At 44.3% G+C, this 210447-nt stretch overlaps 6 protein-coding genes, 1 long non-coding RNA gene and 1 pseudogene across 13 annotated transcripts in view; 6 read left to right on the top strand and 2 right to left on the bottom strand.

The window, feature by feature from the left end:
• The first annotated feature begins 6797 nt into the window (after positions 1 to 6797).
• On the top strand, positions 6798 to 8493 carry LOC100452520 (SWI/SNF-related matrix-associated actin-dependent regulator of chromatin subfamily E member 1-like; annotated as a pseudogene).
• An 11217-nt stretch (positions 8494 to 19710) lies between these two features.
• On the top strand, positions 19711 to 20209 carry LOC100456549 (peptidyl-prolyl cis-trans isomerase-like 1). The gene is given in 2 exon segments (XM_009237476.3): positions 19711 to 19823; positions 19825 to 20209. Coding segments are annotated over 2 exon segments (498 nt in total).
• A 10521-nt stretch (positions 20210 to 30730) lies between these two features.
• Positions 30731 to 47220, top strand: GAREM2 (GRB2 associated regulator of MAPK1 subtype 2). Of its 3 annotated transcripts, none has more exons than XM_054547741.2 (7): positions 30793 to 30975; positions 33923 to 34063; positions 40539 to 40669; positions 41800 to 42843; positions 43756 to 43925; positions 44785 to 44869; positions 45269 to 47220. In XM_054547741.2, the coding sequence occupies exons 1-7, from the start codon at positions 30864 to 30866 to the stop codon at positions 45809 to 45811; spliced, it is 2226 nt and encodes a 741-aa protein (XP_054403716.1). In that variant the 5' UTR covers positions 30793 to 30863; the 3' UTR covers positions 45812 to 47220. The 3 variants fall into 3 exon arrangements, with proteins under 3 accessions (XP_024098084.2, XP_054403716.1, XP_054403717.1); XM_054547742.2 differs by lacking the exon at positions 30793 to 30975 and adding an exon at positions 31728 to 32628; XM_024242316.3 differs by having other exon boundaries at positions 30731 to 30975; positions 44785 to 47220.
• Positions 47221 to 48421: 1201 nt separating this feature from the next.
• HADHA (hydroxyacyl-CoA dehydrogenase trifunctional multienzyme complex subunit alpha) lies at positions 48422 to 102457 on the bottom strand. 2 transcript variants are annotated; one of them, NM_001132545.2, is given in 20 exon segments: positions 48425 to 48954; positions 49043 to 49188; positions 49857 to 49971; positions 51143 to 51338; positions 52134 to 52202; positions 52655 to 52795; positions 55252 to 55338; positions 58710 to 58881; positions 61644 to 61778; positions 67385 to 67494; positions 70188 to 70244; positions 72063 to 72181; positions 72669 to 72791; positions 88027 to 88129; positions 89997 to 90116; positions 92040 to 92178; positions 94669 to 94802; positions 96747 to 96817; positions 96915 to 96956; positions 102221 to 102326. In NM_001132545.2, coding segments are annotated over 20 exon segments (2292 nt in total). In that variant the 5' UTR covers positions 102288 to 102326; the 3' UTR covers positions 48425 to 48808.
• On the top strand, positions 55254 to 58106 carry LOC134759652 (uncharacterized). Its single transcript, XR_010136203.1, has 2 exons — positions 55254 to 55370; positions 55558 to 58106. It is a non-coding gene; the product is annotated as an uncharacterized LOC134759652 (long non-coding RNA).
• Positions 102458 to 102555: 98 nt separating the features above from the next.
• Positions 102556 to 146285, top strand: HADHB (hydroxyacyl-CoA dehydrogenase trifunctional multienzyme complex subunit beta). Of its 2 annotated transcripts, XM_024242319.3 has the most exons (17): positions 102556 to 102682; positions 103049 to 103188; positions 111755 to 111829; positions 111941 to 111985; positions 120882 to 120981; positions 127461 to 127505; positions 131133 to 131232; positions 134470 to 134557; positions 135996 to 136183; positions 136519 to 136699; positions 137380 to 137501; positions 140229 to 140308; positions 140388 to 140435; positions 141523 to 141610; positions 142282 to 142356; positions 142805 to 142969; positions 145737 to 146285. In XM_024242319.3, exons 3-17 carry the CDS (start codon positions 111763 to 111765, stop codon positions 145770 to 145772), a joined length of 1428 nt encoding a protein of 475 aa, XP_024098087.2. In that variant the 5' UTR covers positions 102556 to 102682; positions 103049 to 103188; positions 111755 to 111762; the 3' UTR covers positions 145773 to 146285. The 2 variants fall into 2 exon arrangements, with proteins under 2 accessions (XP_024098087.2, XP_024098086.2); XM_024242318.3 differs by lacking the exon at positions 103049 to 103188 and having other exon boundaries at positions 102558 to 102682.
• A 15737-nt stretch (positions 146286 to 162022) lies between these two features.
• On the bottom strand, positions 162023 to 203953 carry ADGRF3 (adhesion G protein-coupled receptor F3). Of its 3 annotated transcripts, XM_024242500.2 has the most exons (14): positions 203840 to 203953; positions 171354 to 171429; positions 170771 to 170914; positions 170132 to 170305; positions 169379 to 169597; positions 168271 to 168480; positions 167615 to 167758; positions 167233 to 167429; positions 166799 to 166978; positions 164543 to 165925; positions 164048 to 164089; positions 163896 to 163958; positions 163379 to 163434; positions 162025 to 162960 (listed from the first exon to the last, which is right to left on the bottom strand). In XM_024242500.2, exons 1-14 carry the CDS (start codon positions 203951 to 203953, stop codon positions 162939 to 162941), a joined length of 3024 nt encoding a protein of 1007 aa, XP_024098268.2. In that variant the 3' UTR covers positions 162025 to 162938. The 3 variants fall into 3 exon arrangements, with proteins under 3 accessions (XP_002812255.2, XP_024098268.2, XP_009235744.2); XM_002812209.3 differs by lacking the exon at positions 203840 to 203953 and adding an exon at positions 172839 to 172922 and having other exon boundaries at positions 162023 to 163434; positions 169379 to 169624; XM_009237469.3 differs by lacking the exons at positions 162025 to 162960; positions 163379 to 163434; positions 203840 to 203953 and adding exons at positions 171878 to 171990; positions 172745 to 172922 and having other exon boundaries at positions 163571 to 163958; positions 169379 to 169624.
• The window catches only part of SELENOI (selenoprotein I), a 43260-nt gene continuing 36652 nt past the window's right edge, over positions 203840 to 210447 (top strand). The window contains 1 exon segment of the mRNA NM_001133664.1: positions 203840 to 204008. Coding sequence (NP_001127136.1) covers positions 203952 to 204008 — 57 coding nt within the window. The 5' untranslated portion in view covers positions 203840 to 203951.

Here is a 210447-nt window from a genome sequence, read left to right as displayed (position 1 = left end):
AACTTCTGCTTCCCAGTTTCAAGTGATTCTCGTGCCTCAGCCTCCCCAGTAGCTGGGATTATAGGCACCCACCACTACACCTGGCTAATTTTTATATTTTTAGCAGAGATGGGATTTCACCATGTTGCCCAGACTGGTCTCGAACTACTGACCTCAGGTAATCCGCCCCCCACTCAGCCTTCCAAAGTACTGGGATTACAGGCGGGAGCCACTGTGCCCGGCCAGGATAAGGATATTCTTAGCAGAGGGTTCCTAGGATAGCAGAATCTTATCTTTTCACATGGATATTGGTTGCAAGGGGGTTTGCCTTATAACAATTCATTAATCTACCCTTTTGTTTTATGTAAGTTTTAAAATTTGTATTATAAGGGCTGGGCGTGGTGATTCATGCCTGTAATCCCAGCACTTTGGGAGGCTGAGGTGGGAGGATTGTCTGAGCTCAGTAGTTCTAGACCAGCCTGGGCAACATGACGAAAATCTGTCTCTACAAAAAATAACAAAAATTAGCCAGGCATGGTGGTGTGCATCTGTAGTCTCAGCTACCTGGGAGACTGAGGTGGGAGGATCAGTTGAGCCCTGGAGGTTGAGGCTATAGTTAGCCAAGATTACACCACTGCACTCCACTCCACAGTCCAGCCTGGTTGATAAAGTGAGACCCCCATCTCGAAAAAAAAATGTATTATAAGTTTAACCCTAAAGGGCTGTGAATGTGTGTGTCTGCGGTTATACTGGGTAGCTCCTAGTCTCTAAGACCATAGAACCAGTCTTAAAGGCTGTGCACCAAGATCCGGGTGTGCCCTCCAAAACAACAACAAAAAAGATTGTGCATCAAGACCAGTGCTCAAGATTAGACTTAAAAGAATTGGTCTGCTAAGGCCCTGTAGTCACCGCTGATCAACACCAACATCACACCCCAAGAATTGTCCCTGCTGCCTCTGAAAACTGGCTGCCGCCAGTGCCAAAACTCCTGCAAAGGTGGATGGATACTGTATGGATTCTGCTTTGTTTCAGTGGCTTCTTGTTCAGAGTCTGGTTGGTTATTGGTTGGTGAAGCCCCAAATACATGCCCCTGCCCCAGGTGCCAGAGAAGTGGGGAAAAGGGAGAATCTCTTGTTTTCGGCTTCAATAGTGGGAGGTGGCTTCTGACTCTAAGATGGGGGATTTAGGTAACTGGATGGGCAAAAAGAGTGACAAATATCCACTGTGCCAGTGGTGTGCAAACTTTACCGCACATTAGCGGAGTGCTTTTAAAAATACGAGCACTGGCTCTGTGCAGTGGTTCATGCCTGGAGTCCCAGCACTTTGGGAAGCCAAGATGGGAGGACTGCTTGAGGCCAGGGGTTCAAGACCAGCCTGAGGGTATAGTGAGACACTTTCTTTACACAATAAACAAACTAATGCCAAGGTTGCACCCCAGAATTCCTGGGATGATAGTGGCTTTTTGTTCGTTTTTAACTTCCTACGTGATTCCCATGTGCAGCCAAGTTCATGAACCAGTTCCCACACCCTTGCTACTCAAAGTGTCTTCTTCAGATCACCTGCATGGCAATCACCTGGGAGCTTCTGAGAACTGCAGCTGCTCTGCACAATTCGCATCTGTGATTACACAAAAGCCCCAGAGGAGTCTCACACAAATTACAGTTTGAGAAAGGTGGCCCTATGCTATTTTCCCAAGGCCAGCCCGAATCCCACTAGCAGGTATATTCCCCACTTCTGAGCAGAGAAGTTGCCTTTCCCTTCTAAATCCCGAGAAGAATACATTTGGCCTGCTTTTCCATTGGGCATTTATTACCTACTTCCTTGTTTGTGGTTAACTGGCTTATCTCTTTAATGGACTGTGAGCGAGTGGCGGGCAGGGACTCTAGTCCTTTTTGTGTTTTCACAGATCTTATTGCATTGATGTCCACGCAGCAGGTGCTCAGAACATGCGACAAGTGAACCGGTGACGTTCCCTCAGCTTCCCTCTCCCACCACATTCAAGCAGGGGATGCACCGACCTCCTTTTCCCCACCCCCAGTTCCACACATTCACAGTTCCATCTTGATTTAAAGGCAACCTCAATTATAACTTTTAGGCTGGGCATGGTGGCTCACGCCTGTAATCCCAGCACTTGGGAGGCCGAGGCTGGCGGACCACTTGAGGTCAGGAGTTGGAGACCAGCCTGGCCAACATGGCTAAACCCTGCGTCTACTAAAAATATAAAAATTAGCCAGGCTTGGTGGCGTGTGCCTGTAATCCCAGCTACTTGGGAGGCTGAGGCAGGAGAATTGCTTGAACCCGAGATAGGTTTTAGTGAGCCAAGATCATGCCACTGCACTCCAGCCTGGGCAGCAGAACAAGACTGTCTCAAAAAAAAAAAAAAAAAAAGAAAAAGAAAAAAAAAAGGCGGGGCCTGGTGGCTCATGCCTGTAATCTCAGCACTTTGGGAAGCTGAGGTGGGAGGATCACGATGTCAGGAGTTTCACCTGACCAACATGGTGAAACCCGTCTCTACTAAAAATACAACAATTGGCCGGGCACAGTGGCTCATGCCTGTAATTCCAACACTTTGGGAGGCCAAGGCAGGCGATCACGAGGTCAGGAGTTCAAGACCAGCCTGACCAACATGGTGAAACCCCGTCTCTACTAAAAATACAAAAATTAGCCAGGCATGGGAACGCATGCCTGTAATCCCAGCTACTCAGGAGGCTGAGGCAGGAGAATCACTTGATCCTGGGAGGCAGAGGTTGCAGTGAGCCGAGATCACACCACTGCACTCCAGCCTAGGCAACAGAGCGAGACTCCGCCTCAAAAAAAAAAAAAAAAAAAAATTTAAACAACTTTAAAGTTCAAATCTATTCTTACTACTTCCGGGTATTGGATACATTAGTTGACTCCTGTGAATCATTTCTTTGTCTCTAAAGGAGCTGGACTAGAAAGCTCTCCGACACTCAGTTCAATGGAAATATTCTACAATTCTGTAGTCCGCCTTGCTGGATTAGCCAGGACTCCAATACCCCAACTCTTGTGGGGTTGGCAGTGGGGCGTGCATGGAGAAACTATAAATTAAATGTAGGGTCGCTACGCCACCGTGTGACCAATCCTGGAAACTGCATTTCTTCAGTGTGCCATGAGAGATTTCTCAAAAGCCCATCAAGATTTTAGTAATATAGCCACACAAAATTAAATGATATCTCCCTACCCCACCAGCATGGCAGACATGGAATTTTAAAAGTATAAACCTACAAAGATAAAAATTAGGGAGCAAGTAAGAATTAAAATTTTTATGTATGTAAATATTAGTCTTTAAAAAATGGAGGATGGAAAACAGAGCTAACTGACATGGAGCATAAGTTACAACCTCAATGTTTTCAAAGGGGGATGCTGATAAGAAGTGGGTATATTTTCTCTGATGGGATCCCAAGAGTTCCAGGATTTATAGGTACCAGGTACCATGGACAACTCAGGCATATGGCAATGGGCTAAAAATGGAGCAAGGAAATAACGGATCCCAAGTGTCCCTTCCCACCCCTCACAGCCAGGAGTTGCTGTCACCCCTCTTCAAGGCTTATTATTTGTAGAAATGAAACTATAGAGGCTTCAGACTTGAGGCCACCAGGCCCAGAGAGAGGTGGAGGTGAGTCATAGTATCAAAAACAAGGAATGAAGTGGACACCTGTCTTGAATGATGGGCTCCTAAGCTTCTTTCCTTCATTCTTCCTTCCCTTTCCCAGAATTTTAGCAGCCAAATACATGTACCCAAGCAGAAGATTACGAAGTCCTTCTGTCACATGGAAGTTCACCAACAAAAAGGCCCCTCATTGCAGATTCCTCCAGTTCTGAGGACATATAAACACATACAAAGCTTCCAATCTACCAAAACCGTATATATGAAATCAGTCAACATAAAGAAAAGTATAGGAAAATTAATGACAATCTACAGAAAAAAATAGCTGAGCGTGGTTGCACACGCCTATAATCCCAGCCACTCAGGAAACTGAGGTAGGAGAATTGCTTGAACCCGGGAGGTGGAGGTTGCAGTGAGCTGAGATTGTGCCACTGCGCTCCAGCCTGGGTGACAGAGCGTAACAATGTCTCAAAAAATGATAATAATAAAAATAAAATAAATAAAAATAACAATCCACATACTTGACACCCAGATTCAGTCAGATATTCAGTTCTTCATGTTGACATAAAGCACAGTAAAACAACTAACAAACAGAAAAAGGAAACTTCAGGGGAAAAAAGGTAAGGAAAACCAAAGAAAAACCTCAAACTCACTTTAAGCAATATTTTTGAATGACATGGAATCCGTAAATCAAGAATAGGATGCTATAAAAAAGAACAAATAATGAGAAAATGATCTCTAAAATAAAAACTATCCACTGAAATAAAATTATTCAAGAGAAGAATAGGCCAGGCGCAGTGGCTTCTGCCTGTAATCCCAGCACTTTGGGAGGCCCAGGCAGGCAGATCACTTGAGGACAGGAGTTTGAGACCAGCCTGGCCAACATAGTGAAACCCTATCTCTACTAAAAATACAAAAATTAGCTGGATGTCATAGCACATACTTATAGTCCCAGCTACTCGGGAGGCTGAGGCAGAAGAATCGCTTGAATCCAGGAGGCGGAGGTTGCAGTGAGCTGAGATCGCGCCACTGCACTCCAGCCTGGGCAACAGAGCGAGACTCCGTCTCATTAAAAAAAAAAAAAAAAAAAAAAAGGGGGGGAAATAAATTTCTGTTCTTTATAAATTAGCCAGTCTATGGTATTCTGTTATAGCAGCACAAAACAGACTAAGACATAAAGTAATTATCAGAGAGAAAATACAAAAATACAAAAAGAACTTACTTGTCAAATGTAAAGGCAAAATAAATGACATATTCAGATATGCAAACAGGTAAATGTTTTTCTTCCCTTGCTGTCCTTCTCAGGAATCTACTCCAGCAAAAGGAAAGAATACACCAAGGAAAAGAAAGGCCGGAGACTCAGAAAACAGGGATTCAAGTGTGGGCCAGTCCTGGAGGGGTTATGTAGTTGGACTTGGAAGCAACCTATCCAGAGGGGAGCAGGAAGACAAAGTCTCCAGGAAAACCAGTGGAAGAAATAATATTGATAGGTGGGTGATATAGCTGAGGGACAGTGCAAAATCATGAGGATAAGAAACAAAACCTTTCTATCTGCTGGGAGCAGCTCTCTGAGAGCTAGGATAAAATCTATCCTGTCTCATACTGGATCCCCAGTGCCTCACTATTCCTGGCACATAGTAGGTGCCCAAGAAATATTGTTAAATGAGGCCAGGCATGGTGGCTCACACCTATAATTCCAGCCCTTTTAGAGGCCAAAGCAGAAGGATCTCTTGAGCCCCTGAGTTTGAGACCAGCCTAGGCAACATAGGGAGAGTCCATCTCTATAAAAAATAAAAAATTAGCTGGGTGTGGTGCTATGTGCCTGTGGTCCCAACTACTTGAGGTGCTGAGGTGGGAGGATCACTTGAGTCTGGAGGTCGAGACTGCAGTGAGCCGTGATCGCACCACTGCACTCCAGCCTGAGCAGCAGAGTGCAGACCCTATCTCAAAATATATATATGTGTGTGTGTATATATATATATATATATGCATAGTTAGATGAGTGAATGAATGAATGCATGAAGGAGAGCAGATCAAGCTTCCTATTTGTGCTTTAAGCCGGGTGCTAAAGCAGACCAGCTAACCTGAGCACCTGAGCGCCCCTCCTCCACTACAGATACCTTAGAAATACAATATCAATATCATTTTGAATGCATAATCAAGTCCTCAAGAAAGCAAAGATAATCTGAAGGAGAAACAGGTCACTTACAAATCATTTTTGTTTTGTTTTTATTGTTGACATATAAAAAACCATACATATATGTACACATCTTTATGTATACAGACCCTAATAGATCTGCCTTGCCCACAGGCTTTTTTTTTTTTTTTTTTTTGAGACGAAGTCTCACTCTGAAGCCTCAGCTGGAATGCAGTGGCGTGATCTCAGCTCATTTCAACCTCCACCTCCCAGGTTCAAGGGATTCTCCTGCCTCAGCCTCTTGAGTAGCTGGGATTACAGGCACATACCACCATGTCCAGCTAATTTTTGTATTTTTTGGTAGAGATGGGGTTTCACCATGTTGGCCAGGCTGGTCTCAAACTCCTGAGCTCAGATGATCCGCCTGCCTCGTCCTCCCGAAGTGCAGGGATTACAGGCACCTCTTTGTGGTCTCTGCTCAAATGTCCCCTTGTCATTGAGACCTTCCCTGGCCACACTGCATAGGACAGGAACAAACCTCTTCCAGTCCTGAATTCGCTCTCCTTTTCACTTGGCTTTCTTGTTTCCTCCACAGCTCTTTCCACCACCTGACATATTAACATTTACTGTTCATTTGTTTATTGCCTGTCTCTGCTAGGATAGAAGCTCCAAGTGGGCAGGGGCTGTTTCTGTCTTACTCATGTCTCTGTCTTCAGCACCTAGAACAGCACCCACGGCATGGACGATGCTATTTGTTGAATGAATAAACCTGATCTCTTGTGCCCCTACTTCCTACTGGGAAATCTACAGTGAAGAGAGGAGAATAAAACCAACATTTTTGCAGCATTTTCTTAAGGTCCTGGAGGGATTCCTAGTGTCCCAAAGGTGCTTGTCTGAGTCCTGGAAGTGAAGGGGTTACTTGTAGTAAAAAAACAAACAAAAAACCCACTTTAGGACATAATATAGGAAGTGGGCTGGGCTCAGTGGCTGGCGCCTGTTATCCAGCACTTTGGGAGGCTGAAGTGGGAGGATCACTTGAGCCCAGGAGTTTGAGACCAGCTGAGGCAACAGTGAAGTCCCATCTCTACAAAAAATTTAAAAATTGGAGGGGTGGGGCATGCATGGGATAAAGGGAAGTGAAGCTGGGGTTTTGGGCACTTTTTCTGCCCATGAAGTCTCAGATTCATTCTTAAGGAATTGAGAACTTAATCTTCCAAAATGTCAAAAGGACCATCTTATGCTCCAACTCCCACCCCAGCTCCTGCAACACAAATGCCCAGTACACCAGGGTCTGTGGGATACAATCCATACAGTCATCTCACCTACAACAACTACAGACTGGGAGGCAACCCGGGCACCAACAGCCGGGTCACGGCGTCCTTTGGTATTGTGATTCCAAAACCCCCAAAGCCACCAGATAGGCCACTGATGCGCTACATGAGGTACAGCAGAAAGTTCTGGGACCAAGTAAAGGCTTCCAACCCTGACCTAAAGTTGTGGGAGATTGGCAAGACTATTGGTGGCATGTGGGGAGATCTCACTGATGAAGAGAAACAAGAATAAACAAATACAAAGCAGAAAAGATAGAGTACAATGAATCTATGAAGACCTCTAATTCCACACGAACCTTGCTTACATAAATGCAAAAAGTCATGCAGAAGCTGCTTTAGAGGAAGAAAGTGGACAGAGGCAGTCTCACATGGAGAGAGGAGAACCTGACGTGAGCATTCAGCTTGCTGAAGATCCAGATGATTATGCTGATAGCTTTTTTTTTCTTTTTCTTTTTCTTTTTCTTTTTTGAGACACAGTCTCGCTCTGTCACCCAGGCTGGAGTGCAGTGGCGCGATCTCGTCTCACTGCAACCTCCGCCTCCTGGGTTCAAGCAATTCTACTGCCTCAGCTTCTCCAGTAGCTGGGATTACAGGCACGCACCACCATGCCTGGCTAATTTTTTTGTATCTTTAGTAGAGATGGGGTTTCACGATGTTGGCCAGGCTCATCCTGACCTTGTGATCCGCCTGCCTCGGCCTCCCAGAGTGCTGGGATTATGGGCGTGAGCCACCGTGCCAGGCCGACAATGGCTTTTCAATGGAGCATACGGACACCGCCCGTTTCCAGAGAAACCATGGCCTTATCAGTGAAATCCTTAGTGACGGTGTGGTGCCAGACGTTCCGTCTGCTGTCACAACAGCTAGAATGCAGGTCCTCAAGCGACAGGTCCAGTCCTTAATGGTTCATCAGTGAAAACTAGAAGCTGAACTTCTTCAAACAGAGGAATGACATCAGGAGAAGAAGAGGAAATTCCTGGAAAGCACGGCTTCATTTACCAGTGAACTTAAAAGGTTCTGCAGTCTGAAGGTAGAACTGGATATGGAGAAAACTGTAGCTGAGATTGCACAGACAGAGGAACAGGGCCGCAAAAGGCAGGAGGAAAAGAAGGAGGCGGCAGTGCAAGCTGAGTGCAGTCAGAGCAGCCTCGTTCCTGAGGAAGAGCAAGTGGGCAACAAAGGCGAGGAAAAGAAAGACGACACGAACCTTCCAAGGGAGACAGAGGAGACACACTCTGAAGAAGGGCCAACAGAACAGTGAAGAAGGCAAGTCTACTCCTGAGGACAAGGAGAGTGGGTAGGAGGGGTCGACTGTATGGCAGAGAAGGAACCAGTGATAGTAACACTGGCTCGGAGAGTAACAGCCAACAGTGGAGGAGCCACCAACAGATCCCATACCAAGAGACGAGAAAAAAGAATAAATGTTGCCTTGTTTAATGTATTCTAAATACTTTTTTTTTTTTTTTTTTGGAGACAGAGTCTTGCTCTGTTGCCCAGGCTGGAGTGCAATGGCCTGATCTCGGCTCACTGCAACCTCCGTCTCCCAGGCTCAAGCTATTCTTCTGGGTTAGGCTCCGGAGTAGCTGGAATTACAGGCGCCAGCCACCATGCCCGGCTAATTTCTGTATTTTTAGTAGAGATGGTGTTTTACCATGTTGGCCAGGCTAGTCTTGAACTCCTGACCTCAAGTGATCCTCACCCACCTTGGCCTCCCAAAGTGCTGGAATTACAGGCATCAGCTACTACGCCTGGCCTTAAATACTTTTCTATTTTTATTTTTATGTTATTATCTTATTTTATAATTTTATTTTTATTTTTGAGACGGAGTCTCACTCTGTCACCCAGGCTGGAGTGCAGTGGCCAGATCTTGGCTCACTGCAATCTCCGCCTCCCGGGTTCAAGTGAATAAATACTTTTTTTTTAATGAAAAAATGTTTTTTGGTTTAAAAATAAAAAAAACTAGCCAGGTGCGGTGGCTCACGCCTGTAATCCCAGCACTTTGGGAGGCTGAGGCAGGTGGATTACTTGAGGTCAGGAGTTTGAGAGCAGCACGGCCAACATGGTGAAACCCCATGTCCACTGAAAATACAACAATTAGCAGGGCATGGTGGTACGCACTTGTAATCCCAGCTACCCGGGAGGGTGAGGCAGGAGAATCACTTGAACCCGGGAGGCAGAGGTTGCAATGAGCCGAGATTGCACCACTGCAGTCCAGCCCGGGCGACAGAGTGAGACTCTACCTCAAAAAAAAAAAATTAAAGATTTAGCCGGGCATGGTGGTGCTTGCCTGTAGTCCCAGCTACTTGGGAGGTTGAAATGGAAGGATCACTTGATCCCAGGAGTTTGAAGCCGCAGTAACCTATGATCACACCACTACACTCCAGCCTGGGCGACAGAGTGAGACCTTGTTTCAAAAAAAAAAAAAAAAGTCCATATACTATATTATCACTGGATATGGAACTTTACCCTGAACCATACAAAAGTATATTATATACAACTGATTCGAGTTTATAATTTCTTTTTTCAGAACTAAATGTTTTATTAACATTTAATTTCCCATAATATTATAATATTAAATGTTCACATAAAGAAAAACCAGAAGAGACTATGGACATTTATAAAATAGGATTACACTAAACAGGTCCCAATAAGTTTTAAAAGATTAAAATCATAAAAAGTGTCTTCTATGACCACAATAGAAAGTAGAAATCAATAACAGAAAGAAAACTGGAAAATTTACAAGTATGTGGAAATTACATAACATATGTGGAAATAACTAATGAGTCAAAGAAGAAATCACAGGTGAAATTAGAAAATTCCTTGAGATAAATAAAAACTAAAATGCAACATACTAAAACTTATGGGATACAGCAAAAGCAGTGCAAACAGGGAAATCTATAGTTGTAAAGGCCTATATTTAAAAATGAAGAAAGATCTCAAATCAGCAATTTAATTTTACACCTCAATGAACTAGAAAAAGAACAAATTAAACCCAAAGTTAACAGAAGGAGAGAAATGGTAAAGATTAGAGTGGAAATAAACAAAATAGAGTATAGGGAGACAATAGAAAGAAAATCAACAAAACTAAGAGTTGATTTTTTGAAAATAACAGCAAAAGACAAACCCTTAGCTGGATTAAGAAAAAAAAAAAAAGAAGACTGAAATAATAACTAAAATTAGAAATGAAAGGAGACTTCATAAATGATGCCACAGAAATGAAAAGGATTAAAGAGACTATGATGAATAATTATATGTCAACAAACTGGAAAACTTAGAAGAAATGGATAAATTCCTAGAAACATATAAGCAGCATGACTAAATAATGAAAAAATAGAAATCCAAACAGATCTCTAAGTAGTAAAGACATTGAATCAGTAATCAAAAACCTCCCAAAAAAGAAAAGCCCTGGACCGGATGGCCTCAGAGAATTCTGCAAAACATTTAATGGAGAATTAACAATTCTCAAACTCTGCCAAAAAAAAAATTAAAGAAAAAGGAACATTTTCAGTCTCATTTTATTAGGCCAGCATTATCCTGATACCAAAGGCAGACAAGGATCCTGTGAGAAAACTACAGACCAATATCCTCGATGAATATTGATGCAAAAATCTTCAACAAAATCTTAGCAAACTGAATTCAACAGCACACAAAAAGTTCATACATCATGAACAAGTGGGATTTAGCTCTGGGATGCAAGGATGGTTCAACACACAAAAATCAATAAATGTAATACACTGACAGAATGAAGGATAACAATCACATGATCAACTTAATTGTTGCAGAAAAAGCACTTGACAAAATTCAACACCCTTTCATGATAAAAAACACTCTACAAACTAGGATTATAAATAAATTACTGGCTGGGTGTGGTGGCTCATGCCTGTAATCCCAGCACTTCAGAAGGCTGAGGTGGGTAGATCACATGAGGTCAGGAGTTCGAGACCAGCCTGACCAACATGGTGAAACTCCATCTCTACTAAATACAAAAAATTAGCTGGGCATGGTGGTTCATGCCTGTAATCCCAGCTACTCAGGAGGCTGAGGCAGGAGAATCACTTGAACCTGGGAGGTGGAGGTTGCAGTGAGCCAATATTGTGCCATTGCACTCCAGCCTGGGCAACAGAGTAAGACTCCATATCAAAAAAAAAAAAAAAAAGAAGTTTTCTCAACACATTAAAGGTCATATACGAAAAGCCCACAGCTAACAGCATACTCAAAGGTAAAAAAAATGAAAATGGAAAAGCTTTCCTTTTCTTAAAGTAAAATTTAAGATCAGGAATAAGGCAAAGATGCCCACTTTGGCTTCTTCTATTCAACATAGTACTGGAAGTCCTAGCCAGAGCAATTAGACAAGAAAAGAAATAAAAGGCATCCAAATTAGAAAGGAAGAAGTAAAATTATCTTTATTCACATATGACATGCTCTTAAATGTGGAAAACCCTAAAGATTCCACAAAAGATTCTAACAAAATAACTGGTAGAGCTAACATACAAATTCAGTAAAGTTGCAGGATACAAAATAAACACTCAAAAATCATTTGTATTTTTATGTACTAACAATGAATAATCTGAATAGGAAATTAAGAAAACAAAACAATTTACAATAGCATCAAAAAAAATAAAATACTTAGGAATAAACTTAACCAAGGAGGTGAAAGACTTGTAACTGAATACTACAAAGCATTGCTGAAAGAAATTTAAAAAGACAAATAAATGGAAAGACATCCCATATTCATGGGTTAGAAGATTTAATATTGTTAAACTGTCCATACTACTCAAAGTACTCTACAAATTTAATGCAACCCCTCTCAAAAATCCCCGTGACGTTTTTTTTGATAAATAGAAAAAAAATTAAAATTCATGATCAATATCAAAGGACCCAGAACAGCCAAAAGAATTACAGAGTTGGAGGATTTACAACTACTTCCTGATTTTAAAACGTACTACAAAGCTACAGTAATCAAAATAGTATGGTATTGGCATAAAGACAAACATAGAGACCAATGGAACAGAATAGAGCCCAGAAATACAGCCTCATTTTAAATGGTCAAAGAATCTTTGACAAGGGTGCCAAAGCTGCACAATGAGGAAAGACAAGTCTCTTCAATAAATGATGCTGGGAAAATTGGATATCCACATGCAAAAGAATGATGAACCCTTATCTTATACTGTATACAAAAATTAATCCAGAATAAAGGCCTAAATATAGACGTACAATTATAAAACTCCTAGAAGAAAACATAGGAGAAAAATCTTTGTGACATTGGACTTGGCAATGATTTCTTGGATATGACACCAAAAGCACAGATAACAAAAGCAAAAACAGGACAAATTGAACTACATCAAACTTAAAAACTTTCACACAGCAAAGGAAACAATCAAAAGAGTGAAAAAGCAACCTACAGAATGGGAGGAAAATATTTGTAAACCATATATCAGATAAGGGAATAACAGCCAGAATATATAAAGAGCTCCTATAACTCAATAATAAAAAAACTAAATAATATTATTTTAAATTGGGCAATAGACTTGAATAGACATTTCTCCACAGAAAACATACAGAGGTTCAACAAACACAAGAAAAGATGCTCAACATCACTACTCATCAGGGAAATGCAAATCAGAACCACAATGAGATACCACCTCATTCATTAGGAGGCTCACTATAAAAAAGGAAAAAAAAAAACAGAAAATAATAAGTGTTGGAGAGCATGTGGAGAAATAGGAATCCTTGCGCACTGTTTGTGGGATTGTAAATGGTGCATTTGCTATGGAAAACAGTAGAGCGGTTTCTCAAAAAATTAAAAATAGAATTACCATATGATCCAGCAATCCAAATTCCGGATATATAGCCAAAAGAATTGTAAACAGCAGATATTTGCACATCTATGTTCACTGCAACATTATTCACAATAGCTGATATGTGGAAACAACCTAAATGTCTATCAGTGAAGGAATGGATTTAAAAAATGTGTTATATACATTACAATGGAATATTATTCAGCCTCAAAATAGAAAGAAATCCTGTTACATGCTACAACATGGATGAATCTTGAGGACATTATGCTAGATGAAATAAGCCAATCGCAAACAGACAAATAGCCAGGCGTGGTGGCTTACACCTGTAATCCTTGCACTTTGGGAGGCTGAGGTGGGCAGATCACCTGAGGTCAGGGGTTCAAGACTAGCCTGGCCAACATGGTGAAACCCCGTCTCTACTAAAAATACAAAATTGGCTGGGTGTGGTGGTGCATGCCTGTAATCCCAGTTACTCGGGAGGCTGAGACAGGAGAATTGCTTGAACCTGGGAGGAGGAGGTTTCGGTGAGCCAAGATCGCACCATTGCACTCCAGCCTGGGCAACAAGAGTCAAACTCCATCTCAAAGAAAAAAAAAAGACAAATATTGCATGATTCCACTTATATGAGGCATCTAAAGTAATGAAACTCAAAATCAAAAGCAGGATGGTGGCCAGGGGCTGGCGGGGAGGGAATGGGGAGTTGTTCATGGGCACAGAGTTTCAGTCATACAAGATGGAAAAGTTCTAGATATCTGTTGTACAACAATATGCATTTAATTAACAATACTGTACTGTACACTTAAAAATTAAGAGGGTAGGCTGGGCACAGTGGCTCATGCCTATAATCCCAGCACTTTGGGAGGCTGAGGTGGGAGGATTGCTTGAGCCAGGAGTTAGAGATCAGCCTGGGCAACACAGTGAGACTCCATCTCTCCAAAAAAAAAAAAAGAAAAAAAAGAAAAAGAAAAAGAAAAAATTAGCTAGGTGTGGTGGCACATGCCTATATGGGAGGCTAAGGCAGGAGGATTGCTTGACCCCAGGAGGTCGAGGCTGCAGTGAGCCATGATCACGCCACTGCACTCCAACCTGGGTGACAGAGCAAGACCCTGTCCCCACTAAAATAAAATTTAAAAACAAAAATAAATTAAGAGGTTAAAATTTTGTACTTTTTACCACATTTTTTATTTTATTATTTATTTATTTATTTGAGACAGAGTTTGCTCTGTTGCCCAGGCTGGAGTGCAGTGGCACGATCTCGGCTCACTGCAATCTCTGCCTCCTGAGTTCAAGTGATCCTCCTGCCTCAGCCTCCCGAGTATCTGGGATTACAGGTGCCTGCCACCATGCCTAGCTAATTTTTGCATTTTTAGTAAAGACAGGGTTTTGCCGTTTTGCCCAGGCTGGTCTGGAAGTCCTGAGCTCAAGTGATCTGCCCACCTTGGCCTCCCAAAGTGCTGGGATTACAAGCGTGAACCACCGCAATCGGCCCACAGTTTTTAAAAACTGGCAAAGAAAAAATTTTAAAAATTTAAAAAAGACAAAGAACAAAACACAAGGCAAAAGTTTTAAATAGACATTTCTAAGGAAGATAGACAAAGGGCCAAAAAGCACATGAAAAGATGTTCTATATCATTGGTCATTAAGGAAATGCAAATCAAAATTACAATGAGAGACCACTTCACTCCCATTAGGACGGCTATAACAAAACCAAACCAACAAACAGGCAAACTGTAAATTAAAAACCAGAAGACAGGCCGGGTGCGGTGGCTCACGCCTGTAATCCCAGCACTTTGGGAGGCTGAGGCAGGCGGATCATGAGGTCAGGAGATCAAGACCATCCTGGCTAACAGGGTGAAACCCCATCTCTACTAAAAATACAAAAAAATTAGCCGGGTGAGGTGGTGGGCGCCTGTAGTCCCAGCTACTCCGGAGGCTGAGGCAGGAGAATGGTGTAAACCCAGGACGCAGAGCTTGCAGTGAGCCGAGATCGCTCACTGCACTCCAGCCTGGGCAACAAAGAACGACTCCGTCTAAAAAAAAAAAAAAAAAACGAAAAAACCAGAAGACAACAAGTGTTGATGGAGATATGGAGAAACTGGAACCCTCATACATTGCTGATGGGAATGTGAAATTGTTCAACTACTACTGTGGAAAACAGTTTGATGGTTCCTCAGTAAGTCTAACATAGAATTACCAAACAACCCAGCAGTTCCACTCCTAGGTATTTACCCAGAAGAACTGAAAACAGGTATTTAAACAAAAACTTGTACAGGAATGTTCTTACCAGCACTATTCACAATAGTCAAAAGGTAGAACAACCCAACTGTCCATCAACTGCTGAAAGCATAACACATATGGTATATCCATACTTTAGAATATTATTCAGTCATAAAAAGTAACATAGTATTGATACACACTACAGTATAGATGAACAGATAAAACATTATGGTAAATGAGTGAAGCCAGACACAAAAGGCCACTTGTTATATGATTCCATCATATGAAATAGCCAGAAGAGGCACATCTACAGAGACAGGAAACAAATTAGTGGTTGCCAGGGCTGAGGATTGAAGTGGGGAGTGGCTGCTTGCTTAATGGGCATGGAATTTCCTTTTAGGTGATGAAAATGTCCTGGAACTAGTGAGGATGATTGCACAACATGCGAATGTACTAAATGCCACTGAATTGTACCTTTTTTTTTTTTTTTTTTCAGAGACAGGGTCTTTCCCTTTTGCCCAGGCTGGAGTGAAGTGGCTTGATTATATAGCTCACTGTAACTTCGAACTCTTGGGCTCAAGTGATCCTCCTGCCTCAGCCTCCCTAGTAGCTGGGACTACAGGTACGTACCACCACACCTGGCTAATTTTTCTATTTTTTGTAGAGACAAGGTCTTGCTATATTGCCCAGCCTGGTCTCAAACTCCTGGCCTCAAGCAATCTTCCTGTCTCAAAATGTTAAAATTACAGGCATGAGCCACTGTGCTTAGCCTAAATTGTAAATTCTTAAATGATGAATTTTAAATTTGTTGTGAGTGTAAATTTATGTGAATGTTACCTCGATTTTAAAAAATAGTGTTACATAATTTAATCAATAGTTCATTAGTAAATTAAACAGATTTGTTAGTGATGGAAGATGTCTGAGTTACCTGGAGTTACCCACAGCGAATCTGTACGGATCTGCGGCAACCTCAGTTCTTGCCTCCGTGGAAGAAAGAATTCAACTGAGAGGCATAAGGCAGAAGAGACAGAGGCACGTTTCAGAGCAGGAGTGGAAGTTTATTAAAAAGCTTTAGAACAGTAAGGAAAGGAAGGAAAGGGGAAAAAAAAAGAAGAAAAGTACAACTTGGAAGAGGGCCAAGTGGGATGACCTGAGAAACCAGTGTGCAGCTTGACCTCTGGACTTGGGGCTTTATATATTGGCATACTTCCGGGATCTTGCATTATAACTTCTCCCCACTCCTGAGATCTTACTGGGAAGCTGCTGATCAGTTTCAGGTATTTTCTATCTATTAGGAAACTGTCCTTCCCTGGCACCAGCTGTGACCAATTATTACTTTAGAGAAACAGGTGGCCAGGCACAGTGGCTCATGCCTGTAATCCCAGCACTTTGGGAGGCCGAGAAGGGCAGATCACCTGAGGCCAGGAGTTCGAGACCAGCCTGGCCAACATAGTGACACCTCCCCTCACCATTTCTACTAAAAATGCAAAAATTAGTCGGGCTTGATGGCGCAGGCCGGTAGTCCCAGCTACTTGGGAGGCTGAGGCAGGAGAGTCGCTTGAAGCCAGGAGGCAGAGGTTGCAGTGAGCCGAGATCATGCCACTGCACTCCAGCCTGGGTGACAGAGCAAGACCCTGTCTCAAAAAAATAAATAAATAAATAAAGAGTCTGTAATCCCAGCTACTTGGGAGGCTGAGGCAGGAGAATCACTTGAACCTGGGAGGTGAAGGTTGCAATGAGCTGAGATTGTGCCACTGCACTCCAGCCTGGGGGACAGAGTGAGACTTCGTCTCAAAAAAATAAAAAATAAAAAAAAAGAAAAAAGATTCCACTGACAACACAAATAAATAGAAATCTGTAATTTGATTAAAAATTAGAGATTCTCATGTCATGTAATAGTGATTTCACAGTGAGTTTTGAGTTTACACTGGGTTCACTAGTGAGGCCAGGACCATAACATGAAAGATAATCCAATTGACCATGAAGGCGTTCCCATCAGCTATTCAGTCACTCTGTAGGTGACGGGGTGGGAGCTTTCCCACAACTTCTGGAAATTCCTTGGTTTGCCTAGAGCAGTGAATCCAGGGTTTTCAGTTGCTGACTTCCATTCCTGCTGCCAGGATTGGCTGCTTGGCGGTGAGGAGGCTGGTGCAAACACCTGGAAAGCAGGTGGTCAGGGTAAATTTGTCTTATTATAAGACTTGTCTTATTATAAAAGTAACAATCAACCAGGCGTGGTGGCTCACTGTAATCCTAGTACTTTGGAAAGTCGAGGTGGGCGGATCACCTGAGGCCAGGGGTTCAAGACCAGCCTGGCCAACATGGTGAAACCCTGTCTCTACTAAAAATGATTTTTAAAAAAGTGAGCCAGGCGTGGTGGTGCATGACTGTAATCCCAGCCACTCGGGAGGCTGAGGCAGGAGAATTGCTTGAACCCGGGAGGCAAAGGCTGCAGTGAGCTGAGATCGCGCCACTGCACTCCAGCCTAGGTGACAAAACCCGTGAGACTCTGTCTCAAAAAAAAAAAAAAAAAAAAAAGTACCAATTATGCTATGGTTTTGTGCTGGGAACAATTCTATTTCCTCAGGAACTAGGGGATCTCGCTCCTTTTCCTGTTCTGATTCCAAGGGAATGCCAGTGTGTCAACTCCTAGGATTTGCTGCCATCTTCAAGATGTCAGGTCTTAAATCTGGAGAAGGAAGCTACACCACGCTTTTGGAGCCATGCATATTATCCAGGTCTATCTATTGCTCAGATTGGCAGAGGAGTGCTTTTGGTGTTTATCTTAAAGTAAGTCATCACCCAACCCAAGGTCACCTAGATTTTCTCTTGTGTTATTCTCTAGGAGTGCCAATATTTTATATTTTACATTTAGGTCTATGATCCATTTTGAAATAATTTTTGTGAAGGATGTAAGGTCTTTGTCTAGATTCGTTTTTTTGTTATATGTATGTCCAATCGTTCTGGTACCATTTGTTGAAAAAGACTGTGCTTTTTCCATTGAATTGCCTCTCCTCCTTTGTCAGAGATCAGTTGACCATATTTGTGTGGATCTATTTCCGAGCTCTCTATTCTATTCCACTGATGTATTTGTCTTATTGCACAGATTGGAATTTCAGGGGAATTGTTGGACAATCTGTCTCAGGTGACAAAGGCAAAGCTGTTGGATCCCCAGCTAATGAATGACTTGGCTCACAGAAAAGATGTTGCATTATTTCTACATTTTTTTTTTTTTTTTTTTTTTTGTGAGACAGTCTCGCTCTGTCACCCAGGCTGGAGTGCAGTGGCACAATCTTGGCTCACTGCAAGCTCCGCCTCCTGGGTTCACACCATTCTCCTGCCTCAGCCTCCCACGTAGCTGGGACTACAGGCACCCGCCACCACACCCAGCTAATTTTTTGTATTTTTAGTAGAGACGGGGTTTCCCTGTGTTAGCCAGGATGGTCTCAATCTCCTGACCTCGTGACCCGCCCACCTCGGCCTCCCAAAGTGCTGGGATTACAGGTGTGAGCCACCTCGCCCTGCCTATTTCTACAGTTTTACTCCATCATTTGCTGTCACTTAAGCCCAGATGACACGAGGTCCATCTGAAAGGTTCATTCAGGCAAGTGTGATTCTGAAATGGTGTAAAAGACCACTGACACAAAACCTCTCTTTTAGGAAGCAGTTTGAATAATTTTTTTTTTTTTTTTTTTTTGAGACAGAGTCTCGCTGTGTCGCCTAGGCTGGCGTGCAGTGGCACGATCTCGGCCCACTGTAACCTCCACTTCCCGAGTTCAAGCGATTCTCCTGCCTCAGCTTCCTGAGTAGCTGGGATTACAGGTACCCACCACCATGTCCGGCTAATTTTGCATTTTTAGTAGAGATGGGGTTTCACCATGTTGGTCAGACTGGTCTTGAGCTCTTGGTCTCAAGCAATCCACCTGCCTCGGCCTCCCAAAGTGCTGGGATTACAGGCATGAGCCACTGTGCCCGACCCAGATAAAGTAATTTTTAAAGGATTCTGAAACTTGCCATGTTTTGAAAATAAAAAACACCATTTAAAAAGCAAGAGATGGGCTGGGTGCAGTGGCACATGCCTGTAATTCCAGCACTTTGGGAGGCCGAGGCGGGTGGATCACTTGAGGTCAGGAGGTCGAGACCTGTCTGGCCAACATGGCGAAATCCTGTCTCTACTAAATACAAACATTAGCCAGGCATGGTGGTGCACGCCTGTAATCCCAGCTACCTGGGGTCTAAGGCATGAGAATTGCTAGAACATGGGAGGCACTTGAACCAGTGAGCCGAGATCGCTCCAGCTTGGACGACAGAGTGAGACTCTGTCTCAAAAAAATAAAATAAATAAATAGGAAGAGATGAAAAGGATAATAAAGCTTCAGTTTTAAAATGTCTTAGAATGAAGCATACATTTTTGTTCTTGCGCCCAGCTTCTTCTCGCCTCTCACCCTAGCTTCCCGGTATTGGAAGAAGGGACCGTCCTCTTCCTTGTCCCGGCCCCCTAAATCCTGCCATTGAAAGGATTGAATGGCGCGGACTGGAGGTGTGCGCAGCAGCAGCAGGGGGTCCCCAGCTAATCGATACCCGAAGTAGCAGTTGCTAGAGAAGCATTCTGCCCGCTTCACTATGGCGGCACTTCCTCCAGACTCCTGGCAGCCACCCAATGTTTACTTGGAGACCAGCATGGGAATAATTATACCGGAGCTGTATTGGAAGCATGCTCCAAAGACCTGTAAGAACTGCTGAGATGACTCGTTGAGGTTACTACAGTGGCACAAAATTCCACAGAATCATCAAAGATTTCATGATCCAAAAAGGTGACCCAACAGGGACAGGTCGAGGTGGTGCATTTATCTATGGCAAACAGTTTGAAGATGAGCTGCATCCAGACTTGAAATTCACGGGGCCTGGAATTCTCACAATGGCCAATGCAGGACTAGGCACCAATGGCAGCCAGTTCTTTGTGACCCTCGCCTCCAGCCAGTGGATCGACAGCAAACACACCATTTTTGGCCAAGTGTGCCAGGGGATAGGAATGGTGAATCTAGTAGGAATGGTAGAAACAAACTCCCAGGACCGCCGTGTGAACGCTGTGAAGATCATTAAGGCATACCCTTCTGGGTAGACTTGCTGCTGTCTTGAACAGGTCTTCTGAGATGGCCCCAGTGAACCAGCTTCCCAATGACCTAGAATGACATGTAATGCTAAATTTCATTTTGGCCTTGCAAATCACGATGCTTAGGAAGCCTGCAGTCTTAGGTGAGTTAGAGATGGAAGTGCATTTTAATAGGATGCTTCTTTTCTCTTCCCCCAGTGCCTAGGTTGACAGAGCATTTGCACAGATGCCCCTGTTTATCCATACGTTACTACTTACTGCACATGACGCATAATGCTCCTTGTGCCTGGCTGCTCTGATATTCTTGGAACAAAATGCAGCAGACGCTGTCATTTCTCAATGTTTTTGCCTAACCAAACTTCTTCCTGATTTATATTCTGGCCTACACTGCAGTCTTTGATGGCTGACAGTCACAGAATTCAAAACTAAATAGTGTCTATCAGCCCTCTTAACTTTGTGCACACCATATTTCAGTTTCCTATGTTTGTTCTTCTAGGGGATGTATGCATCTGCCTCTATATTTTCCCTCTCAAAACCAGAACATCTGCTGGGCACGGTGGCTCACGCCTGTAATCCCAGCACTTTGGGAGGCCGAGGCGGGTGGATCACCTGGGCTTAGGAGTTAAAGACCAGCCTGGCTAACATGGTACAACCCGGTCTCTACTAAAAATACTAAAATTAACCAGATGTGGTGGTGCATGCCTGTAGTTTGAGCTACTGGGGAGGCTGAGGCCAGAGAATCCCTTGAACCTGGGAGGCAGAGGTTGCAGTGAGCCGAGATCGAGCCACTGCACTCCAGCCTGGGCGACAGAGCAAGACTCTGTCTCAAAAAAAGAAAAAGAAAAAAAAAAACCCCACAAAAGCCAGAACATCAACACTGCTGTTTCTGACACCTAGACATCCCACGTAAAGCCACACTGACTTTTTGCCAAATGAAAAACACATCCAAAAATCAAGTTTCTAAGAAGTGGGGAATAATAATGTGTAATAATCAATAAATGAATTTATTAAAAGGAAGCAGAAGAATTGACCATCTTTGTCCCAGAGAAGAGGAGAAATCTGTAGTGAGCACAAGGACAGACTATGAATTCTCCGTAAAAAGTAGTACTCTCAAAAAGACGTGTCACTTAAGTTTTCTTAACCTAAGACTTTAGAGAAATTAGATATGAGATTTTTATACATTAAGTTGTTGGACTTTTTTTTATTCTTTCTGGATTTTGGAGAGAGGAGTAGGAGAGGAAGAAAGTTAATATAATACCTATGTAAAACATAGAAACTTCTAAAATAAAATGTCATCAATGATTGAAATTGCAAACAAACAAAAATGTCTTAGTGATTACAGAGCTTAATTAAAATCAATTTTACAAAACTAAAAATATAGAATGAGCCAGGTGCAGGGGTGAGCGCCTGTAGTCTCAGCTCTTTGGGAGGCCGAGGCAGGAGGATTGTTTGAGACCAGGAGTTCAAGGTCAGCCTGGGCAACAAAGTGAGTCTCATCTCTAAAAAAATAAAAATTTATTAAATTAAAGTAAATAAAATTTAGAGTAATGAATATAGTGAAACATTATAATTTATGACATTTTCCCTTAAGTTTACTGTTTCGAGACAAAGGTTTTATTTGTTTTGGCTAAATATGCATTATTTGCTTAAAAATAATAGACTTGGATAATATTCATGGCTCCAAAAGCATGGTATAACCTCCTTCTCCAGATTTAAGACCTGATGTTTTGAAGGTGGCAGCAAGTCCTAGGAGTTGACATACTGATTCCTTATATAACTGGGACCTATTTCTGTTGCCCATTTCAGGCAACTGCCATGGGATTGTAACTACAAACCCTGCTGCCAACCCGAGGACATCAGCTGACAGCCATCTGAGGACAGTCACAATTCTGAGTCTGTACAATGTCCAGTCAGAGTTGCTCAGTGGGGTAAATAATTACCTCAATCATATACCCCATACACTGTCTAATCCTAAATCTTGTAAAAGAGAACCTGGAGGAGAACAGAAAATACAGTTTGAACAAAATGTTGAAACTGTATCCATGGAAGTTACTTAGTGATTGTGAATGAAATGAAAGACAACTCCAAACAAATCAAAAGGTAGGTTAGGTATGTTCGGTGCAAGTAATAAACGCCTACATTTGAAATAAAGATGTAGTGAAAGACTTACTCTCAGCAAAGAAACTTAGGGTGAATGAGGGCACAGTGGTCACCTCCCTGGGTGACCTTTGAGGTGGCCAGCTGGCTGTGGCCTGCTGTGGAGGACCCGCCATCCCCACAAACTCGCACCTTGACCCGTTTCCCAGGGACTCTGCCCAATAAGCCTTTGCCCCAGTGGGGAACAGCTGGGCTGTGAGGCCCAGTGCTACCATTCTTTCTTTCTTTCTCTCTCTCTTTTTTATTTTTATTTTTTGAGACAGGATCTCGTTCTGTTGCCCAGGCTGACAGAGCCTTGGCTCACTGCAGCCTCGACCTCCCTGGCTCAAGTGATCCTCCCACCTCAGCCTCCCAAGCAACTGGACCACAAGCTTGCACCACTACACTTAACTAGTGTATATATATATATTTAGAGATGGGGGTCTCACTATGTTGCCCAGACTGGTCTGGAACTCCTAGGCTCAAGCGATCCACCTGCCTTGGCCTCCCGAGGTACTGGGATTACAAGGCATGAGCCACTGCACCCTGCTATGAGGACTCTTTTAATTCCTGTTTTACAATGAGAGACAGTGGTGTGCTGGCAAATGTTTTACAACCACGCTCCAGAAAAAAAAAGAGTCCTGATTCATAAGATTTGCCAGTTTCTGTAGTGTAAATACACCCACCGTGGTCAATTTCAAGCTATCAACATGCTATCCCTGGACACAGAGTTGCGAAGAAATGGATAGCAGCACAACATTATATAGTTTTTCTACTGTGCAGATATGGACATCAATAACCCCAAGAGCACAGAAAATAGTAAAACGGGCCTGGCACGGTAGCCCAGCTGTAATCCCAGCACTTTGGGAGGCTGAGGTGGGAGGACTGCTTGGCCTCTGCAGTGGCCATGACCGGGCCACTGCACTCCAGCCTGGGCGACACAGCAAGACTCTGTCTCGAAAAAGAAAAGAAAAGAATAGAATGTAATAAAATAATAAGGAAATGATGAGTCAAATATTTATTATGGTTGTGTCATATAATTTATTTGTAACTTTTTAGAATTTAATTTAAAATAACGGCTGTCTTTAATAATCTACTTGCAAAATTCCTGAAATTTTGACAATTAGCTTTTTTTAAAATTACTATTTATTTATTTATTTATTTTGAGACAGAGTCTCACTCTGTCACCCAGGCTGGACTGCAGTGGTATGGTCTCTGCACCGCAACCTCTGCCTCCTGGGTTCAAGTGATTCTTGTGCCTCAGCCTCCCAAGTAGCTGGGATTACAGGCAGGTGCCACCATACCCAGCTAATTTTTGTATTTTTAGTAGAGATGGGGTTTCGCCATCTTGGCCAGGCTGGTCTCAAACTCCTGGGCTCAAGTGATGCACCCGCCTCGGCCTCCCGAAGTGCTGGGATTACAGATGTGAGCCACTACGCCCGGCCTGACAATTAGCTTTTGCCACCACTGGGCAAGTAACTTGCACAGTCAATCATCCTTTCAGTCATAGGCCACTTTGCCTCATCTGCTGATGCCTGCAGTTAGCCAGGCACCATGTTAGTCCTTGTGGGGAATCAATTTGGAATAGATATATATCTATTCTCCTACAAGGATAGACATGGTGTCTGGGGAGGTGTATAGAAGTAAATGACTAAAATGTAGTATAATAAGTGTTATGGCAGTGGTGTGACATGCACATTGAGGAGAGATTAATCTGATTTATCTTGGGGAATTAGACTGTTTTATTTGTTTGTTTCATGAGACAGGGTCTCACCCTGTTGCCCAGGCTGGAGTGCAGAGGCACGATCATGGCTCCCTGCAGCCTTGACCTCTTAGGCTCAGGTGATCCTTCCACCTCAGACTCCCGAGTAGCCGGGACTATAGGCAGGTGCCACCACTCGGCTAATTTTTGTAGTTTTTGTAGAGGCAGAGTTTTACCATGTTGCCCAGGCTGGTCTCAAACTCTTGGGCTCAAGTGATCCACCCGCCTCAGCCTCCCAAAGTGCTGGGATTTCAGGTGTGAGTCACCGTGCCTGGCCAGACAGCTTTTTTTTTTTGAGATGGAGTTTCACTCTTGCTGTCCAGGCTGGAGTGCAATGGTGCAATCTCAGCTCACTGGAACCTCTACCTCCCAGGTTCAAGCAACTCTGCCTTAGCCTCGCAAGTAGCTGGGATTACAGGCACCTGCCACCATGCCCAGCTAATTTTTTGTGTTTTTAGTAGAGACGGCATTTCACCATGTTGGCCAGGCTGGTCTCGAACTCCTGACCTCAGGTGATCCACCTGCCTTGGCCTCCCAAAGTGCTGGGATTACAGGCATGAGCCACCGTGCCTGGCCCTAGCTAGACAGCCTTAAAGGAAAGCACAACCAATGATCAACAGATCGCTGACATCACAAAAAGAGAGACAACCTGACATTATGTGCATCCTGATCCTAACGGAAGAACCACCATCTCCTATGACATGTTATGTCAAAAAATAAAACTCAATCTGAATTTTAAGTCACTACATTCTATTACTAATTTAAAGAAAACCAGAAGAAAGAGCAACATGTTAAGCTACCCTAATTTAAAATAATGGCTGTCTTTAATAATCTACTTGCAAAATTCCTGAAATTTTGACAATTAGCTAAGGGATGGAATTAACAAAATGCAGACTGTAGGAAGGACTATAAGAGTAATGATCCAGTTTCTTTCTTTTTTTTTTTTTTTGAGATGGAGTCTAGCCCTGTCGCCCAGGCTGGAGTGTAATGGCGTGATCTTGGCTCACTGCAACCTTCACCTCCCAGGTTCAAGTGATTCTCCTGCCTCAGCTTCCCAAGTAGCTGGGATTACAGGCATGCACCCCCATGCCTGGCTAATTTATTTTTGCATTTTTAGTATAGACGGGGTTTCACCACGTTGGTCAGGCTGCTCTTGAACTCCTGACCTCAAGTGATTCACCTGCCTTGTCCTCTCTAAGTGCTGGGATTACAGGCATGAGCCACTATGCTTACACCTGGCTGATTATTAGGTTTTTAGTTGTGAAATATTATTGTGGTTATAATGTAAAAAAAAAAAAAATTTCTAAGCTGGGCATGGTGGCCCATGCCTGTAGCTCTAGCTACTCAGTAAGCTGAGGTGGGAGGGTCTCATGTTCCAGCCTAGCCTGGCAAAATAGCAAGACACCATTTAAAAAAAAAGTTTCTATCTTTAGAGGTAGATATAGAGATATTGACAGGTAAAATAGTGGGCTCAGTGGCCCATACCTGTAGTCCCACCCACTTGGGAGGATTGTTTGAGCCCAGAAGTTCAAGACCAGCCTAGGAAGCATAGTAAGACCCTCTCTTTTAAAAAATACAAAGAAAGGCCAGGCGCAGTGGCTCACGCCTATAATCAAAACACTTTGGGAGGCCGAGGCAGGCAGATCACCTGAGGCAGGGGTTCAAGACCAGCCTGGCCAACATGGTGAAACCTTGTCGCTACTAAATAATACAAAAATTAGCCAGGCATGGTGGCGGGCGCCTGTAATCCCAGCTACTTGGGAGGCTGAGGCAGGGAGAATTGCTTGAACCTGGGAGGCGGAGGTTGCAGTGAGCTGAGATTGTGCCATTGTACTCTAGCCGGGGTGACATGGTGAGACTGTCTCAAAAAAAAAAAAAAAATAGAAAAACTAAAAGAAAACTAGTAATGATGTTTGCAAGATACGATGAATACTAAAAACACTAAATGGTAAACTTTAGATGGGTGAATTGTATAGTATGTGAATTATATTTCAATAAAGTTGTTTTTAACACTCCAACATGGGTGGCAGAGGGAGACCCCATCTCTAAAAAGAAAAAAAAAAGAAAACTTTTTTTTTTTTTTTAATTTAGTGAGGAAGGGATATAAGCAGGTACGCAAAAATCAGATCAGCTGTGGGTCGGTAGGTGCTAAAGCTGGAAGACGAGCACATGGGAAGTCACATGCTATTATCTCTAGTTGTGTCTACATTTAGAATGTTCTGAAATAAAAAGTTAAATACAATATTACCTAAATTTCTCGTAGGTGCTTTCCTAAATGTTCCCTGGCTTCACCCAGTTCATGATCCCAGAAAAGGCCATCTGTCCTCTAGATGGGGTGGGGCAGGGTACTTTATAAATAATAACCCTAGCTGCTGTGGGCAGCTTTCCCTGCCTCTACTCCATTGACCTCTATGCTCTGCCCACAGGAAGCTTGGCCAGCCTCTGCCACAGCCTGGCCTCTGGGTCAACAGTGGGCCTCTGGTAGGGCTGTGACTCCTCCCTACTTTTTCCTCCCCTCCAGCCAATAGGGCACCACCTTCTTTCCTTTTTTTAATTTTTTTTTATTTTTGAGACAGTGTCTTGCCCCATCACCCAGGCTGGAGTGCAGTGGCATGATCACGGCTCACTGCAGCCTCAACCTCCTGGGCTCAAGTGATCCTCCTGCCTCTGCCTCCCGAGTAGTTGGGACCACAGGAGCACACCACCATGCCTGGCTAGGTTTTGTATTTTTTGTAGAGATGGAGTTTCACTATGTTGCCGGCCTAGTCTCAAACTCCTGGGCTCAAGTGATCTGCCGGCCTCAGCCTCCCATAGTGGTGGGATACTGTGCTGGGCCAGGCTCCACCTTCTACTTGTCACTGCCAGCGCTGTCAGAGTGGAGCCCACCGCAGAGGAGCTGGGATCCCCTTGGCTGGGCTCTTTCTTCTGTTCCTCCTCCCTCTCTTTCCCCCAGCTGACTCTCCTGGAGCAGGAAGCACAGGCCCAGCCACACATAGCACCTAGGCCCCAGACTCTCCCACGGCCACACCCAGCCACACAGCCTGGCCTCTCTGCCCAGCATCTTCCTCCCTCTTGGTGCCCTCTTGGCTCTCCTTCCTGCAATCTCAGTCCGAGGAAAGATCTAAACATTTCTGCCTCCAAGAGAAGCTGAGTTCCTTCCTGCAGGGCTCCCGAGCCTCAGCAAATCAAGTGATGTATGTGTCTGGACACTTGTGTCAGGTCCCTGGAGACCCGACAACGGTTAAGAAACCCTGGAAAGGCTCTGGAACATTCTGCAACAGTGAGGAGGTGGGTCTATTTAAGAAGCCCTGGAGAGGCTCTGGAACATTCTGCAACGGTGAGGAGGTGGGTCCATTTAGTTAGGTGAATCTGCCTGATGTCTCACACTGGTGTTGTCCCTAACTCAGCCGAAATCAAGGGTTATAGGTTTTGGGTGTGAAATAGGCAGGGTGCCTGGGGGAGAGAAGATCCAAACTGTGAACAAAAGCCTGGCTGGGACTGGAGCTCCTGGGAAGAGGTGGCTGGGGCTCCATGACACCTGGTGGAAGAGGAATTGCCAGCACTTGGTGACTAGTTTGGTATAAAGGTTAGGAGAAGATTTCCAGGTTGGGAGACCAGGGTAAAGGAGATGTCCTCAGCTGGGATAGAAAATAAAAGGGGACCCAGTTCAAGTGTGATTGTGGAAATGGAAGTGGCTGTGAATGCCTTGTGGGGGCGAAGGGGTAGAGCTGGAAGTTGAGGTCGGGAGCTGAGGAGAGCCGGCCATGCTGAGTAAGAGAAGCCACTGTAGATGTGGCGTCTCTGTCCAGGGCGCAGGGAGAAGGTGACCACGTGGCTCAATGCCAGTTTACACCTGCTATCTGGAGCCCAGGCTACCTGTGCCTGTTGTCCCAGCTGGGTGGGGAGGCGGTTAGTACCGGCTTCCCTCTTAAAAGTCTCCCAGTTAGGATGATACACGGTCACCCTAAAGAGAGACCCTACAGGGTAGGGGAAGAAAAGTGAATCTGAAGCAGCACCCTTTTCATTCACTTGCTTCTTCCGGCCTTTTCACCCTCCTGTCTCAGACCTTCCATTCCCTTCTTTTCTTTTTTTGAAATGGAGTTTTGCTCTGTCACCCAGGCTGGAGTGTAGTGGCACGATCTCAGCTCACTGCAACCTCTGCCTCCCAGGTTCAAGCAATTCTCCTGCCTCAGCTTCCTGAGTAGCTGGGATTACAGATGTAGCTGGGATTACAGACAAGCACCACCATGCCCGGCTAATTTTTCACCTGGCTAATTTTTGTATTTTTAGTAGAGACAGGGTTTCACCATGTTGGCCAGGCTGGTCTCGAACTCCTGACCTCAAGTGATCCACCTGCCTTGGCCTCCCAAACTGTTGAGATTACAGGTGTGAGCCACCGCGTCCGGCCCATTCCCTTCTTAAGACTCCTATATTTTCACTGTATTTTCTTTTCTCCTCCTGCCAGGCTTCTCCTTCCCACTTCCCTGGGAAAGAACCCACCCCACCCCTACAGACTCAGGAGAGCCCAGTCCATCTGGGCTGCCTGAGTCACCAGGGTGAGCAGCTCTTCCCCGGCCAGGGTGAGCTGGCTGGGTTTGGGCCAGGCTGGGGAAGGGCCTCAGTCAAGTTGGCAGGCAGGGGTCCTGCCTTCTGGACACAGTGCTGCCTCTTTCCTGCCGTGTGACCTTAGAGCAAAGCATTTCTGCTCTTGGAGTCTCAGTTTTTTCCGCTGCAGCAGATGAGGATTGAACCACTGATCTAAAACTTCTCTTCTCACTGAGAAGTGGTGTTCATCTTGTCAGCTGCCATTTCTCGTGGGGTTCAAGCCATAAGATGCCAGGTGTCAGTCACCTCAGAAGAGAGGGTTTTGTTTGTATTTGGTGGGGTTCTTCCGGGGGTACCGAGGCTGAGGACTGGTGGATCGAGGCGGGTGGATTACTTGAGGTCGGAGTTCGAGACCAGCCTGGCCAACATGGTGAAACCCTGTCTCTACTAAAAATACAAAAATTAGCCAGGCGAAAAATTAGCCGGGCATGGTGGTGCTTGTCTGTAATCCCAGCTACATCTGTAATCCCAGCTACTCAGGAAGCTGAGGCAGGAGAATTGCTTGAACCTGGGAGGCAGAGGTTGCAATGAGCCGAGATCGTGCCACTACACTCCCATGAGGGAGCAGCCTAGGGACTAACGCCCGCTGGCTCGGTGAGATCAGCCAGGCCCGCATCATCCCCCAATTACCTGCAGAGGGCGCCGCAGACACAGAGAGGACGAGGCCGAGGCCGAGGCCGAGGCCATCTAAGCTTCTGGGAAGGGGGTCCCAAAGGAAGCCCCCGAGCTGGAGTCCAGAGGGCTTGGAAGGAAGAGGTGAGGACAGCAGAAAAGGAAACGCAAATTAAAAGAAGGGAACGAAGGCTGGGCGCGGTGGCTCACGCCTGTAATCCCAGCGCTTTGGGAGGCCGAGGTGGGCGGATCGCTTGAGGTCAGGAGTTCAAGACCAGCCTGGCCAACATGGTGAAACCCCGTCTCTACTAAAAATACAAAAAAATTAGCCAGGCGTGGTGGCGGGTGCCTGTCATCCCAGCTACTCCGGAGGCTGAGGTGGGAGGATCGCTTGAGCCCGGGAGGTGGAGGTTGCAGTGAGCCGAGATCGCGCCACTACACTCCAGGCTGGGCGATAGAGCGAGACCCAGTCCCAAAAAAAGAGAAGGAAAAGAGAGAAGGGATGGTGGCGGTGGGGGAGGAGGGCGGTTCTAGTAACAATCCGAGAGGGGACCGCAGCACCGTTACGCCCTCGAACCTCGGCCTCCTCATCTACAGAATGGACGCAGTCCACCACACCGCGTGCTGCGGGAGCGTTGGAGCGCCGGTTCACAGGACACAGGGCCATCGGCTAAGGGGGCGCTGAGAACGTGGAAGGTGCTGTATGGTGGGGCGCTGTAGGGTGCTCTTGGGCAGTAGGGTTGGAGTCAAATCCGGGTTGAAGTCCTGGCTGCCACCTGATGTCTGCGCCTCAGTTTGCTCATCAGTAAAATGGGGTTAAGGAGGCTGCCTCGCCCAGCTCCACGGAGCCGGAGGTGATGAAGGTCCTGGAAGAGCTGAATTCAGAACCCGAGCTTTGGGCGACGGAGCCGGACAGGGCGCGGGTGGGCGCGGCCTCCGGGAGGCCGGCACGAGGGGGAGCGGCGGGGCCCGGACACACCCAGCCAGAAGGAGGAGGCCGAGCCCGCGCCGACTCCGCAGATGCCGCTCCGGACTTCGTTGTCCCTCCAGGCGCCCGCCCTGGGGTCCTCCATCACCCGCCGTCACCTGGGCGCGGGGAAGCTGGCGGGAGGGGAGGCGGGGCGTGGGGGCCCGGGGAGCGGGGGCAGGGGCGGGCGGACGGAGCGCGGGGCTGGGGACCCGGGGTCCCAGAAGGGGGCGCGGGGACGGGGGTCCTAGGAGAGGGGGCCGGGGCGGGGCAGGGCGGACAGGGCTGGGGGCGGAGGTCCGGGGGTGGGTCCGGCGGCGAGTCCGGGTAGGGGCGGACAGAGCAGGGGGCGGGGGTCCGGGAGGAGCGGGCGGGGGTCCGGGAGGAGGGGGCGGGGCCCGGGGGCGGGGCCGGGGTCGGCGCCCCGCGGGGAGGCCGGCCACGTGACGCCAGCGGCCCGGCGGGGCTGCCAGGCGGCGAGCGCCGCGGCGGCCCCGGGAGGTGGCGGCGGGCGCGAGAGCCTGGGCCGCGCGGGACTGACCGTCGGGGCCCCGGGACGGCGGCCCCGGGGCGCCCATGCCATGGAGAAGCTGGCGGCCGGGCTGGCCGGCCTGCGCTGGAGCATGGGCGCCTTCCCGCTCGACCTCATCGTCAGCCGCTGCCGCCTGCCCACGCTCGCCTGCCTTGGGCCAGGTACCGGGGTCGCTGGAGATGGGGACCGGGGTGCGCGGGGAAATGGTGGGTTCTCCAGCCAGGGGCCAGAGGGATCGTGAGGAGGGTGCGGCACCCGCACCCTCCCAGCTCCCCGGCGTGGGCCCCGAGCGGTTCCTGGCGCGCCTCCCGGGAGACGCGGGGCCCACCCGCCAGGTCCGCCTCCTGGGCCCCGCGGACAAGCAGAGGCACAGACACCGGGGACAGGGCCTGGGACAGAGTTTTCCCGCCCAGCTGGAGTCCGGAAAGGGGCCGAGCCCCTGCTCCCGCCCCGTCGGTGCCCCCTTTTCGCCCGCTGCCCCTGGGCCCCCCGCCCCGGCCGCGCCCCCTTGGTCCCTTTGTCCCTGGCCTCTCACCTCTGTCTTCCCTCATCTCTGGGACCCGGACTCTGTCTTCCCCCTACCGCCACCCCAGTCCTGCTCCGCCCCTCTGGGGACCCTTCTTGCACTTCCTTTCGCTTCCCTAGGAGCAGCCTCGGTCCTGGGGCAGGCAGGCCACCTTCGGGAGAGGCCGGAGGGAGCCGGGTCTGCCGCCCGGCGTGACCCCCAAACCCCCGGCCCTCCCCCGAATCTTGTCCCACTTCTTAATAGGACCTGGGGCCTCCAGCCGCTCGGCTGATGGAACCACGCATAGGGGCCCGAGAGGGTACGCCCGGAGGCTGCATGGAGCGAGGGGACCGTTTGGGGGGAGGGGGGGTGCTGCTTGGTTGGGGGATGGGCGGTAGCCGGGGCTGGCAGCCAGGCCGGGGGTTTTGTGTGTGAGAAGAATAGGGGTTTGGCCCGCGTTGGCACACTCGCTTCCCTGAATGCTAATGGGGCCCGCGGCCGCAGGCTCCTCTCCTCCCCGCGGGGCCCGGCAGCCCCTTCTTCGTGGCGGCCAGGAGTGGGCACAGTGGGCGTCAGCTGTCCCGGGAGCAGGCTCATGGGGGAGCATCGGCACCCCGGCCGTCGGACAGGCCAGCGTCTAGTTCTCTGGCTCGCGGCCGAGTGGTCAGAGTGTGGTACTGTGTCGCCTGTGAATGGGGGTCGCTGCCCTGGGGTCTTCCGGCCACTTCCCACACATCCTTTTTGGCATCTCCCCTTTCTGGGCAGCTTTTCTGAGCTCCTCGGTCTGCGTAGGGCCTCCTTTGGGCTCCCCTGCCACCTCGTGCGAACCCTGGCTTGTCTCCTACTGTGCACCCCATTATAATGGTCAGTCAGTTTATTGTCTTTCGACCTGGCTGTGGGCTCCTTGAGACCCGGCATCCTTGCCCAATAAAGATTATGGATTGAATGAATGAATGAATGGGTGAGTGAATGAACAACTGGTGTGATGGCGCAGCTGTCTGTTGTGTGTGACGGTGTGTGGCTGTGGCTGGGTCACCAGCAGGGTGTGAATGTCTGGTCAGAATTGTATGGCTTGAAGGGTAGGTCCCTGTGCGCCTGTGCATTTGGGAGGGGCCCCTTGGCCGGAGACTGAGTTGTGTTGTTTGGGTGACAAGCATCTGTCACTGTGGGCTATTGTGGTTCAGCTGTTGGTGGTCATGAGCCATGGTTACTGGTGTGTGCCCATGTGGCTCTGAAGATGGGGCTGGGACCCAGGACAGCTCTCAGAGGAGGGAGCAGAGTTGGAGGAGAGCTTCTTGGGCCCCCGAAGGTGAGGCGGTGCAGGGGAAAGCTCAGACGACACCCCCAACACACACATAGTGGGGGCCAGGCCCTTCCTGCGCATCTTAAACCGCCTCCCACCCTGCCACACACACACACACACACACACACACACGCCCACCCCACATGTACACACTTTATGGAGCCCCCAGCCATCAGAGTAAATCATTTCCCATTTGATTGGCAGAAATTTTGTAAGTTGTGCCTGAAGGAGAAAGGAAGGAGGTACTCCCCACCCCCACCCTCCCCACCAGCTGCAGCAAGGACACAGCCCCTTCTGCCTCCTGGAAGCTGGGCCACCCCTCCTGCTCCCCTGGAAACCGTTGCTGGGGTTGGAGCCTCCAGGCCCAGACCCCTCCCAACTCCCAACACCTCTGTCCCAGAGCAGCTTCCCCCAGGCCCCAGGGCTGGGCCTCCCACTCCTGCCTTCTAAACCTGCTCTCTCAATCCCTCCAACCCTCAGCCATCACCCCTGTAACTGGGAGGATGAGGGGGCGTGGGGAGGGGGTGTCAAGGAGCTGCTTCTCTGAGATGGGGTTGGGGGTTTCTGGGGACTCCCCTCCTCTCCTTCGAGGTCCCCTGAACAAGGCGGTGGGTGGAAAGGAAGGGTTGCCCTTGGGAGAGGCAGTAATCAGCTGCTCTAAGCCCTGTCATTCTCCTGACCCGAGCGACCCATGGCTCTGGGGGAGCTCTCACAGCTGGGACCTTATAAGGGACAGTCCCGTCCGGGCCCTCTCCACTGCCCCAATAGGGCCCTTCTTGCAGGGCCTAGGCCCTGACTGGGAGGCAGAAGCACAGCTCCAGCTTCTCCTGCTCAATAAAGTCTCCCTTCACCACCCCACCCCCAGCTGGAGCCTGCTGCTGCCCTCGGGGTCCCCAGACATGCTCCAGTCAGTGCCTCAAACTTGCCTAGTCTCTGGTACATCTCTGCCCACCTCCCCAGGGGCCTAAGGGCTCCTGGAGGGCAGGGGCTGGTCTGGGCTCATCCATGGGGAGCTCCCTGCCCCAGCTCAGAGCCAGGGACAGCAGGCATTCCAGCCACTGATGAACGAGGGGCCCCATCGGGAGTCACAGCCCTGAGAGGCTCACAGCCAGCCCCACAGCCCCAGGCCCCAGCTGGCAGCCCGCCTGTCCCTTGAGCTTTGCTGACCTGGACAGGGACTGTGGGGAGCTGTCCCTCAGGGGGGTGGTCTTGGTGAGGACGTCACCCTGTCTGTTCTTTCTGCCCCTTCTAATGTCCTGTCTTCCTTCCCCTCATCCTCTGTCCTCCTCCCACTTCCCAGGGGAGTACGCCGAGGGCGTCAGTGAGCGAGACATCCTGCTCATCCACTCCTGCCGGCAGTGGACAACGGTGACAGCTCATACCCTGGAGGAGGGCCACTATGTCATCGGGCCCAAGATCGACATCCCCCTGCAGTACCCAGGTGTGTCCAGCCAGGACAGATGTCATAAAGCCTGTGGGGGGGTGTAGGCAGGAGGGACTGGGGCCAGGGGTAGGGGGAATGCTGTGACTAGCAAGGCGGTGATTAGGGTTAGGGTTGGAGTCAGAGCCCAGCAGTTTTCATTCTGTTCTGTGGAGCTATGGGTTTCTGGAGAGGTGGCTCACAGGTTTTTTGATTCACATTTTATTTTAAAGTAGATTTGAAACTAATGATAAAAATACCCACACTCTTAAATTACTACGAATCAGAGCTTAACCCTAATCAGAGGCCTTCAGGGTATACCTTCAGCTGCCACGCTTAGCCATTTTTGTGCAGACCCTCCAAGAGAACATGTCCTGCCAGGACCTTTTCCGTACCGTGCAACCAAACACTGCGGAACCCAGCGAATGCCCAAGCTGGTTACATGGCTGCACCTCTCCGCGCTGATCCTTTTTTTCCCTATTTTTGCGTTAAACCTATTGTTTCCATTGGTTGACTTTATAAGTGAATATTAAAAATTTTAGACTTTTAAAGATTATGCTAATGGACTACCTTTATTAGTTTTATATGTGATATTGACATATAATGAGATTTTGTTTGAAGAAAGGATTCTGTTACCAAAACAAAAAGTACAGCCTCTTCATTTTACAGGTGATTAAATGGAGGGCTTGCTTAGGGGAGAAGGTGACCTGCCCCATGTCACATAGCTAGGAAAGGAAGAGCCTGGCCAGATCCAGGTATCTCAACTGAGGGCTGATGTTCGCTGCACCACACCAGGAGCGTGTGGTTGCTGTCCCCTGTGTGGGAGGGATGGGAGTCTGGTGGCCCCATCCCAGAGACTTCCCTGTGCGAGCCCCGGATCCCACAGCTGCCATGTGTTAAGCATGTGCTGCATTCCATATGCTGGGCCAAACATTTTTGCCATTTCATCCTCATGGCAACCTGATGAGAAAGTCTTATCAACTCCATTTAACTCACCAGGAAACTGAGGCTCCAGGAGTTTCAGTGGCTTGCCCAGTGCCGTGTTTTTTATTTTATTTTTTTGTTTTTAGAGATGGTCTCCTTATGTTGCCCAGGATGGTCTCAAACTCCTGGTCTCAAAGAAGCCTTCTGCCTCAGCCTCCCAGAGTGCTGGGATTATAGGTGTGAGTCACTGCGCCAGGCCCACTTCTGTGTGTGTGTGTGTTTTCTGTTGCTCAGGCTGGAGTGGAGAGGCACCATCTTGGCTCACTGCCTCCGAGGTTCAAGGGATTCTCCTGCCTCAGCCTACCAAGTAGCTGGGATTACAGGTGCCTGCCACCACTCTTGGCTAATTTTTGTAGTTTTAGTAGAGACGGTTTCACCATGTTGGCCAGGCTGGTCTCAAACTCCTGACCTCAAGTGATCCGGCCGCCTTGGCCTCCCAAAGTGCTGGAATTACAGGTGTAAGCCACCAAACCCAGCCCAGTTCTGTGTTTTTAACTGCTGTGCCCAGCTGCTCCTGACAACCCCCTCACCAAGGCTGGGAAGCCTTTGAGCTGGGAAGGCCCCATTGCTTCCTCACAGGTACCCCTGCCTCCTCTGGCCCTGGGTCTCCCTGAGCCAGGAGGACAGGACTGAGCCCTTTACAGAGGCTTCTGTCTTTTACAACCTGTGAAGTTGGTACCTGTGTACTCCACCCCTCAACCCCTTAAAAGATGTGGAAATTCACTCAGATTTCTTTCTGACCTGGGGTTCTATCTTGGGCTTGGAGCCCACTGGGGGCCTGCTTAAGCTAGAAATTTCCCAGCTTGGTTCAGGGGGAGGTCCCAGGTCTTCTTGGGATAAAAAAAGCAAAGGTTGCCTGAGCAGTGGCTCTTATATGTAATCCTAGTGCTTTGCTGAGACAGGAGGATCCTTTGAGGCCAGGAGTTCCAGGCCAGCCTGGGCAACACAGCGAGAACAAACAAAAACAAACAACCCCCCGCCCAACAACAAATAAATTAGGTAGGCGTGGTGGCGCAAGCCTGTAGTCTGGCTACTGGGGAGGCTGAAGCCAGGTGGGGGGATCCCTTTAGTCCAGGAGGTTGAGGCTACAGTGATTTATGATGGTACCCCTACATTCCAGCCTGGGAGACAGAGCAAGATGGTGTTTCTAAAATAAATAAAAATTAAAAAGAAAAAAAGAAAGGTTGGGAAAATCCCTCACTGAAAAAAACGTGACTTTAGGGACTTCATTTTGGTTGTGTCATTAAAACTCTGGGAACCCGAGGCACAGTCTCCCAGGGAACCGGGGGTCCGGGGGCTCCTAGCTCTTCCTCCCATCTGTCTGGCGCCCCTGCGTGCCTGTGTACGGTGGTGGTCTTGGGGGGGGGTGGTGGTCTTGGGGGGCACGGCCCCAACCCCATCTTTTCGCGGGGCTGCTACGGTCCGCCCGCACGGGGGAGGGGAGGCGGAGGCGGAGCCGGAGGCCCCTAGGAGGGCGAAGGCCGGAGGGTTAACGAGGAGGCGCTGAGTGCACGGCTGGGCTCCACGCTGATTTCTCCTAATGAATTAATAATGGCGCTCGGCGGGCCCCGGAGAGAGCCGTGGGGAAGGCCGGGGAGGGAGGAGGACGGCGACTCGCGCGGGGTGGGGCTGAGGGCACTGCTGGGTGACTCGGTCTCCAGGCTGCGGCGCTCTGCTCCGGGAGTCAGGGAGACCTGGCCTGGCCCCGTACTGTCCCCCCTCCCAGCCCCCGCCCCCGGCCCTGCGGGAGGGGCCAGGCGTCTTCCCTGAGCATGGTGCCACTTCCCCAGTGTTGGCCTTGTTTCCTGCTCAGCATTTGGCAGATGCGCCTCTGGCCCAACTAGGATGTTTCCATTTTACAGATGGGAAATCCGAAGCCCAGAGAGATTAAATAATTTGCCCAAAGTCTCACAGCTGGCTAGTGGCAGGGTGGGATTCAGCCAGATTTGTCGCACTCCAAAGCCTGAGCTTTTACCCACGTTCTTTACTGAGTGTGTGCTGTGGGGCAGGCATGGAGAAGGGTGGTCAGCAACCCCCTGCCACAGCCCTCAGGTGCTTGGGGCTGGAAGGGAGGAACAAGGCAGCCATGTGCTCTGATGGCAAGGACAAGGAGGAGGGGCAGGTCAGGATAGAGCAGGTCCTTAGAGCCGTGGGGGACCTCAGGTCCCATATAGCGGGAGGCAGGAGAGGAAGCCGCCCCTGGGCTGGCGGGGAGGAAAAGGCTTCCAGGGTCCAGAGCATCACTCCCTGGAGGGCTCCCTTCCTTCCTCCCGCAGTAATGACCGGCGCTGGGCTTCAGGCTGCTGCGGAGGGGGATGGTGCTGGATGCCATGGTTACATCGATCTTCCCTGCCACATCCTCCCCCAGCTCCAGCCCTGACTTGGCTCCAAGTCGCCCCACAGGGGGCAGTGGGCATTGCTCCCTGCCTGGCTACTTGTGGTTGGGGCAGGGGCGGGGGTGGGGGGTTGTGTGTGGACTTGGGGGAGGAGGTGGGGTGAGGGGAGGGGGGCTACTCAGTGCCTGCGGTTCCTGCTTCCCAAGTCCTGGATCCCTGCTTCTTGCCTGCCCCCCTCCACATTTTTCTGCTGTTGCCCTCTAGGGCTGTGGCACTTCAGAGGCCTCTTCCCAGGAGGGTCCCAGGGCAGGGAGGGCAGGCCTGGGGGCTCCCCTGCCAGCGTTCTCCTAGCCATTTCCCCTTGTTCTGGGCTCTCATTTCTCTCCCTGCTCGGTGATGATGCTTCAGGCCCTGCCCTCTGCTTTTCTTACCCTGCACCATGGGTGTCTTCATCTGGGTCTCTCGCTGGATTTGGGAGTCTCCAGGAACCCCCAGCACTGCATACACAATTGTGTGTGTGTTCATGCTAGGAGCACAGTGTGGGCATTTTTCTGGGATGAACATCCCCAGAGGGTCAAGCCCCCTGCTCTTCCTCTTCCCTGAGACATCTCACTTGCCTCACAGCTGAGGCTGCCACCTGTGGGCTGGTGACCTGCAGTCTATTTCACTGGCCAGATGTCCCCAAGTTCTGCATACACACTGGTGGTACCCACCCTAGGAGCACCACCTGAAGGCCCCTTCCTTGGCCTCTCCAGGATCTGCCTTGGCCCCACAACATGTTCCTTTTGGGTTCCCAGTTTTGGTTAACAGCTCTGCCATCTCCTTTTCTTTTCTTTTCTTTTTTGAGACAGAGTCTCGCTCCATTGCCCAGGCTGGAGAGCAGTGATGTGATCTCACCTCACTGCAACCTCTGCCTTCCAGGTTCAAGCGATTCTCCTGCCTCAGCCTCCCAAGTAGCTGGGACTACAGGTGTGTGCCACCACACCCAGATAGTTTTTGTATTTTTAGTAGCGATGGGGTTTCACCATGTTGGCCAGGCTGGTGTCGAACTGCTGACCTCAAGTGATCTGCCCACCTTGGCCTCCCAAAGTGCTGGGTTACAAGCGTGAGCCACCGTGCCTGGCCTGCCATCTCCATTTCTGACCAGGCTGGTGGCCTGAGTACATCATCCTGAGTCCCTTCCTTCCCCACCTCCCCCTTATTCTGTCACCCAAGCCTGCTGGGTCTCCCTTCCCAGTATCTCTTGGTCTGTTTCTGCTATTCCCTAGCTCTTCTCCAGAAACCCTTACTGGTTTCTTTACCTGACTGGTCTCCCGGTTATTTTAATAGAGCTGAACCTGGATCATGGTATTTCTTTGCTCGAAACACTCCAGTGGGTCTCATGTTGTACAGAATAAAGTTTTACTGCTTTAGCAAGGCATTCAGAGCCTTTCAAATCCCAGTTGCTGTCTGCATCCCTTCCTGTCCTCCCTCTCCCTAAGTCCTTCCCTGCAGGCACGCACCATCTGGGGCAGGTGGTCTGATTTTGTGTCTCTGTGTCTTTGTTTACACTGTTTCTTCCACAGGGAATGCCCATTCCGTGAATTCCCTTTCATTCTTAAGGTGCAGCTCAGTGATCCTCTCAGATTCCGCCAGGCAGGTTTCTCCTACCCAGCCCTCTTTTAACTCTTTTGTCACAAGTCTGTTGTAGCACTTATCACATCCTGCCACCATAGGGTGCTCATCATCTCACCCATTATATCTGGATTTCTTTAAGGGCAGACTGTATTTTACACAGATTTATACCCTCTGTGTGGCCTACTATAGTGTCTGACACACAGTGAGTGCTCCATCAATATCTGTGCAATACTTAAATGAATGAACTGTGACAGAAGCAACTACCAAGGGGGCTTCAGAAGCTAAAGAAGGCCCAGCACGGTGGCTCACACCTGTAATCCCAGCACTCTGGGAGGCCATAGCAGGAGGATCACTTGAGCCCAGGAGTTTGAGACCAGCCTGGGCAACATCATGAGACCTCATCTCTAATAAAAATAAAAAATTAGCCAGGCATGGTGGCACATGCCTGTGGTCCCAGGTACTTGAGAGGCTGAGGCAGGAGGATCCCTTAAGCCCAGGAGGTTGAAGCTGCAGTGAGCTATGATCATGCCACTGTACTCCAGCCTGGGCGACAGCAAGACCCTGTCTGAAAAAAAACACCCAGAGGCTAAAGAGTCACCTTGTCTTCTCTCGACTTGTTCCCTCACCTATTCACGGCTTTCTTCCTACTGTATAAAGCCTGAGAAGAGGCTATCCATCAGATGCCAGGGCAGCTCAGAGCTTGTTTTGTGCTCATGTGGGTATGCATATAACAGGTGTGTGGCCAGTGAGGTGAGAGAGCTTACACAGGGATGTCAGCTTCACAGACTGGCAATCACTTCCGTAAAGTCTGTGTCTCCTGGGGCATGTGCTGAGCTTGGCAAAGCACACAGCCCCAGACCGCAGGTTGGGAAGGCCTACTCTCAGGGAGGTGGCTTTGCTGGGTTCAGGTCAGAGCCTCTGGGAGAGTAGGATTGGATATCGGACCAGGGCAGGGTGTGGGAACAGAGCTGGGGTCAGAGTGGTTCTCCCAGGGCCTTCAAGGGCTGGGCCAGGCCCTGGTTGGCCCAGTGCCACCTCCATGCGGATCAGCAGCCCAGGGCGATGCACAGGATTCCAGATCCAGGTAGGGCCCACGTTCATCTGTCTCAACCCCCTCAGATGAGGACCCAGAGGCCCAGAGAGGGAAAGGAACTTGTCACAGCAAGTCAGAGGTCAGGCTGGGACTAAGCAAGGAGCCAGCATCCCGGTACCACACTGATAGTTGATCAGAGGCCAGCTCTGTGTTCACATGCTTGGGGCTATTTGCAGTTGAGTTTCTCTGGGCAGGCAGGCGCTAGCCTCACTGCATACCCACAGGCTCTCTATGGGGTGAGGGCTGGGCTATAGTTGCTAGGGATCTGTGCTCATCTTGCTGAGGTTGGAGCCAGATGACCAGCCCCCTTCAGCCCATGCCAGTGGAAACCTGCCCTTTGGCCCTCCTGAGTTTCTGAGGGGCTGGCCGAGATTATGGTAGCGAGTGACCACGAAGGCTCTTGGGACGCAGGCTAGACTCCCAGCAGGCGGGCCCACTCCAGCAACTTTTGTCACCCACTATGCAGGGAAGTTCAAGCTCCTGGAACAGGCCCGGGATGTGCGGGAGCCAGTGAGGTACTTCAGCAGCGTGGAGGAGGTGGCCAGTGTCTTCCCTGACCGCATCTTCGTGATGGAAGCCATCACCTTCAGCGTCAAGGTCAGTCACTCCCTCACCAGGTATGGTGTCCCCACACTACTCCTTGCCTCAGGGGCAACCCTGACCCTGGTTGGAAGGTTGCCCTCAGGATCCAAGAAGGAGAGTGGCTCCTGGGGACCCCTTAGGGGCCTTTGGCGCAATCAAGCCATGTCAGAAGGGTGGGGAATAGGACCCACTGGGCTGAAGGACTTCCTATGAAAGGTAGTGAAACAGGAGGGGGTGTCTGGAAGGGTCATGTTCTGACCTGCAGACTTTTCAGGGCAACCTGTCCCTAGCTGCCCCGGCACCCACTTGTAGAGGCGGTGGTTGTGGTGAGCAGGCAGTGTAAATAGACCCCTGCTGTGAGGTGGGAGCAGTGGCTCATGCCTGTAATCCCAACACTCTGGGAGGCTGAGGAGGGAGGATTGATTGAGGCCAGGAGTTTGAGACCAGCCTGGGCAACATGGAGAGACCCTGTCTCTACAAAAAATGTTAAAAAATTAGCTGGGCATAGTGGTGCGCATCTATAGTCCTAGCTACTTGGGAGGCTGAGGTGGGAGGACTGTTGCCAGGAGTTTAAGGCTGCACTGAGCTGTGAATGCCCTCCAGCCTGGGCGACAGAGCAAGACCCTGTCTCAAAAAAAAAAAAACAAAAAAAAAACACAACTAAAAACAGTCCCTGCTGTGTACAGATAGTGCTGTTCTGTTTACAAACCCTTTTCTTATCCATCAGTTCATTTCTCTTCACTTAGCCTTGTTGGATGGGTAGGGCATTATGATCGCCCAAATGGTAAAGACAATGATGATAAAAGTCGCCATTTACTGAATACTTTAAAATATGTTGCTGATCCAAGTAGTGGGGAAGAAAAGAAAAATATGTCACTGCACATAGTCTTTTTAATCCTACAGCAGTTCTTCGAAGTCAGAGTTATCAGATATGGTCGCTAAGGCGTGGAGGGGCAACTCATTTAAGGTGGCACAGCTGCTAGTGGTCTCTCCAGGATGAACGTGGATCTCCTGGCCTACCATCTGGTCCGAGCCCCGGGAGGGCGGAAGAGGAAGGCTGTTTTCCCTTTCCAGTCTCTGGGAGCTGGCCGTGTGGCTTTCCCTGGGACCTGGCTAAGGCCCTGCCCTGTCTCTGGGATCCCCAGGTGGTGTCGGGCGAATTCAGCGAGGACAGCGAGGTGTACAACTTCACGCTGCATGCGGGCGACGAGCTCACTCTTATGGGCCAGGCGGAGATCCTGTGCGCCAAGACCACCAAGGAGCGCTCGCGCTTCACCACCCTCCTGCGAAAGTTGGGCCGGGCGGGGGCGCTGGCCGGGGTGGGCGGTGGCGGCCCGGCGAGCGCGGGGGCCGCGGGAAGCAGCGGCGGCGGGGGCGCCAGGCCGGTCAAAGGCAAGATGCCCTGCCTTATCTGCATGAACCACCGCACCAACGAGAGCCTGAGCCTGCCCTTCCAGTGCCAGGGCCGCTTCAGCACTCGCAGCCCGCTGGAGCTGCAGATGCAGGAGGGCGAGCACACGGTGCGCGCCATCATCGAGCGCGTGCGGCTGCCGGTGAACGTGCTGGTGCCCAGCCGGCCGCCGCGCAACCCCTACGACCTGCACCCGGTGCGGGAGGGTCACTGCTACAAGCTGGTTAGTATCATCTCCAAGACGGTGGTGCTGGGGCTGGCGCTGCGCCGCGAGGGCCCGGCGCCGCTGCACTTCCTGCTGCTCACGGACACGCCGCGCTTCGCGCTGCCGCAGGGCCTGCTGTCCGGGGACCCGCGCGTCGAGCGCCTGGTGCGCGACAGCGCCTCCTACTGCCGCGAGCGCTTCGACCCCGACGAATACTCCACGGCCGTGCGCGAGGCGCCAGCCGAGCTCGCCGAAGACTGCGCCAGCCCGCGCCGCACGCGCCTCTGCCTGCCCGCGCCGCGCGCCCCCGGGCTCGCCCGCGCCTCCGGCCCGCTAGCGCCGGCTCCCGCCGGCGAGGGCGACCAGGAGTACGTGAGCCCCGACTGGGCAGCCGCGCCCGAGCCCGCCGCGCCGCCCGCCGAGATTCCCTACGAGGAGCTGTGGGCCCACCAGGGGCCCGAGGGCCTCATCCGGCCGCCCCCAGGGCCCGACCTCATCTCCTTCGGGGCCGCGGGACCGCCGCGTCGGGAGCCGGAAGCGCCGCCGCCTCCAGTCCCTCCCAAATCCGAGGCGGTGAGTGAGCGCTCTGGAGGCCGAGTCCTGGGTCTAGCCAGGGCCCAAAGACGGTTCTCCCCGGAGTATGTGGCAGACGAGGTGTCTTCCTCGTCGGGGTGGGGAAGGGGAGAAGGAAAGGGCAGAGACATGCCAGGAGAGATCATTTGTAGTAAGGGGCACTGGGGCGGGCGGTGGCGGGGGAGCTGTGGGACAGAGATGCGTGTAGGTCCCCAGCCTCAGAGGATTTGAGAGGAGCCCCGAAACACTGTTACCCAGAAGGTACCATAGAACAGGGGTCCTTTAAATTGTTCCGTGAAAAGAAGGTTCCTTGGCGAAGTAAGCTTAGAAATGCTGTGAATGATTCCCAGCCCTTTTTCCCTTCTCTTCATGTTGGAGTCACAGAGCATTGGTAGATTAAAGGCTGTGAGAAGTCGTGCACTAAGGAATCCTGTTTATCAGAACATTTTCTCCCTGCCCGTAACACCCGTCAGCATCCCATGGAGTCCTCTTTGGGGTACACGACCTGTAGGGAGGGATGCAGGTGGCAGACGCTTCCTTCCCTCTGTCCCCTCGGCCTTCCTTTGTCCTCTGCTTTCTCTCCTTTTCCTTGAGGAGGGAGCACGTCTGCTTAACCTGTTTTGATATACCTTTGTGTTCTTTTTCTTAACATCCATAATGGATTTCCAAGGAACAGGAAAGAGGCTGTGCCTGCGTTGGGACAGGGTGTGGGTGCGTGAGATAGGCTGGGAAGGCTAGGAAGGGTGGGGTGGCTGGCTGACTGGATGAGCAGTTGGGGTGCAAGGCAGCCTATTGGCAAAGTGGGGCAAGTGTCGGGCCCAGACAGCTCCCTTGCGCAGCTGCTTGGGAAGGGGAAGATAAGGAGTGCCAGCTGTTTGGAGTCGAGGTGGAGTCACCGCCCTCTGCTTGTAGGTGAAGGAGGAGTGCCGCCTGCTCAACGCCCCTCCAGTGCCTCCACGGGGTGGCAATGGCAGCGGCTGGCTCTCCAGCAGCCCCCCGGTTCCCCCTCGCTTCCCCAAGCTGCAGCCGGTACATTCCCCCAGCTCCAGCCTCTCCTACTACTCCTCTGGCCTCCAGGATGGGTGAGTCCCTGCCTTCCCTTGGTCCTGAGTTCTAAGGTAGATTGAGGCAGGGAAGGGTGAGGAGGGGGGACTACAGTGCTGAGGAAGAGGAAGTCTTGAGGCCTGGGAGGTTCCCGAGGGTGCAGGTCCCTGTGTAGTGGCTGAGGGAGGGGCACTGCTGTCTGGGTGTCTTGGGGCCTGGGGCCCGGTGGCCTGTTCTGCCCACTTCAGCTTCTTTCTCTCTTAAATGTTGAGGAACGGATGGGAGCATTGCCCTGGTCCCCTCAAGGTGGGGACTTTGCTGCAGGATAGAGAGGAGAGAGCTCCTTGCTGTTTTGAAATTTTTATTAAGTTCAGGCCGGGCGCAGTGGCTGATGCCTATAATCCCAGCACTTTGGGAGGCCGAGTTGGGTGAATCACTTGAGGTCAGGAGTTCAAGACCAGCCTGGCTAACATGGTGAAAATGTCTTCTAAAATACAAAAATTAGCCGGGTGTTATGGCACGTGCCTGTAATCCCAGCTACTCGGGAGGCTGAAGCAGGAGAATCGCTTGAACCCGGGAGGTGGAGGTTGCAGTGAGCCAAGATTGTGCCACTGCACTCCAGCCTGGGCAACAGAGCGAGAACTCCATCTCAAAAGAAAAAAAAATAGAAGACATTTTTATTAAGTTCAGTTTTGTTTCATTTTTCCCCTGTGTTTTCTGACCTGGGCTGGGGGATGCTGGAAGGAAGAACAGGGCCATTCTGGAGGGTCTGGGGCTGGGGCTGGGGCTGGGACCGGGTCATAGTGGTGCTTGGCTGCATTGCATGTGTGACCCTGTCGGGTTCCCTCTCACTCAGCCTCACCTGTCCTATGTGTGTGTGTCTGTCTCTGTCCACAGGGCGGGTTCCCGCAGTGGCAGTGGCTCCCCATCGCCGGACACGTACTCCCTCTATTGCTACCCATGCACCTGGGGAGACTGCAAGGTGGGCGAGTCCTCTAGCCGCCCAGCCCCCGGTCCCCTACCCTCAACCACACAGCCCAGCCAGGCCTCCCGGGCCCTCACAGAGCCTCTGAGCGGTCGAGCCGCCTCCCTTCTGGGGGCTGACACCCCTGTTAAGACCTACCACAGCTGCCCTCCTCTATTCAAGCCCTCCCACCCCCAGAAGCGCTTTGCTCCGTTTGGAGCTCTCAACCCTTTTTCTGGGACTGCCTACCCCTCAGGACCTTCAGCGGCCTCCTCTTCTGGGCCCACAACCACCTCGGGTCTTGTGGCTACCTCTGGCCCTGCGTATTCACCAGGCCCAGCCTCGCCAGGCCAGGCCTATTCAGCTGCTCCCCCCTCCTCCTGTGCCCCCTCCTCCTCCTCTTCTTCTGAATGGCAGGAACCAGCCCTGGAGCCCTTCGATCCCTTTGAGCTGGGGCAGGGCAGTTCTCCAGAGCCTGAGCTGCTGCGTTCTCAGGAGCCCAGAGCAGTGGGGACACCTGGGCCTGGACCCCACCTTTCACCACTTGGCCCCCCCAAGGCCTTTGAGCCTGAAGGTTTGGTGCTGCGCCAGGTCCCCACCCCACTGTCACCAGCTGCTCTGCAGGGACCTGAGGCAGGAGGAACACGACTTTTTCTAACCCAAGGGCGCCTGGAAGGGCCTCCTGCCAGTCCCCGGGATGGAGCCGCAGGCTTTGGAGTCCGGGATGCCTCCTGGCAGCCCCCTGCTGACCTGTCTGCGCTCTCCCTGGAAGAGGTCTCTCGCAGTCTGCGTTTCATCGGGCTCTCAGAGGATGTGGTGAGCTTCTTTGCCCGAGAACGCATCGATGGTAGCATCTTTGTGCAGCTCAGTGAGGACATCCTGGCGGACGACTTCCACCTCACCAAGCTGCAGGTCAAGAAGATCATGCAGTTCATCAAAGGCTGGAGGCCCAAGATCTGAATTGCCCAGCTGGAGCTGCACAGCTGGAATGCTGGTATGGGGGCCCCAGGGACAGCACTCCGGAGGAGCAGGTGCTGCCTGCAGGAAGGATCTATGTCGAGACTGAGGCTGCTCAGCAGCCACTGGGTGGATCCAGGGGAGATGCATGTGGAAATGTGGTCCTCTGGGGTCAGACCCCTGCACGGGACATCTTGCCTTTGAGTGTGCAGAATACATGGGGAAGGGGCTGGGGGCACCACTGTGTACCTGGGCCCAGTAAGGCATTTGCCATGATTCCCACAATGGGGTCAAAAGCTGGCCTTCAGGGTGACCTAACACCTCCTCATGCCCTGCTATATACCTTCACAAACGACTTCCACTGCTCAAGCCTGTAGGCTCTGTTTAGAGACAAGAAGATGGCCGGTAATTTAAGCACAGATTTCCCAAGTGCCCACTCTCCTTTGTGTTCTGTGGGCTTTTGGCCTAAAGCTGCCCCAGAGTGAGGATGTAGATGTCTGTGTCTCTGAGATGCCTTTCTTTTCCCCCCTGCTCCACCGCGGTTGGTGGGGGGAGCCTGGCCCTGCACACAGGTGAGTCATGTACAAGCCTAAGCCATGGCACCTCAGAGGCTCCACCTGTGGGTCCTGGTTCATGGGTGACGACTTTGGAAGAGCACAGCTCTGCAGTTGACCCGACCCACTTATCTAGTTAGGAAGCCAGACACTACCCAGATGACTCTAGCACCCTGGCTTCTGCTCTGACTTTACTGCAACTAGTCATCCATCCATCAGGTGGGGTTCAGTCTCAGAATACTGATTCTGTGGAAGAGCAGGTCGATTTAGGTCAGCTTCTCCTTGATTCTAGAAGCAAGTGGTAGTCAACCACCCCCAATTCCGCCAATCTCTTGCCCCCATCATTTGTCTCTGACAATACTTGGTGTTTTTCCCTGGTTTTCTGTCACTGGCACAGGAGGGTACAGTTGGGAGAGCGCGGTCCTGGAGCTCAGTCCTGCACTTGTTCACGTGCTTCAGAGCAGGTCTTTGTGTCCTTGAATCTCAAACATGGGGATCTGCTTGGTAACCAGAGCTCTGGTCATTGTGTCCAACCACGCACCCCACCCCACCCCACCCCTGTGCCTTCCATCTCACCCAGAACCACAGGGTGCCCACTAGTGTCAGGGCCCAAGGTGCCAGCCTTCTCTTCTGCCTTACCTAGTCTATTTATTTCCTCCACTTTTTATCTTAAAAGTAGCTAAGCCATGCTGGTGCCCATACTCCAAGCAGGCTGCCTTAGCTCAGAGAAGTGGTCAGAGAGTAGAGCACAGAACCTGTGATGTGGGGACATTTGGTTTTCTTGCAGATCATTTAATGAATCCTCAAGGACTAATGAAATAAATGCTAGACTGCTGAAGAGTAGTAGTACAAGTGGCATTCTGGGTGCCAGCTGCTTTCTTCTTTTGAAAACAAGGCCATGGGGACCCATAGGTACGGTATATATGCCTTCCGGCAGGAGAGGACTGATGGAGGAATGATGTGTGTGTGTGGCCATTCCCATGTCTGTGGAGGTGGCTGGTGGCAGCCTTCATTCCCTTCTGCAAGGCCTTCGCCAGCCCCTCCCTACCCTTCAAGAACCCCCACCCCAGCTTCCACTAGTTTCAACATAATTCACAACTACCTGGTGTTACTGAAGGGAAAGACCCAGGCTCAAAGCTGAATGCCACCAGCCAGGGCCCAAGCTTAGCTTCCTGCATTGGCAGAATGCCGGCTTCAGGCTCTCTCAGACCAAATTTGGAAACCTGTTAATGGCTTTGGTGCAAGGGATCAGCTCCCTACTCTGGTCATCTGAAAACCTCAACTCAGAGGTGACTTGGTTTTAGGGTCTGGCTTCCTAGTGACCAAGCAGAGCCAGACCTGATCTCCTTGCCTGCCAGTCCCAGCTACAGAGCTACGACCAGGGACATATTTGAAGTACAACTGGAGCAGAGGCAGGAGTAACTGGTAATATCTGACAGTTTAGAATGCAGAATGTGATGGGACTGGAATTACGATTCCACACACACTCAGCGTGGATCCTTCTGCCAGACCCAGTTAGCCCCAGCGCTGTTTACCCAGACTGGGCACTGCTTCTGTAGGAACTTTCCATCCTGGGGGTGGGGTGGGGAGGGGCTGAAGCTTTGGGGGAATGCAGGTGCTGTGGGGGTCAGCACTCCTCATGCCGCTCCCGTGCTGCCTGATTACCGCACAGGCATTTCTGGGGCAGCCCTGATATGCAGGATCACTGAACATCAAGGGAGATGTCAGCCCTCTGCTTAGCACCAACGTTCCCACAACCATCCCAAGAAGCACCTATGAATGAGGCATACCCAGAAAAGAAATGGGTAAGATCACACAATGAGGAAATCCAGGCTGGGGAAAGAGCTTTAATATCCCGGTACACTGTGGTGAGAAGCCCAGGCAAAGCATCTACACAGACAGGTGTGTGTGGTTGAGCCCACCAGGTCCCACTTTCTTTCATCCCAGTCCCTCCCTAAGGTGCTGCCTAGAATTCTGCACACACATTCTTACTCCCAAAGCACAGGGCTTTCTTCCAGATTGCTTTTTGAAGGAGGCGTTTAAACCAGAAGGGCAAAGATGCTGACACAGAGTTTGGTTTTTATTGTTATGTGTTTGTTTGGTTGGGTGCGGAACTGCCCTCACCACCCCTGGCCACCCTGGCCTCTTGGGAGGAACAGGCAGAGAGGTGGCTCCAGATGGCTCTTGGCTGCCACTCTAGGCCTTGGGGCTTATACAATGAGCACAGTGGGCTCTACCTTCCAACAGGAAGTGCAAACTAATTCACAGTCACACTTCACCAGCAGGGAGAGATGGTCTTGGCTGAAGGCACTTTAATCAGGGAGCAAAGCCAGTGCCGGAGTTTGTCTTCTCCTTGTTACTCTGATAAATCTAGACACCACTCTGTTGGAGAACCAGCGCTGCCGGCAGCTGGGGTTAGTGCACTGACCCCAGGCATGAGGCCTGCTCACTGGTAGAACTTCTTGTTAGGGCTGTTAGCATGGTCAGCTAGCAGCTGGCATGGGGTGAACTGTTTTCCATAGGCAGCTTCATACTTCTTGAGCCGGTCCACTGTCTTCTGGGCGCCATACAGATCCACAAAGCGGAAAGGCCCTGAATACAGAAAGAAGACTTCGTTGAAGGAGACGCAACACGGGCTCCAGGCTAAAGTGAGCTACCTTCCCAGCCTGCCGAGACCAACCTCCAAGACAAGGCGGGAAGCCGAGCCCAAAGACGGCTCCGATGTCTCCCTCTGCAGGTGTGGCCAAGATCCCCTCTTGCAGGCACATGACTGCCTCATTCACAAATCTTGTCACCAGACGGAACTGGATGTCTTCGTCTGACGAGCTGCCAACAGAAAGAGACGTTTAGGTAGAAGAAGAGGAAAAGGGGAGGAAAGCCAGAGCCGCAGATGCAGAATGGAAGTCGGGATGGGTGCGTGGGGAGCTCTGTGGGCCGGTTGGTGCTGACTCTCAGAGAAGATGCTGCCTGGGTGAACCAAACTTTCCCATGGAAAAAGTGGAGAGTAACTTGCCCTAATTAACATGAAACTGAGCACCTAGAACAGGGCCTGGTGCCGAGAAGATAATCAGTATCTCTTTGACATCAGCAACAGTCAGCTGCTCACAAATGATAATAAAGATCTGGGAGGGTGAAGGGGCCAAGGAGAATCTGTCCTTCCAGCGGCTCTCTGGGACCTCGCCAGAGAAGGCTGGAGCAGGGGAGGGCCTTCATCAGACGTGGCCTGGTTCTCACCTCGATGCCGGACAGAGACCAAGGCAGCATGTGCGAGGGCCTTCCACTTGGAAAGCACCATGCCAGCATCAGGAGTGGTCCTCCTGTTCAGGTATGGTGGTCACAAAGAAAATGGAAGATGGCACCATGGCACTTGTATACCTATGTAACAAACCTGCACATGTATCCCAGGACTTAAAGTATTAAAAAAAAGGGGCTGGGAAGCTTTGGACTGTCAGAGAAAGTCAATTTCCAGGCATTAGCCACTCAAATGGACTTACACTTCAGACTTAGGAGGCAGCTTCAGACTCGCTAAAATACTATCCATGTCAGAATTCAAATCCTTCCTCTTCACACCCTCTTGATAGATGTAAAAGCCCTTCCCAGATTTGCGACCTAAAAGAAGCAAGAAAAGGTAGTGTTACTATTTGTTCTCAGAACCCTGGCCTGGCCAGGCGTGGTGGCTCACACCTGTAATCCCAGCACTTTGGGAGGCCGAGGTGGGGGATCATTTGAGGTCAGGAGTTTGAGACCAGCCTGGCCAACATGGTGAAACCCTGCCTCTACTAAAAATACAAAAATTAGCCAGGCGTGGTGGTGGGCGCCTGTAATCCTAGCTACTTGGGAGGCTGAGGCAGAAGAATCGCTTGAACCTGGGAGGTGGAGGTTGCAGTGAGCCAAGATCATGCCACTGCACTCCAGCCTGGGCGACAGTGTGAGACTCTGTCTCAAAAAAAAAAAACAAAAACAAACCAAAAAAACCCTGGCCTGAGAATTCTTGTCTCTGTTGGTCTACTATAAAGCTCTGGCCTCTTCTGAATTCCTGAATTTGTGTGTCTAGCTAACCCTAGCAAATCAGTCTTTGTTAGAAGAGTGGACAGAGAAGGAAAGACGATCTTGTGACCTGGAGCTTGGGCATCTGTGTACATGGATGAGAAAGGCCACCTGGGTGAGTTTTAACATCCCCATATGCAACACCAGGCCCTAGAACACCTAGGTTGTAATGCTGATTTTGCTGTTTTGCTGAGACAGTCACCTCTCTGTGGGCCTCAATTGTATACTGTGTATGGTGAGCTTATACTTTCTCCTCACAGGCCAGACAACATGGTAAAGCCTTGATGCAGAGCTTGCTTCTGCACTATTGCAGATTTCATCTCTGGGGGATAAAAATGCTCGTCCATCTGGCATAACTTGGACCAGGTGATGCTAGAGCCCCAGAAGGGTAGAACTCTGCCTTTTGTCCATAATCTGTAGTCCTAGCCCTTAGAAGGTTCACAGGACATCTTTTTTTTTTTTTTTTAAAGAGAAGGGGCCTCACCATGTTGCCCAGGCTGGCCTCACACTTCTGGGCTCAAGCGATCCTCCCACCTCAGCCTCCTAAGCAGCTAAGACCATAAGTGGTTGCTACTGCACCTGACTCATGAAATCATTTTTGAAATCTCCAATGATAAGGGCTCTGTGTTTAGAAAACTTTCTTCCACGAGGGCATCTGTAACTCTTTGGTCTCAGGAACTGCTCAGAACTTTGTAACTAATGGTGCTAGTTATGTTTCCTTGAGGCTACTCACCTAGGAAGCCCTTGGACACCATCTGTGTCAGCAGTTCTGGGTTTCCACCTCCAAACCGCTCCCCAAAGACTTTGCCCAGATCTTCTGCCACATGTTTCGCTACATCCACACCAACTTCATCCACCAGTGTGGCGGCACCCACAGGAAAGCCAAAGCTTGTGGTCAGGGAATCCAGCTTCTTCGGGTCAACTCCTTCCTGAACAGGAAGCGAAGCAGGGACCTCAGGGGAAGAGCAGCCCAAATCCCCCCAAAGGGCTCCCTGTACTGGCTCCAAACACTGCCTTGTATAAACCCCACTTCTGAGTGTCACCTGACCAGGCCCAGGACTGGTGCTATGTCATTCAGGGAAACACAAAGAAGTTTGGGGCCAAAAGTGGAAAGTCTGAGCCTTCTCTAATCTACAGCACTTTAAGGACATTTAGAGATGACTAAATTCTTCATTTTCTTCTTGTTTGCATTTCTGAATCTCAGTAATAAGGAGATTCCATGACAGACGGCTGAGTGTGTCATGACCAACAGAAGAAACATCATCAAAGAGGAGCACTCAGCCCTGTGATCCCCAAGTCTGGGTAAGTGCTCAGCGAGGAGGATCCCTCTCCTTTCCTGCCAGAATGACCTCGATGGCTACTGGAGGGGTCTGTGTGCTGCAGAAACAGATGCAGCACCAGTTGAACCAAGCGGGCCCTGTTCTGGATGGTCCCTGCCTCAGAGAGGTGCAGAAACAGCACAGAAGACATGCTGGGGGGCAGGGCGCCTTTAGCTTGCTGGAACAGTGAGGAGGCTCTGGGGCAGAGGGAAAGCTCTGCCCCTTTCAGTGCAGTATAAGCCCAACGTCCGACTGCTGTGCAGAGAGAGGGCACCAGGGACCTTCCTAGACAAGAGCAGGAGTTGGTGTATCAGAAGGAAGCTTGGTCCTTATCTTGACATTATGAGTTTTAGAGTGATTGAAGGAGTCAAAGATGCCTCAAACACTCTAGAGAGCAATACCAACCTGGAGGATTCGGATGACTTCAGACATCATGGGCGCAAGACACCTGGTAGTATAGAAGCCAGGTCCATCCTGCCAAGGAAGAGAACATGAGCTCACTGGCCCTGCTGCTGGAACTGAGTCTGAAACACTCTACCTTTCCCAGGGTCACTTCAAAGTCATTTGAAAGTCACTGTAAAACTTAAGGTGACTTAAAATCTCAATCAGAATCCTTAAAAATGAAATTGCAGGGGAAGCCATACTAGGGGTAGCCCGGCTTGAATCAAACAGTACAGCAGATAGTTTCATGGTCACCTTCAAGGTCTGGGATGGCTGGGAGAACCCTGCCACATCCTAGATACCCCCCACTCCCCACCTTGACTCAGTGGGACAGTCAATACCACCGTCCATCCTGGAGACAACCCAGGGGAATATCATATCCAAATCTGGTCATGTGCCCCAGAATAGTTATAAACAAGCCTGGAGGTAAAAGGAGTCTTCTTAGAACTTTTCAAACTCTGCAGCTCTGTTATACAGCCCCTTACCTTAACCACAATAATGACCTTCCCCTGCTTGAGACCAACTGCTACAGCTGAAGCACTGGTGTCTTTGGAAGTTTTCTCGGTCGTGATAATCTCCAGCAGCTGCATCTTGTCCACCGGCGAGAAGTAGTGCATGCCAATCACCTGGCAAGAGGAACCAAAAGCCAACAGATTGGAGAATGCGGATGAGGAACCTGAGAGCATTCCTTCTCTGCTAGGAAAACACTAGAAAGAAAGGTGGCTGTGATATAGGAATACTGCTTGACATAGCTGAGTGGTTTGGTTCCATGGGTCTTTGATAAAAAGTTTAGTATGTTTAGGGAGAGCACATTGGAATCCTCCTCTTCCATTTGCTTCTAAGGTTTTTCACTACAGACATCTTATCCTCCCAACAATCAGTGCCAAAACCACAGCTCGAGGCCAAACTAGATTTATTGGGGAACGACGGACGAAGGTTCCACTTATATTAATGATACTGGTGGTTTAGATAAGAGGATCCAGTTTTTTTGGGCGGGGGTGGGGCAGGCAGAAGAATTAATGTGTTGGGCTGTCAGAGAAGTATTTGCATTTTACACAGATGGGTCTCATCACCAGGAAACTAGGTTTAACTAACACTCCTCAACAATCAGATGCACTTTAGACTCATTAAACCAGCAGTTCTCCAAGTGTAGTACCCGGACCCAACAAGCACTGTCGTCACCTGGGAGCGTCAGGCCTGCACATTCTCAGGCCTAGCCCAGCCCTACTGAATCAGAAACTCCATGGGTGGGGCCCAGATTTGTTTTAATAATCCCTCCTGGTGATTCTGATGCGTGCTAAGGTTTCAGAGAACCCCCTCGTTGAGCTAACAGTTACATAGTCTTCTCAACAGAACTGTGGTGAAAGAAGTCTAATTCATTAATTTATAGTTTTGCTTTCTCCCTCTCACTTTAGCTATAAGGTACAACAAGTGATATCTGTAATTTTTGGCTGCTCATTATCTACCTGCTCTTCAATACATTTACCACTTATTCCTTACATTTAATCCATTACAACCCTGTGAACTGGTCAGCCTAATTATCTAGATAAGGAAAAAAGGTATCAAGAGGTTAGTAGTTCAGAGTCAGTTAGCATATGACGGGGTGGGATTCCATCACAGGTCTGTCTATCTCCAATGCCATTATGTAATACAAAGATCAATTAAATGTTATGTAAACTTACCAATCCAAAAGTTGTTTCTAACCCCTAAAGTGTCCTTTTACTTACATCTGAAATACTTAGGACCTGATTCAGACTCAGTACTCCTGAGTAAAAGGAATTAGCCTTTATTGATGTAGATTTCCTATGTAATAAAATGCACAGATCTTAAAGTGTTCACATCGATAAGTTTTGACAACTGTATATACATCCATATAATCACTACCCCAAGCAAAATACATTTACATCACTCAGAAAGTTGTGCCAAAGATGACCAACTCATCCTGGATGGCTGGGGATTTCCCAATTGTGGCACTGAGAGTCCTGTGTCCCTTGGTCCCGGGCAAACCAAGATGGTTGGTCACCCTATTTTGTCTTTTTGGCCTTACTTTTAAATGAATGACAAAAGGCAAGCAGGTGAGAAAAGCTATCCTAGATACTTGGAGGCCAGAGCTGCAAAGTGTGATGCTTGCTCTGCTCCGATGGCGGGGAGAGGTTAGCATCAAATGAACAGCAACGGCATCGCCTGTACTGATTTTAGATGCCACACAGATGTCTTGAGTGATATGACATGGCCAGACTGTCCATCTGTGGACTATCGGCTGCCACTTCTCCCTGTGACCTTTATCCTGCCATCATTGAGCCTGCCTCTGTCAGGTCCCCGCATCACTTCTAATCTGCTGTGTGCTAGGAAACTAGATTACCTTGCATTAGCAAGCTAGAAGAGTAGGAATAAATAGGCTTTTGTGTTTTCAGTGCATAGAATTTGTATTAACACTTTCAGCTGCTTAAAGTTCTTTTATAATTCCTGCCTACCTTCGGCTGGTTCTGGTTAGCAGAGGCTAACTGGTATCCTCCAGAGAAGTGAGTTGTTTTACTTCTCTTTGAATGATTTCACTTCCCCTTAATTACTCTGTTTGAGAGCAAAAATAAATTTCTGGGCATCATTCCAAATACTCACAGAAAGTGCTTCTATACCCAGCCTTTTCATGTCCTGGGGTAGAAGGTGTAAGCGAACCCAAAGGCAGACACATCCCACCATTCCTGCCATTCCCTGATCTGGAGGTGGAACCAAACCTGTTCTAAACAGTCACTGACTCTGCTCTGTAGCCAAACTGGTATTTTGGAGCATCCTTTCTTAAGGCCTATCCCTCAATGTCTAATTATAGGATACAGGTGGGCTTTATATCCTGAACCTGAAAAATAATGCCCATTTGGGATCCTTGAAAAGGATATTTTTTGTTGTACTTATTCCTGCATCTCACACTAGTCATGGTATTAGCATTTATTGTGTCCAGTGTTTAGGAACCACCCGCATCCACTCCGTAATCCAGACCTGTCTCTTCTGTACTCAAGCTGTAAGCCTTTATCAGTTAATCTGAAGCAATAAAACATCTCAGGGTTTTTCTCTGTTCCGAGTTTACCTTCTCAGGTCTTTTGCTGACAGCAGCGATTTCACTGATTGGGAGAGCAGATGTGTTACTGGCAAAGATACAGTGATCTGGAATCACCTGCAGGGGAAAAGCATTTAACAATGTGTCAGGTAGGCCTGGGAGATGATTAGAGGCCACAGCAAAGCTAATGAGTGACACCTGGGCCCAGCCCATTCTCTCACCCCCAACTGCTCAGACAGTAGATGTCACTCACCCAGACATTGACGGATCACCTAGGGGCTTTTGTGTTGGGGAATATGTTGACCTTGTTCCTTTTCCCATTCTGCCTTCCTCTAGTTATGGCCCATCATAAGGTCACCTTATCCTGACCTGGAGACTACATCTCAGCAGTTGGGTCAATAAAACAGCTTAGAACAACACTGAAAAGACGGCCTTTCGCAATTCATTCATTTCAACATCCAGCATGGGTGTCAACTCCTCTTTTGTTTGGATCTGCCCTGCAGTCTGGAAGCCTATGAAACACTCCCCCGCTTCACCTTTATAAGAACAAGCCAAAATGTGTATGCTTGTCTCATTTTATACAGTGTTACTAAAAAACGGCATACCACTATAATTACAGCTACAGTACACAAATACTATTAACTATTAGCTTTATCCACCTAGAGAATAGTCTCTAATGCAGATTGTCTCAGCATTCTGGCCACGATCCCAACTTATTCATGGTTTTTTTTGTTTTTTTTTTTTTTTAAAGACAGAGTCTCGCTCTATTGCCCAGGCTGGAGTGCAATCTAGGCTCACTGCAACCTCCGCCTCCCAGTTATTCATGTTTTTGTTCAGATGGTTGGATGAGAAACGTGGAAGGGACACCTGTCAAATGTGTGCAAATCTGGAACAGGCAGAATCCTAACAGAGATGAGAATCAAGGAGGAAGACACATTCAACACACTGAAAAGCTGAGTACAAAATAAGATTATAATGCAATAAAAGTAAAGTACTGCCTTAAGATTAAAAAAAAAAAAAAGGAAAGAAAAGAACTGTATAGGTACTTGAAGGACAAGACCTGGCTTGGCAGTATTTGTGATAAAGATCCCATGATTTTAGTTAATCAAGAGTGGAGGGTGGGCATGGTGGCTAAACAACTAGAATCCCAACACTTCAGGAGGCCAAGGATGGAGGATTGCTTGAGGCCAGGAGTTCAAGACCAACCTCAGCATCATAGTGAGACCCTGTATCTACAAAACATAACTTTTTTTTTTTTTTTTTTGAGACAGAGTCTTGCTTTTTCGCTCAGGCTGGCGTGCAGTGGCGCAATCTCAGCTCACTGCAAGCTTTGCCGCCTGGGTTCAAGCGATTCTCCTGCCTCAGCCTCCCAAGTTGCTGGGATTACAGGCGCCTGCCACCGTGCCTGGCTAATTTTTTTGTAGTTCTTACTAAAGACGGGGTTTCATCATCTTGGCCAGGCTGGTCTTAACTCCTGACCTTGTGATCCACCCGCCTCAGCATCCCAAAGTGCTGGGATTACAGGTGTCAGCCACAGCACCCGGCCTTACAAAAAATAACTTTAAAAAATTAGCCAGACATGGTGGCACATATCCATAGTCCTAGTTACTCAGGAGGCTGAAGTGAGAGGCTCGCTTGAGCCCAGGAGTTCAAGGTTACAGTGAGCTGTGATCATGCCACTGCACTCCAGCCTGGGTGATAGAGTGAGACCCTGTCTCTAAAAACAAACAAACAAACAAAAAAACAAAACAAAGGTGGAATGAATTGACAGTACAGCATGACTGTCAGAAAGCTTACATAGTGTCATGTTACTTTCTTAGTAATATAGTGTCTAATGCTGGTGGTGAAATCCTTTCCGAAGAGCAAACTAATGTCTCCAAAGCTGGCTGGCAAACATTCTTCCCTTCCTTGGACATGTATGTCTTTTCTCCCAGCTAGAAGTAGAGTCTGTTTCCCTTCTCCTTGAATCTGGGCTGGTCTTGTGACTTGTTTTTATCAACAAAATGCAGCAGAAGATACTCTATCAGTTCCAGGCCTGCCTAGCCCTGTGAGGCCTGGTAGCCTCTTTTTTTATTTTTTAAATTATTTATCTTTTTTTCTTCCTGACAATAAACTTACGAAGCTCAGTAGCTTCTGCTTTTGTTCTCTTGGAAGCCTGCAGCCACACTACAAAGAAGTTCTGGTGAGACGACTAAGTGAGGACAGGCCATGAGAGATGTGGGGGAAGCAGTGAGGTGCCCCAACCGAGCTTCCTACGGAATGCAGCCCAGGAGCGACCCCAGCCTTGAAATCAATGGACTTAAGCACCAATGCCCAGATTGCAGAATTGTGAAAAGATAGTTGTAAACACAGCAGTAGAACACCGAGACATGAGGAAGATACTAGAGAGGACAACCAAAACGGGGTGGTCTAGAGATCATGCCTGTGGAAGAATGTCCAAGGAATGGGTTTTGTTAGCTCTATGGGCAATAAGAGAAGATAATGTTTGTTTGTTTATTTGTTTATTTTAAGACGGAGTCTTGCTCTGTGGTACTCTTATTTTTTGTAATGAGCTCACTGCTCATTATATCCAGCATGTTGCCAAGTCAGAATCATTTCATGTTCACCTTTCAGTAACCTACATTCTGTTTATCCAACTGTAGACCAGCTTAGGCCTTGGTCCTACCTCATGCCTGAATTACTGCTATTACTCCTTCTCGGGGCTCACTTTTCCTACTCCCGACTTCAAGTACCTGTTTTGTTCATGTCAGCCCATCTCAAGAAGTGCCTATGGAGAATATTTGGGAGCTGGGCCAAAGCAGCATTTCCACAGAACCAGCATCTGGACGAACTGTCTTCCCTATTTCCTTTGCAGCCTTAGAACTGAAGAGGTTTGTTTATGGCTTTCGGCTAACCAAAAAATCTCAAAGCATCTGGTTATACTCCGTGAGGTTATCTGTATGTTTGGGTGACAGAGCTCCTACATGAATAAGGTGAACGAACCCTAATTTTCTTCCTTTAGAATTTAGATTTGACCTTTATGACATATGCAGTATGCATGAGCACACATAAAAACTTAACGTTTGACAACAAAAAGTCTTTTTTTTTTTTGGAGATGGAGTCTCGCTCTGTCCCCAGGCTGGAGTGCAGTGGCATGATCTCGGCTCACTGCAACCTCCACCTCCCAGGTTCCAGCGATTCTCCTGCCTCAGCCTCCCGAATAGCTGGGACTACAGGCGTGTGCCACCATGCCCGGCTAATTTTTGTATTTTTTAGTGGAGATGGGGTTTCACCATACCGGCCAGTCTGGTCTTGAACTCCTGACCTCGTGATCCGCCCACCTCAGCCTCCCAAACTGCTGGGATTACAGGCGTGAGCCACCATGCCCAGCCTTTGAATAGTCCTTTTTATAAAAGCAAACATGAGTTTCCTATAGCTCCTTTAAAAAAAAAATCTCTGTGTTCTCTGTTCACTACACTAGGATTCAAGTACAACAGCCCCTTGCTTACCGCTTCTACTTCCTTTAGCACTCTGTGCTTAAGACTAAGGTCCTCAAACACAGCTTCAATCACCATGTCGGCCTTTTCAAAACCTTGGTAATCAAGCTGCCCAGTCAAGTTGCTGAAGATGGAATCCCTTTCAAATGATGTTAGAGCTTTCTTCTTCACTTTATCATTCAATCTAGAAAAAACACATTCCTAGTTAGATGGGAAGAAAAGGAAACTAACGTTTATTGAATGTCCATGGGCCAGAGCACACATGTGTTTTTCACCAACTCTGTGAGGTAGTTGTTCTATTACCCCCATTTTGAGGGAGACTTTCAAGTTGTTCAAAGAGTCTCAGAGGGACCTGTGGTCAAATAGCTCGATAAGGGAGGGTGCTAGCATTCAAAGACATGTTAACTCCCAAGTACACATTCTTTCTACCATAGAATGCCTCCAAATACCCAACTTACATAAACTAAATCACTCTTAAACCGGTTAAATTTGCCAACAGGAGTAAATAACATGAATACTAGAATGGCAAAACAAAAGAGCAGTTCTGGTAATTCTCTACCTATGACAGGGGAAGCAGCCAAAGTGTGTCTGAGACCACATGGTTTTATATTTGCTTATCGCAAATATATAATTTTATGTTATTCTGTAGTTGTAATCTGGTTTTTTTTTTGTTTTTTTGTTTTTTTGTTTTTTTTTTTGAGACAGAGTCTCGCTCTGTTGCCCAGGCTGGAGTGCAGTGGGGCGATCTCGGCTCACTGCAACCTCTTGTCTCCTGGGTTCAAGCAATTCTCTGCCTCAGCCTCCTGAGTAGCTGGGATTACAGGCGCCCACCACCACACCCGGGTAATTTTTTTTTTTTTTAGTAGAGATGGGGTTTCACCATCTTGGCCAGGCTGGTCTTGAACTCCTGACCTTGTGTTCCATCCAACTCGGCCTCCCAAAGTGTTGGGATTACAGGCGTGAGCCACTGCACCCAGCCTGTAGTTGTAATCTTCTGAAGAACAGAGACCAAGCATTATTTCCTATATTCTCCATCTACTTCCCACTCATTACCTAGTAGCACATTGCACTGATTACATAAAATATTAACTCAAGGTTTCTTTTTTCCCATAGGGAGCAGAAAAGGATTCCTGTTATTCAGACATTTAACTGATTATTTTTCATTGCCAAGGGAAACAGGTTCTCTTAGATTCCATCTGACCACACTTTCAGAATAAATTACCTAGAGTTTTCCTCTAAATGAAGAATGAAGCTAAACCCCATTCACTAATTTCCTTAACCAAAAGCAAAATTAAGGCCACAAGATAAATACAAAGGAGTATTCAAAGAAGGTCTTAAGGGCCGGGCATGGTGGCTCACACCTGTAATCCCAGCACTTTGGGAGGCTGCAGCAGGCGGATCACTTGAGGCCAGGAGTTCAAGACCAGCCTAGCCAACATAGTGAAATCCCATCTCTACAAGAAAAACAAAAATCAGCTGTGCATGGTGGCGCATGCCTGTAGTCTCAGCTATTCGTGAGGCTGAGGCATGAGAATCGCTTGAACCCAGGAGGCAGAGGTTGCAGTGAGCCAAGATTGCACCATTGTGCTCCAGCCTGGGTAATAGAGTGAGACTCTGTCTCAAAAGAAACAAAAACATCAAATAAGGTCTTAAAAGTATGGGCTCAAACCTTTTGTTTTTGACAATCATGACAGCAGTCAGCAAACAAGATACTTGTCAGCATTCAAAACATTATCAGTTGCTCTAATTCTAATGCCTGATTAAACTATTCCCAAGACAGGACAGGAACTATTATGTCCCAAGTCAGCAGTGTGGTGACCGGCACTCGCCATAACCTGATGTTTCTAAGACAAAAAGGGGAACCCAGGACACTATTCAAGAGAGACTGGGGGAGGAAACTATTTTAGAGCAACCATTTCTTACTTTGGTGATGGTATGGAATGCTGTTTGGGATGCTTGCATGCTAGTTTCAGGGCACTGCTGCTATCTAGCACACGTCATTTTTTTGGTCAGAATCTTCTACTACAACTTGTTATCTTACAATAATCTGCCAACACGATGAAACCTGCCAGATCCTGGTTAGCATTACGGCAGCAATATGTGAGCTTCTCTGCAGAAAAGGGATAACAACATGCTTAAGCTATCTAATCCATTTAAGAAACAAAAAAGCTCACTCAGCTAAAAGTCACATGCAGGATGGTTTAAGTGCAGCCAGCTTGTCCATTAAATGTGAGCAGAAAACTGATCAAACCAACCCTCCATTTGGCCAAGCTGCTGCTCCATCTTCCCCTCTGCAAAACAGGCAGCATGTGTGTGGTGGTGAGAGAGGCAGGTGGTGAGGAAGGGGAATAATATTCCCCCTTTATTAATTCAGAGGTAAGATGGAGATAGTCTGTAAAGCCCCAGACACTGTGGAGGAATCAGTTCACGGCTTCTCTCTGTAATGCCAGTCAGGAAATACAAGGCTCAAGAGTCCTGATCCCGGCCCTGCCTTCCCGCTGCAGTTACTGCCCATTTCCTTACATCCTAACCTCACTCAGTCTTCTCAACAGAGACAGTCATGCTGTTTCAATAATCCTTAACAATAGAGCAATTACCTGCAAACTATATCAAAATCCGCAGGCCTGATACTAAAGTGTAAAATGGCATTAACAAGTATCTACTAGATAAGATTTTCCCTTCTGTATTCAAAGACTACAGACTCCGAGGATGTTAATTGTCTATAATATCTATAACAAAACGACGTCAAAGAAGGAATTGGCATTTCTAAAAATCAAAAGAAACTTGGCTTCACTACGGAGTATCCAGAACTCAGTATGTTCAGGAAAAAGGAATCTGTGATGACAAAAACAAACAAACAAAAAAACCCACCAAGCCACCACAAAAAACAACTAACCAAGAAACAAAGGACATTCTAACTCTTGCAAAGAGAGAGAGCAGGCTTACCCTTTGAACACTTGTTGCTGTCCTCGGTCTAGCGCAGTGAGGGTGGCATCTTTAAGTATAGTCTTTAGCCCCTTATCCACGGAGACCTGGGCGATGCCTGCTCCCATCAGCCCTGCACCAAGAATAGCCAGATGCCTGCAAGGAAAGGACGAAATGACTTTCGGTAAACTGATCTTAATCATTTCAGTCAAAGTGGAAGATTGCCTAAGTTATTCAATAAACCAACTAATGCAGGCACAACTATAAGGTGTTTCAAATAATTTTTATTTATTAAAAACACAGCTTTAATAAATGATTGATTTTAAAAGTTAAGTGCAAAAACCCACCAGGTCTAAAAGAACTGGCCTACCCAAGGAGACAGAATTATACTAATCTTCAATCATGCTTCGAAATCACTGAAAACAAAACAACCAGTTTACATTTAAGTCAACATGAGTATTTTTGTTTTTTGAACAAAAAGACCAACCTCTTTTCTTATTGAACAACTTATTTGTTAGTGATTTTGACTATTTGCCAGTCATCTTTCTTTCTTTCTTTTTTTGAGAGACATGGTTTTGCTCCCTTACCCAGGCTGGAGTGCAGTGGTGCAATCCTAGGCTCACTGCAGCCTTGAACTCCTGGGTACAAGTGATCCTTCTGCCTCAGTCTCCTGAGTAGCTCGGACTAAAGGTGCATATCACCACTCCTGGCTAACTTTTAAGTTTTTTTGTAGAGATAGGGTCTCACTATGATGCCCAGGCTGATCTGGACTGGCCTCAAATGATCCTCCCACATCAGCCTCCCAAAGAGTTGGGATTACAGGTGTGAGCCATCGTGCAATCTTTCATTTCCCCCAAAATCTGTGCCTTTATCACTCCTCGTCTGGATGAATTCAAAGTCTCCTCCATGGTCTCTTTGCTTCCAGACCTTACCCCTTCCTTAAACACTTCCACATATGCACATTGCTACCTTGTTTTGCCCCTGAATTCCTCTAGAACTTCTCAGGACCGCTTGATTTACCCCAGAGTATCCTGGAATGGCTTCGTGTCCATTATTTGTCTCCTCAATTAAATTCTAAGCCTTTTGAGGACCAGAGATCATATCTGCTTATTCATTTTAGTTCCTTATAGTTCTGGAATAATTTGCCATATTCCCATAGTAAATAACTAAGAAAATTTTTAAAGAATCTCTTCATAAAAGAAGCCCAAGTTTACAGCATTGTTATCCAAATTAGAGTTGTAATGAGGGATAAAGTTTCATTCTTAACCATTCTGATTATAATGTTCAAAAATCATACTAAAGTCCTGAAAAGGAAATCTAACTTCAAGTCCTAGGAGCATCTTCTAAATACAGCTTTGTAATGGTACAAATATTTATATGGTGAGTGATAAGTAATTGCAGGACAATGAGAAAATACAGTAGAGGAACAAAAAATAGGGACTGAAAAAAAAAGATTGATACATTTGCTACATCAAAATTAAAAATTTCTGTTTTGGCTGGGCACGGTGGCTTACGCCTGTAATCCCAGCTCTTTGAGAGGCCAAGGCGGGCAGATCACAAGGTCAGGAGTTCAAGACCAACCTCAACAAAATACAAAAATAAAAAAATTAGCCGGGTGTGGTGGTGCGCACCTGTAATCCCAGCTACTCAAGAGACTGAGGCAGGAAAATTGCTTCAACCTGGGAGGCGGAGGTTGCAGTGAGCTGAGATTGTGCCACTGCATTCCAGCCTAGGTGACAGAGTGAGACTCCATCTTAAAAAAAAAAAAAAATTCTGTTTGACAAATGACCCCACAAAATTAAGACAACCATAGAATGGGAAGAATTTGTGACATATACAGCAGACAAAGGATACTACTGGAAAAACAGAACATGCATATATCAATTTAAAAAGACAACGAAATAAAATGGGCAAGGGATATAAAGCAATTCATAGAAGAACAAAACAAATTGTCAGTAAAGATGCTCAATTTCAGCCAGGCATGGTAGCTCATGCCTGTAATCCTAACACTTTGGGAGGCCTAGGAGGGAGGATCGCTTGAGCTCAGGAGTTTGAAACCAGCCTGGGCAACATAGTGAGACCTCATCTCTATTAAGAAAATAATAATAATAATAAAAAGATGTTCAATTTCCCTAATAATTGGGGCAATGCAAATTAAAATGAGATGCATCAGACTGGCAATTTTTTTTTTTTTAAGATGGAGTTTCACTCTTGCCGCCCAGGCTGGAGTACAATGGTGCGATCTTGGCTCATTGCAACCTCCGCCTCCCGGGTTCAAACAATCCTCCTGTCTCAGACTCACGAGCAGCTGGGATTACAGGCGCCCACCACCACACCCAGCTAATTTTTATATTTTTAGTAGAGATGGGGTTTCACCATGTTGGCCAGGCTGGTCTCGAACTCCTGACCTCAGGTGATCCACGTACCTCGGACTCCCAAAGTGCTGGGATTACAGGCGTAAGCCACCACACCTGGCCAAAAATTTTAAAGTATCAGTTAGGATGTACAAAAAATTGGTTCTTTCATGCATGGTTGATGGAAGTATACTTTGTCCTACTTTGGGGGGGTTCTTTGGTTTTGTTAAAACCAAGAACTGCATACTCTATAACCTAGTAATTCTACTCGTCATTATCTACTTTACAGAGATGCATTTATACACAAGATGACATGCTGTGATGAACAGCTATATAATAATGTTTGTAATGAAAAATTATAACAGCCAGTAATTCGTCAACAGGGGATTAAAAGGAAGGAGTTACCTGATATGTACTAATCTACATCTCCAAGTCATATCACTGAGTAAAAAGTGCAAGCTACAGGATCCATACAGAAGGATTCCTTTTATGTTAAAACATACCATAAATATAGGCCAGGCATGGTGGCACATGCTTATAATCGTAGTGCTTTGGGAGGATGAGGCAGGAGGACTGCTTGAGGCCAGAATTTTGAGACCAGCCTGGGCAACTTAGCAAGAACTCATCTCTACAAAATATTTGAAAATGAGCCGGGTGTGGTGGTGCCTGTAGTCTCAGCTACTCAGGAGACAGAGGTGGGAAGACTGCTTGAGCCCAGGAGTTTAAGGTTATGGTGAGCTGTGATTATGCCATTGCACTCCAGCCTGGGTGACAGAATGAAACCCTGTCTCTAAAAAAAACAAACCCGCCCCTTCCTCCCAACAAAAAAAATGCCATAAACACAAAACAGTATCATAATCTTATTTATGATACTTTTTTTGAAAGGAGAAAAAGAATGCATTATTTGGTAGGTTTTTTTTTTTTTTTTTGGTGGGAGGGCATTTGCTGGAATGTTAACTTTAGCTGTTAGTAACAATAATAGTAAAATCTAAAACTGTGTTTGAAGCTTTTTTGGTATAACAGAATCCACAGCTAAAATATCACTCATTTCTTAACTGTTACGCTCTGCTTCATTAACACCAGAATTTTCATGATGGCTTTATAGTTGTTTAATATTTGTCTACAACAATGTAGAGTTAAATTAACACACTTCACAATCTACGGAATCCTTCTAATAAACACCTTCAGCACCCTTGAAATGACCCACTTGTGTAATTACCCAGCAGGCTAACATCTGTGGTACATGATGCTTTATAAGCCAACTGCTGGGTGACATGAACTTTTGAGGGTTGATTACACAGAAATGTTGTGATTTGAGGAATGCATAACATGGCACCTTGTCTGTATACTAATTTGTAGCTCAGTATTTTTTTTTTCATAAGTACTGCTCTTCACTTATTAGAACTGATGGAATGCATTATTCATATGAAAGATTAATTTGTAAAGAGACAATAGATAAGGAATTCCAGTTATCATCCAAGGCAAGGGGGAAGGGGCCTAGAGAAATGAAAGTGGAAGAATTACTGACAACTGGGAAAGCAGGAAGGGGGACACCCTATCTACAATGTTCATTATTCAATTTTCAGTTTAACATATTCTGCCTTGGGTACCTTATAGCTTATTCTTCATTTCTAAGATGATGCTAACTTTTTCTTCAATGTCTTTCCCAAGTTAGGTCAACTCCTATATTTATCCTGTTTTTCTGTCCATTTAGTTCTGAGTTTTTGAATTTTTGATTCAAGGCAGTTTTTTTTCTGATCTGCAAATGCTGATTTAAGAATATTTAAATCAAGTTCTGTTATAGTCTTCTTCTGCATTGTGGTTGTTTTTTGGGGGACAGAATTTTCATAAACTTAAGTATTCTGATTCTCATTTTCTCTTTTTTTCTTATATTAGCTTTTTGTGGGTGCTGTCTTTCTTTTTTGCACACTGACTACACAATACCACCTTCTCCAAGGGGTATTTTATTGTTACATGGAGATGTATACTATCTCCATACAACAATAAATGCTCAGGCAGGAGGAGTCTGGAATTAATAAATTAAGACACTAGGTTTCTTAATTTAAGAGTACCCTCTTCTGTTGCAAAGTGCAGTTTCTTTAATTCTTCTGTTGCAAAGTGCAGTTTCTTTAATTGACAGCATTCTTTGTGTACATGGAGGGATGTGGTGGGGAGGGGTAGAAGTTGGTGTATCTACGTTTTGTAATTTTGCAGGATGCTTCTCTGCCTTCTATTTATGCTGTGCACAGGGAATGGGTGAATTTGTTTTCCTTATTAATATGTTGATTTTTGTAGAATGTGTAAAGAGATACAGGTTTAAGTGGCCATAATTTTTCTCCTGCAACATGGAAGTAATTTACCCCGCTCATCGAATGCAAGGTACTATCAATGTTAGGTGGAACAAATGCAACTGGCTCTTCAGACAGGATTGATAGCAGTCACTAAATGTTTGAGAGAAGCAGTTAAGGTTGTATTTCAGATTCTAATTGGAAATCAGCCCTCTTGGTTAGAATCTTACCTGTTTCACCCAGACTTCTTATCCATTTTATTTGGTATTTTGTATTTGTAATCTCATTAAAGGTGAGAGGATGGAGAAGGTAGTATCATTAGCTTCTTCTCTTAAATCTCCCACAGCAGTTCAGCTAGAACAGCTGAACCTCAGCACTACTGACATTTCAAACTGGGTATTTCTTTATGGTGGGGACTATCTGTGCATTATACGATGGTTAGCAGCATCCCTGGCCTCCACCCATAGATGCCAGTAGCATCCCTCCCTCCCTAGTTGTGACAACCAAAAATGTTCCCAGGCATTGTCAAATGTCCCCCTGGGGAGCAAAATTGTCCACGCTGAGAACCACAGAGTTACAAGTTGCATCATTAAACATAGACTCTGAAGAGCTATTAGGCAGCATAATATGGAAAAAGGCTGGCTTATGGCAATACACATGAAAGAGGCAAACAGACTTTCCAGTACTTAGGATGTAAGCTAAAAGAAGGACAAGATTTTAACAATTACAATGAGGTTTTATGTTTTTTGATGAGGAAGAAGTGTGAGTTCCCAGAGATGACATCTCAAATCACAGGGAGAGAGACGACCATTGAACAGTGCAGAGGGAGTGTGTGGTTTGGGAAGGGAGACCTAAACCAGACTTCTAGGCAACATCAATATGTGACAAGAAAGCCTCTATAGGAATGGCCAGAGGGGTTTGGAAAAAAACTCAGAACAGGCAGAACTTTGAAAGCCAAAAAGTTTTTAGTAGACATAAGGGTTCAAATGTGCTCAGGAAAGAGGAGGTTGAGGGCAAGACTGAATTAAGATACAGATCTAGCTCTGTAGATCTTCAAAGCCTATGTGAGCTTTGCACACAGTAAAATTCACAAGGGCTTCCTAGGTAGAGTTTAACTTACTTAACATCCTTCTGTGGAGCTCCAAATTTATTCTTCTTGCACAGGACCTGACCATGGTAGAGTCCCATCAAGGCCTTTGATTCTTTGGTCATTACAAGCTCTCCAAATTTCTGAAAAGTAAAGGGGAATGAGAAAAGGTAGAACTTCACAGTCTAGGTTATATGGATTCCTTCAGTTCAGGTTCCTCTGAACAGCAGAGGTAATGCATGTGAAGCCTGAGTCCCTGGGGATGCGGGGGAGGTTGGCGGTTCAGTGCTGCAGAAGTCTGTCTCTCACTGATGTGTCTTGTCTTTACTTGTCTTATCTGGAGCACTTTCCAACTACTGTGTTGAAAAAAGTTTTGGATATAACTAAGCTCTCAGATTCTTTACACCAGATGTGTGGTAACCTTTTTCATAAAACTAGAGTCTCAGGGCCAAAATGAGCCTCCACAATCATCTCAAACCAACCCTCTCATTTTACAGACTGGGAAGAGGAGGTCCAAAGAAATGGAGTGACTTTGCTCAAGGCCATACTGCCTCCAAGTGTCAGAAACGGAACTTGAACCAAGACAGTATGACTCTGAACTCCAGTTCTTTTTTTTTTTTGAGTTGGAGTCTTGCACTGTCGCCCAGGCTGGAGTGCAGTGGCATGATCTCGGCTCACTGCAAGCTCCACCTCCCAGGTTCACACCATTCTCCTGCCTCAGCCTCCCGAGTAGCTGGGACTACAGGCGCCCACCACCATGCCCGGCTAATTTTTTGTATATTTAGTAGAGATGGGGTTTCATCGTGTTAGCCAGGATGGTCACGATCTCCTGACCTCATGATCTGCCCACGTTGGCCTTCCAAAGTGCTGGGATTACAGGCGTGAGCCACTGCGCCTGGCCTCGAACTCCAGTTTTTTTCCCACTGTAGCAGGCTGCCCACGTGGGACTTACCACTTTTAAAAGTAGCCTAATTTATGGAGAAAAAGTCTCAACTTAGTGGTTAAAGGCATAATATTTAGGATCTGACAGATCCTGTCTCTGCCACTGCCCCGTTGTGAAGCTTTCTTCATCCTTAAAAATGGGAAAAACAATACCCATTTTACAGTATTGTTCTGGGGGATTAAATGAGAACACTAGTAAAATGACCAGGGTCTCAAGGTTAGCTATTATTAATATCACTAGGATATACTGTTAAGATTACATGGTTACAAAGAGCATTTCAAAAGAATCCCTCTAATAAAGTTGCTTTCATGACACAAAAGAACATAAAATGACAACACAATCAATGCTTTACTAATCTTGATACAGGATGTTTTATCTAATAAACCAGTGATTTTCAAACGTGGGCAAAAGATTCATCAATGGTCAGAAATTTAGTGGGTGGCAATAAGCATTATATATATAAACAGAGGAATACACAGAAAATACTGAGCACAATGCACACAGGACAGTTACTGATTCGTGAAACTTATTCCTCAATTTTTCTGTACGTATGTCTATGTGTACTTGGTTATATTTTGAAAAAATCAGAAATGCCCCATGAAACATCTAGTACCAGAAGTGTTTTTCTGGTACCTGTCCTGAGCTCTTCAGATATTTTTTTTGTCCTTTTACAGGTTGAGCATCCCTAATCTGAAAATCCAAAATCCAAAATGCTCCAAAATCCAAAACTTTTTGAGTGCCAACATGATGTCATGGGCAAGATATTACACATGTTATGAGCTGCAGTCAAAACGGTTTTATGTGAAAAATTATTAAAAATAATGTATGATATTACCATCAGGCTATGTGTATAAGGTGTATATGAAATTAATTTCATGTTTAGACTCTGATCCCATTCCCAAGATCTCTCATCATATATATGCAAATATTCCACTATCTGACAAAGTCTGAAATCTGAAATGTTTCTAGTCCCAAACATTTTGGATAAGAGATATTCAACTTTATAAAAGAGCAACCATTCTTCGATGATCGTTTAAAACTTAAAAACAAACACAAATCACTTAAATCTGCAACATCACCAAGTTGCTAGAAAAGTACACGGGTAAAGCTGGTACATACATCTCTTCTGTCTTCGTCTTTTAGTGGGTACAAGATACTTCCTTTCCTTTTCCAATTTACCAAAAAATTCAGTTTCATCATCTCTAGGCCTTAACATGTAAGAAAAATATTTTTCTATCTTTGTATTCATTTTGTCTCAATAAAACCTGCCCAAGTGCAGAACAAAAAACACCCAAGTGATTTGTTTTGAAAGGATTAGAACTCTGTTCCTGCCCTTTGTAGAGACAACCTTATTACTAAAAGTAAGTTCAAATGTCTGCAGACCATAGGGTTTTTTCTTTCTTTCTTTTTTTTTTTTTTTTTTGGAGACAGGGTCTCACTTTGTCACCCAGGCTGGAATGCAGTGGTGCGATCTTACTTAGGTCACTGCAGCCTTGACCTCCTGGACTCAAACAATTCTCCTGCCTCAACCCTGCAAGTAGCTGGGACTACGGGTGTATGCCACCGTGCCTGGCTAACTTCTGTAGTTTTTGTAAAGATGGGGTTTTGCCATGTTGCACATGCTGGTCTTGAACTCCTGAGCTCAAGCGATCTGCCCACCTCGGCCTCCCAGAGTGTTGGGATTACAGGAGTAAACCACCATGCCTGGCCCCATTAGGGTATTCTTAGCATCCACTTGCTCGCTGAGATTAATCATAAGAGATGATAAACACTGGAAGAAAAAAATTTTTACTAGGCTTTGGATATTTTTTTCCTTTTTCAGCTTTATACAGAGGATTGGATCTTTAGTTTTCCTTTAACTGATAATAAAACATTGAAAGGAAATAAGTTTACCTGAGATTCAGAGAGATAACCAGCATCACTCCCTTGCTCAATTCCAGTCTTTACCACCTAAAAAACATATAAAGCACTTGCTCAGCGTTGGAATAGATTGGCGAGATGTACAATAATGCTAAATAAAATTGCCAGTGTTGTTAGTCCTCAAAGAGTAAGTCAAAAGTCTAGACTGGAATGAGAAAGAGAAGAGGACTGAGGATCTGGCTGCTCTCGACTGACTTAATTCTCCATCTGTGAGGCTACTGCTAAATCTAGCATAACATGGCCATGAGAAGGAAAGACAAAGCTTGAATTACTCTTCCGGCTTCTCTCCTGATCTTCAAATGTAGGCAGATCCTTAACTTCCACTTTCAGCCCTTTTTGCTCTCTACACTTTCTCCCTCAGATGCATGACCTAGTTTATGACATTAATCATGAACTCTACAAAATTCAGTGTAACATTTGGGGTAAGTACTATCGTAAGTACAATGGCAGGTATAAAAGATGAAAAAAATGACCCTGTACTTACTCACTATCATAATTTATGAGAATGACAAATTTTTAGAAATAAGCAAATTGACATCTCTAACTCTGACTTCTCTGTCTAAACTACTGTTGCTTGAATTTCCCAAAATATCTGAACTCAATGTATCTGAACCTAACTCATAACCTCTTTTTGGCAAGCCTGTTGCTGCTTTCCTGTTTTTACTTTACTAGTCTATCTCAGGGCCTTATTCAAAGCTCAAGCCTGGATTATCAGGACAGTTTTGCTATTTTACTGCTCTACTTTGTCTCTCCTTGGAAACCATTTTTACCCACTACCATGAAAATGGCTCTCTAGAATCTTTATCGGACAAAGGTAAAATTTCTCAATTCATTATTACCAACCTTCTAAAATCTAGCTTCAATCTGCCTTTCTTCAGACTAACATCTCATTATCCCCCACAAACACTGGTCTCACTCATGTTCCTTGAAGAGCCTGTTTTCCAGCTTCCATAACTTTGCTCTAAATGCCCACCCTCCTTGGCAATACCTTCCCTTCACCTATCCTCCACCCAGCTTTCAGGGTTGGGGTCAGATCCCATGAGGCACTTACTGATCTCTTCGTCTCATGGTAATTGTTGCTTCCTCTGTCCCACTTATCTGGCATTAATCGTATGCTGCCTTATATCTCTTAAAGGCTACCCGCCTTAACACATATATGTATCTAACTTCCCCAGTCCAGCCTGTGAGACGAAGGCAGGTGGGGGCATGTTTCATATTTTATGTGCTTTGGTGCCTTCTGCTCAAGATATACTTGCTGACTGACCCATTCACCAATTCTGAAGTCTTTGGTTATATACTCTCTTAATCTTGGACTTTCCACACTGAAAAGTTCTAAGTTTTAAAGTCTACTGTTGGAGATTTCTTGAATCCTGTGATAATTTTAATTATTCTCATTGATCTTTTGCAGAGCTTCTCTACATCATTACATCTTTTTTATAATTACAGCAATGAAGAAGTCCTTGAGGGATTTTAGGTACTGACAATGATGTTGACCAAGAATAGAATAGAGCCATCAATTTTGTTTCAACTACTTTTTGGTTAGTGCCTGACACTCTAATGGCTTTGTTATACTGATATGACAGGTTCCTTTCCTGGTTTTCTGGTTTGTTACTGATACATTAACTGCATCAACCAATGAGTAAGTCCAGCACTGGTTTTCCCCAAATATATCACTTTATATGAGTCCTTACAGCTTGCTATGCCCTTCCCTTATTTTTGGTAAATACTTTAATAGCAGAATTAAGAAATTTAGTACTCAACATACATGGTCCAGAATGGCAATAAGGAGGAGTGATCTATATAAAGGAAGGAAATATGAGAAAAGTGGGAATATTGGGTAAGACTCACATCTATTATTTTCAGAGGTGCAGGATAAAGGCCTTTAGTCTGCTTTCGCACTTTTTCTTCCACTTTTTTGTAAACCTGTTGCCTGACAAATGGAATAGTCATGGCGTACGCTGTCAATTCTGTAAAATAAAATGCTTTTAGATATTTACTATAAAGAGCCTAGATTCCCTTGTTAGTTTATCCTCTAAACTCTGTAAAAATGAAGTAATTCTAGCTATCTGCAAGAACTGCTCTTTATTCTGATACACACAATATAAATTTCAACCTAAGCACTAGCTTAAACATGCTAAGTGATGAACGTTAAAGCTGGGCCTTGGGTACATGAGTGTTTATAACACAATTATCTAGTCTTTTTGTGTTCATGCTTAACATTTTCTAAAATGAAAAGTTTTCTATGACTCAAGGGTCATCATAAGGAAAAAAAAGGTTTTAAAAATTGGCTTTAACTGGCTTGTGTAAAGTTGAGGAGCTGTTACATCTCCTAAGGCTGACTTTATGCTTTGAGTAAATAATGCATTTACCACTTCCTCATTTTGAATCTACAGCAAATAAAATTAAATTCCCAGGAAAGAAGCTTTGCCTTTGTTCTTTAACAACGATACTCACTTTCCACCAATCCCTTGTCTCTCTTTGGAGAGATCTTCTTATCAGCTAGTCCTTTGGCGAAAGTAATTGCAACTTCTTCTAGGTATTCCATTGTCCGTTCCTCTGGAGGTTTTAGTCCTGGTCCTATAAAAATGAATGCAACACTGGAATGCAAATCAGGCTTAGACAAGTCCCAGGTAGTGAAAAACCCAGATTTGCCAAAGCCAAAGGCTCTAGCACAGCATTCCATTTCAGACTGGAGACTGGTAGGTGGCAAAGTCATAAACCAAGAAGTCAAAGAAGGGAAATCACAATGAATAGAGGAGCAACAATATGTTCTAGGTAGAAAACGCGGTCTTAAACTGTTTTCATTTGGCTTCCACTTCTGAGTAGAATGTAGTACGTAACACACACAAAAGGAATGCATTATGTCTACTGCAACCTGCATTCTTGCTGCAAAACTGGAAAGAAAAAAGAACAAATCATGAAATCATCTGTAAAGACACTGGGGAGCTATGGAAATAACAAGGACAATATGAACTAAAATTCTAGAGAGCAAGAGCCTGTCTTAGCTGAACTGATGATTGCTGATCATTTTCTTTTCAGGGATGTGTAATGCTTTTGGGCATGGACTGAAGACTGGACTTGACTCAAGCAGAAGGAAAGTGAAACCATCAGAGATTTTGGTGGTCATGTACAACAGATTAGAAGCTAGAAGAAACCAAGTGCAAAGCCAGTTTTCCCCAAGGAACATTCGTGAAAGTCTAAGATGGTACACAAGGAGGAAGGGGCTAGCTCAGAGAGGTTGAGTGAAATCTCTCATAGTATCATGATGTTTAATAGATAAGGTACTTCTATGGAGAAGGGGGCCTGCAACCAATGTGCAACTGATTTTCCACGCAATGCCTCTGCCAGATCTTGAACCTGCTTGGGGCAAGAGGTTACAGAGCTAGGCTCAAAAAATCTGAAGAACAAGTGCAGTGGCTCATGCCTATAATCCCAGCACTTTGGAAGACTGACACAGGAGGATGGCTCGAGACCAGCCTGGGCAACGTAGTGAGACCCCACCTCTATTTAAAAAGAATCCAAAGAACACAATTTATAGTGCTGTGAAAACAGACACTTACCAGGCTCTCAATCAAAAGTCTGTAAGAGCCACATTGGAGGAGGTGGCTGGGGTCAAAATGGCAATCTTGTGCAGTACTGTGGTACTTAGGAAACAAAATCCCAACTGAGAGAACCCACAGCAGACATACAACCAATCTCTCCCTTAAGACATTTGACCTATTTTTTTTTTTTTTTGAGATGGAGTCTCACTCTATAACCTAGGCTGGGGTGCAGCAGTGATCTCGGCTCACTGCAACCTCTGCCTTCCAGTTTCAAGTGATTCTCTCCTGCCTCAGCCTCCCGAGTAGCTGGGATTACAGGTGCATGCCACTGTGCCCAGCTAAATTTTCTATTTTTAGTAGAGATGGGGTTTCACCATATTGGCCAGGCTGGTCTTGAACTCCTGACCTCAAATGATCTGCCCGCCTCGGCCTCCCAAAGTGCTAGGATTACAGGTGTGAGCCACCAAGCCTGGACCATTTGACCTATTTTGAACCTGTGTGGGGAAGGAGGAATAATAACTAAGCCCAAAACTTTGGAGTGACAAAAGTTCAGTGTCCACAAAAGTCCTAACACAGTCATAATCCTGAGGGAGGCCAGGGCAGCTGGAATCTGTGACGTGAAATGCTGGAGAGCAGCTGCTGCGCAACAGGAGAGCTCCAGAGCTCTAAAGAGTGGTCTTTGAAACTCTGGCCGAGTATTGTTCTGCATGTGCATGAGGGGAAACTATCTGTAGCTGAGGAAAGAACCACATAAAAGGCATGAAATGAAGCAAGGGAAGAATGACCCATAGCCAGGAGACAGATCAACAAATAGACACAGATCCAGAAATGAAAAAAAATGATAGAATGAGCAGACACGATGTTCAAAAGGCTACTGTAAATTCATGCCGTATGTTACAGAAGGTAGAGGAAAACAGGACGATAATGAGGAGAAACTGAAGATACAAAAGTGAATCAACCCCAGCTACTTGGGAGACTGAGGTGAGACGATCACTTGAGCCCAATAGCTCAAGGACCAGACTCGGCAAGACCCCGTCTGAAAAAAAAAAGTGAATCACATGGGATTGGATTAACAGCAGGGATACACTGAAGAGGGAAACATCAGGAAACTTGAATACATGGCAGTAGAAATAACCAGAATGAAAGAAGACCTAAAACTAACAACCCAGAGCTTCATTTTTGGTCAATATCAAATGATCTAACAATGTGAAATTGGAATCTCCAAAAAGGGGAAGGAGACAGAAAAATATTTGAAGAAATAATAGCCAAAGAAGCCTCCAATTTTTATGAAAACTATAAGCCCATATGTCCAAGATGCTCAATGAATCCCAGACATAATAAACTTAAAAAAAAAATCCCAACAAACCAAAGCACATCATAATCAAATTGCTAAAACCAGTCATAAAGGGAAAATCTGAAAGCAGACAGAGGAAGGGAAAGGCACATCATATATAGAAGTATAAAGAAAAGAATGACAGCTGGGCACAGTGGCTCATGCCTGTAATTCCAGTGCTTTGGGAGGCTGAGGCGGGAGGATCACGTGAGCCCAGGGGTTTGAGACCAGCCTGGGCAACATGTTAAGACCTTGTCTCTACAAAAATAATTTTTTTTTTAATTAGCTGGGCATGGTGGTGCACGACTGTAGTCCCAGCTACTCAAGAGGCTGACGTGGAAAGATTGCTTGAGCCCAGAAGTCCGGAGCTTCAGTGAGTTATGATCATACCACTGCATTTTAACCTGGGCAGCAGAGCAAGACCCTGTCTCAAAAAGAAACAAACAAACAAAAAAGTGCCAAGATAAAAGTGACAACAGACTTTTCATCAGAAATTATGCAAGTCAAACACAATGGAGACATTTATAAAGTACCAAAAGAAAAACATTAGCCAGCCAGGTGTGGTGGCTCATGTAATCCCAGCACTTTGGGAGGCCGCGGTGGGCAGATCACTTGAGGTCAGGAGTTCAAGACCAGCCTGGCCAACATGGAGAAACTCTATTAAAAGTACAAAAATTAACCAGGTATGGTAGTGGGTGCCTGTAATTCCAGCTATTCAGGAGGCTGAGATAGGAGAATCATTTGAACCTGGGAGGTGGAAGTTTCAGTGAGCTGAGACTGTGCCACTGCACTCCAGCCTGGGCAATAGGGTGAGACTCTGCTCAAAAAAAAAAAAAAAAAAAAGAGAGAGAAAGAAACATTAGCAATCTAGGAAAAATATCTTTAAAAATGAAGTGGGAAATAGACTTTGTCAGACAAATCAAAAGGTAAGAACAGACCTACACTACAGAAAACACTAAAGGAAGTTCTTCAGGTTGGAAGAAAACCAAATCAGATGGGAATCTGGATCTACCTATACGAAGGATAAAAAGCACTAAAAATGGTAACTATGTGGTCAACTATAAAAAAGATCTTTTCTAATTTTTTATTCTCCTTCAGAGATAATTATCTAAAACAAATATACCAATATATACAAGAATTTATAATGTATGTAGCAGTAAAATGTATAAAAACAATAGCAAAAATGGGGAGTATACAAAATAAATGCATACTCTTTCAAGGTTCTGACACCACATGAAAATATTATCAATTGAAAACAGGCCGGGTGCAGTGGCTGACACCTGTAATCCTAGCACTTTGGGAGGCCGAGGCAGGCAGATCACTTGAAGTCAGGAGTTTGAGACCAGCCTGGCCAAAATAGTGAAACCCCATCTCTACTAATATACAAAAATTAGCTGGGTGTGGTGGTGTGCACCTGTAATCCCAGCTACTCAGGAGTCTGAGGCAAGAGAATTGGTTGAACCTGGGAGGCAGAGATTGCAGTGAGTCAAGATCACACCACTGCACTCCAGCCTGGGCAACAGAGCAAGACTCCGTCTCAAAAAAAAAAAAAGAAAGAAAATAGACTGTGATAGGTTAAAAATGTATACTGTAAAACCCCAGAGCAACCATAAAAGGGAAAAGCAAAGTAAAAGGCCAGTAACGAAGATAAAAAAAAATTTTTTTTTTGAGACGGAGTCTCGCTCTGTTGCCCAGGCTGGAGTGCAGTGACGTGATCTCGGCTCACTGCAACCTCCACCTCCCAGGTTCTAGTGATTCTCCTGCCTCAGCTTCCCAAGTAGCTGGGATTACAGACATGCCACCACGCCAGGCTAATTTTTTGTATTTTTAGTAGAGATGGGGTTTCACCATGGACGGTCTCCATCTCCTGACCTCATGATCCACCCACCTCGGCCTCCCAAAGTGCTGGGATTACAGGCATGAGCCACCGTGCCCGGCCAATAAAAAATTATTAATCCAAAAGAAAGCAGGAAGAAGAAAAAAGGAGCAAAGAACTGACAGGTCACCCTGGAAGGGTTAGAGGACGTACCCTTCACCACCACTGTGAGAAATCAATTTGTGAGGTGAGGCCCAGCATCTTTGCTCTGTGGTTGCTTTCTTTGTAGGTCAGAAATTACAGTGGGAACTGCTACCATCAACTGGGATCCCTAAATGCAATGGGGATAAAAGAATCCCGGGGTGGCAGGGCCCAAGTAGCAGCACCATGCCAAATCAAGGTGGGCATGGTTACCGTAATAAATAGTGGAGCCAAAGCAGTAATCAGAATAGTCTGACTTGCTGAGACCTATAGCATTGGGTAGTCGATCATGGTGTCCCTAGAAAAGAAATAGATGGGCAGTCTACTAACTCTTACTTGATCTGTATAAGCAGAAGAATTCTAGGTCTCGTAAACAGAAGTATAACTTGAATCACCCAAAGAGAGTCATGGCCCCTTAATCAATTCCCAGAAACGAGCTAGTTTACAGACCCAGAATCTCCTTAATGAAAGGGAAGCTGTGTCCTCTTGAGGAGACCTTCCTGTTTATCTTTCTCCTACCCTTCCCCAAAGGGACCTATGGCTATTTGCCTTGCAGAAGGGGAAACAATGATTTTTTGGGGATTACTAGACACTGGCTTCTGAACTAACACTAATTCCAGGGGACCCAAACTTCACTGTGGTCCAGTAGTCAGAGTAGGGGCTTATGAAGTCAAGTGATCAATGGAGTTTTAGCTCAGGTCTGTCTCAGTGGGCCTAGCAGGTCCCTGAGCCCATCCTGCGGTTATTTTCCCAGTTTCAGAATGTACAATTGGAACAGACATACTCAGCAATGAGTAATATCACTATATTCTCTGACTTGTAGAGTAAGGGCTACTCTGGTGGGAAAGGCCAAGTAAAAGCCACTAAAACTGCCTCGACCTAGAAAACAGTAAACCAAAGCAACACCACAATCCTGGAGGGACTGCAGAGATTAGTGTCACCATCAAGGACTGAAAGAGGTAGGGGTGGTGATTCCCACTTCATTCTCATTCAACTTGCCTACTCTGGACAGTGCAGAAAACAGATGGATCTTATAGAATGACAGTGGACTACTGTACATCTAATCAGGTGGCAACTGCAATTCTAACTGGTGTTCCAGATGTCGTTTTATTGCTTGAACAAATTAACATACATCCTTGGACCTGGTATGCAGTGACTGATCTGACAAAAGCTTTTTTTTCTTGGTATCTGTTAGTAAAGACCACCAGAAGCAGTTTGCTTTCAGCAATATACCTTCAATGTCTTACCTTAGGGGTGGGTGTATTGTTTTCAACCATATATCATAATTTAGTCCACAGAGAGCCTGATTACTTTGTCCTTCCACAAGATATCATGCTGGTTCATTACACTGTGATATTATGCTGAATGGATCTGGTGAGCAGGAAGTATTAACTACTCTAGACATACTGGGGGTAAGACATGTGTGTCAGAAGGTGGGAAATAAATCCCTCCAAAATTCAGGGCCTCCTATGTTAGTGAAATTTCTGGGGATCCAGTGGTCTGGGGCATACAAAGACATCCCTTCTATGGCAAAGGGTAAGTGTTGCACCTGGCCCTTCCTACCACAGAAAAACACGCAGAACACCTGGTGGGCTGCTTCAGATTTTGGAGACAACATATTACTCCTTTGGGTTGCTACTCCAGCCCATTTACTGAGTAACTAAAAAAACTGCTAGTTTAAGTGGGACCCAGAACAAGAGAAGCTGTTCTGCCATTTGGGCCATGTGATTCAAACCTGATGGCGCCTGAAGTGTTGGCAGCAGACAGAGGTGCTGTCTGGAGTCTTTAATAGATCTCTATTAGGTGAATCACAACACAGACCCTTAGGATTTTAGAAAAAGCCCTACCATCCTCTGTGAATAACTACTCTCCTTTGGGAAACAGTGTTTGGCTTGTTAGTGGGACTTCGTAGAGACTCAAAGCTTAACCATGGGGCATCAAGTTACGGGTGACCTGAGCTGCTGATCATGAAACAGATGTTGTCTAACCTACTAAGCCATAAAGTGGGGTGTACACGGTAGCACTCCATTATCAAATGGAAGTGGTATATGTAAGACTGGGCTTAAACAGACCCTAAAGGCACAAGCTGCATGAGGAGGTAGCCAAAATACCCCATGGCCCTGTTCTTCTTTGTCTCTCCCAGCCTGCACCTACAGCCTCATGGGGAGTTCTCTATGGCCAGTTGATTGGTAAAGAAAAACTCAGGCCTGGTTTGTAGATATTTCTGTGTGATATGCAGGTACCACCTGGAAGTGCACGGCTGTAACACTACAGTCCCTTCTGGGACATCCCTTAAGGACAGTGGTGAAGGGACAGCCTCCTAGTGGGCAGTACTTCCGGCAGTGCACCTGGTTGTTCATTTTGTTTAGAAAGAAAAATGGCCTGAGCTAAGGGTCTACTCTGATTCATAGGCTGTGGCAAACGGTTTGCCTGGATGGTAAGGAACTTAGAGGGAACACAGATGAAAAACTGTTGGCAAGGTGTTATGGGCTGAATTGTGTCCCCCCTACCCCATTCATATGTTGAAGTCCTATCCTCAAGTATCTCAGAATGTGACTGTAATTGGGGATAGGGACTTTAAAGAAGTGATTAAGTTAAAATGAGGCCATTAGGGTGTGCCCTAATCTAATCTGACTGGTGTCCTTATAAGAAGAAAAAATTTGGACACACAAAAGAGATGCCAGGGATGTGCAGACACAGTAAGAAAGCAGTGCCATCTGCAAGCCAAAGAGAGATGCCTCAGAAGAAACCAAACCTGCTAACACCTGATCTTAGACTTCCAGTTTCCAGAAATGCAAGAAAACATGTTAAGTTTCTGTTGCTTAAGCCACTCAGTCTGGTATTTGTTATGGCAGCCCTAGCAAACTAATATACAAGGACACCTGGGGAATAGGTCAGTGGATAGACCTCTCTGAATAGGCAAATAATGTGAAAACACTTGTGTCCCATTAAATGCTCATCAAAGAGTGACCTCAGCCGAGGATTTCAATGATCAAAGTGGATGGGATGACTCGTTCTATGGATACCAGTCAGCATCTTTCCACACTCACTCTTATCACTGCTTCATGAACAGTGGCCATGATTGTGGGCGTGGAGGTTATGCATGGGCTTAGGCAATATGGACTTTCACTTACTAAGGCCCATCTGGCTACAGCCACTGTTGAGCGCCCAATCAGCCAGTAGGAGAAACCTACACTGAATCCCTCATATGGAGAGTCTTCAGGGTGATCAGGGAGCCACCTTGTGGCAGGCTGAATACTTTGCACTGCTTCTGTCATGGAAAGGGCAGTGCTTTGGTTCTTACTGGAACATTTACTGTGAATATCAATTTGCCTTCCTGGCATGCGATGCTTCTGCCAAAACTACAATTTGTGGACTTACAGAGTGCCTTATGGTATCCCACACCATTATGGTATCCCACAAAGCACTGCTTCTTATCAAGGAACTCACTTCTCAGTAAGTGAAGTGCAGCAATGGGCCATGCTCACGAAACACTGATCTTACTACATCACTGGGAAGCAGTTGGCTCGACAGATGGTGGGATGGACTACTGAAGACTCCATCACAGTGCCAGCTAAGTGGCAGTATTTTGCAGAGTCAATGTCCTCCAGGATGCTGCCAATGTTTTAAGTCAGCTTCCAGTATAGGGTGCTACTTTTCCCACAGCCAGGATTCGTGAGTCCAGAAATCAAGGAAAGCAAACAGAAATTATCCAGTTCACTACTACCGCTAGTGATCTAATCTACCAGCAAAATTTCTGCTTCTTGTCCCTGCAACTTTGGGCTCTGCCTGTCTAGAGGGCTCAGTTCCAAAGGGAGGAATGCTTCTACCAGGAGACACAACAATAATTCTACTGAACTGTTAGTTAAAACTGTCATCTGGCCACTTTGGGCTCCTCATGCCTCGGAATCAACAGGCAGCAGAGGGCCAGGTACTGTACTGGCTGGGGTGATTAATCCTGATTACCAAGGGGAAATTAGGTTGCTACTATACAACAGAGGTAAGGAAGAGTATGTCTCAAATGTGGCAGATCTTTTAGGGTGTCCCTTAGTACTAACATGACCTCTAATTAGTCAGTAGATCACAACCCAGTTCACACAGGACTGCTAGTGGCCTGGAGGACATTTTAGGAATGAAGGTTACCCCACCAGGCAAAGAACTAGGACAAACTGAGGTACTTCCTGAGGGCAAAGGGAATATGAAAAGGGGAGTAGAAATATCACCCTTTCCACACCAAACCTGGTACACAGCCAGTGCATTGCGGTGTCATCTGAGTGAGCTGCAGTCAAGGACTTGGGTCTCTGGGGCTGGCTAAGCTATTATACAAATGTGCATTCCTAGCCTAGATGCCTTCTATTCCTACGTCTTTTTATATGGGGACTTTGGCTGAGGCCTTCTTTAGGTGCCTCTGCTTAAGACCTTGTCAAAGGAGGAAGGGGAAATCTTTTATTTATTTATTTATTTTTTTTGAGATGGAGTTTCACTCTGTTGCCCAGGCTGGAGTGCAGTGGCACAATCTCGGCTCACTGCAACCTCTGCCTCCTGGGTTCAAGTGATTCTCCTGCCTCAGCCTCCTGAGTAGCTGGGATTACAGGCATGTGCCACCACGCCTGGCTAATTTTCGTATTTTTAGTGGAGATGAGGTTTCGTCATGTTGGCCAGGCTGGTCTCGAACTCCTGACCTCAGGTGATCTGCCCGCCTCGGCCTCCCAAAGTGCTGGTATTACAGGCATGAGCCACTGCACCTGGCAGGAAGGGGAAATCTTGAAGACACTTCTCCCAGTCTACTCCACTCTCCTCACCCAGGGTCCATAAAGCCACAGGAACCTTTTGTTCAGGGCTTTCGCAACAGTGAGATGTCCCCCACTTGTATGCTAATCTACCAGATCCTCAACCAGTGTACCATTCCATGGGGAAAATGGTATAGGGAGGAGCTGGCACTTTCTTTGGTTTTAGCCTTTTGTGTAAACTATCATAGTAAGTGAATAAAGGCTCCACTGTTACTTTCCTTTTGGGTTGTTTAATTATTTACTCTGATATTTGATAGCTCAGTTCTCTTTCCAGATCAGCTGAATACTGATCTAGAAATATTATAAATATTCATTTCTGAATACAGTAATGAATACTGTACTATTTATGAGGATTTCTTTCTTATTTTGTTATGAATGTATATAATTAACCAAGTATTTGTTTCTTCTCTATCTCCTTATCATCTATAAGATGTATCCATAATAGTTAACTTTATATCATAGCATTTATGTTACAGAATATGACAGAAGAGTGACTTTCACCCAAGGACTCTGCATCCTCTTCTAGGGAAAGGATTAGTGTATTTTTGGTTGTATAAAGGAGAATTGCATTATGTCAGGATAAAGTATGACTCTTGTCATTGCCTTTATTTGAAGACTAAGTATGACTTTAGGAGATGTGTATGGGTGTCAAACAGACAAGGGGTGGAGTATGATAATCTTCAGATATGTCAACTTGGCTAGGCTACAGCCCAGTTATTCAATAAACATTAACCTAGATGTTACTATGAAGGTATTTTATAAGTGATTAAAGCCCTATCAGCTGATAAACTATCAATATCAGGAATGAATGAGGAGACATCAGTATAGAGTATAAAAACATTAAAATGACAAGTATTATGAACAGCTTTATTGCAATAAATTTGGCAAATTGTTAATAGATGAAATGAACAAATTATTTGAAAGACACAAACTACTACCATAGCTTACTCTAGAATGGAGAACCTGAATAGCCCTACATCTATTAATTGAATTCATAAGTAAAAATTTTCCCAACAAAGAAAACTAGGAGCCCAGGAATTACTGGTTAATTCTATCAAGTATTTAAGAAATAATACCAACTCTACATAAAATCTTACAGAAAATATAAGAGGAGGCCAGGCACAGTGGCTCACACCTGTAATCCCAGCACTTTGGGAGGCTGAGGCAGGTGGATCATGAGGTCAGAAGATTGAGACCATCCTGGCCAACATGATGAAACACCGTTTCTACTAAAAATACAAAAATTAGCCCAAGATCTCGCCACTGCACCACTCCAGCCTGGCGAAAGGGTGAGACTCCTTCTCAAAAAAAACAAAAAACGAAAAACAAAAAAAAAACCAGAGAGGAAAGAACACTTCTCAATTCATTTTATGAAGCCAGCATTATCCTGATGCCAACACCACGCAAAAATATCTTAAGAAAATTATCCTTGAGACTTTATCTCTCATGACGACATAAAAATCCTTTATAATATATGACAACAAAATGGAGTTTATTCCAAGAAGCAAGGCTAGTTCAATATTCAAAAATCAATGTGACTGACATTATTAATAGACTAAAAAAGAAAAAAAAACCCACAATTATCTCCATAGATGGAGAAAAGGCATGACAAAATTCAATACTCATTCTCAGCAAACCTGATAAAGAGCACATATGAAAAACCTACAACTAACATCATACTTAATACTCAATGCTTTCCTCCTAAGACTGAGAACAAGTTGACAATACTTGTTCTCATGACTTCTATCCAATATTGTACAAAGGTCTTAGACATTGTGGTAAGTCAAGAAAAAGAAATAAATGGCATCTATATTGGAAAGAAAGAAGCCAAACTGTCTTTACTTATAGAAAACATAATTATCTATGTAGAAAATCCTCAGGAATCTATTTAAAAAAAAAAAAAGGCTATTAGAACTAGTAAATGAATTTAGCTAAACCACAAGATACAAGGTCCATGTCCAAAAATCTTTGTATTTCTATATTCTAGTGAGAAATTAAAGTTAAAAAAGTAAAACAGCCTACAAGTATGAAATACCTAGGCATTTAAATTTAAGATCTATTCACTGAAAAGTACCAAACACTGCTGAGAGAAATTTAAAGACCTAAATAAACAGAGAACTTTACCATGTTCATAGATGAAATGACTCAATATTTTTAAGCTGTCAATTCTCCCCAAATTTATATACTGATTCAATGCAATTCCAATAAATATCCTAGCAGGTATTTTTGTAGATATGGACAAAATGATTATAAAATTTATACGCAAATGCAAAGAAACTAGTATGAGCAAAATAATTTTGAAAGAAGAGACCTGAGTTGGAGGACTTATACTGCTTAATTTCAGGATTCCCTATAAAAACACAATAATCAAGACAGTGTGGTATTGGTTTAACAAAAGACATATAGATAACTAGGAATAGGAAATCCAATTGGCCCAAACAGATAAGGTCAGTTGATTTTTGATCAAGGGGTCAAAGTAGTTCACTGGGAAATAGTCGTCTTCTCAACAAGTGGTGCCAGGACATTTGGATATTCAGATGCAAAAAGGGAAGAAAAGGCCCTCAATCCTTACCTCACACCATATACAAACTTGAAATGAATCACAGACCAAAATGTAAGAGCTAAAACTAGAAAATTTCTAGAAGAAAGTATACAGGAACATCTTAGTGATATTGAGTTAGAAAAATACTTTTTAGATCCCACACTAATAGCATGATCCATAAATACTTCAAATGGATCACAGACCAAAATGTAAAAGCTAAAACTAGAAAATTTCTAGAAGAAAGTATACAGGAAAATCTTAGTGATCTTGAGTTAGAGAAATATTTTTTAGATACCACACTAATAGCATGATCCATAAAAGAGAAACTTGATAAACCAGACTTCATTAAAATTAAGGATTTCTGCTCTTATATAGTGAAAAGATAAGCCACAGACTGTGAGGAAATATTTGCAAATCATATATTTGATAAAGGACTCATATCCTGATATATAAAGAACTCTGAAAACTCGATAATAGGAAAAACACTCAGTCCAAGAAAATGGGCAAAAAATTTGAACAGATGCTTCTTTATCAAATAAGATATACAGATATTCAATATCTTTGGTAATTAGGGTAATATAAAAACCACAATGAAATATGACTACATTCCAGCTGGGTGTGGTGGCACATGCCTGTAATCTCAGCACTTTGGGAGGCTGAGGCGGGTGGATAACTTGAGGTCAGGAGTTTGAGACCAGCCCTTGACAACATGGTAAAACCCGATCTCTACTAAAAATACAATAATTAGTTGGACATGGTGGTGGGCGCCTGTAGTCCCAGCTACTTGGGACACTGAGGCAGGAGAATCGTTTGAACCTGGCAGGCAGAGGTTGCAGTGAGCCAAAATTTTTCCACTACACTCCAGCCTGGGCAACAGAGCGAGACTGTGTCTCAAAAAAAAAAAAAAAAAAAAAAAAGAACTGTTACTACATTCCTGTTAGAACGTCTAAAATTAAAAAGATTGACCATGCAAAGTGGTTGGTACCTAGAACTCTCATACACTGCTGGTGGGAATGCAAAAGAGTATAACCACTTTGGGAAAACAGTCTGACAGAAAAGCAAACACATACCTAGCAAATGCTAGTGGCACATGCCTCATAATCCCGGCTTCTTGGGAGGCTAAGGCAGGAAGATTGCTTGAGCCCAGGAGTCTGAGGCCAGCCTGGGTGACATAGCAAGACTCAAAGTCTCATCTCTAAATTTTTTTTTTTTCTTCCCAGAGATAAGGTCTCCCTCTGTCACCCAGGCTGGAGTGCAGTGGCCTGATCAACACTCAATGTGACTTCAAACTCCTGGGTTCAAGCAATCCTCCTGCCTCAGCCTCCCTAGCAGCCAGGACTACAGGCATGTGCCACCACACCCAACTAGTTAAAACTTTTTATTTTGTTGAGACAGAGTCTTGTTATGTTGCTCAGGCTAAACTTTTTTTTTCAAAAGCTAATATATATCTGTTATATGGACTAGCCAATCCACTCTTCAGTACTTACCCAACAGAAATGAAACATTTGTCCACATAAAGACTTTTTTTTTTGAGACAGAGTCTCGCTCTGTCACCCAGGCTGGAGTGCAGTGGCGCAATCTTGGCTCACTGCAACCTCCACCTCCTGGGTTCAAGCGATTCTCCTACCTTAGCCTCCCGAGTAGCTGGGACCACAGGTGCACACCACTACACCCAGCTAATTTTTGTATTTTTAGTAGAGATGAGGTTTCGCCATGTTGGTCAGGCTGGTGTTGAATTCCTGACCTCAGGTGATCAGCCTGCCTCAGCCTCCCAAAGTGCTGGGATTACAGGCTTGAGCCACCACGCCCAGTCACGCCCACATAAAGACTTAAAGATGAATGTTCATAGCAGCTTTATTCAGAATAGCCCTAAATTAGAAACAACTCAAATGCTCATCATTTGGTGAATGGATAAACAAACAATGGTACATTTCTACAACGGAGTAACACTCAGCAATAAGAAGGAACAAACTGCTGATATATGCAACAGTATGGATGCATCTCAAAAGCATTATGCTAAGTGAACGAAGATTAAAACAAGCTACATACCAGAAATGTTTAAAAATTTTTGTTTAAAAGATGGCATCTCACTCTGTTGCTCAGGCTGGAGTGCAGTGGTGTGATCATAGCTCACTACAGCCTTGAACTTCTGGGCTCAAACAATATTCCTGCCTCAGCCTCCTGACTAGCTGGGACTACAGGTATACACTATGATACCCAGCTAATTGAAAAAAAAAATTCTTTTTTAAGAGATGGGATCTTGCTCTGTTGTCCAGGCTGGTCTTGAATTCCTGGCCTCAAGCAATTCTCCCACCTCAGCCTCCCAAAATGCTATGATTACAGGTGTGAGCCACCATGCACGGCTATTTTTGGATTGTGGCAGTGTTTACACAGCTATATACATTTTCAAAACTCAAATTATACATTAAAAGTTGGTCAATTTCACCAGACACAGTGGCTCACACCTGTAATCTCAGCACTTTGGGTGGCTGAGGGAGGAGGATTACTTGAGCCTGGAGTTTGAGACTAGCCTGGACAACAGAGTGAGATCTCGTTTCTACAAAAAATAAAAAATTAGCTGGTGTAGCAGCATATGCCTGTGGTCTCAGCTACTCGGGGGGCACAAGTGGGAAGATCATTTGAGCCCAAAAAGTTGAGGTTGCAACAAGCTATATTCACACCACTATACTCCAGTCTGAGCAACAGAGTGAGACCCCAACATGCCCACACACACACACACACACAAAATTAATACATTTACTATTATGTAAATAATATCTCAATAATGCTGATTTTCAATAAATATAAGAGGGTGATGAACACACAAGTCAGAATAGTGGCTTCTTTGGATAAAGGGAGGCAAAGAAACTGAATGGGAGGAAGTGGCCCATCAGTAGATGTCAATTATTGTTAATATTCTCAGGTTGGTTGTTTCATTTATTATATTACTAAAACAGACATAAGAAACTGAAGGAAGGTTATGCATGGATAATGATACAGGTAATTTAAGAACCAAAAATAATGACTTGACTGAATTCTGTACTCCTAATGTTCTAATTATAAAGCAAAATAAAAATCAGGGTGATATTGAAAATGATTTAGTATTAGCTATTTTAGAATAGCTAATACTTAGCTTAATTAGAATAATTACCTTCCTTAGAATAATGACTCATTTCTTAAGAGTCTGAGCTTCATTCTGTGCTTCCTGTGATATTCAAGAGGTTAACCGTTTTTTCTTTTGAGATGGGAGTCTGGCTCTGTTGCCCAGGCTGGAGCGCAATGGCATGATCTTGGCTCACTGCAACCTCAGCCCCACCAGGTTCAAGCGATCCTCCTGCCTCAGCCTCCCAAGTAGCTGGGACTACAGGTTTGCGCCACCACACCCGGCTAATCATTTTTAGTGGAGACAGAGTTTCGCCATGTTGGCAAGGCTGGTCTCAAACTCCCGACCTCAAGTGATCTTCCCGCCTCAGCCTCCCAAAGTGCTGGGATTACAGGTATGAGCCACCATGCCTGGCCTAAGAGGTTAACTCTTTAAGAAAATAAGTAACTTTATAAGGCCCAACTCTGAGATGTGCTAACACTTACCCAGGGGTTCCACCAGTTGGTCAACCAGTCCCATTTTCTTTGCCCTGTCTGCACGAATGCTTCTACCAGTCAGCATCATGTCCAAAGCAGCAGGCACACCCACCTAACAGGCAAGCAAGGATGAGAATATAGGGGGAAAAAAATCAGGGTGATAATTATATAGTTTACAAATCATCAAATGAACAAATATTAAAATGAGAAAAGTCAAGCCATATGTTTATGCTATTTGTCAATAGCATAGATAAGTTATATTTAATATACTGATATACACTTGGGTAATTTTGGGGATTAGATACCTCTAGCTGAAGCAAAAATGTCTTTATCTCTTAATTCAATATATAGGATTTTTATACTAATAAGGTAAAGAATTTCATGTTTCCTAAAATTATACATTTTTGTTATTCTGAGGGGTTTTTTTCTATCATATATATAATATGTAAAATTCTGGCTAGGCACGGTGGCTCACACCTGTAATCCCAGCACTTTGGGCGGCCAAGGCAGGCGGGTCACCTGAGGTCAGGAGTTTGAGACCAGCCTGGCCCGACATGGTGAAACCCTGTCTTTACTAAAAATACAAAAAATTAGCTGGGCGTGGTGGGGCACACCTGTCATTCCAGCTACTCGGGAGGCTGAGGCACAAGAATTGCTTGAATCCGGAGGTGGAGGCTGCAGTGAGCCAAGATCACGCCACTGTACTCCAGCCTGAGCAACAAGAGTGACTCTGTCCCAAAAATAAAATAAAATAAAATTCTCATATTGAAACTAGCGAAGACTCTGAGAAACCTAATAGTTTTGACAAAGTCTTTAAAAAGAATTTTAAGCTTAACAAAAATAGAACTCAGCTAGGGCTGCTTATATGGCATACTAGAAGAGTGGCTTCTAGCAACATTCAAATACCAGCTATAGTTTAAGAAAAAAAAAAGAAGAAAGAAAGAAACTCAGCAAATATTTTTGTTACACATATATGCATATTCATTTTTTCAATAAATCCTTTTGACATTCCTATGAAGGAAAGCACATTATTATTATTAGAAAATTAACACCATAAACCTTGTTTTCTTTTGCGCTCAATTGAGATCAACTTCCCTGCAAAGAGTATTTCTGTTGAGCCTTGTTTTCACTGAGGAATCTAGAGTGCCAGAAGCTATGAGGTTCAGTGGGCCCTTGAGTTGACATTAAGATTGCTCTGCAGCATCCAGGTCTGACTGTCCTTCCCTTCTCCTTGGAATTCAAAGCCTGCTGAGCCTCTTTTGGTTCCATAAAACACAGCAATGAGAACATCCAAATCAGACAATGAGGGAAAAGTCTGCCTCTTATATTTGTTATGAAATATTAATATGACTTATGGTTTTGAAAAACTGTTAAGATGGTACTATGTGGAAAAGGAACCAATTAAAACATAAGCTCCAGAAAAGCAAGACATGCATCTTAGTTATCTTTATCCTTCCTCAGAGACTAACAAAGGACCTTGATCAATAATTCTGTGGAATTAGGCCAGGCGTGGTGGCTCATGCCTGTAGTCCTAGCACTTTGGGAGGCCGAGGTGGGAGGATTACCTGAGGTCGGGAGTTCAAGACCAGCCTGGCCAACATGGTGAAACTCCATCTCTACTAAAAAATATAAAAAATTAGCTGGGTACAGTGGTGCACACCTGTAATTCCAGCTATTGGGGAGGCTGAGGCAGGAGAATCGCTTGAACCTGGGAGGAGAAGGTTGCAGTGAGCTGAGATCGCACCACTGCACTCTAGCCTGGGCTACAGAGCAAGACTTTGTCTCAAAAAAAAAAAAGAAAAAAAAAAATCTGTGGAATTGAAAAAATAAGTACCAGGAATAAAGTCTGTCATTGATCCTGTACACTCATATTTTATTTGGTTTTTTAATTCTACAATGAATGCCCATATTATGCATTTTATACAAGAAAACAGATCTAAAGAGGGCATATAGGTTCACAAAGGGGATGTTAGACTCACCATTTTGGGCAGCCTTTGTGTGCCTCCTGCTCCTGGTAAGGCCCCCAGCAAGACTTCAGGGGTACCTAATACTGTTTTTCTGTCTTTTGTTGCTATTCTGTATTGGCATGAAATGGCAAGCTTTGAACAAATGAAAGAAAATTAGAATGTTAGAAAATGTAACTTAGTAGCAACTTGAGATGGATAAGGGTCTAAGGATTACTTATAAAGCAGAAATGTGCTCACAGAATAAACTGAAATTCCTTAGGCTGGCATTTAATAATTTCTAGAATTTACCTTTTTAGCCTTTTTTTCATACTTTTCCTCTAATTTACTAACCTCTTTTTGGGCCGTAGATCTCCTAAAAAATCTACTGAAAGCTGGAGAAGCTCTCAAGAGAAAAATGTACACACAATTTTTTATAGACCCCAGGTTAAAAAGCCCTGGACTCTCCAATCAAGCATGTCTACTTACGGTGTCCTAGTTGGCTTTGCTTTTGCCTTTGCTCACACCATACCATATGCGGGATTGTTTTTCCCTCTATATTCTGGTTAATCAAATTCTGCTTATAGTTTAGGACCAGGCACAGGTTTTCTTAATTAATATAGTCATGTGTCACATAATGAGGGGGATATGTTCTGAAAAATGTGTCATTAGGCAATTTTGTTGTTGTGTGAACATCGTAGAGTGTACTTACACAAACCCAGATGGCAGAGCCTGCTACGCATCTAGGCTATATGGGATAGCCTATTGCTCCTAGTCCAGCAGTCCCCAACCTTTCTGATGCCAGGGACCGGTTTTGTGGAAGACAATTTTTCCAAGAACTGGGGGTGGGGTGGGAGGGAGTGGTTTCAGGATGAAACTGTTCCACTTCAAATCATCAGGCATTAGAGGCCAATGGAGTGCGCAACCTGGATCCCTCTCATGTGCAGTTCACAACAGGTTTCCAGCTCTTATGAGAATCTAATGCCACTGTTGATATGACAGGAGGCGGAACTCAGGCGGTAATGTTCACTCGCCCACTGTTCACCTCCTGCTGTGGGGCCCAGTTCCTAACAGGCTATGGCCTGGGGACTGGGGACCCCTGTCCTAAGGGGCTACAAACCTGGACAGCATGTGACTATTGAATACTGTAGGCAACTGTGGCACAGTGATAAGCATTTCTGTATTTAAACACAGAAAAGGTATAGAAAAATGTAGTGTTACAGTCTTATAGAACCACTGTTGTATATGCAATTGGTCATTGAAACGTTATGTGGTAAATGACTGCATATGTGAAAGTGTCTGGCACAGAGTTCAGCATGTGAAAAGTGCTCAATGAATGTTTCCTTTTCCCCTTCTTTTTTTTCCTACATGTTCGGGTCTAGTAAGCATCTCTTCTCTCAAATCTTCTATTATTTACTATCTTTACTACTGACAAAGCACTTATATTATGCTTTATGTGTCTCAACCAGACTTAAGTAGCTTAAGAGCCTAGATCACACTTCTGAATCTTTGCCCTGCAAACTTGAACCAGATTTTTACAACTGAAAAGGACATTAGAGATGCAATTCAAATGAAAACACCACACCTTCATTTACTTGCTCTGTGTCACATGGATTAAGGATTAACAGCTATCCAGAAGTTTGATAACTAAAAACAAAGCTAGCTAGGCACAGTGGCTCACACCTGTAATCCCAGCACTTTGGGAGGCCGAGGCGGGAGGATCACCTGAGGTCAGGAGTTTGAGACCAGCCTGGCCAACATGGTGAAACCCCATATCTACTAAAAATACAAAAATTAGCTGGGCATGGTGATGCACACCTGTAATCCCAGCTACTGGGGAGGCTAAAGCAGGAGAATTGTTTGAAGCCGGGAGGCAGAGGTTGCAGTGAGCCAAGATTGTGCCATTGCACTCCAGCCTGGGAGACAAGAGCAAAATTCCGTCTCAAAGCAAAAAACAAAAAACAAAGCTGATTCTCCTCCAGAAACTTTTTCCAGGCAAAGCAGTAGCCTAAGGGTTTACAGCTGATGAATGCCACTAATGAGTTGGACAGTATCTCAATAACTTTAGAATATCTATACCTCAAGTCCTCCTCCCAGGCAGGATCCATTGATGGCAGCCACAATAGGCTTTGTGGACTTTTCAAGTTTCTCAACTATTCTCTGTGCTTCTTGTGATAGCTGTGTTACTTCTTGAAGGGTCTTGCAAGCAGCTAACATGCTGCATTATCCATAAAAGTAGAGAAGAGAGAAAAAGATAAAACTATAACTTATTTGGTTCAATACTTATTCACTATACACTTATCCTATCATGCATCAATATTTGGTGATGAATCTTCAAATACTCAGAAGGTTAAGAATGATTTTGCTTCAAATAGCACAATAGCAGCAACATCATCTCTCCATAAAAAGTGTTAAACTTCTGGATCCCTGAGACCATCCTGGCTAGCACGGTGAAACCCCGTCTCTACTAAAAATACAAAAAATTAGCCGGGCATAGTGGCGGGCGCCTATAGTCCCAGCTACTCGGGAGGCTGAGGCAGGAGAACAGTGTGAAACCGGGAGGCGGAGCTTGCAGTGAACCGAGATCGTGCCACTGCACTCCAGCCTGGGCGACAGAGCGAGACTCCGTCTCAAAAAAAAAAAAAAAAAAAATTCTGGATCCAGAAAACATAAATGTGTTGCATAATTTATTTTTACTTCTGTAATAAATCATTAAATTACAAAGCTTGGTACAAGGGAAAATCATCTTTGGTAAATTACTTCACTATCAGATTAAACATTTCACTATTAGGTAGTTAAACAGCAATAAAAATGATGCAAAAGAAAAGCTTCCAAGTTGTTTAGAGAAATCTAAAACATTTTAACAGATCCCCCTAATGATTAAAAATGACCAGGTAGGCCAGGCATGGTGGCTCATGCCTGTAATCCGAGCACTTTGGGAGGCCAAGGCAGGTGGATTACCTGAGGTCAGGAGTTCGAGACCAGCCTGGTCAACATGGTGAAACTGTGTCTCTACTAAAAATACAAAAATTAGCTGGGCATGGTGGTGCATTCCTGTAGTCCTGGCTACTCGGGAGGCTGAGGCGAGAGAATCACTGGAACCTGGGAGGTGCAGGTTGCAGTGGGCCGAGATCGCACCACTGTACTCCAGCCTGGACGGCAGAAGGAGACTCCGTCTCAAAAACAAATAAGTAAATAAAAATGATCAGGTGCAATGATGTTCCACTCAATGTCCTTTAATTTCAGTTTGTTTCATTTGCTACTTTGTGAACACATTTAGGATATGGATTTTGTACTTTTGACCAAGGATAACTAGTATATTCTGTAATTTTATACACTGAGAGTTGCTCAGCTGGCCTCATAGAAGCTACATGTATTTTCCTCTGGATATAGGTAGCTACTGCCAGGTACATCAGTGTCTTGTTAGACTTTATAAATGTTCTGTTTAATGTTGATTTTTTAGAAGACCCAAAATTATCTTATCAAGTGGTTTTTCTTCTAGCTGAATTATTTGTGCCTAACAAGAGACTGATTACTACACATAAATAATTACACTTTCAGTACAAATTACTAAACCTACAATGCTGGCTATCATTGTCTAAAATACAAAGAACATAACAAATACCCATATTTTAATGGAATTGACAACTTAACATTTTAACCTATTAAACTGACACTAGAATATCATTTCCCCTCTTTATGTATGTGTAAACGATTGTAAATAAGTTAATGTAAGCACGCATTCCACCATTTAGCAGAGGAAAAGAAAATACTAGCTGCATCTGTAAAGCTGCCTTTAACAATCAAGTCCTACCACCCACTTCATTTCCCCGAAGCAGCCATCTTCATGTTTGTAGTGTCTCCTTCCAGACCAACTACGATTGTGTCCGTAAATAGTATCAAGAATTATTCCATGTTTGGTTTTAAAACATTTACAGAAACTATATACTGTATGAAACATTCTGCAATTTGCTTTTCTTTTAACTTAACCTTATGTTTTTGAGTTCTAACATCATATTGTGGATCTAGTTAATTCCTTTTACCTGTTTTGTAGTATTCTATTGTGTGAATAGTCCACATTTTACTTGCCCATTTTCCTACTGACTGACATTTGGTTTTAAATTCTTCATTATTTTACACTACACAGGACCAAACATCCTTGTACACTGGTTCTTATAAACAAGGGTTGAGATTTCTCTAGATCACATGATGTGTGTGTGTGTGTGTGTGTGTGTGTGTGTGTGTATATAGTGTGTATATATATATATATATATATACTTTTTTTTTTTTTTAAGACAGTCTCACTCTGTCACCCAGGCTGGAGTGCAGTGGTGCGATCTCAGCTCACTGCAACCTCTGCCTCCCAGGTTCAAGGGATTCTCGTGCCACAGCCTCCTGAGTAGCTGAGATTACAAGCGTGTGCCACCGTACCTAATTTTTGTATTTTTAGTGGAGACAGGGTTTCACCATGTTGGCCAGGCTGGTCTTGAGCTCTTGGCCTCATGTGATCCGCCTGCCTTGGCCTCCCAAAGTGCTGGGATTACAGGCAAGAACCACCACACCCAGCCTGATATGTACATTTTCAATTTTACAGGCCTGTGTCACTGTGCCCAGCACTTCTACTTTCTTTTAAAAGGAGAAATTATTAGGCCTAAGAAACACACTGTTAACCAAGATAAAAGGTGACTTCAAGTTTCCTAAAACTTACTTGATATCAGCACCTGCAATAAAGCAGCCTGGCTTTGATGAGATAAGGACGGCACTTCTGATTTGATCACTGGCCCAGATTTCATTCATAACTTCTGAGAACTCTGAATGCAGCTCTTTACTCAGTGTATTTACCTGCCAAAGGGAAATATATACAGGTAAGGGTTTAAATTTGAAGCACCAGATGTACATACCACCATCAAATGCTATTTTGATTATAAGAAATATACTTATCCAGCAGAAATATACTGTTAGAAGAGAGTAAGAAATATCACTCTCCCAGCAAGTCAGTAGCTTTCTATTCAGGCAGCTTTGGCCCACTGTAAGCACCCCTTCCTTTAAAAATAGGTCTTCTCAAAGGAGAAACTCAGGGTCATCCTCAGAGTTTGAATCATATGTAGGCTATAAACAAATAGGTCTACAAACATTTATTGGCATGGAAAAAATCTGTATAATGTTAAGAAAAAAATGAAATACAAATAAGACATATAGGCCAGGCATGGTAGCTCATCCCTGTAATCCCTGCACTTTGGGAGGCCAAGGCAGGCGGATCACTTGAGTTCAGGAGTTCGAGACCAGCCTGGGCAACATAATGGAACCCTGCCTCTACAGAAAATACAAAAATTAGCCGGACCTGGCAGCACACGCCTATAGTCCCAGCTACTCAGGAGGCTTAGGTGGGAGGATCACCTGAGCCTGGGGAGGCTGAAGCTGCACTGACCTGTGACTGTGCCACTGCACTCCAGCCTAGGCAACAGAATGAGACCCTATCTTCAAAAAAAACCATATAGTATGATCTTAGCTTTGTAAATATTATTAATTGAAACTGAATTAAATGCGATTATCCCATGGAAGATGCCAAGAAAAAGATGTGGTTATCTTTGGGTTTGAATTATGAATGGTTATTATTTTCTTCTTTATAATTTTTTACAGTTGAAAAATTTTCTACCATTGACATATATTATTTTTGTGTTCAGGAAAAATGTCCAACCTAAGGAAATTCTGAAAAAATATCTTAAGCTTGAATCATTGGTTAGTGGGTGCTAAAATTTACTCTAGTAAAGGGGAATGGCTCTTATTTACCTTAATTTGTGATAGTTGTCAACTGCTTCCATCTAGGTCTTATTACATCTAAGCCTCTGGCTATAAGTTTGTTGTTGTTGTTTTTTAGAGAGACAAGGTCTTGCTCTGTGGCCCAGGCTGGAGTGCAGTGGTGCAATCATAGCTCACTGTAACCTTGAATTCCTAGGCTTAAGTGATCTTTCCGCCTCAGCCTCCCGAGTAGCTAGCACTACAGGTGAACATCACTATACCCAACTATTTTTTATTTTTTATAGAGACAAGGTCTTGCTATGTTGCCCAGGGTGGTCTCAAACCCCTGGGCTGAAGTGATCCTCCTGCCTCGGCCCTCCAGTGTTGGGATTATAGGTGTGAGCCACAGTGCCCGGCCTGGCTACAAGATTTTTAAAGTAAGAATACACCAAATTTAGATGGGGGAAAGCATGGACTCTCACAATAAAGCTCTTCTTGGCAAAAGAATGGATTACTGTTACACACTTTATTGAAGCTGCCAAAAACAAATGAAGTTTCAATTCGAACAGAACTTGATTTCCAATATGTGAATTGCATTGAGTCATTCAGATCCCTCAGGAAGCTTAAGAGCCAAGTATCCACATTTCACCCAGCCAACTTACTATGAATAGTGACTTATGTCAGGCAAGTAATGAAGAAAATGGATTAACAACCTCATATTTAAGATGGGTAGGCAAATTTTGAGTCTTATAAACAAAGCTTGTACTCTGGTTCTTCTCTAATAAGTCACCTCCTCATTCTACACTATAACCAGGAGGCTAGTGGCACCTAAGGTCAACAAGAGGAATTCTTACGCAAGAACCTCTGCTTTAGAAAACTGGTTCCCTTGGCAATCTGTCAAAGTTTAACATAACTATCAAAACTGTAAATTCATGTAAGATTACTGCCAGATTGGTAGATTTGGGGAAATATGGGATATATCTTTCCCATTCAGGACTAGATTCATAACGCGGTTAGTAGAAAAAAACTGCAAATTAAATGAGATACCTTTGAATTGGGAGAGTTAATTCGAACAACTGCCACATCCCCTTTGACTCCATAGTTAATATGGGTTCTGGCTAAAAAGAAAAGAAAGATTTATTTGTAAACATATTTATTGCAACATAAATCCAAAAAGCAATGTAAGCATACACATTAAAAAGAAATTAAACTTACTCAGCAAAGCAGAAGACCCTGTAAAATTGCGGCATATATAACCTGTAAGAAAAGACATTTCAAAATTAATTTGCAAAACAATTTCTGTAGTACCTTTTATATATAACAAAGCTGTAATTTACAATAACAACAACAAAAACCCCAAATCTGTACAATGTATTCTAGGCCATATGACTACTGCCATATTTTTTCCATTTCAATTGTTAGGTCAGATGATTATTTGGATACTAAAAGAGGAAGACTGGCCCCCACAAAGGGATCTACATCCCCAGAACCTGTGAATATGTTAGGTTATGCGGCAAAGGGGGGATTAAAGTTGCTAATCAGTTGGCCTTAATAAAGAAAGTTTATCATGGATTATCCAGGTGGGCCCAGTGTAATCACAAAAGGGAAGAGGGAAGCAAAGAGAACCAAAGAGATAGCAATGTAAGAGGCACATGGGAACTACTGACTGGAGAACCCAGTGAAGGTGGAGTGGAATAGGGGAGGACTGACCATCAGTAGGTAGCCAAGGCTCTTGCTGCCTCTGTATTTTCTCTTTATCCCCCAGTTCCTTACGGAAAGGGAAGAGAAGGCACAAAAAATAGCAGCTTTATACTGGTTGGAAAGGCAAGGTGACATATTAAAAAAAAAAAAAGAAAGAAAGAAAACTGTGGTTAGCACCAGAAGCAGAATGGGGTGATTTCAGGTTCTGCCTGCATTTCTTCTTTAAGCAATCCAAGCCAGCCGACTTAGTGCAAAGGCAAAGGACTTGTGTTCAACCATCAGGTTTATTTACTAGCTGTGTGACTGTGAACAAGTCTCTTACAAGTGAACTTCAGTGTTTTAAGATGGGAGAAGCCAGCCATCTCCTCAATCCCCAGTGCCTCTACTTGACTAATAGTATGTTTCCTGCTTTGCTTTTCCATCATTTGAAATCTGTGTCATCTGTATTTACCACTCTTCCTTCTTTATATTTGCATCATGACTCCAATCTTTTCCACAAAACCTCATCTTTGGATTCTGTCTACAGTGATCTTTCCTTTCCTTGCCTGCATTTTTATTTTATTATTTACTGTTTTGTCCTCTAACTGCTGCATCTGTAGCAGGTGTTTCGCCAACCACATTGTAATCTCTTCCAACATAATCTGTTATTCATTCAACAAAAATATACATTGTGACCTCCATGTGCCATTCACTGTTCTAGGCACTTGGAGTACAGCAAGGCACTCAGGGTGAACAAAAACGACAAAAATCCCTGTCTTGGTGGAGCTTACATTCCAGGTCAGCAGAGGATATGATATCTGGGAAGAATCAGTTCCTACTCAGTGAAGATAAATGAAAAGTGAAAATAGGCCTGGCATAGAAAAAGTTTTCCTGCAAAGTAGAAATTCCAGTGGGAAGGGAAGCAGGGGATAGGTAATTCTAGCAAAACAGGGTAAAGTGGATTAGAGTGGGAATAAACTGATCGGGAATGCAGGTTGGGAGGGAAAAACCGGGAAACACAAATATGTTAGAAAATAAGCATCTAAGCAAAAAAAGGAAATAGAGTGAGCATGGGTTGCAATGTTTCAAAAACATTTTTTTTTCTTTGAGACGAGGTCTCCCTATGTTGCCCAGGCTGGTCTTGAACTCCTGGGCTCAAGTAATCTTCCGGAGTAGCTGGGATTACAGGCATGTGCCACTGTGCCCCACTGGGTTGCAGTTTTAAAGATCAAATATTTGAGACAACAGGTTAGTGGTCATTAGCCAACAGTTTAAACCATTTTAACTCCTATCCACTAACCTACCTATGCTGCCCACACACTCATACACAAAACCTCTCCAAGATCAAGACAAATAGAAACAAATAGAAAACCAGTACATACATGAACATACTTCGAAAATAATTCCAAACCAGATTCAACTAAATCAAGTCACACTACAAGGTAGCTTTGCTTTTGGAGTCTAGCCTTACTCACGACCTAATTGCAGAGCTTACCCTATGGCAGCTGAGTGAACTTTAGCCTACATCTACTGTGCCAGCAAAGTAGAGAGAAACCTTTGCCCCACTTTTTAATCATCTTTGTAATGTAACCCAAGAATACCTACAAAACCTCATAAGACTACAGTCAGCGAAGAGAGCTGGATTATGCTAACACAAATTTCAAATTTGAAAACATTACTTTGGTTGTAATAATCAACAGCTTTTCTCAAGATTCAACACTGGGGGAAGGGATGAGATTAAGGAAGTGAGAATCAAATTTAAAAATACACAATCTATGGCTGGGCGCAGTGGCTCACGCCTGTAATCCCAGCACTTTGGGAGGCTGAGGTGGGTGGATCACCTGAGGTCGGGAGTTAGAGACCAGCCTGGCCGACATGGCAAAACCCCGTCTCTACTAAAAATACAACAACAACAACAACAAAAACAAAAAAAAGTTAGCTGGGCGTGGTGGCAGGAGCCTGTAATCCCAGCTTCTCTGGAGGCTGAGACAGGAGAATCACTTGAACCTGGGAGGCGGAGGGTGCAGTGAGCCGAGAGCGTGCCATTGCACTCCAGGCTGGGTGACACAGTGAGAGTCCATCTCAAAAAAAAAAAACAAAAAACAAACAAAAAAAACCATCTATTAAGGTATTTGCCTCTAAATTCATCTCCTGTGAAATTATTTTACTACTTACCTAATTAGGAATTTAGATTTAGGATAGGAGTGGGAATTAGACAACATATTTTGGTCAAGAAGTGATTTTCATTTGATATTCACATTCAGAATTATAGCACTTGTAGAGAAGGAATGCTTTAAAATTTCAAGAATTACAAGCCTCCTTCAAGAGAATTTTTTTTTTTTTTTGAGAAATATGGTCTCATTCTGTCGTCTAGGTGTGATCTTGGCTCACTGCAACCTCCACCTCCTGGGTTCAAGTGATTCTCCTACCTCAGCTTCCCGAGTAGCTGGGATTACAGGCGTGCGCCACCACACCTGGCCAATTTTGGTATTTTTTGGTAGAGATGGGGTTTCACTACGTGGGCCAGGCTAGACCTCAAGTGATCTGCCCGCCTTGGCCTCCAATATACTGGGATTATAGGCATAAGCCACCACGCCTGGCCCCTTTCAAGAGAATTTTATCATCCACCAGCAAAGGTCATAATCTCATTAAATGTTTGGCAAAGCCTTGCACACACTTTTACTGCGAAGAATCTATTGAGTCTAAATAGTAATATAAGGGTGCAGGTCATTTTAAATTCACGTTCCAGACTTTTTTCAAAATTTATAAATTGCTATTAAGGGACCAGTAACTACAATGAATGATACTTTCTTACTGGTAAAAACACAATGCAAAATATATATTTATGTGTCTATATATTTCTATACAGAAAACAGAAAAATTAGGTTGGTAGCTTTTTATTACACATATAAAATGTAAAAATTACTTTTAAAAACTCTCAGATACATACAATTGTATTTCTTCCAGGCTGGAGTTAACAATATTTACTGAGTGCTTACTCCATGAAAAACTGCTCGATATCTAAAATAACTCCTTTCCATCACACAAGGTGGTATTATTCCCCATTTTACAAATGAGAAAACAAACACAGAAATTAATTGCCCAAGGTCACCAGAGGGTAAAAGGCAGAGCCAGGTCCAAACCCAGAAGTCAGACTCCAAACAATGTTTTTGTTTTTTTTTTTTTTTTAGCTGGGACTACAGGCGCCCGCCACCTTGCCCGGCTAATTTTTTTGTATTTTTAGTAGAGACGGGGGGTTTCACCGTGTTAGCCAGGATGATCTCGATCTCCTGACCTCGTGATCCGCCCGCCTGGGCCTCCCAAAGTGCTGGGATTACAGGCGTGAGCCACCGCACCCGGCCCAAGCAATGTTTTTAATTGCTCTGTCATGCTACTTCTCATGCAAAGGAAATCCATCGTCTCAATCATTCATTTTGCAGATGAGGAAAATAAAGCCCATTTAGTTTAAGGCATTTGTCCAAAGTAACACAGCTAGTTAGTGACTAGAACCACGTGCCCTGGCTACCACTTCCGAGTGACATCAGCTGCCGATCCATAAGAAATACCTTCAAACCAATGCAGGGGTAAGATAAAAATTACACGTGACTTTTCAAAAGTGTTGTGAAAATAGGGGAAAAAACCACCAAACCTGTAAGAAAACATAAACGAAGGCTAACTATAGGTAAGCATATGAGTAGTAAGACAATGGGTGATTCGTTTTTCTCATCCCTTTCCTCAATCCTTACAGCATTTCAATGTTCTATAATGTGCTTATGTTATAATTGGCAAATACATGCTACAGTTTTGTGGAGACTAAAAACAGCGGTTGAAAAAAGGGAGCAGAAAAATATTCAATCATTCAAATAATCCCCTTACAGTAAGGGATTTCAGCTACTTGTCTAAAAAAAGCATACTACTTCAGCGGTTCCGGAAGAGGAAAGAGAGGTAATTCATATTACAAATTAAATTAAAAGTTAAAATTTCTAGTTAAGTAACTTATTAAGCACAACATGCAATAAAACGTTGTCCACATTTGACTTTACAGATTTGGGATGGAAGGAAAATGCAATGTTTCCTACAACCACCCACTTTAACCCTTTCACTGCCAGTTTGAACAGGAAAAACACGAGCTAATACAGGCTGACTGGGAATCATCAGATTAGAAATCGTTCTCAGAACGATCTAACATTTTATTGCTTAAGGTAGAGGTATTAGTGTATTTTTAAAGTGTGTCTTCCAGTAAGTTGCAGAACCTCCCGTTGAAATTCAAAATACTATACGTTCACGCTGGCATTACTGAAACTGCAAGAGTTGAGCTCCCTACTTGAATGGGGTAGTAAGCACAAAAATGGTTTTGAGGGAACCGAGCAGGGAGGGGCAGTGATCTGCAAGGCTGATTAATCCCATCCAAGACAACTCTCGTTGCGGGGCAAGGTGCTGTTTTTAAGACAGCTCTTGTTGCGGGGCAAGGTGCTGTGGAGCCCACAAAGATGCGACAGAATGGATCCCGATTCTCCTGGAACTCCGGATCAAGAAAATATGAGGGGCTTGAGCCCAGAAGTGCGACGCAAGAGACCCGCGGAAAGGTGACAGAACGAGTGGCACCAGACTCAGAAAGTTCGGGAGTTAGGAAGCCTGAAATCGCCGCAGGAGTCGTGAGAGGGGAAGTGACAGTCCCTTCACAAGATCACGGGAAACGGGGTCCCAGGGCAGTATCCCCACAGACGCTGGGTCTCCGGGCTGAGGCAGGCAGCAGCGAAACGGAGACGCGGCTCCGGGGCCACCCCAGTCCCCGCAGGAGTTCTGCCCAGAGGTCTGGGATGCCCTCGGCCAGGCCTCACCTCGGGAGCGGAGGATCCTGAAGGCAGAGAAGCGGCTGAGGATGCCAATCGCCCGGCAGGCCACCATGTTGAGCTGAAGAGGACAGCAGTGGAGAGCGCCTCTAACGGGTGCGGCCGAGCGGAGGACTTTTCCTCCCGTAGCCTGGCAGCCAGGCGCCTGGCGCACTGCCTGACTAAAACCCAGACGCCGAGTGGCCCCCGGCCCCTTAGCCCTGCCCGTCGCTCCTGGCTAACCGGGCCGAAAGGTCGTATTCTCCGGGGGAGGAAGGGGACCCGGAGAGGAGGGGGTGGAGTGCCTGGTTTTCCAGTCAGGCGGCCGGAGGGCAGCCCTCAAGAACGGCCCTGACCGCCCGCGGGGTGAGGGGCCCTATCTGGGCAGGACCCGCCCCTTGGTCCCTCAGATCCTTGGCACTTGGGCCTGAACCTTGCTCCGAGTGGGAGTCCTCGCGGACATCAGCCAAGGTGAGACGGCGAGCCGTCGGCTCTCCTCCCGGGCTTTCCCAAAGGCGAGATCCCACTTCCTTCCCCGCTAGTGTCGCCGATGCCCCCGGCCCCCTCCCCTCCCTGGGAAAGTGGGAGTTGAGGGAGCGGAAGGAAACTCCTCCTCGGACAAGGTCGACAGTGCTAGCTGCAGTTAGGACAGTGACTTGGACTAGTGTTCCAGCTGAAGTTCGTGACAGTGGTGTCACCTGCGCCCTAATTTATCATCACAAGTTAACGAAGTCTGGGTGTGTGGGGGTGTGGGTGGGTGTGTGTGGGCGTCGGCCTTAATGTAACCCTGGTCTGTGTAGGAGTGTGTGTTGTTTCGCCTGCTTCCTCTGTACCCAGGTCGGCGGCTATAGAGATTGTGGACGACGCCATGGGTTTGCCCGATTTCTGCTGTAAAGAATAAGACTAGGTCAGGTGACCTTTCGGGGCTTGAGTGTGGGAGGAACGGAGACAATCCTCCATCCCGCTCGGTTATCCAGGTAATCCTGTGCTCTCGGGGGTTTTCCGATCTGGATGATTATCTATCTGGTCGTTCACACCTCAACTCACTTAAGCGGTGAAGAAACTGCCTACGAATCAGAGAGAGTGATTTTACCCATGGCCACATGTAGTAGAAATAAGACTGGAAGCTAAGTCTACTAACTCCTAGTGAAGAGTTCTTCATTGTATGGTAGCTGTTTTTGTGCTGGAAAGATGGGCTGGAGTCCTGGAATGTGATTGGTTTCAAAAGGAAGTCACATTGAGAGCCTGCTGTGCTCTGGTCACCTTCATACCTTTTTTTTAGTCCTCACATTCCCCAAATTATTATCATTTGCATTTTCTAGATGAAGTTTGGGAAGCTCAGAATATATACATTTTCTAGTCTATGACAGAGCTAGCATTCAGACATAAGTCTGAGTCTCACTACTCGCCAGACTGACAGCTCTGCAAGACAGGAAACAAGGGGCATCGAAGTTAAGACTGAAATGAGTATAGAAACAGAGTAGAGAGGTTTCTGTTTAAAGCTCAAGTTACATAGTGAGTGCTCATCACTGTGAGCACTTTAAGCGAAACTGGATGACCTGACCACTTCTGGTCAGGATTCTTGATAATCTTACAAGGTTTTTACAGTTCAGAGCCTGCCTCCTGCCCATGTAATGCTTTCTTCGACACCTAACTGCATGTAACACTTATTATTTAGGTCAGAAGTGGTAAATTTTGTTGTTGTTGTTAAAGGTCCAGACAGTAAATTGTTCAGGATTTGCAGGATCACTTTGGTCTCTGTTATATATTGTTTCTTTTGTTTTGTTTTGTTTACAACTCTTTTTTTTTTTTTTTTTTTTTTTTTGAGACAGTTTCGCTCTTGTTGCCCAGGCTGGAGTGCAATGGCGCGATCTTGGCTCACTGCAGCCTCCTCCCGGGTTCAAGTGATTCTCCTGCCTCAGCCTCCCGAGTAGCTGGGATTACAAGTGCACACCACCACGCCGGACTAATTTTTTGTATTTTTAGTAGAGACGGGGTTTCACCATGTTAGCCAGCCTGGTCCCGATCTCCTGACCTTAGGTGATCCGCCCACCTCGGCCTCCCAAAGTGCTGGGATTACAAGTGTGAGCCACCACGCCCGGCCTTACAACTCTTTAAAAATGTGAAAAACTATTTTTAGCTAGAGGCCCATGTGTTGTAGTTTGCCAGTCCCTGATTTAGATCACTCATTTGGCTCCATTTTTTTGCTCCCTGTGCTTTCTGTACAAAACTAAGCTCCATCAGGGCAGAAATGTTATAATGTTTCTTTGATCCCTAAGCACTTTAGTCCAATGGTTTATATAGAGGGAAACAGTACATTTGTATCACCACCCCTATTGGTAATAGCAAACACAGGTATACCCCTAACTGTGTATCAAGCACTGTTTTAAGTGGTGCGTGCACGTGTGTGTGCGCGTGTGCGCGTGTATCTTTCCATAGTTCCACACCCTACTCAGGCTTACCCTAACCGACCCGATCCTACCCTACCCTACCCTGGAGTTTCCATGCTTTGAATATTCTTATCAAAATTTCTCTTTCCTGAAGTTTAGCAAATGACAGAAAGGTCAACTCTGCGATAGGATAATTTGCTCAGTCCCTTACTTTTGAAATTTCTATTTTTTATTAATTATTGAAGGAATACATATTCCATGTAATTTTTTATTCAGAAACTACAGAAAAGTCTAAAGAAAATCTGTAATTCCACCACCCAGAGATAACTACTTTTAACATTTTGATGTGTATTTTTCTGGACTTTTAAAAATGCATTTGTATATTTGTATATATTTATGTAAGATACTGATGTACAGTCAGCCCTTGGTATCTGTGAGTTCCACATCCTCAGATCCAACCAATGTCTGAGTGAAAATGTAGTTTGGTCTACAATGCTTTCATTTGTTCTGAACATGTACAGACTTTTTTTCTCATCATTATTCCCTAAACAATACAGCAGAACAACTATTTACATAGATTCACATATATTTACATAGATTTACATTGCATTCAGTATTATAAGTAGTCTAGAGATGATTTAGAGTATGCATGAGGATGTGTGTAGGTTCTTTGCAAATTATTTTACCATATTATGTAAAGGACTTGAGCATCCTTGAGGTTTGGTATCTGAGGGGGGTTCTGGAACCAATCCTCCATGGATACTGAGGAACAACAGTATATATAGATTTTAAATAAAACTAGAATTATGCATAAGTAAAATGCTTATTTAAAAAAAATTAAAGAGAGCAGAAGAATATTAAATAAAAGCCTTTCTTTATCCCTTCCATATCTAGACTCATAGCTTCATGGACTTTCTTTTCTCTTTCTCTCTTTCTGTCACAAAATGGGTGTTGTAGTAGGGTTTACTTACCCATTTCCCTATTTTCCGGTTATTCTAATCTATTATTCTAATTTCTAATACACATTGTTCTGTAGCTTGCTTTTTCATTTAATATATATTAAGGACATTTTTCCATGTCAGTATATATACGTGTACATCATTTTGTTTCATTTTCTTTTCCAAACTGCCAAACAGTATTCCATGGTGTATTTATACTATAACTTACTTAACTGTTTCCTACTGATGTGCATTTAGATTAGTTCCAGTTTTCCACAAATATAAACAGTGCTATAGTGAACACCTTGAGTATTTCTTTTTTCTTTTTTTTTTTGAGTCGGAGTCTCGTTCTGTCTCCCAGGCTAGAGTTCAGTGGCGTGAGCCACCACCCCTGGCCCACCTTGAGTATTTCTTTAGGCTAGAGACCTATATATACTATACACACATTTTGAATATTTCTATAGGTTAGAGACCAATAAAAGGCATTATTGGACTCAAAAATTCACATTTTAAATTCTGATCTATAACTACAAAATTGTCATCCCAAAAGGCCTTAGCATTTTACATGTCTTGTAGTGTATGGAAGTGCCTATTTAGTTAGATGCACTCTTACTAGAATTATATATTAACCATATTTTAAATGTTTGCCAGTCTGAAAACCACAAAATGATAGCTTGCTTTAATTAAAAACAAAACAAAACAAAACAAAACAAAAACCAGGCCAGGTGCAGTGGCTCATGCCTGTAATCCCAGCATTTTGGGAGGCGAAGGCGGGCGGATCACCTGAGGTCAGGAGTTCGAGACCAGCCTGGCCAACATGGTGAAACCCCCATCTCTGCTAAAAATACAAAAATTAGCCAGGCATGGTGGCATGTGCCTGTAGTCTCAGCTACTTGGGAGGCTGAGGCAGGAGAATCGCTTGAACCCAGGAGGCGGAGGTTGCAGTGAGCCGAGATCGCGCCATTGCACTCCAGCCTGGGGAACAAGAGCGAGACTTTGTCTCAAAAAAAAAAAAAAAAAAAAAATCACAACATTTTGTTAATGAGGTTGAACGTTATACATTTTGTTTATTTGGCATTTTAATTTCTTCTGTGAATTGCTTGTTTTCTCATTCTTGCTTTTGGTCATGTATCAGGAAGGAGTCTTTCAGTTGCAAGTAACAAAATTCAAATCAAATTGGCTTCTTAAAGGGGATTTATTAGTCTGGGCGTGGTGGCTCACGCCTGTAATCCTAGCACTTTGGGAAGCCGAGGAGAGTGGATTGCCTGAGCTCAGGAGTTCAAGACCAGCCTGACCAACACGGTGAAACCCTGTCTCTACTAAAATAAAAAAAAATTAGCCTGGTGTGGTGGTGTGCGCCTGTAGTCCCAGCTACTCGGGAGGCTGAGGCAGGAGAATTGCTTGAACCCAGGAGGCAGAGGTTGCAGTAAGCCGAGATCGCGCCACTGCATTCCAGCCTGGGTGACAGAGCAAGACTCCGTCTCAAAAATAAATAAACAAATAAATAAAGGAGATTTATTGGCTCACAGAACTGAAAAGCTCAATGGGAGGGTGGGTTTCAGATGGGATTCAGCCAGGACTCTAGTTTCTTTTTCCAGAATTCTCATCTCCGTACTCTTCTGTTCGTCTGGTGTTAGCTCTATCTTAGCCTAGCTTTGTTAATGTTTGCAAATTACTATAGCCGTGCCGGGCCTCAGAAGGAAAGATTTGTGTTCCAGAATTATAGGCAGAAGACTTGAGTGTTAAACTGATGAAACCATCCACAAATCAATCCCAGTGGTCAAGGCAATGCTGTGCATGGTTGTTTGAGGCCTTGGTACCTGAATCAATGATCTTGGCAGAGAGAATGAGATTATTCTGATTGGTTTAAACCCTGGAGTTGGGCTGGATTCAATCCCATGTAAGCCACATACAGCAGCTACATAATTGGGTGGAATGGATATTAGAGTACAAACTATAGATTCCATGATAGATTGTTTCTGTTTTTCTTTTTCTTTCTTTTTTTTTTTTTGGAGACAGTCTCGCTCTGTCGCCCAGGCTGGAGTGCAGTAGTATGATCTTGGCTCACTGCAACCTCCGCCTCCCGGGTTTAAGTGATTCTCCTGCCTCAGTTCCCAAGTAGCTGGCTTATAGGCATGCGCCACCAGGCCTGGCTAATTTTGTATTTTTATTAGTGATGGGCTTTCTCCATGTTGGTCAGGCTGGTCTTGAACTCCCAACCTCAGGTGATCCACCTGCCTGGGCCTCCCAAAGTGCTGGGATTATAGGCGTGAGCCACTGGCCCGGCCCTGTTTTTCTTATAATTTGTACAAGTTCTTTATGGATTATGGGTATCAACCCTTTTCTGTTTTACATGTTACAAATATTTTCTCTGAATCTATTTGCCTTTTAACTTGATTTTAGTATATTTTACTATGTGTATATTTTGAATGTTTATATGATCAGATCTATTAGTTATTATTTTCTGTTGTACTTCTGGGTTTTGTGCCATATGTTGAAATCCCTTCTCCATCTAAGTGATAAAAATATTCTCTGAGGCTGGATATGGTGGCTTATGCTTATAATCCCAGCATGTTGGGAGGCTGAGGCAGGAGTATTACTTGAGGCTAGGAGTTTGAGACTAGGCTGTCTCTAAAGTTTTTTTTTTTTTTTTTAAATTAGCCAGCCATGGTGGCATGTACCTGTAGTCTTAGCTACTCAGGAGGCTGAAGTAGGAGGATCCCTTGAGCCCAGGAGTTCCAGATTACAGTGACCTATGATCATACCACCGCACTGCAGCTTGGGCAACAGAGCGAGACCCTGTCTCTAAAAAATACATACACATGCATGTATGAATATATTATATTCTCCGATGTTTTCCTCTAGTACTTTTATAGTTAGAATATATATTTTTAAAATATATACATTTAAATATTTAATCTGTCTGGCATTCATTTGTGCTTTTGCTCTGAGCTGCGAACCTAAAATTTTTTCCAAATGTTTAGCCATTTTCCCAGTGAATTCATGGAATAATTTCTTTCTCTCAGCTAACTCAAGTGTTATATTTATTATACACTAAATTCTTACATACATGGGTCTGCTTCTGAACTGCTACATCCTGTTCTGTTGACCAATGTCGTTTATTCCTGTGCTAGAGCTGCTCTGTTTTAATTATTGGTTCTTTATAGAAAGTGTTTTGTTTGTTTTTTTTTGAGACAGGATCTTACTCTGTTGCACAGGTTTGAGTACAGTGGCGTGATCATGGCTCACTGCAGCCTCGAACTCCTGGCTCGGGTGCTCCTCCCACCTCAGCCTCTTGAGTAGCTGTGACTACAGGCACATGCCACCATGCCCAGCTAGTTTTGTGTATTTTTTGTAAAGACAGGGTCTCACTAGGTTGCCCAGGCTGGTCTCGAACTCCTGGGCTCAAGTGATCCCCTCCCACCTCGGCCTCCCAAAGTGCTGGGATTACAGGTGTGAGCCGCTGTGCCTAGCCTAGAAAGTTTTGTTATCTATTGGAACAAGGTTCCCCCTTTTGTTTTTCAACATTTTCTTGACTATTTTCATGAATTTTATTTCAAGATGAACTCTACGTAAGGGAACTTGTATCCCAGACCCTTGTGGTATTGTAAGTAGCTTCTGAGTGGTGCCTCTCTCATGGGCCTCTTTGTGTTTCTCTGGCCAGAGTCCTTTGAATATCCCTAGGCTGGTGATCCTAAAGCTTGAGCTTCTCCATCTCTTTCCAATCCACACGTTTGGAACATGTGTTTTGTTTTTTTCTTTTCGGAAGCTATAGGACCTCCTTCTTTTAGTCTCTAAAGACCCAAGAGAAGTTAAACCTTAAAGCTTTTGTATTATCTATTTCTGTGTAGCCAATTACCGCCAAATGTAGCAGTTTAAAACAATACATGTTTACCATCTCATAGTTTCTGAAGGTGAGGAATCAAGGGCACCTTAGCTGGGTTGCTCTGATTTAGAGTTTCCCATGAGATGGCTGTCAGAATGTTGGCAGGGCTGGAGTCAGCTGAAAGCTTGCCTGCGCTAGAGGCTCTGCTTCCAAGCTCACTCACATGGCTGTTGGCAAGAGGCGTCAGTTCCTCACCACAGGAGCCTCTTCATAAGGCTGCTCAGGACATGCCACCTGGCTTCTCTCATAGTGAGTGAGCTGAGAGAGACCACGACAGATGCTGCAGTATCTCTTATAGCCTATCTCAGAAGTGGCATACCATTACTTGTAACATACTCTTTGGTTTATACATTCTGTGATATGGAGAGGGAGGCAGCTAGACAAGGATATGAATACCAAGAGGTAGAGATTATTGGGGGGCAACTTGGAGGCTGGCTACGAAAGTCTTTATTGGTAAATCTTGTGGGATTTTTTTGGTTTTGATTTTTTTTTTTTTTAGTTAAAACATGCTTCAAAATTAAGAAATTATAAAAGGTGTGTGATGACAAGTCTTCCACTCCTGACCCCTAGTTACCCAGTTCCCTTTCTTCCAGCCAACAATTATTTTTAACATCTTTATTATACTTCCAGGGGGATTTTATACTGATACAAGGAAATGTACATAGTATTTTTCCTCTTTTAACATGAATGATAGCATGCTGTACAGCTATTTTGCGTCTTGCTTTCTTCACTTAATAATATAGCTTAAAATGGTTCCAAATTGGTGCATAATCATTTCCTTACCTTTTACAGCTGCATAGTATTTCACAGGGGTGTTGTAGCATGCTTTACTTACCCATTTTCCTATTTTTTGGTTATTCTAATTTTTGACTATTACAGTAACAATATGGATCATGTCCCATGTGTGAGTAATATCCACGAAGCCAGTTCATGGAAGTGGAATTGCTGGTTCAAACAGTAGGTGCAGTTATAGTTTTCATGGATAATTACCAAATTGCCCTCCCCATGGACTGTGCCAGTTCTCTTGGCAGCAGTATATGAGGATATCTATTTGCACATACTCTTACCTACACAGAGTATATATCAAACCTTTGAATCTTTTCTACTTTGAGAGACAATTATATCTGTGTGGTTTTAATTTGAATTCTTCTTATGAGTGAAATTGAACATCTTTTCATATATTTAAGAGCCATTTGTATTTCCTTTTCTGTGGTCTGTTCATATTCTGTGCCTATTTGTCTGCTAGTGTTTTCCTTAGTGATCTGTAGGAACTCATTGTTAGAAATTTAGTCTTTTTTGGGGGGTGGGGAAAGTCATTAATATATTTTACATATTTTTTAACATATAAGGTTATTATGTTTTACTTTTTTATTGTTTTGAAACAGTACAGTATCAAACTTTGAAAAAAGTTGCAAGTGCAGTACTACAAACTTTTTTTAGTAGCAGTTGAGATTAAGTTGCTGACATGATGCTTAACCATCCCTATCTAGTGTGTATTCCCTTCAGATACAAACATTCCACAAAGCCTTCTACATAATCATAGTACAGCCTTCAGAATCGTGAAACTAATACTAATGGTTTTATTATCACGCCTAGCAGTCTCTCTGCTTCTTTGACCCTAAAGGAGAGGAGCACACACTCTGGAGGTAGACTCCCTGTGTTCAAATTCCAGCTCTGGGCCCGGTGCGGTAGCTCACGCCTGTAATCCCAGCACTTTGGGAGGCCAAGGCAATGGATCACCTGAGGTCAGGAGTTCAAGACCAGCCTGGCCAACATGGCAAAACCCCGTCTCTACTAAAAATACAAAAAATTAGCCGGGTATGGTGGCACGTGCCTGTAATCCCAGCTACTCGGGAGGCTGAGGCAGGAGGATTGATTGAACCTGGGAGGCGAAGATTGCAGTGAACCGAGATTGCGCCACTGTACTCCAGCCTGGGCAACAAGAGCAAAACTCCATCTCAAAAAAATAAATAAATAAACAAATAAAAATTCCAGCTCTGCCACTCACTAGTTATAGGTCTTTTGGCAAGTCACTCAATCCTACTATGCCTCAATTTCCTTATCTCTTACAAAGGATGTAATAATCATGCCTCCTTTGTAGGTCATTGTGAAGATTAGATGGTTAATGCTTAGAATAGTGGTTGGTACAATGTGAAAGCTATGTTGGTGTTCCTATCATAATAATATTATTGGATGAAGAATAGTTGATAAGATTAAGTTTTAATGTTTTCTAGTAGCCATGGATGAGGTTATCAGAGTTCATAGACTACCATGTAAACTACAAATTGTTCAGCTAATCCAGGATATACTTTTGTTCTTCTCTTTTTAGATTCCAGAATGACTACTATCTTGACTTACCCCTTTAAAAATCTTCCTGCTGCATCAAAATGGGCCCTCAGATTTTGTAAGTTTATTATTATTTTTTTATTTTTAGAGATTGGATTTGGATTTATAAACATCTTGCACAAATACTGAATGGTATTGCTTTTTGTAAACAGTTTATTTTGTCTTCCAGCCATAAGACCTCTGAGCTGTTCCTCCCAGCTACGAGCTGCCCCAGGTACAGTAATTTGTAAAATAAACATTTCCGATTTAAATGTTAGATTCCAGATTCTATAGTTTGTGAACTCTGAATAAAAACCAAAACTGATTTGCTAATTCTCCCCTTTTTATGAGCAACATGAACATCTCTGTTGCCTTCAAATTAAAAAATTATAGGTCCAATCAATAATGATACCACATTATTTAGGATTAGACTTGAGGATGTTGATGGGAGGCTGTTTTCTGGGATTTGAACCTGCTGGAGTCATGGAAGTTCCATAAACCTCGCTGGTCAGTTTATTTATCCTCTTGCTGTCCGTCCTGGAGATGAATGGCATACAAATGCTCTTGAGACCTGCTATGGAACCAAAAGTTAACTTTTTAAATTTGCAATTTGTGAAATGCTTCACTATTGATGAATATCTTCTTCTCCCATGTGCAAGAGGGCCCATTCCTGAAATAGAAGTGATTAGGAACTAGTTAATAACAGAAAGTTGTTTAGTTAATATGAAATGAAAGAGTAAGGAAATGTGTTGATTTTATATGGTCATTTACATCCTTAGTAAACCCAATGAATTAGGCTTCTTTACTGCAGATTTTTGGAGAATCTGCTGTAGGTTTTTATCTTCACTGGCTAGTGCTAAAAACACCCTGAAAAATTCTTAACATTTTTCTCCTTGCCTAGATTCTGTATTGACCCATGCCTTTGATTTTGGTTTTATTGTGGTATTTCTACATATATAATAACTTCATAGAAAAAATACCTTCCAGGCTGTGTGTGGAGGCTCACGCCTGTAATCCCAGCACTGAGAGGCTGAGGCAGCTGGATGACCTGAGGTCAGGAGTTTGAGACCAGCTTGGTCAACATGGCGAAACCCCATCTCTACTAAAAATACAAAAATTAGCTGGGCGTGGTGGCATACAACTGTAGTCCCAGCTACTTGGGAGGCTGAGACACGAGAATCTTTGAACCCAGGAGGCGGAGCTTGCAGTGAGCCAAGATCACACCACTGCACTCCAGCCTAGGTGACAGAGCGAGACTCCGGCTCAAAAAAAAAAAAAAAAAAGAAAGAAAAAGTCCTGGGATTTGGTTCCCAGGATTCAGAAGACCTGTGCTCTCTTCCAGCTCTACCTCTTTCTGGGCAGTGTGGCCTCGAACTGGTCACTTTACTTCCCTGTGCTTGGTTTCTTCATCTAAAAAAGAAATATATAATAAGTCTAGTCTTGTCAGCCTCATATAGTTATGAGATATCTCAAAGCACTTTAAAAACTATAAATTCGCTATAAGTGCAAGATGGTATTTTTCTATTATTGCCTAATCCCAACTAGAGAAGTTTCATATTGTCATATAACAAATATATTTCCTGTGGCCTTTACATTCTAACTAGAATATAGGTTTGTAGTAGCCCCATAAATAATTCTTATCTTGTTTTGCCTTTTCCCTAATTCTAATGTTGACCCAGGTCTTTGCTTTGCAAAGTCACACAAGTAGACCTGATCCTTGCCAAGTGGGAGAAGGTCATTCTGAATACCAGCAGAGGAAACCATGTATCTGGTGTCTAAACTATTCCTTATATTGCTCTGTAACTGTTTCTGATGTTTGTGTCTCCCCAACTGTATTGTAAGCCCTGTGAGTCTTTAGCTTTTTGGTATCTCCAGTGTATAACATGGTGTTCTGCAAATATAACAGTGTCCCACAAGTAACTTGCATTAACGCTGATGATGATAGTGGTACCAGAAGGCATGTGATAAAACGATGGGAAGTGGCCAGCTGATTTGAGGGAGGAAGCAGGCATGTGCCTGTGCTGAGCAGCTTTTAGGTTGCAGTAATTTTTTTTTGTTTTAACTGGCATTCTGGTTTGAAGATTGCAGTAATTTTATAACGAATTCCTTGTGAAGCTCGTGTGAATATCTCTTCCTGACAGAGCTGTTAGGATGAAGGAATTAAAATAGAGGGGTACAGAATTTATGGATGTTTTTAGTCATCTGATGGACTGGAAATGTAAGTGTCTGATGGAAATTTTGACTGATTTGATGGTTATGTCTATGTATAGATGTCTATCTCTGTGTGTGTGTGTGTATATATATACACACACACGTGTATAATAGTTGTATAATACATGACACATTTATTATCTTCTTTGATTTTAATTATTTTTAAAGAGTATAGAATGTATATCAATCAGCCATTGAATTGTAGCTTTTGGAGTTGGTCAGAGCCTTTGAGGTTATCTAGTTCAGCTCTAATATTTGCAAATAAGAAAATCGTGGCAGAGTAGGCCTTCAGCCCAGATATTTTAGCTCCCAATTCAGATTCTTATAATTCATTACTGTGTGTGCCCAGAGCACTGTAGAATATATAAAATGGAGCTGTATTGTCTTGCCCTTGAGAAAATTTTGATGTGCTTAGGAGCTAGTGTGCACATGAGGCAGAACGAGAGTCCTTAGGTGACTATTGAATACATAATTGGCCATTATTAGAAAGGGGTCATATGGTAGTTGTCTGCTATGGCCTCAATCAGTCCTCTCGTAAATGTGCTAGTGGCTCTGTTTTCTCTAATGCTTTTTCTTATTTCTTTATAAGTGTTGAAAGTAATGGGTTCATGTACCTGATTGCCTTGTTGATCTTGCATCACTGGGAAGGCTAAAAGCTCCCCGTCTTTTTTTTTTTTTTTTTTTTTGAGATGGAGTCTTGCGCTGTCGCCCAGGCTGGAGTGCAGTGGCGCCATCTCGGCTCACTGCAAGCTCCGCCTCCCAGGTTTATGCCATTCTCCTGCCTCAGCCTCTCGAGTAGCTGGGACTACAGGTGCCTGCCACCACACCTGGCTAATTTTTTGTACTTTTAGTAGAGATGGGGTGTCACCGTGTGAGCCAGGATGGTCTTGATCTCCTGACCTCGTGATCTGCCCACCTCGGCCTCCCAAAGTGCTGGGATTACAGGCGTGAGCCACCACACCTGGCCAAGAGCTCCCCTTCTAATGCTGCTTGCCTAAGACAGGGTCCCATAACTGTAGTATATCCATTATCTTCTTCCCAGTTTATTGGGAGAGTGGGCTCAGGAAAAACCTCTGTCTCCTCTGTGGCACCTTTACCCAGTAACGGTGGGGCTGAGGGAGGAGGAAGTGGTAAGGTAGGCGATGGTTCCTCTTCCCTTCTCTTTTTAGGCTGTTCTGTGTAGAGCAGGGCCAAAGCAGCCCTAACTAAGGCCCACAACGTTAAAGATGTTACTGGGACCTGTTGCCCTTGTGCATGATGTCATTTAAGATTTCTTCCCACTTGTGACCGGGCGTGGTGGCTCACGCCTGTAATCCCAGCACTTTGGGAGGCCGAGGCAGGAGGATCACGAGCTCAAGAGTTGGAGACCATCCTGGCAAACACGGTGAAACCCTGTCTCTACTAAAAATACAAAAAATTAGCCGGGCGTGGTGGCGGGCGCCTGTAGTCCCAGCTACTCAGGAGGCTGAGGCAGGAGAATGGTGTGAACCCAGGAGGCAGAGCTTGCAGTGAGCCAAGATTGTGCCACTGTACTCTAGCCTGGGGACAGAGTGAGACTCTCTCTCAAAAAAAAAAAAAAAATTTCTTCCGACTTGTTCCCAGAGCTCTAGGTCTAGTGTGCCTTCTTCTGGGAACCATGGGTTATGGAAAACAACAGTTTGCATTAGGTCCTTTAACTGAGCCTCCGAAACCGAGGCTCTGCTAGCTTCAAGCAGCTGTTTCAATACTTTTACGTACTGTTGCTGTTGAGCTGATAACTCATGTCCCATTGTTACGGGTAGGCCTTTGTTCTTAGAGCTCCCAAGATGGAGGCTGCTCCCAAGATGGGGGCAAGCCTTTTTTTCTCTGACCTGAGGCTCTTGGCCTCATGGATTCCAAGGAATGGAACCTCGGGCCATGCGGTGAGTGTTATAGCTCTATTAGAAGCCAAGGGTCATGGAAGAGAATCGTGGAACCCAGCGACTAGTGTTCAGCTTGATGAGGACGAACCTGGGCACTTAGCCACACAGAAACAATGGCGAGCCTCTAGCCCGAACGGGAATGGCACTGGGTGCCTAACTGGATCAGAAACGCAGCGGACACCCTGCTGGATCCGGAGGGGTGGAAGTCAACAGCGGGTCTGCGACGGCGGCGAACAGCGGGTCTGTGACGGTGGCGAACAGCAGTGGTGGAGGGTGAGCAAAAGCTCACCTCGAGCCAGAACAAACACGGACCAGAAGAGTGTGCAGTTGCAAGATTTAATAGAGTGAAAACAGAGCTCCTATACAAGGGGAGGGGATCCAAAGGGGGTTGCCCCTCCTTGCTCAAATGCCTGGGGTTTATATCCCAATCATTGTCCCTCCCCCTGTGCTCTCAGATGATAGATGATTTGACTATTTCTTTGCCTCCTGCTTTTAACCTAATTGGTATTTTAGTGAGCCTTCTTTACCACCTGATTGGTCGGGTGTGAGCTGAGTTACAAGCCCCGTGTTTAAAGGTGGGTGCAGTCACCTTCCCCAGCTAGGCTTAGGAATTCTTAGTCGGCCTAGGAAATCCAGCTAGTCCTGCCTCTCACCATGATGAAACCCTAGCTTGAACATCATGTCCCATGATGAAACCCTAGCTTGAAAATCCCCTCGAACTTGGAAATCCTGAGCGGGCACGAATTACTTACTGCACAGTCACTTCACTTTCATTTTCAAGGGTTCTGTCCTGATCCATTGCAGCATGCCTCACACGGGTCACCACCTGCCAGGTCTGTCCCGCAGACGCTGGCCAACTGACAGATGAAATGAGTACTCAGACACAAGTATGCAGTGTAAGAGCAGCTAGGGGTCTGCCTGGGTCTAGTGGCCAAAGTGCAGCAGCCCCGAGAAGCTGGAGCTCCTTGCTTTTATTCAGTGTAGGCACAATGATGAAAGCTTGGAGCAAACACAATCTGTGGGTAATTAACATTTATTTCTCCCCTTCCAGGAACGTCTTGCATGGATGATCAAAGATCAGCTCCTGGTCAACATAAATAAGCTAGTTTAAGATACATTCCCCTACACTCCCTTGTACCTACTCCTTGCCCTCTGCCTCAGGGTTATAGAACAGCTGCCTTCAGCTATTCTCCCCCAGGGCTCTGCAGAACCTTCTGACCTTTTAGAAGGCCTGCACCTTTCCCTATAGTTTCTCCCACCACTCCAACTGATCTCCTACATATAATAATGAATATTTTTTAAATGTGCCTTGTAGAGTTAGTTTAATTACTTTATAATATGCTGAATTATTTGGAATGGCCAGTGTGCCCTAGAGGTTGCCCAGAGGTTTAGAGGCAGGAACCATTAGTAACTGTAGTTATCAGGGAAGGCTTTACTAGGAGGTAGAATGTGAACGAGGCCCAAGAGACAGGTAAGAATTAGATGGGCAAAAAAGGGGCCAGGCAGATGGGAGGTCCATAAGTAAAGGCAAGGAGGCTGACCTGAGCAAAGCTGTAAAGGACTGGGGGCTGGCTCATCTTGTTCTATTTTGAGAAGTAGTAGAAAATACTTAAGGTGGAACCGAGTAAAACAGGCTATTTGTTAGAAGAGTTAAGAATTTGAATTTTATCTGAAAGTATATAAAAGGAATATATGGTCAGTTTTTTGGTTTTGTTTTGTTTTGTTTTTGAGACAGAGTCTTGCTCTGTCACCCAGGCTGGAGTGCAGTGGCACGATCTCAGCTTACGGCAACCTCCACCTCCTGGGTCCAAGCCATTCTCCTGCCTCAGCCTCCCCAGTAGCTGGGATTATAGGAGCATACCACCGTGCCCAGCTAATTTTTGTATTTTTAGTAGAGACGGGGTTTCACCATGTTGGCCAGGCTGGTCTTGAACTCCTGACCTCAAATGATCTGCCCACCTCAGCCTCCCAAAGTGGTGAGATTACAGGCGTGAGCCACCACGCCTGGCTTGGTTAGTTTTTAAAATGTGGAATGACATGATGGTGTACCATTCGACCTGTCACCTGCAAGGTCAGTCATGAATAGTCTGCAGATCTTCAAATTTAGTGACCTGTTTTCTGTCTGCTGAAATAAGGATTCTCCTTGAGGACTGATGCATTTGACCATCTTGTTCTCCTTGACACTCTCCTGCCTTTGATCTTGTGTACTGTTCTCTCTTGATTCTCCTGCTCTCTCTCAAGTTACTGTTTGTCTCGCATCTTCCCTCAGCCTTCTCATTGTAGGGACATCACAAAGCTAAGGGTTTTTTGGTGTAGTAATGGACCCTCAAGTTAAGGATGAGGAGGTTTGTGTGTACTACAGCTGGAAAGGAGTTAGGAACCAAGCAAGCAGCTCTAGGGGCCAGCTACTTTGTTTCACGCACCACATGTTATGTCCCTTTCCTGGTCTTTCTGCTTCTATCATTCTTCATTCTGGCTGGCTTATTTTCTCACTTATGGTTTACAAACTCTGGCTTACAAATGAAGTCAATTTACCATCAACCTGGTTCTTCCTCATGGTATCTTTTCAGCTTCAACTAATTGGCATTTCTTTCCATGCTTCTTTGCCTAGAGAGAGAATCTGACCAACACAGTTGATCACTTGTAGGTAGATGACACTGGTTTCTGGTTGGCTCCTATATGGATGGATCATTGGTGAGTCCAGTACCTGCTCTGAATCTAATCAGCTTTTATATTGACTTAGGGATGTGCTTATGGCTTCCCCTTTGGCAGGGACTGTAAGCAGGGCAACTCTCTTTAGAGGGGCCTGTGGGATGTCCAAAACAACAACAACACAACAAATACCCCCCCACCTCCAAACAAACAAAAAAAGTATCTTTTATTGTTAAAGAGGAAATAGGAAATTTAAAAATAAAAGAAATAGAGGGGGCTGTGGGAGAACAGGCATTGCAGAATACCTCTCTGCTTTCTTTCTGTATTCTAAGCTTCAATATTTCATGACTTTCTAATCTACACTCATTTCTCTTCAGAGGTTTTGCTTTGCATCTTCTAGCTAACTGTGGAATTAACATATCCACCTGGTTGTCTCTCTGTCACCTCAAAGTTAGCGAGTTTAAAAATTGAGGCCAGGCGCAGTGGCTTACGCCTGTAATCCCAACACTTTGGGAAGCCAAGGTGGGCGGATCACTTGAGGTCAGGAGTTCAAGACCGGCCTGGCAAACAAGGTGAAACCCCATCTTTACTAAAAATATAAAAACTAGCCAGGTGTGGTGGCATGTGTCTGTAATCCCAACTGCTTGGGAGGCTGAGGCAGGAGAATTGCTTGATCTGGGAAGTGGAGGTTGCAGTTAGCCAAGATCATGCCACAGCACTCCAGCCTTGGTGACAGAGCAAGGCATCGTCTCAAAAAAAAAAAAAAAAAAAAAAAAAAAATCAAGTCCCCTTTTTTTTCCAAAACCAGTTCTCACTTTGTTTCGGGTAGCTAGGTATTCTTAGTCTCTAAGATTCCTTTATAATCCTGTTTTCCTCTTTCCCTTCTTTCTATATCTGATTGGTTGCCAACATACCTTGTTTTCTTTTATAAACTTCCTCTTTACTCATGTTGACGCTGCCTTTATCCTGGCCTTGTGTACCACATGCTTGGGTTTGCCAAAGTCTCTTCGCTCACCTCCTTGTTGCCTCTATCTCCTTCACCGGCAGCACATCTCCATGAATGCTGCCAGCGTCATCTTTATGCCGTGTTTTATCATGACTATTAACTCTCACTAATATTTCTTTAAAGTTGGTTGTAGATGTTTACTATAACTATTTCTCTGTGACATTAACAGGTGTGGTAAGGTCGTTGTTGACATTGTATTCCCAATAATTTAGGATTTTTTTCTATCTCTGATAACAAATAATGATAGAGTAGGTAAATTCCAACATTAACAAAAGCAAGAAAATAGTGAACTAGATTTTGATATACTAACATGGAATGTTCTTCCAGCTATATTGTTAAGCCAATAAAATATACATAATGTACAAGTATATGCATGTAAGTGCACTAAAAGAAACGATTTGAAAGTATGTACACCAAATAAACAGACTTTACCTCTTAGAAGAAGATAGTGTGGTAGGCGAAGGCATAAAGAGGGAACTTTAGTTTTTACTCTCCATAGTTTAGTATTATTTACTTTTTTAAAAAAACCATAGGCACATATTTATATTTTATTCTTTAATTTAAGAAACCTAAAGGAAGTTTGCTTTTTTGAGATTAAAAAGTATTTAGGCATGTAGATTTTTGCAGAATAGCAAGTCACCAACCAAGGGCCCCTTATCTCCACGTAGAAAGGTAAGAACATCAAGCTATGCGAAGAGTGAACAATATTAATCACTGCAACTTCTAATATTAAGGGTAGATTTGCGTGTAAATTTGGTTACTTTTAATGAAATAGCTTGTCAAACGCTTAGTAAAAATGAACTATTTTGTTAATGGCATAAATTCCCTCATCACTGGATATAAGCTTTGTTTATCTTAAATATTATTTAGAAACTTACAAATGCTAGTCAACTTCTTAGACTTTTTTAAAAAAATTAAAGTGGTTTAGTAAATGGCAAATGCAGGTTGGCATTAATGATGTAATAATTCCTAGAATGACTATCTTAAAAAATGTAAAAGTAGGCCAGGCACGGTAGCTCACATCTGTAATCCCAGCAGTTTGGGAGGCTGAGGCGGGCAGATCACCTGAGGTCAGGAGTTTGAGACCAGCCTGGCCAACATGGTGAAACCCCATCTCTACAAAAATACAAAAATTAGCTGGGCATGATGGCAGGTGCCTGTAATCCCAGCTACTCAGGAGGTTGAGGCAGGAGAATTGCTTGAATCCAGGAGGCAGAGGTTGCAGTGAGCTGAGATCACGCCATTGCACTCCAGCCTGGGTGACAGAGCGAGACTCCATCTTAAAAAAAAAAAAAAAGTAAAAGTCATCAGACTTTATATATTTTAATTAGTAGTTTTTGTTTTTAAACTTTATCTTAAAGCTGTCCAGACCAAAACGAAGAAGACATTAGCCAAACCCAATATAAGGAATGTTGTGGTGGTGGATGGTGTTCGTACTCCATTTTTGCTGTCCGGGACATCGTAAGTATGACATGATCATATTATTTTTTTCCTTCTTTTAAGACACTTTTAAAAGTAGTCTTTGTAAATGTAACCCAGTAGGTAATAATATTGTTAGTGGACTAATATTTGGATAGCAGTCCCATGAAATTAATATAGAGTAAGTCAAGACAGTGGTGAAATAATATGGCAACATTTGTTTTTTATCCTTCTCATGAATAAGTCTAGTGTAGTTTTACTTGAAACAGCTCTATTTTGAAAACCTAGAGGTCCAGATGGCTTGCTTCCAACAGAGCTGTCCTTTCCTTTTCTGGAGACAAGTATGTTGTCCCTGTTTCTCCTCAGAAGTTTGAGTGCTGAAGATGTGGGCCATGGGCATTCTGAAAGGCCTATATAATCCACTGGTTTGGCCTCCTGGAAATTGTTAAAATTGGACTTGATAGGGCTGGTCCAAACCCCCGGCATAGCACAACCCCAAGTGTATGGGACCAGAATAGTCCTAGACCAGTTCCAGAATTCCCTAGATCCAAATTGCTCTTCTCCTTGGCCTTTTATGCTTCTTTTCTGTCCTCGAGTGAAGGTTAGTCTATCCAAAAGCTGATAATGGACTTTGATAACAAGGTTTAAACTGTTCGTTCTATTCTGTTTAGATTGTTTTAATGTTTATATTTTGAATAGGTAGTTGCCAGCTTTAAAAAAATGCTGCGGAATGTTAGGCATCTGTTAAAAAGAATGAGATCTATCTTTATATACTAATATGGAAGACCTAAGATCTTGAAGATATGTTAAGTGTAGAAAGCAAGGTGCAGCCCGGGTGCAGTGGCTCACACCTGTAATCCCAGCACTTTGGGAGGCCAAGGCAAGAGGATTACTTGAGCCCAGGAGTTCGAGACCAGCCTGGGTAACATAGCAAGACCTTGTCTCTGCAGAAAATAAAAAATATTAGCTGGGCATGGTGGTACATACCTGTAGTCCCAGCTACTCGGGAGGCTGAGGTGGGAGGATCACTTGAGCCTGGGAGGTCAAGGCTGCAGTGAGCTGTGATCATGCTACTACCTACACTCCAGCCTGGGTGACAGAGCAAGACCCCATCTCAAAAAAAAAAAAAAAAAAAGCAAGGTGCACAGTATTGTGTGTAATGTGCAATGACTTATGAAAGATAAACGTGTGTGTGTGTGTATGTGTATACACACACAACAAAGGTTCATTTTTAAACAGATGGTTTGGGACCTACAAAAATATTTTCTTATAGAAGTAATGCTGTAAGTTGGCTGGGCACGTGGCTCATGCCTGTAATCCCAGCACTTTGGGAGGCTAAGGTGGGTGGATCACTTGAGGCCAGGAGTTCATGGCAAAACCCTGTCACTACTGAAAATACAAAAATTAGCTGGGTGTGGTGGTATGCACCTGTAGTCCCAGCTACTCGAGACACTAAGGCATGAGAATCTCATGAACCCAAGAGGTGGAGGTTGCAGTGAGCCAAGATCACGCCACTGTACTCCAGCCTGGGCAACAGAATGAGACCCTGTTTCAAAAAAAAAAGAAGAAGTAATGTTATAAGTAAATGGTAGTGACGTTTCTTTATTCATCCTATTTTATCAATATAGTAATCCACTTAACAATGTTTCTATAATCTCTTTCCTGTACTGACACAATAGTAAAAGTAAGAATCAGAAGGCTTTAGAAGCAGGAAGAAGATGGTGTCCTCCTTTTACTCAGCAGCAATAAAATAGAAAAAGTTCCATCAAGACATGAAAGTTCTTGGCTAGGAAGACTTTTTTTGTAAGGATCATGTATATATTATGTAGGTGTTTGATACTAACTGTTTTACTAGCTGTTAAAAAGTACAAACAGGCCAGGTTCAGTGGCTCACACCTGTAATCCCAGCACTTTGGGAGGCCAAGGCAGGTGGATCACCTGAGGTTAGGAGTTTGAGACCAGCCCAGCCAATATGGCAAAACCCCATCTCTACTAAAAATACAAAAACTAGCCAGGTGTGGTGGTGCATGCCTGTAGTCCCAGCTACCTGGGAGGCTGAGGCAGGAGAATCACTTGAACCTGGGAGGTGGAGGTTGCAGTGAGCTGAGATTGCGCCACTGTACTCCAGCCTGGGCAACAGAGCAAGACTCCATCTCAAAAAAAAAAAAAAACAAAAAAAAACACCCAAACATACTCAACTGTTTCATTTACTTTTATTAAACATTTGATGATTAGTATTTGCATGAAGTTTAATTTGAGGTATTTACCAAATTAGCCTAGGGTTGTTCCTTTCTTTGTTGTGTGTTGTGTTTTAGTTTAATTCAGGATTCTGGTTAATGAGCAACCTAGTGGTACAGAGAAGAGAAAAACATTGAGTAATGTAAGAAATGATAGTGAATAGGGAAGAAAGAAACAAAGTATTTTAAGGCAATATTCGTGTAAAGAACAAAAGTCACTAAAAAATAACATTAGAGGCCAGGTGCAGTGGCTCACACCTATAATTCCAGCCCTTTGGGAGGCCGAGGCAGGAGGATCATTTGAGGCCAGGAGTTTGACACTGGCTTGAGCAACATATGAGCAACATAACTAGACACCTACCCCCAACCCCTCCTCACCCTCTACCTCCCAGTCCTATCTCTACAAAAAAAGAAAAAAAAAAAAAAGGTGTTTTAATTAGCCAGGCATGGTGGTGCATGTCCCTAGTCCCAGCTACTTGGGAGGCTGGGGCGGGAGGATTGCTTGAGCCTAGGAGTTTGAGGCTGCAGTGGGCTATGATAGTATATGAGCTATGCTATTGCACTTCAACCTGGGTGACAGAGCCAGACCTTGTCTCTTAAAAAAAATTAATAATAATAACATGGAGGGAAAATGTATAAGGACAACAATTTTTACATTATTGATGTTAGAACTGAAGTGCCAAATGAGTCTTCTGTAATAGAAGATCATTTTCTAAGTGGAAAAGTCTTTTTCTGTTTAATTTGCAGAAACGTTGCTTTCAACTTGAGTGTTATTTGGAAGGCCACGTTCTTACGGGTAGGGGCATTTGGGAAGCACTCTGGGGAATAGACTCTAGCAGTGGAATTCAGAAGTCTGTCAATCATTCAGGTAGAAGAGTGTGAGAGTATGAGAATAAAGATTGTAAATAATAAGTTGGCTGTGCGCAGTGGCTCACGTCTGTAATCCCAGCACTTTGGGAGGCTGAGGTGGGCAGATCACCTGAGGTCAGGTGTTTGAGACCAGCCTGGCCAATATGGCGAGACCACATCTCTACTAAAAATACAAAAATTAGCCAGGCATGGTGGCGTGGGCCTGTAATCCCAGCTACTTGGGAGGCTGAGGTGGGAGGGTATCTTGAGCCCAGGAAGCACGTTGCGCCACTGCACTCCAGCCTTGGTGACGGAGTGAGACTCTCTCTCTCTCAAAAAAAAAAAAAAAAGGATTGTAAATGATAAATAATTTATGGCTTAGGCATTTCAAATTGACACATGACTTTTCCCCAAATCTGTCCTAAATTTGAGGAAACTGGATTTACCTATGAAAAATTTGGAAAACTACTCATGGTTCTTCTGTGATTCTAAGTGAAAATGGCAGTAAAAATATTTTGGAGTTTTTAAGTTTTAATTTTCAGGAACTTGAAGAATGAATCTTCTTATTTAATCCAATAATTAAATCTCTGACTTAAAAATAAAGAGAATTATTTTTGATCTTTAAACAAACAGACAAATAAATAAATAGAATTCATATCCAGATCTTGGTTTCTAAATAGCATTCTTCAATACAAAGAACCAGAGCTCCTTTGAAGAATGATTAGGGCTGAGCCAGAGAAAAGACAGGATGAGCAAGGAGACCTTGTAGTGCCGGAAAGCAAAGAAGTACTTAAAAAAAAGAGGGGTTCAGGGGGTCATGTCAAAAAGACACAGGTCTGACCTGCAGAAGCTACCGGTCACCAAAACTGCAATGATTTGAGCAATAAAATAAATTGCAGTAGTATTGGAACATAACCCAAAGAATAAAACAAATGCCTATGAGTCTAATCTGATATAAGTAAGTGAATAAATAAATATACTTTGGGAGGCCAAGGTGAGTGGACCACTTGAGGTCAGGAGTTCGAGACCAGCCTGGCCAACATGGTGAAACCCCTTCTCTACTAAAAATACAAAAATTAGCTGGGTTTGGTGGCAGGCGCCTATAATCGCAGCTACTCAGGAGGCTGAGGCAGGAGAATCGATTGAACCCGGGAGGTGGAGGTTGCGGTGAGCTGAGATCGTGCCACTGCACTCCAGCCTGGGCAACAGAGTGAGACTCTGTCTCAAAAAAAAAAAAAAAGAGTAAATAAATGAGAAAGAAGGAACAAGTCTTCCTTACAGAAGAATTTTGATTAATAAATATAGGAGGACTGTGTACAGTGGTTCACACATGTAATCCCAGCACTTTGGGAGGCTGAGGTAGGAGGATTGCTTGAGGCCAGGAGTTCGAGACCGGCATGGACAAAGTGAGACTCCATCTCTGCAAAAACTAAAAATGAAAAATTAGCTGGGTGTGGTAGCAGACACTTGTAGTCCTACCTACAAGGGAGGCCGAAGTGGGAGGATCACTTGAGCCCATGAGTTTGAGGCTGCAGTGACCTGTGATTGCACCACTGCATTCCAGTCGGAGTGACAGAGTGAGACCCTGTCTCAAAAAATAAAAATAAATAAAATAAAGAATGAGAAAAATAAATAACCGTTAGAATACCACATAATACTTACTGCGAGATCTACAAATGAATGCTAAAATTAGGTGAAATGTTAAGAAGAAACAATATTTTCATAGTCTCAGAGAATCTCCCCCAAAATATTTATCAATTACTATGATGATTTCGACATATGTCAGCAAAGTCTGTGTTATTCCTGCCACTGGAAGGTGGAACTTAATTCTCCCCTTTGAATGTGGGCTAGACTTAGTAACTCACTTCTAACAAATTGAGATAAAAAAGGAAAAAATAGTAACTTTATAGTGGAGTAAACTGGCAGACATCACTTGACCCAAATCATCACGTTAACATCACTGGTAGTAAGTCATGTTGATATCACGTGCCCCCGATACGAAGCTAAGAGAAATACAGTTTACCTCTGTGATATTCTTCCCCTAAATCCATAAGCCCAGTCTTCAAAAGTGTCAAGGTCATGAAAGACAAGGAAGACTGAGAAACTGTCACAAATTGGAGGAGACTAAGGAGGCATGACAACTAAATGCAACATGGTATCTTGGATTGAATCTTGGAACAGAAAAAGGACATTAGTGGAACAACTGGTGAGACTCAGATAGTTAGTAGCTTAGTGAATAGTATTGTGCCAATGTTCATTTCTTAGTTTTAATAAGTATATCATGGTTATGTAAGATGTCAGTATTAGAAAAAACAGGGGAAGGCTGGGCGCGGTGGTCACTTGTGTAATCCCAGCACTTTGGGAGGCCAAGGCAGGCAAATCACCTGAGGTCAGGAGTTCAAGACCAGCCTGGCCAACATGGTGAAACCCCATCTCTACTAAAAATACAAAAAAATTAGCTGGGCGTGGTGGTGGGCGCCTGTAATCCCAGCTATTCGGGAGGCTGAGGCAGGAGAATTCCTTGAACCCTGGAGGTGGAGGTTGCAGTGAGCTGAGATTGTGCCATTGCACTTTAGCCTGGGCAACAAGAGCGAAACTCCCTCTTAAAAAACAAAACAAAACAAAACAAAACAAAAAAACAAAAAACAGCAGGGGGAAAAAAGGAACTCTGCTCTCTTCTTCCAATTCTTATTTATGTATTTAGACAGGGTCTTGCTCTGCTGCCCAGACTGGAGTGCAGTGACGTGATCCTAGCAGCCTCAAATTCATGGCCTTAAGCAGTCTTCTCACCTCAGCCTCCAAAGTAGCTAGGACTACAGATCCATGCCACCACGTCTGGCTAATTTTTAATATTTTTTGTAAGAGATAGGGTCTTGCTTGCTATGTTACCTAGGCTGGTCTAGAACTCCTGGCCTCAAGTAGTCATATCACCTCAGCCTCCCAAAGTGTCGGGATTCTAGGTGTGAGCCACCATGCTCGGCCTCTTTCCAATTCTTTGGTAAATCTCAAGTTACTTAAAAGCAAAAAGTTTCTTCAAAAGTCCTAATACATCACCTATAGCCCTGTAGGCATTTACAAAATAAATAAATAATATACTTTTAAAATAACATGTTTAAAGGAAAAGAGACCTCAAAGGTGGGGCTTCACTTTAAAGAAAATTTAGCGTATGTTATGCTGACCATTAAGGTGTTGGACAACATTTTTGTTTGATTCTTAGCAAGCTCAGGAGGAGTTAAGGCTTGCTAGACTTTTAAGGATGACAAATAGCGAAGTCACACTATTTCTTCATTTGAAATGATGGACTGCCTTGGATAGTAAAGTTAAGTATGTTTGTAGCAGCATGTGTTTGATGATCTCTGGGTATTTCAAATAGAATGAAAATTTTTCATTGAAGCTCTAGGGTTTTGGTTTAAATTACTTGTTTTCTTTCCCCAGATATAAAGACTTGATGCCACATGATTTGGCTAGAGCAGCACTTACGTAAGTAAATGCAGTTTCATTTCCGTTCTTATTTCATTAAAGGCACTTTCTCCAGTTTTTACACATAAAATAGCAATTTGTTCTTATTTTAGCCATCTGTACTACACAAATTTAAGCAGCTTATGAATATCATCAATCTTTATTTTGCAGGCCTAACAGTGTCTTAGCATGACAGTATACTTTAAAGCTACGTTAGCTAGCCACAGGACTCGATTGATCAGCCTAAACACAATAATATATTTGATGATTGCCTTAGGAACTTGTATAAGGGTAGCTGAACAGATTATGTAGATATTTACCTAGAAAGAAGCCTAAAAGACACCTGAAGATTCATGTGCAAACCAAGTAAAAATGTAAAATTAGATGTAGTTAAATAAGATTGGGCTGGATGAATAATTTGGTGAGAATCATTAAATGTGTTGCTGTTTCATAACACATAAGGCATTATCTCATTCATTTTCCACTGACACTTTGCCTTTGTGTCTTCAACCAGCCACAGTTCTTTCTTAGTTTGGAGAAACCCTTCAGTTGACCTTTATGTCCATTCTAACTCTGTTTTTTTTTTTTTTCTTTTCTTCCTGCAATACCTCAAGCGTGAGTGAAAGAGCAGTTGTTTCTGTTTCCTTATTATTAGTTTCCTCTGTCTAATTGTATAATCATTATTTCCATTTTCCCTTTGTTTTACAGAAACCATACTTTAGAATCTTCTCTTAATAATGGTTTTGTGATTGCTAAATGTACTGATCCTTTCTCAGTCCTCTGTCTCTGTACTTTATAGCACTTGACACTGTAAGCTATACCACCTCTCTTCTGTTGACTTCTTAGTAATATGCCTTCATGATTTTTCTTTTTCTTCTGTATCCTGACTGATTCTTCTGTATCTTTTTTTTTTTTTTTTTTTTGAGACGGAGTCTCACTCGGTCACCCGGGCTGGAGTGCAGTGGCGTAATTTTGGCTCACTGCAAGCTCTGCCTCCCGGGTTCACGCCATTCTCCTGCCCCAGCCTCCTGAAAAGCTGGGACTACAGGCACCTGCCACTACGCCCGGCTAATTTTTTTATTTTTATTTTTTTTTATTTTTAGTAGAAACGGGGTTTCACTGTGTTAGCCAGGATGGTGTTGATCTCCTGACCTTGTGATCCGCCCTCCTCGGCCTCCCAAAGTGCTGGGCTTACAGGCATGAGCCACTGCACCCGGCCGATTCTTCTCTAGCTTAAAAAAAAAAAAAAAAACTTGGCCAAGCACGGTGGCTCACGCCTGTAATCCCAGCACTTTGGGAGGCTGAGGTGGGCAGATCACCTGAGGTCGGGAGTTCAAGACCAGCCTGACCAACATGGAGAAACCCCGTCTCTACTAAAAATACAAAATTAGCTGGGCATAGTAGCGCATGCCTGTAATCCCAGCTACTTGGAAGGCTGAGGCAGGAGAATCCCTTGAACATGGGAGGCAGAGGTTGCAGTGAGCCGAGATCACGCCATTGCACTCCAGCCTGGGCAACAAGAGCGAAACTCCATCTCAAAAATAAAAAAATAAAAAACCACACACACACACAACTGGATCTCTCCCTCTTTCTGTTTTTGAAAGGTGTTTTGCAGTTTCGTTCCTTAGAGCTTTGCATTTCTCTGTATGCATATTTTCCTTTAAAAATCTCATCTACTAGCTGGGCGTGGTGTCTTACACCTATAATCCCAGCACTTTAGGAAACCAAGGCAGGAGGATCAAGGTGGGAGGATCTTTTGAGCTCAGGAGTTTGAGACCAGCCTAAGCAACATAGTAAGACTCCATCTCTACAAAAAAATTTTTAAAAATTAGCCAACCAAGAGAATTCAGCTCAGGAGTTGAAGGTTTTAGTGAGTTATAATCCCACTACTAGACTCCAGGCAGGGCAATCGAGCAAGACTTTGTCTCAAAAAAAATTATTTTTTTATTTTTTTATTTTTTTCTGGATGGAGTCTCACTCTGTCCAAGGCTGGAGTGCAGTTGCTTGATCATAGCTCACTGCAACCTCGAAGCCTCCCAGGTAGCTGGGACTATAGGCGTGAGCCAATGTATCTAACCCTCTTTTAGTTTTTTTAATTGATAAGGACTTACAGATTTTTATTTATTTATTTCATTGTAGCCAAGTTTAGTCATTACTCATTTTGAAGCTCAGCTTATTCCACATTTTATCTGGCACTCCTTCAAGTTGGCTCCTGTGTGCCTTTTGTTTTTTAGTATAATACTGGTTGTTAATATATAATTTGCATGCAATAAAGTGCACAGATTTTAAGTGTAGAGTTTGATGAGTTTTGACAAATGTGTATACCCCGTGTTCCTGTTTTTGATATGGTCCCATTTGTCTTTTTTTTTCTTTGACACGGAGTTTCACTCTTGTTGCGCAAGTTGGAGTGCAATGGCACGATCTCGGCTCACTGCAGCCTCCGCCTCCCAGGTTCAAGCAATTCTCCTGCCTCAGCCTCCCGAGTAGCTGGAATTACGGGCACAGCCACCAGGCCTGGCTAATTTTTTTTGTATTTTTAGTAGAGATGGGGTTTCGCCATGTTAGCCAGGCTGGTCTTGAACTCCTGACCTCAAGTGATCCGCCTGCCTCGGCCTCCCAAAGTGCTAGGATTACAGGCTTGAACCACTGTGCCCGGCTGATATGGTCCCATTTGTCTTTGAGTGCTTCCTTACTTTTGGCACAAAAAAGATGGAGATTCACTTTGTACTTTCTTTTGGACCTGGTATCAGTCATTTCTTAAAAAACCTTTTGTCCCTTTAATGGGGAATGGCATTTAGAAACCAAGCCTGGGGCCGGGTGCAGTGGCTTACACCTATAATCCCAGTACTTTGGGAGGCCGAGGCTGGCGGATCACTTGCAGTCAGGAGTCCGAGACCAGCCTGGCTAACATGATGAAACCCTGTTTCTACTAAAAATACAAAAATAAGCCAGGCATCATGGCGGGTGCTTGTAGCCCCAGCTACTCGGGAGGCTGAGGTGGGAGAACTGCTTAAACCCAGGAGGTGGAGGTTGCAGTGAGCCAAGATTGTGCCAGTACACTCCATCCAGCCTCGGTGAAAGAGCGAGATTCTTATCTCAAAAAAAAAAAGAAACCTTCAGGGAGTGCTCATTCCTACTGGAGTGTTATTGTGTCTAGTTTCTATTCATGGGCACAACTAGAATTTTTGTATTATTTCAATCATTTGTTGATACTGATATTTCAAACTAAAATTTAACATACCCAGGACTTTGCTTCTTTTTTTTTTATTTTTTTTTAATAGTCTTAAGGGAGACTTTGCTTTATCTCTTTGATTGAATATTTGTCTCTCTTTTTCACTGAAAACTGGTTTCTACTAACATTAATTAACATTAGTGTATAGGTTTCTTATGTATTTTATTCTATTCCAAATTATTTTTTATTCTCTAACTTCTCATTACCAATTGAGCATCAAATGTTGACTTTTAAAATCACTCTTTCATTCATTTGTTCTTTGAGAAGGTGCTAAATGCTTGTCAAAGAAAAGATACAGTCTCTATCCTTTTAAATTCAAGGCTAACCTTTTTCAAGGAGCGCAGTGTTTTGTGTGATGATCTCTGGCACTGCCTTGATGTGTGAAATGTTTCTTTGCTTTGGATTTCTACTTCCAGGGGTTTGTTGCATCGGACCAGTGTCCCTAAGGAAGTAGTTGATTATATCATCTTTGGCACAGTTATTCAAGAAGTGAAAACAAGCAATGTGGCTAGAGAGGTGAGTAAAACAAACTTTATGTTGTTTAAAGAGTGATAGGAGAATCACTGAATTTCAATTAATAGAAGTTACTTTATAAAAGCCTTTAAAATCTATTCAGTTACATTGGACCTAAAATGTGATTTTACAGCTTGGGTAATGTGTTATTTAATATGTAAAAGAATTCTAATATAAATCAAATGACATACACTATATTAGTGTATATTCATACTTTACTGTAAATCAAATAAATTATTTGAGCTGGTTTAGGACATTGTCTCTTGTGTTAGGAAAATAGAGATCAGCAAAGTGTGGCTGATAGCATTTTTAGTAATGTTAGATATCATGGCTTCCAATTAATTTAAAATTTCAACATGTTGCAGAGAACTAATTTCATAACTTGACTTTTGTTAGCTGGAAGTAGCCTTGCTTACTCATTTGTTCCCATCAATTAGATGGCACGTAAGGCAGTTTGGCTTTTTAAAAACTATTTCACAGGAGTTTACTTTTGCCCTAGTTGGCATAGCTCCATGTAGTGTTGATTGGGCAACCAAGATAATGACAGGCCTTGGAACTTCTAGGATGTGTCCTACAGGCAAATCCAGACACGTCTTCTGGGCTGTGTTTCGATTTAAAAGCGATTGTTTGGATGAAGTTGGCACCAAAAGCACATTTCATTGTACTCAGCATTTTCCTAGTTCTGGTCTGTGCTTGCCATATTGTTGAGTTCAGTATCACTGTCAACTGAGAGACAAGGGCAAATGAGCAGGACTGAAAGTATTTGTTCTGTTCCACCTCTGTGCCTGTCAGAAATGTTAGAACTGCCAAAGGCCTGGCATGACTGAAGCCTACAAAGATAACTGTGTGCTGTTGAGGGGTAGGAAGGAATTAACAATAGGAAGAGATTTTATTTCCCCTCTGAAATTTTTTTTCCTTGAACCTTGACATTTCTGAATGTTTCAAATATGATAATTTCATGAGTACATCAAGCTGCTCATAATACATTTTCAACTTTTATATTCTGAAAATAACCAAGTGACTTTTATATAAGAGCACTTAAGATGTAAATAGTAAATTTTTTTGCTGTTTTCTCCTCTTGCTCAGCTTTTTATCCCACCCTTTCTTCCTTCTCCTCCTCCTCAAAATAAATAAATAAATAAATAAAAATAAACGTTTCCATTTTCTCTGTAATTCAGTTCTTTTTTCCCCTAAAACTGAAGCCATAATGTTTTTCTCGGAAGTTTTTCCTGGAAATTTTACATCCATATGCAGATCTCAGCTATTGATTGACAGGAGGTAGATTCCCTCTGCCTGCCCTGTACTAATACCAGTTATGTTGTGCTCCAGGTAATTTTTGCAGTGTCTGCAGGGAAAGATTGGGTTGAGGGGATACATTATGAGAATGTCACTTTAAAGCTGTATTGCAGCCTAAAAGCTAACATAATTTCCAGCCAAAGAATTTCTTAGGCCCTATTGCCTGTATTAATAATGTTAATATACAGTCCTAAAAGGCTTCTGGTGTTCCCACGAACCTGACTTTGTTGAAAGGTTCAGCATATTTCCCTGTTCTCCAACTTAGAGACATCTTCCTTCTTTTCCCTTAGTGCCCTGAGAGCTATTCAAACTTTCAATAGAAGTGTGTGGGCAAGGGTCATCAATAGCCACCTCTATTTAAAGCTCCTTCAGTCCTGAGAGTCATCTAGGGCCAAAGGCAACACATATTAGAAAGGCCCTTGTGAGAATCGAGCCATTGCAACCTAAGTGCCCCTTTTACACTTGCCCCGCTGCAGAGCTCTTCCCTCCTGCCCCCCTGAGATACTTGCGTCTCTCTTCCTTTCGGATTGGTTTACGTTGAGAGGCTGATGCACAGGTGCCCGGCAGAAGTTCTCAACAAAGCAGGTTGGGCATTTAGTATCAGGTCTACCTGGAAAGACCAGAATGAGGTCATGTTGCAGTTACATCACTGTAACACATTTCTGTTTCTACAGATTATGGTAAATAGCATACAAGTAAATAAGTATAAAGGTAAAAATCAGTTAAGAGACATTGAATCTCTAATTGAGACTTTGGAAGCATTTATTTTACTAAATTATAGGAGAGTTTGTGTTCTGAGGATAATTAAATAGTTTCAAGAAAAGACTACTAAAAATGAATTCCCTATAATGGGATCCAGTATTTCATAGTAAATAGTGTGTGGGTGTGTATGTGGGAGGAAATCTGGAAGCTTTATTTCTAAAGTAAAACTTTAATATTATAAAAATAAGTATTTTATAATCACACCTGTGCATTATTTACATAAACAAAAATGGAATCAGACATTGATTGGTTTTTGACAGCATAATTTCCCCCAATAAATAGTATAATAAAATTATAGATGTCCTCATTTCATGTTTGACTTTCACTGTGCCATTATAATAGAGGCCATTTTTACAAGATTAATAATGACCTCAGTTTTTCTTAAAGCCCCTCAGATGACAAATTATTCTCTTTGTATCACGTATTATGCCATCATCCTGGCCACTTGTTAACTGGTCTGACCCTTATTTGTTCACAGACTCACTTGTAACTCAGGCAATTCTCCAGTTTCTTTCATTGAGTTGAGCTTCTGTATAGTTGGCAAGTTTTCCAATTCATCTTTGCATTGGATCTGCAGTGTGCTATCTGAAGTATCAGATGGTCAGTAAGAGAAACCAGCTGGCAGTGAGCAGAAAGATAGGTGTAAAGCAGACAGGGTCTTGAGTGGGAACTCTATGAAGGGTCAGTTCTTTAGAAATCATTTTCATGTTTAATCACTTTTGCTTTGCTGCTAAGCTTTGTGACTGATCATGAGACCTGATAACACAGATTGTGAGGACTCCACCCCATAATATATTTCATCATCATTCCAGCAACTGTCTTTAATAGGTTCCTTTAAGTATATTTGAACATTAAACAAGTTAAAATCAAATTATATGTTGATATCCTTGAAGGCCCTGAGCAAAGCTTCGATAAGAAATTAGGTGAGTTAGAAGAGTATCATAGCCTCGTGTCTGCACTAGAAACCAGCCAGCAGGAATTTTGCATATACTTGTCAACTAATGGCAACGTTAAATATTAGTAAACCATTTCTGTGATGGACTTAATTTGATTTTAAATATTGCTCTGGAGAATTTTAAACTGAAACCCTTTCCAGCTAACCATGAAGATTAGTGCTCAAAGCATCATTTACATGATGCCCTTCCCTTACAGTGATCATTTCATTTACTCTATTTCCTGAAGGCTGCTCTTGGAGCTGGCTTCTCTGACAAGACTCCTGCTCACACTGTCACCATGGCTTGTATCTCTGCCAACCAAGCCATGACCACAGGTATGTTTAAATGGAAGCAGACAGTACATGTTAATTATCCTCCTTTGTCTTTTACTTGATTATAAAAATGTACTTTTTTTTTTTTTTAAGACAGAACCTCACTCTGTCACTCAGGCTGGAGTGCAGTGGTACCATCATAGCTCACTGCAGGCTCAAACTCTTGAGCTCAAGAGATCCTCCTGCCTTAGGATCCCAAGTAGCTGGGTCTACAGGTGCTCCACCACACCCGGCTAATTTTTAAATTTTTTGTGGAGACGGGATCTCACCATGTTGCCCAGGCTGGTCTTAAACCTCTGGCCTCAAGTGATCCTTCTACCTCAACCTCCAAAGTGCTGGGATTACAGGCGTGCGCCACCATGCTCATCCCAAAAAGTATTCTTAACAGAAGTAAAAGATTAGCACAGATCTCTATACTTGTGTTTTTTAAAAAGTAAGGTCAGGTTTAAAATTTGGGGGTTCTAACGGTAGTTAACCTCTTTTTTTGCTCTCCATACCTGAGGGATATTACCATTGGCGTGGTTCCTCCATGAATAATGTGGCTGGCTGCAGCAGGGGTTATCAACTGGAGGAGTGTATCTCTAGGAAGGTACTTCAGCATCTGAAGCATGAGTAAATAGTTTACAGCTTGCCAGGCTTTCAACCTAGGTGCTTCAGATATGATATTTTCCCACAAAGATATGGTCTTCCTTCCTTCACCACTACCATACTTGTAAATCATTGCTTTAGATGGCACAGCTCTTTCCTTCACTTTCTCCCCACATCCTTGGCATTTTTATAAATCACTGAAAACTCCTCTAACAAACTTTAGCAAAATTGTGGGCTATTCATCAGCTCTTAGTGTGAGGAGACAGGAAGCCTGAAAGATTTAGTAATCATGTGCTCATTTAGTAACATCAAGGCCCAGGTGGGCACCCCACCTCGTGTGGCGGGGAATGATGCCCGTGACTGGGGGCATTCGCCACTAGGCAGCATGTGACCAACTCCTGGTTAGAGAAACAGAATACTGGCCAGTGGCCATAAGGAGAGAGGGGGCCTGCCTTACATTTCAACAGCTGGAATTTCTCTGCTTTGTAGCAGAAGTTAACATTCTTTTTATAGAATAAAAAATCTTTTTTAAAACTAAAGCTGGGAGCATATAAATATGCAAGATGTTCTGGTTTGGAATATGATTTGTTCAAGAGTTGGTTGGTACAATGGATATTCCTAGAAGTTGATGTGCATATGGCAGGAATGAAACTTGTTTTTCTCTAACGTGTTGAATGTGTTTTTAGTCATTTAAGAAGATTACCTTAATTCTTCTGAAAAGTTGAAAACTTTAATTACAGATGTTGTACAAAGCTGATAACTGTCATTCGGCTTTTTAATCAAGAAGCTTAAATTGGAATAGTATGTTATTTTCTGTAAAAGATACTCATGAAGTATAACCTGTGCCCTGTAGGTGTTGGCTTGATTGCTTCTGGCCAGTGTGATGTGATCGTCGCAGGTGGTGTTGAGTTGATGTCCGATATCCCTATTCGTCACTCAAGGAAAATGAGAAAACTGATGCTTGATCTCAATAAGGCCAAATCTATGGGCCAGCGACTGTCTTTAATCTCTAAATTCCGATTTAATTTCCTAGCACCTGAGGTAAGGCTTGTGTTTGCAGGGCATCTCACTGCAGAGATTTAGAATTAGGTATGGCAGTGTGGACTCTGCTATGCTGTAATAGGTGGAGATTCTATAGTTACAGGAAAGGGTTAATTATTTGGTCAAGATGAAAAAAAAGATAGTGGTTAGAAAACTTTAATTTGTGAGCCCTCTTTAGAGATCCTCTGCTCACAAAGAGCTTCCCTTGTCTTGGTCTTGATTGATTAATGGTAAACAAATCGATTTTAACTTTTCCAAATAACACAGAACAATCCTAGGTATTAGAATAACACCTGTTAACAGTGTACCTGCTCCTTGGATATCTGCTTTCCCAGCTCCCTGCAGTTGCTGAGTTCTCCACCAACGAGACCATGGGCCACTCTGCAGACCGACTGGCCGCTGCCTTTGCTGTTTCTCGGCTGGAACAGGATGAATACGCACTGCGCTCTCACAGTCTAGCCAAGAAGGCACAGGATGAAGGACTCCTTTCTGATGTGGTACCCTTCAAAGTACCAGGTGAAATGAAATGCTTCATGACACTTATTAGGGAGTTCTGAATTGCTCCTAAAACTCAAAAAAATTCCAAGTGATTTTTCAATAAGTATGTTGGTTTTGTTTCTGAAGTATTCAGCCTTTATTCTTAAATATGGAGCAAATTTTGATTTATGTTGTAACAATAAGTTAACATTTTTTAAAGTTTCTATTAGAGTGTCCTTTTAAGATCTGAGCACTAATCTCAGCACTTTGGGAGGCTGAGGCAGGAGGATCGCTTGAGGCCCGGAGTTCAAGACCAGCCTGGTCAACAGAGTGAGACTTCATCTCTAATTAAAAAAAAAAAAAAGAAAAACAAACAGAGTCTCCTTTTAGATCTTGCTGATATATTTTAGTTCTTACATACATGCCTGTTTTTAAAATTCCTGAATCATCTGACTTCTGTATAGAATAGCCAACTGTGAATGAATGTCTTAAGAAAATAGGATGTCCTATTTTTAGTAAAGCATTTAGATGATTTCCCAATTGTCTTTTAAGACTTTAGTTTAAAATTTGATAATATGATAATTATAAAACACTTTCCTTCTAGTGAATAGGTAAGGTTTATTTTCATTTGTTTTTGTAATTTTTAAAGCATATTTCTCTGGAGAAGATATATAAGGCTTGTAGTTCCATAGAGTTAAAAAAATTCATTTTTTTAATAGGAAAAGATACAGTTACCAAAGATAATGGCATCCGTCCTTCCTCACTGGAGCAGATGGCCAAACTAAAACCTGCATTCATCAAGCCCTATGGCACAGTGACAGCTGCAAATTCTTCTTTCTTGGTAACTGTCAATGCTATTTGTATTTAGTAGTGACTTTTCTATTTCTGTACTCTCTGTAGAAAAGCCTAATATAATTTTTTTTGTGTGTGTTACGAATAGAGGGTTAAAAATATAGTTATTCATTTTAATGTGAAAGTGGGATCATTAAAAAAAAAAAAAGAAACATGGTTTTAAGGCCCGAGAAGTCACCTAATCCAGCCACCATTCTGCTACAAAAGCTCTTCCCTTCAGGCACTTAACCAGTCAAAAAACTTCTGTTGCTTATGGTGGGCCCTGGAAATGAAAAGAATAGACAATTGCAATATAGTGAGATGCTGTGATGGCTGTAAGCATAGGCTTAGGCTTAGGTTGAACCCCTGACCCAGATTGGGGGATAGTCAGAGAGTCTTCTCGGAAGAGGTAACACTTGAGCAGCAAATCTTGAAGGAAGAGTAAAAGCCAACTCAAGAAGGATTTTAAAAGGCATTCCAGGCTGGGCGCGGTGGCTCACGCCTGTAATCCCAGCACTTTGGGAGGCTGAGGCAGGCAGATCACCTGAGGTCAGGAGTTCGAGACCAGCCTGACCACCAACGTGAAGAAACCCTATCTCTACTAAAAATACAAAATTAGCCAGATGTGGTGGCACATGCCTGTAATCCCAGCTACTCAGGAGGCTGAGGCAAGAGAATTGCTTGAACCCCGGAGGCGTGGAGGTTGCGGTGAGCCGAGATCGCACCATTGCACTCCAGCCTGGACAAGAGCGAAACTCCCATCTCAAAAAAAAAAAAAAAAAAAAAAGGCATTCTAGACAAAGGGAATAGCAAATGCAAAATCAAGGAAGTATGAGAGCAAGGGGTTCTTTGGGGAAAAGTTAGGTTGGAGCATAAGGTATGAACTGGGAAGTCGTAGAAGACAAGGAAAAGCAGGCAGAAAGAGTAACAGGATACCTCTTCCAGCTCTGATTATTAGAAAACTGCTTTACACTGACCCCAATATTATTTTCCTGTAAGCATCATAGAACAAATCTACCACTGTTTGTTTTGTGTGTGTTTTTTTTTTTTAACTTATCAACATGTAGCTTCATATCCTTCCTTGCTTTTCTGACTCCTCAATTAAACATCTTTATTGATTCTGCTGCTGCTTGTAAGATGTGATTTCTCTTCTTTTACCACCTTGGGCATAGTCTTCTGGATATAGGCCATCTGGTCAGAGTTTCTCTTACAATGTAACTCTCCTACCTGGCCATAAAGTCTTGAAAACATAGGCAGATGTTTGACATATTTGCCCATGGTAAATGACTAATTAATGCCTGCTCTTGATAGGCTAGGGGAGTGGAATCTGGAGTAGTTCCAACAGGATGGAACACCACCCTGTTAAGCCCAGGTGGTGAAGAGCTGGTTAGGTTGGTCATTTGCAAAACCGAATTGGATGATAGAGCCATGTGGCATGGACTACACTTGTCAGATCTGAATCCTTTTGATTATTTCCAGGGTATGCTAAGGATCCAGGTTTATTTAGTGAGAATCAGAGATACAAATCATCAGAGGTGACACATCACAATACATGGATTTTGGGGACTGCGTTAGTGCCCCACATTCATTGCAATTTTGCACAATGGCACATTGAACCTGTTATTAATGTAATGTCTGTAAACCATTTATTCCATATGGTCACCTATGTCTCCAGACTTTATGGACACCCTATTGGTGGCTACACAGTCTCTTCAGGGTTGCCGAGCTATAAAAATATGACAGAATGTGGTAGAACTTATTTTGATTTTACAAATTATGAAGAATAGTTTCCTTTTCTTTGGAATTCTGGACTTTTTGGGGGAGCTTTTCTTTTTTGAAGTATGGTAAAGGATGTTTTTTCAGTAGTACTTCTTGGTCCTCCAGCTTCTCGGTTGTCATTTGGGAAGAAATGTGTGGGGTGTATCCAAAGAGGGAAGATTGTGGTTCTAATGTCCTCAGCTGGTTCTCCCATTGGTTTGCTTGTTACAGAATATATAAGTACAATAAAATGACCTGTAAGCCACGGGCAGAAAGCAGCTGAGAGCCCAGAACATTTAAAAATAAATAATAAGAGATATGTTTATTTTGGTTCATATTTTGTGCCAAAAGCTAAAAACTTTGGTTTAAATAAGTGTTTATTATGAGCACTTCTTTCTTTTTTTCTTTTTTTTTTTTGAGACAGTCTCGCTCTGTCACCCAGGCTGGAATGCAGTGTCCGATCTCAGCTCACTGCAACCTCTGCCTCCCAGGTTCAAGCAATTCTCCTGCCTCAGCCTCAGCCTCCGAAGTAGCTGGAACTACAGGTGTGTGCCACCACACCTGGCTAAGTTTTTGTATTTTTTGTAGAGATGGGGTTTCACCGTGTTAGCCAGGATGGTCTCAATCACCTGCCTCACGGTCTGCCCGCCTCAGCCTCCCAAAGTGCTGGGATTACAGGCATGAGCTACCACGCCTGGCCATGAGCATTTATTTCTAAAGTTACCTCTTCTGTTGATTCATTTTGATTATTGTGATACTTTTGAACAGCCTTCTCTACCCTCATCCTCCAAAAATGAGTCAGTGTGTGTATGTTTGAACTATGATTTAATGATGGATACAGTGAAGTAAGTGTTGTTTTACAGAATCACTGTATAAGTCTAATGAGTTAATAGATTCAGGTACAGAATATATAAGATGGCTGGAGAAAGACCTCCAGACAGGCTGAAGAATTTTAACATTGTGCTGCTTAACATTTCAGACTGATGGTGCATCTGCAGTGTTAATTATGGCAGAGGAAAAGGCTCTGGCCATGGGTTATAAGCCGAAGGCATATTTGAGGTAAAGTAAATGTTCAAGCAAATCATCTCTGATTTCTTTATTTTATTACCAAAGCTCACCTCTCTATTTTTTTACCTAGGGATTTTATGTATGTGTCTCAGGATCCAAAAGATCAACTATTACTTGGGTAGGTAGCAGTTTGTATCCTTGGACTATAATCACAAGTATTTGATTGCCCACGTTTTATTATACTGGTTAATAAATGATTAACACTGGTTTATTATTTATTTGTTTATTACACTGGTTTGAGAGTATATTAAGCCCTGAGTTCATAATTGGTTTATGTGGTGGTGTTTTTTTAAAAAAAAAAAAAGTAATCTGGCCGGGCACGGTAGCTCACGCCTGTAATCCCAGCACTTTGGGAGGCCGAGGTGGGCAGATCATGAGGTCAGGAGATTGAGACCATCCTGGCTAACACGGTGAAGCCCTGTCTGTACTAAAAATACAAAAAATTAGCCAGGCGTGGTGGTGGGCGCCTGTAGTCCCAGCTACTCGGAAGGCTGAGGCAGTAGAATGGCGTGAACCTGAGAGGCGGAACTTGCAGTGAGCCAAGATCACGCCACTGCACTCCAGCCTGGGCCACAGAGCGAGACTCCATCTCAAAAATAAATAAATAAATAAATAAAAAATAAATAAATAGTAATCCTTTCCGTTGGTATATCATTTTACAGTTTTGGATTATTTTCCATTTTTTTCCTATAAGTTTTACATGTATATATATATATGGACACACACAACTTATATTGTTTTTCATTAAGATATCATATGCATTTTTTCATATGGCTACACACCCTGCTATACAATCTTCCTAATATAGCCTTTTATAAAAGCCTCTCCATGTTTAGACTCTGTTCCGCTCCCTCACAAGGCTGTAGCCTCACTGGCCTCCACTGTGACGTTCACATCAGTCAAGCCCTTTCCCTTGCCTTGCTCTTTGAACTCTGTTCTTCCAGTTCTTCATGTTATTAGCTTGTCCTTGTCCCTCATTGTTTATTTATTATCAATTTCTCTGACTCTGCAACATAATAAGGGTAGAGGGCATGTCTGTACAGTTTCACTATTTTATCTTTAACATTTAATTAATCAGTACAGAAAAATCAAAGAATGAGTGAAAAGACATTAGCGTACCTATGTAAAACTCAGTTTGGGGAATATGAAGGAGCTCTTAGTTTAAAAATTAAAGTTTTAAGATATTACTTATTTTTTCTTTGCAGACCAACATATGCTACTCCAAAAGTTCTAGAAAAGGCAGGATTGACCATTAATGATATTGATGCTTTTGAATTTCATGAAGCTTTCTCGGTAAGTAATTTGAAAGACACATATGAAGGGACTATAGTCATAAAAAATGTCATCCGTATTTGTGGGAGAGAGCAAGGCATGGTTTATGATGTGAGTAGAGCAGGAGTGGACCTGTATATTTTAAGTACTGATTCACACTGCTGGGAGGGGCCCGAGGAGAGGAAAGCAAGGGCCACACATACAGTGTTGGAGAACATACCAAATTGTTTGTTTAGGAAATTGCCATTGAAAACTGATACAAAGATTTGTTCAACTTTACTTTTTTTTTTGAGACAGAGTCTTGCTCTGTTGCCCCAGCTGGAGTGCAGTGGCACGATCTCGGCTCACTGCAACCTCCACCTTCTGGGTTCAAGCAATTTTCTTGTCTCAGCCTCCCCAGTAGCTGGGACTGCAGGCGCCTGCTACAAATGCCCGACTAATTTTTTTTGTATTTTTAATAGAGACAGGATTTCACCATATTGGTCAGGCTGGTCTTGAACTCCTGACCTCAGATGATCCACCCGCCTCGGCCTCCCAAAGTGCTGGGATTACAGACGTGAGCCACTGTGCCTGGCCGATTTGTTCAACTTTAAACCATACCTAAAGTTGTTAAACTTTCACAAACCATGCCTATAAGAAAGCGTAGAGGAACATGAATAACAAGGTTCTTATTCAATTATTTTCTCTTCCAGGGTCAGATTTTGGCAAATTTTAAAGCCATGGATTCTGATTGGTTTGCAGAAAACTACATGAGTAGAAAAATGAAGGTGAGTTTCTGATTTTAAAAAATGCTTGAATTTTCAAAGCACGTTAATAATTGGATCTTAGTTACCTGTTCTTAAGAATATGAAGGGAAAGCTTCTCTTTTGAAGAATTTTGTCTTTCATTAAAGATATTTATTTCTTAGTGTAAAAACAGAAATTCTTGTATTTCATTAAATATATTTATTTCTTAGTTTAAAAATAGAAATTATTTAGCAAAAATAAAATTCTATGTTGTCTTTTGTTCCTTGCATTCTGACATTAGATGAAAAATAAATGGACTCCTGCCTTTTAATATTGACCTAGACTTACTTTCTTTTGCAGTAAAATTATTTGTAATATGTCTGACATTACGTATTTTCCTCTATCTCTCTTACTTCGTAGTACTAAGAGCCTAGCTTGATTCTGATCTTAAGTAAACTTATCTTTACATTTGTGTCTTTGTGGGAGCCAGGTTGGATTGCCTCCTTTGGAGAAGTTTAATAACTGGGGTGGATCTCTGTCCCTGGGACACCCATTTGGAGCCACTGGCTGCAGGTTGGTCATGGCAGCTGCCAACAGATTACGGAAAGAAGGAGGCCAGTATGGCTTAGTGGCTGCGTGTGCAGCTGGAGGGCAGGTACGTTACAGTGGTGTCATAGGACCCTCCAGAGAGTCATTTTCTTGGAATGACTAGAATGTATGATTTAGTTTGAAACCTTCTTAAAGCAATATTTTTGATGACCTGGGGGTGGGGAGTGGGGAGGGATAACAGCTGTAATTCTGATAAAACTTTTTGTTTTTTGGGTTTTTTTTATTTTTTTGAGACAGTCTTGCTCTGTTGCCCAGGTTGGAATGCAGTGGTCATATCTTAGCTCACTGCAACCTCCACTTCCCGGATTCAGGTGATTCTCATGCCTCAGGCTCCCGAGCAGTTGAGATTACAGGCGTGCACCACCATGTCCAGTTAATTTTTGTATTTTTAGTAGAGACAGAGTTTCGCCATGTTGGCCAGGCTGGTCTCGAATTCCGGACTTCAAGTGATCCGCCCGCTTTGGCCTCCCAAAGTGCTGTGATTACAGGCATGAGCCACCATGCCCTGCCATAATTCTGATAATTCTTTGGAAGGAAACTGCTATTTAAACCCAAGCTATTTTCCCCAATATAATGTTTATTTTTTACTTATAAATATATGCTGATTATGAAAATTGTGGAATATATGAAAAGTACATAGAAAAAGTTAGAATCATCTATAATCTCCCCATCAGACATTAACATTATTAACATCTTGATATATTTTCTTCTTTAATAATTAACTTTTATTTATCTAGTCACCGTAAGACTTTATAAAATCTCTCCAAGAGAGAAACTATCTTTCTAGAGAACTGAATTATACCTTAACTGGGGAGTTAATTTACTTCTGGATAACTTACTGCTGTTCAGCTGGGGAAATATATTGTCGACAGATTTTTTCCTTTCTACTTCACTTGCATTAGAGACCCAACTTCCTGACTACTGTAGCATCTCACTCTAGGAATAAAATCCAAAAGGAAGATTGTAGTTTGTTTTTTGTTTGTCTGTTTTTTGAGACAGTCTCGCTCTGTCCCCCAGGCTGGAGTGCAGTGGCACCACCTTGGCTAACTGCAACCTCTGCCTCCCAGGTTCAAGCAATTCTGCTGTCTCAGCCTCCTGAGTAGCTGGGATTACAGGTGCTCACCACCAAGCCCGGGTAATTTTTTTTGTATTTTTAGTAGAGACGGGGTTTCACCGTATTGGCCAGGCTGGTCTCGAACTCCTGACCTCAGGTGATCCGCCTGCCTCAGCCTCCCAAAGTGCTGGGATTACAGGCATGAGCCACTGTGCCTGGCCTGTTTTCTTTTTTGTAATCCCGATGTGAACAGATTTTCTCTTCCTCTAGATTACAGAAACTTCCTGTTCCTGATCAAAATAAATAAATATTTAAAAGCATAAACAGGCCGGGTGCAGTGGCTCACGCCTGTAATCCCAACACTTTGGGAAGTTGAGGCGGGTAGATCACTTGAGGTCAGGAGTTCGAGACCAGCCTGGCCAACATGGTGAAACCTTGTCTCTACTAAAATTATAAAAACTAGCCTAGCATGGTGGTATGCGCCTGTAATTCCAGCTACTCGGGAGGCTGAGGCAGGGGAATCGCTTGAACCCGGGAGATGGAGGTTGCAGTGAGCCGAGATGGTGCCACTGCACTCCAGCCTGGGTGACAGAGAGAGACTCTGTCTCAAAAATAAAATAAATAAATCTTACATTTAAAAGCCCTTTTTCATGGATTTTCCTCAGAGACTTTGCAGAAACCAAGGGGTCAGTTATTTATCAGTTGGAACATTTTGGACTTTATGATCAGAAATGTTTTTTAATCTGTGTAACTTCATCTACAGAAAACCATGGTCCATTAAGACTAGAGCAATCCCTCTATCTCTCCATGCCAGGCTTCCACCAGGGAGATAACTTAGACACATTATTCACGAGCATAGTGTGTAATAGGTCAGGAGATCGAGACCATCCTGGCTAACACGGTGAAACCCCGTCTCTACTAAAAATATAAAAACAAAATTAGCCGGGCGTGGTGGCGGGCGCCTGTAGTCCCAGCTACTCGGAAGGCTGAGGCAGGAGAATGGCGTGAACCCGGAGGCGGAGCTTGCAGTGAGCTGAGATCGCGTCACTGTACTCCAGCCTGGGTGACAGAGCAAGGCACGGTCTCCAAAATAATAAATAAAAAAAATAAAAAAAGAAGATATTCTACTTCTTCCTTTTGTGGTCCCTCAGATCATTATCTTAACCTGTGTAGAATAGTGAAGAAGGGACAAGCCCAGCCTTTGGAATCATCTAGACCTGGTTTCAAATCCTGGCCCTGTTACCTTAATAGCTTTGTGATTTGGGTGAGTCACTTAACCTTTCAGAGCCTCAGTTTTCCCCTCTAGAAACTTACTTTTATTGGTATTTGCTGTATCATGTTTATTTTTATACAGTTAAAAAAGCCCCTGGATTTCTCATTTTAACAGCATCCATTTGTAGAGCATCACTAGGAATTAGATTCTGTACTAGACAGAGCCTGATGCATATATGTATACATGTATATATGAATGTATATAAATATATATGTGTGTGTATATATATACACACATACACAAATATACTGTATGTTATGTAATGCCCACAAAAACTCTATGAAGTGTAGACACTATGAGCCCCATTTTGTAGAGGAAATTCCAGTTTAGACTGACTACAGACTTTCCCAAGATCACACAGTGATTGATTGGCAGAGCCAGGATCCAACTCCAAAGCCTGTACTTTTCTCCTTATTCTCTGCTCTCTCTGTACTAGCTGGATTCATCACCATTCATTGCTCTAATTGGACTTTGTTTTCTTTACAGGGCCATGCTATGATAGTGGAAGCTTATCCAAAATAATAGATCAGAAGAAGTGACCTGAAGTTTCTGTGCAACACTCACACTAGGCAATGCCATTTCAATGCATTACTAAATGACATTTGTAGTTCCTAGCTCCTCTTAGGAAAACAATTCTTGTGGCCTTCTATTAAATACTTTGCACTTAAGCCTTGCTAGTGTTCTGAGCTTTTCAATAATCAGTTTACTGCTCTTTCAGGGATTTCTAAGCCACCAGAATCTCACACAAGAGATGTGTGGGTGGTTGTTTTTGGTCTCTGTTGTCACTAAAGACTAAATGAGTGTTTGCAGTTGGGAAAGAGGTCAGCTGAGATTTGGAAATCATCTTTGTAATATTTGCAAATTACACTTGTTCTTATCTGTGTCCTAAAGATGTGTTCTCTATAAAATACAAACCAACGTGCCTAATTAATTATGGAAAAATAATTCAGAATCTAAACACCACTGAAAACTTATAAAAAATGTTTAGATACATAAATGTGATGGTCAGTGTTAATAAAGTGGAGAAATATTGGAGAACTGTTTACCTCATTTTTTATTGGTCAGGGGAGGGTGGTTCTCTTGGCTTAGGACCAAATTTTTGCCTTTAATTACTCATTTATAACTTCTAACTATTTTGGTCAATGGTGAGGCTGCTGGGAACATAAAGACAATCCTGTTTATTTATTTATTTTATTTATTTATTTTTTGAGATGGAGTCTCACTCTGTCACCCAGGCTGGAGTGCAGTGGCGCGATCTCGGCTCACTGCAACCTCTGCCTCCCCGGTTCAAGCGATTCTTCTGCTTCAGCCTCCCGATTAGCTGGGATTACAGGCACCCACCACCACACTTGGCTAATTTTTGTAGTTTTAGTAGAGATGGTGTTTTGCCATGTTGGCCAGGCTGGTCTCAAACTCCTGACTTCAGGTGATCCACCTGCCTCAGCCTCCCAAAGTGCTGGGATTACAAGTGTGAGCCACTGCGCCTAGCCTGACAGTCCTGTTTTAGAATAACACCTTTTGTTTTCCCCACTGCTGAACTGCAGAATGTTTATTTCACTGTTTGGAGATGCTTCTGTTAGCTAGGATTTAAATAAAGTGTAAAGAAGTTTTTTATTTTGATCAACTACTCTAAATCCTCTCAGATTTTTGAAAACTACCCCGTACTAAAATAAAATGGATGCGAGTGTTTAAAGAAACACTAGCTTCTTTTAATGGACGTTTGTGTGACTGTTGCTTAGGTCTATGAAAGTTACTGGGAATCAAAATCACCCTGTAGCTCAGGGACAGATTGGGCAGGAGACCTAGTGCTAACCTCTTAAAAGGATATTTGAGAGTCCCAGCATCGTTTCCCCATGGTTTCCTTGGTAATTATAATGTGAGTTTTTAATACTGAAAACCATTATATTTACATATATATCACAAAAATCAGGTATAGATAAGTTAAATATAAAATATAAAAACCTTAAAATTTAGAAAAAAAAATAACCCTGTGACCTTAGGTTGAGGGAAGAGAGGGATTTCTTGAAGAAAACATTGAAAATACTAATCATGAAAGATATATAAATTTGCCTGTGTTGAAATAAGAACTTTTGTTCTTCATGTGATGATACAGAGTGGTGGAGAAACAAACTAAAAGTGGAGCAAATATAGTAGATACAGCTTTAAAAGGATCCAGGATATATAAATAATTCCTACAAATCAGTAAGAGTAAAGACCACTCGGCTGGGCGCAGTGGCTCACGCCTGTAATCCTAGCACTTTGGGAGGCCGAGGCAGGCAGATCATGAGGTCAGGAGTTCAAGACCGGCCTGACCAACATGGTGACACCCCCTCTCACCTAAAAATACAAAAATTAGCCAGGCATGGTGGCGGGCGCCTGTAATCCCAGTTACTCAGGAGCCTGAGGCAGGAGAATCACTTGAACCCAGGAAGCAGAGGTTACAGTGAGCTGAGATCACACCACTGCACTCTAGCTCTGTGCGACAGAGCGAGACTCTGTCTCAAAAAAAAAGGCAAAAGATCTTAACAAAATTTTTAGAAAATGATACGTAAATGGTAAATAACAAGATGCTCAATAGTAATCAGGAAAAACAAATTAAGATCGTAATGAAATACACCTACCTGACTGGCAAAAATTAACAAGACTGAGAATACCAGTGTTGGTCTTCGATGTGGACAAATTAGAACTTTTTATGCTGCTGGTAAGAATGCAGATTGGCAAAACCACTTTGAAAAACAGTCTGGCAACTGGGCCGGGCGCGGTGGCTCACACCTGTAATCCCAGCACTCTGGGAGCCCAAGGCGGGTGGATCACGAGGTCAGCAGATTGAGACCATCCTGGCTAACACGGCGAAACCCTGTCTCTACTAAAAATACAAAAAAAAAAAAAAAAAAAAAATTAGCCGGGCGTGGTGGCAGGCGCCTGTAGTCCCAGCTACTCAGGAGGCTGAGGCAGGAGAATGGTGTGAACCTGGGAGGCGGAGCTTGCAGTGAGTCGAGATCGCACCACTGCACTCCAGCCTGGGCGACAGGGCAAGACTCTGTCTCAAAAAAAAAAAAAGCCAATAATTTGAATATCTTCATCTCCAAAGAAGATGACCAATAAGCACAGGAAAAGATGTTCGACATTACTAATCATTAGGGAGATGCAAATCAAAACCACAATGAGATACCTCTTCACATCCATTAATCCATTACTATGGTTACTATCAAAAGAACAGAAAATAGCAAGGGTTGGTGAGGATGTGGAAAAATGGGAATTCTTTTGTGCTGTTCGTAGAAATGTAAAATGGTGCAGCTGCTATAGAAAACAGCATGGCAGTTCCTAAAAAAATTAAACATAGAATTACCCTGTGAGCCAGCAATTCCACTTCTGGGCATATACCCAAAAGAACTGAAAGCAGGGGGACCGGGTGCAGTGGCTCATGCCTGTAATCCCAGCACTTTGGGAGGCCGAGGTGGGTGGATCACGAGGTCAAGAGATCGAGACCATCCTGGCCAACATGGTGAAACCCTGTCTCTACTAAAAATACAAAAATTAGCTGAGCGTGGTGGTGCATAGCTGTAGTCCCAACTACTTGGGAGGCTGAGGCAGGAGGATCGCTTGAACCCGGGAGGCAGAGGTTGCAGTTAGCCGAGATTGAGTCACTGCACTCCTGCCTAGCGACAGAGCAAGACTCTCTCAAAAAAAAAAAAAAAAAAAAAGGGGGCTTGGAAAAATATTTGTATATTCGTGTTCATAGCAGCATTTGTCACAATAGCCAGAAGGTGAAAGCAACTCAAATGTCCATTGATGGGTAAATGGATAAACAAAATACAGATAAATTGGTATATATGTACAAGGGAATACTATGCAGCCTTAAAAGGGAAAGCAATCCTGTAACATGCTACAACACAGGTGGACCTTGAGGACCCATCACAAAAGGACAAATTCTGTAGGATTCCACTGACATGAGGGACCTAGAGTAGTCACATTCATAGAGACAGAAAGTAGAATGATGGCTGCCAGGGGCTTGGGGCCAGGGATATGGGGAGTTGTTGTTTCATGGATACAATGTTCATTTTCAAAGATGAAAAGTGTTCTTGAGATTGGTTGAATAATAATGTGAATGTATCTTACTAAACTGTACATTTGAAAATGGTTGCACTGGTTCATGCCTGTAATCCCAACATTTTGGTAGGCTGAGACAGAAGGATGGCTTGAGCCCAGGAGTTTGAGACCAGCCTCTACAGAATTTGTCCTTTTGTGACTGGCTTATTTCACTCAGCATAAGGTCCTCAAGGTCCACTAGTGTAGCCTGTCACAGGATTACCTTCCTTTTTAAGGCTGCATAGTATTCCCTTGTGTGTATATACCACAGTTAAACCAGGCTCTCACTGTAATTAGAGCCTCTGCTCCACCAACTAATCATTTGGCAGTAGAGCCTTTTTTTATTTGTCCTCATCTTTCATTCAAACTTCAAAAGGTTTGCCCCCTATTCCCCGGTTGTTTGCTTCTGATGGTATCTGATTCTAGGTAACTGCATGTTCTTTCTATACTCTATATAGTTTATTCATTTATTTATTCTATTGAGTGCCTTTTATGTGTCAGGCACTATTCTGGATGCTGAGGCTACAGCAACCAGGAAAACAAACCAAAATTCCTGCCCTTTTTACTTCTCCCTTTCCAGAGCCTCTCCTCTCCTCTTGGCCTTTCTCAGTTGTGTTTTTCTCCAGGCCTCTCAAATGCTAGTCTTTCTTGAGGAATGAAAAGCAAACACACAAGTTTATACTTTTAAATATGCAAAATATTCAAGAGAACTTTTCCAAAATCATTTTCTCTCCTTCCTTCCTCCCTCCCTTCTTCCCTCCCTCTCTTCCTTCTTTCCTTCTTTTTCGACAGTCTCGTTCTGTAGCCCAGGCTGGAGTGCAATGGTGTGATCTTGGCTCACTACAACCTCCACCTCCCAGGTTCAAGTGATTCTCATTTAATTTTTTCTGATTCTCATTTTATTTTTTTCTAATGTAAGAAATACATGCTGGCCGGGCGAGGTGGTTCACACCTATAATCTCAGCACTTTGGGAGGCCGAGGTGGGAGGATCACTTGAGCCCAGGTTTTCAAGAACAGCCTGGGCAATATAGTGAGACCTTGTCTCTACAAAAAAGAAAAAATTAACCAGGTGTGGCACGTTCCTGTAGTCCCAGCTACTTGGGAGGCTGAGGTGGGAGGATCACCTGAGTCCAGGAAGTCCAGGCTGCACTCCAGCCTGGGTGACAGAGAGAGCCCTGTCTCAAAAAAAAGAAAAAAAAAAAAGTTTATTGCAGTTACATAGGATGAATAAGTCTGAGGGATCTAATTACACACACACACACAAGATGAGATGGACATGTTAATCAGCTTGACTTTAATATCAGTTCATGATGTATATATAATAAAAAATGCTCATTGTAAAAGAATAACTCAAATAATACAGAGTAGAAAAAAGATGAAAAATCAAGTAGAGATACCCACTGTTAATGCTTTGATATCTCTTCCTTTCGAGGCACTCATGCTTGTATGGACATATGTGTCACCAGGCAGCTTAACTTCAAAGTGCATTTTAAAACTTTTTTGTCTTGAATTTCAAGATATAACCTGGAAGCAAACAGTAGAAACCTTTTCCCTTAGCCTTAAAATAGACTCCATGACCCTCCTTTTCTCATGATATATACTCCCTTCACATTTATCTAACTGTGTACTAGTATCTAATTGTGCCTTCCTAGAACTTCCAGGGACTAATCTTGAGACAGACAGACCAAGCCTGGAGACCCAGCTGCAAAATTCCAGAGATGACTTCAAGGTGGCTAGTTAACAACCTGGCCATTGTTGAGATGACGCCAGCCCACACACCAGGTGGACTGGGACCCAAGAGAGCCACCAGAACAAGACACACATACATTGTATTTACCACAGTTCTTGAATGCCTTGCTTATCAAGTTTTCCCTTTTTAAACCCCTTCCTTCCCCTCAAAAATTGAAGTGGTTGCTTTGGATGGGAATCTGGCTGCTTTCCCTTTACTAGGTTTTTTTTTTTTGACAGAGTCTCACCCTGTCACCAGGCTGGACTGCAGTGTGGTGCGATCTTGGCTCACTGCAACCTTCGCTTCCTGGGTTAAAGCCATTCTCCCTGCCTCAGCCTCCCGAGTAGCTGGGATTACAGGCACCTGCTACCACGCCTGGCTAATATTTGTATTTTTTAGGAGAGACGGGGTTTCGCCATGTCAGCCAGGCTGGTCTTGAACTCCTGACCTCAGGTGATCTACCCACCTTGGCCTCCCAAAGTGCTGGGATTACAGGCATGAGCCACCGCGCCCGGCCCCTTTACTAGTTTTGGATAATAAAATCACTTTCTTTCTACCAGACCTTGCTCTTGTTAATTGGACTCTGCAAGCGGCAAGCATCCACACCTGCATTCGGTTACATATGGACAAAAATTGCATAGTATAATGCTGTTCTGGAATGCTGTTGTTTTACTTAGCTATATTGGAACAGAAATTAAAGAATGTGTGAGCAAAAACTCAGTTATATGTAAAAAAAACCCAATTCCCCCTGAAGAAGAGAAAGAGCTGGAGTCCTTTAAAATTAACTGCCTATTTTTCTGTGGCTAGTGAGCCTTATCTCTCCCTTTCCCAGGCATTGTGAAGACTGTTTCTCTAGCTGTGCAGCTGCAAGGTCACTAGGCAGGTAATCTCAAGTCATAAAACATGTTGTTCCTTAAAAAGTAAAAAATAATATAATGCATGTCTCAATTAAATAACTGTCTTTGTTTCTCACTTCTGTAATATGCTTTCCCCTGCACAGATCTCCCCTCACCTCACAAAATGCTTAAAAGGTAGCTTAACTCTTTGTTCAAGGCTCAGTCCTTTAAATGTTAATCCGACTGGGTCGGTGTATCTAAATAAATAATTCCTTCTCAACCCCTTGGTCTCTCTGATTCTTTAATTATCCCACTGCATTTCTGGTGGCCCGTACAGGAATTGGAGATGACAGATTTACTGTCTCCTTTGCCTGCTGGACTTAGGGCCCTGGGGCTCGGGGAGACCCGGCATCCAAGGCACGCCATGGGGGAGCTTCACCCGGATGGAGACTGGCTCTCCCCGCGTCCCAGTGCCCTACCTGGCAGCGCAACAGAACCGGAGACGGGGCTGCAGGACAATACCAGCACTTCAGGAACCACGGTAAGGAGAAAAGGCCCAAGGCAGGAAAGCCTGTCCCATAGGGACGAAGGGGAGATTGATCACCTCTCGGGGACCAACCACTAATCCAACCCAGAGTGGCTGGGGGCGGCAGAAATGGCCTGCCAATTTGGATGAAGCTCGTGTCCCCACTAATAAGGTGGAAAGGAGAAAATAGGCCAATAGAGCGGCAAGTGCAGCAAGGAAGAGCTTGCTGGCACTCTTGCCACCCCAACTGGTAGTGTGTGGGTGCGTGTGAACTGGGCGTGGGTAGGTGCGTGTGAACCTACCTGGGACATGAGAGAGGCTCGTTTCATCCAATGAGGAGTCCTGGGGTAGGAGTGGTGTGTGTATGTGTATGAATGTGGGAGCCTAACTAGGCTCACCTGGGACACGGAGAGGCCTGTTTCGTCCAGCGAGGAGTCCTGGGGTAGGGGAGGTGTGTGAAAGTGTGTGAAAGAGATGGTCTTGGGAGAGGCCAACACGGGGAGTGACGTGGGGAGGCACAGATCCCTTAGCGCGGGCTGTGTGCTCCGAGATGAGTGTGGGGGAAACCAGACCTAGAACGTTGTATACGGCTGATAGGACCAGCTCCACGGCTGCAGCAGGCTGTGAGAGGGGAAGGCACGTTCCTGGCTAAGCAGCGTCGGAAACTCCCGTAATAGGACCCAGTCTGGTGGGCCCGAGAGTAAAAGTGAGAGTGAAAATGCGCCACAAAGGAGGAAATGGGAGGAAAAGCGTCGAAACCAACTCCTTTGGAGTGCATGATAAAAAATTTTTAAAAAGGATTTAGAGGTGATTATGGGATGAAACTGGATGCTCAAAATTTAAAGACATAGTGTGAATTAGAATAGCCCTCTTTTAGTGTTGGATGGCTGGCCGAAGGCACTATAGAGAAATTGGCCGTGTGTTTTAAGGTGGTGACTAGGGTTGGAGGACAACCAGGGCATTCAGACCTAGTCTTTATATTGATTCATGGCTAAATGAATGCAGCCCTGCCTAGCAGTTTATTGTAGAAGGCTCGCAGCTCACGCGGAGAGAAACCAGCTGCGCTGGCAGCTGCAGAGTTAAAAGGAAAGTCACAGAACCTTGTAACTCCAAAAGTAAAAAGTGAAAAGTAAAAGCCAAAAGTGAAAGTAAAAATCAGCTGTGCCAGGAACTATGGAGACAAAAGAAAAGTCTCAGGAAAGAGAAAACTGGTTTTGCAAGAACCACAGAAGGGAATAAAGACCCCTCCTCCCTACATTCCAATCTACCCCCCTTTACCAAGGCCAACTGCCCCTAAGGAGTTAAGTTCAAAGAAATACAGGCTCCCAGAAGAAAAAAAATCAGAGCTCCAGGAAGTTAAAGTGAAAGACTACAAAAGTCAGGCAGGCCGTCTCAGGTCTGGCTGTGCCCAAGTTATGCTTATGCCTCTTAAGAGAACAAAAGGACCCCCACTAGGACCCAGATGATGCAGTCCAGCTTCAACCCCTACAAAATTGCTGAGAAGCACTTCTGCCAAAGGCTAAAGGATGGTAAAAGAAAAAGGCAACCAATATATTAAAAAAAAAAATCTCAGAGGTGCTCCAGCATGCAGATAAAAGCACCAACCAGTTTTAAAAAAGACTTTGTGGGATATTTTGGTTGTACATTCTGTTTAACTCTAAGGCTGCTGAAAATCAGCGCATGGTGGATACAGCATTTATAAGACAAGCCCAAGGAGATACCAGGCATAAATTGCAGAAGTTAGAAGCTCCATAGGCATGAATGCTACTCAGCTTATTAAGGTGGCTACCAAGGTGTACATTAACTGAGATCAAGAGGCAAAAAAGAAAGCTGATTGGAGGCTTAAGAAAGGCTAATTTACTAGCAGCAGCCCTTACAGGAAGAGAAGCTGGCTTTGCAAGGAGGCATGGACGTGGGCGTGAACACAGTCATGGAAAAGGCTAGTCTGGACAGGAGTTTGAAAGCTGGCCGAGGCTAGAGAGAGATGAATGTGCACGGTGCAAAAGGAAAGGACACTAGAAGGATAAATGTCAAAAGAATAAGGAAAATGGTCAATGGTCTAACACCCGAGTGCAGCGTTCGGTTGCTCGTTGTGATGCTTCAAAGGCAGATCCTGATCTGATTGGCTTAGCAGGGGCTGAGAATTTAGAGGACTGAGATAGACCGGGCTCCATCCTTTTAGGCCCCGGGGAGCCTATAGTCTCTATGGAAGTAGGGGGCCAATTAATGGATTTTTTGGTCGATACTGGTGCTGATTTCTCTGTGGTAACTCACCAATTAGTCCCCCCACAAAGAGCTGTGCTACTATTGTAGGGGCTACTGGGGCCAAAGAAAAGAGGCCTTTTTGGAAATCCGGGAGATGTATTACTGGGGGACAAAAAGTGCAGCATGAGTTTCTATATATGCCAAATTGTCCAGTACCCTTGTTGAAAAGAGACTTACTCCAGAAACTGCAGGCACAAATCTCCTTTACACCTAAAGAGAATATGACATTAGAGTTTAGAAAGTTTAAGGCAATGGTTTTGACTATAACTGTCTCAAGAACTGAGAAATGGTGGCTCTATAAACTGTGTGCCAGAAGGCTACCGGAGCTGTACCCACACAATATGCAGGGAATGCTTTTCAAGGTACCAGGTGTATGGACTGAGCACAACCTCCCTGGACTTGCTGCAAACAGACCCCCGGTCGTAGTAGAGCTTAACCCTTATGTTCCCTGGTACAATCCGTCAATACCCACTACCCAGAGAGGCAACTGATGGCATAATAAAACATTTAAATCGGCTCTATGAACATAGGATTATACAGAAATGCAAGTCCTCCTGGAATACTCCCTCTGCTGCCTGTGCAGAAGCCAAATGGTGAATACAGGCCAGTTTACAAAGTGTCCAAGGACAAGGCAAAAGGCTGTTTTCAGCAGGTTGGATATCTAAGATTCATAGTATCCCAAGGCCAGTGCAGGCTTGGAAGTGCACACAAGGAGGCTGTATGTGCATTGCCCACCCACAGGTCAGGGAATTTCCAGGTGCGGTGGGATTCTGCCGAATCTGGATTCCAAACTTCTCCCTTATAGCAAGGCCCTTATATGAGGCTACCAAAGGAAAAGAAAGAGAGCCCCTCCTATGAGAAAAGGAATAGGAAAAGGCCTTCAAAGATATAAATGAAGCTCTCATCCAAGCCCCGGCGCTAAGGTTGCCAGATATTAAAAAGCCTTTTTTTGTATGTGAATAAATGAAAGGGAATGGCAGTCGGAGTCGTAACTCAGTTGGGCTCTTAGCATCGGCCGGTAACATACTTATCCAAGAGACTGGACTTGGTGGCCTTAGGTTGGCCCCACTGCCTCAGGGCGTTGGCAGCTACTGCAATCCTTATAAAAGATGCCAACAAGCTAGCCCTAGGTCAGAAGTTAATAGTTCGGGTGCCACATGCTGTAGTCACCTTAATGGAGCAAAGAGGACATCGTTGGCTGTCCAACTCTAGAATGCTAAAGCATCAAGGGCTTCTGTGTAAAAATCCCCAGATAACACTGGAGACTGTAAATACCTTGAACCCAGCTCCCCTGCTGCCTGTGGAGGAACCCGACTGGAAGGACGGTAGGTTGCCTCACTGCTGGCAGGACCTTCCCCACCATTGCGTAAATATGGTGGACGAAGCGTTCTCGAGCCAGGAAGATCTCAGAGATACCCCCTTGGAGGGCCCAGATGTTAAATACTTCACTGATGGTAGCAGTTTCATAACAGATGGGGTGCGATATGCAGGGTATACAGTAGTGACCCAACACTCAGTAGCTGAGGCTCAAGCTTTACCTTCTGGGACTTCTGCTCAGAAGGCTGAATTAATAGCATTAACCGGATCACTGTTATTGGCCAAGGGGAAGAAAGTAAACATATATACTGATTCAAGATATGCTTTTGCAACCCTGCATGCCCATGGGGCAATATACAAAGAGAGAGGACTTTTGGCTACTAAAGGAAAAAAAATTAAAAAAAAATAAAGAGGAAATTTTGCAATTATTAGAAGCTATATAGGCTCCAGAGAAGGTGGCTGTCATTCATTGCAAAGAACACCAAATTGAAAAAAGCTATGAAGCACAGGGCAACAGAAAGGCAGACCGAGAGGCTCGGCGGGCAGCAATGAGCAAGGCTTTACCTGAAGAAAGAACTCTAGCAATGCCTCTCCTTATAGAGCCCCCTTTGCCGGAGGTACCCAATTACTCTTCAAGTGAAAAGCTTGGTTTGGTCAGAAAACAAAAAAATATATTAAAGGTGGATGGTAGCTCTGACAGGAGGCTAGCCATCCCAGAGACAATAGCTCCAAGGTTTGTGAAGCAGATCCAGCAAGGAACACACATTGGAAGGACAGCCCTAAAGATTTTGATAGGTTGGCATGTCTATGTGCCATGGCTCTCTGCCATCACCTGTGCTGTTTGTGAACAATGTCTATCTTGTGCCTGGAATAATCCAAAACAAGGACCTACTCAACCTCCAGGAATTCAGGAAGTAGGGGCTGTGCCTTGTGAGAACCTGCTTATAGACTTTATCGAGTTGCCTCGAGCAGGAGTTTACCAGTATATGCTAGTGTTTGTTTGCACCTACTCGGGGTGGGTTGAGGCCTTCCCCACCAGAACTAAAAAGACACAAGAGGTGACAAAGGTGCTACTGAAAGACATCATACCAAGGTTTGGGTCGCCTCTAACCCTAGGATCAGACGATGGTCCTGCATTTGTGGCAGAAGTTGTACAACAGCTAACTCAACTTTTAAAGATCAAATGGAAACTGCACACAGCCTATCGACCACAGAGTTCAGGGAAGGTGGAACACATGAACCAGACACTTAAACAGCTACTGAAGAAATTGTGTCAAAAAACTCATCAAAAGTAGGATCAGGTCTTGCCCATGGTCCTCCTCCAAGTCAGGTGCACCTCCACCAAACAAACTGGGTATTTGCCCTATGAGATGTTTTTTGGCCGGCCACCCCCCACCCATCATAAGACAGATTAAAGGTAATCTCTGTAAACTAGAAGAACTAACTTTAAGAAGGCAAATGCAGACTTTAAGTATGGCCATGTAAAAATGCATGACTGGGTATAGAAAAATGCCTATAAGTCTAACAGACCCAGTACACCCTTTCAAACCTAAGGATTTTGTTTAAGCTAAAATAATGGAATCCAACCATTCTAGGACCCATATAGGATAGGTCTCATATTGTAATCATGTCTGCTTCCGCTGCTGTTAAAGTTGCAGGTGTCACACCTTGGATTCACCATAGCCAGCTGAAACCAGTGGCAACAGTGACTCCCGACGATAACCAGTGGATTAACCAACAAGACCCAGATCGCCCCACCTGAATAGTCCTACGGCAAAACCCAACCACCGGTAAGAAGGACAACTGGCCTGCTCTGACCACACCGGAGGATGGTCAGTCTATGCACGGCTGAAGCTTGAGGATCCTGCAAGCTCTGCTCTAGTCACATCCTGGAAGCTGACTAGTCTACGCACAGTCGAAGCTAAGAGGACCATATCCAGATAAGTAAATGTGGATACAATTTATAAGCCTACTTACAATTCTGTCAACACTGATTGCTCTGTTGTTATGTTATCATTGCAAATGCTGCAAGTGTCTATGCCCAGAGGAAGGTTTGCCATGCCCATGTATAGTATAAGCATGTTTCTGTTACATACACTGATGTTGTTACCATTTCTGCCTATACTAGAAGGGGAGAAATCTCTAGAAGGATGTCCACACTGTGTACATACTACCTGGGTAAGGAATACCATAGTTAAAACTTTACTGTACCATACCTACTATAAATGTACAGGAACCAAGTTAGAAACTTACACATACAACCAGAAACAGTCTGCAATGGTTTAACTCAAGAGAGGCTTAGCAAGAGTAGCCCTAAACATCTGTACGGAGAACCACAAATCGGATGCCCAGACTGTAACGTTCAGTGGTCTATGCTAACACAGCTCCAACACTTATATTCAGGAAGGACTGCTCTGCTAAGTAGTATGTCAACCAAACCAAATTGTAAGACAAGAACATGCAATCCTTTAAATTTTACTATCTTAAAGCCAGAGCTACCTTTTTGGTCTACAGGACAGACAGCACTATTATGAGTTGATAGACAAGGAGTACGCATTGGAGTTCCACTACTAATTGTCAAAAAGACTAGAGGACTCAAATGTGTCCAACCCCACAATTCCGGGTCCATAAGTCATTCTATAAACATTTTGATCAGTCAGTGCCTGAGCTTTCCCATCAACCAAAAATTTACTTGCTCAACTAGCTAAAAACATAGCTGGCAGCTTGGAAATTTCCTCATGCTATATATGTGGAGAAACTAATATAGGGGACCAGTGGCCATGAGAGCAAAAAAATTAATGCCACAAGGTAACTTCACTTCGCCTAACCCTGCCAGTGAACCAACAGCCTCGGCCAGTGTTTGGTTGTTTAAAACCTCCATAATTAAAAAGTACTGTATTGCCTGATTAAAAAAAAAAAAAAAAAAGGCTTTTACAGAGGCAGTAGGAGAAACAACCTGCCTAGGGCAACAGTATTATGATGAGACTAAAAACAAAACTCTATGCAGAAACGCCCAGAACGACTCCTATTTACCAGATCCAAACCCTTTCTCTCGGTTCTCTACTCTAAGTCACTCTCGGCATCAGCTAGAGGCTCCAGATGCTTGGAAAGCACCCTTTGGCCTATACTGGATCTGTGGAACACAGGCATATCGGCACGGGCATATCGGCTAAATAGACAGAGGCGTGTGTGTTAGGAACAATCAAGCCATCCTTCTTTCTAATTCCTCTAAAGCAAGGGGAACTCAGGATATCCAGTTTATAATGAAAATTAAAAAAAAAAAACTAAAAAAAGTGTAATCGCAAAAATGACACAAATGTCAAAAAAATGTAGACATAAAAGACTGGAAAGATAATAATGGCCAAGCTGTCATAGAAATCACAGCTAAAACGCACAAGTTAGCCCATGTTCCAGTTCAGACTTGCTCCAGATAATCCCTGGATTCCTTGTGTAGAGGATGGTTCTCAACCTTTAAAAGATTCAAAACCCTCATTGGTGGGTTTTTGTTTATTCTTGGAATCTGCCTCATCCTCCCTTGCCTTTTACCCCTGTAATTAGGAGTATTTGTCAACTATAGAGGCAGTGGTAACCTGACACACTGCCACGCAGTTGATAGCATTAACCAAATATCAGCCGCTGCCAGTAGAAGAAACAGCTCAGCTCCGTGAAGAGGTGGCAAATAGTGGTGCTTTCTATTAACACCTTTGTTATAAAAAGCACCAAAGGGGGGAAATGGAACAGAAATTAAAAGAAATTAAAGAATGTGTAAGCAAAAACTCAGTTATACGTTAAAAAAAAAAAAAAATTCCCCCTGAAGAAGAGAAAGAGCTGGAGTCCTTTAAAATCAACTGCCTGTTTTTCTGTGGCTAGTGAGCCTTATCTCTCCCTTTCCCAGGCATTGTGAAGACTGTTTCTCTAGCTGTGCAGTTATAAGGTCACTAGACAGATAATCTCAAGTCATAAAACATGTTGTTCCTTAAAAAGTAAAAAATAATATAATGCATGTCTCAATTAAATAACTGTCTTTGCTTCTCGCTTCTATGATATGCTTCCCCCTGCACAGATCTCCCCTCGCCCCACAAAACGCTTAAAAGGTAGCTTAACTCTTTGTTCAAGGCTCAGTCCTTTAAATGTTAATCCGACTGGGTTGGTGCATCTAAATAATTAAATAATTCCTCCTCAACCCCGCCGTCTCTCTGATTCTTTAATTATCCCACTGCAATATAGTCTAAATATTTTTCACTATCAGTAGGTGTAGCTATACATCATCATTTTTAATGACCACATGGTGTTCCTTTGTATGGCTATATCCTAGTTTATTTTTCTAGGTGCCTCTTTTTAGAGGACATAAACACACTGGAATGCACATCGTTTGTGCACATTATCTATTCACTCACCCACTTCTCTTTCTCTCTCTCTTTCTTTTTTTTTTTTTTTTTTTTGGAGAGGAGACAGGGTGTCACTCTGTTGCCTAGGCTGGAGTGCAGTGGTGTGATCACTGCAGCCTCAACCTCCCTGGCTCAGGCAATCCTCCCACCACAGCTTCCTGAGTACCTGGAACCACAGGCATGTGCCACCACACCTGGCTAATTAAAATTTTTTTCTTTTGTAGAGATAGGGTCCTCCCTATGTTGCCCAGGCTCGTCTTGAACTCCTGGGCTCAAGTGATCCTTCCACCTCAGACTCCCAAAGTGCTGGGGGTTACAGGCATGAGCCACTGCGCCTGGCCCACTTACTTTTTAAAGCCATCTTTTTAGAAATGGAATTGCTGCTGAGTGTCAGTTTTCTTACCTTTGTTTCCAAAGTCTTCTTTTACAGTCCTGTCTTTTTTGTTTTCTTTTTTTGTTTTGTTTTGTTTTATGGTGACAGCCAAGTAAACAAGAACTTAATGTCATTCCATCTGTCAATTCTGTGTGTGGCTTTTTTTTTTTTTTTTTTTTTTTTCTGAGACAGAGTATCCCTCTGTTGCCCAGGCTGGAGTGCAGTGGCACGATCTTGGCTCACTGTGACCTCTGTCTCCCCGATTCAAGCAATTCTCTTGCCTCAGCCTCCCGAGTAGCTGGGACTACAGGCACGTGCCACCACACCTGGTGAATTTTTGTATTTTTAGTGGAGACAGGGTTTCACCATGTTGACCAGGCTGGTCTCGAACTCCTGACCTCATGTGATCTGCCCACCTGGGCCTCCCAAAGTGCTGGGATTACAGGCGTGAGCTACACTGCCCAGTGTAATTCTGTGTGTTTTTACCAGCAGAGCATGCATTGAGTATGTGCAAACAATTGCGAAGGAAAATTAGAGCACATATATCTACAGAAGCGCACTCAGAAAGGGGGACCCTGTTGCTTCTAAAGTGAAAGAGTATTATTTGGATTTGTAACCAAAAGATACTTTTGTAATTTATAGAATGAAAACTGTAACTGTCAATGAAGTGAAAGTGAAATGAAGTGGAGTTGAGACGTGTCTATGCTGCAAGGCAGAGCCTGCCCTGTCTTAGTCACCACCTGCCTCCTACAGGGCTGGAGTGAGTGTGAGGCTTAGAAACACCGCAACGGGGCCGGGCACGGTGGCTCACGCCTGTAATCTCAGCACTTTGGGAGGCCAAGGTGGGCGGATCATGAGGTCGGGAGATTGAGATCATCCTGGCTAACGCGGTGAAACCCCGTCTCTACTAAAAATACAAAAAATTAGCCGGGCGTGGTGGCGGGGGCCTGTAGTCCCAGCTACTCGGGAGGCTGAGGCAGGAGAATATCGTGAACTTGGGAGGCGGAGCTTACAGTGAGCGGAGATCGCGCCACTGCACTCCAGCCTGGGTGAACGAGCGAGACTCCGTCTCAAAAAAAAAAAAAAAAAAAGAAGAGGACACTGCAATGGCCCTGCTGAATTGGTGGCTTCTCTTTGAAAGTATAATGAACCCACTTATAGAAACATTTGGGCCAATTTATACACAATTCAAATATCCGCACTAATCATTAAGGCATGGCGTTTGTAAGAAAAGTGTTTTCAACGGCACGTGATAGCGTACCCATTTTTATTTTAACAGAAAATGCCCCCGTCCCATTTTATAAAAAATATCCATGAATTGCATAATTAACAAAGACCGATTCATCAGACTTTTTTCATGTATCTAGTTTAAAAATTTCTCAGAATCCTGTCATCTTCCTCTTGTGAATTCCATAAGTTAATTCAGCCGGATAGATATCTTGGTGTCTTCAAAAAGATTTTCTTCTAGTATTCATTTTTAAATATAAATTAAACTTTATTAATTGATATAAATTTATATTAAACTTTAAATTTTTATAACCTATTCTTACAACATGCTCATATCAATCAATGCCTCTATACATGGATATGGTTATGAAACTTACATTTTATATTGATTTTTTTAAAGGTTAAAGAAAGAGGGACTAATTAATTTCATCTTTTCCTAAACTTGAAAAGAGACAAATCAAATTCTGCCCTTCATCCTCAATGTTGGGAAGATCAGAGATTCCTGTCAATTAAGTTATCCTTTCTTCATAACTATTGAAAAAGAAATAATCAGAAATCACTGAATAGGTCAATTAAAACCATTTTTATCAAATATATTCATTCACAACATGTATTGTTGTAGTTAAAAACTGGTTGAGAAAGTTTACTTGTAATTATTCTGCACTTTGATATCTGTTGATTATTTCTGGAGCAAAGGCAGGCTTATTCATTAGGTGCCTTTAGCTAATTTTTCCTGCTATTCTTGCTGGATACTTTAGAAATGAGAAGGCGTGAGCTGTAAGATAAATGAGTGTCACTAAGGGAAATATAAGCCTGCCTTTCTCAAGGGCTGAGCTCCGGAAGGCGGGAAGAGTTCAGAGCATTGGGCCAGGGCTCATCTGGTGGGTTCAAGCACACAGCCTCAACTCCCTTGCAGGAACGTGGGTCTGTGCGTGGTTCACTCTGAAGCATCTGTCTTCCTGTGAAAGAGCTTGGGGCTAGTGAATGGATACTGAGCCCAACTTCTGCAGGCTGCCCTCCCCTCTGGATACCAAGCCCACCCATGGCAATCCCTTCAAGGCGTGACTCTCATGATAATTAAAAGTGTGATAATGTGAAAAGGAATTTTCAGAGAAACTGAGTCAAGGACTGGTGGTGGTGAAACTTCTTGCTTTCTTGGAAAGCAAGATAAGGTGCTATGCCTTCTGCTCTCTGACATTTCCACCGTCTGCCAGCCATCTAGCAATGGCTACCCTAGAAAAACCTGTTTCCTACCCTTTGGTGTGGGCTGGGTATAGAAAGAGAAGGCTTCTCTCCAGAACTTTGCCAGGAGGCCCTTTGCCACACTGTCCTCAATCCACCCTGCTTACGCTGCCCCTGAGAAAGCCTAGTTCTCACCTGGCAGTGTCGCTTCCTCCTTTGCTGTGTTCCAGGATGTAGCCTTCACTTGTGGCCTAGGAAGGGGTGGAAAGGCCCAACTGCAGGGCAATTATTATTATTGACAACTCTCCCTTGAGGAGGTTGTATCTGTTTTACTTTCTCACATGTACTCCTGCCTGGGCTGCAGGAATCCTAGAAATTTTGCTCTCAGCTACAGTAACTCCCTTGAGTACTGATCCGACACTTTTCCTTCAAATGCTAACTGGAGGCAGATTTTTAGATGGAGAAACCAGAGAAAAGAGAGTCAGCAGGAGTCCACCTGATAATCAGGAACCCAGGACCCTGATCCTGACTGCTGTGACCAGGCTGCTCATTCCACTGGTGGGGAGCTGGAACCGGAAACCTGCTCATTCTAAAAAACAACCCCAATCTTCTCTCAGCTTCTGGCTGTGCCCATGTCCTCTGAGGAAGGCCATGGAATGCCTTCTGACGTGCTCTTAGATGGACAGCTGAGGATCTGAAGCCAGCGACTCACCAGGGAGATGGTGGAGTTGGGGGCTTGGGCGCGGCAGAAGCGTTTGCGCAAAGCTTCTTGTACCTGTGGGAGAGTAAATGCTCCGCTTATGCCAGCCACAGCCCCGGCCTGCGGGCTGCAAGTGAGGCAGGGGGTTAGGTGGGCAGACTTACCTTCCTGTCCATGAGGCAACCAAACAACAGGATGAAGACGCCCTGAGAAGAGGGACATGGGGATAAGCTGGTCAAGGAGGAAGGGATCCACCCGAATCAACGTGCTCCTTCTGTCCTGTGTAATTCACATACTAAGCCTTCTCATCTCAATTTTTCTGTTACCACCATTTGGTGCATAGGATCCATTTCAGGTGCTTTTCTTATTGTTATGGTTACAAAAGGGATAGCAAAGGGTTGGGTACTGACAATTTCTTGATTTCTCCCACAAAATCAGCTATTATTTTACAGATAAGAAAACCAAAACTCAGAGAGGTTATGTAATTTGTCCAAAGTTATCCAGCTACTCAGTGGAGGAACTGGGATCCACACCTAAGCCTTCCAAAATTCCTGAACCTATGTTTCTTCTGCTTCACCTTGGTACCTCCTAGAGAAGAGATCGGCAGTGACTTAGACCATCTAAAAGGGCAAAAAGCACGGCCACCCGCCATCACCTACCTGGAGGGTGTTGAGAATGGTGAAGATGTAATGAGGGACCGTGGAGACTTCCTCTAACAGAGTGGCCAGGCCCAGCCCCCAGGTGAGGCCAAAGATGGGTGTGAGAATGAGCAGGGCTTTGAGCACCCCCAGCAGAGCTTGGCGCTTCTCTGCTGGGGGTCCCTCTGACAGCGAAGGTCTCAGCAACTTCAGCATGGCCATGGCTAGTACCAGCCCATTCACACCTACGATGGCCAGCACTGGCCCCACGAAGGTGTATAACGCCCCTCCCTTCCCATCCAACCAGCATTCCCCCTCCCTCAGGTATTGCCCTTGAGGTAGGTAGAGCCCCAGGGTGACACCCGCCAACCCCAGTGGGCACAGGTAGCCCAGGAGCACCGTGAGGGGGAGAACTCGGTGCTTCGGCAGCTGGTGAAAGACAAAGAGCAGCTGGTGGGCCAACACCAGGGCCTGCGCCAGCATCCAGAAAAAGGTGGCCAGGTAGAGGAAATGACAGAGGAAGGCGGCAGCAAGGCAGAGCGGGCTTTGGGGCCCTGGAGGGAGGAAGGGGGCTCCCAGGAAGCAAGTGTCTGCGGCCAGCAAGCAGAACACCATGTTGAGCAGGGCAGCGTGGCGGAAATAGGAGACCTTGTTCCGCACCACGACTCTCCACACCAGCCTGTACACACCCAGGCACACAAGCAGCGCCAGTATGGAAGCTCCCAAGCCCACTTGAGTGAGCAGCGCCAGAGCGGGTTCTTCTGGAACAGTGTGTGGGGACATGAGGACGGAGAAGGCAGTGAGGTGCTGGCAGAGGCACTGAGCAGTGGGGCTGGCACTGGCCGCCTGTGCCTGGCACCCTTCTTTGGACCAACCCCCCCTTCCCTGGAAGAGACTGTGATCCCAGAAGACACAGTGAGGGGAACCATTTGTGTTCCCAAAGTCCATGATGACCTCTCCCTGGCTGAGGGCCCGGTCACCTGCCATGATGGAAATGACAAGGACCAGGCCAGGAGTGGCATAGATGGAATCCCCCAGCCCTTGTCCATAGTTTGAGGGCAGAAGGTGGTCCAGTTTTCGCAGCACCAGGCTAGTAATACTTATTTCAGTTCCATTACGGGCCAGTGGGGCCAGTGAGTGCCTGGGAATCTGAGCCTGCAGTGGGGGCCGAGTAGGGAAGGAGATGCTGTAGTCAGCAGGAAACGTGGGTCCAAACAGCTGGCTCTGCAGCAGCACATTGGGCAAGCTGAAGGCGAAGGGGTGGTCCTGTGGGCACAGGCTGCACGCCAGGTTCTCCACAGCCAGCAGGAGAGTCGAGCCTGCCCAGGGCTTCCGGGCTTGGGCCAGGGTCCACAGAGACCTGGTGTCCATATCTAGGACCTTGTCTGTGGCAATCAGGAGATTCTGCGGCACCCAACAGAAAAATGAGCCCCGTCTGCTGGCGCCCACAGAACTGAGCTGGGGGCAATGAGAACTACAGACCCCACACCTTCCCTTCCCAGTCCAATGTGCGACCCAAGGTTGGAGAGAAAAGGGAGAGGAAGACAGGCCTGTGAAGGGAGACTTTCTAGATGGGAAGAACAGGGAGCTGTTCGGCCAACCACCTGGGGGCATCTTTCAGGATATGTCCCCTGACCTGCACCCAGCCCCTCTGCTGAAAACCCTCCTTCCCCCTCCATCCCTTGGGGCCACCCAGGTTCTAAGAGGGGACTTCTCCCATTCTTTGGCCCCCTCCAGGTCTGCAAAGCTAGGAATGGTGACCAGCAGTGGTAGAAGGCACCGTGTCCCGGAGGCGATGGCCACACGCATGTCTGTGCATTCACACATGCTATGTATTCCCAGGCGTGAACGGTGTGTAATATCATTGCCCTTTGTTACACTTTTGGCTGCAGCTCATGGGTCACCAATGGATGCCCATACTGAGAGCTGATTTAGGTGAGCCCAGCAAAGCCAAGCACACTTCAGCGTCTCCATGGAAATTTCCTGTCTGTGTCATAGCCACACGCCTGTATGCGCACAGACGCCTCGGGCCTCATGTCTCCACACCCTTGCCTGCCTCCAACCTCCATGTGCTCCCAGCGCCAGGCCTTCTCCATTCTGCAGCCTCAGAGACTGGTGTCTGAGAGGAGAAATGGACCGGGAGCAGGCCCCTGGACTCTGGAAAGGTCTGCTGCCCGACAGCCCATGGTGACATCAGAGGGACAGAAGTGCCCGCAGGTGGGGAGTCTTCACCCCCCGACTGCCCAGCTGGCCCCCACTGTGGCTCAGAAATCTCACCTTCAGGGCGCTGCGGTCAAGCTGTATCCTGGCCTTTGCCACCACGTCGGCCAAGTGTTTCATGGTGCTCAGCAGGGTCAGTAAGTCGGAGGGTGAACTTGCCTCTGCCGCCTGCCCTGGCAGCTGTGCCAGGATCTGTGGCACCTCCTCAGCAGGACTGCCCTGGCCTGTCTGCAGCAGCTGAGACAGATGAGACAGCAGGAAGCGGGACACGTGGTGGAATGATGGTTTGAGAAGAGCAGCCCAGCCCCATGGAGATGGTTGGCCCCCTCGAGCCCTCCCACACCTACTTCCCGGCTCTGCTAGGGCTCCAGTTCAGAGAAGCTGAACAGCCTGTGGGCTGGGCCTCGGGGAAAAGGGTCTGCAAGCTGGGTCCTAGACAGGCTGGGGTGGGCGGTGGAGGGGGCGTGTGGGCAGCAGGGTGGAAGCTTCACCTTGGCTCTAGTGAACAAGGCCAGGAGCCGCGCATCTGTGCAGCTGCTGTGGACGGGCCCCCAGACTCCGTCAGCCCCACACAGCCTCCTCACTATGCCTCTCTTGCTCTCGGGACATGGGGCCTGTGCCATGTGGCCAGCCTTGGTGACATTCCAGGTGAGCACCGAGGCATCCTCAGGGCAGGTGATGTCTCCATCTGAAGAATGATGAGCAGGGGGTACTCAGCAATCACAGCCTCACCTGAGCCTCTCCTTGGGCAGAAGCCTGTGCGGGCCCCAAAGCCTGGTCCTGTTGCCCAGGGCAGGGACATGCCATGCAAGAGAGCCTGTGCTCCCAAGGCAAGCAGCTGGGACCAGCCCACTGGGCCCCAGGCCTGCGTACCCTGGATGATGGTGATGGAGATGGGGACCCTGAGTGGAGCCAGGCCCGGGCTCTGCAGGTCACAAGTGTACGTGGTGTCAGCCATCGGGCAGCGCTGAACAGCCAAAACAAAGCACTGAAAGCCTGACTCGTTGAAGGAGGAGGCTGAGGGCAAAATGAAAGAAGGGAACTGTCACTGGGCCAGGGACAGGCCTGGAACCCAGCAGGCTCTGACATGCTCTTTCAGTCTTTCTAGCAATTCAGAAACAGAGGAAGCAGTGGGGAAGAGCCAAATGATGTGTGGGCTCCACTTGGACAGAGGAAGAGAGCTTGGATTTTGCTGGAGGGGACTGTGGGGTCTCTAACAAGCTCTAGGACTCAGTTTGCACCATTTCCTCATTTGTAAAATGGGGACTATCATCAAACTAATTCCATAGAGAGTTAAATGAGATTGTGTAGATGACAGCATTTTGCAAAAGTTTCCTATACACATGCGGTTATGTTATGGCAATAGACGTGGCATGGCTCTGACGGGGTAGAAAACAGTGTTGGCCTTGGACCCCACTCTCTGGTTGAACTGTGGCCTCTGTTTCTCATGAGCTGAAGACCCAGCTGCCTGGAGGAGACTAGCTGCCCCCTGGTCCCTCTGACCCCTGACTGCTGGCCCCTTCTCATACCTTTGCTGCCCTCTCCAGGCCTCCAGGCTGCGGTGTAGGCCAGGTTTGTGCTGGGGATGCAGCAGCTCAGCTGGAAGCCAGGGGAGGTGGCACAGGAGATGGACAGCTGGTATGGAAATCGAGCCACATCTGTCGCCTTCAAGGGCACCCTCACCACCTCGTACAGGTTCCAGTTGAAGCCCTGGGCCTCGAAGCAGCTCATGTACTCACCTGCAGACACATGTGTGCTGCAGTTTGTGGCTCCTCTGGGCCTTGCTGTACCACAGAATCTCTGCTGCCTTCCAAGCCACAGCCTTGCTCCCGTCCTCTGCCTGCCACCCAGTGCTTAACCCCAGCAAGCAAGGTCCCAGGATGGCCCGTTTGGTGGACATTCCCTGTCCCCAAGAAGGATTTCTAGGAGGTAGAAGAGATCTCTCTTTTATCAGCCCATGCCCGTGAATTTCATGCTCTCCCTAGAGCAGATGCCCTTCCTGCACCACCCCTGCCATTTTAGCATCTTGAAAAACATGGATCTGTTCTCAGCAGACAGTGAGACGGTATTCTCCACATTCTCCACATTTTGTGTGGAGAATTGTAGTATTTTTGTTAACAGAAACATTTTTATGAAAAATAACTACATTTTCCAAAACACAATTAGACAAGTGAGTTTGTTTTACATGTTTGCAAATCCTGCCCAGGTCTGGGTTCTCCCATCTGCTTTTGCATTCAATCTCGTGACGGCCCTGTAGCCTTTGGAAAGGGCCACTGTCTACACCTCAGGGAGTGGGAGTCAAAGAGTCAAATGACATCTTAGCATATTAGGACAATAGTTGTGACTTTGTAAACCCTGAAAAGGGTCTCAGAAGTCCCAGACCACAGTGAAAACAGCTGGCCATTTTTAGAATTTTCCACATTGCAATTTTTCACACCAAAGGACCTCTTAGCCTTTGTTTCCCCAGAATGGGTAAATGGAAAGATGAAAAGGGTGAGAAAGAGGTGGAAAGAAAAGAAGGAAGGAGAAGGGAGGGAGGCGTGGGAAGAAGAGGTGAAGGAAAGCAGAGAAGGAAGGGGAGGAAGAAGGGAAGTAAGAAGAAGGAGAAAGGAGGCAAGGAGAGGACAGGCTGGCTACCTGCCCAGTGATGGGACATGTTGGAGACGCTGAGGGCAGCCTGGCCATGGCTGGAAGTCACAGACACCTGTGTCCCTGGCTGCAGGAGGATGGGACTGGGGCTCCCTGGGTGCCTCAGGAACCAGCTCAGGTCGGTGGCCTCCTGGCTCAGACGGAGAGTCAGGCTCAGCGTGTCACCAGGCAACTGCAGCTGGGAGTTCAGGTTGAGGATCCCAGGGACTGCAGGGAGGCAGGTGACAGGGGACCCTGGAGGAGGGACTCATGGCCCTCAGATGCAGCTGAGCAATGGTTTCTCCCCTGACTCTGGAGCCCATTCCTCCACACTCCCTCCCTAGCTTTTTAAATTTTTCTTTTGGTCCCTGGATGGGCATCTGAATGTGGCGGTGCAGCCCAGCCTGGAAGACTCTATCTGTTATTGGAAACCAAACAGAGAACCTTTTTGGTCTATGCCTCTCCCTCCCCCAGGTATCTTGGGGCTACTGGAGCTGCTTCCTGCCTCCTAGGGTAAAAAGCAGTCACTCCAGCACTTTCTCTCCTTGTCCTTATGTCTCTGGGGCCTCTCTCATTAGTCTCCCTACTCAGGTTCCAAGCTCAGGGCCTGTGATCTGCTATGATGGCTGGCTTTTTCTCCCACCCAGAGGAGCAGCTGTGCTTGGACCAGCTGGCCAAACTACAGGTTCAGAGAGGAAAAAACCACTGAGAACATTTATTTCACTTAAGGCCATTGGTTTCCAAGTTCCCAACCTTCCTTACCAGGTGGCAGCAACTGGCAGTACCCGGGTTCGGGATGGCTGAAGACAAGGCAGCCGCAAGGCTGGTGGTTGTGGGGGCTTTGACAAGGAGGGTAATGGAGGCAGATGCTGGTGTTCCACTGGTAGCCAGAGAGGCAAGCACAATAGAAATTCCCCTCGTGGCTGACCTTACACTCTGTGACAGAGAGAAGAGAAGAGGGGGTGGGCAGGCTGTCTGAAGAAGCTAGGTGGGCAGGGCAGACACCTGCCTGATGCCTGAGAGGCTTTAGGGCTGGGTATCTGGACCAATCCCCAAGCTACAGGTGCCTCAGTCAGGCCCATGCATCAGGACTGCCTCCTCAGTCAGGACTCGAAGCAGCAGATGTCTCAGGGACCAGGGAACAGGTGAAGGTGGAGGTCTGGGCCTATGTTTTCTGTCCCTTGGGCCATCAGCCAAAGTTAGAAGATAGGGGGATGGGGCAGGCAAGGAAGGGTCTGTCTGATAGGGAGGTGAGGAAGGAGCTGGGCCACGGAGACAGAACCAGGCAGCCCTTCCTCCAGGAAATACAGAGGGGCTCACAGAGTCTCAGGCAAGCTGGCTGCAGGAGGCCCGGGAGCCCATGTTCATTCACTCTCAGCCCCCTTCCCACGCAAGTGGTACCTGTTGTGAGTCTGAGGCCAGTGAGAAGAGGCCTTGGGGAAGAGGAAGCTGAGGCAGCAGGGAGAGTCAGCGTCCTGGAGAGTTCAGGGGGCCAGGTCTTATCTGAAAGGTCCAGATGTACATAGACGGAGACCAGCGCTGATTCTACAGGGGCACAGCGGACAGCTGGAGAGGACAGCCAGCGAGGCCACAAGCCGGTCCCCTCTGGATTCTCTCACCTAGCTGGCCAGTCCCAGGAATGCAGAGCAGACCCTCTCCCACAGCCTGTCCAGGTGCATATAGACAGGGCTCAGGAAGGGAACAAGTCCTCCCCTAGGCACGGTGCCTTCAGATACACAGCTTCACGTCATCCATCCAGCAACACCTATTTTATGGATGAGGCTCCAAAGACAAATAGTTCATCTCCAGGCCTCTCATCTAGAGAACTGGTCACAGACCTGTCCGACTGTGATCAGAGCCAGTCCTCTCTCTTCGCCACCACTCCCTCGCTGCACCCGCCCTCTCCTCTCTGGGTCCTGGGTTTCCACCTCATTCCCGGCTCCCATCTCCTCCCCCTCCCTCCTCCTCCTGTCCATCCACTCACCCCTTGCTCCATTCTCTTGGTCCAGGAGGTCCAGGAGCTGCCCAGATCCAGATTCCCCTCCAGCCTGACTCTGTCTCTGGAACAGAACACAGAGGGGAGACCTCAAATCCCTTCCAAAGGCACCCCAGGGGCCAGGCTGACTAGTCTCAGCCAGCATGACTCAGTCTCAACCAGCTCTTCTTTTTGCCAGGAATCAAGTGTACACATCAGGAAGGGAAAGCAGGCTTCTGTTAGGGGGTGCCAGGGATGCAACCCCTGGAACCTTGCTATCCCACCCAAGACCAGGAACCAGGCACGCCCTGGGAAGTAAACATGCTTTGTTTAATTCCTTCCTGTGTTTACCTGTCCCTGGGCCTCTAGGCTAATTGAAATGGCTGGGTCTGGAGCTCCAGCAGTGGAGCTGGACAGAGCTGGCTGGGGCCCAGGCTCTTAGGGAGTTTATTCCTTCTGTAGGATTTGACAGCAGGGTGAGCAGAAGGCAGCCTCTTTCCTTCGTCTTTGGTTCCTGTACATTATTTCCTCACCAACTCCTCCTCTGTCAGGGTGAGGGTGGAGGTCTGGGCCCACATTGTCTGGCCCTTGGGCCATCGGCCAAAGCTAGAAGATAGGGGGATGGGGCAGGCAGGGAGGGGTCTGTCTGGTAGGGAGGTGAGGAAGGAGCTGGGCCAAGGAGAGAGAACCAGGAAGTCCTTCCTCCAGGAAATATGGAGGGGCTCACTGTGTCACAGACCTGAGCCCTGTCTATATGCACCTGTGTGTGCGTGTGGATATCTATCCAAAACCAGATATTGATATAGATATGAATATGGATAAGACATGAGTATAAGCTGGTCACAATGGCACGTGCCTTTAGTCCCAGTTACTTGGGAGGCTGAGATGGGAGGATCACTTGAGCCCAGGAGTTCAAGTCCAGCCTGGGCAACATGGTGAGAGCATGTCTTAAAAAAGATATAGATATAGATAGATTTAGATACAGATACAGATATATATTTACATAAAGATAGATTTAGATTTAGCAATAGAGATAGATTTAGGCTTAGTGATATATAGACATAGACATAGGCATAGGTATAGCTATCTATTGAGGAGAACACAGATGGAAAGGCACCCTCTAGACTCTGATGTCTTTCCTCAGATTCTCTCCCATCCTGTAAGCCAATAGTTTCCAAATCTGCAAAATTTTTCTTTTTCTTTTTAAATGGCCAGCTTGACTGAATGAGACTTTATCCAAAGTACAGCAGGTATCATATGAGTTTACAGGGACTCAAATAAGGAAACAAGAACTATCCTCCACACCCAGGAAAATAAAATTGAGTTCTCAGAGATCTCATAACAAAGCATCCACTTTCCTTACACATTACTTCCTCTCCCCTCAGCTCTTTACCCACTACCTATCCTTTCATTCCATGCTTTGTCTCTCCCAACCAGAGGTCCCCATTGTCGCCTCTGCAGACCTTCCCTGGGTCTCATCCCAGTATCACTTACAGGTTGGGATGCTTGGGCAACTGGTGACCCCAGCGGGGGAAGAGTTGTGGCCAGGAGCAGCAGCAGGGCAGCCGAACAGACCATGGCTCAGTGAAGCAGTCCCTATAGGCCCATGATGCAAATTTCCGCAAGGAAGAGCTGGCAGGGCAGTGTGTAGATGGGATGGGAGGGAAGAGGGGAGGGAGGCAGGGCTGAATTTACAGAGGAAGCGCTACAGCCTGTGACTCCGAGTGAAATGGCAATCCAGGTCACTGTAGGGGCCACCTGGAGCCCACATGCCCCAGTGAGAATGGTGCACAGGCTCCTCTTGGGCTCTGGACCAAAAGCTCAGAGAGCAGGAGAGGCTTAGGGGTTCGAAGTCACAACCAGCAACATGTCAATAAGCTAGGTTCAGTCATGTTCCCAAGGACCTGGGAAATCTGGATTGTTCTGAACTCCTCAAAAGCTGGATCACTGATCAAACAGTCAAGGTTACAAATGAAAAATAAAGAAAAGATAAAAATATAAGAGCTGGCCGGGCGCGGTGGCTCACGCCTGTAATCCCAGCACTTTGGGAGGCAGAGGCAGGTGGATCATGGGGTCAGGAGATCAAGACCATCCTGGCTAACACAGTGAAACCCCGCCTCTACTAAAAATACAAAAAATTAGCCGGGCGTGGTGGCGGGCACCTGTAGTCCCAGCTACTCAGGAGGCTGAGGCAGAAGAATGGCGTGAACCCGGGAGGCGGAGCTTGCAGTGAGCTGAGACTGCGCCACTGCACTCCAGCCTGGGCGACAGAGCAAGACTCCGTCTCAAAAAAAAAAAAAAAAAAAAAAAAAAAAAAATATATATATATATATATATATATATATATGAGCTGATTTTTACTCTAAAATAATTTCCAGAATCCTCTCTCCCTCCCTTCTTTCCTTCCTTCCTTCCTTCCCTTGTTTCTCTCTTTCTTTCTTTCCCTTTCTCTTTCTTTCTTTTTCTCTTTCTTTCTTTCTTTCTTTCCTCGCTCTTTCCTTCCTTCCTTTCTCTCTCTCCTTCTTTCTCTCTCTCTTCACTTACTCTCACTCTCGCTCTCGCTCTTTTTCTTTCTTTTAGAAACAAGGCCTCTCTCTGTTCCTCGGGCTAGAGTGCAGTAGCATGATCAAAGCTCATGATCGTAGCTCACCATAGCCTCAAACTCTTGGGCTCAAGATATCCTCCCACCTTAGCCTCCCAAGTAGCTGAGATTACATGTGTGCACCACTGCACTGGCCTAGAGTCTTAAATGTAAAAAAGAATCTGAGAAAATACTAGAAAACATTATCAAGTTATTTCATAAAATAATTTTAAACTATGGAAGGTTTTTAAAACAATACATAAAACCGAGAAGCCAAAAAGGAAATAAATTTGACTGTCTAAAAACTTTTAAGTTTGGCCTAAAAAGAATAATATTCTCAACAAAGGAAATTCTAGTTTTCATATCAATAAGATAGAAAATAGGCAAAAGATGGGAATAGGCAATTCACTGAAGAAGGAATAGAAATAGTTTGATACTGGGCATGTGCGGTGGATCACACCTGTAATCCCAACCCTTTGGGAGGCCGAGGTGAGTGGATCACCTGAGGTCAGGAGTTCGAGACCAGCCTGCCCAACATGGTGAAACCCTGTCTCAACTAAAAATACAAAAATTAGCCGGGCTTGGTGGCGCATCCCTGTAATCTCAGCTACTTAGGAGGCTGAGGTAGGAGAATTGCTTGAACCTGTGAGGCAGAGGTTGCAGTGAGCTGAAATTGCACCATTGCACTCCAGCCTGGGCAACAAGAGCGAAACTCCGTCTTAAAAAAATAAAAATAAAAAAGAAGTAGTTTGATAAACATATGTAAACCTCCAACTTTACGCATCAGAAATACAAATCAAACAAGAAGATACTATTTCTCACCTGCTAATTATCAAAAGAGAACATTTTAATTATATCAAGTATTAAAAGTATAGTTGTACATGTGTGTAAAAACATGTACGTAAGAATATTCAAGGCAGAATTGTTTGTGATAGGAAATGAGTTGATTAAACAACCAAAATATCTATTAAAAAGGGAGAGCTTATATAAATCTTGGGATTTCCAAACAACACATTACTTAAAGTTGTGGGGGAAAAGTGAAGTAGCTTTATTTTGGAGTGATCCCCAATATATGTAGTGAAGTTTAAATATATGTTATGTATATTATGCTCCCATGTATGTAAACAAAAGGAATCTATTTAAGATGCTTGTACTTTTATATCCCTAGGATATTTCTGGAAGAATACATCAGAAATTTGACAATAGTTGTTGCTTCTGGAGGAAGGGATTAAGGGTCTGGATGGGTCTGTGTGCTGTTTCATATATAGTTTTTCTAATCATAGACTTTTTTTTAATCAAAAAAAGTCGATTTAAACACACATACAAAGTACGAAGTACCTATGGTAGAAATATAGCCCCATTGCATTTCCACCTCCATCTCCACCTCCAATCCCCTCTTGCCAGTTTTGGCTGCTAATGGAAGAGCAGACACACAGAGCAAATACACTCATGGGAGCAATCACTCTTGTAAATAGCTGATTTCAGAAAACATGAAAATGGTGGTGAATCTGTTTTGAGAACCAGAGAGAGAAGTGAGAGAGAAAACACAGGTGCTGGAGGTAAGATGCTATTAGCATGCTGGGTGCTGTCTGTTGCAGCTATAGGCAGTCTCAGATGGGCCAAGGGGATGTGGGACATCAACAGCATCTGCCACAGTCTCCAAATGGAGTCTGTCAAGGCATGAAGTGGTCCTGGACCATGCTCAACAGGGTCTGTTGAGGACCAGGAACTACACAAGCAAGAGGTGGACTGAGACCCAGAAGAGTGGCTGCTTCAGTGCCGAGGGGAGACTGAACCATGGCAGCCCCCAGTTAGGAGAGGCAAGGACAGCCTCCAGTGGAGGGAAGGCTGTTTATCCATCAGCATGAACACTGAAGGAACAAGTAACTCTGAGGACATTAGAAAGCTAATAGAGGCCAGGCGCGGTGGCTCACACCTGTAATCCCAGCACTTTGGGAAGCCGAGATCACTGCCACTGCACTCCAGCCTGGGCAACAGAGCAAGAATCTGTCTCAAAAAAAAAAAAAAAAGAAAGAAAGAAAGCTGATGGAGTTGGAGCTGGAGAGGTCCTCCATATTCCACCCCCCAAAAATAATTTTCCCTAATTGATTCCCAGTTCATCTCTCATCTTAACCACTTTGAGTTCATGACTAATAGTGAGAATAGCAAGGAGAGCAACATATTCCTAGTTCAAGTAAAGTTAAGGCGTCCAAGGTGTCCAAAACTATTGATAAAATTGAGATTTATTTTACAGTTTTTAGACTGTTCCTATGATTTTAGAAAAGCTTGAAACATTTTTGCACGTACAGAGATATCTAGAAAATGACTAGAGGGAAATGCTGCAGGCTCTCCAAAGCGTTGAGTTTACCTCACAACCCCCCAGCGCCTAGCACCGTGCATTGGAGGCCTTAGGTAATATTTGTATCAAATCAATCAATCAATAAACGAAATACACCAAGACATAAACAGTCATTGTAACTAAATGGTAGGATTTGGTATATTTTTCTACTTTTCTGTATGTTTCAATTTTGTATTCTGTAATAGAAAAGATCTCAATAAAAATATCAAATCTTGCCGGGCATGGTGGCTCATGCCTGTAATCTAATCCCAGCACTTTGGGAGGCCGAGGCAGGCGGATCACCTGAGGTCAGGAGTTCAAGACCAGCCTGGCCAACATGGTGAAAACCCGTCTCTACTAAAAATACAAAAAAAATTAGCCAGGGGTGGTGGGGGCGCCTGTAATCCCAGTTACTCGGGACACTGAGGCATGAGAATCGCTTGAACCCAGGAGGCGGAGGTTGCAGTAAGCCAAGATCGCACCACTACACTCCAGCCTGGGCAACAGAGTGAGACTCTATCTCAAAAAAAATCTATATATCTATATCAAATCTTATGTCTTATGGACCGATCAGTTTCATGGGGTGTCAGGAAGCACCCACAGGCTGAATCAGGTCTTAGGCAAAGTGGAGTTCAGACCAACAGGGACTTATTGCTGCCACCTACCTACTCCCAAGTCCAAAGTGAACCACAAGGTGACTGGCCTTTGTCCCTCCAATATACATAATGATTTTTGGAAACTAATAAGTTTTTAACTGCTGGCAGCTTCTCTGAGCTCCTGGGTTGCTCCTGGACACCTCTAAACATGGATTGTGAAGGCTGCTAGTAAGCAGTGCTCCCTTATTTCATTTTTATTTTTTAGAGACAGGGTCCCGTTATGTTGTTCAGGCTGGCCTCAAAGTCCTGGGCCAAAGTGATTCTCCCACCTCAGCCTGCCCAAGTAGTTGGGATTATATGTGTGAGCCACAACTGGACCTGGCCTCCATTACTTCTTCTTCTTCTGTGGTTTTTTTTTTTTTTTTTTTTGAGACAGAGTCTCACTCTGTTGCCCAGGGTGGAGTACAATGGTGCAATCTTGGCTCACTACAACCTCCACCTCCTAGGTTTAAGTGATTCTCCTCCCTCAGCCTCCCAAGTAGCTGGGATTACAGGCACCCACCACTACACCCAGATAATTTTGTATTTTTAGTAGAGACAGGATTTCACCATGTTGGCCAGGCAGGTCTCAAACTCCTGGCCTCAAAAGATCCATCTGCCTCGGCCTCCCAAAGTGCTAGGATTACAGGCACGAGCCACCGCGCCCGGCCTCCATTACTTTTTATAGAAAGTAACTGCTGGGCCCAGGTGTGGTGGCTCACGCCTGTAATCCCAGCACTTTGGGAGGCTGAGGCGGGTGGATTCTTAAGGCCCAGGAGTCCAAGGCCAGCCTGGGCAACATGACAAAACCTCAATATGGCAAAACTTCATCTCTACAAAAAATTAGCTGGGTGTGGCGGCACATGCTTGTAATCCCATCTACATGGGAGGCTGAGGTGGGACAATCACCTGAGCCCAGGAGGTCAAAGCCACAGTGAGCTGTGATCGTGCCACTGCACTCCAGCCTGGGCAACAGAGCAAGACCCGGTCTCAAAAGAAAAAAGAAAAGAAAAAGAGAAAGTAACTGCTGGGGTTGCTACATATTAGTTACCTCTATGAACCAGACATTGAATCTTGGTGTATTTTTTTTTAACTTTTATTTTAGGTTCAGGGGTACAAGTGCAGGTTTTTTACATAGGTAAACTTGAGTCATGGGGGTTTGTTGTACAGATTATTTCATCACCCAGGTATTAAGCCTAGTACCCATTAGTTATTTTCCTGATCCACCCTCTGAGAGGCCCCAGTGTGTGTTGTTCCCCTCTATGTGTCCATGTGTTTTCATCATTTAGCTCCCACTTATAAGTGAAAATATGTGGTATTTGGTTTTCTGTTCCTGTGTTAGTTTGCTAATGATAATGGCCTCCAGCTCCATCCATGTCCCTGCAAAAGACATGTTCTCATTCTTTTTTATGGCTGCATAGTATTCCATGGTGTATATGTGCCACATTTTCTTTATCCAGTCTATCATTGATGGGCATTTAGGTTGATTACATGTTTTTGCTACTATGAACAGTGCTGCAATGAAATCCACATGCATGTGTCTTTATAAAAGAATGATTTATATACCTTTGGGTATAGACCCAGTAACGGGATTGCTGGGTAGAATGGTATTTTTGTCTTTAGGTCTTTCAGGAATTGCCACTGTCTTCCACAATGGCTGAGCCAATTTATACTTCCGCCAACAGTGTATAAGCGTTCCTTTTTCTCCACAACCTCACCAGCATCTGTTAATTTTTGGCCTTTTAGTAACAGCCATTCTGACTGGGGATCTTGGTGTATTTGCACAAATACGATTTGGGTTCAGAGGTCATGACAGCTGTTATGCGATACAGGATTTCTGCTGGTTGCTACCAAGCTATGGCCAGTGGCAGCAGCCACATCATGGGACATGTGTAGAGAGAAGGGGAAATGCACAGCTGTTCACCCAGCTGGAACACAATTCCAGTAACGGCGAGTCAGCTAACCCTCGGCTGACACAGAAAACTCTTAATATAGAAAGAGTCTGTTCAAAGTTGTTTGATGCTATAAAATTACTTATCTGTGAAATACTTGACAAGAAGAGGTATTTTAACAAAAAGCTGGACACATTATATACGTCTTTATAGGAAAAAATATTTCTGACATTAAAATGTTAAAAGAAATGGTATAAAGTTATTCAGAAGGAATAATGACAGCCTTAGATCTATAATTTAAGTATCTAAGTCTGGACCCTAGAATGAGATCCCATATTTGCTGTCTGGGCCTGTTCAGAAAACCCTGCTTCAGCGTTTATATTAAAGCTATGTACCTCAAGAGCACAACTTAGAGAAGCTGAAGAAACTCTTGGAATTTCTGATGCTTTCTTTGATTCTTACAAGATGTGGGGTCTTCACAAAAGTTTCATGCTGACCTTATATACAAATAAACCTATGGAGAGACCAGGACATTAGAGTGGAGAAGAACTGTTTCTTCCAAAGATAAAATAATTTCAAATCCTTAAGCCAGGGTCCTGACTGATTTTAAGGCATAATTCAGGGTTATAATCTTATAAACTTAAGTATCTGTTAGGTACCATTCCCCATCTATTGAAACCCATTAATGAAAATTATTTTATAATTTTGGAGGTGTAGATGACCTACCTAAGTGTGAGATAAAATCCTGAAATCATATAAGAGAAGATGACTAATGTGAGTATAAAAAATATAAGATGTACAAATCCTGGATGGCTGCAAAATGGTAGTATTACTCCATGAAAGAAGAACAATTTTCTCTCTGAGTCAACAACTACGTGTTATGGTTTGGAAAGGGTCACTAATGGGAAAGCAGACATGAGTCAGCTTCATTAATGGAAAAGCTGAGTGAGAGAAGGTGATTCTGATCTGAGCCAAGTGTATTTCCGAATACATCCCCCTCGAAATGAATTCACGAACTCAGTCACTGGCACAGCAAGGCATCTCCAGGTCTACCTCTCTGGGGATGGGGAGCTGAGGACAAGTATGGAGGACTGGCCACTCCAAAAGACGGGGCACCCAGAGCTCATTCTCCAAGTCTTACCAGAATATATCCTTATCAGAAGGGTATATTCTGGTTCTCTGGTCAGAAATCCCTCTCTGTTCCCCGTACGTCAAAAAGTGATATAAGTCACTTTTTGCATGGGTGAGAGGGAGAAGGAACAGAAAATATATCCTTCTGGAAGTGGAAGTTCCTTTCCCTCTGTGGAAATGGGAGAAGTGAGTACGCATTCCCTGCCACACCATGCAGTAGTGAACTTATTTCAATATTCTAGTGAGCAGGAAAACTGAAAAACTTCATTTAATGATGAAATATACAAGTAAGTAGATTTTATAAAGTCAATAAACCTAGAAAATATTTTTGAGTAGCCTGTTAGAAGCCCTAGAGAAATGTGTGTCAAGGGCAAAAAACAGCAGGTCCTTGTACTGAGAACCTATTGTTCATGATTATATTCTACTTATTTTCTGACTCATTTCTTAGAAACTGCCCTCTGCCCATAACCATAGGTTTACCACGGAAGTAGCCTTTTTCTTTTTTCTTTGAGATGGAGTCTCTCTCTGTCACCCAGGTTGGAGTGAGAAGGCACAATCGGCTTACTGCAACCTCCGTCTCCCAGATTCAAGTGGTTCTCTTGCGTCAGCCTCCCAAGTAGCTGGGACTACAGGCGCCCGCCACCAGTCCTGGCTAATTTTTGCATTTTTATTAGAGATGGGGTTTCACCATATTGGCCAGGCTAGTCTCAAACTCCTGACCTCAAGTGACCCACCTGCCTCGGCCTCCCAAAGTGCTGGGATTACAGGAGTGAGCCACCACGCTTGGCCAAAGTAGCTGTTTTATACATGGTTACACTAATCTCTGATTACAGTACAGTCCACATCTAAAACCAAGTGGGAACAATTTCTTTCTTCTGGGGTAATTTTGGAACTGGGATCCAATGAGAGTCTGGGGTGGGGCCTACAACTTGTAAACTCAGCAGCTCTTGGTTTTCTGTCATGGGGAGTGGGAAAATAGCCTGAGCTCCAAGGAAAAGTAAAACTGATGTGGATACAGAAACAGACAAACATGAGGTGAGTTCCTCTTTTCAAATTCAGTTTATCCCTGATGCTCATTTGCACTCCTGATCTTTAGTTCCATCAGAGAACCTGACTTCCTTTCATTATTTCCCTTTGAGCTGGATAGAACAGTTTTCTGTTACTTGCAGCTAAAAGAATGTATTAACACATGCTCAGAAAAACCAAGGATGCTGTATCAATACGTCTGAGTCTGTTCTGTGTTGCAATAACAGAATACCACAGACTGGGTAATTTTTTTTTTTTTAAGAAGACATTTATTTCTTACAGCTCTGGAGGCTGAGAAGTCCAAGGTTGAGGAGCTCACATCTGGTGAGGGCCTTCCTGCTCTGTCATCCCATGGCAGAAGATGGAAATTCAAGAGAGCACATGAGAGAGAGAGAGATGGTGGGGTGGGGGCGGGAGAGAGAGACAGAGAGAGAGAGAGAAAGAGGAAGGGGGCCCTAATTTATCCTTTTATTAGGAGCCTACTCTCATAGGACTCCAAGACTGTAAGAAATAAACAGAATGGCAATCATTAAAAAGTCAGGAAACAACAGGTGCTGGAGAGGATATGGAGAAATAGGAACACTTCTACACTGTTGGTGGGACTGTAAACTAGTTCAACCATTGTGGAAGACAGTGTGGCGATTCCTCAGGGATCTAGAACTAGAAATACCATTTGACCCAGCCATCCCATTACTGGGTATATACCCAAAGGACTATAAATCATGCTGCTATAAAGACACACGCAAACGTATGTTTATTGCGGCATTATTCACAATAGCAAAGACTTGGAACCAACCCAAATGTCCGACAATGATAGACTGGATTAAGAAAATGTGGCACATATACATCATGGAATACTATGCAGCCATAAAAAATGATGAGTTCATGTCCTTTGTAGGGACATGGATGAAATTGGAAATCAGCATTCTCAGTAAACTATAGCAAGGACAAAAAACCAAACACCGCATGTTCTCACTCATAGGTGGGAATTGAACAATGAGAACACATGAACACAGGAAGGGGAACATCACACTCTGGGGACTGTTGTGGGGTGGGGGGAGGGGGGAGGGATAGCATTAGGCGATATACCTAATGCTAAATGACGAGTTAATGGGTGCAGCACACCAGCATGGCACATGTATACATATGTAACTAACCTGCACATTGTGCACATGTACCCTAAAACTTAAAGTATAATAATAATAAAATAAAAAATAAAAAAAAGAAATAAACGTCTTCTTTTAAAAAAAAAAAAAATTTGCCTGTCTATGGTATTCTGTTATTGCAACACAAAACTGACTCAGAGTCCTCACAACCTAATCACCTCTTAAAGGTCTCCATCCCTCAACACTGTGGCATTAGGGATTAAGTTTCCAACACATGAACTTTGGGGGACACATTCAAACCACAACATGGTAGAAAAGTGGTCATTATATTAGGATGGGATTAATCAGGCTTGTGATTCGAGACAACCACTTCATCTTTCTAGACCTCAGTTTTCACATCAATAAAATGGAGTTAAAATATATGGTCTTTGCAGTATTTAAAAGTGTTGTTCTGTTTCTTTCCGGCTTTCATGGTTTCTAAAACAAAACCCACAGCCATATAACTCATTGATCCCCTATAAGTAATGTATCATTTTTCCTTGGCTGCTTTCAAGATTTTTTCTTTGACTTTAGTTTTTAGCAGTTATGATGTGTTTAAGGTGGGCTTTCTTTGGACTTATCCTTTTCGGATTTGGTGAGGTTTTGCATCTGTAGATTTATGTCTTTTATCAGCCACTATTTCAAATTGTTTTTCTGCACTGAATTATTTCTCCTCTTCTCTGGAGCTCTAATGACAAAACTATTAGACCTTTTTAGTTTTTTTTTTTTTTTTTTTGAGACGGAGTCTCGCTCTATTGCCTAGGCTGGAGTGCAGTGGTGCTATCTCCAATCACTGCAACCTCCGCCTCCCAGGTTCAAGCCATTCTCCTGCCTCAGCCTCCTGAGTAGCTGGGACCACAGGTGCATGTCCACACCTGGCTAATTTTTTTGTGTTTTTAGTAGAGATGGGGTTTCACCCTGTTAGGCAAGATGTTCTCGATTTCCTGACCTCGTGATCCGCCTGCCTCAGCCTCCCAAAGTGCTGGGATTACAGGCATGAGGCACTGTGCCCAGCTGCCTTTTTAGTATTTTATCCACAGATCCCAGTGGTTCTGTTCAGGTTTTCAATCTTTTTTCTCTGGTTTTCAGATTGGATCGTTTCTATTGATCTATCTTCAAGTTGACTGACTTTTTTCTCTGTCATCTCTGTTCTGCTGTTAAGCCTGGATAGACAGAATAATGACCACCCAAAGATGTCCATGTGCTAATCTCTAGAACTTCTGGATAAGTAAATGTATATGTCAAAAGGGATTTTGCAGATGTGATTAAATTATAAATATTGAGAGGGAAATTATCATGGATAATCTATGTGGGCCCAAGGTAATCACAAGGGTCCTTGTAAAAGGGAGACACAAATGTGAGAAACAAAAAAGCACAGGTTGAACTGATGCAGCACTTTATTTATGTATTTATTTTTTGAGACAGGGTCTCACTCTGTTGCCCAGGCTGGAGTGCAGTGGCACAGTCATGGCTCACTGCAGCCTTGACCTCGTGGGCTCAAGTGAGCCTCATCCTCCTGGGTAGCTGGGACCACAGGTGTGTGTCATCACGCTTGGCCAATTTTTATTTTTATTTTTTGTAGAGATGGCGTCTCACTATGTTGCCCAGGCTGGTCTCAAACTCCTGGGCTCAAATGATCCTCCTGCCTTGGTCTCCCAAAGTTCTGGGATGACAGGTGTAAGCCACTGTGTCCAGTGAAACTGATGCACTTTAAAGATAAAGGAAAGGGCCTTGAGGCAAGGATTGATGACAGGCTCCAGAGGTTGGAAAGAGCACGCAAATGGATTCTTCCCTGCGGTTTCCAGAAGAAATGCAGATCTGCTGACATCTTGATTTTACCTCTGTAAGATTCATTTCACACATCTCACTCTCAGAACACATTACATTACACACTACATTTGTTTTGTTTTAAGTCACTACATTTGTAGCTATTTGTTATAGCAGCCTTGGTAGTAATTTAATACAGAGCTCATGCGATAACTTTTACATTTTTGGTTATTATATATTTCAGTTCTAAAGTTCCCATTTGGTTCTTCTTTATATTTTCTATTTCCTCCTTGAGGCTTTTCGCCCTTTCTTTTGTTTTTAAAACAGTGTTCACATTTATTCATGGCACTTTTGTAATAGGCACTTTAATGTCTTTTTTAGATAATTCCAACATCTTTGTCATCTCAACATTGGAATCCGTTGATTGTTTTTTCCCATGTGAGTTGAGATTTCCAGGTTCTTCAAATGCCAGTTAATTTTGAGTTTTATCCTGGAAATTTTGAATATTATGTTATGAGACTCTGGATCTTGTTTAAAACCTTTGGGAAGTGTTAATGTTTCTTTTTTAGCAGGTAATCTACCTGGCTTGGTTCAATCACAAGTTCTGATCAACCTACTGTGGACTGTGCTTTCAACATCAGTTCTCATTTCAAAACCTCTACGGTGCTATCCAGATCTTCTGCAGATGTGTGTCACCCAGTGGCCGGTCTGGGACCTGTGTGATGGATGGTCTATCTCTTAGTGCAGTTCTGCTGGTGGTTTGTGGTTTAGGGTCAGATCCACCCATGTACAACTGGGAAGTGACCCCAGAAGCTCATAAAACTGTATGGGGTCATCTTCTTGTCCTCTTCCTTTCTGGTCATTCTGGTACTTTCTGGTTCCCTGGGAATCCTCTTTTTGGTTCTCTGGCCAGAAATCCAGGGCTTTATTTCCCTGCTTTACCATGCATTTCCTGTGACTGTTCACAGGTGGGGCCTTGCAGCAGAGAGAAAAAGCAATGGAGGTTTGCCTTGCCCTCTTTGCACCATAAATTCTGATCAGAGGAAGTTCCCCTCCCTCAGAGCTCTAGGCTCCTGCAGATCCTCACCGCCACTGCTGCCATGGGATTGCTTAGAGGCTGGGTGTGAAAGAACAGAGAAAAAAGAAAAAAAGGTAGAATTTCCTCCACTCTCTCTGAGTGTTAGGGTCTTCCCTCTCCTTGAGCCAGACCTAGGGGGTTTCTTCTGTAGTTCTGTCTGTCTGTGCAATTGCCCATTTCTGGGTTTGAGGTTGCTTTGAGTTCAGGCCAGTGCATACCAAAAGAAAAAATGTGAAGCTCACCACCAGTTCAGTGGTATTTTGAATTCTGGACTTCTTCCCCAATCCACCTGCTACTATTTACTTTCTAGGGTCCTCAAATATCAGTTCCGTGCAGCTTCACTCAGTGGGAGAGACAGGGTGGAAGATGCTTACTCCATCTTTTCTAGAACTGGGCCTCTGCATTCCACAATTTTGATATGTATTTTTATTATCATTTCATTCAAAATATTTTCTGATTTCCCTTTTGATTTCTTCTTTGTCGGCTACTTAGAAGTGTTATGTCTTAATTTCTAAACAAAAGAAATTCTCTGGTTATATTTTTGTTACTGCCTTTAGCTTGATTGCATTCTTGTCAGAGAAGATCATCTTTATGATTATCAATCTTTAATATTTTTGAGGTCCGTTTTATGGGCCAGCATATGGTCAGCTTTTGTAGGTGTTCTGTATGTAATAAAAAAGTATGTGTGGCCAGGCGCAGTGGCTCACACCTGTAATCACTTTAGGAGGCCGAGGTGGGTGGATCACCTGAGGTCAGGAGTTCGAGACCAGCCTGACCAACATGGCGAAACCCTGTCTCTACTAAAAACACAAAAATTAGCTGGGCGGGGTGGCACACACTTGTAATCCCAGCTACTCAGGAGGCTGAGTCAGGAGAATGGCTTGAACCCAGAGGCAGAGGTTGCAATGAGCCGAGATCATACCACTTCACTCCAGCCTGGGTGAAAGAGCAAAACTTCATCTCAAAAAAAAAAGAAAAAAAGTATGTGTATTCTGAGCCGAGCACAGTGGTGTGTACCCATAGTCCCAGCTACTTGAGAGGCGGAGGTGGGAGAGTCACTTGAGCCCAAGAGTTTGAGGCTGCGGTGAGCTATGATTGTGCTGCTGTACTCCTGCCTGGGTGCAGAGTGAGACCAGTCTCTAAAATACAAAAAACAAAAGGAAAAACAAAACAAAAGAAACAAACAAAAAACCTTTGGATATCTGTTATAAATAGCACATATTTTGGTTTAGTTTTTTTCTTTTAATCAGTTAGACTACCCTTACCTTTATTAAATCATTTATGCTATTTATAGTCAATTATAATTACTGATAAGTTTAAACCTGTTGTCTTACTATGTGTTTTCTATTTAGTCCACTTTTTCTGCTCCTTTTTTTCTCCCTTATTTCCCTCTTTTGAGTTAATTTCTTTTTATAATTATCTCATTTGAGCTCCTCCCCCATTAGCTTTTAGTTACACATATTTTTACCACTTATTTAGAAAGTTTCTTTAGAGATGGTAACACGCATCTTTGACATCTCAAGGAGTTTAGAACACTTTAACTTCTTTTATTCCCCAGACTTCTACACTGGAATGTGTTAAAATAGAAATCTGTTCAGTAGTTGGGTAAACAAGTTTGCCTTGTGAGGGGACAGACATTTTAGACACTGGGAAACACAATTACAAAGTACACAGGTGTGATGCAGATTGTTGTGCTGTCAGAGAACTACAGTGCTGCAGTTTGGGATCATTGCTGCCAGAGGTGTGAATAAAAATGGAAGTGGAATTAGATCATGAAGGGCTGTCCATACTGGAAAGCAGGATGGGAAGCCAACAAACTAGAGAGCAACTACTTGAAAAGAAATAGCACAAAACAAAAAGTGATGGATACAAAATTAGGCCAGGCATGGTGGCTCACACCTGTAATTCCAGCACTTTGGGAGGCCAAGGTGGGTAGGTCCCATAAGCTCAGAAGTTTGAGACCAGCCTGGGCAATATGGTGAAACCCCGTCTCTACAAAAAATAGAAAAATTAGCTGGGCACGGTGGTGTGTGCCTGTAGTCCCAGCTTCTTGGGAGGCTGAGGTGGGAGGATCACCTGAGCCCAGGAGGTCAAGGCTACAGTGAGCTGTGATCATGCCACTGGTCTCCAGCCTGGACAACAGAATGAGAGTCTGTCTCAAAAAATATATATACAAAGTTATAACCAAACTTTATGTTAATTTTTTTTTTTTTTTTTTTTTTTTTTTTGCAGAGACAGGGTCTCACTATGTTACCCAGGCTGGTCTTGAACTCCTGGCCTCAAGCAATCCTCCCACCTCAGCCTCCCAAAGTGCGGGGATTATAGGCACTAGCCTCCATGCCTAGCCCTCAAACTTCAAAGATTAAGAAAGTTTTAAATTTTGTATTATAACTGTATTGTTTGCTTGTTTGTTTCTCCAACAAGATAAATTGAAAGTTAACTCAAACTTGAATGCCTAAGGAACCACAGGTATTCATCAATACTCCCTCCTCTCCTAGGAAAATATTTCCTTCCAGGTTTCCCCTAAATCTTCCACCTCCCTAATACTTGTAACCAGTGAAATACTTCCTCGACTTATTGCTTCTACTCCAGAACCATTCACAGTGCTCTTTGGAAAGCATGTTTTGTTGTGAGCAAGATTCTTTCCAGTATCAAATTTTTCTTAGAACACTCAAGTTAATCCCTTATAAATATCCTTGGATTAGAAAGCAGATGGGCTCCTTGAGTCCAGTTGGTATTATGATGTAGATGTAGGCCATTTGATGGGTCACAATTGCTGAACATAAGAGAACTGATCACACAATACCTAGGCCACATAAAAATGAGATTGGGTACGAACCTCTCCCCTTAAATCTGGGGTAGGATTAGTTTGGATCTTTATCTCAGAACTAAAGAATAAATCCCACCGGCCGGGCACGATGGCTCAAGTCTGTAATCCCAGCACTTTGGGTGGCCGAGGCGGGCAGATTGCCTGAGCTCAGGAGTTCGTGACCAGCATGGGCAACACCGTGAAACCCCCTCTCTACTAAAATACAAGAAATTAGCCAGGCATGGTGTCATGTGCCTTTAGTCCCAGTTACTTGGGAGGCTGAGGCAGGGGAATCGCTTGAACTGGAAGGTGAAGGTTGCAGTGAGCCGAGATCGTGCCACTGCACTCCAGCCTGGGCGACAGAGTGAGACTCTGTTTCAAAAAAAAAAAAAAAGAAAAGAAAATTAAAAAAAGAATAAATCCCACCAAATAGGAGTTTTCAGTCAAATGAATTAAGACACCACACTTGACCGGTGCAGTGGCTCATGACTGTCATCAAAGCACATTGGGAGGCCGAGGCGGGTGGATCCCTTGAGTCTAAGAGTTTGAGGCCAGCCTGGGCAACATGGAAAAACCCCATCTCTACAAAGAATAAAAAAAAATTAGCCTCACACACACAAAAGACATATACAAAGATTTTTTTTAACCTGAATGTCATTCTCTGATCGCTTTTTTCTTGAGAACCTGTGAATTAAAAAAAAAAAAAAAATTTAGGGTGAACACAGTAGCTCATGCCTGTAATCCAGCACTTTGGGAGGCCGAGATAGGTGGATCACCTGAGGTCAGGAGTTCGAGACCAGCCTGGCCAACATGGTGAAACCCCGTCTCTACTGAAAATGCAAAAATTAGCTGGGCGTGGTGGCATGTCCCTGTAATTCCAGCTACTTAGGAAGCTGAGGCAGGAGAATTGCTTGAACCCAGGAGGCGGAAGTTGCAGAGAACCGAGACTGTGCCACTGCACTCCAGCCTGGGAGACAGAGTGAGACTCCAACTCAAAAAAAAAAAAATTAAATAAATGTATTAAAGAATGGCTCCAGAAGTGGAAATAACCTGACACTCATCAGTAGTGGAATGGATAAACAAACCGTAGATAGGTATGCAGTCTACTACCATACAGAAATGGAAATGAATGAACTGGGTCTATATGCATCAATCTCAAAACAATGTTGAGTGTAAAAATGTCCTAAGAGGTTAGAAATAGTGGGATGTCACTTAAGTAAATCACATATACACATGCAAGCACAAAAATAATACTATTTTGAATTCGGATATGAACACACATAATAGCAGTTAAAAAATACAAATGTAAGTGACAAACGGGTTCAAAAAGGGTTAACTCCAGGGACAAAAGGGAACAGGACGGTGAAGAGCTGTAGCTGTAGGTGAAATGTATAAAAAAATAAAAAGCTGGCCGGGCGCAGTGGCTCACGCCTGTAATCCCAGCACTTTGGGAGGCCGAGGGGGGCTGATCACAAGGTCAGGAGATTGAGACCATCCTGGCTGACACGGTGAAACCTCGTCTCTACTAAAAAAAATACAAAGAAATTAGCCAGGCATGGTGGCAGGCGCCTGTAGTCCCAGACAGTAGGGAGGCTGCCGTAGGAGAATTGCGTGAACCCGGAAGGCGGAGCTTGCAGTGAACCGACATCGCGCCACTGCACTCCAGCCTGGGCGACAGAGCAAGACTCCGTCTCAAAAAATAAATAAATAAATAAATAAAATAAAATAAAAAATAAAAAATAAAATAAAAATAAAAAGCTCTGGCGCACATATGGTGAAAGGTTAACGTCTGTTATTTCCTGGTGGTATATGAATATCAAACATATTACTTTCTATATATTATAGTTAAGTAAAGAATGATGATAATGATGATAAATACAGAGGGATTAGGAACCTTTCTATTCATGGGCTATGCCTGGTCTGAATTCATAAGAGAGCATTTGATTCATCCTTATGCTTTTTCTACTAACAGAAAGATTTATGGAAACAATATGTAATATATCTTTAAAGGCACAGATACATACATGTCTTTTTTTTTTTTCAGTTGGAAACATTTTAGATATTTTAAGACAAAAAAATGAGCATGGACTTTTTTCTTTTAAACACACATACACATCTGATGGCCAAAGTGCGCTAAGGAAATGAGCTCCTGATCTGTCCTCCGTAGTCCCCATCCTGTGGTTGAAGTTTTGCAGGCCCTCCCTCTTCCTCTCCAGTGCACTAGGAAGAGACAGTGGCTGCTTTACACCACAGCCATAAGGTGTTTTGACAGATGGAGAGCACTGCTGAAGTTGGGAGTCTTTCTGTGAGATGAAGGAGGGAGACTTCTCCCCACCAAGTTTAGGTAGATCAATGTGTTGAAGTTTAAAACAAAAATAAAAATAATTCACATAATCAGCACTTCAAAAAACACTGAATTTCAGATTTCCCACCAAGACAGCTCAAACAGAACAGTAACAATCTAGATCTTTCCATTCCTCCTGACAGCAGGCTTAGGCCCTAGAAGTATCTGCCGCGACGGCAGCTGCTGCCTTGGCTCCATTTGTGACCTTTCAGGCTCAAAGGCAACAGGAAGAACCAGGGTCATAAAGGAAGTGGGCCCAATCTGCAAGGCTGTGTTGGAAAACCTGTACATTTTTTGACCTATGAAGACGGAGAGGTTAAAAGTGGCTCTGGCCAGGGACCAAACCCTCTCCAGGAACATGTCTGTTAGACCCCACAGTCTCTCCAACAGGGTCTCATCTAGCTCCTGTTGTCAACCTCTTTCAGCTCTTCCTCAGGCTTCTCAGAGGCACCTTTCAGAAGAAAACTTGTGTTCTGGGATAAACTCTTGTTTTCTATACTCACACAGAACTTCTGGTGACCAAATGTTTGGGGTTTTCCCACACCAAGCAATCCTCCATTACTTGGTGGACACCGCTGGGTGTCCTACAATTTAATTCAATACTGATGCTGTCTAGTCGGAGTGTGAGATCTTACAGGTTAAGGGCTCAGTCTCACAGGACTGCCCCCTGCCACCCAGTTCAGACACCAATTTGCAAGTCCAGTATGTCACCTGTGCTTCTGATTGACCAGCTATGAAACCCACGACTCCCTCCTCAGTTTCAATAATTGGTTAGAACAGCTCATGGAACTCAGAAATAACAGTTTACTTAGTAGATTACTGGTTTGTTATAAAAGGATACAACTCAGGAACAGCCAGACCGGAGGGAGGCACAGGGCAAGGTACTCAGGAAGAGGTGCGGAGCTTCCATGCCTGCTCCGGGCACACCATCCTCCCAGCATCTCCACATGTTCACCAGCCTGGAAGCTGTCTGAACTCCCGTACTCTAGGGAGTTGTTTGGAGGCTTCCTCATGCAGGCATGATTGATTATTAACTCAATCTCCAGCTCCTCTCCCCTCCCAGGAGGGTGGGGAGCAGGGTGGAAAGTTCCTAGCCTCTAATCACGTGGTTGGTTCCCCTGGCAACCATCCTGAAGTTATCCAGTAGCCCCTAGGTACCAGTCATTTCATTAGCACGCAAAAAGACCTTACATTTTGAAGACTCCTAAACGGGGGCAGAGAACAAATATATATTTCTTATTATGTCACAGGGAGCCATTCCTCCTGGGACAGGAGCACCCCAGTGTCAGAGTAGCAGTTGTGGCAACCAGTGATTATGGGGATCCCCAGGCACAGATGCCTTCTCTTAGCAGACAATCACTTATTCTAATACATATCTAGGTTTTCTAACACAAAAGTTTTTATTTCTAGCATAAAATAAAATTTAAAGGGCTGTACCTGTACAAGAATAGGATTTCATAAAATGTATTTTATTTACTGTTTTTTTTTCAAGACAGAGTCTTGCTGTGTTGCCCAGGCTGGAGTGCAGTGGTGCAATCTCGTCTCACTGCAACCTCCACCTCCCAGGTTCAAGCAATTCTGTCTCAGCCTCCTGAGTACTGGGATTACAGGCGCATGCCACCATGCCCAGCTAGTTTTTTTTTGTATTTTTGGTAGAGATGAGGTTTCACCATGTTGGCCAGGCTGGTCTCAAACTCCTGACCTCAAGTGATCTGCTCGCCTCAGCCTCCCAAAGTGTGTGAGCCACTGTGCCCAGCTAAAATTTAAAGGGCTGTACCTGTACAAGGATAGGATTTTTAAAATCACCTTTATTAGTTAGCCAGGCTCAGCAGCACACACCTATAGTCCCAGCTACTTGGGAGGCTAAGGCAGGAGGATCACTTGAGTCCAGGAGTTCAAGGCCAGCTTAGGCAAGACAGCAAGCTATCATCTCAAAAAAAAAAAAAAAAAAAAAAGTAAATTAAAAAAACCACCCACAATGCTTTAATCCTAATTTTCCCTGTGGTTTTTGAGCTATTTTCTTATTTGCAAGCCTTACCCCTTTGTAGCAATTTGGACTTTAGAGTACCTCTTAATGCCTTCATTCTTTATTTCAAATTCCTCTAGAAAAGCTGTTAATTCACATCCTCCTGATTACCTTCTCCTGATTGCTTTCAAGAGAAAACTAGCTGGTGGCTACCTCAAGGGCTTGCTTCTCAAAATACCCCTTTGGCATTTTGCATCCCTATTCTCATGCCAAAACCAGGAAGATAAATCTTATATGGGCAATTTGTTGTCCCTTTGATCATCTCCCCACCAATAAAACACAGGTTATCCTAACAAGCACTCTATTAACGCAATGACTTGTCCTCTCCTACTTTATATTATAAAACTATAGAACCTATAGTTACCTTATCATGTAGGACTTTATAGGTCTACATTTTAGCTTTGCATAATTTGCAATAATGTTCTGGCAGATATGCCTGTAAAAGTACTAAATTTTAAGCAACTTTATCTACAATGATAAAATGCCTAGAAATTAAAAACACCGAATTCATGATATCCTCTGTCTTTTTCCCTGGTTATCAATACCTTTTTAGTTGAAACAAGTATGCATATGTTATTTTGTGCTTTGCTTTTTTCCTCCCTCATGATGTGCTTTTCTTCTTAATATAACATTAATAATCAATTTCCCCTTTTTAAAAATTGAGATAAAATTCACCATTTTAAAGAGTACATTTCAATGGTGTTTAGTATATTCACAATTTTGTGCAATCTTCATCACTACCTAATTCCAGGACATTTTCGTTATCCCTAAAAGAAATCTCACACTTATTAGTTATTCCCAATCCTTGCCTGCCCCATCCCCTAATCTGCTTTCTGTTTCTATGGATTTTCCATAGAGCAAAGCAAAGCACATTTCCTATAAATGGAATCATATACTATATGGCCATTTGTGTCTGGCTTCTTTCACTTCACATAATGTTTTCAAGTTTGTGCTGTAGCATATATCATTACTTCATTCCTTTTTATGGCTGAACAGTTGCATGGACACACACATTTTATTTAACCATTCAGCAGCTGGGCATTTGGCTCCTTTCCATTTTTTGGCTATTATGAATAGCTACTATGGACATTCATGTACAAGTTTTCGGAGTGGAATGACTGGGCCAGGTAACTATATGTTTAACTTTTTGAGGAACTATCAAGCATTTTTCCACAGGAGCTGTACCATTTTACATTTCCACCAGCATTGCATGAGGCTTCCAATTTTTCTACATCCTTGCCAACACTTTCTATGTTTTTTTTTCCCATTTTTTTACATTCACTTATTTCTCTTTCTAATAATGATGTATCTTATGACATTAATTTACTATAGTTTACAGTTTAAGTTCTTATATAATTGGGCATTTGATTGCCTGCTTTCCCCTCTGCAGTTACAAAATATGGCTCCTTATAAGTCCTTGCAACAAGATTTTTTTCTTGCAGATCATTTCCCGGAAGTATATTCTTTCAAAGTGGGATTACTAGGTTAATAAGTAGGAAGAATTTTATGTTAATAGCACTTGTTGCTGCCAGTGCCATATATGTCCTTATTCCTTCACAGTGTAATTTAATTCAACGCTTCTGAGGTCTTGCTGGGTATGAGGCATTATGTTACAGACTCAGAGGTATACAGATTTGGTCTTTACCCTCAAGGCACTTAGAGTCCAGTAAGACAGAAAAGAATAGATAATTTCATAACATAAACATAAAGGTATGCACAGGATGCTGTGGGAACACAGTGTGGGGAGGTGGAAGTAGGTTGCCAATTGGGACAAAAAAGGCTTCTTGGAATAAATGAAACTTAAGATGAATCTTGAAGACTGACAGGGAGTTAACCAGGCATGAACAAAGGAACAGAAGCTTTGTATAAGCAACCTGAAATGTTTGGTGATTTATGAATAATCCTGCGTTCTGGGGAGATCAAGAGTGTGTGTGTGAGTGTGTATGTGTGCGTGCGTGTGTATGTGTGTGTGTTGGAAGGAAGGGTCGGAGAGCATGACGACAAGAGTAATTCAATTCAAAGCAATCAAGGGAGGCTGGGCGCAGTGGCTCATGCCTGTAATCCAAGCACTTTGGGAGACCGAGACGGGTGAATCACTTGAGGTCAGGAGTTCGAGACCAGCCTGGCCAACATGGCAAAACCCTGTCTCTACTAAAAATACAAAAATTAGCTGGGCGTGGTGGCATGTGCCTGTAGTCCCAGCTACTCTGGAGGCTGAGGCAGGAGAATCTCTTGAGCCCGGGAGGTGGAGGTTGCAGTGAGCCAAGATCTTGGCACTACACTCCAACCTTGGTAACAGAGTGAGACTCCATCCAAAAAAAAAAGCAATCAAGGGAGAAGGGAGGAAGTTTCAAGGAAATAACAGTGGGCAGGATAAGTGGAAGAAAACCCCGATAAGTTATGTCTGAAAGTGTCCATTTGACTCGGCATCAAAGAGGAGGAACCTGGCAGTAGCCATTTCAGTGGCATCTATGGGGTTGGAAATGGACTGAAGATGAGTGAAGAGCAAGTGGGAGGTTTGGAAGTAAGAGATAGTTTATGATGACTAAAAAAAGCCAATCACAAGAGTTTTTGCCGTTCCTTCTCTGAATATTTGAAAGCAATCTAGGTGTAAGTCAGTGGTTTGCAAGACTTTTCATGAAGCCTACTTACTGTATTTTTAGCGAGAGCAGCTAATCTGAAGTGGTAGATTGTTTACAAAGATAGGGGCCGTGATTGTCCTATACTTTTCTGCAGGCCCCACACTGTGTGACTTTGCCATCCCATCCATTAAGCAGTGGAATCTATTTCTCCTTCGTAACTCTGCACTGGCCTTGTGATTTGCTTTGTCTAGCAGAAGGCAACAGAAGCAACGTTGTGTGGTATCTTACCTAGGCCGACAAAGGCCTTGTAGCTTCCACTTTATTTTTCTCCCAACTTCATTGAGATATGATTGACAGATAAAAATTCTATTTATTTTAGGTGTACAATGTGATGTTTTGATTTGGAGAACAGTGTGAAATGATTACCACAGTCAAGCTAATTAGCATATCTAGCAAGACCAGCAAAACTGCTCAGCTAAACCCAATCCAAATTGCTGACCCACAGAATTATGAGCAAATAAAATGGTTCTTATTTTAGGCTACTGAATTTTGAGTAATTTGTTATATGACAAAACATAACTTTTAAAACTGCTTATTTTAAAAATGTATTTTCTTGTAGTCTGTGTCTATTCATAAGACATTTCATCATGAAGGGCTAAGTATCGTGAGTAAATGTGAAGAGCTGTTTCCATACCCCACTTTCTAGATTATTCATCAAAATACTAAATCAGGCCAGGTGTGGTGGCTCACACCTATAATCCTAGCACTTTGGGAGGCCGAGGCAGGCGGATTGCTTGAGGCCAGGAGTTTGAGACCAGCTTGGCTAACATGGCGAAAACCTGTCTCTACTAAAAATACAAAAATCGGCCAGGCATGGTGGCACACGCGTGTAATCCCAGCTACTCGGGAGGCTGAGACATGAGAATCACTTGAACCCAGGAAGCAGAGGTTGCAGTGAGCCGAGATCGCGCCACTGCCCTCCCAGCCTGGGCAACAAAGCAAGACTCAGTCTCAAAAATAAAATAAATAAATAAATAGATAGATAAATAAATAAATCCCTATGTGATCTCAAAGTCTTTATTTAGAATTTTCTTTTGATTTTAAACCTTTGTTTCCTGTCTTTAAGTCAATTCTCTGTCCAAGACAAAATATTCCACACCTTCACAGTGGATTTAAAAAATGGAGGAGAGAGGTAGACAGGAGGATGAAAAAAAGATAGAAATATGGCCAGGTATGGTGATGCACACCTGTAGTCCCAGCTACTTGGGAGGCCAAGGTGGGAGGATTGCTTGAGTCTAGGAGTTTGAGGCCAACCTGGGCAACAGAGTGAGACCCTGTCTCTAAAAAACCAAAGAGAGAGAGAGTAAAATGATGAGCCAGAGCACTGGATGATGCTGGTCATTTTCAGAATGCAATAATAACTTCTCCCTGCTTGGGGACCATGTCTTATTCAACTTTGTTTTGTTTTGTTTTGTTTTGAGACAGAGTTTCGCTCTTGTTGCCCAGGCTGGAGTGCAATGGCACAATCTCGGCTCACTGCAACCTCTGCCTCCCAGGTTTAAGCGATTCTCCTGCCTCAGCCTCCCGAGTAGCTTAAATTACAGGCATGTGCCACCACGCTCGGCTAATTTTGTATTTTTAGTAGAGATGGGATTTCTCCATGTTGGCCAGGCTGGTTTCAAACTCCCGATCTCAGGTGATCTGCCGGCCTTGGCCTCCCAAAGTGCTGGGATTCTAGGCATGAGCCACTGTATCCAGCAGTCTTATTCAACTTTGTATCTCCATGTCCATCATAGAATTTGTATTTGGTACATAGTGTTCAACAAGGATACATGAAAAGAAAATGAAGTTGTTGGCTGGGTGCGGTGGCTCACGCCTGTAATCCCAGCACTTTGGGAGGCTAGGGTGGGTGGATCACAGAGTCAGGAGATCAAGACCATCCTGGCCAACATGGTGAAGTCCCGTCTCTACTAAAAATACAAAAATTGGTGGTGTGCACCTGTAGTCACAGGCTAAGGCAGAAGAATTGCTTGAACCCAGGAGGCAGAGGTTGCAGTGAGCCAAGATTGCACCACTGCACTCCAGCCTGGGCAACAGAGCAAGACTCCGTCTCAAAAAAAAAAAAAAAAAAAAAGAAAAGAAAAGCAAATAAAAGAAAATAAAGAAAATGAAGTTGTTACTTTTGTAACTGGGTCCCTTAACTTCAAAATGCATTTTAAGGGCCGAGCATGGTGGCTCATGCCTGTAATCCCAGCACTTTGAGAGGCCGAGGCGAGTGGATCACTTGAGGTCAAGAGTTTGAGACCAGCTTGGTCAACATGGTGAAACCCCATCTCTACTAAAAATACAAAAAAATTAGCTGGGCGTGGTGGCGCGCCTGTAATCCCAGCTACATGGGAGGCTGAGGCTTGAGAATTGCTTGAACCCGGGAGGCAGAGGTTGCAGTGAGCTAAGATCGTGCCACTGCACTCCAGCCTGGGTGACAGAGTGAGAATCTGACTCAAACAAACAAACCAACAAAACAAAACAAAATACCCCCAAAACTGCATTTTAATATATATTTTTTTCTTTCCTCTTGGGTTTTAAGATGTAATTTTGAAGCAAACTACAGAAGCCTTTTCCCTTAGCCTTGATATAGACTCCATGGTCCCTCTGTTTCTCATGGTATATACTCCCTTCACATTTATCTAACTGCATGCTAGTCTCTAATTATACGCCTTCTTAGAAGTTCCAGGGGCTAATCTTGAGACAGACAGACCAAGCCTGGAGACCCAGCTGCAAAATTCCAGAGACGACTTCAAGGCGGCTAGTTAACAACCTGGCCATTGTTGAGATGACATCAGCCCGCGTTCCAGGTGGATTGGGACCCAAGAGAGCCACCAGAACAAGACCCACATTGTACTCAGCACAATTCTCGCATGCCTTCCTTATCAAGTTTTCCCTTTTTAAACCTCTGCTTTCCCTTCAAAAACTGAAACGATTCCTTTGGATAGAAATCTGGCCACTTTCCCTTTACTAGTTTTGGTTAATCAAATCATTTCCTTTCTACCAGACTTCGCTCTTGTTAGACTCTGCAAACAGTGAGCATCCCGACCTGTGTTCAATTGCAATTTTACATATTATTTCCTATTTGTATATCTTGTTTTCTAGACTTATAGACAACAGTGTCTGATTAAAAAAAAAATAGAGCCAGCTTCCATTAGAGTTCTGGTCAAACAGGCCATATAGCCTTAGTTATATATATCAAGGAAGAAGTGAAAGTCTTAGATAGTAGAGCTCTATGTTGGCCACTGTTGCCTTAACCCCAGTATTTCCAGAATTCCTACAGGAAAAATGAATTATATGAATTATAACAATGTTCTTTACTCTCTTGTTCCACTTAGGATTTTTTTTTTCTCCTAGTGACCTTCTCTTTCACCAAAACTGAATGACCATTGATCCAATAATCTCAAAGTTTCATGAAGGCGAAAATAATCCTCATTCAAAAATGGAGGCCCTTGCACGGCTGTGTGTTCAAACTGAAATTAAAAAAGAACAGTGGTTACATTTGGTTGCATCTGCATACCTGACATTAGATGAGATTAACATTGCCAAACAAAAATAAAGAGAAAGGCATCGCAGAGGTGATGCCCCTACGGCTACTCATCTGAATGATTTATTCTCTCTTTACCTACAGTTCTGCTTCCATTTTAGTGGAGTAATAAAGGTGAGGAGGATGTGTGTGTGGGAGAGGTATTAATTCTTCCTCCATTCATAGAATACAGATGCTGGTTCACTACCAGAACTTCAAGAATGATGAAAATAAGACTTTGCCCAGTGTAAAACTTTGCCTGCAATCAGTTTTTAAAATAATGCTTCTTTTATTTAACAGACATGCTCATGAGTAATGGTTATAACAGAGAAACAATCACTCGCCTTCAAAAAAAAAAAAAAGGATGGCAAATATATAGATGGTCTAAATTGCTAGACCTGTGATTTTACTCTTGCCTCATATCACACTGGGTCCCTCTGAATCTTTAAACTGTCTCTAGACTTTGAATGACTACTGACACTGCTGGTTTGGTAGGTTAAGACCACAAAAATGGCCATAAAACCACTGAGAAGGCCGGGCAAGGTGGCTCACGCCTGTAATCTCAGCACTTTGGGTGGCCAAGGCGGGTGGATCACCTGAGGTCGGGAGTTTGAGACCAGCCTGGCCAACATAGTGAAACCCCGTCTCTACTAAAAATATAAAAATTAGCCGGGCGTGGTGGCGGGCGCCTGTAGTCCCAGCTACTCAGAGGCTGAGGCAGGAGAATCGCTTGAACCTGGGAGGCAGAGGTTGCGGTTAGCCAAGATTGCACCACTGCACTCCAGCCTGGGCAACAGAATGAGGCTCCGTCTTGAGAAACAAACAAATACCACTGAGAAGCTAGTTGAGAATAAGTCACAAAATAGCAGAGACACCATCCTCCCCCAGCAACATAGGAAGTAGGAGGTATTAGCTTACGCTGAATCTCATTATATTGCACAGACTTTTTCTGTGACAAAAATATGACTGATGACCCACTCATACAGTTCCCTTTACGTTCTTACCTAGGAGGATTATGATTGAAAAATGTAAAATATAGCAAAAAACAGGCAGACAAAACCCCACTTGAGAAGATTTACTATAATAACTGGGGAGTTCTTTTTTTTTTTTTTTTTTGTAGAGACAGGGTCTCCCTATGTTGCCCAGGCCGGTCTTGAATTCCTGGGCTCAAGGGACCCTCCTGTCTCAGCCTTTCAGCATGCTGGAATTTGATTAAAAACTGACTTGTGAGCTGGGCGTGGTGGCTCACACCTGTAATCCCAGCACTTCGGGAGGCTGAGGCAGGCGGATCATGAGGTCAGGAGATCGAGACCATCCTGGCCAACACGGTGAAACCCCGTCTCTACTAAAAATACAAAAAATTAGCTGGGCCTGATGGCAGACGCCTGTAGTCCCAGCTATTCGGGAGGCTGAGGCAGGAGAATGGCGTGAACCCGGGAGGCGGAGCTTGCAGTGAGCTGAGATCGCGCCACTGCACTCCAGCCTAGGCGACAGAGCAAGACTCCATCTCAAAAAAAAAAAAAACTGACTTGTGATTTTTTTTTTTTTAAATATTTTACCATCAACTTCTAGAAGCATAGTGTAGTGGAAAATTATTCAGCTAAAAGTCTGATGACCTGTGTTCCTCTTTCCTGGGTGACTTTTGGTAAGATATATTACTATTCTATTGTTCCACTCTATACAGTTGGAACAGCCATCAGGCCCATGGCTCAGGATTGTTAGTCATGTGAAACTGCTTTGAGAACCAGAGTTTATGTGTATAAGGCATTCATTTTTATTTTAAAATGGGAACTAAATCAATACCTTTTTACAAACTTCTTTGGAAGACCCTGCCCATTTTTATGGCTTCAGTAACTTATATTGGAGTTATTAACTATATTAGTCCTTAATTAACCTCCAATGTTTTTTGGCTGTCTCCATTTATCTGATACACTCTTATTCAGACTAAATAAAACAGGCACTCCAGGAATTTAAAACACTTTATTTTGGTTATATTATAAAAATAAAAATATTGTTTCTAGCACGAACTGATATTTTCTATGATTATTATTCTGGAAGGCAAAATGCCTGATCTTGAGTGTACAAGATGTAGAAGAAATAAACTTCAATGGATGAAGAGGCAGACAAGGGAAACAAAGCAATAATAAACTACACTCAGGAATTTGGCGTGTAGAGCATAGATGGGAATAACAAGGCCAATCTAAAGCAGTCCGGGGCAGCTGGGCTGCCTTAGGGAAAAATGCCTCCAGGAATAAAATTTGGGAACGCGGAAATAGAAAGGTGACTTAGTTCCAAAGGCAAATTTGTTTCCATGACATTTTTCTCTTCCCAGGTGACCATGCCTGCTGGGTTTAGGATTCACAGAATTCTGCGAAAATACAGTCATGCATCACTTAATGACAGGATATGTTCTGATAGTAAATACAAAAGCCAGTAAGGTAGTTATTTATTATCAAGTATTCAGTAGTGTACATAATTATATGTGCTATACTTTTAGATGACTAGCAGTGCAGTAGGTTTTACACTAGCATTACCACGAACATGAGTAATGCCTTGTGTTACAACATCTTGACAGCTAGGATGTCACTAGGTGACAGAAATTTTTCAGCTCCACTATAATCTTAAGGGACCACATGTGGTCCCTCATTGACGGAAACATGGTTATATGGAGCATGACTAATATCTTAAATTTGTATGAGTTTAATTGAACAGACTTGAGCCATATCATTGTAGGTAAGACAAGATTTCCCAGATGAGTTGACTTAATCTCAGAGAAGTTATACGATATACAGTTTCATTGAATTTCAGAGATTAATAGGTCGTAGTACCTAATAGGTTCTAATGGATCGAATTAGATCTTAGGATCAAATGCCCTCTTTTTTTATTTTTTTGAGATGGAGCCTCGCTGTGTCGCCCAGACTGGAGTGCAGCGGTGCGACCTCGACTCACTGCAAGCTCCACCTCCCGGGTTCACGCCATTCTCGTGCCTCAGCCTCCCGAGTAGCTGGGACTACAGGTGCCCGCCACCACGCCCGGCTAATTTTGTTTTTATATTTTTAGTAGAGACGGGGTTTCACCGTGTTAGCCAGGATGGTCTCGATCTCCTGACCTCGTGATCCGCCCGCCTCGGCCTCCCAAAGTGCTGGGATTACAGGCGTGAGCCACCGCGCCCGGCCCAAATACCCTCTTTTTGAAAAAGAGAACTGGGGCTAAGTGAAGTAAGTTGTCTGGTATTACACAGCCAGTAACATGTCAAAGTATAAACCAATTTCTGGGTTATGCTTCAGCTTATAAATTATCAGATGAATTTATAATTGATTCAAACTTGTTACAACCTTATGCAGAGAAGCAGCAAATTGTAACTGCTTTCACAAAATTAAAAGTTACTCTTTTAAAAAGTGCTTTTAAAGAAAATATCAGAGGTAGAAAACAATTTTAAGAATCAATCATGCCATTTTCAGTTTGCTTATATCTGAACTGATAAACAATAAGTGCAGTTTATAAACTATTATTAGCTTGCACTGAAGTCAGATTTTATGGCTTTCCACAATTAACTAAGTTTTACAAGTATGAAGGGTTTTATTTGTTTTGTTTTTGAGACGGAGTCTCGCTCTGTTGCCCAGGCTGGAGCGCAGTGGCACAATCTCGGTTCACCGCAACCCCACCTCCCAGGCTCAAGCGCTTCTCCTGCCTCAATAACCTGAGTAGCTGGGACTAGAGGCGCGTGCCACCACGCCCGGTTAGTTCTTGTATTTTTAGTTGAGGCGAGGTTTCACCATATTGTCCAGGCTGGTCTCAAACACCTGATCGCAAGTAATCCCTCCGCCTCAGCCTCCCAAAGTGTTGGGATTACAAGCGTGAGCCACCCACCACACCTGGCCGAGACTCTCATTTCTAATGTTCTTCTCAAAACTGGTACTTCACAGCATATCAAAGAGATCTTTGCTCATTCATTCAATAAAATATATTGATCATGTATTATTTGCAAGCCCCCTGGGCTATGAAACATGGGGAAAATTAACATGTATAAGATGCAAATACTGCCCTCGAGGGCAAGTGTGATAAAGGACACTCAAGTTTATTGGTTGGCCGGGCGCCCACTCTTCAAAAAATGCAAAAAATTTAGCCGGGTGTGGTGGTGTGTGCCTGTAGTTCTAGCTACTTGGGAGACGGAGGCAAGATGACCTGAGCCGGGGGAGGTTGAGGCTGCAGTGAGCCGTGATCGCTTCACTGCATTCCAGCCTGGGTGAGAGTGAGTCCCTGTCTCAAGGGCGGGGGGAGGGGGGCGGGGAAGCTTATTATCTACCATATACCAGGTATAAGATTATCTATTACCTTCTAAGAATCTTATGCTTTAGGAGGGGAGATTAGACATGTAGTAATAATACTGTGTTTGGCATATCTCGGGTCCCCAATAAATAGTTGTTAAACGAATGAACATAAAAGTATCTCAAAATAATCGCGCTTATTTCAGAGACCCAGAGAGACTGAAAGGCTCCCTGAAGTAGTGGTTTCCCATAACACAGATCACATTTCATGTTGGGTCGATCATTTCCGAGCTCCGTAACTAAGTGACTCTGGGCAGGTTGCCTAATCTGAAAAAGGGGATAATGCCTTTCACTTCAGTGTTGTTACGGGGTTGATAATGTATGTGAAGTTCTCCCCACAGAAGGCGCTCAATAAAAAGCAGCAACTATTATAAAATTTTATTAGTAGATACTAGCCATTGATCTAGTGTTTTTTGTTTGTTTTTTACAATTAACTGGGCTCCAGTTATGTAAAACACTTCTTGCAAACGCATTTAAGGACTCGTCGAGACTGAGAGATCACTGCTTTTATCTGGTCGGGAGACACCAGCAATCTTAATTTGGAACGGTTTGATAGAGCGGAGTGCGATGAGGCGGTCTAAGGTTCCTAAGCAACACAGACCTGAGGGGCTTGTCTCCAATGTCCTTTCACCTGTCTTGCAAGTCCCTCTGCTGACCGCAAAAAGACTCCCGTGGCCCCGGCAGCAGCTCGGCCTTCTCTACATCTAACCACGTTTACTAAATTTCTACGGCATGCAGCGCACCGCACCGCACCAGGAGTTGGGAGCGGCTCGCGGTACAGACCTCCTTCCTCTTTTATTTCGCTGCAGCGGGAGAACTAAGTCCTCTTACCTGAGGCACTGCTGAACTGGCTCGCAAGCAGTCACTCTACCCCCAAGACTAAAACGGTATCCCCCAGATCTCCACTCAAGTGAGGATACCCCTGAAAACCCACCTTCCCCCGGGACCCGGAGCAAAGCCCGCTGGGAAACTGACCTTTCACCCCCTCTCTTGCCTTACCTCAGCTCACCAATTTTGACGCTAGCAAATGAAGAGACGAAGAGAGCTGGAAGGCGGGACTTAGTGTTGCCTGATCCACGCCGATTGGACAGCAATAGTGCCGGGGGGGCAGGCCGCTCGAGAGGGCTAGCAACCCCCCCTCGGTGGGCGGGGAGAAGCGTGGGCTGCGCTTGCGCACTGAGAGGCGGCCGAAGGGGCCGAGGCGGCTACGCGTGCGCGGTGGGCGGAGCGCGGCTCTCCTACCTTCTCCGCCAGCCCAGTTTTTCGCATCCTTGCCCAGCCGGTGTGGTGCTTGTGTGTCACAGCCTCGTAGCCGGGAGTCGCTGCCGAGTGGGCGCTCAGTTTTCGGGTCGTCATGGCTGGCTACGAATACGTGAGCCCGGAGCAGCTGGCTGGCTTTGATAAGTACAAGGTACCGCGGGCCGGCGGACGCCCCTCTCCCTGCTCCCGGCCTCGCCCAGGCGGCTGAGGGGCCGGCGCGGCGCGGTCCGTGTCACCTTGTGCCGCGTGGCTCCGGGCGGGCTGGCGGGCTTTCCTACGGGGGTCCTGCGGGTCCTGGGGATTGGGGGTCGGGGAGCGTGGGAGCATCCTAAGCCCGCCGCCCGGAGTCGGCACCCCCCGGGAGATTTCCTTTTCCTTAGGAGAGCGCTCAGTGATCATGGAGCGAGGGAATTCCCTTCCTAATTTTTTTAAACTTATTATTTTCGTAAGCCCCCGAAAGGATGTGGTTCCTTCTTTTGTGTCAATCGCCTTCATTTTAGTGCAGTTTCCACTCGCCTTTCATGCATACAACTTCGGAGGAGGAGATGATCGTTTGGCAGATGAGGCCCGGGAGGGGAGCGACTTGCCGAGGCCATCCTGCTGATGTCTCCACTTCTGCTCCCGGCAGGGACTTCCTCAGCGCAGCTTGTGGCGCTAGGGCCACCAGATGAAAGGGAGGTGCACAGGAAGGAGATGTGGAGTGGAAAGAGCGCGGGCTTTCGAGCACATACAAACCTGATACAAAAGTCAGATTTCTTTATTTCGTCTTGGGCACGTCATTTTAACCCCGCTCAGCCTCTCTTTTGAGTATGAAACTGAAAGTAATAGCTTCTGCTGTGCAAAATGATTAGAGGAATTTGTGAAGCGCCTGGCCACATACTAGGACCCCAGTAAATAAATGCTGGTGATTAACTTTCCTCCAAATCTCGTTCCCATCCGCAGTTCCTTTACCAATGAATGACTCTAACCATCCAGTCAGCCAAGCCTGAAATATGGGCTTTAACCCTTCATCCTTGTTGTTACCCGTTCATCTTCACATCTTAGCTTAAATATTGGTTCCTCAAAGAAGCTCTCACTACGTGCCCCTTTCCCCCTTAAATGTGCGGTCTGTTCGTTTATGGAATTGCTGCTTTAGCGTGTCTCGCCATTAGAGTATAATGCCCAACTCATTAGAGTTTTCTTGTGGACCATCCTGGCTTAAGCACAGTGCTATGTGCCTACTAGGCACCCATTAAGCATTTGTGGAATGAATGAATAACTGAAAAAGTCATAATGGATTTTGTTTAACTCGAGTTAAAAAAAAAAAGCAAGGGTCCTTAGAAGGTCACATAGCATGTTTCTCTGCTTTCAAGCCGTATTGTGCCATACCATTCAGAACTGAGGTGATGTCTTAACATTTTAAGTGGAAAGAGGGTCCAGAGCGTTAACATTTTAAGTGGAAAGAGGGTCCAGAGCCTTCTTGGTAACTCGGGCCAGTGCTTTTCAACTTTCATTTTAGAAGGCTATTAACCCAGATACCTCCTGTTTTGCCTTAAGCTCTACCCGCCTTTTGTTGTCTGTTCTGCAGGGTAAATATTGACATATAAAACATTTTCTTCCTTACTAGGGTCTGACTTTCTAAGTGCCATTAAAATAGCTATTTAAATGGGAGCAGTGTTTGTAATAGGAAATTTCCTTTTTCTTATAAAGAATCTTCCCTAGTTTTATATTTTCAACTAAATAAGTGTCTTAAGTTACTAGAAGTTTCGTGTAATTTTCTGTTCTGATCTTTCCCCCTTTTTTATTATATAAGTTCCTGTATCTGACAGCAGATGACTTCCTATCATCCTGGAAAACAAAGGTCGATTTAGCAAGCGTCCAATGTTCACTAAAATAGTTTGTTGATATCATTTTAGTTATAATGAGGCTTCCTTGGGGAAAAAAAAGCACACATTTATAACCTAAATATTCTTCTATTGCAATTACTCAATACTGCATTTATATTAAAATTATGAATCCAGTGGTATCCAAAGGAAAAATCCATGCGATCAGTTTTGCTCGAACACAAATCTCACAGTATCCAAAGGAAAAATCCATGCGATCAGTTTTGCTCGAACACAAATCTCACAGATCTTTTTTTCTTATCGTTGCGTTCCCCTTATGTTGTCTTCAGATAGTAAGCGCTTTATAAATGCTTATTTTAAAAAGTCTTTTTTCCCCATAAATGGGTAAAGATTGAAAACACTCAAAAGATATTTTGTATTCCCTATGTGATGCTTTATAAGAGAGATGTAAAGAAGAACTGATACTACAAAAGGCAGTTGGTGGAAAAATTACTTTTGAAGTAGTTTAATTTATCTTCCCTAGAGGTATATCTGAGAGCTACAGTTGGAAACCTGGCAGTTATACAGAATAACTGCTGAAAGGGGTGCACACGTGGAGTGGAAATTAGGTTTCTGAAGCAGGAAACTATAAGACAATTGATTTTTGGTATGGAAGAGCATGGGATGGATTCTGTGTTATGTATTGACACTTGTATTCGCTATTGTGTTACTTAACACAGTTGTATTAAACAGTTGACTATTAGTTGAATGTCTACTTTCTCTTTTAGGACGTGAGCTTTAAGAGGGCAGGCCCTGTAGCTGACTTTTTTTTTTTTTTCTTTAATAACATGACTGAGGTCTAGCACAGTGCCATGAACAGAGTAAGTGCTAAACAAATATTGAAGGAATGAGAGTGTAAAAGAATCTAAACCATTTTGGAAGTATGGTAAAAAAAAAAAAAAAAGGAGCTCTATGTCTGGATATTGAAAGGGTGCTTTTGTATTTTAAATGTGAAGATATCGGGTTTAACTACCATTGCCATTGTTCTCTGTTGCTTATTAACTAAGTTAACTTCAGAGAATTATACTGAAGGATTTCAGCCTTATTTTTGCCTCTACCCATCCTTTGTTTTGGACAGGTTTTTTTGTTTTTGTTTGTTTTTTTTTTTTTGGAGATGGAGTTTTGCTCTTGTTGCCCAGGCTAGAGTGCAATGGCACGATCTCAGCTCACCGAAACCTCCGCCTCCTGGGTTCAAGCGATTCTCCTGTCTCAGCCTCCCGAGTAGCTGGGATTACAGGCATGCACCACCTCACCTGGCTAACTTTGTATTTTTAGTAGAGGTGCATTTCTCCATGTTGGTCAGGCTGGTCTCCAACTCCCAACCTCAGGTGATCTGCCCTGGCCTCCCAGAGTGCTGAGATTACAGGCATGAGCCACCACACCTGTCTTTTTTTTTTTTTTTTTTGAGATGGAGTTTTGCTTTTGTCGCCCAGGCTAGAGTGCAGTGGCGCGATCTCAGCTCACTGCAGCCTCCGCCTCCCGGGTTCAAGCAGTTCTCCTGCCTCAGCCTCCCGAGTAGCTGGGATTACAGGCGCCTGCCACCATGCCCAGCTAATTTTTGTATTTTTAGTTGAGACAGGGTTTCACATGTTGGCCAGGCTGGTCTCGAACTCCTGACCTCAGGTGATCCACCCACCTCGGCCTCCCAAAGTGTTGGGATTACAGGCATGAGCCACCGTGCCCGGCCCTTGGACAGGTCTTTATAGTTGAGGGATTTTTCCCCACTTATCTAAGGGTGAAACTGCAAGTTGTTTTTTTTTTTTTTGTCCTGGTTTGCTCTTCATTTGGAAAGGCAAAGTTTTAATTGATAGTGTAGCAGCTACTTTCAAATTGTATCATTTTGCCTCAGGGAGGAAATGTTCTGTGAAATATCTTGTTTGGTTTGTTTGAGAAAGTTATTTGTCTGGGCACAGTAGCTCATGCCTGTAATCCCAACACTTCCGGAGGCTGAGGTGGGAGGATGGCTTGAGGATAGAAGTCTCACATAGTGAGACTTCATCTCCACAAAAAAAAAAAAAAAAAAAATTAGCCAGGCATGGTAGCACGTGCCTATGGTCCTAGCTACTTGGGAGGCTGAGGTGGGAGGATCAGGTGAGTCTGGAAGTTGAGCTGCAGTGAGCTATGATTGTGCCACTGTTTTGCAGCCTGAGCAACAGAGAAAGACCCTGACTCAAAAAAATAAAAGTGTGTGTGTATAAATATATATACAGTTTCATGATGAACTGGTTTTTGATATTATGGTAATTAATTAACTTGGCTCTCAACAACAACAGCCTGATTATAGGAATCATGATAATTGTGAATTTATTAGTATTACAATTAGAGGTGGTAAAGAGAAATTGTGTTTGCATCTTAATGGTAATGCTGAAGAACCAGAATCTGGCCTTTAACCTTACTAGTTCCTGAAAATTTCATAAAAAATTGTTTTTATTCTTATCTTTTTTTAGAGACAGGGTCTTGCTTTGTTGCCCAGGCTGGAGTGCAGTGGTGCAATCATAGCTTACTGCAGCTTTGAATTCCTCAGGTGATCTTCCTCCTTTGGCCTCACAAAGTGCTGGGATTATAGGCAGGAGCCACCATGCCTGGCCATCATACAGTTTGATTTTGTTTATTCAACAAGCATTTGTTGAGGGTCTGTTCAGTGTCAGGCATAGCATTTGGGCTGCAAAATTAAGCTAAGTTGAAATTCTTGTCTTCAAATAACTCAGTTTGTTGGCATGTGAACATGTAAACGAACAGTTATAAAAAGTTAATAAGTCCAGTTAGGCAAGTGCTGGCTGCTATGGAAGAGGAGAGGAGGCAGCTTCCAGGGAGTGGGAGCTAGAGTTGAGAAAGCCTTCAGGGGATGGAGGTGAAGGCAAAGCTCAGTCCAGAAAGATGAATATATATATATTTATGTTATATAGAGAGAAGGAGAGAGAGAGATGCTGCTCCATTTATGATGGGTTTCTGTTCCTGATAGACCTATTGTAGTCAAAAATACATTTAATACACTTAACCTACTGAACATCATAGCTTAGCCTAGCCTACCTTAAATGTGCTCAGAACAATTAGATTAATTTGCCTGTACTTGAGCAAAATCATCTGGCAGTGCAGTAGAGAATTGGTTGTTCACTGTTTTGTTTTTTTTTTTGGGACAGAGTCTCGTTCTGTTGCCCAGGCTGGAGTGCAGAGGCGCAATCTCGGCTCACTGCCACCTCCACCTCCTGGGTTCAAGCAATTCTCGTGCCTCAGCCTCCCAAGTGTCTAGGATTACAGGCACGCACCACCACACCTGGCTAATTTTTGTATTTTTAGTAGAGACAGGTTTCGCCATGTTGACCAGGGTGGTCTTGAACTCCGGACCTCAGGTGATCCACCTGGCTTGGCCTCTCAAAGTGCTGGGATTACAGGCATGAGCCACTGCACCTGGCCTGTTCACCCTTGTGATTGCATGACTGACTAGGAGCTGTGGCTCGCTGTGCTGCCCAGAATTTCGAGAGAATATCATACCTGTTTCTACCGAATGCTTGTTCCCTTTGCACCATTGTAAAGTTGAAAAATTACGAGTGAAACTGTCATAAATCAGACTGTACTACCAGGTTAAGAGGGGAGAAAGGCATTATGGAACAAGAGAGCAATGGAATGTAAAGTGATGAAGGCCTCAGGGTATTTTCTGGGAACCACAAGAAGTTAGATAAGGTCTTTAGACATAATGGTGGAGTGGCAGGAGATGAGACTGGAGAGTGAGGTGGGGTGCTGTCAGAGGGGGATGATTTGATGTAAAGGACTTCTGGATTTGATCCTGTAGATAACTGTGTGGTTCAAGGACTGTTGGCATCAGAATCACTTTGGGAGGGTCTTTAGCAAATTCCTGGCTTTCTTTGGGAAATACAGATTGGATAGATTGTGGTTATTTCCATGTTTGACAAATACCTCAGGCCAGGTGCAATGGCTTAGGCCTGTAATTCCAGCACTTTGGGAGGCCGAGGCAAGTGGATTGCTTGAGCCCGGTAGTTTGAGACCAGCCAGGACAATATGGTGAAACCCAGTTTCACCAAAAATACAAAAATTAGCTGGGTGTTATGGCGCGTACCTTTGTCCCAGCTACTCTGGAGGCTGAAGTGGGAGGATTGCTGAAGCCTGGGAAGTCAAGGCTGCAGTGAGCTGAGATCACGCCACTGCACTCTGGCCTAGGTGACAGAGTGAGACCCTGTCTCAGAAAAGAAAAAAAAGCCAAATATCTTAAGTGGTTCTTAGGCACATTATAATGCTATAGGTTTTAGGGAGCCACTGTTTAAAATTGAAATCTAGACAGGATCACATTTCAATTTTAGGAAGCTCACTCTGGCAGCATGTAGAAGATGGAGAGAGGTAGAGGTGATCTGGAGGCCTTTTAGGATGCTTCTGCATAAAACTAAGTTAAGAAATGTCAAAGGCCTGAACTAAGGGGTGGGGATAAAAAGGAAGGAGTAGGGATTCTAAAGATAGACGTCAAAACAGGTTGACCTGCACACTGAATTTAGCCAACAGTTATGTTTAATTTGGCCCACACTTGCTTTGTTTCAAAAATTAGTATCTCTAGCCGGGCGCGGTGGCTCACACCTGTAATCTCAGTTACTTTGGGAGGCCGTGGCAGGTGGATCACGAGGTCAGGAGTTTGAGACCACCCTGGCCAACATGGTGAAACCCTGTCTCTATTAAAAATACAAAAATTAGCTGGGCATGGTGGTGTGTGCCTGTAATCCC

Source organism: Pongo abelii, chromosome 12 (assembly GCF_028885655.2).
Source record: "Pongo abelii isolate AG06213 chromosome 12, NHGRI_mPonAbe1-v2.0_pri, whole genome shotgun sequence".
NCBI lineage: Eukaryota > Metazoa > Chordata > Mammalia > Primates > Hominidae > Pongo > Pongo abelii.
The sequence above is the reverse complement of the archived record's forward strand: the minus strand, read 5'-3'. Positions and strand labels throughout refer to the sequence as shown.

Excerpts from the sequence above, each read along its gene's own strand:
- GAREM2 (XM_024242316.3), top strand. The coding sequence starts at position 30,864 with ATGGAGAAGCTGGCGGCCGGGCTGGCCGGCCTGCGCTGGAGCATGGGC. Across the intron at positions 40,670-41,799 it reads CCATCACCTTCAGCGTCAAG|GTGGTGTCGGGCGAATTCAG; the intron begins GTCAGTCACTCC and ends TGGGATCCCCAG. Across the intron at positions 42,844-43,755 it reads TCCCTCCCAAATCCGAGGCG|GTGAAGGAGGAGTGCCGCCT; the intron begins GTGAGTGAGCGC and ends CTCTGCTTGTAG.
- HADHA (XM_063713237.1), bottom strand. The coding sequence starts at position 102,287 with ATGGTGGCCTGCCGGGCGATTGGCATCCTCAGCCGCTTCTCTGCCTTC. Across the intron at positions 58,882-61,643 it reads CAGCAACAAGTGTTCAAAGG|ATTGAATGATAAAGTGAAGA; the intron begins GTAAGCCTGCTC and ends TGTTTTTTCTAG. Across the intron at positions 49,189-49,856 it reads CTGCCTCCTAAGTCTGAAGT|CTCGTCAGACGAAGACATCC; the intron begins GTAAGTCCATTT and ends TTCTGTTGGCAG.
- HADHB (XM_024242319.3), top strand. The coding sequence starts at position 111,763 with ATGACTACTATCTTGACTTACCCCTTTAAAAATCTTCCTGCTGCATCA. Across the intron at positions 136,700-137,379 it reads GGTACCCTTCAAAGTACCAG|GAAAAGATACAGTTACCAAA; the intron begins GTGAAATGAAAT and ends TTTTTTTAATAG. Across the intron at positions 141,611-142,281 it reads AATTTCATGAAGCTTTCTCG|GGTCAGATTTTGGCAAATTT; the intron begins GTAAGTAATTTG and ends TTTCTCTTCCAG.
- ADGRF3 (XM_009237469.3), bottom strand. The coding sequence starts at position 172,922 with ATGGTCTGTTCGGCTGCCCTGCTGCTGCTCCTGGCCACAACTCTTCCC. Across the intron at positions 169,625-170,131 it reads CTGCCAGTTGCTGCCACCTG|GGTCCCCTGTCACCTGCCTC; the intron begins GTAAGGAAGGTT and ends TCCCTCCTCCAG. Across the intron at positions 165,926-166,798 it reads TTGACCGCAGCGCCCTGAAG|AATCTCCTGATTGCCACAGA; the intron begins GTGAGATTTCTG and ends TGGGTGCCGCAG.